We start from the raw sequence: 288,358 nt of genomic DNA on the forward strand, positions 1-288,358 counted from the left end.
GTGTGGTAGATACAATCATTAATTTATATTAATTTATTATATATAATATTATTAATATTTAATATTAGATATTGCTATTGGTTGATATAAATTTATGAGTGTTTATGAACCACATTTATACTAATATAAATGTGGTTGTGCCAGTTTCTAATATTTTCTTATATGTCAAGTTTGTTATATTTAATTTAAATTATCCAAATGGTTATAAGTGCTAATATATATTCTTCAGTCTTTTTGTATTTAATTTAAATTAAATAATTAATTATAATCGATCGTTAGTGTTTATATATATATAATATTATTATATTGCTTTTTTAAAGTAAATTATACTATCTTTTCCAAAAAGAATGTTAGTATTAATTTATAAATTAACAGTAATATAAACTAATAATAAATATTTATTTGATTATGTTTTAAACATATATATATTTTAAAATGAGAGTGTCTACCAAGGTGGAGGAATTTCCAAGACACCCAAAAGTGGACGGAATCTCGGCAACAAATATTCAAATAATCTTACACTAACAATGTTTGAATGATTTTTTTGATGGTGGAAATGGATTCAACACCATCAAAAACCTTTGGGGCACCCAAAACCTTGAAGCTTAACCACTGTAACCTTTATTTACAAATATCCCTGCCGAATTTTATGAATATCTTACCGGAATTTCCATGATTTTCAAGGCCAAAACACAATCTGGTTAGACTACAACTTTTGAATTTGAATAAAAATTTATAGAAAAAGTTCAATAATAATCTCTTTTTATTATCTCTTTAATTTCCATAATTTTAAATTTTTACAAAATTTAACAAGTGTAATATGGAGTGTTGTATTGCCTTTTATTCCAAAAGTAATTGATAATTTTAAATAATAATAATAATTTTATTGATAATATTAACACACATATAACATACTTTAATATAATTCTAAATTACTTTAAATATTAAAAACGAATATAAATAAATAATATAATAAGTATTTCTTAAGAATTTTTTGTAAGATCAGATTTTTTTTATTTACAATCAAATTAAGAGTTTATATATATCAAACTTTATTTTGGATTTAAGTTTATAAGTATCGAATTTTATTTGAAATTAAAAAAACCTAATCACTCATATAATGGACTAGAAATAGATACAAGGCTAGAGATTGTGTACCTATTTGGTTAAGAACTTACTGAATACAAAAATGTTATCAAATATATTTAAAATAAAATATTTATAAAATATTTTGATTTTGAAATGAGTTATGGTTTATCCATAAGTGGTATTGATAAACCATGGTATTCGCCCATGGTATTGAAACATAGTCTATTTTTTGGCATGTGGTACTAATAACCCTTGATATTAGCCATGATATTGTAAGAAAGCCCAAATTATTATGACACTATAGAATTTGTTTTACATATTTTGTTTTTTAATATAATTCTTGTATTTTATAGCCATACCAATTAGAAAAAGAAATTTTACATTTTAATATTTTATAGTTTAATATTTATTTTTTGTAATTTTTTTTAATAAACTTCATATAATTTGATGAAAAATTCCAAACGAATTGAAAATAAAAAATTTATGGCCATAATAAAAAACAATATAATGTCTCATATAATAATAGTGATTAAATTCTTTTACGTGATCAAAGTGACATAAGTATACAAATAATGAAGTGATGGAGTTGCAGCACTAAGGCATCATAACTTAATTCTGGAATTTGGAGAGCCTTGTAAATGGGTTGGGGATTTTCCCATTTTTAATCATGTTTTCAAAATACACAACCTTATATACTGCAGGACAAAGATTATTTAAACATAAATTTAAAGACTGGAGGGGGCCACCCCTCCTTCCGAAATTTTGTTGCTAGTAGGTCTTTTCAATGGGATGGAAAATTTGGCACAAAAAGAGGATCCTCAGGGTACTCTCAAATGCCTATTTTGGGAGATAAGTTGAAAAGGGTTCTACAAGGTCAATGTATCCATAAATCCCCTAATAACCTTAAATTCATCATTCCTACAAGATGTCTAGAAGATCATAGGAAACACATGAGAGATCATGATTTTATATTTAAGTTTATAGGAATTTGGTCAATGGAGAAGGAATTGGAGCATTGGATACAAGAAAATTGGCATCCAAAGGGAGATGTGGATTTGAGACTAGGACTAAAATGGTTTTTCATAGTTATCTTTTCTAACCTTGAAGACAAAGCTAGGATATTTGAAAGTGGACCATACTTCCTTAACAATGTGGGCTTCTATATTAGGCATTGGGAAGATTGTTTCAATCTAGATAAGGAGGAATTCACTAAAGCACTCATATGGGTAATATTGTACTCTTAACCACTAGATTTATGGATATCGGAAATTCTAGAAGGCATAGGGCAGGCCCTTAGGACGTTTTTTCAAGGTATCAAAGGTCACAAAAAGAGTGAAAAACATATCATATGCTAGGTTATGTGTGTATATGAATATCTCACAGCCACTACTAGATTCTATAGAGCTAAACTATCAAGGTGAGATCTAGAAACAACCTCTGGATTATGCACATGTCCCGTTTATGTAGGCTTTTTCATGAGCATGGTCACTTGATAAGAGATTTTACACTAAAAAAGGAAGGAACAAGGTTTTGGAGGTCAAATGGAAAATGATGGCTTCACCAAGGTCATTACGCGGAGAATAAATCGTAGGAGTAATGCCTCCTATAACACAAATGGAATGGAGGAGGAGAATTCATTTTCCACACCAGAGGATATGGAAGAATACACTTAGAACATGGAAGCCATTTATATGGATATTGTTCACAGAGAAAAAACTCAGGACAAGAGTGTGTTAAATCATTTGCTAGAAGAGGAGGAAGATATATTGGGCTGTTTTGGCTTTTTCCACTCCCAAGTTTTGAGGAAGTTTCTCCTCTACTGAGGAACAAACCATCTAACCTCTCAGAAGAAGAGAGGGTATTAGTCACAATGGTAAATGATTCAGTGCAACAAGATCTATGGGATTTTTCCAAATATGAAAGAGAGATTTGCACAAATTCTTATATCAGGTGGAAAACAAAGTGATGAAACTCAATAATGGACCCTGTAGCTAAATCATTTCAATCCTTTAAGGACAAGGGGAAATAAATTCTATTGAATGACCTTGCTAAAGAACCTAGGAAGAAGATAAATAAATTGAAGAAGGAAGAAAGAAAAAACATTGGAGCGAACTAGGGTAATACGAAGCAAGAAATATCTCTAACAGAGAAGTCACTGCCTTTTCTTAACTCAACATCATGAGAATTCTTTTGTGGAACATAAGAGGGTTCAATAGTAAAGGAAACCACAGATATCTTAGGGATAATTTGAAAAAGGAAAACACAACGATTGGTATACTACAAGAAACAAAGATATTAGGGGAGAAAATGAATCATTTAATTGGAATTTGCTGGAAAGGACGTGAATCCATGTCTATCAACGCTTGAGGTAGCACATGAGGCTTATCTATTTGGTGGAGCCCACATGAAGTGGTATTTCAATTCTGGATGGATTTTGCTCAAATTCTAAGATGATGACTTAGGTATATTAGAACAAAATATTTTAGTTTTCTATCGGTAGTCCACGACCCACCAGGTATGAGGGAAAAGTAGGCTTTTTTGCTCCAAACAAAAAATATGAAACAAATGGTAGGAAATGCATTATGATTGCTTGGAGGAGACTTTAATATCATAATATCACTAGAGGAGAAAAAAGGTGGCCTTCATAGGTTAGACCAAGCATCAACTGATTTTGACAGGATCATAGATAATTTGCACCTCATAGATATTCCAACCAATAATGGGATTTTTACCTGGAATTATCGTCATAGAGGCACCAATAAAATAGATTGTTTTTTGGATCCTTTTTTGTTATCGGAGGAAGCTTTACAAAATAATATATTTATCGAAGCCTCAATTTTACCATGCATGGCGTCAGATCACTAGCCCATTCCATTGGAAATTGATCTGAAGGAAGCCCCATTAAATCAACCTTTTAGTTTTAAAATCTTTTGCCTTCAATCGAATGGCTTTTTAGATTTTCTAACCAAATGGTGGAAGGAGTTGAATATTACAGGCACCAACAAAATGCACACATTTCAATTAAATTGAAAGCATTGAAGCAAAGGATAAAATTTTTGAATAAGAGCGTCTCTTGGAATATATTTGAAGACAAGGACGTGTTGGAAAGCAAAATTTCAAGCATATAACAAAGAATTATTCTAGAAGGTAGAACCTGAAAGATGATAGCAGAAAAGGCGGAGACCCTACAAAATTTAGAGGACATAAGGAAATAAGAAGAGACTCTTTGGAAGCAAAAGTATAGGATACAATGGCTCAAGGAGGGCAATCATAACTAAAATTTCTTCCACAGTGTTATCATTTAGTCTCATCATAATAACATAATTTTTCAGTCATTGGGAAGGATGGGAATATGAAATTACAACACCAAGATATAGAAAATGAAATGGTACATTATTTTAATCACCTTTTTATGGAGGATAATTTAGGAAGAAAATTAAGTATAAATATAATGATTCAACATATACCAAGAGTGATTAATAATACAAAATAAATTGCGTTAATGAGACTAATATCCATGTTTGAGGTTGAAATGGTGGTCATGAACATGCCAAAGAATAAGGCACCTAGACCCGATGGCTTCACAACAGACTTCTTTTAGGCATGTTGGGGGTTTTTACGAAAGGAAATTAAAGAGGTAGATGAGGAATCAAGATGGTTGGGATCATTGCATCCAACACTCAATGATTTGTTCCTAGCATTAGTCCCAAAAGAATGTGCCTCGGAAATTCCGAACGGTTTCAGAATAATTTCTCTATGCAACATACTTTATAAAATTATTTCTTTAGTAATAGTTACTCAATTGAAACTACTCCTTCCATTATTAGTCTCCCCGTCTCAAAATGGTTTGATAGGAGGGAATTAAATTGAAGATGGAATTATTGTTGTGCAAGAAATTATTCATTCTTTGAGGACATCAAAATGACCAGGTGTGATCATTAAACTAGATTTATTGAAGGCCTATCTTAAAATTAGTTGGGAATTTTTATTTTAAGTCCTCCAAGCATACGGTTTCTCTGAACAATGGATAAAGTGGGACTATTCATCCTTTTGTAGGGCTCAGGAAGGTGATCATTTATCACCATTCCTATTTATTTTAGCTACTAAAGAACATGGCAGAATGTTTCAAAAAACTAGTGAATCAAGATTCATCTATGGTCTTCGCCTGTATGGGGAAAATATTCCTATCTCTCATCAACAGTTTGTTGAGACGTTATACTTTTTGGTTTACCAACCTGGAGAGAGGTGAAAATAATGGGTAGGATTTTACAAATTTTTATCGAAGCCTCATGAACTACAGTGGACACTGGAAAATCAAAAGTGTTTTTCTTCAATTTTCCATAGATAGTTCAAAACAAGTTAAGTTGGACTTTGGGTTTTAATGGAGGTCATATGCCTTCAAAGTAATTAGGAATACCTGTTGCATTTCTCTATAATAAGGCATCTATCTGGGAAGAACTTATAAAAAGAGCTCATTGTAATGTGAATAACTAGACTTTCAAGACACTCAAATTCACAAGTCACCTAATATTGACGAAATAAGTTTTACAAGCATTACCAAATTACCACTTATAGGTAATGCTCATTCCATATAATGTGTTTCATCAATTAGGATCACTTTGGATTATTTTTTTATGTAGAGGCTCAGCTAAAACACATAAGTGGGTGTTGGTAGGGTTGAATAAATTGGTTGAACCTAAAAGGAATGGAGGTTTGGGTCTTTGAGACCCCCTCCACATCAGTAAATGTTATGATATGAAGTTGTGGTGGATATGATGCAGGGAGGTTCCCAAGTTTGTAAACAAATATGGTCTCATAAGTACTTATCTTTGCATTCACAAGTCAACAAATTACAATTCGATGGAACAATCAAATGTTCACCGGTCTAGAATTGGGCATAGGAAACAAAGGATGTCATGAACCAAATTTCCTTCTAGGAGATTAGTAGAGGAAGGAAGACGTTATTTTGGGAAGACTCATGGTAGAAATATCCACCCCTAGAGGAAAATGAGAAGTATTACGCAAGCCAAAAGAGCTTTGAAAGTGGCAGATTTATGCAAAATTTCTGATAAGGAGCATCATTGGATAAAATGGAAAAAAATAGGAGATTAGACACAAATTAGGGATTCTCTCCCATGGGAGGAATACCATCAAATCCTCATTAGTATAATTATATGAGTTTCTCCTAAATAAGACATGTTGTGTTTTGGTAGGTTACAAGCTGGATGATTTACTTTAAGAGAAGCATACTTCGTCATAGCAGATCCTCACTCACAACATGACACCACCTTCTAGAATAGAATTTGGAAACATTCTGGATCACCAAAAAAGTTTAATTTTTTATGACTGGTAGCTTGGGGGTGCACACTAACTTGGGACTGTCTATGAAGGAAAGGCTCTGAGGGCCCATCAATGTTCACAAGTTTTGGAATCAGTGATGAGCCTCATCATTGGGTAATTATATGGGCCTTAATTTACCTCCTAGCTTAGTCAAACCAAATTTTCTCACAACTTATTCCACGCTTTTGATTATATATTGTTTATGAGATGCGTTAGAGTTGGATATTATGCCTAGTGGACTAATATGCATTGAATGCAAGATTGAAGGAGAAAATCAAGGAATTTTAGCAAATACTTAGGTTAAAACTCGAATGGGACAAGGGAGAGGGATTATAGGAGGTAAATCCTCCTCATTTACTTATCCCCCACTCAAATATTCCTCCATCCATCACACCAGCTCAGAGTGCAAGCAACCAAGACATGAGGATTAGAAGGCAGTCGAGCAAGTGCAAGACAAAGAGCTAGTTTATCTCGAGCTCGTGAGTCGAGCCTCCTTGATTTTAAGGATGTCATTGGGGACTTTAGTTGTATAAGTTGAGAGGCCTAGAGCCTCATTAGGATTTGGATTTTGGTGGTAAAAATCTAAGCTATTTTCGAGCTCAGACTTGTGAATGTTTTATTGATGTAATTTTCTGTTTTGGTAATAAGAATGAGTTTTGTTTTGAGCCAGCACTGAGTTAACTCAGAGGGCTGAAGCTCTTGGGTTAGGGCCCAACCCCAGCATCCAAGGCTCCTCTTTCTTGTATATGTATATTTAGTGTAGTTTCATAACTTCATTGTTAATTTTCTTTTAGATGCATTTCCATTACAAGTAGTGTGGATTGGATTGGTTGTTTATTAGTTTGCTTCCATTTGTGTCTTACTTCAGTAGCATGCTAGCAAGGATAAAACAAGAACCATAATTTTGTTAGTAGGTGTCTCGGCCTCACTTACTCCCTATGGGATCATGACTTGAGGAAGGGACCCTTAAGAAACCCCCAAAACACAGATTTCTATTTCTTTTATGAGCTTTGGCGTTTGTTGTCTTTAAATTAGTATTTGGTCAGTTTTGCAAGGTAGGACTCCATTGTCATCTTTTTCATCTTCATTTTTGTAGTAGATCTCATCCATGCTTTCATTCCTTCAGCAAATTTCCTCATGCATAATGTAGGCAGTTAGTTCATTAATTCTACTTTTCTAGTTTATGAGAATGTTTCTTATTTACATAGCTTTTTGGAAGATATATATGTTTTATGAAGAGCAGGTGCTTCAGGAGGAGACTAAGACTTCATATCTAGTAGCCACCTTCCACACCATCCACCTTAGCCATCCCTTGTTTTCACCATCACCTTCACTAGTTTTCATCATTTTTCATAGAAAATCTTCCAAGCACATTGAGCGAATCCAACCATCTCCTATCTTTGTTGTTGACTTCTGAGTGAACATAGACCTTCTCCCACTCCATTCCACCCATGAACCACCTTTCCTAAGCCTGCCATCAACTCCAACACCTCACATTTTTCTCTTGGCTATATCCTGTAGGCTTACAGTGAATCCTGTAGGTTTCTAGTACATCCTGTAGGTTTTTCCTGAAATGACTTGTTTTGAGGCCGAATTAAGGGAAAACCTCTAGGAAGTTAGAAAAATCCTCCGAAGGGTCTCCCAGACCATCCAAACATCTCCTAACCCTCCTAGACATCCTCAAACATCCTTAATTCACTTGCCACATCACCAGAAGAAATTAGTTTTCATATTTGATTTTGCATGAAAAGACAAAAATGGAAAAAAAGATTTAGTTGAGTCTCTTTACTTGGATATTAGTGATGTTTGATTCTTCTCACTTCTATAACTTAGATAGTAGCATTTGTTTCATGTTGATTTAGCATTTCTGCAAAGCATAGTTTCTTAGCAGTTAATTAGGAAATGGTGTGATTTAGCATTGAATTTTTGTCTTCTCCATTATTGCAGTAGAGTAGATCTCTCTTAGAGTAGATTTATCTTTCTTCCATCAAGAAATCAAGCTTCTTATGACTCCATAGAAGTCTAGCTTGAAAACCTCAGTGGTCTCTCGCCAGCTGAACAGTGACAACAAGCAGAACCATCACTTTTACTTGTGTATACAACATTGTCACCTCCAACTTTGTACGAACCCTGGGTTGATAAAGTAAAGATGGTAGCCCAGGAGTTGCAGGATTCTTGCTATAATACTGGCGCTCATCACTTTTTAGTGCCGTTTCCAGGGAGGTGTCTGAGTAAAATGTGATTACTGCTTTCTTTTCTTCTATTTCTTGTCTCCAATATTCTGCCATTAGTTTATTTCTACAAAAGTAATTTAGTTGTTTCCTTTTTATTCCATTTTGCATTTTCTGCTTTCCTTTCCATTTTGCAAGCAAGATTTCAATTCAACAAGTAGCCTTTTCATTCATTCAGTAGTTTTCATTTAATCAGAAATTTCATTTCTGTAAAGTACTTTCCAAGTTTGAAATAAAGAACACAAAACCAAACAAAAAACATTTCCTTTCATGCCTCGTAGGAATAGGGACAACCTAGGGACATTTTTGCCAAATACCCCCACTGCATCAAATGACCAACCTTCCCTCTTCTTCAGTGGTTGTGGACTGGAGGAACCCTTAGGTGAGAAACCTGACATATTTGAAGAACCTACACGGGAAGAAGAAGATGAAGAACCCATTCCTATTGAACCAATGGATGAAAATAGAAATGATAGAGGGAATAGAGAGAGAATTGAGGGTGTATTCCCCATCAGGGAAACCAATGGGGACACTAAGATGAAAAATATAAGCCCCTCTGCCCTGCCTCATTTCCATGGCTTGACAACAGAAGACCCTGACACTTTCCTATTTGAGTTTTTTGTTATACACCGAGCCTATGACTATACAGATGATGAGCAAAAGTTAAAATTATTTCCCTTTATCCTCAAGGATGCAACATTGCGCTGGTTCATGGGTTTACCTGGGGATAGCATCACAACTTGGGCTCAGATGTAACAAGCCTTTAACAACAAATATCGAGACTATTGTTGGTCAATGGATACTAAAGATGAACTTTGAGGATGACCATAGGCAATGATGAATCCCTAGAGGATTATGAAGAAATATTCAACCATAGTTACAAAAGGGCCAGGTGCACACTTGACCCTGAGTCACTAAACTTGGTCCTACTTAGGGTAGTAAGGGAAGATCTTCTCGATACCCTACACTTGTTAGCAAGAGGATTTATCTACCAATTACCCTCTGAGGATATCAAGACTTTCTTTAGAAACCATTCTAGGGAAACTAGGAAAAAGGGTAGGGGTAGTCAACCTATGGTCAGTGCATCCTCTTCCAACTCATCCATCAAGGGTGAAATTTGAAATATGCTGGTTGATTTCAAAAGTGAGATGTTGCAAACCCTTGCCTTGCAAATGGACACTATGCACATTAAGAGAAAGAAAGACAAAGCAGAGAGAGCCTTGGCCATTTTTTATCCTAGGTGCATGACGAGGCATCTTAGGAATGAATATCCATTGCATTATATTGAAATTTGATCAGTTTGTGAAGAAAACCACTCTATAGACAAGTGCCTTTCTTTGCCTAGACTCAAAGTTGTATATCAAGGAGCTGAAGGGGTCACTGACCAGCTCTGCTACATAAACCAAAGGAGACTGCATGGGCCTAGACTATACTAGCAGGGCATGCAAGGATTGTCCCATGCATATTACAACCCCAACCAAACCACAATCATACCTTATTGGGGACCCCCTGCTCATCCTTCGTGGTGTACACCCCCTCCTTGGTCCTTTGCATCTCAGTATCACTCCCAGCCAGCCAACCAATTATTTCAAACATATGCTATGCCACAACCTCAGTGAAATGCACCGCCCCAGGGGTGGAGGCCCTAATACAACAATTCTCCAGCTTTATTGCCTCCACCACCTACCCAACCATATCTGCAACACTCTTCCCCACCCAAGCAACCCTAGATGCCTGCCCAGCCAAATCTGAACCCAAACAACAGAGAGGATCGGCAAGTATATAGTGGAGAGACATCATATGTAGCTTATGATGTGGAAATCCAGGAGATTAACCCGAGATTTGGGAGAGTTCTATTAGACAACCAACCTCCACCTCCACCTAGGGAGGTTGAGGAAGAAAGAGAGGAAATCATTCTTAAAGTGAATCCACCCTTTCCTAAGAGATTAACCCAACCACTCCAGCCTACCCCAAAAGAAATTGAACTTCTATGAGAATTGAAAAATCTATGTGTAAAGATTCCATTTCTCCAAGCAATAAAAGATGTTCCTATTTACAATAAGTTGATTAAGGAGAAGTACTTCAAGCATCCAGGGAGGTGAAGAAGCGATGCCCCTACCATTAATGTCATTGGACAACGGTCTGACTTAATGATAGGGCAGGTAATCTGTCCAAAATATTTGGACCCTGGAAGCCCTATAGTATATGTGCACATCAATGGCACGATTGTCCCAGACACTTTGATCGATCTTGGGGCTTGCATTAATGTTATGACCAAGGACACCATGCTCAAGCTCAACCACCAAGGTTCATTGACGAAAACCACAACAGTTCTGCAACTTGTAGACTGCTCCACAGTAACCCATGAGGGGATTATGGAGGATGTGATGGTCTTCATTGACTCTTGGGAGTACCCTGGAGATTTCCTAGTTCTCTAGCCTAAGGCTAAGATTATTGGTTACCCTCTCACCCTTCAGAGACCATGGTTTGCCACTGTCGATGCTTACATTAGCTGTAGAGATGGGAATATGACCATCAAGAATGGGCATATGTCCAAGCAGTTAGCCCTATACCCTCCAACTTAGCCATTTCTAGAGCATGATTTACCTTTATGGTTGGAGGAGAAGGAAGAAAATGAAGCTTATTCCACCCAACTTTATACTTTATAAACAACCATGGGAGGAGGACAGCAGGACGAGGATGATTTAATTGAACACCTACTCCAAAGTCCAACTCCCAGTACATTTCCCTTAAAATATGTAGTAAAGGAAAACTAGAACAATCATCCCATTGGCCTATGCTTAACTGATTCCAACCCCCTCCTTGTCAAAACCATAGAATTCAGCCCTAAGAAAACCTTGAAAATCAATCCATCTCTTTCTATTCTCCAAGAAGAGAAGTTATGCAACATGTTAGAGGGATATCTAGAAGCCTTCGCTTGGAGTTACAAAGAAATGAAGGGAGTACACCCTTCAATGTGTACTCACCACATATACATCAAAGAGGGTTGCAAGCCAGTCTGACAACCCCAAAGGAGGATGAATCTAGCTCTTAAATATATAGTCAAAGAAGAACTGCAAAACTTGCTAGATGTAGGATTCATTTACCCTATCTCCAACAGTGAGTGGGTCTCTCCTTTGCTGTTACTTCCAAAGAAAAATGGTAAGTGGATAATTTGTGCCAATTACAGGGAGTTGAACAAAGCCACAAAGAAGGACCAGTTCCCTCTACCCTTCATTGACCAAGTGTTAGATGGCCTGACAGGGAAAAAGTTTCTTTTTCCTAGATGGATTCAATGGATACAACCAAATCCAGATGAGCCAGGAAGACCAGGATAAAACCACCTTCACTTGTCCTTGGGGTACTTTTGCCTATATGGTCCTTCCTTTTCACCTATGCAATTCTCTTGCCACTTTCCAGAGAGTAGTCCTGAGTATTTTCGCCAAGTTAGTCCATGATGCGGTGGAAATTTATGTGGATTATTTTACACCTTGTGGCTGTGATTTTCAAGAGGCTCTGTCCAACCTAGGCAATGTACTACACAAATTCATTGGAATGAACCTGTCTCTAAGTCTCGAAAAATGTGAATTCTTGATGACTGCAGGGACCGTGCTAGGTCATTCAATATCTCAACAAGGACTACAGGTGGACCCAAATAAAATAGCTATCATCCAAAGGGTCCAACCTCCTCAAAAGCAAAGAGATGTCAGAAGTTTCCTAGGGATAGCTGGATACTACTGAAGGTTCACAAAGGACTTCAGCAAGTTGGCCTCTCCTTTATTTGGTTTGGTGGCCAAGGACTCTGAGTTTATATGGTCAACAAGCTGTCAAGAGTCCTTAGACACCTTAAAGGACAAGTTAACCACTGCACTGATTCTCCAAAGCCCAAATTGGGCCCTCCACTTTCATATTCGTGTTGATGCCTCACACAAAGCCATAGGAGCGTCCCTAGGTCATGTTATACTCCTATACCAATAGGTGTCATATTTCATGATTGACTTGATGTGCTCTGTAATATGTTCATTCCTTTCCTTATTGCAAAGGTTTCCATATTATCAAAAATTTCAAAAAATGTAAAAAATGTAAAGAGGGTATACCCTAAAAGAAAAATCAAAGGGTAAAAAGAATAAAATGGTCAAAAAAGTGAAAGAAATGAACCCCAAACAAAAATAGACCAGGAAAGTGTGCAAGTCCAAAATGCCACTACTTTTTCATTTTCTGTAATAAGCATTGTGTGCAGCTTGTTAATCTATGCCACAATTGATGAAGAGTCAAACAACTTAATTATGGCTCATTCATATTTGAATTTCCTGTTTTAAAGATAGAGAATAAAATCTGACCAAACTGTTTAATCTTGGCAGATAAGTAGATAGGTAGAGTAAATAAAAAGGAGCTCAACAGTTTAATCTGAGCCCTTGGATGTTATAAGTGCAGACTTAGGTAGGTTTACCATGAAAAGAAAAGGAAAGTTGATAATGGTTTTCCAGTCTAAGTGCACCCAAATAAAGAAGAAAAAATGCTAGGCCAAAGTAGGTAGGGTAGGTAGATGGTGTTGCAAAATGATACTTGTGATAGATTATGTCTCTAAATATGTTAATCTTTATCTCTATCACAAGTGAAAGGCAGACATTATACTTGATGCAGCTTAGGCGAGGCAAGGTTGAATAACTAACTCCCCTTCATATTTTTCCATAATCATTCACTAATTCCCCCTAAAATATTGAGATCTATTCTTAATATCACTCATAAACCACTCATTCCATTTCATAAACATTGCCTAAGTAAAACCCTATTTTACTTAGGAAAATGGCAAGAATTTCTCATATAAACCCCTTTTTCCCTTTAGCCTATGTTTTAATGTAAAAAGTTTTAACATAAAACTTGGTGCTTTTCATTTCGATTCATTTTCATATTAACTCTAACTATTATTATATAAATCCCATATAAATTATTACCCATCCCGTATTATATAAATATAATAAAAACCCTGATATTACAAATACCCCGCCCCGGTCGATTACGATCATAAAACGCTGTATAAACATGGATTAATAAGTTTATTTGAAACTTGTTAAGAACCATAACCTCCCCACTGCGCAACCTTGGAGTTAATTAACTGCCCGGGTTAATTAATAACTATCCCTAACCATTACCCCGACCAATAGAATTGCACCCGAAATAATTAAAACGTTGTTTATTGTGTCGGCCCTACAGCGTAACTCCCCGCCATCTCCAAAGCCCGTCACCTGTCCGATCATTCCCTGCTCGTCCAACAGCCAGAAACGATATCGCAATCCCCCTTTTGACCGCGCGATAACTCAAAATTGCCTGGCGGTTTTCCGTCGTACCTCTGCCACGCATCGCCCGTTCAGCGTGCTCGCTCACCCTCCGTCCAAAACCACTTGACCCCAAAAGCAATGTGATCAAACCACTTACCGTCCTCCACTCTGCTGACGTCAGATCTGATTTCACTGATGTCACTCTGGTATTGCTTATGTCATCCGCCCATTAAATCCAAAAAAGTCCCACCAAACCTTAGTTTTGTCAAAATAAACGGATAAAGCGCCATTTTCATTGTTATACACTACAGATTGCGCTCTCATACAGAACAACTTCTGAGCCAGCAGTTCAGTTACAAACCAGCACCCAACCACAAAGACTCTAGCAACAAACCCGCAGCCTGTCAGCCAACCTGCATTTGTACAGTTTTCTTCTTCAACGCAGGTATTTATCTAGCTTGCCATGAAACCTTGCAAATTCGGTTTTTGACCAAGAATTCTACCAGAGAAGGTCAAATTCAAGTTAAGGATAGTCGGTAACTACCATTAAAAGACCCCAAACCTGCTCTTTGGTCTATTTTTCCATAGAAAACCCCTTTAGCCCTGAAGGTTTCACCCCTCAATGCTCCTCACAGAAGACATATTAGAAATATTGTTAAATTCACCTTGGGTAAAAGGTAAATGTTGAGTTATTTACTAGACAGAGTTATTTACCAGACAGAGTTATTTACTAGACAGAGATGAATAGGGGTCTAAACAAACAAAGTGTATCAGATCAGGGTTAAGGAGTATCGGTAAGAACAGGGCAGCCAGCACAGAGTGACTGAAGAAAATAGCTGCCAGCCGAATTATAGAGCCTGCCTCCAGCACATTCCACAAAAACAGGACCAGAACAACATTAGTTTATCTTTCCCTTATTTTCAAGGCTAGCTGTATCTATTTTCTTGTGAGTTATGTTTAGTCATCCTAGATATTATCTCACTCTGTTATGAGATATTTTTTTTATAATTTTCTGCATAAATGCCCCCTCAATTGGAGTATTGCAAGGTGGATTCCTAGACTTTTCTGTAATATTGAATATTTGGAATAAAGAGTTGTTGGAATCAACTATTGCATGGCTTACTAGATGAAGAATTGAAGCAGAGGACTTGTCACAGACTTCCTGAATCAACCACCGGATCAACAAGTCCTCTATATCTTGTGTTTTAAAGTTTTCTTGTTTATTATATCATTTGTGTTTCATAATCTGAATGATAAAGAAAAGATTTAATTTCGGAATATGCTAGATTGCACTCTGTTTTCAAGTCATTATTGTTCTCTGTGTTTTCTTCAGAATTAGGATAAACAGTGAAATCTTAATTGCTCTTGTTTCCTAATTCTTTCATGTTGATTATTTGCTAAAGAATACTTAACTGCTCCTTATCAGTAATCATCCAATTTCCCTCTTTAAATAGGTTGAAGGATTCTCAACTTCCCTTCACCCCATTTGAGCCCATTCCATCTATTTCAAGTCTTTATTTGTTCCTTGTTTGACTACCTTGCTTTGTGAAACCATCCTCTGTTAAGAAACCCAATCCAAAAAGCCATCTTCTTTGACTCCATTAGCCCAATGGACTGAACTACTCTGTTTTACCTCTCTGCTCTATTGAATCTCACCACCCAAACTCAAACAAAACTCTTGAACTTCATAACCAGCCTAATACCTTTAAAAAACAAAGCAAAATCATAAAGAGAGAGCCCTCTGTGGATACAGATTGGCTATATTCTGTATTTAAAAGATTGGTCTATGGTTACCTAGGTCTCCTTTCCCTTTCTTACAACTTTTGGGAAAAACCTGAGTGATAACATCAATGGCGACTTTACTGGGAACTGAATAATTTTTTTGTTACTATTGTTTTCTGTATAAGCCACAAATGGAGCCTGAAGTTAGCCAAGGAGCCTTTGAAATGCTTTTTCTTTGCAACTATAGAAGTAAATGAATGCTACTTCAGTCTATCTCCAGTCTAGCTTATAGATTGGACAATTGGTTTCAAATACTTGATCAGTTCCTCTTTTCTAATAAGTCTTTAAGAAAGTTCAAAACTCCCACATCTAAAACCTCTTAAAGAGACTGTTAAAGTTGTATTGTCAAATCTATTTCAAGAAAAAACCAAAAACACACCTAGAAACCTAGCTTTAGAAGGGATTCATTACACCAGATCAAATCCGGATCCAAATCCCCCACCTATATTTGAAAATCCTAATGTGATTCCTAGGATTCTTAGAAGACAAGCGAGCCAAGAAAATTCTGCTAGTTCTCGGCCTCTATACAGATCAAGATCCTGTCTTGTGAGGTGGATCTACCCTGAGGACGAAACTTTTGATGAGTATTTTGAAAACTCTTTATTTGAGACCTTTTCAGAATCTCGGTTAACCCACATAGTTCAAAATCCAATATTCATTGAAAATTTGCAGATTGAAGTTGTTACTTCACACCTTGATAGACATTTGCAGAACTCTATTCAATCTGAGCTTATTTCTGAAAGAACACCAAACCTTTCTATGATTACTATAGCTTCTCCAAGTTCACCATCAGCACCTCAAACTACTCTTTCCACTCCGCTATCTACAACACACATTATCATTGTTATCCCTACTCCCCTAGTTATCACATCTATTTCTGCAACCATGGAAAGCCGATATACTCCCCTGCACTTACCTGCCAATCCAGGGGCTATGCCCCAAGAATATCAAAGTAAAATCGCTTCTTTTGAAGGTACTAGCACTTACACAGCTCAACAACATACCAAGAAAATGACCGATTATTTTGAAATATATGAGGTTGATGCTGATGATGTTAGAATGAAAGTATTTGTTCAAAGTTTGACTGGAGATGTTAGAACATGGTTTACAGCCCTCCCTGCAAATAGTATCAATGACCCACAAGCTCTTTATCAGACATTCTTGAACAAATGGGAAAAGAAGAAAGATCCTCTCCACATTTTATCAGAATATGAAAACCTAGGAAGAGGCACACAAGAAACTATCCAAGATTACTATACCATATTCAATAATGTCTACAACGTTCTTCCTCAAAATCTCAGACCTCCTCCAGATTTGACCTTGATCAAATTCCCTGATGCATTTGATTCTGATATGGCATACCAATTTAGGGAAAGAGCTCCTCGAAACTTAGAAGAGATGCAAAGTATAGCTCTTAGTGTTGAGGCCAACCTGATATCTAAATGATCTAGAACTAGAGCTGAAAGGAGGACACCTTTCAAAGAAGAACCTTTTGCCATTGAATAGAAATTAGATGCTATTATTAAAGGAATGGATAGACTTGGAGATAGAGTAGAAACAATCGAGAGAAAATCCCCTTGGGATGGTCAACCAAGCAATACTGGGAGAAATCCAAATTTCAGGAAGAACCAAAACCCTAAAATTGGAAAGACAGGGCCTGAACAAAATATTAGGCCCCCATTTCAAGAAAATTATGTTGAAGCCTCAACTTTTGATGAACCAATAGAAGACACTCAAATTAATTTGATGGGACTCAACAATGAACAACAAGTTTTCTTGACCCAAGAGGATCAAGAAGCTCACATTCTTAAACAATTCCAAACTCAGTCAGGTGAATCATTTGACTTTAGGGAGGGGTATGATACAACCATTTATGAAGTCCACAAACAATACAATCTAAGGAGAAGAAGAATAGATGTCCCTAAAACCAATAAACAGAAAGGTACCAAGCAGCCTAACAAAGTTAAGATCAATACCCCCCTTGTACATATTCTTTCTAGAACAGGTCCTAACCCTAATAACCCAATTGTTGAAGATGTGTCAGATAATCAACCACCTAACAGACAACATTCCACTTCTATTCCTTCTAAAGGAAATGTAGAAGAGCCTCTAGTGCTTGATTTGGAAACAACTTCAGCCCATAATCCCACTCCTGAAGATGAGAGAAACGAAGAAAATCCAGCTGTCCAAAATACAAGAACTCAGACCGAAAAACCTTTTAATCTTGAGATAGAAGTAGGAAAACTAAAGATAGTTGTTCCATTATCAGAATTAGCTAAACATGATGTCTACAGAAGTCAAATAAGAAGATCACTCAAAATTTCTTTGAACGAAGATTCAGTAAATGTTTTTGATGACCAGCTTGAATTGATATTTGGCCTTGGAGTAAATGGAAAAACAGTAGAGGGAGAAGTTCCTCCTTTCTATGTAAGTTTAAACATACATGATAAAATACTTCTTAATGCCATGTTTGATTCTGGTGCTTCTCATAACTTAATGCCTAAATCTGTAATGGAGAGACTAGACCTTGACATCACCAGGCCATATGAAGAGCTTTTCTCTTTTGATTCAAGTCAGGTCAGATGTTTGGGTTTAATCAAAGACTTCTGTGTATCACTAGTCCAATATCCTACCAAAACCATCTCAATGGACATAGTAGTAGCTGATAATCCACCAAAGTATGGCATGTTATAGTCTAGATCTTGGGGTGCAAAGCTTCAAGGATCTCTACAGTTAGACATGTCTTACGCTACTATTTCAGTGTTTGGTCAACCCAAGAGACTATACAGAGAAACCTTAATGAAGTATGTAGTAACTAGTCAAGAGAAACCTCAAAATTTCCCTATTTTCTCAGTACATTTAGATATGGATTCTTTTATCCTTTACAATGTTGAAATTGATCCCCCACATGAAATAAAAGTTTTAGCAGATGAACCAGAGCAAATTACAAATGAAAGGTCTAGTGTCTGAATCCAAGAAATTTCTAAAAATCATGAAACATCAGATAAACCAGAAGAAACTAAAAAACCAGATCTCCCTATTAAACAGATCCTTGAAACTCCAGATACTAATTATGAATATGAAATCCTTTGGTACTTAGAATTTGATGGTTCTGTGAACAAATTAGGAGCAGGAGCAGGAGTCTAGGTGCACAATCTTGAAAACAATCATGCTGAAGCCCATGCCTACAGATTAAACTTTAGGTGCTCTAATAATATGGTTGAATATGAAGCTCTATTGCTAGGTCTTAAACTGGTCAAGAAATTGGGAGCAACTAGAGTGTCAGTCCTAGGAGATTCTGATTTAATCATTCAACAAATAAAAGGGAAGTTCGTAACAAATGATCCCAGATTAAGAGAGTAAAGAGGAACAACTATAGAGATCCTCAATACATTTCTAGAAACTCAGCCTGCCAAAATCCTAAGAAAACATAACTTGCAAGCTCATAGCCTAGCAAAATTTGCCAGCACCTATAAAATACCATTTGAACCAAATCATCAATTCACAGCTGAAATTAGACACAGGCAAGCCATACCTAATAATGTAAAGAACTGGCAAGTGTTTGAGAGTGATAATCAGATCAACAATTTTTTAACCCTAGAAGAAGAATTTTCTAGCACTAACATAGATATAGATACAGTTAGTGAGCCTGATCCAACAAATCAAACAGAAACAAACATTTCAGTATAAAATGCAACTCAAATGCTTCATCCAATGAAATTTACCAAAAAGGAAATACAAGATCTTAAAGAAATAGACATTGATGAGATTATTGAAGGAGAATCTGAAGTTATCAATTTGAAAGACAATCATTTGCTCAAAGGATTAACTCCTTTGGAAGATCTCGTTGATTTGAATGATATTCCAAAGAAACCCAAGATGGAACCTCTAAAAGCAGACATTGAAGACTATAACATAGGAACTGAAGAAAAGCCAAAAATGGTAAAATTATCCAAATCTTTGACCCCTGATCAAAAACTTAAGTATGTTGAACTAATCAAAGAATTCCATGATGTTTTTGCCTGGAGCTATGAAGACCTGAAGTCTTATGACACCTCTGTAATTCAACATACAATACCCCTCAAGGAAAATAAAAAACCATTCAAACAAAAGCTCAGAAGAATTAACCCTGTACTGCTTCCTTTAATTGGAAAAGAAATCAAACGAATGCATGATGCAGGGACAATTGCTCCAATCAGATTTTGAGAGTGGGTGTTTAATTTAGTGCCTACTAGGAAGAAAACATGAGAAATCAGATTATGTGTTGACTTAAGAAATGTAAACAAGGTTTCTTTGAAAGACAATTACCCTTTACCTAAGATGGATCATATTTTACAAAGGGTAGTAGGTGCTTCTAGGATTTCACTTTTGGATGGGTTTTTAGGTTATAATCAGATTCTGGTTCATCTTGATGAATAGGAAAAAACAACATTTACAACACCATGGAGTACATTCAAATATGTTAAAATTCCATTTGGACTTAAGAATACAGGGGCAACCTTTCAACGAGCAATGGACATAGATTTTGCTAAAGAAATTCATGATTTTCTGGTTATATATCTAGATGACCTCACTGTATTTTCCAAATCAAATCAGCAACATTTAGATCATCTCAAACAAGTGTTTTAAAATGCAGAAAATATGGTACTTCACTAAATCCTAAGAAGTCATTGTTTGGTCTAGAGGAAGGCAAATTGTTAGGCCATATCATCTCCAAACATGGCATCAGAATTGATTCTGCTAGAATAGAAGCTATTCTGCAAATACCCCACCCCAAAAATGCAAAGAACTTCAAGCTTTCCTAGGAAAGAATAACTTTTTAAGAAGATTCATATCTAATTTGGCTGAATTAATTAGATTGCTGAACAATATGTTAAAAAAGGATTCAAAGGTTAAATGGACAGTAGAAGCCAAACAAGCATTTGAAGAAATTAAAATGGCTTTGACTAGAACACCAGTCCTTACAAGTCCAAAGTTTGATAGAGACTTCATAATTTTTTCATTTGCATCAGAACACACTATAGCAGCTGTTTTACTGCAAAAAGATGATCAAGGATGTGAAAAACCCATAGCCTTTTTTAGTAAAGCACTTAGAGATGCACCTCTAAATTACAAAATCATGGAAAAATAGGCTTTTGCACTTGTGAAAGCTATTAAAGACTTCAGAGTCTATATATTGTACTCCCATGTAATAGCTTATGTATCAGATGTGGTTGTCAAAGACATCCTGACTCAGGATGGAATGGAAGGAAAACGAGGTAAACGGATAGCTAATATATTGGAGTATGATATTGAAATAAAACCTACAAAGCTTATAAAAGGACAGGGATTGGCTAAACTCGTGATTGAAACAAACTTTCAAGCCCTGGATATAAATGAACTGGATAATGAACAAGAGATGGCGACTCCACAAATCAGCCAGGCCTTCTTAGAATCACCTTGGTATGCTGATATAACTCATGTATTATTAAACCTGCAGGCTCCTCCAGGGTTATCCAGAACAAAGAAAAGGTTTTTAAAGATGAAAGCTTCAAAATTTTGTATTCTAGATAATGCTCTCTTTTGGAAAAATCATGAAGGTATTCTATTGAATTTTTTAATAAGCGAACAAGCTAACAAGGTTCTCAAAGAATTTCATGCAGGGCACTGCGGTGGACACCTTTACTGGAAATCAACTGCTGACAAAATCCTAAGGGCTGGATTTTACTGGCCAACCTTGTTCACTGATGTAAAGAAATGTGTCGCTGCTTGCCACAAATGCGAAATTTTTGAAGGCAAAAGGAAATTGTTACCCTTACCCTTGAGACCAATTTCCACTGGAAAGCCCTTTCAACAATGGGGTTTGGACTTTGTTGGAGAAATCCATCCTCCCTATTCTAGCCAACATAAATGGATCTTCACTGCCACTGACTATTTCACCAAATGGATAGAAGCCATTCCTTCTAAACAAGCCAATGATACAGTGATTATAGGATTCTTAGAAACCAACATACTGTATAGATTTGGCTGTCCTGAAAAGATCATAACCGATAATTTTGCTGCCTTCAAATCCAGGAAAATAATAAATTTCTGTAACAAGTACCATATCACTTTAGGCCATTCCACAACCTATTACCCTCAAGGTAATGGTCTAGATGAATCTTCCAATAAAAGCCTGATTAATATTATTAAGAAATTGTTGGAAGAGAACAAGAAAAGCTAGCACAAGAAACTCACCAATGCACTATGGGCAGACATACTTACTACAAAAAGATCTATTGGAACTAGCCCTTATGAGTTAGTTTATGGCATGGAGGCTGTATTTCCTTCATCTTTAGGAGTTCCTATAATGAAATTACTGCAAGAAGCTCAGGTAGAATCCAATGACATTCAAAGGAGAATAAATCAGACCATACATTTGCAATAGACCAGAGAAGAAGTGCAGCAAAGATCCCAAGTGTTACAAGAAAAACTCAAGAAAATATTTGATAAAAGGACCAAAGTAGAAGACTTCTACGTTGGATACAAAATTCTAAGATGGGATTCCAGGAGAGAAGACAAAGGAAAACATGGGAAGTTTAACTTCTTGTGGAAAGGGCCATTTATCATCCAGGCATTGCAAGGGAACAATACTTACGTTCTGAAAAGCCTGGATGGTACAGAAACAGAAGAAGGACCAGTGAATGGTCGAATGCTGAAACATTACTTTGATCCTGTTTTTTAATGTATTCTGACTCTAACATGTACATACTATATCCTTAATAATGTCACATTTTGGATTGGATAGTAACTTGCTGCAGTTGAAGGTCGAAGAGAAGGCCCTAAGCTTCACAAGTGTGTTGTCATATATACAATAAAGCAACCAGCAAAATGAGATTTGAGCGCATAGTCTAAGTTATTCAGAAGGCCATCTGACCTGTTGTTCTTGACATTCCGCCAGGAAAAGCTATCCCCAAGTGGAGCCATTGTTATACTCCTATACCAATAGGTGTCATATTTCATGATTGACTTGATGAGCTCTGTAATATGTTCATTCCTTTCCTTATTGCAAAGGTTTTCATATTATCAAAAATTTCAAAAAATGTAAAAAATGTAAAGAGGGTATACCCTAAAAGAAAAATCAAAGGGTAAAAAGAATAAAATAGTCAAAAAAATGAAAGAAATGAACCCCAAACAAAAATAGACCAGGAAAGTGTGCAAGTCCAAAATGCCACTACTTTTTCATTTTCTGTAATAAGCATTGTGCGCAGCTTGTTAATCTATGCCACAATTGATGAAGAGTCAAACAGCTTAATTGTGGCTCATTTATATTTGAATTTCATGTTTTAAAGATAGAGAATAAAATCTGACCAAACTGTTTAATCTTGGAAGATAAGTAGATAGGTATAGTAAATAAAAAGGAGCTCAATAGTTTAATCTGAGCCCTTGGATGTTATAAGTGCAGACTTACATAGGCTTACCATGAAAAGAAAAGGAAAGTTGATAAGGGTTTGCCAGTCTAAGTGCACCGAAATAAAGAAGAAAAAATGCTAGGTCAAAGTAGGCAGGGTAGGTAGATGGTGTTGCAAAATGATACTTGTGATAGATTATGTCTCTAAATGTGTTAATCTTTATCTCTATCACAAGTGCAAGGCAGACATTATACTTGATTCAACTCAGGCGAGGCAACGTTGAATAAATAACTCCCCTTCATATTTTTCCCTAATCATTCACTAATTCCCCCTAAAATATTAAGATCTGTTCTCAATATCACTCATAAACCACTCATTCCATTTCATAAAGATTGCCTAAGTAAAACCCTATTTTACTTAGGAAAATGGCAAGCATTTCTCATATAAACGCCTTTTTCCCTTTAGCCTAAGTTTTAATGTAAAAATTTTTAACATAAAACTTAACGCTTTTCATTTCGATTCATTTTCATATTAACTCTAAATTTTATTATATAAATCCCATATAAATTATTACCCATTCCGTATTATAATAAAAACCCCGATATTACAAATACCCCGCCCTGGTCGATTACGATCATAAAAAACTGTATAAACATGGATTAATAAGTTTATTTGAAACTTGTTAAGAACCATAACCTCCCCGCCGTGCAACCTTGGAGTTAATTAACTGTCCAGGTTAATTAATAACTGTCCCTAACCATTACCCCAACCAATAAAATTGCGCCCGAAATAATTAAAAATTGTTTATTGTGTCGGCCCCGCAACATAACTCCCCGCCATCTCCAAAGCCCGTCAGTCATCTGATCATTCCCCGCTCATCCAACGGCCAAAAACGATATCGTGACCCCCCTTTTGACCTTGCGATAACTCGCGATCGCCCGACGGTTCTCCGTCGTACCTCTGCCACGCGTCACCCGTTCAACATGCTCGCTCACCCTTCGTCCAAAACCACTTGACCCTAAAAGCGGTGTGATCAAACCAGTTACCGCCCTCCACTCCGCTGACATCATATTTGATTCCACTGACGTTAGATCTGATTCTGTTAACGTCACTCTGGTACTACTTACATCATCTACCCATTAAATCCAAAAAAGTCCCGCGAAACCTCAGTTTTGTCAAAATAAATGGATAAAGCACCATTTTCATTATTATACACTACAGATTGCGCTCTCATACAGAACAACTTCTGAGCCAGCAGTTCAGTTACAAACCGGCACCCGACCACAAAGACTCCAGCAACAAACCTGCAGCCTGTCAGCCAACCTCGATTTCTACAGTTTTCTTCTTCAACGCAGGTATTTATCCAGCTTTCCATGAAACCTTGCAAATTTGGTTTTCCACCAAGAATTCTACCAGAGAAGGTCAAATTCAAGTTAAGGACAGTCCGTAACTGCCATAAAAAGACCCCAAACCTGCTGTTTGGTCTATTTTTCCACAGAAAACCCCTTTAGCCCTGAAGGTTGCACCCCTCAATGCTCCTCACAGAAGACATGTTAGAAATATTGTTAAATTCACCCCAGGTAAAAGGTAAATGTTGAGTTATTTACTAGACAGAGTTATTTACCAGACAAAGTTATTTACCAAACAGAGATGAACAGGGGTCTAAACAAGAAAAGTGTATCAGATCAGGGTTAATTAGTATCAGTAAGAATAGGGAAGCCAACATAGAGTGGCTGAAGAAAACAACTGCCAGCCGAATTATAGAGTCTGCCTCCAGCACATTCAACAAAAACAGGACCAACACAATATCAATTTATCTTTTCCTTATTTTCAAGGCTAGCTGTTTCTATTTTCTTGTGAGCCATTTTTAGTCATCCTATATATTATCTCACTCTGTTATGAGATATTTGTTTGATAATTTTCTTCATAAATTCCCCCTCAATTGGAGTATTGAAAGGTGGATTCCTAGACTTTGCTGTAATATTGAATTTTTGGAATAAAGAGCTATTGGAATCAACTATTGCATGGCTTACTGGATGAAGAATTGAAGCAGAGGACTTGTCACAGAGTTCTTAAATCAACCACCGGATCAATAAGTCCTCTATATCTTATGTCTTAAAGTTTTCTTGTTTATTATATCGTCTGTGTTTCACAATCTGAATGATAAAGAAAAGATTTAATTTTAGAATATGTTGTATTACACTCTATTTTCAAGTCATTATTGTTCTTTGTGTTTTCTTCAGAATTAGGATAAACAATGAAATCTTAATTGCTCTTGTTTCCTAATTCTTTCATGTTGATTATTTGCTAAAGAATACTTAACTGATCCTTATCAGTAATCATCCAATTTCCCTCTTTAAATAGGTTGAAGGATTCTCAACTGCCCTTCACCCCATTTGAGCCCATTCCATCTACTTCAAGTCTTTATTTGTTCCCTATTTGACTACCTTGCTCTGTGAAACCATCCTCTATTAAGAAACCCAATCCAAAAAGCCATCTTCTTTGACTCCATTAGCCCAATGGAGTGAACTACTCTATTTTACCTCTCTGCTCTGCTGAATCTCACCACCCAAACTCAAACAAAACTCTTGAACTTCATAACTAGCCTAATACCTTTAAAAAACAAAGCTAAATCATAAAGAGAGAGCCCTCTTTGGATACAGATTGGCTAGATTCTGTATCTAAAAGATTGGTCTGTGGTTACCTCGGCCTTCTTTCCCTTTCTTACAACTTTTGGGAAAAACCTGAGTGATAACAGGTCATATAGACGAATAATTTCCTTATGTTATCTACTTTATCAGTAAGAATCTATCAAAGGCTAAACTAAATTACAGAGTGACCGAAAAAGAACTACTGGCTGTTGTGCATTCATTGAAAAAATTTAGGCATTGTATTACATGATATCAAACATTTGTTCATACTGACCATGCTGCAATCAAATATTTAATGAATAAACCAGATGTGAATGGTTGGATTATAAGATGGTTACTTTTATTACATCAGTTTGATCTAACTATTGTTGATAAGCCTGGTAAGGAAAATGTTGTTGCAGACCTTTTGTCCAGATTGAATTTGCCCACAGGTGAAGAAGGAATGGTTGATGACCAGTTACCGGACGAGCACATATTTTCTATTTCATTTCTCTCTCCATGGTTTGCTGACATAACAAACTATTTGGTATTGGCACAGATCCCACCAAACTTGTCCTCCAAAGAAAAGAGAAAGATAGTAAGAAAGAGCACCCCCTTCACTTGGATTAGGGGAAATCTCTTCAAACTTGGCCCAAATCAAATCTTGATAAGGTAAACAACGCTGATACCAAATGTAGGTTTTAACCCTCTACAGAAATTACTTGCATACGAATTCTAAACCACAGAAAATAAACAATGTGAGGGCATAACACATAAAACACATATACACAGAGATTTTCCCCTAGCAGGACTACTAGCTTGATTTTTCATTATGTTCCTTTCAATGTTACAATACATATTTATACATGCCGAAGCATCCAATACCATGGGGCGAAAATCATCGCGTCCAAAACCATGGACCGAAAACCATAGGTAGGTTCATCCAACATAATATAGGGTCCAAAAAAAAATTTTTCCGAGGCGCTTCCATGGACCTTGTAGAGGAGGGCTACCCACCCCACTCAAACCCCCCAGATAGGGGGGCCTACCCCCCCCTGTGACCCCCCCGCTGCGTAATCAGTGCAACGAAGGGGGGGCTCCAGCCCCCCTCTAACCCTCCGGTTCACTACGTAGGTTAGTCATGGAAAGAATATAACACAACCCAACATTCTCCCACTTGTTGTTTTCTTTCCATAGGGGGCCACAGGAGAGCTTAGTCATTTTTCTAGCACTGAAATGCCCATTGTTTCTCTACACCAAGAGAACTTCTCAGAGCTCACAGATTTTGTCAATGCATCTGCAGTATTGTTCAAAGTGTCCACCTTTACTAGCAACACCTTTTTGTCTTCTATCATATCCCTCACAAAGTGATACTGAACATCAATGTGCTTTTTCTTTGAATGATATGCAGGGTTCTTTTCCAAGAAAATTGCACTTTGGCTACTAACCCCATACTTGAACACAATCTCTGTAACCAAATTGCTTCCTTGCTTGCATGAGTGGCTGCCATGTATTCTGCCTCTGTAGTTGATAGTGCCACTACAGATTGTTTCTTACTCATCCAACTGACTACACCTCCAAATAGGTTAAACACATACCCACTTGTATATCTCCTCTGATCTAGATCTCCAGCCCAGTCTACATCAACAAAGCAACAAATATGAAAAACTCTATCCAATCCTGGTCTTTCTTGGTAGCACAGACCATAATCACTAGTGCCACGTAAATACCTAAAAACCCGCTTCACTGTTGTCCAATGCTCCTTCCCTGGTTTTGACATAAACCTGCTCAATACTCCCACTGCATGTGCAGTGTCTGGTCTAGTACAAACCATTACATACATCAGGCTACCGACTGCACTTGCATATGGAACATGGGACATATCCTCTTCCTCCTCTTGTGTCTTGGGACACTGTTCAACAGATAACTTTACACCTACAGGAATAGTAACCTTCACCGGTTTACTATCCTGCATATTAAACCTTTGCGGTATTGTCTCGACATACCTCCTCTGTTTTAACCAGAGCTTCTTCTTTGCCCTATCTCTTTTAATTTCCATGCCCAAAATATGGTTTGCAGCACCAAGATATTTCATGTCGAATTTGGAGGACAATTGGGTCTTCAAATCCTGGATAATTTCTTTTTCATTTCCAACCAGCAACATATCATCCACATATAAAACCAAATATATAACATGGTCACCAATTAATTTAAAATACACACAATGATCTGCTCTGCTTTTGGTGAAGCCAAGTCCCTGTATAAATGTATCAAATTTTTGATACCACATCCTAGGTGACTATTTTAACCCATACAGAGACTTCTTTAACTTGCATACTAATTCTTTCTTACCCTTCACCACAAAGCCTTCAGGTTGCTTCATGTAGATCTTCTCTTCTAGATCCTTGTGAAGAAATGCTATCTTCACATCCATCTGTTCTACCTCAAAATCAAAAGTAGCAACAATAGATAAAAGTAACCTAATAGAAGTTACCTTCGTAACAGGAGAAAAAATATCACCAAAATCAATTCCCCGCACCTGAGAATAACCTTTTGCTACCAATAGAGCTTTGTATTTCTCCACCTTTCCTTCTGCATTTGTCTTCTTCTTGAACATCCATTTGCTACCAATGGGTTTCCTTCCAGCCGACAACTCCACCAGATCCCAAGCCTCAGTTTGTGCAAAGATGCCATTTCATCAACCATGGCCTCTTTTCAGAGTTTTCCATCCTCTGAATCTACTGCTTCCTTCACAGTTCTGGGATCCTCATCAGTAATAGATAAAGCAAAATTTGGATGGAAAGCAGATGGACTATACCTTTTGGCTGCCTTCTTTCGCAAACTGATCTTCTCACACTCGGATTTTGTGGCTCTTCATCTTCTGATTCCTCCTCTGCTGTAGAGTTTGATTCTTCTTCCTTTAGCTCCAACTCTATCTTCTCAGGTTCCTTTGGTTGGACTTCATGTTTAATAACATCTTTCACCTCTCTGAACACCACATCTCGGCTATAGACAACCTTCCCTGTTGTTGGTTTCCAAAGCTTATAACCCTTTAAACCATCCTTATACCCAATAAAGATGCACTTTACAGATTTACTATCCAACTTGGTTCGTTTCTCCTTTGGAACATGTACATATGTATCACATCCAAATACCCTCAGATGTGAAAGAGAGGGTTTCTTACCAGTCCATACCTCTTGTGGAGTCTTATCCTCCAACGTTGATGAAGGTGATCTGTTGACCAGGTAACATGTTGTCTCTACCGCCTCTCCCCAGAATTCCTGTCCTAACCCGGCACTACTAAGCATGTTTCTTGCCCTTTCCATCAACGTCTTGTTCATTCTTTCTGCAACTCCATTTTGCTGAGGTGTATATGGAGTAGTCTTCTTCTGTGCTATACCACACTTCTTACAGAATTCTTCAAATTCGTTGCTACAAAACTCTCCACCGTTACTTGTCCTGAGCACCTTTATCTTCTTCTCTCTTTCGTTTTCCACCAGAGCGTTTAATTATTTAAACCTGTCAAAGACTTCAGATTTCTTCTTAAGGAAATATATCCATCTATTCTGTGAGAAGTCATCTATAAATGATACATGGTGCATGGACTTACCTAGTGTTGGAACCTTCACAGGTCCAAACACATCACTGTGCACAAGCTCTAATATATGTTTCGTGCTCTTACCACCAGAGGGGAAACTTACTCGATTCTACTTCCCATATTCACAATTTTCACAGAAATCAAAATCTAGAGAGCTATTACTCATACCTTCTACCATACCTTTACCATAAAGTATTCGAAGTCCCTTCTCTCCACTATGTCCAAGCCTTTGATGCCATAGCATGGTCTTCTCTCCAGAGACCACTAGATTTTCTGCTCCACTTTTAGGAACCACAGAACTGTTGCCCCATCAACAACAATGCTACCTTGCAACTTGTATAGAGTTCCAGCCCGAACTCCACACATCAATACCAGTGCTCCTCGAACCATCTTGCAGGTATCCTTCTCGAACAATGTTTTTACACCTACATCATCCAACTTGCTTACAGAAATCAGATCTCTGGCTAATGCAGGAATATGCAGAACAACCGGAAGTGTTTTAACCCTTCCACCTTGCAACTTCAACTTTACTTTTCCACGACCAACGATTCTAGCCTTCCTATCATCCCCTAAGAAGACATCACCACCATCGTATTTATCATACTCACAAAACCACTCTCTATGGGCAGTGAAGTGAAAGGATGCACCTGAGTCAATCAACCATGCCTCATGATCTACATGTGTACTTGAAGAAGCCAAGTGCACATCCCCACCTTCATCTGAGGTGGTTTTCACCTCTGCAAAAGGAGCATCATCAGATCCCTTTCCTTTATCAGGAGCTTTAGATTTACAGTCCCTTTTGTAGTGCCCTTCCTTTCTGCATTTCCAGCACACCACCTTTACAGGTTTTCCTGGAGATTTAGATCTCCCTCTAGATTTAGATCTCCCACTCGATGACTTATTTTTGTTTCTATTCTGGGACTTTCCTTGTACAAACAAGGCATCACCTTTCTGGCTCTCCATATTTTTCCGTCTCATCTCCTCCATCAACAAGGATGACACTATTTCATCAAACTACAAGGTAGTTGCATTACTACCTATTGCAATAACCAGACTATCCCACGAATCTGGTAGAGAACACAACAAACTGATACACTTATCTTCATCTGAATTTTTAATATCAATAGATGCTAACTAACTTACCATAGTATTAAATGCGTTCATATGCTCTGTCACTGAGTCTCCATCTTTCATCCTCAGGCTATACACCTTTTTCCTCAGGAACAATTTATTCACCAGAGACTTAGATTGGTACAAAGTCCCTAGGTTGTCCCACAAAGCCTTCATCGTAGCTTCCCCTGATACATTCAACAACACTGAATCCGAGACACACAATCATATTGTGATCTTTGCCTTCTGATCCAACTCCTTCCATTCTTCATCGGACACTCCCATTGGTTTAGTACCCAGATTTACCACGATCCACTGATCTTTATCCACCAACAAATCCTCCATCTTGAGTTTCCACAACTCAAAACTTTGACCATTAAATCTCTCGATTTCTATCTTTCCACTGCTCACGATCTTCTTTCACCACCTGAATCTATCTCGTAGATCTCCCACTAAACAGGGTCTACCACAAGCCCGAGTGAAACCCCTCAGTAACAAAGGCGTCCCCCTCTACAGAAATTCCCTGCATACAAATTCTAAAACAAAGAAAATAAACAATGCAAGAGCATAACACATAAAACACATATACACAAAGATTTTCCCATGGATCCCAAAACCGGGACTACCGGCTTGATTTTTCATTATGTTCCTTTCAATATTACAATACATATTTATACATGCTGAAGAATCCAATACCATGGACCGAAAACCATCGCGTTCAAAACCATGGACTGAAAGCAATAGGTAGGTTCGCCCAACCTAATATAGGGTCCAAAAAAACATTTTCCTAGGGCGCTGCCTTGGACCCTATAGAGGGGGGCTACCCGCCCCCCTCAAACCCTACGGACAGGGGGGGCTGTCGCCCCCCCATGACCCCCCGTTATGCAATCGACACAACGAAGGGGGGGCTCCGCCCTCCCTCTAACCTCCCGGTTCACTATGTAGGTTAGTCGTGGAAAGAATATAACATAGCGCAACAATGTCAGGGAGGAGGAAGTCTTTGACATCCTTCTGACCTGTCATGATGGACCTTGTGGAGGTCACTTTGCAGCATTGAGGACAACATTCAAAGTGTTACAAGAAGGCTATTATTGGCCCACTCTTCATCAGGATGTGAAAACATATACTAGTTAGTGTGATCTGTGCCAAAGGATGGGAAGGCCTACTCCAAGAGGTGACATGCCTCTGCAGCCTCAAGTGACTTTCGAGCCATTTGACAAGTGGGGCATGGACTTCATTGGGTCTATTGACCCTCCTTCGAAGAAAAAATAGTACATCATTGTATGCAATGACTATTTGACTGAGTGGGTTGAAACTAAGGCAATTAAGGCAACAACAGAGGAGAAGGTGGCTGAGTTCCTACGGGAGAATGTATTCTACAAATTTGGGTACCCTAAAGAGTTGTTCAAAGACCAAGGCAGCCAGTTTACCTCCAACATGAATGAATACTTTCTTAGTCAGCACAAGATCAAGCATAGAACCTCCACTCCCTATCATCCACAAACTAATAGGAAAGTGGAGGTGACCAACAGAGCACTGGAGGGAATGTTGACCGAAATGGTGAGTAGCAGTAGGAAGGATTGGGTAGATAGACTAGTTGAGGCCACCTGGGCCTATAACACCACCTAGAAGATCACCACTGGATTCACACCCTATGAGCTAGTCTATGGGAAAAAGATCTTTATGTCCATTGAATTTGATTATAACACATTAAGGATGGTAGCCCAACTAGATCTAGATCTTAACAGTGCACAAAAAACAAAGATTTCTCTAGTTGAATGGTTTGGATGAGTTCAGAATGTAGGCCATGCTACATACAAAGATAATTCAAATGCAGAGGAAGATCTGGCATGATAAGAACATCAAGGAAAAGCGATTCCAAGAAGGTCATTGGGCTTTGTTATATGATTCTAGGTATAAAGACTTGAAGGGCAAGTTAAGGACAAGATGGCTCGGACCTTATGTTCTAGAAAGATACGATAATAATGGTTCAGTGTAGGTCAGAACCATAGATGAAGAGGCAATTCCTTTACTTGTTAATCGACACCAATTGAAAATCTACAGGAGACCTTTGTCAAGAAAAGAGTTCATTGATGATATCAATAAAATAGTGATGATAGTGCAGCAAGTTTCAACTCTTGCCTCATCAAATCTCCGAGAGAAAAGAAAATAAAAAAATAAGGGCTCAGGTGAAAACCTCCATGAGGCACCTGAGTCCCACTATCAGGTTGAAAACCTCTTGGGGCGGTCCAATACTGTCAATATAAAAAAAAAAAAAAAAAGAGAGAGAAAAAATGAGAATAAAAAGATCCCTGGGTGAAAACCTCTCTTGAGGCACCCAGGACAAACAGCTAGGATGAAAACCTCTCAAAGGAAACCTAGTTGTTTTCAAGAAAAAAAGGAAAAAGCAAGAAAAAAGAAAAGAGAAAAATTATGAAAATTTCTATTTTTGCAGGTCAGCAAGAAGGATGATCAGAGAGCACAGGAGGATCACCAAGAGACCTATTTCATTCACATTTTATTTTTCCACTCATTTTCATTCATCACTCTACCATTTCTCTCACTTTCTCCATTACTTTCCTTCAGTTTACAAGGGGATTGTGTTTTCTACAGGATCCCTTGTAAACCTGCAGGATCCCTTGAAAAGCTATAGGATGATCCTATAGGAATCACAGTGACCCAGAAATCCTACAGGAAGAAACCCTAAAGAAAAATTACCTTCTATGTCAATGAAATAGCACCCCCTTCACAGAGGGGTTTCACTGGGGAAGCAATACCATATCACGTGGGTTCATATTCGGGGATATATATTAAGGAAAAAATGACATAATATATTGGGGGATATACAGGGGGTAAAGGGTTTTTATATTGGCATGTAAAAAAAATGGAGTTCAAATTTAATGAAAAAATATAAAGGGGTATAAAAAATGTTAATGAAAAAATAGATACCTACAATATCTAGTGAAAGTAAGGGTTTTTTAAATTGGGAAGGTGTATTGGTTTTGTATTGGTAGGGGGTTAAATAATGTGACTTTTAGAGGTATTTTCCAATATGTAGTCAAATTAGGGGGATTGTTTAGTATGTCACGAACGCAGGTGATAGGTTAGAGGTTCATTGAGTGAAGTCCCCGTGCCCCTTCATCATCATTCTATCACCCCTGCATTCACCCTTAAAAAGAAAATCAATTTCAAAAAAAAAATGACAGTCTTGGAAAAGAAGGGAAATAGGGAGAAATAGAGAGCATCACCTGAGTATTCCTCATTCTCCACACTCCTAGTATCTCGCTCCATTCATGTCACCATCCTCACAACCCCATAAAAGTGTATTATTAAGAGTTATGAGGGAGAAGTAGCTACAGGACATCCTGTAGGAAATCCTGTACTAGCCTATCCCACAGAGTACAAATCATAATAGCAGTAGGCCCCCATCATGATGATCCAAGGGTAGAAGGAGCTCCAAAGCAGTAGCACCACCACCATCTTCAACAATAGCTACCTGCACAAACAAAGGGATCATCATAAAGCAATAAGAAGGGATGAAGAATAGCATGCAGCCAATACACACAATAATCACCTCCGGTATTCAACAACTGCAGAAAGGTATTGGCACCATAGGTAAGTATCCCGCTCGCTCTCTCATATGCATCATGTAGTCAAAAAATGTAAAGGTTATGAGTAAGTTGGTTTATAAGCCAAAAGGTTTATAAGCCAAAAGGTGGCCAGTTAATTGGCCACCTTCGCTTAGTCTACAAAGACAAAACAGGGTGTTCTCTCACAGGTGGCAGCAGTCAACTAAAAAACAGAGAAGGAGAAGGACAAAAGCAGTTAAATCTATGGATGCATAAGGTGGGAAATGATTACAAGGAGTAGGGAGTGATTAGGTGGTAGTGGGGACCAATGGTCCAAAAATGGAAACGTACATCTGCTACCAGCACACCACCTCACCACAAATGACCATAAGAGGAAATAGTCATCTTCCCCATGCATTCATGCATTCACTTCCTCAAGACTTGCTCTCACAGTTCACTCTCATACCCAGGCAACCTACTGAAAGAAAAAATCCATTGTTTTACTGCACAAGAATTCCTATAGGATTGCAAAGGAATTCCTACAGGATCGTCCACAAGAATTCCTACAGGATACGCAAAGACAGTCTATAGGACAAGCCGAGAGGAGTTTCAGAGGGGAAATCTCGGGGGTTGACCACAACAAACACTATGAAGAGGCAGGATCTGTAATTAATTCCTCTTTCCAAGTAAATTGATCAAGGAAATCGTCTAGTTTGAGTGAATTTGGTAGATGTGCAAGAGAATTGTCCACACAGTCATCTCAATTTCTTACTTCTGCATTGTATCAACCATCTCATCTCCTCAAAACCTCACCAACCAATATGATAGGAGGGTTTAATAAGAGGGAGCCCACAAACACTGTGTGAATCCAATAATACCCTTAGGTACTAGAAATCTTCACAAGGCATAATTATATGGGGTTTTTCGAAAAATTATGGGGGTATGATGATGAGATGGCCCGGGATTTTTCTCTCTTCCTCATTCCAATCACCAGAGTCCATGACACTATTGTGGAAGGAGACCTCTCCATATAACTCACCCCTGAACTCATCAGCATAGTTACCACACTTCCCCTAGGAGTACCATGGAGGAAGGAAGACAAAGGAGATAGCCAGGTTGCCAAAAGGAAATTCTTTTTAGAAGGTGAGGAACCCACTGAGGACAAAATTGGAGTAAGGAGAGCAAGTCTACCATATCCCTAGAATGAGGTAAGCTATCAACTGATCAAATACATTTAATGTGAGGGTAGGTATAGTGTGGTCTATGGCTATCATTTTATGCTTCTTGAAGAATTGAGATTTGGAGCAGAAACACCCCCTCACGATAGGCTCAGCATACCATAATTCCTGTTGTAATCACTAATAGACTCAAGCATCAAAGTGCAAGGGGGAAATTCCGAACAATTAGCTCACCATGGGTTAATTAGAATCCTTATAGAATATGCCCTCCAAAACCTCAGAATTCCTATAACATGGTCAGTTTTCAGAGACATGCAGGCAGAGGAAGACATCAAAGCTCTCACATATGATGTTAGTCCCACTATCAGTGAAGAGGAAGAGGAAGAGACTGAAGCAGAGGAAGAAGAAGTAGAGCAAGAAGAAGAAGGAAAAGAAGGAGATGAAGATGAGATGGATGAAGAAGGAGATGAAAGTGAAGAAAATGAAGAAGATGAAGAAGAAGAGGAGAAACAGAAGGAGGATGATCAAGAAATGGAGGAGGATGTAAAGGAGGAAATTGATAAAGATGTTGAGGATCTACAAGAAGAAGGAGGAAGGAAGGACATAGGTGAAGAAAGCAATGGAAAAGAGAGGAAAAAAAACAAGGAGGAGTAACCTAGAGTGTCTCCAGAACCCACTGAGAGAGAGGCGGGAGCTGCCCTCACTGCTCTTAGCACCCCCATCAAGAAAAAAGGAAAAAGATAGAGGAAGACCCCCTTATATTTCAGGACAAGGAAAAGCACAAGAATAAGGCAGGGGAAACCCCAAACGCCAACTAAAATTCCCATTGTGATTGAAGACTCCCCTAAACAAAAGGATAAAATTCCTTTCCCTAAGTCCCCTATCACCTATGTGAGAAGGCCTATGACTAGATCAGCCTCCTCCAAGGGAAAAGAAATCCTACAGGATACACAGCAGAATCTACAGGAAGCAAAAGACATCCTACAGGATACTTTGCTAAACCTACAGGAGGCACAAAAATTGGAAAGGGAGGTAGGAAACTAGAGTCAAAAGAAACTAACCCCCAACCTAACCTTGAAACCTACTACAAGTTTATTGAAGGAGGCAGGGTCATACCTCAAAAATTTGTTATTCCAATGTTCTTAGAGCTTGAGAAGGAGAGAGCCAGAAGTCACCGATGGCTGCAGATTGCCAAATCCAAGGGGGTGGAAGAGATTGGGGACATGGAGGAGAAGCTCAAGGAGATTGGTAAAGAAATAACTAGCTTGAGAGAGAGAGAGGCCATAATGAAAAATCAACTAGAGATAGAAAATGCATGGTTGAGAGGATAGCTGCGGAAAAGAGAGAATCAATTGGCATGTATGGTCAGTCTCTCTTTGGAAGCAATCTAGTGTAGGGTGCAAGCTAAATCTTATGCCCTATACCTCAAGGAAGAGTGGCTATAGTTCCAAATCAAGACCCTAGCACAAAGAGGCACCATGTCATTTTAGGACTACATGCAGTTCGTTGATCTTTGTGATCATATCACACTAGAAGATAAGGCCAAGATGGCTGATTTTTATTTGCACAACATGGCCTTAACAGACATGAATTTATGGGACCCTATTTCCAAGCTACGAAATTTACAGTTGATGGCTTTGGCATCATGGATGAACCATGAGGAGTCAAGGGCTGTAGAGATGAAGAAGATATTGGCAAGAGAGCAAACTGAACCTCTTATGATTAGAGTTGAACACTCAGATCCCATGTCCCTCATCAGTGCCCATAATTTGATTGCAAATGATCCTCAACTTGCACCTAGATATGTTGCTGCCCAAGAGAAAGAAATTTCAAATTTTGAGGACATGTTCAGGCTATTAGGGGATGATAGCATACATGCTTATCTAAGGAGATGGAACACATTTCCATATAGCTTAAAGATAAGAGATTACCACTCTCCTCAAAGATTGAGAGAGGCACTAAATAGGACACCCATGTACAAGCAATCAATGCAAAGGCTTAAAGTCAATTGGATTGGCCTGAAACTAAGTCCACCACTACTCTTAGGAATGCTAGAAGGAAGGAATGAAGAAGAAGAAAGGAGGCAGTGGGAGGGGGTAGAAAGGAAAGCAGGCTTCTATGAACAAGAAGAGGAAACCACAGCAAAGGCATGGGATGTCAGGGAGGCCACTAGAGTTATGAAGGATATGGATATTGATTGAGTTGCTCAGAGGATGATCTGAAATGAGGGGTTAACAACTTGTTATGCTTACAAGAACCTCTCACTCCAAATCTTATAGATATATGATCTAGCTTATGTTGACAATTGTGGAATTAAGTACTTGAAATAGGTGTATGTCTTTGTTTGTTTTTAACTGTTTAAGTGCTTTAAGTTGATTCGTTTCTGCTGATATTAAACACACATAACAACCATATAATGCAGCAAATAAACATCAACACATAACAACAAATTTAATCTAGGAGTTCACCTGAATATCGTGGGCTACGTCTCCGTCAATTTGACTTGGCTCTTTGTGATTATGGCTTCAATTCTTATACAAATTCCACACTCAAATCCAATGGTTATTTACTGAACCACTAGTCTTAGAAAACCATCTATATCCCTTTCATGGTTTTCATCATTCTGTAAACTAATCTAAGATCCCTTAGACTTGATTCCTTCAATCGGTGCATTGAGCTTCCCTAAGCTTCTTGATGGCACTAAATCCTTCAGAATTCTTCAACTATCTCTGAAACATCTTCTACTATCTCTAGCACATATCAAACATCAACAATAGACTATTCATTTGCTCAAAATGAGCACTAAATCCCTGAACTAGGCCTTCCTCCACGGTTGGCACTAGGCTGCCTGAAACATCCTTGTAGAATCTTGACATTTAGAAGTCTTCAGATGCTTCTGTAAACCATTGCAATGGATTCAGAAGGCTCCTTAGAATTAGGAATGACTATTGGTTCCCTAAGAACGGATATTGGTAGCTCTCGCAATTGCCTCCAACCCCTCGTTGCCTTGAGCTCCAAAATCTCCCTTGATGAAAATCTTCTTGAAGATGGCTTCTTCAGCTTCTATGGACTGTTCCATTGGCTTCAAAAGGCCTTAGTTAGCCTAGCCAGCCTCTTGTTTCACTCTCTTAGGTCGAAAACGACTCCTGGAGTGCATTATTAATTATCTCCTAGAGATCCTCCACTATATCTGGTTAACTGCAGTTATCTGTAGTTAAATTTGGAAAAATCCCTAAATTTGTCCACTCCGACTTAGCCGCTGGAATTGACTGTAACCATCGGTGTTTGGCTTGCATGTGATGGGTATTACACCTGGCGGTTAGGGATAAGGTTAGCGGTTTTGCCGGTCGGGTTAACATGAAAACCGCGTGTGGTTGGCAAACGGTGACATGTGAACATGTCATTTGGGCCCGCTGGCAGTCCTGACCCCCAAACCACCAACCGTTACACGTTAAATTAAAAATTTGACCATAGATTGTTAAGAAACAATGTAGAGCGGAGTTGGTAGTGTGCCTGTTTAGCCAGCCGAAGGTCACGGGTTCGATTTTGTTGGACGCAACAAAATTTTACAATGCCATTCGAGGGGCACGTGGCAGCCTTCGGGCTTGCCACGTGTCAGCTCCTGATTGGTCAGTCAAATAGGATTATTCTTGGGAATATTCCTTGGAATATTCTTTTTTAATATTTTCCAAAAATCAATTTATTCTTGAAAATTGCAGTTTACTGGACTTTTTCAAATGGCAATAACTTCTTCATACGGTGTTAGTTTTTCGAACCCTTTGTGGTGCCAGAATCAGGAAGACGAGATCTATCTAGTCATTCAGGTTTGACACTCTGTCAAACACTTTGAATTTCTAGCTATCATTAAAGTCCTGGGTAAATCTTTGATCACTCCTCGCCATTGGGAATCTTTTGGACCCCAAAAGACTGATACACTGATCTAAACAGTAGATGAGAGTACAGTACCCTCTTCTTTCAGCCTCCATACACTTACCTGCATGGATGGTGCCTTTGAACCAAGACTCAGAGGTAGTCGACACTTCCCTTCTTGGATGCGCTTGTCCTCCTGTTAAGAACTATATTCCTTTAACTCATTCAGAATGTACAGAAGGTAGCTGAACATCGCTTCCAAGCCACTTTCATGGTGACCTTTGCTGCTACAAATCTTCTTCAGTAGACAATGTCAAAATACAAGAAAACAAATTGACGACATAAATTTTTGCCCCATCAAAAGAAATAAATTTCACATAATGTGGATCATCATCATGTCTTTACATCTTGTGTACAAATGATCGACTAAATTCCAAGCTGACAAAAACATGCACTTTCAACAATTGACCCTTCAAGTCAAGCATGTACAAAAAGAATTTTAATGATTCTTTTACAAAGATAAAACACTTCATTGGTATCTCCTTTTTACAATCTTGGAGACCAAATCAACTCTTCCAAGTCGACATGACATTACATGCATGTTTAAACAAAGCAATATGATGGTCAATAGCTTTCCATCAAGTCAATTACATACATGTTCAAATACAAGGAAATAATTAACATCCCTATCATCATACATTCCATCCCCATGCATGTATTTGATTCTTCAACTTTCTCTTAAGCACAATCATGAGTACAAGATCCTCGATCACATGTACATGTACTTTCAAAGCTGAAATGAAGGTAATTTTGCTACAATAAATTGAGTCTACATACTCGACTTTTCCATCCTCCAACTTGCATTTCATTAGCAAAGAAATGCAAATAGATGTGACACATTTATTTTCTCATCAAAAGACATGTAACATTAATTAGATAAGAACTCTAGCCATTTCTTACCAATCCACACCAAAGTTGCTTACTCTAACTACACATTGACATTGACATGTGGATCATCCTGAAACACATCGATTATGGAAACTTCCTTTCCATTCTTACCATACTCTTTCTCCACTTTCTTCAAATTTCGTGGAAGCATTGTTGGATTCAAAGTCCAACACCTTTCAACAATATGTCCTTGCTTATGGCAATAAGTACAACACATGTTCATATTCTTGACAACATAATTTGCCTTGTCCAATGGACCTTTGCCTTCTTGTGCTCTTTCCTTCAAAAGTTTCCTGTATGTGGCCATTCTCTTCCAACATCTACAAACACTATGGTTAACCAACCCACAAAAGGAACATGCAATTATTTTTCAATGCTTATGTGGAAATTTACCATGCTTAACATAATCAAAAGAAGTGTGATGGAAATCAGATTTATACCTTTCTCTTTCGCCTTCATTACCTTCATGAGTAGGTGAGTCAAATGAAGAAGTAGCTCCCTTTGGAACACCATCAATCCCTTCAATGGTTTTAGAGCTTTCAGAACTTTCTGGTTCAAGTGCATGCTTATGTGCACCTTCTTCCTACAAATGATGTTTCAAACAATTTCGTTCCCCAAGAATACAATCTTTACAAACTTGAGGTAGTGAACCTGAAATGAAACTCCTTCTAGGAACTATTTCAATTTCCTTCATGACTGCTTTGGAAATTTATCCATAAGATTTTCCATAGCCCAAACCCAAATACTTAGGCCTTTCCTCAATCATTATTGGCTCAACAATGTCCTGTGCATGTTTGCCCAATCCTTTTCCTTCATAGCCCATTTTTTGACATCAACTTGGACCCTATGCCTCTTGTATGTCTTTCAAAAGAACCAACATAAACATTCTTAGAGGAAATTGAAGACAAACTAGAATTGTTTACCTCTTCTTCAAGTTGATACTTGACTAAGGATTCTCTGGCAGCAAGGAGTTGTGTCTCCAACTCATGCATATTTTCCAGATACATATTTTCTATATGAATTTGTCTCTCCATTTCCTGCAATTTGTCAGAAAGCAACTGCTTCTCTTCCTTCATGGAATTCAACTACTCTCGAAGTTCGGTGCTCATTTCTCTCACCATATCCATCATGATGAAAAAGTCTCACTTCATGTCTTCATCAAACAATATTGTGAAAGAGGAGGATTTGGAAAACTCACTTGTAGAAGTTGTCATCATCAAAATGAACAAAATCACTTCAACAAAATTCTCAAAGCTTTCAAAGAACTAACAACAAATTTCTGAACTAAATGGCAGTAGAATCAAATTCTTATTCAAGTAGTCTTTTGTAAACAAACCCTCTTATGCTTCAAGGATTTCCTTGAGGTCCTTTGGGTAAGGATAATGACTTCAGCCCTTCTTCCTTCTTGTCCTCTCCTGGACTTAGCTTATCAGTATCTTGCCCTTCACCTTTGCAAACTCAAACAATAGAATCCTTTGTATTGTTTAAACACCTATAAAGTCAAACAAACAATATTTTTCTCTGTTAATCAAGCATCCTACTCTGATACCACCTGATCTGAAATGAGGGTTTAACAAATTTTTATGCTTACAAGAACCTCTCAATCCAAAGCTTATAAATATATGATCTAGCTTATGTTGACAATTGCGGAATTAAGTACTTGAAATAGGTGTATGTCTTTGCTTGTTTTTAACTGTTTAAGTGCTTTAATTTGATTTGTTTCTGCTGATATTAAACACACATAACAGCCATATACTGTAGAAAATAAAGATCAACACATAACAACAAATTTAATCTAGGAGTTCACCCGAATATCGTGGGCTACGTCTCCTTGAGATTTTGTCAATTTGACCTATCTCTTTGGGATTATGGCTTCAATTCTTCTACAAGTTCCACACTCAACCCCAATGGTTATTGAATGAACTGCTAGACTTAGAAAACCATCTATATCCCTATCATGGTTGTCATCATTCTACAAACAGATCTAAGATCCCTTAGACTTGTTTCCTTCAATCGGTGCATTAAGCTTCCATGAGCTTGTTGATGGCACTAACTCCTTCAGAATTATTCAACTGTCTTTGAAACCTCTTCTATTGTCTCTAGCACATATCAGACATCAACAGTAGACTGTTCATTTGCTCAAAATGAGCACTACATCCCTGATCTAGGCCTTCCTCCACGGTTGGCACTCGGCTGCCTGAAACTTCTCTATAGAATCTCAGCCTCTAGAAGTCTTTAGATGCTTTTGTAAACCCTTGCAGTGGATTCAAAAGGCTCATTATAGTCAAGAATTACTATTGGTTTGCTAAGAACAGATACTGGTAGCTCCTGTAACTACCTCCAACCCTTGGTGGCCGTAAGCTCCAAAATCTCCCTGGATGAAAATCTCCTTGAAGATGGCTTCTTTAGCTTCTCTGGACTATTCTATTGGCCTCAGAAGGCCTCCATTAGCCTAGCGAACCTCTTGTTTCACTCTCTTAGGTTGAAAAAAACTCTTGGAGTGCATTTACTCATTATCTCCTAGAGATCCTCCACTAAATCTGGTTAACTGCAGTTATCTGTAGTTAAATTTGGCAAAATCCCAAAATTTCTCTGCTCTGTAAAAATTAACCACCAGAACTGACTGTAACCATTAGTGTTTTGCGTGCATGTGATGGGTATTACACCTGGAAGTTACAGATAAGGTTAGCAGTATTGGCGGTTGGGTTAACACGCAAACCGCATGTGGTTGGCAAATGGTGACATGTGAACATGTCATTTGGGACCGTTGGCAGTCCTGACCCTCAAACCGCCGACTGTTACACATTAAATTAAGAATTTTACCATATATTGTTAAGAAAAAATGTAGAGCGGAGTTGGTAGTGCACTTGTTTAGCCAGTCGGAGGTCACGGGTTCAATTCATTTGGATGCAACAAAATTTTATAATTCTATTCCATGGCCACGTGGCGGCCTCCTGGCTTGCCACGTGTTAGCTCCTGATTGGTCAGTCAAACAAGAATATTTTGGGGAATATTCCAAGGAATATTCCTTTGAATATTCTTCTTTTAATATTTTCCAAAAATCAATTTATTCTTGAAAATTGCAGTTTAATAGACTTTTTCAAATGGTTATAACTTCTTCATCCGGTGTCAGTTTTTCCAACCGTTCACGGTGTTAGAATCAAGAAGACGAGATCTATCTAGTTGTTTAGGTTTGACACTCTTTCGAACACTTTGAATTTTGAGCTATCATTAAAGTCTTGGATGAATATCTGATAAGAGGATGAGCAACACTTTGAGTAGGGCAGAGATGATGAGCCTCATCATTAGGTAATTATATGGGCCTTAATTCACCTCCTAACTTAGTCAAACCAAATTTTCTCTCAACTTATTACATGTTTTTTATTATATTTTGTTTATGAGATGAGTTAGAGTTGGATATTATGCCTAGTGGACTAATATGCATTGAATGCAGGGTTGAAGGAGAAAATCATGGAATTTTTGCAAATACTAAGGTTAAAAATCGAATGGGACAAGGGAGAGTGATTGTAGGAGGTAAATCCTCATCATTTACTTATCCCCCATTCGAATAATCTTCCATCCATCACACCATCTCAGAGTGCAAGCAGCCAAGCCATGAGGATTAGAAGGCAGTCGAGCAAGTGAGAGACAAAAAACTAGTTTATCTTGAGTTTGGGAGCTAGGCCTCCCTAATTTTAAGAAAGTTGTTGGGGACATCATTTGTATGATTAGCGATTCCTAGAGCCTCATTAGAATTCGGATTTTGGTGGTAAAACTCTAAGCTATTTTTGAGCTCTTTTTGAGCTCCAGAATTGTGAAAGTCTTATTGATGTCATTTTATGTTTTGGTAATAAGAATGAGTTTTGTTTTGAGCTAGCACTGAGTTAACTCAGAGGGGTGAATCTCTTTGCTTAGGGCCCAACCCTACTGGGCAAGGCTCCTCTTTCTTGTATATGTATGTTTAGTGTAGTTTCATAGCTGCATTGTTAATTTTCTTTTAGATGCATTTCCATTGTGAGTAGTGTAGATTGGATTGGTTGTTTATTAGTTTTCTTTCATTTGTGCCTTACATCAGTAGTAGGTTAGCAGGGATGAAAGACGCACCATAAGGTTGTCAGTAGGTGTCTCGATGATCCAGGTGGCTCTAGAGACACACACAGGACAAAGATGGCTTATGGAAGAACAAAAATAAAAGTGATCAGAATGCTTTTGAACAAATATGAAAGTGTAGATCTTGTCATCCTGATCGCAATGGTGCGAATGGTTCGTCAATCTGAGCTTGTATGAGGGAGAACGAGCCAGTCAAAGTTTTGGTCAAAGATGGGTTGTGGGCCAGGTTTAAGTTTTGGTCAAAGTTGGGTTGTGGGCCAGGTTTAAGTGTCGTACAATTTGATCGACCCCGGGGCATGAAACCTAGCTCCTAAAAGCGGGTGAATTTGTTGGATCATTAATTTGTCTAATATCCCCTATATTAGATATATTTGAAAAATGTAATTATGGATTTAAAAAAAAAATCATAAAAAATCATATTATTAGGTGGCGAGCCATGACCCTCGCCACTTCCCTTCCCTCCAGCATATACACAAAAAAGTTTAATTATGGGCTGACAGGCCATGACTCCCACCGGCCCTCACTCAACCCCCCAACATAATTTGAATTTTAATATGACTCAGCGACCATTACCCCACCAATCCTCTAACTGATTCCCATATGCATTGAACAACATATACGAGGTGGGTGGGGCACCTCCGGTGGACCCAGACCACACCCCAACACCAAAAACTGTGATGACATTTGTTAAGCCGTGGGCGGCAGGGTTCAAACCTGCCCAACTAGAAAGGCCAGCCCACCACTTGGGCACCCACACAAATACTCCTCCATAACCATATACAACACAAACTTAACCACCCTCCCAACACAATTACCAAAACGGTTCTGATGTAAATAAACAACACCATTTTTTTAATACTAAAAACTGTTGTGTAATTTTCGAGGGGTCGGGATTTGATCCATCAACCTCTCTACCTGTTTTAATCCACCTTTACCACTGTGCCAACCAACCCACGTTGAAAAATCCGCCTAAAATTTCTATAAACCCTCATTTTGTCAATGTGCCCAGGGATGGAGGAGCCAAGAGCACCCATGGAAATTGAAATAAGTTTTAATTAATTTGCAGGTGGAACCATGGGGTCAGAGAAAAGGTAGGCGAAACCATGATTGGGCGAAATTCTCAAGAGGGTGAAATTTTTTGTAGTGTCCAAATTGGAAAAATTTTATGTCGATTGTACACCTCTCAGCGATAAAAACCTGATGGCATAGTCAGAATTTCAATCTAAGTAGCAGATTTGTAGAGGAACTAGAGGAGGGAATCTTTGAGGAATCTAGGGGGAATCTAAAAGATTCCTTAAGCCCCAAATTTCTACTTTCTCATAATTCAGAAATTTGATTGTCGATTTTGTACTATTCAACGCCACAAATCTGATGGTGTATTCAAATTTCCCATTTGATCATTTCATATTTTCGGCCACATTTAAAATTTGAGTGCAGGTGTTAGCATTCAACATGTGAGCAATCATTCCATGAGATTCAATGTTGTGAGATTGATGGTACATCCAGCTTCAACAGTTTGACATCCTTTTATTCACATGGCCCCAGGATGTGAGGTATATGCAGTGTGTTCATGTACTTCTTTTTGCTATAAGATGCATTGTGCTACACAAATCCTTGTTTGATGTTTGATGTTGGATCTTGTTTCTTACTTTTCTCATGATTCTTGCTGCATGTGATGAATCATTTGTGAGATGGACTTGTTGTCATGATTCGTCATGTTTTATTTGAGATCATTTGTTGTTATGTTGATGGGATACTCATGTGTCTCCATGTATGTTTGCATTGAGATCCCTTTTATGCCATGCTGATGGGATGCTCATTATCATCATGCATGAGATTAGGTCATACTAGTAGGAGTCCTTTTTGAATGAGAGTTCTTGCAGTGGAACATCTCTTGGCGACACTCCTGCGTGAGGGAATTTTCTTTGTATCATAGTGACGTCACCTCTTATGTACATCATCACTATTGGCAGCACTTAATTTAGCGGCCTACACCATCTTCACACCGGGGCTCGGAGACGTAGTCCCTTCTGGATGAACTCCATTATCAACGTCTTGAGTTTTATGTTGTTGATGATTGTCATGTTCCTTCTTCTTTACAACATCCATTTATGTTCACTTATGCTATTTTAAATGAAATTTTAATCACATTACCAAAGCAAAAGATCTTGGTTAAATCTAGGAGTTGAGTCAACTCGAATCACTCGTCCTCACTTCTGCCCTCTAGGATCATGACTTGAGGAAGGGACCCTTAAGCAGCCCCCAAAACACAGATTTCTATTTCTTTTATGAGCTTTGGAGTTTGTTGTCTTTAAATTAGTATTTGGTCAATTTTTCAAGGTAGGACTCCATTGTCATCTTTTTCATCTTCATTTTTGCAGTAGATCTCATCCATGCTTTCATTCCTTTCAACAACTTTCCGCATGCATAATGTAGGGAGTTAGTTCATTAATTATGCTTTTCTAGTTTATGAGAATGTTTCTTGTTTACATAGATTTTTTGAAGATATACATGTTTTATGCAGAGGAGGTGCTTCAGGAGGATACTAAGACTTCATAGCTAGCATCCACCTTCCACTCCATCCATCGTAGCCATCCCTTGTTTTCACCATCACCTTCACTAGTTTTCATCATTTTTTATAGAAATTATTCCAAGCACATTAAGCGAATCTAACCATATCCTATCTTTGTTGTTGACTTCTGAGTGATCCTAGACCTTCTCCCACTCCATTCCACCCATAAACCACCTTTCCTAAGCCTCCCATCACCTCCAACACCTCACATTTTTCTCTCGGCTGTATTGTGTACGTTTACAGGGAATCCTATAGGTTTCTAGTACATCCTGTATGTTTTCCTGAAATGGTCTATTTTGAGGCCGAATTGAGGGAAAAGTCATAGGAAGTCACCAAAAGCCTCCCAAGGGTCTCCCACACCATCCAACCATCTCCTAACCCTCCCATCCATCCTCAATCACCTGCCACATCACAAGAAGAAATTAATTTACATACATGATTTTGCATGAAAAGACAGAAGGCAAAAACAGATTTAGTTCAGTCCCTTTACTTGGACATTAGTGATGTTTGATGCTTCTCACTTCTATAACTTAGATAGTAGCATTTGGTTCATGCTGATTTAGCATTTCTGCAAAGCATAGTCTCTTAGCACTTAATTAGTAAATGGTGTGATTTACAATTGAATTTCGGTCTTCTCCATTATTTTAGTAGAGTAGCTCTCTCTTAGAGCAGATTTACCTTTCTTCCATCAGGAAATCAAGCTTCTTCTGACTCCATGGAAGTTTGGCTTGAAAACCCCAGTGGTCTCTCGCCAACTGAACAATGACAACAAGCAAAACCATCACTTTTAGTTGTGTATACAGCACTGTCACCTCCAAGTTTGTATGAACCCTGGGTTGATAAAGTAAAGCTGGTAGCCCAGGAGTTGCAACACTCTTGCTACAATAATGGTGCTCATCAATCAGTAGATCATCTTCTAATCACTTGTTCTTATGCCAAGAAGATGTGGGAGTTTACTAAATAGATATTCATATGTTCTTTACCTAGTTCACAAAATATAAAAACATGGATAGATGATTGGTCTGGGAAACAAATTAAACATCCATTTATAATGAGAACTTGGCATTTAGCCATGGTTTTTTGTCCATGGAATTTGTGGAAGGAGACAAATTTAAGAATATTTCAACGAAAACATAGGTCTATGTCAATTTTACAGGAAATCACACTTAAAAGTATCCGAGAAACGGTGATGGTGCTCCCTCCCAACTCTGAATAAGATCAATTGTTAGGATATTCCGAGACATAGGAAATAGTTAAGTATCACTTGGTCTAGTGTAGAGTTAGGTAAAGTGTGTTTCTTTACTATGTAATTTTGTAACTTACAATCCGACGGTCACGATATGTTCTAGACATGAAGTGGTCTGACAGTTCATTCTCTCCTCAGTATTATCGACACTTGATCAGTGGCTTAACACCTGATTGGTCCATGATCTCTATTTAAAGAGCATGGAGGGTCATTTGTAAGGTGACTATTCATGAGATAATCTTATGTAACTTTTCTTTCTTTTACATTAATAAAATTCCTGAAGTGGCCGCGTTGGCTCAGGCTGTGGACTGTTTCCTTCTATGAGGGTTTTAACCATGTCAATAATACTGGTGTATTGATCTATGATTTGTTTGTGAGCAGTTCCCTTTGGTGTTCTATCTAAGGAACTTACCTTGTAAAGTCCTACATGGTATTAGATCTATTTGAGGCCTACATCCGTTGGTGATCCAAATTCGAGGCTGAAAAAATTGCATTCGACTATCGTTTCCTAGATCTACTATTTCTGACCACTTTCGAGCAAAGATGAATGTTGTATTGTGTTATGAGCATCAGTTCCAGTGAGGAACCCCTTTCATTTCAGGCAAAAAGGTTTCCAATATCCTAGCTACATCATTTTTAAGATATGGAGGTATACAGTATTTATTTGTAGTTTTAGTTATTTATCTCTCTATTTTTAATTATCGGATCGATACCTTTCATTTCTACGTATTCACTTTTCCCATGTGACTCGGTGCGATCTGGGAAAATCAGAAACAAAAAAGAATGATTTTTGTCATGTGTATGCTCTTTTTCGCCGCGCCTTAGTGTGATCTCGGAAAATCAAAAACATTGAGGAAAATATTTAGTTTCCGGCGAAATCTAACCTCAAGAAGTAAGGTTTGGTTTTTTTTGCATGTCCATTTTGGGTTGTGTGGTTTTTTTTTGTAGGAAAAAAGAGTTTTCTCAAGTAAGCACACACTCCAAAGCTTCAGTGACTAAAAAAAAACTCCTTACTCGTTTCCAAAAATTACTAACATTTTAAACTAACTCACTTGGTCCAAAGTTACTTTATGAGAATAGAGGTCTTGGGTTCAAGTATTTCTTTTCATTGAGTTAATTTTTCAAAAAGAACATGTAACTTATGTTTTAAAGTTACTTTAATTAAAAGTGTTCTCACCCATTATAAAAAATGAGTCACTTATAATTCTAAACTCTCTTTATCTTTTATTTATGTTACAATTTAGTGGGTAGCTTGACATAAAGTACCATTGTAAAAGTGACTTTCATTTATTTATAAAAGTGGGTCACATATTTCTTTTTTAAAGTGAGCTAATTAGATTAATATTAGAAAGAGGGGGGATCTTTCTAAAAATATAACATTATCATTCACTTCTGCACATTCACGTACTTCGTCAGCATCTTCAACAACTTTTCTTCAAAATGCCATAACTTCTTCATCTGAAAGCTATTTTCAGAGTCGTTTCTTTTAATCAGCCTAATTTTTTGAGATCTTTCCATTGCAAGACTTAGTTTCAGCATCTAAAGCTTTAGTTTATGTTAAAATGGAAAGTCTATGCCAAGTTATTCTTGACAGCACCAACTACTTCCAATGGGTGTCCTACATGGAGGATTTACTTAGAATTGAAGGGCTTTATAGAATAGCCTCAAGCCAAGAATCTAAACCTAAAGATGAAGATAAGGCAGTCAAATGAGAAAATAAGAAAGATGAAGAACGTGGGTTGATAGGGATGTCTATTTCTCCAGACCTTCGATTTCATATCGCAGAAATTGATACCTTTGATGAAGCAATGAAACAACTCAATAAATTTTTTGGAATTAAAAATGAAATTAGAGCCCATCAACTCGAAAATGAGTTTCTTACATTGGACCCCAATGATTTTATTTCCATTGAATATTTTTTGTCCAAGTTCAGGACCCTTAGACTTCTCTTTGAAGGTGTTAAAGTTAAGAAAGAATATGGTAGCCTTATCTATTCCATTCTCACTAAGTTAGGAAAAGCCTACTCTGTGTTTGTTTCCACCTTCCATTCTAATAGAGGAGCCTTTATTTCTCAAGGTCAAGCCTACAATTCCCCCTCTTTTGATTCCTTTTTTGATTATTTAATAAGAGAACAAGAAAAGCTCTTACATCTTGGTCTTCTTAATACATGAAACTCTTCTAAGAAATCCTTAGCAACCCAACATCAACCAAATTTAAAGAATCCTAAGAATCAGTATCCTAAAATGAATGGTCCTAAACAAAACAAGGGTCCTAAGCACTTTCAGTCTCAAAAAAATGAAAAATCAATTCAACAAAATGATAAGGAAAATAAAAACAAAGGGAAGAAGACTGATAGACATTGCAACTTTTGTAAATGAGATGGCCACTTAGAATCCAAATGCTTTAAGAATATGGAAGCCTTGGAAGCAAAAAAGAAGAAGCATAACATCAATTTGGAGCACTCTTCAACTTCAACTTCATCTTCACGAATAACACTTTCTGCATGTGGTTGCCAACCATCTCGGTCTGGTTATGCACTAATTGTATCTTCTTCTTCTCATTCTCATGGGTGGCTCGTTGATTCTAGAGCTTCTTATCACATGGACAAAAACAAAGCCATGTTTTCTTCTTTAAATGATTGTAACACCAAAAATATATATGTTGGTGATGATAGATCTCTTAGTGTTGTATGCATTGGAACTATTCATCTAGACAATGGTCAATTTAATGATGTATTATGTGCTCCAACCTTATCCTACAACGTTCTATCTGTATATCAGATACCTCATTCAGGTGAAGGTAAAACGGTTGAATTTTCACCTCATGATGTTGTAATTAAGGACCTAAGAGATCCTAGATAGATTTTAGCTACTGGAATTATTGATTATTCTACAAGGTTGTATAATTTTAACAACTTTGGGTCATCAACTCTTCCCTCGGTATTTTTTGCTCATAATGATGAAGTGAGCAAACTTTGGCATGAGCAATTTGGTTACTTAAACTATCCATCCCTTAAAAATCTATGTAAAGAAAATATGGTGATAGGCCTTCCTATGGTATCTTGCAAAGATGGTGTTTGTTCTGGATGTGTACTTGGAAAATATCATCAGGATAGTTTTGAAAAACATGCCTCTTGGCATGCCTCAGCCCCTTTATAGCTTGCGCATAGTGATTTGTGTGGTCCACTTCGAGTTGTTTCATTCTTTGGCTACATGTATTTCTTAACTTTCATTGATCATTTCTCCATACTTACTTGGGTATACTTCTTTAAACTCAAGAGTGAAGTATTTAACAAGTTCTTGGCCTTTAAGGCCTTTGTTGAGAAACAATCTAGACATCAAATTCTTAAGATACTATCTGATAATGGCAGAGAATATGTTAACAAAAAATTCATTAGCTTTTGCACTAAGCATGGAACTCAAATGCAACATATTGTTCCATATACTACATAACAAAATGGTGTAGTTGAAAGGAAGAATCGCACCTTAAAGGAAATGGCTAATTGTATGCTTCAATCTAAAGGACTTAGTCTTAATTTTTGGGTAGAAGCAATTAACTGTGAAAATTACATAGTAAATTGCACTCCTACTAAGGCTTTAAATAATATCACTCTAGAAGAAGCATGGAGCTCAATTAAACCATATGTAAGTCACTTTCACGTTTTTGGAAGTGTAGCATGGGCCCATATTTTAGATGAGAAACATAAAGCCTTAGAACCTAAGAGTGAAAAATGTATTTTTGTTCGATATTCTAAAGATTTCAAAGGATATAGACTTCTTCCACCTAAATCCAAAGATGTTATCATTAGAAGAGATGTAAAGTTTGCTGAAAATATATCGACCTACAAGCCTAGTTCGACAAATGTGACACCTCTCTCTATCCCTTCTACTTCTGAAAATATTTCTTCTTTAGATTATGACAATGAGGATGACAATCCTCCCCCACCTTCTCTGTATCCCCCTTCATCTACTCAGCTTCAAAAATGTGTCTGTGCTACTCGGGATGGAGTAGGTGCTCTTGCAAGTGATCCTACAGATTAGTGACATACACATTCTCAGTTCGATAGAGCCTCTTCTTTATTGGCTCAAGCTTCTGCGAATTATGATCTGGACACCTTTAAAGAAGCTTCAGGCCATTCCGATTGGGACACAACTATGAATGAAGAATATCGTTCATTATTGGAAAATGATACATGGGATCTTGTTCCTCTTCCAAAGGGATGAAAACTTGTTAGATGCAAATGGGTTTATAGAACCAAGTTTGGACTAGATGGAAAAGTTGACAAACATAAAGCTCGTCTTGTTGCTAAGGTTTTTTGACAAGTTGAGGGCATTCAGTATACTGAAATGTTCTCCCCTGTTGCAAAAATGAACTCTATCCATCTTATTCTTTCCCTTGCTACCTATTTCAAATGGGAAGTCCATCATATGGATGTTAAATCTTCCTTCTTGCATGGGGACTTCCATGAAGAAATCTATATGGAACATCCTCCTTGATTTATACACAGAGACTCTAGCCTTGTATGTCGGCTTAAGAAATCCCTTTATGGTCCCAAGCAAGCCCCTCTGGCTTGGTATGCCAAAATGGATAGCTTTCTTTTAGATACTAGCTTTCCTAGGTGTCATTCTGACAATATTGTCTACACCAAGAAAGTGGGTAAGTCTCTTAGCATTCTTGTTTTTTATGTTGATCATCTTATCCTTACTGGTAGTGATCCCAACCTTATCAAGCATGTTAAGTCCAGCCTTTAAAAGAAGTTTGACATGATAGACTTAGGACACTTGCATTATTTTCTTAGTCTTCAATTCTTGCAATCCAAGAAACTTATTTCCCTTTCCTAGTCCAAGTATTCCTATGATCTTCTACGCTAATTTCACATGGAAGAATGTAATCTAGCCCCTTCTCCCTTTCCGTCTAGAGCCAAAATTTCAATCGCTTGTACTTCCCTTGATGTTGATGCTACCTTATACTATTAACTTGTAGGAAAACTTTTGTATCTGACCCATACTCGTCCTGACCTTTCCTTTGTTGTTGGCCTTATTAATCAGTTTATGCAAAACCCACATGAAATTCATTGGAAAGCAGCTAAACTAATACTTCATTATGTTCGTGGTACAGTTTAGTTTGGGACTCATTACAGTGCAAAAGCAACTCCTCTGTTGGTTGGTTTCACTGATTCCGATTGGGCTCGTGAACCTGATGATCGGAAGTCTACTGCAGGTTATGTCTTCACTCTTGGTTCTGGACCTATTACATGGGTTTGCAAGAAACAAAGTGCCATTTCTCTTTCTTCAGCAGAAGCAAATTATCATGGTGTCATAGAAGCTAGTAAGGAAGCCCTATGGCTTCATCAGATCCTGTCAGAGTTTGGCTTTCAACAGCAATATCCGACTACACTTTGGTGTGATAATCAAAGTGACATTCAGCTATCCAAAGATCTAGTCCAACATCAACACAGAAAAAACATTGAACTACACATGCACTTAATTAGAAAGCTCATTCATGACCATGTTCTTCAAGTGCAATATTTTTCAATTGATGATCAAGTTACAAACATCTCTACAAAGGCTCTCACAGAGGCGAAGTTTACTAAAATTCGATTTATGGTTGGAGTTCAGGAAGTTGTCACTAAGGGGGGGTAGGTTCTAATGCCTCCTTCCTTCTCCTATTGTTTCATATTTGTACATCCTTCAATCCTATCCCAAGTTGTTCTTAAGCGGGGATGTTAGGATATTCCAACACATAAGAAATATTTAAGTATAACTTGGTCTAGTGTAGAGTTAGGTTAAGTGTGTTTCTTAACTATGTACTTTTGTAACTTACAGTCTGACAGTCATGATATGTTCTAAACATGAAGTGATCTGATGGTTCATTCACTCCTTGGTATTATCAACCCTTGATTCATGGATTAACACCCGATTGGTCCATGATCTCTATTTAAAGAGCATGGAGGGTCATTTGTAAGGTGGTCGTTCATGAGATAAGCTTATGTAAGTTTTATTTCTATTACATTAATAAATTTCTTGAAGTAGCCACGTTGGCTCAAGCCGTGGACTGTTTACCTCTTTGAGGGCCTCAACCACATCAAGAATATCGGTGTATTGATCCATGATCTTTTTGTGAGTAGTGTCCTTTGTTGTTCTATCTGAGGAACTTACCTTGTAAATTCCTACATCAAGTTGATGATTTCGAGGCTCTTATCCTCAAGGGACTCAATATAAAATATAACATAGTCATCGTTAATCCTTCCATAGTTCTCAAAAGAGGAATCTCAATTGACAGTTCCTTCTTCCCTCCAAAAGCTTTCATTGAATTAAGTTTTGATGGTGCCTCAAAAGGAAACCTAGGAGACGCAAGATATGGAGGGATTTTTAGGGATGAGAATTCAGATCCCATCTATGCCTATGCTTTTTCCTATGAGTTGACCACAAACAACCTTGCAGAATTTAGTGATTTGGAGAAAGAGATTCAAATATTTGTAAGGGAGGGATTTAGGTTGGTTCAAATTGATGGGGACTCTCAGATCATGATTCACTACATCAACAAGCTCGTACTAAGTCATCCTCTAGGGAAATTAATTCATAGTTTGCACCTATAGGAGGTGGTGAGCAATATCAAATACTTGTTGATTAATTTTGATTATGTTATTCACATGCACACGCGCTGGGAATGTAATAAGGTGGCAGGTTGTTTAGATAACTAGGGAAGCTCAGACAAACATGTTGCATAATAAGAATTGACATCTAGGGAAGCCTTCCAGGAAGTAAAGCACTAGGTGGAACATGATAAATACCTAGCTAAACATAGGGTCCCTGGTGGGGGTGATATAATGAAATCAGAATATCAGCTCCAAGAAGAGGTATGATGGTCCCTTTCGATGGGAGGTTTCCGCCAAGAGGAATTATTGGCATGTAGAGTGACTATTTGGTGATGTAGGTAGCGGCCCTTGGAGATAATGTTGGGCTATACACTTGGCTACATATGGGTTACGTGTGGCATATCCTTGATTTGCGCATTGGAATCCACCAGCCCAAGTATTTTCGTTTTAATTTCCATGTAATGGAAGTTTGGGTTTTTTTTTGTGTCCATGGTTTTGCTAGTACATTTCATTTTTTCACTGCACGAATGGCTCGTTCCTCCCATGGCAGATTGGATGGGGGAAGGAACTTCTCTGATAGGAGGAGAAAGTTCATTAATGACCTCACTCTCAAGAAATGCCTCGGGATGGTTGAGACATGGTGTATGCAATACACTTGGCTTCCGTCATGGGAATTTTAAAGGGTCTGGTGCATTCTTGGTATCAGATATATCATGTTCGTAACTATTTACGTAATCTCCAAAATTGCTTTAGGGTGGTAGAAAGGTGGTAATTATGCAGTTGACATTCTTCAGTTGTAGCATTCTATCTCTAATTGGTGGTCACCAATTGACGTGTCATAGTCACGAGAGGTTTGTGTACACTGCTAACTCTCTAGATCAAATTAGTAGGGTGTCATGTTGGCTTGTTCAAGACTTGGATAGTTCTACATCCCATAACCTTTTTTCAATGGGTCTTGAGTTTTTTTCTGGGTTGTCTTTTATTTTCACATAGGGTGTCAATGTTCTTTTTGTTACTTTTACATAACTCAGGGTCAAGCCCCTCCTTTGAACTAGTCATTGTACTTCCCTTGGCAACATCAAATACCCTCAACCCAACAAGAATTTATTTTAATTTCCCAGTGTTGGTATGTCGAGTTTGGTACCATGACACCTTTTCCTTCAGGTTCTGAAAGCGACTACGCCACCACTTTTTTTTTTCTTTCAAAAGTATCAAAGATTCATTCTTTTTGGTTCTTAATAATTATGGGTTTCTAGACAATGACAATAGATTGTGGTCCTAGTTGGTAGGGGGTGTCAAGTAATTTGTTGTTGCAACTATTTAAAAATCCAAGGGGTTTCTTGTCAGTGGATGTTTATTGTTTTATTAGGTTCTTCACTAGAATAATTCACCTCTCTTAACGTGTTAGTTTATGTTATTCTGGGGTCTTACTATCCTCTGGTCAGTTGAAACTTGGGCATTCAACTAGCTCGAGTGCTTGTATTGTGTATTGTTTGCAACCATTCTATGGAAATTCCTCCTCAACAACAACACCCTAGCTGCAAGGCTGGTCCTCGAAGGGAATTCGCTTCTAGACATCGACGAGTGCCAAATATTTTGACTCGGCTTCCCTGAGGTTAGAAAGGAGATTTTTTGTTTGGAAGATAAGGAGTTTTGGGATCGCAAATATCATTATGATTCATAAATTGGTGGTAGTAGCCTCAAATGGGTTCCCAATCTATGAAACTTCTAGAAGAGAAGACTACATTTCGTCTAGTCTATAATAGTACACCATCATATGGAAACACTACTCAATATGTTAATTCATGACAAACAGGTTGACAAGTATATGCTCTTTGTAGTAGAGGTGGAGATCAAGAGAATACTGAGAGACATCATATATGATTTGGATGATATAATGGTCATATAAAATCGAGTGGAACACTTCATGGTCTCAGACTCATAGACATAGTCCAATGACCATCACGACGAAGCTGCAGTCATCAATGTTCCACCTCTGAACACTACACATACAAAATCCTCCCCTCACTCACCAATTATCATTTTGGCCTAGCACGTCCACGTTGCATGATTTCTAGTTCTAGTTATTGGAAGCAACACGATGCTTTTGTAACCACTATACTTTTGTTTTTTGTTTTGTCAGTAATGTCAATTGTTCCTTGTTGTTTTTTGTCAGTGGTATTTAGATATGTAATCCTCTACCTATGTCTACTTTCAATAATCCTTTTAACAATAGTTTTTTGGCTTAAGTTAAACTGGATGATAACCATGATCCTCTAGGTGTGTAGTGGACATCAAAATTTACCAATGTAATTTTTTTGACATCAATAAAAATTAATTGGAAATATTTACTAAAAAAATAAAAATAAAATTATTGTAAATGGAATAAAACACTAAACTTGCAAATCATAAATGAAATTGCACAACATTGTAGGTAAACCATGGAATAAAACACTGAACTTGCAAAGCATAAATGAAATTGCACAACATTGGACATAAACCTAGGTACTAGGCGAGGAATAATATAATAAAAATAAATTAATGTTAATCTTGATACATACATGCCACTCTGCAACTTGCAAAGCACAAAAGAAGTTGCACAAAACTACATGTAAACCTAGGTAGTCCCCAAGGAATGATATAATAAAAAATAAATAAATTTTAATATTTATAAATAGACACTCTGCTTTCTGTACTATCCATTGTTGCTCATCTTTTTTCCATGAAAAATTATACAAATACGACATTTTTACGTACGTAACCGGCATCATTGTCAATATGGACAGAGATGGCATTTTAATACTGGAAAGGAGGATTGAATAAGTTGTGACCACATCAGGATTGGTTCTAAAATGAGAATTCCCAATTTCACATCACCATAATTAACCCATCCTGGCCAACAATGATCGATGAAGTCACGCACGAGCATGGTGTAAAAAATTTTCATCAGCCTATTATTTAAACTAGTCGTGCCAATCTAATTGTCTAACCATCTATGAAATGTCCGGACAAACTATTATCGATGGAGGGGGCTTTGAAAGTTTGTATTACCAGCCTAGATCCATCTTAACTCAAGATATATCAAGTGCTAAGAAGGATCAAATCTCTCGAGGTGCAAACATTTCCTCAAGTTTTGTACTCAAGAAAGAGATTTGCACCTCGAGAGATTTGATCCCTCTTAGAGCTTGATAGATCCGGATTTAAGATGAATCTAGGCTAGCTTAGTTCCTAAATGATTAACTTAATGTGCTGATAAGTGGAAAAACTCAACCTTTCCATTGTGTTAAATTATCTCTCTCCATCTCTCCCTTGCAACTCCCTCTCTCTCCACTTCTCACTCTCTATGCATTTCTTCTTACTTCCCTCTCTCCTCCTCTCTTGCAAGTACTATCTCTACCTTTCTCTCCTACCTTCCTCTCTCCTATCTCTACCTCTCTCTCCTACCTTCCTCTCTCCTATCTCTACCTCTCTCTCCTACCTTCTCCTCTCTTCCCCCATCTCTCTCTCTCTCTCTCTCTCTCTCTCTCTCTCTCTCTCTCTCTACCTCTCTCTCTCTCTCTCTCTCTCTCTCTCTCTCTCTCTCTCTCTCTCTCTCTCTCTCTCTCTGCCCTCCAATCCTTTCACTATCTCCCTCCCTATCTCCTTCTCTCTCTCCCCCCTCCATATTTGTGTATCTTTCTCACTCTTTGTAACGCATAACACATCACTACATGTACATATTAATTAAAAAAATAAAAACTTTATAAACTTTAAAGTTTTACCATATATCACTTAAATAAAATTTCTACCATATATCAATATCTATTGTGCATTTAATAATTCAATCTTTAATATTCAATTGGTATATACCTCGATTTTTTTACCCACTTGGCATGCTTCTTGACTTACGTTGTAATATCATTTTAATGGAATGGATAAATTCGATGGTACCCACCTGAAACTTTCTACTCTTACATTCAATGGGATGGACCCGACACCAGAAGGGTCTGGCATCTGGAAACATCTGGCGAAATATGCACCTTTGGATTTCAGTATGGCGAACCAACAACCCTCAACGCTCAGGGTCTAGTGTCGTAACTGCTTTCTCAATGTCTCAGCGCTTATGGATTCATTTCACGTTATGCAATGCTCTAAAGCTCAGCTCTGCAAGTGAGCTTATAGTTTGTTGTAGCAAGGAGGGTATCAGCCCACCATCCTTGTTCAAATGGAGCATGGCGTTAAACTTCACCCAGCAGGTAACCTGCAACCTTTCTCTATTTCTTGATATGTATACCAACTAACAGTGTTTGGATCTATTTCAAAATATATCCTCTGCTCATCCAGTTCATTGTGCGGGGTGTATGAGATTTTGCTGGTTTTCCTTTCTAAAAGAGAATGACAATGGAGGCCAATAGGTTCGAGGAGGTAACATTCATCCTGACAGGGTCTACTGTTGGGTTGTTTTCTTTTCACCCAATTCGAGCTACTAATACATGTTGCAGGGGTTTCTGGTACAGGCGGTCTTCGACGTTCTAGGGTTACTCTGTCTCAAGTAATATTGAGGGCCTTGAGAGTATTACATATATTCATCGTTAAGAGTTTTTCTGTTATTATTCTTAACTCTTGCTTCATGCATCTATAGGTAACGTGCTTGGCAAAATCCCTTCCCATATGGTTTTGTTGGATTCGGTTGAGTCCCCCTTACTCGGGGTTGTCGTCTTCTGATTTCCAAGTTGGTCTTACTACCAAAATTCATGGTGGACTGTCATGCTCGAATGTTTTCGGAAATAAAGTGGCTATGCTTGTATTTACCCTACCACATGGTTTTTTGGTTTCTCTGGATAGAGAAGTACCATTAAGCCGAGGCTCAAGCTGGCCCTAGACTAGTTTTTGATATTTTGAATGGACAAGGGTTTTGTTACTTGGCCCTTGAATGATTCCAAACAAGAATGTGCCATGGCATGAACCTGTGTAATTCAGGCTTCGCTGAGGGTTTGATTTTCTTGTTTATTTTTCCAAAAAGGTCTGAAGTTTGTATGTAAATATAACATTTATAATTTGGAGCTCTTTTAACTTGGTTCGACTTCTGAAATCGAAGCTTGTTATCCTCTATTTCACTGGATTCTATCAAGCTAGATCATGACTTTACTATTTTTTTTTTGCTTAAAGGATGAATATATTATGGACTATGTGAACTCACAATTTTCCTTCTGGAATCGACTAAGAGTTATGTCGTGTCCTTGCGATTGATAGTGATCCTTTCTTTTTTTTTTATAGTCGATGATTTAGCTATTAACTATTTCTACATGTGAAGTTTCTACTTCTCTATTTTACGATTATCAGAAAGGGATTATGCTAGGGTATTGTTTAGGATGTTTACATATTTTAAAAGGCGTAAGGGCTACAGAGGATTCGTGCATGTATAAGATAATAGCATTTCTCTATTTCAACATTTATGCTATTCTTTCTTAACATATTGAATATTTCAGACGTATAAATCAAAATTCGTGTGTTATAAATATATCAAATAAAATATTTTTCATTTCTCTATGTCATAGAGTATTTTCATAATTTTGTTAGACAACTTATTCTTTACTTTCATATATAAATTTACTCTATTTTCATACTGGTGATAACTTTGTAGACGTCCAACTATTACTAATTTAACATATATAAAACAATCAATATTCAACTAGCAATCAACCCTTAGAGCTATCTGTCCATCACTATGGAATCCTTTTCTTTAAAAATTACTAAATAAAAAGTTTGTTTACTTATCTATTCTCTTCTTGGTAGATACGTAAGTTCTTTCCCTTTTGAGAAAGGTCTCACCACCCAGCCATAAGTCTGGAAATTACATCCAGACTCTCCCTCGAGCTCTTGCTTCTCACGACAGTAGAATAATTACGTTGTAGTCAGGTATCTTGGGCATCAGGACCCATAGTCCAGCCTCAAGTCACATACCTTTCACACTGTACTCAACATTTTCCCACTGGTTTATTTCACCCAGCGTAAGGAAATATGGGCAGCATGGTTTGTTCTTCCTTTTCCATCTGATCTAATTTCTTCCAGCCCCTTGACCTTTCTTCCATTCCTCTTTTGGGGGAGAAGATGGGTAATTGTTTTTAACTGTCTAAGGAGGTTAACAACTATTTCTTTTAGTTCTTGTCAAAATAGTTTAACTCTTAATTATTCATTAATCAAGTAACAAAATATGTCCTTGCCTCTCAGCCTTAGTTCTATAACATTCTATGTCAAACAAAGTAAAATCTAAAGTAATAAGTAAAACTTGGTAACCAATATTAAATGTTCACGGAATGTGGGGTGTTACATATTCCCCCCCTTGAAAGGAACACCATCCCTGGTGTTCTTTTCGATTAAGCAAATAGTGCCAGATAATCTTTCCCCATAAATTCCTCTTCTTCCCATGTAGCCTCTTCGGAGCCAAAGTGCTTCCACTGCACTTTAACCTGGGTGATGGATGGTTTTTGCAAGGTGGTTTCTCTCCGATCAAGAATACGAATATATTGTGCCAGAAACTCTCCTTTCGGTTCGACCTGCACATTTTACAATCTATTGTCAGAAACCTTTCAAAACAACAAATTATATGTTATTTATTCTATTAATTTATTACCTGTATATTTTCCCAGTTAATTATATGCTGAGGGTTGTACACATATTTTTTTAATAAGGAGACATGGAAAACATTGTCGAACTAGATATGGCTTGGTAATGTAAGTTTTTACGCTACAGGTCCAATCCGTTCCAAGACTTGAAACATTCCACAATACCATGTTGCTAACTTAGCATGACCCCTCCATTGTAAAGTGTTTTTTTGAGGCTTTACTCTGAAGTACACATGATCCCAAACTGGAATTCCTTATATTATCTTCTTTTATTTGCATAAACCTTTTGTCTATCATGGGCAGCTTTTAGATTCTAATGGACCTTTTTAACCATCTCTTCCATTTCAGCTAACATGTCAGGACCTAATGTTAGTCTGTTGATAGTACTATTCCAATCTATGGGCACCTTGCACTTTCTTCCATACAACACCTCAAAGGAGCTCATGCCCAGTGATTCATGGTATCCGTTAATATAAGCGAACTTGACTAGGTGGAGGTAGTATTCCCATTTATGTGGTTGTTGCATCACAAACATCCTTAACATATCCTCCAGAATTTGATTCACTCGGTACATTTGGCCATCCGTCTATGGATGGTACACGGTACTAAATTAAATCTGGGTACTTAACCCAAATAAGAGTGTTTTCCAAAATGTGGATGTAAATTTTACATCCCTCTCAGAAATTACCACCTTGGGTATTCCATGCAGTAGGAAAATTTCCCTCATAAATGTGTTTGCGATTTCTATTGTTTTGTAAGTGGATTTTATGAGTATGAAATGAGCGGTTTTTCTTAACTTGTCAACCACCATCATAATTGAGTCATTATTCTTCTTAGTGAGAGGTAAACCGGTGATGAAATCTAAAGTGTTTGTCTCCCATTTCCACTCAGGAATGGGCAATGGTTGTAATAGTCCAGTGGGGTGCTGATGCTCCACCTTCACCAATTGGTACTCCAAACATTTGGATAGGTACTCGATGACATCTTTCCTTAAACCTGGCCAGAAATAACTTTTTTTGATGGCAGAAAGTAGCTTCTGGTACCCTGGGTGGGCGACATAAGGTTTCCTATGAAATTCATCCAATATCAATTGTTTGACAGAATTTTGATTAGGAACATATATTCAGTTTTTGAAGGTTAGCATTTTATCTAGATTTATATCATAATCAGATTGTTCCCCCTTCTCTTGAGCTTCAAATTCTTGCTACCAAAGGAAGGCATACTCTAGGTCCTTAAGAGATGCTTCCTTAATTATATCAGGGAGGTTAGATCGTACCTAACTGAATTGAACTTCATAGATACAATGTAATTTTCTGCTTAATGTGTCAGCTACTCGATTTTCTTTCCCCTTAAGGTGCTTCATTTCAAAGTCAAATTCGCTCAAAAATGTTGTCCATTTGGCCTACTGAGCATTTAAGCTAGATTGGTTAAAGAAATTTGTAAGGTTTCTATGATCTGTTAATAACAAAAATTTCTTTCCCAATAGGTAGTGTCACCACATTTTAAGTGCATGCACTGCTGTTGTCAATTTAAGATCATATGCAAAATATCTCTGCTCATATTCTTTCATTTTTTCAGATTCATATGCTATAAGTTTCCCTTCCCATGTCAATACTCCACCAACACCTTCCTTGCATTTGTGTGAACCACGAAAGATTTTTCTAGGTCTGCTACTTTTAATATGGGACCAGTAGTAAGTAATTGTTTTAATCATTCAAAGCTTTTCTTACATTCAACTATCCATCAGAAAGTGCGTCCCTTTTTCTGTAATGAGGTCATAAGAAAAGCGATTTTCGAAAATCCTTCAATGAACCAATGGTAGTAACCGGCTAAGCCCAAGAATGATCTAATATCAACAACATTCTTCGGGGTGGTCCATTCCATAATAGTTTTAATTCTTTTAGGATCCACCACTATTCCCTCTGCTGATATAATGTGACCCAGATACTATATTTAGCTTTCTAAAATGTCACACTTGCTATACTTAGCATATAACTGATTGTCCCGCAGAGTCTACAACACTATCCTCAAATGATTTTCATGCTCCTCTTGATTCTTAGAGTAAATTAATATGTCGTCAATAAAAATCAGTACAAACTTATCTAAATATGGCTGAAAAATACCATGCATCAGACTCATAAAATTAGCTAGGGAATTTGTAAGGCCGAATGGAAATACCATGAACTCGTAATGACCATAACAAGTTTGAAATGAAATTTTACAAATATCTTCTTCCTTTATCCTTATCTGGTGGTAGCCGGACCTTAGATCATTTTTTTAGAACACACAAGCTCCCTACACTTGATCAAATAAATCGTCAATAAGTGGTAAATGGTATTTATTTTTAATAGTCATTTTATTCAGTTGACAATAATCAATTCATAGACTCAAGGTTTCGTCCTTCTTCCATACAAACAATACAGGGGTGAATGTAACCTTTATCCAAAAGTTCCTGAAGCTGCATTTTGAGTTTTGTTAACTCACGGATGCTCATGCGGTAAGGAGCTCTAGAAATAGGAGTTGAACTAGGATCAATTCAATTTTGAAATGAATATCACTCTTAGGTGGCAATCTAGGAATGGATTCAGGAAACACATCAAAAAAATCCTGAATGATAAGAATATTTTGCAAGGAAGACATTTTACTATTGGAATTTTTGTATCTTACTTGGACAGCATAAATTTGAAAACCCTTCCTAATGTATTTTCCTAGCTGGCTAGCAGAGAAGGTATCAGTCTGCCATCCTTGTTCCGGTGGTGCATGGCGTTAAACTTCACCCATCATCTAACCCACAATCCTTTCTCTACTTCTTGATATGTATACCTTCTAACAGTCTTCGGTTCTATTTCAAAATGTGTCCTCTACACATTCGGTCCACTGTGCAAGGTGTACGAGATTCTGTTGGTTTGCATTTCCAAAAGAGGATGACGCTGGAGGCCAATGGGTTTGAGAATGTAGCATTCATCCTGGCAAGGTCTATCGTTGGGTTGTTTTATTTTCACCCGATTTGAGCCACTAATACTTATTTCAGGAGTTTCTAGTACAGGGGGTCTTCGATGTTTTAGGGTTACTCTGTCTCAGGTAATATTGAGGGCCTTGAGAGTGTTACATATATTCATCGTTAAGAGTTTTTCTATTATTTGGCTTAACTCCTTCTTCATGCATCTAGAGGTAACATGTTTGGCAAAACCACTTCTCTAATGGTTTTTCTGTATTCGGTTAAGTCCCCCCTACTTGGAGTTGCCGTCTTCTGATTTCCAGGTTGGTCTTACTACAAAAATTCATGGTAGACTTTCATGCTCGAATGCTTTTGGAAATAAAATGGCTATTCTTGTATTCGCCCTACTGCATGGTTTTTGGGTTTCTTTGGATAGAGAAGTACCATTAAGCTGAGGCTTAGGCCAACCTTAGACTAGCTTTTTTTATTTTGAATGGACAAGGGTTTTGTTAACCGACCGTTGAATGATTCCAAACAAGAATGTGCCATGGCATGAACCTGTGTAATTCAGGCTTCGCTGAGGGTTCGATTTTCTTGTTTATTTTACCAAAAATGTGTGAAGCTTGAATGTAAATATAAGGTTTATAATTTGGATCCCTTTTAACTTGATTCGACTTCTGAAATCGAAGCATGTTATCTTCTATTTCACTAGATTCTATCAAGCTTGATTATGACTTTACTGTTTCTGTTTGCTTAAAGGATGAATATATTATGGACTGTGTGAACTCACGATTTTCCTTCTGGAATCGACCGAGAGTTATGTCAAGTCCTTGCGATTGATAATGATCTTTTTTTTATAGTCAATGATTTAGATATTAACTGTTTCTACATGTGAAGTTTTTGCTTCTCTATTTTTTGGATTATCAGAAAGGGATTATGTAAGCATATTGTTTAGGATGTTTACATATTTCAAAAGGCGTAAAGCCTACAGAGGATTTGTGCATGTATAAGATAATATCATTGGTCTGTTTTAGTGTTTATGTTATTCTTGTTAACATATTGAATATTTCAAATGTATCAATCACAATTTTTGGTTTAGAAATTTTATCAAAGAAAATACTTTTCATTTCTGTGTGTTGTAGAGTATTTTCCTTGTTTTGTTACACAATTTATTCTTTACTTTCATATATAAATATATTCTATTTTCATACCTGTGATAACTCTATAGACATCTAACTATTACTAATTTAAGGTATATAAAATAAGCAGTATTCAACGAACAAGCAAACCTTAGAGTTATCTATCCATCACTATGGAATCATTTTCTTTAACAATTACTAAATAAAGATTTTGTTTACTTATCTGTTCTCTACTTGGTAGATATGTAAGTTCTTTCCCTTTTCAGGAAGGTCTCACCACCCATCCACAGGTCTGGCAATTATCTCTAGACTCTCCCCTGAGCTTTTCCTTCTCCTGACAGTAGAATAAGTCTGTTGTAGTTAGGTATCTTAGGCATCAAGTCACATACCTTTCACACTGTAATCAATAATTTCCCACTAGTTTATTTCACCCCGCGCAAGGAAATCTATCCACCATGGTTTTTTCTCCCTTTCCAATCTGATCTAATTTCTTCCAGCCCCTAGGCCTTTCTTCCATTCCTCCTTTGAGGGAGCAGATGAGTAACTATTTTTAACTGTCTCATGAAGTTTCTTTCAGTTCTTGTCAAAATACTTTAACTCTTAATTATTCATTAATCAGGTAACAAAATATGTCTTAGCCTCTCAGCCTTAGTTCTTTAACATTCTATGTCAAACAAAGTAAAAGCTAAAGTAATAAGTAAAACTTGGTAACCAAAGTAAATGTTCATGCAATGTGAGGTGTTACACTCTCTTACCCTTTTCTCCCTCACACACTCACCTCCCTTTCTCTCTCTTCATTCCTCCTCTCCCCTATGCTTAAGTTTATCTTCATTTCTCCCTTGTCACTCCCCTATCTCTCTACCTCTATCACCCTATGTCGTTGTTCTTCCCTCACTTATATATCTAAAGTTAGTATATATCATAATACATTAATATTTATTATAATATAACAAATTTAATATTGTATTAATCCAAAGTTATTAAATTTAATAATATTAATATTATAATATATTAATATGAATACTAGATTCAATAATAATAATAATAATCATAATAATAATAATATGGTTGATAATGTTTTTTTCTGCATGGTATTAATAATAGTTTGGCCCATGGTATTTGTTCTATAGGCTTTACATAAATAAAACCTATTTTTTGAGTGTTAGTAAGTATAAAGAGATTTAGCCCACGGGCCTTTGCATTGACGGTGAATGGGTGCGCTCTTAAGGCACTCCTTGCGATAGGTCACTAGTTCAAATCCCCCATGGGTGCTTACCTACCAAAAAAAAAAGTATAAAGAGGTTTATGGAGTAAACATAAAAAGAGGTTTTATTTATTTGCCATACCTCTAGTTTATTTATATTTTATTTATTTATCATATTTCTTTTATTTACCGTGGTATTTGATCTATAGGCTTCATATATAATTAGATGTTGACTTCTAATCCTATTTGATATATTTTTATTTATTTTTCATACTTCTTTATACCTCTCTTATATTTATTTATTTACCATACCTCTTTTATAAATATGGTATTTGCCTCATAGGCTTTACCTAAATAAAACAATTTTTTTATTTTTTTTTGTAAATATAAAGAGGTTTATGGAATAAATATAAGAGAAAGTTTTATTTATTTAACATACCTCTAGTTTATTCATATTTTTATTTATCTACCATATTTCTAGAGTAAATATGTAAAAAAAAAAAAAAAAAAAAAATTATTATTGCCCATACCTCTAGTTTATTTATATTTTTATTTATTTACCATATATCATTTTTTAGTGTTAGTAAACCTCTTTACATTTGAAATTTATATTGTGTTTATACATACTAATAATTAGATTGATTTTTAAATGGGGCAGACAATAGATTAGACATGTTAAATATTAAGCATTATGTGTACGTTTACATTTAAGTTTACATGTTTACATTTTTATGTGAGATCCACCCCCATATTGGATTGTTTATTGGGTTGTTTATGTTTAAGTTTACGTTTACAGGTTTAAGTTTTTATGTGAGATCTACTCCATAATACGCTGTTTACATTTACATTTACGTTTTTATGTAAGATCTACCCAATACTAAACTGTAAAACATAACACATCTCAATATTTTCTTAACTTTCTGTGAACCAAAATTAACGTACGCAAAACCTATAACCACAGCCCTGTACGTATTTGGAGATTCCACTGTAGATCCTGGTAACAACAATGGGCTTGCAACCATTGTGAAAGCCAACTTTCGTCCATATGACAGAGATTTCGTCCGTGGAAAGCCCACTGGGCGATTTACGAATGGAAAATTAATAAAAGATATATTATGTACTTGCTACTGCATATGATAAGAGAGAACTTTGTCAGGGAATTGAAAAAATGATGGTTACGGAGAAGTGATAAGAGAGAACTTTGTTGGATGATTGAAAGGAATGATTGTGAATAGTTAGTGTGGTGTGATTTTCCAATTATTTTTAGATGTTTTGGATTATCACTATTCAATTACATATTACTAAAAAAATATTAAAATTATGTTAATTTAATTATTCAATTTTTCATTATCTTTAAAAAAAAATATTAAAAATATAAAATATTAATTTTATCTTTCACGGTTATACAATAAAATAACATAAAATAAATTAAAATGAGCGAATGTAAACGATAATTATCTAGACCCATGGATATTATTGTTTAAAGGCTGTAGAACTAAAATTTATTCTGGTGTAAATAAGATTACTGGTCGTATTGTTTTATATATCCATTATCTTTAAAAGGTTGTTTTGGTTTTCATTAACATTTCAAAATTTTCACTATATTTTTTCTTCATAATATTATTAATTTCAAAATAAGTTTTGTTGCAATAACGAAGGTTGGGAATTTAAAAGGTTGTTTTGGTTTTGATTAACATTTCAAAATTTCCGCTATATTCTTTATTCATCATATTATTAATTTGAAAATAAGTTTTGTTACAAGAATGAAGGTTGGGAAAGTAATATTATCTATTGATATTTTTATATAAAAATGACATTATGATTTACTTTGAATTTCTCAAAACTTTAAATAGTAATTTTGATAATTATTTAAAATTTCCATATATATATATATATAATAACTAAAATAAAATTATATTCTCATCTTTTATTACAATAATAACAATATAAAATAAATTCATTGTTATAAATAAAGTGAGATATTCATGTTTTATTATAATAATGACAACTTAAAATAAATTCATCTTTATAAATATTTGAAAATTGGAAAGTTTTCTTTAGTTGGGATAATTGCAAAGTAGGAAAGTAGGAACATCCTCGTTGACAGAGTCAATTTACCGTACACACCGAAAGATTTCAAATTGAAGTTGTACTAATTTTGATATTTTTATAATTAAAAAAAAGAGTAGATTTTAGATTTTGGGGTTATATTATTAAAAAAATAAAAATATTTAAAGATATTATATGTATATTGTGAATCTTTTATCGGAAAATAACAAGATGGAATGCGTCGAGTTGGAATAGGGAGCGGAGCTCTAGTGATTTAAAGAAAAAAAAAATTGACAGTAATGGGTTTCGATACGTGACCTAGGGTTTCTCCTGTTGTGGCCCTTAATTTCTCTTGGTGTGGTCCTCAATTTCTCCTGATGTGGTCCTCAATAGCCCAAGCTTGGTTAGGCGTACACATGGGTTTTTGGATTGGTGCCTCTGTGAGCACTTGGGTTCACATTATTGCTTCTTGAGAAAGTGTTGTTAAACATTTTTTATTAAGGTGCTGACAATTTTTTTTTGAAGTGGTTTTACCTGCACTGGTCAGTCTAACCTTGCCCGCACCATTTTACCTCCTTCCCTAATATATTTTGGCACGACACCCTTGTGAGCCGTGGTCTACTGCATCCCATTGCGGTGTCGTTGGGGAAATGGGAGTTGTGAAGGGTCCTAAGGCAGTGTTCACGGGGTTTGACCCGTTTTTTCGCTTATTCCCAAGACTAAGCTACTTTTACCTCTGTTAAACTGTGGTTAGCATGAATGGAGGAGGTTTTGGAGGAGGAACTAGTTGACTATTCCTCGGACAGTCTAATGCATTCGGACATCTCGGTGGAGTCACACCCGCTGTCATGAGTTTGGCATAGACCCTCATCACCCACTACATCGGAAGGTCAGGTAAGCGATTTCGAGGTAGGGATGGTTGATATGGAGGAGTCTCTACAGGGCCTAGGCCTCACTCAACTGGCCGCAACAGTTTCTGAAGGTTTTATTCACCTAGGAGAAGGCACAAGCTTGCCCTTTCTTTCTATCCCATCTTCGTCAAAGCTGTTAAACTGGACTGAACAAAACCATCGTGCCAAGAGTTTTCAAAGCAGCGAGGGTTTTCCGGTGGAAGGGACCGGGGGTCTGCGACATGACTCAACCGAACCAGTGGACCTTCAAGAGGCGACAAATTTACTCGTAAGCAGGTAAGAATATTACTCAGAAGGCTTTACAAGCCTAACTCCAGTAAGAAATTCTCTGCCATCAGGATACTTCGACAACATTGCAAACAAGGTCACTAAGGTGGACGAGTGTCGTGCCTCAGACTTGGAGGAAATCCCTCTGGGGGCCGAATGGCAACAAAATTTCGGTGTTGGCTCAAAGGAGAAGGCCAACAAGAAATCAAATCTATAAAAATATCGAGAGAGGGGGTGACTACTAGTGTTTGGGGAAGGTGTAGGCTTGGAAAAAGTGAAATTGATAGAAAGCACAGTGCTGGTGGGCAGGGTCCGAGGTAGGAATTACTCCTGGGGTCGTTTGAGGAAATGTACAATGAAGGTTTGGGGCAATGTGATGGAGCAGTTTCCTGTGGTTTTGTTGATGTCCAGGGGATGGTTCACCCTCATTTTTCCACAGCATGAGCAGGTAAATTAGGTGTTGACATGCTACTGGCATCTTGAAATAATCCCAGTCTTACTAAAACGTTGTTCTCCTCTATTCAATGCAGAGAAGGAAAACCTAAGGGTAGGGTCAATTTGGGTTCGTTTGTCGGGCTCCCACTATAATTCTAGTCAGAATACATATTTCGGTGTCTAGGGGATGATTTGGGCACTTTCCTTGACCATGATAGATCATATATGGATTCAGGTTGTCTGGCAATGGCCAGAATTCTCGTCCATCTGGATACCAGAGAAGGCCTAGTGGAGAGCTATCACTTTCAAATGGGGGACATCATCAGATGGTAGGATTTGGATTACAAGGGCATTCCCTTCAGGTTCTAGAGGTGTCATTATCTTGGCCATCTATACAAATTGTGTCCCTTGGTAATCGGGCGAAGGCCAAGTCCTCCAAAAGAAATTTCCTCATGGAGCACTCAAACAGAGTTGAGGATGGAAGATGATCTTGCAACGCTTCAGGGCAAGCCAAGGTAGGGTCAGGAAAAGCCTTGTGCTCTGTGGTCTAAGTCGTCCGCCTGGAACATGGATGCACCAATCACTAGAGCACACACTAGATAGAACAATGTGTTTTCGGGTACCTCCTCTCCCCCCGTCCTCTGTTTACAAATGATTGTATGTTATTTGTTTCTGCATCTTCAATTAGTATTTTGAATCAAGTGTCCAAGGTTGGTAAGTTGAGCACCATTACATACCCTGTCGTCTCTACCACTGCACCCTCCATCTATACCCCTTGCGCTATTGTTCAAAGTTAGCTCTCTCAAGACCCCATGGGGGATTCAGCATCTGGCACCTCCCATTGATACAATTTTCATTCTATTCCACCCACCCTTCACGGTTTCCATCTGGATGAGGACTCCCACCCATCCCTTCCACCTAAGGCCCCCCGGGGTAGACAATCTCATATGTCAAAATCTATCAAAAGGGTCAGCATCAAAGTGGCTTCAGGTATTCAGTCTCCCATAGATCAGGTCCTTAGAGGAAAGGGTAACCCTGCCAAGGTTACCCCATGAAAGGAATCTGTTTTAATTACAGGGTTTGGCCAGCCCAGATAAAAAATTGGCGCTCAGAAGATTGTGTTTGTTAGAAAAGTTGGTTTTTCTCTCACTACAAGAAACCCTAGGAGATGGTCCACTTGTAAATAAAAACCTAAAAACCTTCCTGCGAGATTGGGAATTCTTCTTCCTAGATGTGAGAGGGAGGTAGAGAGGTTGTGCTCTAGGTTTCAATCATAAATCAATCAAGATCACAAATGCATGGGGTGGAAAGGGTTTTCTGGGTGCAAACTTCACCTCCATGTCACTCAATATACCCCAGAGGGTTATAAATATCTACGGGCCCTACTAGAATAGAGAGGTTTTCTGGGAGAATCTGCTTCCGGTGGAGTTTGTGCAAGTTGGGAACCTGATTATTGGTGGTGACCTCAATTTCTCACTTGGTATCATGAAATCCTAGGGCCACAGAACTTAGCTGGACACTCTAACATGTTTTTTTGAGAATCTGCTAGATGCCCATGACCTTATAAATATTGACACGACTCGTATCATGCCGACCTAGAGGAACCGTAGAACGGGGAAGGATGCCCTGGCCCAAAGGCTCAATCGCTTCCTAATCAAACCCCCCTTACTAAATCGCCATGCACACATTCGCCAATGGGTTGGTTCGGGGGGTTACTCGATCTTCCTAGAAATTGAGGATGCAAACCTCAATCCTCGATCACCCTTTAAATTTAACGCTTCATGGCTAAATGAGGTAGACTTCCATGTTATCCTCAAGGAAAACTAGACTCACTGTAATCGAGATTCCGACCCCCCCCCCAAGTGGTGGTTATATCAAATAATCTATCCTTCTTAAAGGAAAAAACTATTAGCTGGGAAAAGGCTAAGCAAAAAAGGGATGGTGAGGAGTTAATTAGGATTGAAAGGGATCTAAAACAACTTGAGTTGTCAGGGCTGTCCAGCTATGCCTCCCTACAAGGAAAATAATATCTAATAAACATGGAGAAAGAGAAGATCAGGTTGTTGCAAAGGAATGAGGAAACTTGGTGACTAAAAAGCAGAGCTTTATGGTTGAAGTCGAGTCACGAGAGCACAAAAATTTTCCAACAGTTTTCCAGAGGTAGAAAAGCTATAAATATGATCTGGGAAGTAAAATACCATATAGGAAGAGAGGCCAGATATTTCTCCCAACTAGCTGACATGGGAGTTCAACACTTCTCAAACATTTACAAGGACCCAAGGGGAGCCAAAATTGTGGAAATCCTTCGTGTTGCGAAGTCTATGCCTAGGTTTGTTGAGGAAGAGGAAGAGGAGTCTCTAAATCATCCTATCGCTTTGGGAGAGCTAGATGTAGCTATGAAATGTTTCATCAAAGACAAAAGCTCAGGGCCCGATGGTTGGTCAATGGAATTCTTCCTTTCCTTTTTGAGCTCATTGGGTAGGACTTGTTGCTTGCCATTTAGGAGTATCAGATTTAAGGTATGATGTCAGAGGCCTTCAATTCTACTTTCCTTGCCCTTATCCCTATGGTTAACAAGCCCCTTACCTTTGATGATTTTAGGCCCATCTCCCTCTGCAATTGTGTCAACAAAATTATCTCCAAAATCATTGCCCTCCGCATAAAGCCAATCCTTTATAGGATGATCTCCAAGGAATAATTTTCCTTCCTCAATCACTGTCAAATCCATGAAGCAATCGTTACAACCCAGGAAGTGCTCCACTCGATCAAAACTATTTCCAAAAAGGATTTTATCCTCAAGATATACCTATCCAAGGCTTTTGATCGTGTGAGTTGGTCCTACCTACAACTCATTCTTACACACATTGGTTTCCCTCATTAGTTTATCAATTGGATCTTGTGTTGCTTCACCTCTGTGTCGTTTAGTGTCCTTATTAATGGGGCGGCTTCGAATTTCTTCCATGCTAAAAGAGGACTTAGGCAAGGTTTCCCCCTCTCTCCTTTGTTGTTCCTTCTGATTATGGAAGGCTTAAGTAGACTGTTAAAAAAGGCGCGCTCAGATGGAAACTTGGGAGGGATACTGTTCACTGACAAGATTGTTCTCTCTCATCTTCTATTTGTAGATGATTTACTTATTTTCTTAAATATCTCTTTCGATGATTCCTCATGTTTAAAGTCCATATTATCTATGTTTTGTAAAGCCATTGGTATGGAGCCGAATTATGACAAGTCAACTATCATCTTCAATTCTTGCCTACAAAATGAACAAAGACATGCATCCAAACTCTTTGCTTTCATCAGGTAAGAGTTGGATTCAGGTATGAAATATCTGGGTTTCAGGATTAAGCCAAATGGCTACCGTATTGCTCACTCGTCATGGCTATTAGAAAAAATTGAAAACCATATCAACATTTGGCAATGGAAATGGCTATCTCGTGTCGGCAAGATCACCCTAATAAAATCCGTTTTAGAGGCAATTCTGGTATACTAGATGTCCTTGGCATGGATTCCTAAAGGTATCCTTCACAGAATTCAGCAGATATGTTGCATATTTCTTTTGTGGGAACAAAATTTGGGAAGAACTTTCACTTGGGTAAGATGGGAAAGGATTGCAAAGCCCAAAAAATGGGGTGGGTGGGGGCTGAAGGAACCCCAGGAGTTCACAAAATCCCTTGGGGAAAATATGGGATGGAAAATCATAACCACAAACAACCTATGGAAGGAAGTTGTTTACAGCAAATACATTTTCAACTTATCACTTGCTGATTGGATCCGTAGTCCCTATCAAAACACACTGGGAGCCTCGTGTATTTAGAAAGCCATTACCCACTCCTTCGGCATTATCAAGGAAGGCTTGGCTTGGAAATTTGTCGATGGGTCACAGATCAGAATTGGCTTGGATGCCTGGGCTGCTAGTGGAAATTCACACATCCTTCCTAGAGAAATGCAACATGCCTTGCTGGAGCCCAGTTTCACATGGCTTTCTCACATTTCAATAGTGGGGTGACCAGCTTGGCCAAGTCTGCAGTGGCTGGCTTTCGAGAATTTGGGAATAGAGGAAAGATGGAGCAGGGTCTGGTTGTGGTTTGTGGGGGCTTTGGAGGAAGCCAACATCTATTTCTTGGACAAGGCTGATGAAATTATTTGGGCTAAGGCCCCAACTAGCAAATATTCCCCAAAAGCTAGCTTTGCTTCGCTCATGGAGGTTCGAGCAGGGGGTGTGGATTGCTGGTGGTGGAGGCATCTCTGGAAACTAAATGCCCCCCACAAATCTCTCCTTTCCATGTGGGGCATTCTTTCTAATCAAATTCCCACTGAAAATAATTTGAGAAAACACATGTTTGATGGACCCTCCGAATGATGCCTGTGTAATGCAGATTCAGAGGACACAGACCACCTTTTCCTTCATTATTCGGCCTTATCTGAAATTTGGAATGATTTCATTGTGGCTCTCTCAATTGGTACCCACTGGGCTAGACAAAATGTAAAAAATGCTTGGCGCCATTGGTGGATGAGTGTTGCCACTCAAAAAATAAGGAACCAGCCTCTCATCGTATGCTAGGGCATTTGGCTTATTAGAAACCAATGCATTTTTCAGGAAAAGCCCATCCATTGGGTAGTCTCATGCAATCATATACTGGCCATTTTCAATTTGATTCGTGAGGATCAAGTTCAACGTTCTATGAGAGTCATCAACTCAGAGATAATAGACATAAATTAGCCTTGGTATTTTTTTGATGGTTTAGTGCACCGTGATGGTTGTGGTGGGGGGGCAGTCCCTCATTTAAATGACTCCATTTTTTTCAAAATACAAGTGGGTCTCGGGAGAGGAAGAAATAAATATGCAGAATTGAACAGCCTTAAACACCTCCTCTTTTTTGCAAGAGAGAAAGATTGCCATATAATTTAGATTTTCGGGGACTCTCAACTTATTATAAATTGGATCAATGGGATCTACCTCTGTCACTTGCACACACTCAGGGATCTATTGGAGGATGATTTATTTTTAAAATCTTAGTTTGAGTTTTTTGTCTACGCTTATATATACAGGGAAAGGAATGAAGCCGCTGATATTATTTCCAAAGAGGCTGCACAACTGATTACGGGACACTCTATGAGATCATTTATTTTATTCTTTTTTCAGCTTTTCCAGTTTTGAGTTTTGATATGGGTATAGACTTATGGTTTTCTGTTGCCAACGTATCCATTGTGTTTATATGGATGATCTGTAGATATTTTTGCTTATGACTGTTGGACTATTATTGTTGGATAGTAGTGAAAGCATTTTTCATATATGATGGTATACAACATGTAATTTTCTGAAATCTTTTAATGAAAATTACACTTTTCCCAGAAAAAGAAAAAAAAAATTTGTGAAAGTTATATTTGATTGTTGTAGTTAAGCTTAAGACTAATGAATACTATTTTATATTAAATTTAATATGGGGTTAAGAAAGGGTTTCCTCTATCCCTTATTTTTTTTGACATTTATATTGATAAGATAGAGGAGTGTTTGTAAACTGCGGAGGGCAATGGCACTGAGCTTTCTCATATAATCATTACTCTTCTCCTTTATGTCGACGAGATCGTTCTTCTTTCTAGAAGCCATAATGACCTAGACAAATAGCTTAATACTCTTCATGATTACTTCTCCAAGATGGGTATGACAGTTAATACCGAGAAAACTAAAGTCGTGATCATTAAATCCAAAAATATCAACCATGGTAATTTTGTCTATTATAACAAGTACTTAGAGCAAGTTTCTTCTTATAAATATTTAGGTGTTGACATTCATCATCAACTCAAGTGGAACTATATCATTAGGAAAAGGATTATTGGAGGTTGGAAAGCTTATTATGAGCTTTAAAACAACTATAAGACAATTGATCTTTGCATTTGGAGTAAAAGAGGTTATTTCTAAGAATCTCATCACCCCTATTATTTTGTACAGATGTGAAGTTTTGGGTTGTAAATATCTAGAGAGTCGTGGAAAATATTGAGATGATTCAAAAGAAATTTATAATCTACAACCTCAAGATGAGGAGAAATATTCCCCATCCTATCCTCTTGATTGAAATTGGTCTTTCCCCTATTGAAAGCATGGCTATGTTTAAGTATTTGATGTATAAGAAGAAGCTTTACAATATGGAATCCAAGAGGCTTATTTCTTCTAACTTTATTCAAAACCCCCAAATCTACCTCAAGCATGAGTGCCATAAGGATACCGAGTCTTGGCTTAACCATTTGGAGATAAAGAAGGAGATCATCCTGAGAAACAGGGACAGTGTCAGAAATATTATTACCTCCAAATTTAAGGATAAATTGCAGGATGATAAGGAGCTAGAGGGAAAAAACAAGCTAAGGTATTATAAGGAGGTGACCCAACCTACCCTTGCTAACAATAATTATCTCTCTGTTTTAACCAACACTAAGAAAAAAATCAACACCGCTAAGGTAAGAACAAATTCTTATGACCTTCAAAGTGAAACCTGATGGTGGAATACTCGCAAAAGTCTGTAGGATGAGAAAAAATTATCACCTTTGTGATAATAAGAGGGTGGGAAATGAAAAACACTTCCTCTTATATTTCCTGACCCTTACTCACATCTACTCTCATTTCCATAACATTTTCCACACCTCAAATCTTCTTAACATGTTAAGTCAACACAACTATACTGATCTTGGAGCACAATTTTCCCTTCTTTTTTATCATAAAAATAAGACCTTAAAGTATCACAATTAAATTTCTATTTTATTAAGATTCGATAGACCGCATTTAATAATCATCATTATCATTAAAATATAAAATTGAAAATAAAAAAATGTAATTACTATCATGAAATTATATATATATATATAATTTTACTAATTTTTAAATTTCCATAGCTTAAGGAAGTTAGAAATTTAGATTTGCATATTGTTGGATCACTCAAATTACTTGACAAAATATTTAACTAACTTATGTTGATAAAGAAAAGTGGATTATAATTATTATAATATTTATGAATAATAGATTTTTTATATGATCATTATTATATGATGATTAAGATATTATAATTAGTAAATATATATTATTCCAAATTTGGATTCAATTGAAAATGAATGAGAACCTTGTATGAAATGTATGGATTATGAAGTTTTATGTGAAGGAAAGGTTTGTTGTAAGAAGGCATGATGGAAGATGTTCACATGCATGAGGTCGAGAGTGAAAAATATACTATTTACTAGAAAACTAGAGGGGTTTTAGGGTTTGTTATAAGGAAATTAGTTGGTTAAGAATTAAAAATAATTATTATCAATTATTAAAAATAATTGAGGTCGTTAAGTGACCAATCCATTTGGGTCTAAGGGATGAAACATTTTAAATGAAAAGGATAAATGAAATATTTAAAATAAAAGGGATACTTAGCTAAAATCATGGCCTTGAAAGTTCGGAGAAAAAAAAATTTCTTGTTTGTATGGATAAAAGAACTACTAGAAGTTGGATGAAGGAATGTTATCCCTGGGTAATTGAAAAGAGTTGAGGGTATTTCTACTTAGTTTTGGATGAAGGAATGCTATCCCTGGGTAATTGAAAAGAGTTGAGGGTATTAATTGAAAAGAGTTGAGGGTATTTCTACTTAGTTTTGGCTCTTATTGGGTGAAATTGAGTAAGAAGTGGTTCTAGGGATTATGTAGAGAATAGGATTTGGTGTTTTATGTAAAGTTATATATATATAGTAGGAGAAAGAGAAAAATGAGAAAGGAAACCGCAATTAAAAAAAATTAATGTTATAAAAGTGAAAATACTTTTAAGACATTTTAAGTGATATAAAAGTGAGAATACTTTTAACACATTTCTTTTAGTAATTAAAATTTTAATAGATGTTACTAATAACTAAAAACCCTAAATCGTTAAAGATCCTACGAGAAGATCCTTTCTTTGTTGGCATTAAACAAAATGTATATTGATATATAACTATTTAATATGCACAACTGAGTATTATCTATATATATAAAGAATTAGTTGATATCATATATTATGAGATCATTAGTGCATAATATATATTTTTAAAGAACATAAGTGTTATATATAATGATTGAAAACTAATTCATTCAATTTGAAGTATGGGTAATAGTAATGATCATAACAAAAATTGAAATGACAATGGAATATTTAAAAAAAACATTTTCTAAGAGTTTGGAACATTGATACTCTTATTATAGCTATTAGTATTAAGGTGCATAACAATCATTCTAATAAATATGATTTTATATGTGTATGAAACACTTTACTTTTTTATTAAGGTGCATTAAATGTGTATGAAACACTTTAATTTTTTCAAATAAATTCAATGTATTGATATGATTTGTATCGTTAGATTTAAGACTTTTGTGATTCATAATGTAGATAGATATCTTTCAGAATAATCACATTATTAGGATTTGGTTGACATTTCGAACCAACTAATGTGGTTTATCCTCAGGACGAGGTGAATAATCAATCAATCTTAAGGAATAAATAGCATGGATGCATCATTGGCCAACTAATGTGGTCTATCCTCGGGACAAGGTGAATAATCAATCGATCTTAAGGAATAAATAGCATGGATGCATCATTTCCTAGAATTCACTATTGAAAATTAGCCGTTGGTAAATTAGTTAATAAAGTAAGTAAAATATTATTTAAAAATTAGAGGTAAGGAGTTATCTATTAAAATATTATATATTTAAGAGTAAATAAACTATTTTATTTTAAAGTTTTAATAACTAATTATGTAGTGAGAGATAATAGATATTATCAATTTATAAAATATTATTAGGGGCTAGCTTATTCCAAATAAATAAAATATACCTATGTTTAATTGTATATAACTAGAGTCATAGGTTAAGAAATGGTTCTAGAAATAATTTACTAGAGCTATAGGTTAAGAAATGGTTTTAGAAATATTTTATCATAGTATATGAAATGTTACTTATTATTATTTAAATATAAAGAGATTATTAGGTATATACATATATCACTTAATACTAATATTGTGAAAAATAAATAATAAAAGACCCAACTTTTATATATATTTAGAAAAATGAAGGTCAAGAGGGGAACAAAATAATAACTAATATCTAAAGGGTTACAAAAATATGTATAATATAAAAATTAGGAAGAAAGAAAAATGATTACTAAGTAAAACAAACACAGTTAAAGAAGAAAATAATATTAAAAATAAAAACCTAAAAATAAGCTAGAGATAAAAAGTAAAAAGGAGAAGAAAGGAAGGTAGAATCATGGGTAGAATCAAGAAGTGAGAGCCAAAATCCAACTCTTAGTTAATTTCCAACCATCATCCCTATTAATATTTCTGGCATGCCTCTCAATCTCAATCACTTCCCTAAGCTTCCTATGGTGGAAGTGATCAACCCTAACAATGATTTTGGATTCTTCAATGTAGACATGGTGTTTCGTTTTCTCTGCATGCTCGCCTAGAGATGATGAGTAGGATCAATTGTGTCTAATTTATGCAGCATTCTCATGGATTCTCTATTTAATAGACCTACCTATTTCTCCAATATAGGGAATACCACATGCGTAGGGAACAAGGTAGACACCCTTTGTGTCCATAGGGTCAATAGGATCTTTAACAGATCCAAGAGAATTTTTAATGGTATTGAGAGGCTTGAAAGAGGAAGAGAAATTAATGTTCCTAAGGATATGGGAAATCCTATCAGTGGTTCCTTGGATATACAGGGGATGAACCTTAAATATAAGATCAACACGAGAAAGTTTAACTCTTGGCACTTTGTAGGCCCTATGAAAGGCCTTGGAGCTTTGAGATATTCTATGCCCATTATTTTTAAAAACCTCAAGAAGATGAGATTTATCTTGTTCAAGGTGGCTATCATTAGAGATTCTTAGAGCATGGGTAGAAAGAGTGATGAGAACCTCGAATTTGTGAGCCGAAAAATGATGGGAACTAGCATGGATATATTGTTCCATGTGAGTTTTCTTTCGAAACACTTGGTGACAGATGGAACCATCATCCATCTTTGTATAATAATATTGATTTTCATATTTTAATTATTTTTCTTAGATGTAATAATTACATTATTTTATTTGTTATTTAAACAAATGTACTCTTTCACTTAAGGTGCAGGCATCAACAAACTGTTGATACAAAACCTCATGCCACTCTATGAGTCTAGTTAAGATTGTTAGCTGGAAACTCAAGTTGGATAACCATGCACATACTTATATATAAGCAATCAAGGATCTCGGATTTATAAATTAGTTTTAACTAGTTTAGATATTCATACCTTTGTAGATCCTCCAAATGCAGAATTGTGGGGGTGTAAGATATTGCAACCTTATGGATGGACGGGATTTGTCAAATCCTTTGGCCTAAGAAAATCAAATATAGTTTGAACTATTGAATTCTCCAATAGCTTTAGATCAGCCAGCCTTATCCCATAAAAATATCTGGATGCAGCCTAGGGCTCCTGTAGAAATCACTGGAACTTGATGGTTCATTCAATAAATCCTAATGAAAATAAACATGTGCATAAAATCTACTTCGTAATAAAATTGAAAGACTCTTTGCCTTATCATTTATTTTGAATGCAACATTGATTATGAGCATTATGAATTGTAATGTTAGGACTGCCCAAGAGTCTGGAATGTAGCAGGAGACAAGTTTACAGTAAAGAAATCAACTGACTTAGTTTTGTGATTTCAAAGTAATGTATGTGCTACTAATGCCTGGGGTAAAACAAACAAGTCATTTTGAATGAGACATGTCATTTCTGTACTTCAAATTTTCCAATGTGACTAAAACATATAGTGAAACAAATGGTTGTTCCAAATTTATTTGTAAATGAAATGCAAACATTCTAATATTCATGCTTATTATGTAATGAATCATCTAACAAGAAGATACTAAGAGCATGAATAATCACTTTCCTTTAAAAAAAATTAGCTTGCCTACTCTGTTTTACCCTTATCTTTGTCTGCTAGTATGTCCTGCAAAATGAAACAAAATTTCAATGTTATTCTAGCGCCACATCGACATTTACAATTCTTTTTTGCAGTTCTCTATTTGAAGACACATTCGGCAAAAGAAATAAAGTGAACCACCTAAAAGTTCTGAAATTTTGGACTCTGTAATGTTCAGAAAGATACCTACCACAGCACCAGACACTAACACATAAAAATCTATGGGTGCTTCATTCATTAAAATGACATCTTCCTTTGGGGGGAAGTAATTTTCCTTCATCTCTGAAACCTTCCAAGCATAGAGTGACTATTAGGCTATTTTTCCTCAAAGTTGTTGTACTAAAACCCACTAGCAAAGATAGAAAATAGGGTCTCTTACCATAATTGGACAATACTTACCAACTGGAAAATAAAATCATGTGACACTCCTTGGAAAAGTTGATATGTTTGTTGTGAATAGCTTTTGCTAGCTTCCATTACAATATCTGAAGATATTGGACAATCCTAACTCAGAAATTAATCAACAAACAACATGCAGAGTGGGAGACATAGATGGCAAGGTATTTTTTCAGGCACAAAATTGGACAATCATAGACCCCAGGAGAGAAATGGTAAGTTTAAAAGTCATGATGCAAAACTGAAACACCAGCTACATTGATCTAGAGTTTTGAAGTGTGGCACTGCAGGAAGAATTTGTGTCGAGGAGACATTCATGAAAAAATTGCAAGTGTTCTTGATATTGCAAGTTGAATGCCAAAATTGCAGTACTTCAGTTCTGATCTATGATAAGAATTGTGCCAAGAATCCATGATAGACACAATAGGAACCCACTCTAGCATGGCAATTAAACATGTGGTATTCAAGGTTGTGAAGAGTACTGTGATTGTAGAAAATGTATGGAAAATCGTGGAAAAATGGATAAAGAAGCTGGAGTGGGAAGGTGCTGCATGCATGTCTATTGACCTGCTAATAGGAGAAGAGAACAATTCATGTGCTATGGATTCCTAGAGTAGCTTGGAGGTGAGATTTTGAGGATAATTCTGCATAAAAGGGACACCAAGGAAGCTGGAATTGCAGAACTACCAAAGTAGTTAATATGAGGTTTTGATACTAACTGATATTAGTACATTCAACAACAATGCAAAATACTTACAAATGTGAAAAAAAGAAAGCGAGTTATAAAAGAATATCGTTGTAACTATGCATGATGTACACTCTATAATGTATTAGGTATCTATGAAAGCACAAAATTGGTGGAGAGTGATCATCTTTGGCCAAGATTCTCAGGGTCACGAAATAAAAATTATAGAGTTAGGTGAGTGATCATTGTTGACCAAGTCGTACATGATATATTCACAATGAGGTGGGCGGGATACAAAATATAAAAATCCATTTCTATACATATTTGGTTTAAGTACATTGGGAATTAGTGACCAACTCTCATCAGTACCTCCTTCTCTTTCCATTCACGATTGCCTCCAACAATAAGTTAAACATAGTGGAGATTAAGTTAAAAAATAACGGCATATGTGTGTCATGGATGTTACTAAAAATTATCCATAACAAAACTTAACAACTTCTGGTTCAAAGGGCAGGAATTATTTAGTATCATTCAACTTAATTTAACTAACACTCAGAGGTGTGAATTGGCTGTAGCAACTCCATGCATTTTCAGAGTCATGGGGAGATGTTTTATGTTGATCAATTTTTCCTGTGACTGTAGTCATAAAGTTGGGGGAAAAATAGATACGGGAGTTGAAGGTACATCTTTTTCAAATGACTATGTATTAGCTGAAGGTACAATAGCTAAATAGGGGAGATTGTGGAATCCTGTAAGGAAGTTAGAAATTTAGATTTGCATATTGTTGGATCACTCAAATTACTTGACAAAATATTTAACTAACTTATGTTGATAAAGAAAAGTGGATTATAATTATTATAATATTTATGAATAATAGATTTTTTATATGATCATTATTATATGATGATTAAGATATTATAATTAGTAAATATATATTATTCCAAATTTGGATTCAATTGAAAATGAATGAGAACCTTGTATGAAATGTATGGATTATGAAGTTTTATGTGAAGGAAAGGTTTGTTGTAAGAAGGCATGATGGAAGATGTTCACATGCATGAGGTCGAGAGTGAAAAATATACTATTTACTAGAAAACTAGAGGGGTTTTAGGGTTTGTTATAAGGAAATTAGTTGGTTAAGAATTAAAAATAATTATTATCAATTATTAAAAATAATTGAGGTCATTAAGTGACCAATCCATTTGGGTCTAAGGGATGAAACATTTTAAATTAAAAGGATAAATGAAATATTTAAAATAAAAGGGATACTTAGCTAAAATCATGGCCTTGAAAGTTCAGAGAAAAAAAAATTTCTTGTTTGTATGGATAAAAGAACTACTAGAAGTTGGATGAAGGAATGTTATCCCTGGGTAATTGAAAAGAGTTGAGGGTATTTCTACTTAGTTTTGGATGAAGGAATGCTATCCCTGGGTAATTGAAAAGAGTTGAGGGTATTTCTACTTAGTTTTGGCTCTTATTGGGTGAAATTGGGTAAGAAGTGGTTCTAGGGATTATGTAGAGAATAGGATTTGGTGTTTTATGTAAAGTTATATATATATAGTAGGAGAAAGAGAAAAATGAGAAAGGAAACCGCAATTAAAAAAAATTAATGTTATAAAAGTGAAAATACTTTTAAGACATTTTAAGTGATATAAAAGTGAGAATACTTTTAACACATTTCTTTTAGTAATTAAAATTTTAATAGATGTTACTAATAACTAAAAACCCTAAATCGTTAAAGATCCTACGAGAAGATCCTTTCTTTGTTGGCATTAAACAAAATGTATATTGATATATAACTATTTAATATGCACAACTGAGTATTATCTATATATATAAAGAATTAGTTGATATCATATATTATGAGATCATTAGTGCATAATATATATTTTTAAAGAACATAAGTGTTATATATAATGATTGAAAACTAATTCATTCAATTTGAAGTATGGGTAATAGTAATGATCATAACAAAAATTGAAATGACAATGGAATATTTAAAAAAAAACATTTTCTAAGAGTTTGGAACATTGATACTCTTATTATAGCTATTAGTATTAAGGTGCATAACAATCATTCTAATAAATATGATTTTATATGTGTATGAAACACTTTACTTTTTTATTAAGGTGCATTAAATGTGTATGAAACACTTTAATTTTTTCAAATAAATTCAATGTATTGATATGATTTGTATCGTTAGATTTAAGACTTTTGTGATTCATAATGTAGATAGATATCTTTCAGAATAATCACATTATTAGGATTTGGTTGACATTTCGAACCAACTAATGTGGTTTATCCTCAGGACGAGGTGAATAATCAATCAATCTTAAGGAATAAATAGCATGGATGCATCATTGGCCAACTAATGTGGTCTATCCTCGGGACAAGGTGAATAATCAATCGATCTTAAGGAATAAATAGCATGGATGCATCATTTCCTAGAATTCACTATTGAAAATTAGCCGTTGGTAAATTAGTTAATAAAGTAAGTAAAATATTATTTAAAAATTAGAGGTAAGGAGTTATCTATTAAAATATTATATATTTAAGAGTAAATAAACTATTTTATTTTAAAGTTTTAATAACTAATTATGTAGTGAGAGATAATAGATATTATCAATTTATAAAATATTATTAGGGGCTAGCTTATTCCAAATAAATAAAATATACCTATGTTTAATTGTATATAACTAGAGTCATAGGTTAAGAAATGGTTCTAGAAATAATTTACTAGAGCTATAGGTTAAGAAATGGTTTTAGAAATATTTTATCATAGTATATGAAATGTTACTTATTATTATTTAAATATAAAGAGATTATTAGGTATATACATATATCACTTAATACTAATATTGTGAAAAATAAATAATAAAAGACCCAACTTTTATATATATTTAGAAAAATGAAGGTCAAGAGGGGAACAAAATAATAACTAATATCTAAAGGGTTACAAAAATATGTATAATATAAAAATTAGGAAGAAAGAAAAATGATTACTAAGTAAAACAAACACAGTTAAAGAAGAAAATAATATTAAAAATAAAAACCTAAAAATAAGCTAGAGATAAAAAGTAAAAAGGAGAAGAAAGGAAGGTAGAATCGTGGGTAGAATCAAGAAGTGAGAGCCAAAATCCAACTCTTAGTTAATTTCCAACCATCATCCCTATTAATATTTCTGGCATGCCTCTCAATCTCAATCACTTCCCTAAGCTTCCTATGGTGGAAGTGATCAACCCTAACAATGATTTTGGATTCTTCAATGTAGACATGGTGTTTCGTTTTCTCTGCATGCTCGCCTAGAGATGATGAGTAGGATCAATTGTGTCTAATTTATGCAGCATTCTCATGGATTCTCTATTTAATAGACCTACCTATTTCTCCAATATAGGGAATACCACATGCGTAGGGAACAAGGTAGACACCCTTTGTGTCCATAGGGTCAATAGGATCTGTAACAGATCCAAGAGAATTTTTAATGGTATTGAGAGGCTTGAAAGAGGAAGAGAAATTAATGTTCCTAAGGATATGGGAAATCCTATCAGTGGTTCCTTGGATATACAGGGGATGAACCTTAAATATAAGATCAACACGAGAAAGTTTAACTCTTGGCACTTTGTAGGCCCTATGAAAGGCCTTGGAGCTTTGAGATATTCTATGCCCATTATTTTTAAAAACCTCAAGAAGATGAGATTTATCTTGTTCAAGGTGGCTATCATTAGAGATTCTTAGAGCATGGGTAGAAAGAGTGATGAGAACCTCGAATTTGTGAGCCGGAAAATGATGGGAACTAGCATGGATATATTGTTCCATGTGAGTTTTCTTTCGAAACACTTGGTGACAGATGGAACCATCATCCATCTTTGTATAATAATATTGATTTTCATATTTTAATTATTTTTCTTAGATGTAATAATTACATTATTTCATTTGTTATTTAAACAAATGTACTCTTTCACTTGTTATAATGTAAATCATCCATATATAAATGAGTGCGACATAACATTTTGTAATACTAGACACTTCAATAAAATAAAAAGAAGACACTCTTTTCCATACAAATTGGGACAATATGTTCTCATTAAACAAAAGATATATATTTTTTATAGAAAAAACATTCTAAACTAGCATTTGCACCAGATGTTGCAAAGAAAACGCCGTAAGGCATAAAGTGCGGAAATCCATTATCCATGTAGTGTGTGCATTATTCAACAAGGTGGATCTCTCTAAATTTGTTGCAAACATTTATGTTGTTGCATTGCTAATTTATTTATAATCTACTACTACCTCCTCTTCTTGGAATATTAAATTTCTTATCACCCCACGATGACAATCCCTCTAATTATTGGCATCACAATTTTTTCCACTTTAGTGGCTTTACCTTCAACCTAAAGAAACATGAATTTGAGTCACTCAATTAAAAAGAAATTGCTAAATTGCTATTTATCAGGTTTTGAGTAAAAACAATTAATAACTCATATTTACAACACTTTAAATATTTACAACCTTTTAAGTCTTGTATTTATAACTCATATTTATAACCCTTTAAAATGAAACTAACTATCTATATTTTTATTAATAATAAAAAGAATCTTCTTTATAAAACTGACACTCACATGCTACTCCTATATATTTATCTTATATTTAATATTCAGTGTCCATCAATTGAATGACAAGATGAAAGCTCAACTTAATTGCACATTTCTGAACTCCTTTGTGGGAATTCATGTCCCATTAATTTAATGGCAAATTGAAGTTTCAAATACAGTACACATTTTATACCAAATTCGGAGAGTTCATGAACAAAAAATAAGGTATCCTTACCATAATTAGGCAGTACTTACCAGCTGGAAAAGAAAATCATGTGACACTCCTTGGAAAGGATACACTTTATCAACAATAGGAAAAAACAAGACGTTTGCAATGCTTGCGCAGATGGTGGCCTTTGGCAGATCATTTAATGTTTCTTCTTGTTGTAATCCCTCTGTCCTGGATTTCAAGCATATACGTGACAACATTTGATCTTGCAATTGTAGTGGCAGCCAATTCCTAAAAGAAAATCTTTAAGTTGCCTGAATTGTGTCCCTCTGCAATCAAAATGAAAGTCAAATCCTCATATGACGTAGCATTTTTGCATTGAAAAGAGAGAATATGTAGGCATAACTTTTCTATACACAAATCTATTAAAAATATATTCCTTACAAATTTCATCGTCCGGCTTGTGCCATGTACAATTAAATTTGTCATGTTTCCTATCATGTATGCAGTCAAACCCAAATTATATAACATGTAGATGATTTCAAATATCATTTCTCTCGTATTTTTAGCATGCGGGTCTCCATATCCAAAAATGGTCAAAATCGTAATGGAAAAATAGATTGCGGTAATATAGAGAATCCAAAGGCTTTGTTTCATAAAATATGGAAATGCAGCACCAATCCATGTCATACTTGGATCATGATATCTAGCAACAAGTAGATATGAAAGGCATCCAGCATAGTGAACTGCAAAATGAAATTATTGGTGTTAACTTACACAAACAAGCTTAAAACAGCATGTCCAAAAATAGTTGAGTTAGATATTCTTCTCTGGTCTTGAGAATCAAGTACTAATCTGGAGTCTTGAGAACAGGGCACTGAAATAATTGAGTTGGAAGCATTTTTTCTTGGAAAGTTTCGTGCCTCAAATCTCCCAAGTATTGGAAGAGTCAAAGTATTTGATACCAATGATTAAAATTTCATTTGAATAGCATTTCCTCTTTGTCCTAATTAACAATGTTGTTCTCATTCTGGAGGCGATAAAAAACTACCTGTGTATTTCTCAAAAGAAAACCCTCTTTCAAACTATATTGTTGTGTCTTCTCCAAATCAAAATCTTCTTTCAAACTAGATTTCTTAGCAGAATCAAGAAAAGATAGTAACATGTCTGAATTAAGAACAAATAATAGCTTTCCACTCAAAACTACCCATTCCTTTGAAGTCCAAGCTCAAAACTATTCAATCCTTTGAAGTCCAACAGAACATGGAAGATATGACCATAACCCCTTCCTCCCTCCAAGTTACTAAGAACACTGCCACAGGTGCCACAACTCATTAGAATCATAAGAAATAAGCACTTTATCTACCTCAAATCCAAAGGTATTTGATGGGAGCAAGCAAATACCCATCCTTGGGAGCAAGCTATCTAGTAGATGCAAATTTTGAACACAATGCATAACTTATATCCGATAGTATTTGAAGCATATCCTTAACAGAATGTAGTTCAGCAAATGCGATCTTCAATACGAACATGTTGCAAACTTGTCAAAAATATAGTACAGGGGGGCAAGATACAAGAATCTTCTTTAATCATGCAAATAAGCTACCATATTTACTGCACTTTATACTACTTGCAACTACACGACTTCCTTAGTTGACATGGTTGTATGAATTGGTTGCAAACTTTTCAATAACATAATACGGGGGGAAAAGAACCAAGACTCTTCTTTAATCATACAAATAAACTACCATATTTTCTGCACTTTATATTGTTTGCAATTACACGACTTCCATAGCTGACATGGTTTTCAGAGTTTCTTTCCTGAGAATCATCAATCCATATCAGATGCATTCACAATCAAAGCCCCTTGCGAATTTGGGTATAGAATTTGTGCCATCTACCCTTAAACCTAAACTTATGTGTTACCAAATATAAAAATATACGCATGAACTAACCCCTCAGGGATTCTTTTTCCAAGGAATACTTTGCAAGGAAACCTACTGGATGCTTGTCCACTTTGGTGGATAGTGTCCCTAGTGAGCCTTACCCAGGAGGAACTGAATAATATGCCTGTGGGCATGAAATTAGCTAAGTGCCTAGCAACATCTCCAACAACTAGTTCAATTAATCCCTGGCTTTCTATCAAAAAATCCTAATCTCCCAAGGATAAACCATTTGGGGTAGAAAAACTAAGCCATCAAACATCTCACTCACCATATTGTTTTTAGATATACAATGGATCCAATGATCCAATATAGCATCATCCATAATCATCCACTTAGCCTTCACTTCCTTTTCGTCATGAGTTGTCAACTGCTATAGATCTATAACCAGAGTCACAATATCCTTGAGATTACTCTCTTCTAGTACAAATGTAACCCTCACCTTTCACCATAATAAATTTGAGGCACCATCCAATCTGTCTTCACAACTGAGGCTAGCTGCAGAAACTCCCTAATCTAAAAAATAGTTTGAATTTCTTTTGATAGACTGATTGCTATTCCTTTCTCCATCCAATCTATCCTCACACCTAAGATTGTCTGCACAAACTCCCAAATCTAAAAAATAATTTGAATTCCCTGATTTCTATGCCTTTCTCCCTACATTGCAAATTCCTAAGAATCACAATCACATAAATAACTTTGATACCATGTTGAAATTGGATTGGGGAAATAGGCGGTCCAGTTTTGTTTTACTGTGGGTATTTTTTATAACCTCTTGACTACAAAATGGTTTTAAAATATGTTGCAATTCTTTCAATTGGCTAAAGAGAATGTTCACCATTCTTCATGTATATTGTAAGTAATTTAATTGCATTTTTTCACAATATGTATGAGCAGAGATAAGTATCTCCATTCCCTTTGTTATAGTTTTCTATAATAAATTAGGAAAATAAAACTCTATGCTCAATTATATTGAGATTTTTGTGTGATAATATAAAATTCCTATTAAGAGTACCAAGAAGACCGATGCATCCATATGAGTCCACCTATTTTGTACTCTATTCTCTAACATGAAATCTAGAATCGCTTCTCTATACATACTCGTTAAATACGTGTAACGGAATTTTCCCATTTTCCCTAAGATCATGAATTGCAATGTAGTAGAATTTGGTCATTTTTTCTAAGATCGTGAATTGCAATGTGGCACTTAAGGTGCAGGCATCAACAAACTGTTGATACAAAACCTCATGCCACTCTATGAGTCTAGTTAAGATTGTTAGCTGGAAACTCAAGTTGGATAACCATGCACATACTTATATATAAGCAATCAAGGATCTCGGATTTATAAATTAGTTTTAACTAGTTTAGATATTCATACCTTTGTAGATCCTCCAAATGCAGAATTGTGGGGGTGTAAGATATTGCAACCTTATGGATGGACGGGATTTGTCAAATCCTTTGGCCTAAGAAAATCAAATATAGTTTGAACTATTGAATTCTCCAATAGGTTTAGATCAGCCAGCCTTATCCCATAAAAATATCTGGATGCAGCCTAGGGCTCCTGTAGAAATCACTGGAACTTGATGGTTCATTCAATAAATCCTAATGAAAATAAACATGTGCATAAAATCTACTTCGTAATAAAATTGAAAGACTCTTTGCCTTATCATTTATTTTGAATGCAACATTGATTATGAGCATTATGAATTGTAATGTTGGGACTGCCCAAGAGTCTGGAATGTAGCAGGAGACAAGTTTACAGTAAAGAAATCAACTGACTTAGTTTTGTGATTTCAAAATAATGTATGTGCTACTAATGCCTGGGGTAAAACAAACAAGTCATTTGGAATGAGACATGTCATTTCTGTACTTCAAATTTTCCAATGTGACTAAAACATATAGTGAAACAAATGGTTGTTCCAAATTTATTTGTAAATGAAATGCAAACATTCTAATATTCATGCTTATTATGTAATGAATCATCTAACAAGAAGATACTAAGAGCATGAATAATCACTTTCCTTTAAAAAAAATTAGCTTGCCTACTCTGTTTTACCCTTATCTTTGTCTGCTAGTATGTCCTGCAAAATGAAACAAAATTTCAATGTTATTCTAGCGCCACATCGACATTTACAATTCTTTTTTGCAGTTCTCTATTTGAAGACACATTCGGCAAAAGAAATAAAGTGAACCACCTAAAAGTTCTGAAATTTTGGACTCTGTAATGTTCAGAAAGATACCTACCACAGCACCAGACACTAACACATAAAAATCTATGGGTGCTTCATTCATTAAAATGACATCTTCCTTTGGGGGAAGTAATTTTCCTTCATCTCTGAAACCTTCCAAGCATAGAGTGACTATTAGGCTATTTTTCCTCAAAGTTGTTGTACTAAAACCCACTAGCAAAGATAGAAAATAGGGTCTCTTACCATAATTGGACAATACTTACCAACTGGAAAATAAAATCATGTGACACTCCTTGGAAAAGTTGATATGTTTGTTGTGAATAGCTTTTGCTAGCTTCCATTACAATATCTGAAGATATTGGACAATCCTAACTCAGAAATTAATCAACAAACAACATGCAGAGTGGGAGACATAGATGGCAAGGTATTTTTTCAGGCACAAAATTGGACAATCATAGACCCCAGGAGAGAAATGGTAAGGTTAAAAGTCATGATGCAAAACTGAAACACCAGCTACATTGATCTAGAGTTTTGAAGTGTGGCACTGCAGGAAGAATTTGTGTCGAGGAGACATTCATGAAAAAATTGCAAGTGTTCTTGATATTGCAAGTGTTCTTGATATTGCAAGTTGAATGCCAAAATTGCAGTACTTCAGTTCTGATCTATGATAAGAATTGTGCCAAGAATCCATGATAGACACAATAGGAACCCACTCTAGCATGGCAATTAAACATGTGGTATTCAAGGTTGTGAAGAGTACTGTGATTGTAGAAAATGTATGGAAAATCGTGGAAAAATGGATAAAGAAGCTGGAGTGGGAAGGTGTTGCATGCATGTCTATTGACCTGCTAATAGGAGAAGAGAACAATTCATGTGCTATGGATTCCTAGAGTAGCTTGGAGGTGAGATTTTGAGGATAATTCTGCATAAAAGGGACACCAAGGAAGCTGGAATTGCAGAACTACCAAAGTAGTTAATATGAGGTTTTGATACTAACTGATATTAGTACATTCAACAACAATGCAAAATACTTACAAATGTGAAAAAAAGAAAGCGAGTTATAAAAGAATATCGTTGTAACTATGCATGATGTACACTCTATAATGTATTAGGTATCTATGAAAGCACAAAATTGGTGGATTGTGATCATCTTTGGCCAAGATTCTCAGGGTCACGAAATAAAAATTATAGAGTTAGGTGAGTGATCATTGTTGACCAAGTCGTACATGATATATTCACAATGAGGTGGGCGGGATACAAAATATAAAAATCCATTTCTATACATATTTGGTTTAAGTACATTGGGAATTAGTGACCAACTCTCATCAGTACCTCCTTCTCTTTCCATTCACGATTGCCTCCAACAATAAGTTAAACATAGTGGAGATTAAGTTAAAAAATAACGGCATATGTGTGTCATGGATGTTACTAAAAATTATCCATAACAAAACTTAACAACTTCTGGTTCAAAGGGCAGGAATTATTTAGTATCATTCAACTTAATTTAACTAACACTCAGAAGTGTGAATTGGCTGTAGCAACTCCATGCATTTTCAGAGTCATGGGGAGATGTTTTATGTTGATCAATTTTTCCTGTGACTGTAGTCATAAAGTTGGGGGAAAAATAGATACGGGAGTTGAAGGTACATCTTTTTCAAATGACTATGTATTAGCTGAAGGTACAGTAGCTAAATAGGGGAGATTGTGGAATCCATAAGAAACTCATAATATGCAAGCAATTGAAGGGCTATATTTGTAAAAAAAAATAGAAAACAACCATGCAGAAACAAATTGAACCATTTCACATCCTTCTCACAAACTCAAACTAAATAATTTTTAGACCCATGCCTTCTGTTAGCAGATACCACAATGAGACTTTTCAGAACATTAGATACCTCAGTGTCAGACAAGGGATGAACAAAGAGGAACCCCAGATAAAATGGGGACTTCTGATTTATTTTAAGTTTGATACATTATAGGTGCTAAATGCTTTTTCTAACCCTAGCGTCGTTTCTGATCCTAAAAGAATTCCACAATGTTCTGATTTCTATTGAGAGCTAAGAAAGTGTTAAAACATGGGTACAAACTCATAACGTTAAAGAGGAGTATACTCTAAATATACTATTTATCCCACGTGTCTATGTAGTCCTGTCAGTAAATCTAAAATAACTAATCTTACCATTGGTTTAGGAGCCTATAATACAATTGGATGGATATGAACTCAATTACATCTCAGAAAACATGGGAAGACAATCATATGGGTGGAAATGATAAACTTACATAAAGTTGAAAAAAGCGAATGCCTGGTCCAGTTGAAGCAACCTCCTCAACACTTGATGTAGCCCATGAAGAAAGTGTCTACAACAAATATGTCCAAGCCTCAATTTTTATCAACACAACAAACTATTTCAACATCCAAAATCATTATAATTTCTTAAATCCTCAATAGCTAGAAGGAAATTAAAACATTTAGAAGATCGATCCCACAAAGAGAAGACCGACGCCCAGACCATTATAGTTCCAGCAAATCTTGCAGTAGAATACTCCCCTGTAAAAGATGATGGATTCACTTTCAAAAAATATATGCATCAAAATAGGATGTTAACTGTAATACAATAATCTAATGCATACCTTCGGGATGAGCCATCTTTTGCATGGCAGTTGGAGCAATCATAATAGGCATTGATATCTTGAATCCCAACACAGTGGTACTCAGATCCACCTTTGTTACATCAACCAATATACAGGGACGGAACCTGATACATACAACATCAACCAAAATCTTTGTAATAATGTCAATTCCCCTGATGCTTGTAATGAAAGAGGTGCCATAATGTTCAAAAGTTTGGCCCAAGACAGGGTGACTAAAATTGAAAATTATAGCTATTCAATGTTTATCTAATCTGATTGCAGTCATAAAGTTGGTGAAAAAATAGATACGGGAGCTGAAGGTACATCTTTTTCAAATGACTATGTATTAGCTGAAGGTACAGTAGCTAAACAGGGGAGATTGTGGAATCCATAAGAAACTCATAATATGCAAGCAATTGAAGGGCTATCTTTGTAAAAAAAATAAAAAACAACCATGCAGAAACAAATTGAACCATTTCACATCCTGCTCACAAACTCAAACTAAACAATTTTTAGACCCGTGCCTTCTGTTAGTGGATATCACAATGAGACTTTTCAGAACATTAGATACCTCAGTGTCAAACAAAGGATGAACAAAGAGGAATCCCAGATAAAATGGAGACTTCTGAATTATTTTAAGTTTGATGCATTATAGGTGGTAAATGTTTTTTCTAACCCTAGCGTCACTTCTGATCCTAAAATAATTCCACAATGTTATGATTTTTATTGAGAGCTGAGAAAGTGTTAAAACATGGGTACAAACTCATAATGTTAAAGAGGAGTATACTCTGAATATAAGATTTATCCCACGTGTCTACCTAGTCCTGTCAACAAATCTAAAATAGAATGAATTTTCACTACCTATTTCTAATGTCAGACTCCCTCCGCCCAAGTCAAGGTGTGTCCACAGTCAGTGCAATTTCCTTAAAACCAGCCCTCTCCGCTCTTCTAACAAGTTGTGCAACAACATTCCTATTCTTGTAAACCTGCCAGCAATGACATCTAAATTTTAACACCACTCATACATCCACATTTAGTAAACCCAACGCAATATAACTGATCTTACCATTGGTTTAGGAGCCTATAATACAATTGGATGGATATGAACTCAGTTACATCTTAGAAAACATGGGAAGACAATCATATGGGTGGAAATGATAAACTTACATAAAGTTGAAAAAAGTGAATGCCTGGTCCAGTTGAAGCAACCTCTTCAACACTTGATGTAGCCCATGAAGAAAGCGTCTACAACAAATATGTCCAAGCCTCAATTTTTATCAACACAACAAACTATTTCAAAATCCAAAATCATTATAATTTCTTAAATCCTTAATAGCTAGAAGGAAATTAAAACATTCAGAAGATCGATCCCACAAAGAGAAGATCGATGCCCAAACATTAAACACTGATGTCAATTTCTTAAACATGAGAGAAGGCATCTTGTAAGCAATTAAATAATATAAGGTGCAATAGAAGTATAGTTTGGACCTTAAAGATACTCACATTTGCAAAAGCCCTGCTCAACTTCTGTAGCAAGTTAACAAGTGCATGACTTTGAACAAGCTGCTTTCCAACACTATAAAAACCTTTGGTGGATGTTGTTACAGTCACCAACTTTCCATTGCAAAGCTTCACCTCAAGGGAAATGGCATGAGAAATATAAGAAATCTACAGAAGAAACAATTCAGTTCCTAGCCATTATGGAGGTGAAGCTCAAAATTAGTGCAGGATTGGATAAGAAGTGCTCACGTCTATAGAAATTTGCAAAAGCCCTGCTCAACTGCTGTAGCAAGTTGACAAGTGCATGACTTTGAACAAGCTGCTTTCCAACACTATAAAAACCTTTGGTGGATGCTGTTATAGTCACCAACTTTCCATTGCAAAGCTTCACCTGTATATCAAGGGAAATGGCATGACAAATATAAGAGATCTACAGAAGAAACAATTCAGTTCCTAGCCATTATGGAGGTGAAGCTCAAAATTAGTGCAGGATTGGATAAGAAGCGCTCATGTCTATAGAAAAAAAATCTCCAGGACGTTTGTCTTCAACAGATTGCCTTGTGGACTTCCTTATGACTGTACATCCCAATGTCATTAGTCACTAAAATACTATTCGTAATTCACTTTTTTTTCCCTTCAAAGTTCTAACTCATAAGCTCCAAAGAAAATCAACAAATTAAATTTGGCAATGTGCACATTGTTTGCCATGCTTCACAGTTAAAAATTTTCTGGAATCTTTGCATGACAATCAAATAAAGAACCACAGTTTGATGGCTTGAAGAGTACATGGAAAATCTTTCAACATCATATCCATATTTGTATGGGATATATGCATTCTCGTAATATTTCTATTATACACAAGATTGAAAACTACTACTTTCAAATTATAAAAAATTGCAGGGAACGGTATACTAACATTGGATAGGAGGCAAGAGATGTGAGAACGAGAAGAATTCATAGAACTGGCCAAGTTTAGAGGGAGGACACATTCTTTTCATATCCCCTTTAGCTGTGGCCTCTTTGGCAGCAACCATAGCTGTAATGGCCTCAGATTTCCCCTCTTTCGAGGATTTCTTTCTTCCTTCACCCTTAGAAGAATGTTGGTTTGAGTTCTCCTCTCCATCATTTTATTTTTCAAGTAGGGTCATACCACATGATATCTTGAACAAAACTAGTCAATTGCAATCCACCAGCCTGTCAAACAATCCCATTATTTAATGAGCTTCTGAAATACTAATTTTCTTACCTCATGGGATAAAGAATAGTTGGTTAGATGGCATGTCTCCACATTCACAGCTAATAATTGGCATAAATCAAGAATATGGTTTGTGGAAATTCCCTGTTTCCGTAAAAAAAACATATATTAAAATCTACTGTCGAACCAAACATAACTATCCATAGGTCTGGATGCTGCAAGATTGGATTATATTCATCATAATTCTTAAAGCTGGATCGAACATCTATGACAAGACTTATGTTACCACCTACCGTCATAAGCACTGGATAATATTTTTTATGAGATAGAGTACCTTTAAAATAACTTGAGAATCATCTAGAGTGTTCACTGTGACGTCTAGCACAGTAGGCAGGACTGAAAGCAACAAACGATACCATATAGTCATTGATTTCCACCATAACAATTTCTTATTTTTAAAAGCAAACAGAGACCTCATATTTTTATTGATATAAAAGTATTAAGATCAAATGAACTTGTGAATAGCCAAGAAGCTGCCCACAGCTGGTCTTTGCCTTTTCAACCAATTAATCACATCGATACCAGAGAGAACAACCACCGAAATGCAATGATAGGGCATCGGAGAGTAACCACAACACGGCCCATGCGATGCCACAGCCAAAATAATTGGAAAATAGGAAATCAAAGCAGACATATACTCTGAGACAAACTAAAATGGAAATACATACCCTGATGCCGAGCAACCATTCTATAACAGATCGCAATTCCTGTAGCCATCCCGTGACAAACCGAAGTCCAGAAGTGGACCTATGACAGTCCAAGGCATCTAGTGGTGATAATCCAAGCCCTTTTAAGGCTGACTGAGACCTCTTGGAATCATCTCATGGGTCCTGTAGCAGACTGGGTATGTTCTGAGGGTCAGAATATCATTTGCTACCTTATGATTGATATGAAGGGTTTCCTTAAGTCGATTTCCACAGATCCAAGGTCCTGGAATATAGTATCACCGAGCGAGGGCAAGTGCAAGGTCTCCACATGGAGAAGCACCTGGAAGTAGCGTAGCGTCGAGCGAGGGCAAGCATCGATCTACTGGGTCGCATCATATACCGATCTAATCAATTGGATGGGTAAGATTATTTTCATCGTCTAACACTTAAATCAAAGGCTCAAAAATGTACACGTAACCCAAGAGGAAAGTTGATTTCAAAGGGAAATGCCTTACGGCGTCACTATAAATTTCTCTTTGCGATTGGACTCTGGCTCAGTGTCATAAACTTCTGTACTCCAGCGATCAATGACCTTAGGAGTATCTTGGACAACAACAGTTCCTTCAGGCTAGAGAATTCTATCCATTTCAATCATCAAATCAACAAGACTACATCTGTAAGCATAAAATCCAAAACCAATGAGTAAGTAACACATGAACTTTAACATGGAACTAAAAATGATGATTGAAGAATGCCTATCAAAGAGGAGGAGATATATCATTCTTTAGACCAAGGTTCATGAATATAAATAATATAAAGTTATAGGTTCAAGAATCTGAAGAAAACCCAAAAGACAAATGGAGGATCAGAAAGGCACCTGTTTCCACCTCTACTCAGATCTCTTATTAGAGATTCAATGCCAATTGCATGAATAAAATCATATGTTCAAGGGTAAGAAGAGAAGGCCTCACACCTGCCAAATCACATTTCTAGTCATAGAATATTCAATGATATTGCCATAATCACCATCCTATTAAACTTGTGCCCAGAGTCCCCTGATATCTCTAGAAAATAGTTAAATATCATGTAAATCTGAAGATGCCCTAGTTCCCGAAGCACCTTGATAACTAGAGAGAATTCACCATAATGCAAGTACATACTATTCAAATTGTATAGACGTGTTCTTGCTTGCACTCTCCCATCAAAAGATGAAGCAAACAAAGGAAATCCATGGGCAGCAAATATTCCCATCTTATGGTACTTGAGATGTTGTTCCAAGAGCCAACCAAACTTAACTAGAACCTTGATTTGAAATTGAACTCAACGTCCAAGGAAGGCAATTGGAAAATCATAAATCAAAGATGCAGTGTTGTAGGAATTTTAAGTACGCGAATTCTGTAGATCATAGCAATATAGTTCAAACACTTAACAAAACTCTCAAGGAATATAAACTTACCAATCATGATAAACAAGGCCTCTATCATAAATCACAGCAAGAGTATTTCTTGTATAAGTAGGAACAACGTTCATGATCCAGACAGGATCTGCAATAAGTGCTGCTGCAATGCCACCAAAACCTACACTCATATCCATAACATTGCGTACACTTGAGGATCCTAACTTCAGATTCAGCACATTCTTATAGTATGTCACTCTCCTTTGCCATCTTCGTGTATAAGCTTTAAATATATCCAGAAAATTCTTTATGTCTACAACATGCTGAGGAGGTTTGTTCAACCGGCTTGTCCACTTTGGAAGCTCGAGTAAACAGTTCTCTTTCTCTTTCAATGGTGGAAACTAGCTAATACACTCTTTCAATGGTACATACTTGTAAGCGGATTGAAAGAGAATGTTAGCCAGGAGATCAAAGCTCCAAGTTGGTGATATACATTTTTACATCAAAAAACACAATTTCAACTGCTAGATGGAATAAATTACCATTCCAAGTTGGGATCATCATGTTCGTCACATAAATTAGGTCCAGTTACACTCTTCAACGCAAAGCACGAGTTGTTGGAAGGTTTCTTCCAAATTGCAGTGTTGCCATCAATAATAACCAACTCGTAACATAATGTGTGCGCTAAATTCTGCAGGTCAGCCCATTCTTTCTCTTGTTTAGGCCACTGCATGGGAGGTCCAGAGATGACAAAGTAGCCTCCTGATCGCAAAAAATGGTCCATCTCGATCATGTAAGATCCATCTGTTTGACAGAGTATTCCTTCAATAAATATGCCTTTTGTAATTTTTGCAGCATAGTGTGCAAGTATAGTGCTTTTAACTTTTTGTTTTCTTTGAGGTGAAAAATTAGATATCATCAATGGTGTAAATTCAAAACGAAATATCACTCAACAGCAATATCTTCTCACTAGGTTAGAGATGGAGAAAGATTACTGTAAGCAGTGAAGGGTACCAAACATCGGGAACAATGAATCAGGTCAAATACATGAGCAGGGAAGGGCAGTCTGTGGGTTCCAAGCATTGCTAGAAATGTAGGTATGCCCCTTTCCAATGCAAACTGTATCTGTGACTTGTGTGAATCCAGGGGAGCAAAAGACATGGTTAATATATCTTCCTTAAGCATGTATCCTCCAAAGCTGGCAACCTGCATTTAGGGAGTCAAGATTCAATATTAATCGATCAATCAATCAATCAATTGTGATATTCCCTTTGGTAATGGGTCGTGGCTCTACTAGTACATTTACAAATTAGATTGCAAAGGTTCTTCAAAAACAATACATTAAGGAGAAGAGAAAGGGAGAAAGTTCAAACCCCACAGCCAACATCCAAAGCTGTCCTGATGGTTCCACCACTTATAGGTAAATATTGTTTCAGCTTCTGAATGTATTGTATTGCTCCATCGGGAAACATGGTGCCACCACCTGGAAATATGAAGTAAGGTCCTTCTGCCTTCATCCAGCCTTGATGCCCTTTCCGATCTGCAATCTTGTTATGGGGCATATTGCTATGCCATATCTACCATGCAGGTTTAATCAAACAGCAAGATTTAATAACAGATTTTAAATTAATCTATTTTGCAGTACCCAAGATTGAGTCAAGTCTTTGATGCATGATTTTTGGTAGACAGCAAATTGACATCGGGAGATTCCTCGAGCCAATTCGAAGCTAATAGTAATATTATAGAAAGAAAATTGGTTTTCTTCCGTTCAATAAGCACATAGAGATTTATCAATAGATTAACAGTCTTTCCCCTGCCTACCCAAGAAAGTAGTTATATCTAATTATGGAACCCAAATGCCACTGAATGTCTATAGAATCTAGAACCAAGAACAAGCTATTTCAAATTACCAATCTGGCATCCAGCATTTTGCAATTTCTAAAATGTAATTCCTAAAATCATAATGCTCTTTCTCACAACTTTAAAATTCAACTGGAAACCAACATTAAAGAAAACAGATGTTTGCCATTAGAAAAGTGAGAAAGACCTTGTGGAGACTTTCAGGCCATGGCAGAGGAATTTTGTAGTCGAGAGGTGGTGGAATGAGGCAGAGGAGATTTTGATCTTGAGGAGGGCAGTGCCTCTCTCTGTAAACATTTCTTTCTCTGGTGAAATGGCTACTCCGTCGTGGATCTTCGCAAGGACAGTGATCAACAGATTCCATGGGGCAGGCCTCCACTGCTGCCTCCCGTGATTCAACCACTCTGTGAAAGCGTTCTCTGTGCTGGGGATCTCCATCTCTATCCCTTCCCTCGCTCAGCACCAATGCTTGTCTCCCCGATGCAGCTAACAAATCTCCCAGTGGAGTAAATACGCAAAGGAAAAATACGAAGACCGGCAAGAACAACAAGCCTGAAACCAAATCGAGAGCGAGGGCAAGTGCAAGGTATCCACATGGAGAAGCACCTGGAAGTAGCGTAGCATCGAGCGAGGGCAAGCATCGATCCGTTGGGTCGCATCGTATACTGGTCTAATCAATTGGATGGGTAAGATTATTTTCATCGTCTAACACTTAAATCAAAGGCTCATAAATGTACACGTAACCCAAGAGGAAAGTTGATTTCAAAGGGAAACACCTTACGGCATAAAAATCAAAGGCTCAGAAATGTACACGTAACCCAAGAGGAAAGTTGATTTCAAAGGGAAATGCCTTACGGCGTAAATATAAAACTTATAACATTCAGTTATACTGATCATTATTGATAACCTAGTTTTTTTTTACTCATGCTATTTTCTTGATCATTTCTTCATCAACTAAAAGGAATGTTATACTTCGTTCATTTGCAATGTTTCGCTGAGAAGCTTGATTTTTTTCATCCTTTTCATGCTCCACCTACAAATATACAAATCAAATATTATGAATATATCAAAAGTTTTAAATTATAATATACATGATTTTCTAAATAAAAAATAGGATCATAAAAACAAATGATTCATATGAAATATGCATTCTTGCAAGACCATGCTTCATGTTCCTCGCATGGCTTCACTTCATATTTTCTTTCCTAAGAGTTTTAAATGTCATGAAAATGTATAGATATAATTAAAGGTTTCATGTTTTTCTATTGATTACATAATAGAGTAGTTAAACAAAGAAACTACATAAAAATGTTCAATCAACCCTTGATACGACAATATATATTGGTAACCCATGCATAGTCCAATGTTAATCAAATGTTTAGATGGCTCTTTTGTGTGTTACCAATTGGTATAATACATTCTTCGATGACTATAAATTAAATAAAATATAAGGGTGGTCACATGATGCCGATGGTTGAAAAAGTGGAAATGGGGTGCATAGAAGCATGCATACACACACAAACTTTCTCATTTTCTCAAAAACACATTTGTTCATCATCCTCTAAACCCGATGCTCCTTAAACCACCACACAAGTTGTTGACATAATTCCAAGTTGATGTTTTCAATAATGCATGCACGTTAGTCAGATCATGTGTGTGTTCTTCAACATGTGCATGCTCCTAATCATGAGCATTCTCCTTTGTAGTTTTATTTAAAATTTCTATGGTCATTTATTGTTACCTAAAAAAACTCTTAGGTTGATGAATAACTCTACTTGTCTCTTCTTCATAAAGGTAATCTATATATTGATACAAGAGGATGAATTTTTGTTTCATCTTCCAAGGTCCCAATGACAATTCATATCAATCTATGACTCTTCAAATATATTTACAATACTATTAATAATATTTATACATTTTCAAAATTTCCTTTTTAAGCTTGGTGAAGATGTCCATAATTTTCTAATTTGTGGTACAATTTCTTTCATAGTTTTGGCCTCTACATGATATTGATTAGGATGGTACTTTGTATTTATGTGCTTGGTTAGATCATGGAATATAGGATTCTGTTGTAATAGATACAACCACCCTCCAAAATTTTTCCTTCTCTTTGTTTTAGAGCCTCCCTCCTCAAAATCCTAACAGCATGTCTTGCCTTGCTCAGGTACTTGTGTTTTCATTTGAAGTCATCTTTCGCTTTGCAGCTTGTGTTCGCTAACTTATTTTTCTGATCAACCATAAACTGACCCAATGACTTGGTTCACATCTAGTTTTTGCGTTGTATTAGCAAACTATGCAATCCTAGAGGGAAATATGCCTTGCTCTGAGGAATTGCACAAAGTAGCTCGACAATTAGCCCTTCTCTCCAGAAATGCAGAAAGCAGTCTGACAGATAGCCTTGCTCAGAAAAATTGCGCAGAACATCAATACAATGGTCTTTGGCTCAGGAATTGCCAGACCAAGCAAACAACTTGTCTTCAATAGGAAAATTGCATAGAGCATGAGAGGCAGCCATAGCCACTCAACCCACGAATTGCATAGAAGCATCCCTTAAGCTATTGTCCGATGCATGTGCTAACAAGTTTCCCGGTTCCCTCTAGTGCTGTGAAATCGTTCCATGCATGCATGATAGCCATTCTCGAAAAAGAAAAAACCTTAAAAATATGGATCTATTTTTATCACTGGGAGTTACATGCAAGTTGATTTTAGAAACTTTCTGCCAAGTGTCACCTTTTCCCAGAATCTACCAAATTTATTTAGTGGATGCCCCAGAGATCATTCTACACATTCCATCTTGGATCTCTAGAGTTGCCAAGGCATATAGGAACCTCTGGCACCATCAACGCAACTTCTCCTGGTAAGTTTTCTTTTCAAGTCTCTTGCTTCTTTTTCTGTCACTTTTATTTCCCTGGCTTGTGTGAGTGTTGTTTTGTATGTTTTATTTAATGTCCACTCATGTTTTTTTTTTTTTTTTTAACTTGTAGAAGTGTTATTTCAAGTTCTGAATTTTCTTTCTTAAGCGTCGTATGCATAACATTGTTTGTGCACTAACAGTTTCCGATGCGATGACCCTCTCCACTAGCTTTGTTGTTCATCCATTTGACTGATTCCTACATTAGTTTTAATTGCATACAATATTATTCACTCCTTTCTTCACCATCCTTCACTCATGCATTCATATCTACTCATTTTCAAGTTTCCCCTGGGCAGACCTGCATTGCCTTAGCTTAGATCTTGCTTTCCCGGGCATGCTCTGTGCATGCCTAAACTCGAGGCTCTACCTTGGCTCGAGGAATTGTGCATAGGCTACTTGTCACTGGCCTCCAGCTGTGCTCTGCGCATTTCTCGGAGAAACTGCCTAGTATTTCCCATTGGGATTACGCAATGTGCAGTCCTAGCCAACAGTCAAGCTAGACTGAACTACACATTGCATAATTCCAATTCAAAGTCAACCGAATTAGATTGCGCTCTGCAGTTCCAGTCAGCAACATGTCTCACTGGAAGTTGAGACTACACAATGCACAGTTCCAAGTGATAGTCTGCCGGCCTTGAGAGTCACTACTACACAATCTTGCCCATCAAACACCCATCTTGTTGTGTGATGATCCCTGAAGTGCTTTTTTTTTTTTTAACTGCAATTTTCTTATCGTGAGTGTCCGCTCTGTCTCCAAGTACATCAGTTGTTGAGTAGTCTCTCACCAATACAGACATCATGGTTTCTGAGAGAGATGGATCAAAAGACACTATAGAAAGTAGCACTGGAGATGTGGTTGAACAGGTGCCAATGAACTTTCCCATCTATGCAGACATGTAGTTGTTTGTAGATAAGGACATGAAGATCACTTGGAAAAAAACAAGGACATATTTGTAGGCAATTTCAAGGAATATTTGGAATATCTACAAGCCTATGTCAAGATTCATAAGTTAGGCTTGTACAAGGTTTCATGCAGGTACCTCGCTTCCCATGCGCGGATACCATTCACTGGGTTGTCTCACATACCAATCTCGAGATGATGAAATTTAGTAGCACCAGTGTGACACAAAGTTCCACCTTCAGAATAGAAAAATATCATTAGATCTATCACTTTCTGCATCCGGTGAACTACATGGATGCACTCTTTTTGAATCCCAACAACAATGTAAAATCTAGAGATTTCATGAAGCATGGATAAAAGATCCATCAAAATTTAGGACGACACCCAACCTGGTCTACAAGACAAAGTCACTCAGGAAGGCTTACCAACACCTGGTTGTCTTTTCACGTTGCTTGTATGGCTAAGAGAGAACGGAGACCTTCCCGCAGAGTTGAGTTGTTATGATACATACATTGGAAAATGAAGGAAGGCCTTTCACCTGGTCAGACATGTTGTCTCTTCAACTGAAAGTGCATGTGTCAAATGCTCGGAATCCACCTAAGGATGGAAAAATAAGATTCTATATGTCCATGTACCTTCTTGATGCAATATGAGCTCAATAGCAATTCCCTAGCATGGGTTGGACATGGACACCATCAAAGAAAGTTGTGAATGTTTATTGCAAGTTTCTCTCTGAATGCAGCTACTAAGGAGTCATGACGAGGCTGTCTGACCACTTCATCGCCCCTCTATAAAGGATGATATTTGAGAAGGAACCACCTTGCATGTCCTAGGAAGCGATGCAGGCATTGTTCAACATTGTAGATTAGTATCCCTCACACCTTCATCAAGATGTTTGGCACGGAGAACCCTCTACATGAGCTACCGAGGTTTGCCACAGAAAAGTTGGTCATGCAAGAGGTTGCATACCACATCTCCACTAGGTTGCTAGCAACATTCCACAAGAGGAAGAAGGCACCATGCCCTACTCTTCCTTTGTGTTTTGGGTTGTACGAGATCCATACCTTGAAAGATGCAGATGTCAAAACCAAGGACTTGAAGTTCAGATTCAACACCAAGAGTTTCATTTTGTAAGATCCTCACTACATATGTAAGAACCATTGTGTGAAGGTCTACCTCCCATGGATCCACGGGGCATGTCATTGGCTAGAGGAAGATCCTTGGAGGTATTGCTATAATTCATCTTGACTCAATGAACCGGTCAACATGGTTGTAGAATGGAAAGTTGCACTACAAGCAGCAGCACCACACGAAGAAATGACAACAATAGTAGTGAGAAGAAATTTGGAACAAGACAAAGGCAAGATAAATATTTCCAAGAGCATAGAGACCGAGCAAAGCTAAAAGTTCAAAGAAGATCCACTTCTTGAGAGAATAGATTTGGAGATAGATGCAAAGAGGTGAAAATGCGAAAGGAAAGTAGCACAAAGAAAGAGGGATAAGCAAATATTGGTAGAAGCAGAGAGAAAGTTGCAGGAAACAGAGAAGAGGATGGAAGAAGAATAAGAGCCCAGGAGGAGAGAAAGGAGAGAAAGGCTGAAAAAGGAGTAGGAAAAGGGAAATGGTGCACTAATAGAGTAAAATGCATAGATACAAGTTGAGATAGCAGAGCAACCAATAGATGAAGAAGAGGGTGAGTAGGTGGAGGTTTGGGAACTTACTCAACGGGTTGAGCGGTTGGTTTAGGCAAAAAACATGGAGACAAAATAGGAGCTATAAGACCAAGACATTGATCTCATGCTGAGGGCATCCAACGTTGTACTATAGTCTCTGCCACCTCTAGAATCAAAACCATTCCCGAACGAGAAAGGAGAAGTTGTTCTCCTTGATGCTGATTTGGAGACGAATGTGTACAATCTGGTATTTGACGAGACACAACATAGGATTGTACAGGAATGAAGAAAGAAACTCTTGAATGATCATACATCACCTGTGAACACAGAAGAAAGGGTGATTATACTAGATATTAGAAGGCACCCAGTCTCCATGGTCGAGGCTTCTAAGGCTTATGCAGAAGCAAGAAGTTCAACAGTCAAGTTCTTGATAACAGAGAATGATCGAGTGGTGAACGACCTGCAAGAGACCAGGTAGAGAATAGAGCAGTGTGTGGGATCTGCCATGACTGAGATGAAGAAAGCAATAATGTCAGAGATATCAACTTTGGAGGCCACCATGCAGAAAATGTATAGAAAATTTCAGACTGTTCACAAAGTGGTTGTCCATCTATACAGTTTTCAGCAGTAGTGCGTGCAGACGACCCAAACTCTCAGAGACATTCACACTGTTATTTTACACATGCAAGAATAGACAATGAGGTATAAGGGAACCACACTTTACTTGCACAAGAGGACGAAGCTAGAGTGATCTGAATTTAAATAAGAATGCAAAAAATTACATATATAACCATAAATACAAAGATGTAGTAGAAATAACCCTTCATTTCATTAATATCAAATAGTGAAATATGCTTACAAACATAATGGAAATAAGACTAGCTTGAGCAATGGTAGCTCATCTCTGAGAATAGATGTGGTGGCTACATGCCTATAAACTGTGCTACAATGAGGCTCAAGGGTCTATTTATTATTGAAAAACATGATTAAACCCTAAACAACCAAAACCCTAACCCTAGGAGATGTAACACCAAGAGTTTGTTGGCCCCGTTGGGGTTAGTTAGGCAGCCAACTTCCTAGGGTAATAACTTGGTCATATTATCTCCATTTGGCATGTACAATACCTTGATGGAAAGGTGTCTTTGAGTAGTACAAGTTCTTCTGCAAGCCCCTACAGACACCCACGCACTAGTAGCGGACCTCAAAAAAACGTCGTTTAGGGGGTCAAAACTGCTCCGGAAGTTTAGGACCTAAAAAACTATTAAAAATACTAAATGCTAAAATAAACAAGGATATAAAATAAATTTTCTAGAGATCTAGGTGGGATAGGTGGGTGGGCACCAATATCCACCAAGATCATAGACGCTGAGCTAGACAAAGCACAAATTCATATGTTGATCTGGAACTACGAGCAACTCCCTCCCCTCATGAATAAAATTCAGGTTTCCTATGCATGGTTGTTCAGGAGTATGGATGTCATAGTGTGAGCGCACAAGATCCCTTCCAATGAAACCCTCACCTCGGCCATGAGGAAGAACCAAGTCAAGTTGGATGTCAACAGGTACATAGACCATCTGATGCACATATCCACCAATGATGACTTATAACCCAACATAGAGAGCATGAAAAGGTACATCAGTGGTCTAGCCACACTCAAGAAAATGTTTTTCATGCTTTGGGATGAGCTCGAGAGAGGTTTCAGAACCATATACCCGAAATCCATGGAGGCAAGAGTCGACTTCGACAAAGATGTCATCAAATAGTACAGGGACACAATAACGCATTAACAAGCTTGGTATTAGTTTGCCACCAAAGATCACACCGAGGAGGTTACCGAGTTGGTCTTTCCCCAAGATCCTGAGTGATGTTGTTTGTATTGTCAGGCTAACTCGAGCCTATTTTTGTCCCACATGGGTATATGTGGAAATTTTATTATCGTAAACATATTGTAAGTGAATTTCCAAGTGTCAATAGTGGAATGTGAACAATCAATGTTGTAATGTGAAGAGTCATGAAGGTAGTCTAAGATTCAAAGGGGAATGTGAAGGGTCACCCCACCCTATGCTATATATAGAACCTCATAACTCATAGTACAACCTTTTGGCAGCCAAGATTTTGGCCAAGCATTGCTTAGAGAAGGCTTGGAGAGTATTGTGACGAGCCTTGGCTTCTCCATGGTGCAGAGTGAGTACATCTCGTTGGAGGAGCAGGCGGTGTTGACTGTAATGTTCCACTATTGGGGCTAGTGGTTATCAATGGTGTATGTATGGATGGAAAATTCACTTAATAATATATATCAGATCCAACATGTCTTCATGCATATATTTTTATTGTAGTTGGACTATTCTAGTTTCTTTAGCAATGTATGTTATTTATCTTATGCATTTGTGTATGAAATATTTTATATATGATTGTATGAATTGTGTTGAAGTCGTGTTGTTGGTTTAACCCATCACCTTGGATTGTGGAATATTCTGCTTTCCATCTCGTGATGTCATTCAACTCATGTGTTCCTTTCAGGATCTGTACTATTACACTTCTAAGGGACACACTTCCTTTTCCCCTTCGTGTGTTAGAACCCCCATGCATCTCACTTTACTCACTGCAAGGTCACATACTTGCTTTCGACAAATATATCACACTTACCTCTGCACACCTTCGCAGTCAAGGCACAACCTTACTACCCACTAATGAGACTCCTACTCTAAATGGTCTGAGGTTTAGTTGGGACTTCTTATCGGATAGATCCCCTAACATGTTGGCGGGTCTAGCACTGTCAACATATTCGTGATCAACTTGATTTCAAAAAGGTTTTTGACAAGAAAATGAGTAGGATTCGCTTGTTTTTTCTCCAAACCTTCAAATATTTTATCAAGCCACATAATTTCCTTTTTTCCTTCTTTATTGCCACACATTCTTCCTTTATTATATAATTTTCTAGAAGAGATTGTATCTATCACCTTAAGGAGACAACTATTGATCCATTACCTAGATTAAATCATTATATTATTTTTCATATATCTTAATGCTTTCAAAGTGGAATAATCAAAGGAATCAATTTACAATGCCATTTTCACTAGTGAGTCGAAATTTTGAGAATTGGTGTCTAAAACCTTTTGGAGGAAGTTTGAGGCATTAAACAAAAAAATTTGTGTTCCAAAAACTCTCGCCTTCAATAGACCACATAACCTTGTTCTACACTCAAAAATGTTTCCAAAGGTGCAAGAAAGATGTCAGATGGAGTTTGTATATAGAAGTTATGCCACATGGAAACTGCCTTTCATGTTTTGTCCTCGTGATTCAAGAAAATGTCACATCATTCTCATAATTCATGGAAAATTGGCTAGACACATATATATTATGAATAAGACTCCATAAGGTTCAAAGTTGTAACTTTAGTTGAGAGTTTATGTTCATTTAGTTGAGAGTTGGCAAGGAAATGAAGAAAAGGTGAGCGTAATGTCATGTTCAGATTCAAGTCCATCATTCCTGAAAGCTCAACAATAAACTATCCGTACAAGAAATTTCAAAGTTTTGTGGATAGAAGGTTATATGGTAGTTGTTTTCCATTGGTTAAAAGTTATATTTTCATAAAGTAAAGAAATAAATTAATAATTTACGATTTAAAGGTATGCAAGTTTATTTTCTTAGAAATATTTATGAATATTTTTTAAGATTGATAGAGTAAAAGCCAATATATATTTATTAATGATTATTTTAATTGATTAAAATTTTTGAAATAATAATTACATAGGAATGATATTTATTAATAAAATTTGTGTTTTTTATTAAAATAATTTATTTTTATTCATCAATTAAATTAATTAAATTGTAATAAAATTATTATTAGCTAGTATGGATATTTAAATGATTGATGGTTATTTTTTAGTGCTTCTTTTAGACAGTTATTTATGGCAAATGTTGAATAAATTAATTATTTATAAATAAAAAATAAATCACTTGAACACTAATTATCAACCCCATGAACGTCTTTCTATTTGAAGGCAATCTGTAAAATATATGCAAGCAGCTTTCAACAACTAACATTGGTTCTACATTATTGGGTTCTACACTGTCAAGCTCATCGAAAAGAAATAAAATGTAATATTTGAAAAACAATATTAGATTTAAAAACCAAAAAGTAAATGAGAGGAAAAGAATTATGTTAATCATCATGTTTGAATCAATACTAAATTAAACCACACATTTTTGAATTGCAAATTTAACCTATTGCACCCAACAGAATTCAAATGATAATCTAGGGCAACAAATTAAATCGAATCTAGAAATTGCGGGAAATAACAAATGTCGAAAATGTAGTAGCCAACAAATTACTTAAAAAAAAAGAAGAAATTTACTTTAAGGAATAGCAATTAAAATTCAAATAAATAAGAACACAACTAAACTACTTTAGATGTTCAAGGTAGCACCTCGTCCAAGGTAGTGGTTCCAACTGCCCAAGAGTTAGTTATGCCTTGAAAAAATAGTTATAATCAAATTACAAGTAGAAATTTATGAAATTCCACTGATAGCTTCTTTCATTAAAAATTATAAATAGATACAATACAACTCTAAGCTCTGCCTTTAATTCAATTATTTTCCATCCCCCTCTCTTTGATCTTTGTTTTCATTTAAATACAAACAGAGCTAAGATAAACTACAACTAAATTGGTTACAAAATTATTTCCATTACAAATTTGGATTGTCACAAACAAATTGATCAGCAAGATCAAATTTGAAATATCTCTCCATCATGATTCAGATGGAACAAGTCGAATATGGTAGTGCAATTAGGAGAATTAGGAAAACAGCCACGACAACAAACATGGGAAAATCGCCTTCAAAGAACCTTGTGCTTCTCACAATCTAGACCGAATTTTGGAGAACAAATCGGAAAACTAATTTGGTCTGTTCTACACAAAACCCATGTCTCGGATTTTCAAGATTCATCTTCAGTTGTCCAAAACGTCCAATGCAAAATTATCATTTTTTATCCCAACGAATTTCTGAGTTGGAATATTTGATTATGAGTTGGAGATCAAATTTTCAATCTAGAAGAGATATTGGATGCTAAAATGGTGAGTGATGTTATAAAAAATTAATAAACCATCATTGGAAAAAACTTGCATAATAGTCATCAATTTATTAAAAATAAAGGAGAACACGCATTACTTATCCACAAGAGCATAACTAATTATGAAATGGAATTAAATGATAAGTTATGATATATGGGATGATAAATAATGGTAGAAATGGATGAAATATGTGTCGATAAGTGGTAATAATAATGAAAAGTTAGTGACCCAACAATAATTGTTACGGGATGAGGCTTGTTCCATTTTTTTAGGCAAATTATCTCAAGGGTTAGTAGGAATGTTAGACCAACCCACAATCCCTCCCAAACTCCTCTTCATTCACATCCTTTTCAAAGCTCAGCTCGAGGAAATTGAGATTATGGTCACTTAGAGAAACTATTTCTTGGACCATTTTGGAAAATGAAATTTCAAGGGCATTTCTTGGCCAAAAGCAATGCAATATCCAGACTATGAGGTTAGATCCAACAAGATTTCAAACTATGTTCATTATATGCAGAATAATGCTATGATGTACAAGTTTATTTGATTGTGGCTCCTTGAAAAGTCATTAATCAATCGGATCCAAAATTAATGGAACATCAAGGGACAAAAAGAATTTTAGGTACGGCAAAGACGTTTATTCATATTTATTTATTTATTTATTATTTTATTTTATTCTTATTTTTATTCTTATGTTAGGATGATAGAATGAGGGTTTTTGAAAGAGGGACTTACTTTTTAATAGTGCTATGATCCTCATGTAATTTTTGAAAGAATGATGCAATCATTAGAAATAAGACTTCTTTCCTACCCTAGTATGGGTTGGGATCTTTTCTCTTCCAAAGGAATTATGGGAGGAAGCAATCATCCAATGCATTGACAATGCCATTGGTAACTTTGTCAAGGTTTCTATGGAAACTAAGGGGGGAAGATATACATTCTATTCAAGGATCTATATCTATCTAAATATTTGATAGCCTCTTTCAGCACCAATAAGCATTTATTATTAGGACCATCTTTAGAAACAGACTCTAGATTATGAAATATCTCATTTAGATAAAAGTGTTGTAATGAATATGGGAATTTTTTTAGGGATTGTCCTCTAATTGCAAGGATTACCAACAGATAAATAAACTCATAGAGAGCAAGAGGATTTTGAAAATTTACCCCAAAGGAAAAAGGATTTGAGATGTCTCGGAGGCACAAATTATGGTTAGATCCATAAATCTAGAAACAGGTTCACCTCTTTCTCCTCTTTGTATAATAACTCAATGCAAGGAGATAATCAATTAATCGCTAGCCTTCTACTAGAAGTATTCCCGAATCTTTTTCACCACAAATAGAGCCTTTTTATCGTTGATGTCTCATTTTTCTTCATTCTCCTTCATTTTTCCTCTAATTTTGTCTCTTCACCTTCCTTTTCTCCTATTTTCCATTATTTTCATAATTAAATGTCATTTATTTCCTCTTTTCCTTTTGTTACACAAAATATTGTCACCATGAATATTTGCAGTCAGTATGGGTCTATCATCATTCATACTGTCCTCCTAAGCAAGTCTCAAACCTCAGCTCTTCATGTCAAGCTTTGAAAATGAGAGAGAGACCTTTAAAAATCAATAAAGCTCTGGTTCCGCACTTTCTCTCAATGTTGCCTACAGTCCCACATCCTTTGTTCGTGTTACCTGCGGACCTGCCCGCTCTGTCTCTAAAGGAGTGGGTGCGGACCCCTGTAAAAGTCAAAAAGGTGGAAGTTTATTCTTAAAAACTCACTTTGGGTTAATTCTAGATGATTCTAGAAGGAATTTTGACGTGGATGGTTCGCTCCTAGGTGGTTCATGCATCCCAAAAGAGAAGGAGCTAATCCCTTGATGAGAGGAGCTATCCCTTTGAAGGTGGACCTAGTAACTTCCCTCCATTGCACTATAAATTAAGGAATTGGGCTGGTTTCTAGAGAGGTTAGAAGCTGAACATTTTTTTAGGGTAAATGCTGGTGGAATTGAGACTTCCTAGTTAAGCTTGAAAGGAGAGATCACATACCTTTTGGCTTCATTGGGAAGAGAGTGAAACTTTTCAAAGTAGAGGAGACTTCTTGATGGACCCTGGGAGGAGCTTGTACAGCATCAAGGCACAAGTTGTAAAGTTCTTCTTTGATTTGAATTAATACAATCAGATTCATTTTTCTCAACAAATTGTCTTATGTGATTCTTTTCATGAATTCCTTGATCATCATGATAAGTGTGCTTTATTATATTGGATTTTCAGGTGCTATTTAATTTGTGTGCTTGTTTGTGTTTGCAGATTCGCTACAAGGGAGCTCATTTGGATCAACGGAGCGAGGCTTCCACAAACTTGCATTGGACCCAAGGTAGGCCTAAAACACTTGTTTGCCTTTGTTTATAAATTGCATATTTAGAGAAAGATAGAATTGGATTGGCTTGCTTGTCACTAGATATCATTAGATACTAGGGAGGTTGGTCTTGTCCGCAAGAACGACTCATTCCGTGTGACAAAATGGCGACTCCGCTGGGGACTTGATTTTTTTATTTGCTTTACTTTGACTTGAGAAACTGTGTTTTTGTTTCTGTTTTTGGCTTGTTGTGTGTGGAATTGGGTAGATTTAGTAGATATTGGATTATTTTTTGTTTTTCATACTTTTGGGAGAGGACCGCACCCTCTGCTTGTAACACAGTGCGGACCTGTCTGCACTTTTTCTTTACACACAGAGCGGTACCACACCTGTGTGGACTGCGGGCCTGCAGACCCTGTCAAAATTTTGAAAAACTTAAGATTTTCTCTTTCAGTCAGCTTAGGATTTGTTTAGGTGTTGTTATCCCCTGCCCAGACCTGCATGTGACTTGTCAGGAACTTTTCTTAGGTTAATTCCATTGGTATTAGGGTTTTAGGTGAAATTCCTAGAAGTTTTGATTGTCGGGCTTGATTTTCATTTTGGTCTTGTAGTAGCTCAGAGCTTAGAAGCCTTAGAAGCCTAAGATCACCTTGGTTTTTACTAGCCTTCTTATGAGTGTGACCATTTGAAAAATCTACCTTTGTTGAGGAATCCATCTTGTGTTTCTCTTTACGAAACTTTGAAAAGACTTGTGTTAAAAGTTTTGGATTTCATTTTTAGAAAAGAAAACAAAAATTGGTTGTTTTTTGACTGATTTGTGATTCTGGACAAATTAGTCCTTAGTTTTCTTATAGCTAAGTAAAACATCCTTGAAAAGAAATCTTGTAAGCTTTTACTTCAAATAGTTCTTAGAATTTATAGATCTCAAGATTAGATTTTTCCATAGTTTTGAGTGTTTTATAAAAATAAAAATCTCTTTTGGAAAAAGTTTGTTTTTGTAGTATTTGAGTGTTTGAAAGAAAAGGGAATTTTTTGTGAGCATAACTAGTTGTCTCATTTTTGAGTGCATTGGAAAAGACAAAAAGCTCTTCTTTTGATTTGTTTGTTAAGGAAAAGATTTGTTTTTACAAGCATTTGCATTCTCAACTCTTTCCTAGCTAGAAATTCATTGAAGGGAAAAGATTGCTTATCATCTTAAGTGCATTTTTTAGTGATTTCGAGTCGAGTCTTCACACCATAAGTTTCATCTCCGCACCTCTTGACTTAAAGAAAAACCAATAAAAATAACGCTTAAAGTAAAATCTATCTAGTAATCTTTTTATTTCTAGGGCTCTATTACACCAACATAGCTTAGGCTAGTATCTTGGAGTAGGGAGTAATTAACTCTCCAAGATAGTAAAACAAACAAGTAGCTGTATCTTGCGGTAGGAGATAAAATCCAATTGTTACATCTATGCTCTAGGAAAGCTCCTCTTAAAGGAGAAGCACGAGATCATATCTGAACCAATGTGGGAATCAATCCTTCCTCATTGGGAACGATAGAAGATATTCACGTATTAAAAACGGTAAACCTCGGATTAACCATTGTCGAGGAGCCTGGGGTCACTTGTTGGTAAACCTTGGATTATGTCAAGGAGCCTTCAAGGGGATTGATCTTGTTACTCTGCCCTTGCGTGCATATCGGATCGTAGACTGTTCCCCCAGGTATATTTGTTTCTGTTGGTAACCATAGTGACCATATTCTACAGGATTCTTTCCTAAGGTAACGGTGGAGGGAAGATCCCACTGTACCTGGAGCAGACGTCGGCTAGACTCACTTGGATTTTCTGGGGGGTTCTCTTCACTCGAGACGGTTTAGTGGAGAAACTTGTGCTAGTCTATTCATTAAGTAGGTTTCCGGGGTAACTGTTCCAACTGCCATTTCTGTATTGAACTCTGCGACGTTGGATTTCATCACCAACTAGTGTTTTCAGTACGGAAAGTTACTGTTTGTGTGTGGTTTGATCTCCTAGATTCTTTAGGCGTGTGATTCAAAATTGTTTGGTTCTTTAGAGGCTTTAGGTGGTTTTCATTGAGATTTTTCTTTGTTTGCATGTGAAGTAGTTAAAATATTTAATCGTGGCTGAATTACCGAGGAAGTCCCGTAGACTTCGGGGCCAACCTCCTGAGTTTTCACCGAGCCAGCCTGAAGGGTTACGAGCCCTTGTAACTCCTAGAGACAGTAGAGTTGGGTCACCTGAAGAAGGAGAATCTTCTTTAGTGGTACATCCTGATTATCAAGCTCTAGTAGCAGATTATAATCCACAATCTATTTCTGTTTCCGAAGTTACTGGTAGTTTTTCATCTACTAGTGATTTAGGTGAGTAACCTGATATATCCAAACCTGAAACTGAATTTTCTTCTACGCCAACATCTGGATTTGCCTCTCCATCTTCTAGTGGTCCTGGTTCACTGAGGGTAGAAAGAATAATTACCCAAAATCTTCCTTCTGGACTTATAGCCATTAAAGAACTTGCTGCTCCGGAAGAAGAAGGTATCCCTATCCCTGAAAATCAACCTGTTATAGAACTTAGGGAGCGTGAATCAATCTTTTACAGTCCACCTAGGAGCAACGCTTGGTATCTTTCATTGACGAATTTTTTGGAAAACACGGGACTAAGTTTTTCACCACCTCACATTCCTTTTCACCCAACACCTAGAGGTTACTATCCTTCGTTAAATATGTCAAGACAGTCGTCCATGTTTTCTCAATCTCTAGAAACCTTTTTATACGGCGGTCCTTCTATTCCCTCTGGGTATCAGTCACTTACTGGTATTTTTTCGGGAGCATCTCATCAACCTATTGAACAAGTGTTATTAACTGGAAATAATGGAACTAAGTCATTTAGTGTAGAAGATATTCTTATGATGTCAAGTACTATTCCTAATCCTCAACCTCAAGGTGGTCAGTTACCACTTGTGGGGCAGCCTCAAAGTCCTCAATTATTGCCTGGGGGGCAAACTCAAGGTACCCAATTTCCGCCTGGAGGGCAACCTCAGGGACAGTACATACCTACAGGACAGTAAGTTCCTCAAGGTCAACCCCAGACTCAGTATGTACCTCAAGGTCAACCCCAGTATCAATATGTACCTCAAGGTCAACCCCAGTATCAGTACGTGCCTCAAGGTTATCAACCTTAAGGTCAGTACCCAACGCAAGGTTTCCAACCACCTTCCGGTCAATCAAGAGCTCAAGGAGCTAGAAATGTACCTTTGAATTATCAACCCTACCCTCAACCCACTTATGGTCCTCAATATTCTCAACCTGTTATGGGTCTGTACCCCGGAATGAATTTAGTGTGGGATCCTTCTCAATCTCAACAGGTCTTGCAACCGAATGTACAGTTGTCATCTCAAACTGGACAACCCTTAGTTTCTGGTTCATCCTAGCAACCTGTCCAGTCTACTATTCAAATTTCTGCACCTTCTGTAGTTTCTCAGTCTGGGCCTAGTACGCCTCGTACTCCGCCTCAAACGACTGCTGCAACATCTGTTCAATCTACCCCACCTACTTCTGGAGTATCGACAACTCCGGTTTCTACTGTTCCTGTATCAACTCCTCAGACATATTTACCTCAGTCTAGATCCACAATTCAGACTTCGGTTCAAATGCCTGTAGGAAAACCTAGTCCAAGTATGGTTGTCACAAGTCAACCTCAATTTACTTATCAACCATACCAAGGACAGTACCAATTCGGTCCTGCTGTGCAGCAGCCAGTCTATCAGTATCAACCGTACCCTAGGTATACATATCAACAACCTCAACAACCTCAGTACGGTCTGGTTAATCCTGGTTTTCCGGGAGGATATAATATCCCAAATGCAATTCCAATTCCTAGTTATCCTGGATATCCTACTCCTGGAGTTAGTCTCATGACCCAGGGTTTCAGGGACCCTAATCGTCAGTTACCATTCATTGCAACTTTGGACTTGCCTCACTTGTCGTGCCTTACGAACGATCTCATTAACTATCTTTCGAACCATGTGATGACTTATCACCTCTAGTGTGCGTCTAATTCCATTTCAGATGATTCAATCCGTTTAAGGCTTTTCCAGCGCACTCTAATTGGTCTTGCGGCCAAGTGGTACATTGAGTTACCGCAAGCCACTTTTTATAACTTTAGTCAGTTAGCTAATTCATTTTTAACTCATTTTCAGTTGCCAGTCAGATATGACAATGGCACGGAATTATTAACTTCATTAAAGCAGTCAACATCCACTTATATTTTAGATCACATTCATGAATGGAGACGTCGACGGCGTTTAGTGAAAGTTTTTATCTCGGATCAAATCTTAGCTAAATGGTTTGTAAAATCTTTATTACCGAAGATCACTGAGGATGTAGCTAAGGCCAGAGTCGTTACTGAAGAGCAAGTAATTGCTCAAGCTCAGTACCTTGACTTAGTTTATACGCAGTCAGGTACGTTACATGAGAAAATCCCCGATCTTCCTAAACAAAATCAAATAACTGCAGCTCCTTCAGGGTCTCATGCCGCTGATGGTATGATTGGTACGATTAATACCAAAAGTAAGAAGAAATATTCTAAGAATTATTCTCCTATCATAACTTTACCAGATTCCCCGACAGGAGATTCTTCCGCAGAAATTTCCGCCGATATTCATGTTGTAGAGTCATCTACAGCCAAATCAAAATCCGGCGGTAAGAAGAAAGGGAAGAAGAAAAATAAAACAGATAAAAATTCGAAAGAGAAACCAGAAAAAGCAGAATCAACTGATGAGAAACGCAAACCTCGTTATCCTTGTCTCATTTGTGACGAAGAGAATTTTACAAGAGACTGCCCTCATCATGCAGAGGTTGCAAAAATTGTCAAAGGTTCCCAAACGCCTGCTGTTTTGAAGGATCCTTTTCCTAGTCAAGACAGTAAGATGATAGGTTCTTCCTCAAATGCCTCCGAAGAACCCATAATGATGATGTCCCATGTTAGGATTGCGACTCGATCACATGATTATGGAAGTAAAAGTCTTGTTGATGGTAAGGAAGCAAAATCTTCTCATTTGAACCCACCAACTTCAACTCCCGGTTCCGATCCACTACAGATCGAGAAACCTAACCCAGACATAGTAATCAAACCGCCCGCCAAGGGTATACTTCAAAAGTCAGCTTTCAATCCACAAGTGAGAGCAGCTCAGAACTATAACATTGTTGAAGATTTGGCTATTTCACCTTCAGCAATGTTGGCTTTGGAAGTGCTGCAATCATGTCCAGCACAGCGTAAATTACTGTTGTTGGCTATAGGAGCTGTTGACGTTCAGGACTCGAACCTTATAATTTTCGATCTAGAAAATAGTACACCGTGCCTACCTCATCAAATGGCTTTTCAGATCCCATTGTTAGTCAAAAACAAACCTTGTTATAGGACTGTGATTGATGAGGGAGCCTGAACGTGTATTATGTCGATACAGTGTTGGAGATTGCTTGGTTCTCCTACGCTAAATCAATCCCCGACGATTCTAAAGGCCTTTGATGGCTATGGGTTTCATCCTTTTGGCATTCTACAGGATTTACCTATAGGGGTTGAAGGCAAAACTGTTAATCTAGATGTGGAGGTGGTTGATGCCCCTCTAGATTACAACCTTCTTTTGGTTCGTAGTTGGCCTTACGCTATGACGACTGTCGTTTCATTGGTCTTTCGGCTTATAAATTTCCCTCATAATGGAAAGATCGTAACTATAGATCATCTGACTTACTTTTCATCCAACCCAGCCTCTTCTGAAAGCATTTAGCATGTCGGCAAAACAACTATACCGTATAAGGATGTTGGAGTAGGACTAGTTAAAGATTCTGGTTTACTAGGAACTTTTCCTTTTCCTCCTATCAACGCATCGTCTTCTACTGCAACCATTCATATGATTTTGTCAGACACTATTGTTTATGATGATCCTTGGATCGTACCTTCCGAATCTGAGATAGACTCATTTGGTAATGTTATGCCTTTGAGTCCGTATGAAATTGCGTATCAGGCCGTGCAGTCGTTTTCCGACCCATCTTCAACCAAAATTGACTTAATGAATGTGGTCCATGAGGAATCACTTTCAACATCAAACTCGGATTCAACAACGTTTTCCGAACTTGTTCACACTGATGAGAAAATTCATGAAATCCTATGTGTCGATGATTTACCATGGGAAGATCTTCATCATAGATCTTCGTTTTTACCTGAGATTGATCATTTTGAAAATGATTTTTCATCTATTTTTACGACTGAATATGTCAAGAAACCTCAGAATCCAATGAAAAATCATGATTCAGAGTTAAATTTGGGAAACATTTCTCGAACTATTCCTATTGATATTTCGGTTAAGCCTGGAATTGTTCAAAACATTCATATAGGTGCCTCTTGTACGGAAGATGAAATTCAAATATATAAGGCCCTATTTCAAGAATTCCACGACGTCTTTGCGTGGTCATATGAGGAAATGCCAAGAATTGACCCAGCAATTGTTATTCATGAAATCAAAACTTACCCGGATGCTAAACCCGTCCAACAACGTTTGCGTCAGATCCACCCACGAAAAGCTGTTGCTATTAAAGAAGAAGTTGAAAAATTACTCAAAGAAGGTTTCATTTATCTGATTCCGTTAACGGATTGGGTATCAAATATTGTTCCTGTTAACAAAAAGCAAGGGACAATAAGAATATGTATCGATTATAGGGACATTAATTGAGCCTGTCCAAAAGACAATTACCCAACTCCCTATATCGATCAAATCATTGATGATTGTGCCAGCAGTGAAATATTCTCCTTCATGGATGGTTTTTCCGGATACAATCAAATCAATATTCTACCTGCTGATCAACCAAAAACGGCTTTCATTTGTCCATGGGGGACATTTGCTTATTGCAAATTACCTTTTGGGCTCAAGAACGTCGGGGCAACTTTTCAAAGGGCCATGTCTTACGCGTTTCATGATATCAAGCACATTCTGCAACCCTATCTCGATGATTTACCTGCTCATTCACTACATCGAGCTGATCATCTCATCCATTTACGAGCAATCTTTATGAGGTTTAGGCATTATCGAATTAGGTTGAATCCACACAAGTGTGTTTTCTATATAGAAATGGGTCGGTTACTGGGGTTTTCTGTTTCGAAAGCCAGCATTCGTGTCGATCCCTCGAAGGTTGAAGCTATTGTCAAATTGCCTCCTCCTTCGAGTCTTTGCCAACTCCAAAGTTTGCAAGGGACATAAAACTTTTTACGTTGATTCATTCCTAACTACGCCGAGATCACAAAGGGTTTTACCCAGTTGTTGAAACAGAATATTGCATTCTTTTGGGATGAGATAGCTGATAAATCTTTTGATACAATCGTTGACCCATGCACCGTTATTGCATCCTCCCAACTACAACCAGGACTACTTCTTGTATCTCGCCGCCTCCCATTCCACCATTGGAATGGTGTTAGTTCAGGAAGATGAATTTGGTACTAAACATGTGATATACTACCTTAGTCGAACTTTAAATCCAATTGAGCTAAAATACTCACATGTGGAGAAGACCGACCTCCCTAGTATCTAATGATATCTAGTGACAAGCAAGCCAATCAAATCCTATCTTTCTCTAAGTATGCAATTTATAAACAAAGGCAAACAAGTGTTTTAGGCCTACCTTGGGTCCAATGCAAGTTTGTGAAAGCCTCGCTCCGTTGATCCAAATGAGCTCCCTTGTAGAGAATCTGCAAACACAAACAAGCACACAAATTAAATAGCACCTGAAAAGCCAATATAATAAAGCATACTTATCATGATGATCAAGGAATTCATGAAACAAATTACATAAGACAATTTGTTGAGAAAAATGAATCCGATTGTATTAATTCAAATCAAAGAAGAACTTTACAACCTGTGCCTTGATGTTGTACAAGCTCCTCCCAGGGTCCATCAAGAAGTCTCCTCTACTTTGACAAGTTTCACTCTCTTCCCAATGAAGCCAAAAGGTATGTGATCTCTCCTCTCAAGCTTAACTAGGAATTTTAATTTCCACCAGCATTTACCCTAAAAAATGTTCAGCTTCTAACCTCTCTAGCAACCAGCCCAATGCCTTAATTTATAGTGCAATGAAGGGAAGTTACTAGGTCCACCTTCAAAGGGATAAAGCCCTCCTTCAAACGGATAGCTCCTCTCATCAAGGGATTAGCTCCTTCTCTTTTGGGATGCATGAACCACCTAGGAGTGAACCATCCACGTCAAAATTCCTTCTAGAATCATCTAGAATTAACCCAAAGTGAGTTTTTAAGAATAAACTTGCGCCTTTTTTACTTTCACAGGGGTCCACACCCACTCCTTTAGAGACAAAACGGGCAAGTCCGCAGGTAACACGAACAAAGGGTGCGGGACCGCAGGCAACAGTGAGAGAAAGTGTGGAACCAGACCTTTATTGATTTTTAAAGGTCTTTCTCTCATTTTCAAAGCTTGACATGAAGAGTTGAGGTTTGAGACTTGGTTAGGAGGACAGTATGAATGATGATAGACCCATATTGACTGCAAATAGTCATGGTGACAATATTTTGTGTAACAGATTGCCCCCTAAAGTGCGAAGTCTGTAGTAGATGAGGATTTCAATTATCATCTAGGAAGAGTGAAGTACTTTATCATGTCGAGGATCATCTTGTGGAGAGCCCGGTTGGAACCTGTAAAAACATTCAACGCAAAATATATATATGAGATCATATCATCGCTGAGGTAGGAATTCCCATACTTAGATCAAAACTGACTAGAAATCTAACTACTGCTCTGATATAGGAACGATCTTGTAATACATCACAAGTATAGACACATGTAAACACAGTATGGATGCAGCCATCTGTTTATGAATAGTCCATAGTATAATGAATACAAAATCCCTCGCAGCCTGGATGGTGGAAACTAGATCCAGGGTCTTCATTTCTACTTCCCGAAACAGTACGATTCTATCCATGTGAATGAATGTGTTGAAGTCGAACATGGTAGAAACCACTTGATTACCAGTCAATGATGTAAACTGTTAACAAGTGTGAGAGAAACCACCAGTAATGTCAATGGCTCTCAAAGTACTCAGTACAATCCATGAGATGTGAATAGATGTGTTGATGTCGAACATGTCACGAAATCCTTTGATTGAAGGTCAATGATGAAACCTATCGTCGAAGGTGAGAAACCTGCCATTGAGGCATGCAGATCCCAAAGTACTGACGATTTCTAGATCATCTTTCTAGATAATGAGCTGAAGTCAATAGAAAGCGATCCGTCGTAGGCAAGCCCACAACAGGAAATCATAGATCAAGCTTGAAGAAATTTAGTTGCAAGGACTGACTCAGGGATGGTCAAAATGGATGAAAGATATTTTGCAGATGAATGGCTTATTTGCACTGACCTCTTGAACACATAACGACACAGCAGATGGTTTGGTGAAAATTGACCCAAAGTTAATACCCAGAAACCGGCTGAAGACTTTCAATATGGTTTGATCAACTGTTAGGCAAAGGATTTCCCAACCCAAGTGAATAAAAGTGTCGTGTTCAAGAGTGGTTACAAAGTATAAAAAACAGGCTCATTTTTCTCTCTTTTCCCCCACCATTTCTAGCAAGTACCTCTTTATTTTTGACAAGCTTGAGGAGGATAACATTTGCTTGATTATAAGCTCATCCTTTGGATGAGTCCAACTTAGTTTAAATTCGAACCCTAAGAAGGAGTGGTCCGTTCCTGTTTGTAATTGAACAGGTCCTTTACTGTTAAATTTTAACAAGTCTAGTATAGGAGAAACTTGGCATTTTTCAATTTTAGAGAATCTGAAAAAACTTAAGAAAACTCCATGGTTGTCCTTTTTCATAAATTTGTGTCTCCCAAGCCCGAAAAAGTATAAAATAATACTTGAGTGAACCGCTTGATCATTACGACCAAGGAGTACTTTTTGTAATTAGTGCCTCTGATCTGAAAAAGTAAAAGAGCGATCAATGACATGTCGTTTTATAACCAATATCGAATTTGAAAGGACAAAAATCCGGATATCTTTTCATGTTTTTACGGTCAGAAAAAGAGTTGTAAGTGCACCGTATTTTTGGTTCCATTTTAATGAGTTTAAAAAGAAAAACTTGGCGATCTTTTCATGTTTTAGGAGTCAGAAAAGAGCTTAAAGGTGACTCTAATGTTTTTTCATAAAAAATGACCAATTTCGCCTGAAAAATCCGTTATCCTGAACAAAAACTCAAACATTACTCATCCCTGTTTAAAATGGATAAAAATGCTGCAAAAGTTACCTCTTTAAAGTGAAACATAAACAAATTAAAAACTCATTTATTCAAAAAACTTATAAAAAGGGCTTTTGTAAATTCATTTTTACCGTTTGAGTTCTGGGTGAGAAAATAGAGCTTTTGGTCAGAAACTTCCTGTGAAGATTGCTGAAAATCCGTCCGTTGGAATCGAACGCCATCTCCTCCAGGTAATATAAATCATCCTACTCCTTAATTTCATCCGTTTCAAATTTGTTTTTAGGCTTTAATTTCATTTTTTAAGGGATTCTTAGGTTAGAAACCCACGCGCGGGGGCCCGCAAGCACAACACAGGTAACCTGCAGACCCCGACTTTTTCGTAACGGGAAAAAAGTCAGGGGTCCGCACCTGCCATGAAGGCAAGGTTCGAACCCATTGTTGTGGGGGAAAGTATCCAACTCGGAATGACCCTAACCCACTCTAAGGGTGACAGTTCCTTAGCAACAGCTGAAAGCAAAGCTATCTAAAGTTTCTTCTTTATGACATGCAAGAGATAAAAGGAAGAGATCCACTTACCGATGTCTTGCGCAAATGGTCGATCCAATCTCCTCTATTCGCCGCTTGCTCCCAGCTCCAAGTCTTTTCACGGGCCCAGCTACACGAGATCCTGCAAACAAGACAAAGAAAGGAAACTACAAGAAGCATGCATTCATAACTGATTCAAGGATTAGCATAAATCAAATACGCAAGTAAGACAATACATCATTGAAACACATGCGAATAGAAGAACCTCAAATGCTTTATTAATATATGGAAGTAAGGTTCAGGCGGTGATACAACCATGAGAGGTCCAATCCAGCATCACCTTCCCGACGGAGAGAAATCTCTTCTTCACCTCCCTCAAGCAATCACCCAATGCTCACAACTGTAAACCAACATCAATTCTTCGCACTAAATTCCGCCCTCCCTTGATCCCATGGGATGAGATCCTTATATAGAGTTTTGGAGTGAAGATAAGTCAGCTTGATGTGTGACTTGTTGTCCTCTTCAACTCCAGTTGTTCTTCAGTTCTTCACTCGGAGTTTCTACCTTCCACTGGGAGTTTTAGAAGCTCTTAACTCATCATTAGGCGAATCTTATGATCAAGTGTCTTTTTGGAAGCTTCCTGGGCACTGGCACATTGGGAAAAAGATTCCTCCATATGTCAAAGTACGCCCAGCGCAGGTAGCCTTTGTTGCACTTGCAATGCAGCGCAGGTACGCCATAGAGCTTTTGACATTCAGCGCAGATGCTTAGTGGAGCAGCTGCTTTGATCCAAAACTGACCTGTTTTTGAGTGTTTTTCAGTGGAGAACTGATTTGCAGTGCTGTGGTTTGCTGACCTTGTTCCTCTAAGGGTAAGGACAACATGTTTAGGGACTTTGGATCCCTTAGATTATTGACATTTCATGCTCTATGCTGTAAGGCACAAAAATGTCTATAACAGTTGCCCCCTAAAGTATGAGGTCGTTTATCGGGTGAAATGCTTTATTAGGAGGATCCGAAGTTCATTCAATCGTCGGGAGGTGACCTGTAACAAAATACAATACAATACATTATCTTTTCATACTTTCTTTTCATGATCTAGCTGATGCGGGCATTTCCCATGCTCAGCTTTATAAATACATTTGTTGTACATAAACAGACGATCGTCTGATAATAGACTGATAATTCTCTGCTTTTAATTATCATCCTTTTTTTAGTAGGATGATCATCTGCTCCACATGTCTATGTTTTTATCTCCTGAATATATATCGCAGCCCGGATGGATGAAACTAGATCCGGGGTCTTCAAACTTGTCCGATCTTTACTCTGGTACAAGTCGATCCATGTGAGAATTTCCTGAAGTCGAACATGGAAAGACATCGCCTGATTACCAGTCAATAATGTAAATTGTTAACAAGCGCGAGAGGAATCACCGATAATGATGATGACCCTCAAGGTACTGCAGCACAATTCACTTGGTGTGAATATAGGATCTGACGTCGAACACCAAGCAAAGTCTCCTGGTCGAAGGTCATTAATGTATACCTATCGTCGGGAGTGAGAAACTTGCCATTGAGGCATGCAAGCTTCAAAGTACTGAGGGGGTGTTCCTAGATCAACTTCTTGGATAATGAGCTGATGTCGACAAGAAGTGATCCGTCAAAGGAGGGCCTTAATGAATTCCACATCAGTGACACGGAACGGAGCTAGTGATGATGGTGAAAACGATCTGTGAAATATGATTCAGGGTGGTGGTCATGGAAGGATGAAAGATGATGTACGGTAGTGGATGGGACCTGGTTGACGCTTTCTGAATGACATCTCTTGAACATATAACGACACTGATGTGATGGATCGGTAGCATTACCCCATGTATGGATGGTATGGCGAGACCATGGTGAAGGGACCGGTGAATGATAATAACCCAATCCGATATTTACGGAGGCAAAACTGTCATGTTCAAGAGCGACTTGCTACCATTAAGCTTTGAGGTTCTTCCCAATTTTTCCCCAGTCATTTCTGACCATTACCTCTTTATCTTTGTCAAGCTTGAGGAGGATAACATATGCTTGTTCTATAACCTGCCCTTCGGACAAGCCCATCGCTATGTTTTAACGAGCCTAGCGATAGGGAAACTCGTTCTCGTCTAAAGACAAGTTTGTCGCTATCTAATATTTTAACGAGCCCAGCGACAAAGACAACTCGGTCCTTTTCATTTTTAGAGAGTCTGAAAAGGGTACATAAAGTGGACTCCAGGGGTCCTTTTTTCGTCATCTAATCCCTTAAGTCCGAAAAAGTATAAAACAATACAAAAGGGATGAATGTTCGATATCTTTATCGAGCCGAACTAGACAAGCGCTCGATCTTTTTGTGCAATAATCCCTCAGGTCCAAAAAGATTAAAATCTAGAGGAGGGATAGCTCTTCCGGTCCTTTTAACGAGCTGGAAGGCCAAAACTCGGCAAACTTTTCATTTTTTACGAGTCAGTGAAAAGAGCTCAAAGAAGACTCGTATTTTGAGGAACGAGTGATAAACAGGGATAGCAGCAGATTCCAGGTACAGGTTGGAATTTTCCAATCACGGCAGTATTACAAGGATGGCTAGGTGGGATCACTCTTCGCAGTTGTTCCTCAAAATAGGTAAACAATCAAGTGGATGTGAATGATCGGCCAAATGAAAAGTGGAGGTGACGGTGCACAAACACGACCAAGGCTTTTATGGCTGATGAATTTACGGTCTCAAATGGTTATTTACTGGTTCATTTTTTTTTTGGATGAGCTTGAACTCTGGGGGAAGCCTGCTCACTAGCTTTGTTTATTTTTTAACGAGCATGAATTTCCGCATTAAAACTGCTCGGATCTTGCGTTTATTTTTTAACGAGCATGAACTTTGCCAAAACTGCTCGTTTGATAAGGTCAAATTCATATTTTACCATGACTAGTTTTTCTTTTCCAGAGATAGTACTGTTTTCATCAATCGCTGCAACAAACTTGTTAGAAATGGATAACATGAAGCAAAAATACTAATATTTCACTTTTAACTACGTAAAAAGCAATTAAAAGATGTTTTTACCTCTCATTTTACCATTTCATGTGCATTTGGTTTGTTGGAGCTTTGGAGGTGCCTCTTCCTCTCGATTTTTCACCAGCTGATTTCGGGAGATTCTGTGGACGATTTTCAGTGCTGTTTTAACCAGGTAGGAGCTAAACCCTAGCTCTATCTTTTCATGGTCTTATTTCTCAGTTTTATGCTTGTTTTCCTGCCGCCATGAGCCCCTGGGGTTTCACTAGGGCGCTCTGCCATCAGCGCAGGTGCCCCATTCGAAATCTGCGTTGGGGTTCTCATTTTTCAAAGGCAGTTTGTCCCCCAATGCAGGTGAGACCCTTCTCTACCTGCGTTGGGCGCAGAAAACTTCTTGGTTGCACTCTTTTTCATGAGAATTTTTCCATTTTCTTTACCGAGTCAGGGATCTTACTCCTCCTCTTGTTTGTTTCGCAGATTTTATTGGAGCAGAATGACTCTTACGTGGCGAGAACGAGAGCATGAAGAGGAGGACATGATTGCCCTCCATGATCCTGTTACCGTGAGTGCGTTGCGGAACTGTGGCTTGCTAAAATTCTTCCGTATATCTAGCATGAGGGCACAGATACGTTTACTGCAGTACCTGCTTGATGCTTGGGATCTTGTTAACCAAGTGTTCCAGATTAGGGGCAAGTCCATCCCTTTTACCATAGTGGACATTTACTTCTTGACTGGGTTGTCAAGGCGGGGTGCCCCCATTTCCTTGTCCGGTTCGGCCCGAGGGAGCGATTCCGTGAAAGATTATATCCATCAGTATTGTAGGGAAGGATCCCAGCCGAGCAGAGACGGCAAGGTTTCTATCCGTGATATCACTGACAGGTCTCTCAGGTCTATTCTATACACGATTTGTAGGATGGACGGCAGCGCATCCCCTCATGTTGCCAACAGGTCTTATGTGCAGCACGCCCTGGAGTGTCTTCAGCCGAAAGTTTTTAACTGGAGTGATGCAGTACTGGTTCAGATGAAAAACAAGTTGACCAAAGTAAAGGACGGGAAACTGAAGAATTTTGGCTTCGGTTCAGTTTTGACTGCCTTCGCTTTGGAGAAGATACCCTTGATGCAACCTCAGTATATTATTCTCGACTTGCCATCTCCTACTGAGCCACGCATGCAGAGGTGGGTTGACCACATGTCCAGACATGCAGGTCAATCTCAGATTACTTTTACTGATGCCTTCTTTAGGTGGTTCGAGCGGCAGGATATGGCTTTTTCCGAGTATCCATATATTGGCATGGATTTCCGAGGTGATCTGGATTTGGTGCTACTGGATGGCGAGCAGTGGGGTGATCTTGGTAAAATCTTGACCTTATCACTGTTTACTGTTTTTATTTGTAATGTCCTTGTGCTTTACTCTATCAAGACTCTAATCAAACTCATGTGTGCATGCAGATGTGGGCCCCGTCCGTCCAGCAGTTCGTCCGAGAGTTCTGGCCGTTGCCCCAGCAGGGGAGGCTCCTGGGAGAGCTATTCTCCATGACCTTGACTTGTCCGAGACTCTTGCAGCTGTGTAGGAACAGGTCAAGGGTCTTACCGTTGGGATTCCGGATGTACGGATCAATGAGTTGCCTCTACGATTGCAGCGACATACTGCTGGTGTTCCTAGACGATGGTCTCGTCTTCTGCGCATGATCGCACAGGCCGTGGCATGTTATCATGAGCATCACTAGGCTAGGGTGCCCCCCAGCCATTTTTGAGTTTTGGGGTCGTATGACCGATTTTGTCTTGGTTACAGAACATTACATGTAAACCGAAAACAGTTATATATATTTTTGATTTTCGAGGTTTATTCCAGTTTTTATGTGATCCATGTATGAAACATTGATGATGCTTCTCTTTTTATCAATTTTGCAAATGTCTATCTAACACATAGTTTGCTAATGAGTCGGTTAATGTGTTTAAGTTTCTGGAAATGTGTTGATATTGGATAAAATCAAACTGTCTTTCCAAGATTTTAACTCTTAGGAACTTGCGATAAATAGCTGGATTTCGGACAGAGTAGGTACCATTGAGCTGTAGTACCATGAGCTGTGAGTCTAGCCTGATGACTAGCCAGCGTATGCCATGGGTGATGGCATCAGAGAGGAGCTCTATCAACGCGCTATACTCAGCGATATTATTTTTTGATTGACCAATACATACCCCCCTGAAACTCACTAACTCGCCGCTTGGGTCAAAAATGGCCCATGCTGCAGAGGATAGGTTCCTCGAACTACGACTCGCTCCGTCAGCATATCCAACCCACGGTTCCAATGGATTTGACATCTGCAATAAGTGTAAAAAGCGGATTACTTAAACCGGAACAAACGCTTTAGCGAAAACAAAAATGTAACAAAAGCATACAGGTTACTATTAGGCATAGTAACACTTAAGGTACAACCCGTTACGGGGCTGCGCCAGTGGAACTCCGTCATAATCTACCAACTCGTAGGCACCTTCTGCTAACACACTTTTAAGAATATAAGGGCCCATCCATAAGGACTTGAATTTCCCAGCTCCCAATTTATCGGATTCTTGGTCATAAAGCAAGACCAAATCACCTTCCGAGAAGACACGGGGTTTGACATTTTTGTCGAACTGCGCTTTGACTCGTTTCTTATGGGCTTCGTTGGCCAAGGTGGCATCACGATGGGTTTCATCCAACTGGATTAACTCCAAGAAACGAGCTTCTTCTTCTGAGGTTCTGGGGAGGAGATCAATTGCGAGTTTAAGGGACGAAATTTCACACTGGATCGGTAGGATCGCTTCTAGGCCATACACCAGTTGAAATGGTGTGAACCCAGTGGCATTCCTTACCGATGTTCGGTAGGCCCACAAAGCCGAGTACAGGATCAAATGCCATCTTCTTTTGTGAACCCCCACCATCCTTTGCAGCATGCGCTTCAGGACTTTGTTGATCGCTTCAACTTGTCCATTAGCTTGCGGATAGTACGGAGTAGAGCTGTCGTGCGACAATCCTAGTTTGGCAGTTAATTCAACCATCATGTGATTGCGAAAATGCGATCCATGATCTGTTACTATGGCCTATGGCACGCCGAATCTAGCGACCACATGATAAAAAAAAAAAATAGGGCTACTGTTTCACCAGTGTTATCTAATGTAGGCATCGCCTCGGCCCATTTGGTAAAATAGTCAACTGCGACTATAATATACCCATGCCCCCCGGTCGAGGTGGGGTTACATTGCATGAAATCGATGCCCCACTTGGCGAAAGGCCCCACAGCTATTATTGGCTGTAAAGGAGCGGGGGGTCTTCTGGTTTTGCTATCAAAAATCTGACATGCATGGCAACTTCTAACTGCGGTTATGCAATCTTTGAACATGGTTGGCCAGAAGTATCCTGCTCGTAAGATTCTTTGTGCTGTAGCATATCCAGATTGATGCCCCCCACAGGTGCCTGAATGACATTCATTCAGGGCTTTTTCGGCTTCCTCATGGGTTAGACACCTTCTCAGGACCGTATCGACACCACGACGGTAAAGCGTATCACTGACGATCATGTAGTCTTTTGCTTGGTATCGAATGCGTTTTCGTTCTGAGTGAGAGGTGTCTGGCCGAAACTTTTGGGTTTGGAGATAAACTATTATATCTCCATACCACTCATCACTTGCTAATATCAGAAACAAACTTTCGTCCACGATCGATTCTTTGGACGTTTCATCGTTGTACGATGACGGGAGATCGCATAATAATTCTGTGAAAACTAAGGCTTTCTTTGATTTGGATTTCACAAATTCCAGATCAAACTCTTGAAGGATAGCTATCCACTTTGAATATTTGCCCCCAAGCAACTGTCGCGACAGTATATAAGTCATGGGGTTGCAATCTGACAATACGGTGGTCTTCCTAAAGAGGACATAGTGCCGAAATCTTTGTATCGCTTGAACAACCGCCAATGCTAGCTTTTCAACATGAGAATATCTACTTTCTGTATCATTTAAGTTTTTACTTAAATAATATATAGGGTGTTCAATTCCATCGACTTCTTGAACTAAAACCATTGCTATGGTCGTATCTGCTGCAGCCAGATACAGGTTAAAGTCCCTTAGATAGTCTGGGGCGTACATTAATGATGCTTTGACTAGCGCTTTTTTCAAAGCATCAAAGGAAGCTTGTGCAACCTGGTCCCAGACGAAAGGTACATCCTTTTTCAGGAGACGGGTATAACCTTTAGCAAGTTCTGCGTAATTTGGGATGAACCTCCTCAGAAAGTTTGCTTTCCCTTGGAGTTTCTGAATCTGAAGCAAGTTCGAAGGTGGAGGCAAATTAATGATTGCCTGCACCTTGCAGGGGTCGAGACGAATCCCATCCTTGGAGACTATAAAGCCAAGTAAACGACCAGAACCGACGCAAAACACACATTTGTGCGGATTGAGTCTTATCTTGTAGTGTCGGCATCGTAGAAATATCGCTCTTAAATGCTGCGGATGATCAGTCCGCTTTTGCGAATGAGCCGGAAGATCGTCGAGATAAGGTTGAACGATGTTATTGATGTCATGGAAAGCATAATTCATTGCTCTCTGAAACGTCGCCCCTGCGTTCTTTAGACCAAAGGGTAATTTTCAATAAGAGAATGTGCCCCATGGACAAATAAATGCAGTCTTTGACTGGTCCTGTGGGCGGATATTAATTTGATTATACCCAGAAAATCCGTCCATAAACGAAAAGATTTCACATCTGGCGCATTCATCAATTATCTGGTCGATGAAGGGTGTAGGGTAGTTGTCCTTTGGACAGGCTTGATTTACATCCCTATAATCGACGCACACTCGTATTGTTCCTTGTTTTTTCATAACAGGGACAATATTCGATACCCAATCGGTTAGAGGAACCGGGTAGATGAAACCAGCATGGAGAAGCTTCTCAACTTCTGCTTTAATGGCAGCGTCCTTCTTGGGGTGTACCTGCCGAAGCCGTTGTCTTACTGGTTTGACATCAGGATACATCTTAATTTCATGTTCAACGATACTCGATTCAATGCCTGGCATTTCATCATATGACCAAGCAAAGACATCTCTAAATTCGCGGAAAAGAGCTTTATATATTTCTTGTTCTGAAGGGGAACAACCTTTGCCGACATAAATATTCTCTACAATGTCTGTTTTGGTCGAGATATTTATGGCTATAGTTTCTTCTATATTGGATAGGTTTCTCTCGGAGTCCACCGTATTTACAGTATTCGTTAGGAATTCAAATACTGAAGGGTGATACAGGTCGCCTTGAGTATCTTCCTTAGGAAGGGAACGATGGTGGTTATCATCCCATGGTGCCCCCTCAATCCACATTGATTGTAGTATTCCTTCGTCACTTGCATGCACTCGTGACCAAGGATCCAAAGGGGTACCACATTCTCCTTACCTATCTACCCAAACGCTTGACGAGCATTGATTTGGGCTCGCCTCCCATGCCTGAAACATTGATTGCTACAATATTTCGATTGGGCTCGGGTGCAACACCATTGCCCGATCCATGACGACTTTGTCTTTTGCGACCTTCGTGGAAGATATCATGTTGTAGGTAGCCACCAATGGTACATTTCCTATGTACATATGATCTGGTAGCGAGAAAGTCCCCATCATCGTGGGGTCTTTCAACAGTCCTACTCCTATATCTTGAATTGAATGGTCGCTTTCATGGATCATGGGAATGCTTCCCGTAACTTGTGAACCCTTAAGGAGGAAGTTCTGTTGGTCAACGACCGTAATCCCTCCTTCAAACGGGAAAGCGATATTCCTAAAATAAGTCGACACGACAGCTGCCATGGCATAAATCCATGGTCTTCCCAGTAGGATGTTGTAATCCAGATTTCCATCTATGACTTCAACATCAATCTCTACTGTTTTTCCACCTAGTTCAACTTTCAAGTTACTTAGGATACCGTAAGGGGTATATGTCCTACCGTCGAAAGCCTTTAGTGTTGTCGAAGATCTCGACAAGGTTGGTGACCCTAACGTTTTCCAGCAGCTCATTGACATAATACATGTCGATGCCCCCTCATCAATAATTGTTCTGTGAACAGTTTTGTTGAGGGCCTTCACTTGAATAAGGAAAGCTAGTTGAGCTGGTAACTGAGGGTCATACCCTTTGTGATCAAAGGACACAAGATTGGAATCCTTAGGATCAACCCCCCCTATTGCCGATAACAATGCCTGCCTTTGGGATGGACAATGTTGTAGTACTTCTAGAGTCGACATAGCGGATGGCGATTGAGCCAAATCTTCCACTATGTTATAATGTTGTGCCGCTCTGGCACGAGGATTAAAAGTCGACTTGTGTACTACACCCTTAGGTGGTTTTATCGTTAATTCTGGCATTATGGGTGGGACAACTTCTGTTGAAGTTGTTGTCGAACTACTAGGTTGATCTTTACCTTTTTCATTTGACAGTTGTGGATTCCCGTAATCTTTGTTCCTTGTCGAAATCAAAGCATCATTTTGCTGCTTAGAGATCGACAACATTAGCACTTGCGACGGGGAAGCATTTCCACTATCAACCATATTTTGACCTGGATTGGGAAATGGATCAGTCAGCACAGCTGGGTTCTTTGGACTTTTAAAGAATCCCTTGAGCTCAGCTTTGTACGGACACTCTGATGTCTTGTGATCTTCGTCACATATCATACAGGGCCATTTCTTTTTCCCTTTCTCAGGAGAGTTCGAAGAAGTTTTTTCAGGTGACGGATCATCCTGTTGCTTCTTCTTCCCTTTGTTTTGCTTCTTCTTGCTTCCAGGTTGATTGGTTTCTTTGCCTTTATCTGTTGATATGGCATTTACTTCCGAAGCAAGAATCTCTTCATGGGCATTTCGATCTGAAGTCTTACGGGCTCTCTGAGGTGAAGCCTTTTTCGACTTCGCGCTTGCAGTGCCAATCACGCCATCTCCGGCATGAGAGTCAATATTCAATTTAGGAGGGGGAGGAATTGAAAATTCAGGTCTGGGGGCATCAGGTATTTTTTCGTAGAGCGTGCCAGACTGAGTATATACCAAGTCTAAATATTGAGCACGAGCAATCACTTGCTCCTCTGTTACGACTCCCCCCTTGGCCACATCTTCCGTTATAGCCGGAAGTAATGACTTTATAAACCATTCGGCTAATAGCTGATCAGGAACGTATGTTTTCACCATCCTACGACGGCGACGCCACTCATGTATATGATCAGATATGTGAGTAGCTGTCGTCTGTTTGAAGTTGGTCAGTATCTCGGTTCCTGTTTCATACCTAATAGGTAATTGAAAATGGGTTGAGAAAGTCGTGGCTGAGGAGCTGAAATTGTCGAAAGAGGCTCTTGGCAATTCTATATACCATTTAGTCGTCGGACCTGTCAATGTCCTCTGGAAGAGGCGAAGTCTTATCGAATCATCGTTCAGAGTGTTCGATGAACACCACAGATGAAAAGTCATGACGTGATTCGATGGGTCTTCACCTGGATTTCCATTGAATTTAGGAATGTCCGAGGGAAGTTTGTGAGGAATCCCTGGCCACCAAGGGGCGTAGGCAATCGGATCGTTTGTCAACCGATGTAAATCGGGTAACTCCAAAGTTGCTACGAATGGCAGCTGTTGACTCAGGTTAGGTGAAGCGTACCCAGGATACGATGGAATCGCCTGAGCAGTTGGTCTTTGCATACCAGCATAATGTAATTGATGCTGATATGATTGATACGGTTGATGGACTACTCCACCATAGAGTGGTTGGTTTTGACCGTATTGTAGGTACGGTTGTCCATTGTTCGCAAAAATTTGTTGCTCGGTACCTTGGTACACTTGCTGGAACTGCGGTTGTTGATACTGCACCAACCATGGTTGTGATACCATTGGTTGTTGCGCTATGCTTACCACTGGGCCAAGATGAGGGGTAAGGGTACCCGTTTGTGCTTGTGTCGCCCTGCCAGTCGGCGATTGTGGTTGGGTTGCAGGGTCAACGGGTTGTTGCATTACAACCTGAGAAAACTGAGGTTGACATGCAACAGGTATTGTTTGAACTTGCGACACAGTCACAATTGCTGGTGTCGTTGGGATGTTCGTCACAGGCATCTGTTGTTGCATAGAATACACAACTCTTGGTTGCTGGGGTAGCATAGGTATCCAACCACTTGTAGTTATTCCAGTATAACCTGAGTATGGTTGTGAGCTCCCGTATGGGTAACCTCCCGGAGGGGGTAATGAAAAAGCATATTGCCCCCCATACGGTGGTGGTCCGGAACCGAGAGGATTTATTACACCTCGAGGACCGGATTGCCCAAACTGATTTCCAAAAGGATCAATCTGTTGAGTTCCAACATAGGAGTTACCGGGTATTATCCCGGGAGAACAAACAGGAACAGACCATACTGTCGTCATGGCCCCCGAAGGGAACCCCTCCAGCTGTTGAGAGTTAGGGACAGATGGTATGCCAGCGAACATTGTCGGAATGACTGCAGGAAGTTCTGCTGTCGCTGTGTCATTCGGCACAGTCCTAGATGTCGACAGTTGTTCAGACATTTTGAGTCTATCGAATAGATTGCCTAGTGATTCTTCAGGAACTTCTCTGGGTGATAGGCTAGTTTCTGATGCAGTAGGAAGTAGAGTGATCCCTGCTCCAAAATGTGTTGGAGTAGTTGCTTGCGGATCTTCTACAATTTCTTCTATTGCGATCAGACCGGGTGGAAGAGGAAGACCGTCAGGTCCGTAGAATATTTCTGGTGCCGAAGAAGGGGTTGTTTCGACAGCGACAGTTGTTTGAGGAGCAAGACTCTCTGAACCGATCACTGATGGACCTGATTCAGTAACACAATTATTTTCTCTCAGACTAGGATCAGTGTTACTGTCCTTCTCGGGCTGTTGAAATTCTTCAATAGGGGCAGGGTTTCCAGAAATGTTGGGAGTAACCGGAACCTCAGATGTCGTCGGAACACCTGTTCTAACTTTGACAGGAGATTTGGAACCAGTTGAACGAGATCGCTTTGCCCGGGATGTTTTCGATTCCGGAGACAAAGACGGTTGACTCGTACGTCTCCGCGAACGACGGTTCATCGATTGACTTTCTTCCACGGTTGCGGATTACTTGATCAACCGACAATGCACAGGGTAAAATGTGTTGAATTAATTTTAGACGCTTTTTAAGACACAACTTGCTTTTTCACTTTTTAAGAGTCGAGAAAAAGCTAAAGATGACTCTAGTCGCCTTCGATGTATTAACGAGCCCGAAGTGACAAATGCTCGGATGGACTTTTTCAGTTATAGAGTTTGAAAAAGGCCAAAAGAAACTACTCTGGAGTTCTAGGCAGAGGGTGTGCCAAACCTTTCGCGAAACCATAGAATACGTTTTACGGTACGAGTGGTCGATATTCGTGAATGCTGTGTTCACTGCATCGCGATCAGTAGGGCGGCCGACACGGCTTCCTATGGATAAAGGCTTTATTCCTATAGGGGTCCCCCAATATACGCGACGGTACGCGGGGGCACAAGTCCGTATTAGTGCTATCGTCCCTCAGGAGGAATCACCCACCCTCGTAGAGATCGACAGTCACTATGTTTAACGACGCCGGTTCACGTCTCTACCTAGACCTCTACTGTGTTTCGTTATGTTTCAAAGTGTTGTTAGATAAATTCAGTTCTTTTTAGGTTGATCTTGCTTAGCAGTTTGCCTTTATGGATCACCACGTGATGTATGATACAACTCCTAAATGCAGTCTAAGAATGATAAGCAAGCTTTTTCAATTCTTTCAACTTATGAAAACCTTAACTACTGAAGGAAAAGAAAGACATCATCTTTTCAAACAGATCATAGAGCACACACTGATGCACTTTTCCTAAATCGACATGCAAACTGTCAAAATGCACATGCACAATGCAAGTATTTCTTTTCTTCTTCCTTAATGTTGATGTATTACAAAAAGAAAGTTGTTGTATAATTTCGAATTCGATTTCAAGTGAAAGCAAACAAGTTTATGTCCAATAATCAAAAGAACACCTTAAGATTCACTCGTTTCAACACAAGAAATACTGAAATTCGAACCATATAATGAAAGAAAATGCTCAAGAAGCTATGAACAGCAATAAACTAACTCTTAGAATCACAACGACACTTTCTCATAGGTCTAGATCCAAGAGGTCATAGCAAGACTAGTTCACTTTCGCTATGGGAAACTCTGAATGAAAGCAAGAAATACAATAAGAACAATCACGGTTTCTTCATACAACTGAGGCGGAATGAAGGCAAAGAGAAGTGGTTTCAGCTGGGTATATAGGTTGACAACAGGCTGCAAAAACAATACTGAAAACTGAGCAACAGACAGTGGGGAATCCCAGTTGCACAAGGCAAAACTGGATCAGCGCAGGTGCTGCACTGTCAATCTGAGATGCAGCACAGGTAGCCCCTTCGGGACATGCGTTGCAGTGCAGGTAGCCTTTGTTGCAGCTGCACTGATGAGACAACTCTCGTCTCTCTCAGATTCCGGGTCACAGTTTGCTCAAAAATCAATGGTTTTTGGCCAAATCAGAGGCTTTCAGTCAAGTATACACTAGACGATGATTAAAGGAAGATGAACACTATCACAAAGAGCTAAAAAGAGTCCTTGTGGATCAGCTCTTCAGATCATAAACATGCCCAGCACTGGGCTAGAGTAGCTGCCCTCTACTTTGCATTCGAAGGACTCGAATGCAGTTCGATTCGGTACTCCCTTTGTTTAAGAAATGAATAGCAATAAACACAAGCTACCAACAAGACACGATCCCCAGCGGAGTCGCCAGTCTGTTGTGGGGGAAAGTATCCAACTCGGAATGACCCTAACCCACTCTAAGGGTGACAGTTCCTTAGCAACAGCTGAAAGCAAAGCTATCTAAAGTTTCTTCTTTATGACATGCAAGAGATAAAAGGAAGAGATCCACTTACCGATGTCTTGCGCAAATGGTCGATCCAATCTCCTCTATTCGCCGCTTGCTCCCAGCTCCAAGTCTTTTCACGGGCCCAGCTACACGAGATCCTGCAAACAAGACAAAGAAAGGAAACTACAAGAAGCATGCATTCATAACTGATTCAAGGATTAGCATAAATCAAATACGCAAGTAAGACAATACATCATTGAAACACATGCGAATAGAAGAACCTCAAATGCTTTATTAATATATGGAAGTAAGGTTCAGGCGGTGATACAACCATGAGAGGTCCAATCCAGCATCACCTTCTCGACGGAGAGAAATCTCTTCTTCACCTCCCTCAAGCAATCACCCAATGCTCACAACTGTAAACCAACAGCAATTCTTCGCACTAAATTCCGCCCTCCCTTGATCCCATGGGATGAGATCCTTATATAGAGTTTTGGAGTGAAGATAAGTCAGCTTGATGTGTGACTTGTTGTCCTCTTCAACTCCAGTTGTTCTTCAGTTCTTCACTCGGAGTTTCTACCTTCCACTGGGAGTTTTAGAAGCTCTTAACTCATCATTAGGCGAATCTTATGATCAAGTGTATTTTTGGAAGCTTCCTGGGCACTGGCACATTGGGAAAAAGATTCCTCCATATGTCAAAGTACGCCCAGCGCAGGTAGCCTTTGTTGCACTTGCAATGCAGCGCAGGTATAGCATAGAGTTTTTGACATTCAGCGCAGATGCTTAGTGGAGCAGCTGCTTTGATCCAAAACTGACCTGTTTTTGAGTGTTTTTCAGTGGAGAACTGATTTGCAGTGCTGTGGTTTGCTGACCTTGTTCCTTTAAGGGTAAGAACAACATGTTTAGGGACTTTGGATCTCTTACATTATTGACATTTCATGCTCTATGTTGTAAGGCACAAAAATGTCTATAACACCCATGCACTGTCTCTAACAGAGAGGGTGCCTTCCCCGTATCAAGGGTTTTTAAACCTAAATTTCTCAAAATTTACCCAAAAACTTTGCTTTTAGACATTCTACTTCGCCTTTTTGTTGAATGTAGAGTATACATCATGCTTGATTGGTGAGAACGGGAGCATGAGGATGTAGATCTCGCCGCGATAAATCATCAACCTTTTATTGATGCATTGAAGGCATGCGGCTTATACAAATTCTGGGCCATACGTGGCATGAGGGCCTAGGTGGACTCTTTGCAGTGGTTGGTAGACAGGTGGAGCATACAGGACCAGTGTTTCTTCATTGGTGGTCACTAGCTTGAAATGCAGCCAGCAAACATTTACTTTTTGACTGGTTTGCCTAAGAGAGGTGAACACTTGACTCTATTCCGGACTAGGCCAGGTGGCCCGTCTGTTGATAGCTTCCAGCTAGAGTTTTGTAACAACTAGACTAGAGACAAAGGGATAGATATCAAAACCATATCCCTTCCTGAACTCAAGGTAATTGCGTTTACTGTTACCAGGCTCTGCGGGAGCGCAGCACTACATGTAGCCACAGGATCCCAGATGCAGATGACAGTAAACTGCTTTCTAGGCACCATCTTCAACTAGTGCGATGTTGTGTTGGCTAATATAAAAGGCCAACTGACTAGAGCAAAGAACGGACAACTGAAGACCTTTGGATATGGTACTTTAGTCATGAGCTTTGGTCTAGAGAGGGTTCCAATGTTGGTCCCACAACACCTCACTGTTGGAGCTGGACTTCCTCAAGAGCCCAAACTGATGCGATGGGTTGCAGTTATGGCCCGTCATCTTGAGGAGGGGACAAAGGTCGTTCGATTCACTACTGAGTATTTCCATTGGTTGGAAAACCAAGTTTTTGCTATTTGGGGCCTTCCTTATGCTGGGGTAGATTTTCGTGGTGACCCAGACATGGCTCTTCTACCAGGAGAGCAATGGTATGACTCACGTAAAATCATTTTCAACATTTTGTAATTTATTATTTTTTTTTGTTTTTATCTCGTCCCAAAATTGATAGTAAAAGTTTTAAATGCAGATGTAGGTCCACGGCAACCAGCCGCTCTCTAGCCCTATGAGATGAAACAACCAGTTGCAGTGGCACCAGCCCCATAGGATGAATCAACAGAGACCTTGGCTGAATTGGAGAGCCATCTAGAGCGTTTGACAAGAGACATTCCGGAGACCGGCATAGATGACATTCCTCTTAGGCTACAGTGCTATGTGATTGGGGTCCCAGGACCTTTCAGGAGGTTCCTTTGTAAGGTGGCCCGTACAGTGGTTTCATATCGAGATCATCACGAGTGATAGGATGATCGCCTATTGTAGACACATATGACATTTTTTGCTTTTTGTACTATCATTTTTGCCGATCATAAGGTGTTTTTCAACCTATGATCAAAGACGATGTATATTTGACACACTCCTATGTTATACTATATTACTATTACCGGCCTATCTTGTAAAACATGTTATGGAATGTTTTTAGATTTAGTTGTATGATTATTGCAAATGTGTACTTAACATTCGAGAAGCAATTGCATTTGCTAATGTATTTAAATATCTTGGAATATGCTGATATTCAATATAGTCAAATTCATGTTCCAAGAGACGAACTCTCAAAAATAATCTCAATAACACTGGATTTCTAATGGCATATACTCTATTAAGCTGTAATACAACGAGTTCAGAATCTAACCTCACTATCAAACTCCGAATCCCAAATGAAATAGATTCAGATAATAACTCAATCACTGCACTATACTCGACAATGTTGTTCGTTGTTTGACTGAGGCTTACCCCATGCATAGATACGAACTCGTCAGAGGGCGAATAGATAACCCAAGCTGCGGAAGAAATGTTCCATGTATTACGACAAGCACTATTAGCAAAACCAATGTATGTTTGGAGAGGCGTCGACATCTGCAATATCAAGAGTAAAACCAGGATAAGCAGGAATAATGACGAAAAACACTCTCTAAGCTAAGCACACTTTTTAAACTAAAACACACCAGCTAGAAAGAAAACTAACCTAACTAAAAATCTCCACACCTAGATTTTAATCATAATACCTCTTCAGGTAAAGACCATTTCTGGGTTTACCTAAAGAGACCTCGTCAAAGTCTACCAATTCATAGGCCCCTTTTTTTAGCTTTCGCTTAACAACATAAGGACCATGCCACATGGGTACAAATTTCCCAGCGCCTAATTTATCATTTGCTTGATCGTACAATAAGACTAGGTCTCCTTGGAATTTGAAAAGTCTAAGTCGAAGAAATCTTTAGTATTTGCGGAGTTAATGTGTGACTTCCCGCGTGCTGACACGGAAACTGTGGTGGAGGAGCCCATTGCGGACGAATCCTTATTTCTAATCAGCACTTTAGATCCATGGTATGGGGATATCATCGTTTATCTCCAGACCCAATCCTTTCGGCCAGAAATTTCAAGATCAGAACGTCGAAAAATACGATTCTAGTCCCAACAATTCAAAATTATTGAAGATACACTTTATCGTCGTGGGGCAAACTCTGTTTTTCAACGTTATTTAACTCATGAGGAAGCTGAAAGGGTTCTAAATGACTGTCACTCTGGAGCGTGTGGCGGTCATATGTCTGGGTTTGCCACAACCCAAAAGATATTGCGCGCTGGCTATTTATGGCCGTCTTTGTTTAAAGATTGAAATAACATGGTCCAAAAATGCCACAACTGCCAAATTTTTGATGGAAAGATGCGCGCTCCACCTGCTCCTCTCCACCCTATAATTGCCGTCGGTCCTTTTGCGAAATGCGGTATCGATTTTATTACATGTAACCCTCACTCGGCTGGGGGGCATGCGTATATCATCCTTGAGATAGATTATTTTACCAAATGGGCCGAGGCAATGCCTACCTTTGAGGCAGACGGTGAAATTTCTGCAATTTTCATGTTCAATCATATAATTGCTAGGTTTGGTGTTCCACAAGTGATTATCACTGATCATGGGCGTCATTTTCGAAACATTATGATGACTGAACTTACAGGCCAACTTGGCTTGCGTCACGATAGTTCAACTCCGTATTATCCACAGGCTAATGGTCTGGTTGAAGCCATCAACAAAGTTCTAATCATCATGATTCGATGAATCATTGGGATTCATAGGTCGAATTGGCATAACATGCTATTTTCAGTGCTTTGGGCGTATCGAACCTGAGTAAAAACGTCAACCGCGTTCACTCCTTTCCAACTAGTTTATGGTCTGGAAGCTATGTTATCCATTGAGTGCGAAATCCCATCATTGCAAATGGCCATCGAATTACTTCCAGCCACTTCCGAAGAGGAAAATTTTTTGTTATACTTGGCTCAACTAGATGAGAATCGATGTGATGTTGCATTAGCAATCGAAACCCATGTCAAACGTATTAAAGCTCAGTATGATCGAAATGTTACCCCTCAAAATTTTTCGGAAGGAGACCTAGTCTTATTGTACGATCAAGCAAATGATAAATTAGGCCCTCGGAAATTCGTCCCTATGTGGCATGGTCCTTATGTTGTTAAGTGGAAGCTAGCAAAAGGGGCCTATGAATTGGTAGACTTTGACGGGGTATCTTTAGGTAAATCCAGAAATGGTCTTTACCTGAAGAGGTATTATGCTTAAAATCTGAGTGTGGAGATTTTTAGTTAGGTTAGTTTTCTTTCTAGCTGGTGTGTTTTAGTTTGAAAAGTGTGCTTTAGCTTAGAGAGCGTTTTTCGTCATTATTCCTGCTTATCTTGGTTTTACTCTTGATATTGCAGATGTCGACGCCTCTCCAAACATACATTGGTTTTGCTGATGGTGCTTGTCGTAATACACGGAATATTTCTTCCACAACTTGGGTTATCTATTCTCCCTCTGACGAGTTGGTATCTATGCATGGGGTAAGCCTCGGTCAAACAGCGAACAACATTGCCGAGTATAGTGCAGTGATTGAGTTATTATCTAAATCTATTTCATTTAGGATTTGGAGTTTGATAGTGAGGTTAGATTCTGAACTCGTTGTATTACAGCTTAATAGAGTATATGCCATTAGAAATCCAGTGTTATTGAGATTATTTTTGAGAGTGCGTCTCTTGGAACATGAATTTGACTATATTGAATATCAGCATATTCCAAGATATTTAAGTACATTAGCAGATGCAATTGCTTCTCGAATGTTAAGTAGACATTTGCAATAATCATACAAGTAAATTTAAAAACATTCCATAACATGTTTTACAAGATAAGCCGGTAATAGTGATATAGTATAACATAGCAGTGTGTCAAAATATACATCGTCTTCAATCATAGGTTAAAAAACACCTTATGATTGGCAAAAATGATAGTACAAAAAGCAAAAAATGTCATATGTGTCTACAATAGCCGATCATCCTATCACTGGTGATGATCTCAATAAGAAACCGCTGTACGAGCCACCTTACAAAGGAACCTCCTAAAAGGTCCTGGGACCCCAATCACATAGCACTGTAGCCTAAGAGGAATGTCATCTATGCCAGTCTCCGGAATGTCTCCTGTCAAATGCTCTAGATGGCTCTCCAATTCGGCCAAGTCTCTACTGATTCGTCCTATGGGGCTGGTGCTGCTGCAGCTGGTTGTTTCCTCTCATAGGGCCGGAGAGTGGCTGGTCGTCGTGGACCTACATCTGCATTTGAAACTTTACTATCAATTTTGGGACGAGATAAAAACAAAAAATAAATATTAAATTACAAAATGTTGAAAATGATTTTACCTGAGTCATCCCATTGGTCTCCTAGTGGAAGAGCCATGTCTGGGTCACCACGATAATCTACCCCAGCGTAAGGAAAGTCCTGAATAGCAAAAACTTGGTTTTCCAACCAATGGAAATACTTAGGAGTGAATCGAACGACCTCTGTCCCCTCCTGAGGATGATGGGCCATAACTGCAACCCATCGCATCAGTTTGGGATCTCGAGGAAGTCCAGCTCCAACTGTGAGGTGCTGTGGGACCAACATTGGAACCCTCTCCAAACCAAAGCTCACGACTAAAGCACCATATCCAAAGGTCTTCAGTTGTCCGTTCTTTGCTCTAGTCAGTTGGCCTTTTATATTAGCCAACACAACATCGCACCAGTTGAAGATGGTGCCTCGAAAGCAGTCTACTGCCATCCGCATCTGAGATCCAGTGGCTACATGTAGTGTTGTGCTCCTGTAGAGCCTGGTAACAGTAAACGCAATTACCTTGAGTTCAGGAAGGGATATGGTTTTGATATCTATCCCTTTGTCTCTAGTCTGGTTGTTACAGAACTCTAGCCGGAGGCTATCAACAGACTGGCCACCTGGCCTAGTCCCGAATATAGTCAAGTGTTCACCTCTCTTAGGCAAACGAGTCAAAAAGTAAATGTCTACTGGCTCCATTTCAAGCTGGTGACCACCAATGAAGAAGCACTGGTCTTGTATGCTCCACCTGTCTACCAGCCACTGCAAAGAGTCCACCTGGGCCCTCATGCCAGGTATGGCCCAGAATTTGTATAAGCGGCATGCCTTCAATGCATCAGTCGAAGGTTGATGATTTATCGTGGCGAGATCTACATCCTCATGCTCTCGTTCTCACCAATCAAGCATGATGTATACTCTACATTCAACAAAAAGGTGAATTAGAATGTCTAAAAGCAAAGTTTTTGGGTGAATTTTGAGAAATTTAGGTTTAAAAACCATTGTTGCGGGGACCGTACCCTCTCTGTTAGAGACAGTGCATGGGTCCGTACCTTGCCTTCACGCTAGGTGTGGATCCCTGACCTTTTTCCCGTTACGAAAAAGTCGGTTCCACAGGTTACCAGTGCTGTGCCTGCAGGCCCCCGCGCGCGGGTTTCTAACCTAAGAATCCCTTAAAAAATGAAATTAAAGCCTAAAAACAAATTTGAAACGGATGAAATTAAAGAGTAGGATGATGTAGATTACCTGGAGGAGACGGCGTTCGATTCCAACAGACGGATTTTCCGCAATCTTCACGGGAAGTTTCTGACCAAAAGCTCTATTTTCTCACCCAGAACTCAAACGGTAAAAATGAATTTACAAAAGTCCTTTTTATAAGTTTTTTGAATAAATGAGTTTTTAATTTGTTTATGTTTCACTTTAAAGAGGTAACTTTTGCAGCATTTTTATCCATTTTAAACAGGTATCAATAATGTTTGAGTTTTTGTTCAGGATAATGGATTTTTCAGGTGAAATCGGTCATTTTCAACGAAAAAACATTAGAGTCACCTTTAAGCTCTTTTCTGACTCCTAAAACATGAAAATATCGCCAAGTTTTTCGTTTTAAACTCGTTAAAACGGAACTAAAAAGACGGTGCACTTACAGCTCTTTTTCTGACCATAAAAACATGAAAAGATTGCCGGATTTTTGTCGTTTCAAATTCGATATTGGTTAGAAAGGACATGTCATTGATCATTTTTTTACTTTTTCGGATCAGAGGCACTAATTATGAAGAGTACTCCTTGGTCGTAATGATCAAGTGGTTCTCTCAAGTATTATTTTATACTTTTTTAGGCTTGGGAGACACAAATTTACGAAAAAGGACAACCATGGAGTTTTCTTAACTTTTTTCAAACTCTCTAAAATTGAAAAACGTCGAGTTTCCCCTATACTAGACTCATTAAAATTTAACAGTAAAGGACCTGTTCAATTACAAACAGGAACGGACCACTCCTTCTTAGGGTTTGAGTTTAAACTAAGTTGGACTCATCCGAAGGATGAGCTTATACTCAAGCAAATGTTATCCTCCTCAAGCTTGTAAAAAATAAAGAGATACTCGCCAGAAATGGTGGGGGAAAAGAGAGAAAAATGAGCCTGTTTGTCATACTTTGTAACCTCTCTTGAACACGACACTTTTATTCACCTGGGTTGGGAAATTCTTTACCTAACAGTTGGTCAAACCATATTGAAAGTCTTCAGCCGGTTTCTGCGTATTAACTTTGGGTCAATTGTCACCAAACCATCTGCTGTGTCGTTATGTGTTCAAGAGGTCAGTGCAAATAAGCCATTCATCTGAAAAATATCTGTCATCCATCTTGACCATCCCTGAGTCAGTCCTTGCAACTAAATTTCTTCAAACTTGATCTATGATTTCGTGTTGTGGGCTTGCCTACGACGGATCGCTTTCTATCGACTTCAACTCATTATCTAGAAAGATGATCTAGAAATCGTCAGTACCTTGGGATCTGCATGCCTCAATGGTAGGTTTCTCGCCTTCGATGATAGGTTGCATCATTGACCTTCGATCAAAGGATTCTGTGACATGTTCGACATCAACACATCTATTCACATCTCATGGATTGTACTGAGTACTTTGAGAGCCATTGACATTACTGGTGGTTTCTCTCACACTTGTTAATAGTTTACATCATTGACTGGTAATCAAGTGGTTTCTACCATGTTCGACTTCAACACATTCATTCGCATGGATAGAATCGTATTGTTTCGGGAAGTAGAAATGAAGACCCTGCATCTAGTTTCCACCATCCAGGCTGCAAGGAATTTTGTATTCATTATATTGTGGACTATTCATAAACAGATGGCTGCATCCATACTGTGTCTACATGTGTCTATACTTGTCATGTATTACAAGATCATTCCTATATCAGAGCAGTAGTTAGCTTTCTAGTCAGTTTTGATTTGAGTATGGGAATGCCTACCTCAGCGATGATATGATCTCATATATATATTTTGCATTGAATGTTTTTACAGGTTCCAACTGGGCTCTCCACAAGATGATCCTCAAAATGATAAAGTAATTCACTCTTCCTAGATGATAAATGAAATCCTCATCTACTACAAACTTCACACTTTAGGGGGAAATCTGTTACACAAAATATTGTCACCATGACTATTTGCAGTCAGTATGGGTCTATCATCAGTCATACTGTCCTCCTAAGCAAGTCTCAAACATCAGCTCTTCATGTCAAGCTTTGAAAATGAGAGAAAGACCTTTAGAAATCAATAAATCTCTGCTTCCGCACTTTCTCTCACAGTTTCCTGTGGTCCCGCACCCTTTATTCATGTTACCTGTGGACATGCACGCTCTGTCTCTAAAGGAGTGGGTGCGGACCCCTGTGGAAGTCAAAAAGGCACAAGTTTATTCTTAAAAACTCACTTTAGGTTAATTCTAGATGATTCTAGAAGGAATTTTGATGTGGATGGTTCGCTCCTAGGTGGTTCATGCATCCCAAAAGAGAAGGAGCTAATCCCTTGATGAGAGGAGCTATCCCTTTGAAGGAGAGCTTTATCCCTTTGAAGGTAGACCTAGTAACTTCCCTCCATTGCACTATAAATTAAGACATTGGGCTGGTTGCTAGAGAGGTTAGAAGCTGAACTTTTTGAGGGTAAATGCTGGTGGAATTGAGACTTCCTAGTTAAGCTTGAAAGGGGAGATCACATACCTTTTGGCTTCATTGGGAAGAGAGTGAAACTTATCAAAGTAGAGGAGACTTCTTGATGGACCCTGGGAGGAGCTTGTACAGCATCAAGGCACAGGTTGTAATGTTCTTCTTTGATTTCAATTAATACAATCAGATTCATTTTTCTCAACAAATTGTCTTATGTGATTTGTTTCATGAATTCCTTGATCATCATGATAAGTATGCTTTATTATATTGGCTTTTCAGGTGCTATTTAATTTGTGTGCTTGTTTGTGTTTGCAGATTCGCTACAAGGGAGCTCATTTGGATCAAAGGAGTGAGGCTTCCACAAACTTGCATTGGACCCAAGGTAGGCCTAAAACACTTGTTTGCCTTTGTTTATAAATTGCATATTTAGATAAAGATAGAATTGGATCGGTTTGCTTGTCACTAGATATCATTAGATACTAGGGAGGTTGGTCTTGTCTGCAAGAACGACTCATTCCGTGTGACACCTTTACCAATTCCTTTGCAAATGTCCATATCCATTATTCAACATAAGTGATGCCCACTATAATGTTTTCCCACCATTCAACTTGGCATACATGTCCCATGATCTTGGTTTCATTTTGTTTACATGGAAAATCAACCATGGAATGTTACACTTGGTTTGTTTTTCTTACCATGTACATATTACTTTATTTTATTGCATTTCATTGTTATTTCCTATTTTACATCATGTTATATCCTTTTCATTTCTTTGTTATGTTTCCTTGATCACTGTACATAAGTAAGATCTTGTGTGAAAGTGTTTTGTTCAGCTCTGAGTTAATGTGGTGAATGTTTAAAAGGACATTATGGCATCTGACAATGGTTGGCTAAGTTTTGGTCTCCTTATTTTTTTTGGCTTAAATACAATTAGAGCTCGATGATGTTTGGATGGAAAATATGACTCAATCGAGAGGAAAGCCTTAGTGAATCTATGATTCTAGTATCCATTATAGGATCTTCACTCCTTGAATCAACAATTTGTATTGATTGGTATTAATGCGTAAACTTAGTCAAGTAGAGAAGGGAAAGCAGGAAAACTCAAGTGACAAAACTAATTTTAGAGGTGTATATAAGTCTCTGTAAAATAATTAAGAACCTCTCTTGGTCATAAAATAATTCAATATCCCTCTTCCACCATTGGCGAAATAAATGCCCATAAAACACCAATGTGCATAGTAACATAAAATAAATAAAGGGTGAAAGAAGAGAAAACCTTCCTGTGGAGAGAGATGAAGTAAGCAGCTTGACCAGGGTACTGAATAGGTCTTCTTGGAGTAGAGCAATGATCGTGATTCATTGAAGTGAATCCATCAAGGTACTGAATAGGTCTGCTGGCAGTGGATAGACACTAGAGACAACACTGAAAACTATTAATATATTAAACTCGCGAAACTCATATGATCCTTCTCCCAAATTGAAACTGTTTGTGGCTGAATTTGCATGTTTTTACCCACATTCTTACCCTGCTTCCTATATCCATTTTACACCATTGTTGGTCAATTTACATTCTAAACCGCACATGTATACCTCTTTTCATGTCGTTATGAATCATTAATCAATGAAGCATAGTCATAGGGGATTGTTGCATAAGTGGCTTGCTAATTCGATTATTCTTGCAGATTTGGAGGAAGAATGATCAAGACTGTGGTTTAATGAATGGTGACAGTCATGTTGGTATCGTTATCCTGAGACATTAGTTGAAACGGTGTATCAACCTCTTAATCAACGCACTTCTATCTTTATATTTTGTTTTTATTTGGGAACCACTATGTAATTGTAGGTAGACAACTATCATAATTATAGGAGTTGTTAGTATTAACAAATTGTATACTGAAGTTACGGTGTTGCGAAAGGCAGCAGTTAAGATCACAGAGAATTACGTTAACTTTGAGTCTGTAACAACATTTGTTGTAATATCCTTTTTATTAATGAAGTTATAATCTTTTGACCATTTCGTGACCTCTTGATCTTGCCACAACCCTGATTAGGGAGTTGGGTCCACACTCGTTACTAGCTGATGATGCATAGATGTGTGCATAGGTTTATTTCGGTTAAGTTATTTATTTTTGTAAATCATTATTAATGTGTTGTTTTGAGTCTTACTTTGTTGTTACTCTTATTATTGTTACAATCATTACTTGATGTTACTCTTATTTGTTGTTACAGTTATTTCTTGTCGTTATACATTGATAAGTTAATAATTGAATGTGCAATACTAGGTAGGGAAATTGTGGCCTGCATACACTTTGAATGATAGCCTTGAAATAAATCGTAGAGCCTTGGGTGGACAATTAATGTGGAATTGGGTGAATTCTGTGATTCATATCTGAACACCAACAGAAACAACTAAAGTTTGGCTAGCTTTGTGAAGCGAGTTAAGTTAAAAAGAGGATTAGGAGAGACAAAATCTATAACTAGGATAAGTAGGGAAGCTAGGGTGATGCATAGGATGAGACAGTAATTCCTAAAAGACTAGAATTTATGCATAAATTTAGGACGAAATAGGGAAGCTGGAGTTCTTTCAGTGAATCATCAAGTGTTATAGTTACTACAACACCCTCCAAAAATTTTCCTTCATTTAAATTTTGGAGCCCCATAACGATCATGTGAATTGTCACATTAAGTCATCCATTTCATGTATGGTAATATTTTTCTAAGTGTTCAAGTCTTCCCTCGGAAAATATAAGTTTCGGTGCACCATGCATTCGCAAGCCTTAGTTATAGCAAACTTTCTCAAGATATGCCTACCACACTTATTTGAGATAGTGGAGCATACTCCTTGTGAACATGCATAGCGCACTTCCTATTAATAACATGAGAAAAATTCTTGGGAGAAAGCCTAGCATACTCCTTGATGACAGTTAGAGCACACTTTCCAAAGATAGCCAGAGAACACTTCACAAAAGTAGCGCTATCACACTCTCTAGTGACAATTATCTTATCCTTATCCCTTGAGTTTTGTGACATGCAATAACACACTCTCAAACCCTAATTCCTACTCTCCCTATATAAAGTGCCTATCAAAAATCTCATTTAATGCTTATCTTTTCCTTTGGATATCCGCACAGCTTTGGAGCATAGGGAGAATTCTCCACTCTTTGTTTCAAGTGCACCATCTTCTCAATAAGATTCCTCATTTGTCGCACTTTGAGATTTTCACTCTTATAAGTGTCGGTTCAGTTCTTTCATAATGATTTCAGTGTCTCTTCACATTCGAAAGTCTCTTCTCATTCCATTCATGATTATGGTTGTATATATGAGTGTGAATTCTAGTCTTTTCATCCATATGATTCCCATTTCTTTCTCTCATCCAACACTTAGTTAAATTTTCAGTAAATCATTGTTTTCATGTATTGCGATGATTCCACTTTATTTCTATCATCAAACACTTAGTCAAATTTTGAGTAAATAATTGGTTTCATGTATTGCAACAACTCTTAACTCTTTAATCCATGTATCAACACTTTACGCTCTCATAGTCCACAAATTCTTCAATCCTTGCTTCTTAGAATTGGGACCTGCGCCCGCAAAAGGGCTTGTCTCTACCCTAGAGTGTAGAGTACATTTCTATTACAGAGTCTCCAATCCTCTACCCACTGAAGATGCGACCTGCACCCATCACTAGTATCTTTCCTCATCTAGCATAGAGCACATTCCTAGATGAAAAGGATGCACCCCCTATGAACTGTTGATGCAACCTCTATCCAAGAGAGAGTCTTTCTTCCAGTAAGAGTGCACTGCACATCTCCAGGACCTAACCATATAACTAATATATATTTCTAAAGTGACTTGCACTCTATTATCACTTAGAGATCTTCCCTAGAAGTTATCAAAAGAAGGATTAATCCGAGGTAACCACAAGCTTAATCTTTTAGAGTCAGGTTCTAGCCAACCTAAGTCCAGAGAGGGCTCTCTCTTTATAATTTAACTTTGTTCTGGATAGAATTTTAGGCTAGTTCTAAGTGTTCATAAGGTTTTGATTTTGGTTGGGTGGTGGAATTCTAGGAATAGATGGATAGAGCAAGGCATTCAAGCCATTGGGCTATGGAGTCAATCAAAGGATGGCTTAACTGGACCGAATCATTAAAGCGAGTGTTCACAGGGTAGGCTAGCAAAGCAAAAGGAAAATCTTCAGGTTCAATGGATGAGATAGTCCTAACCAGGGTGAAAGGGCAATGAAGAATCCTTACACCGAGATTAAGATGAAGAGCGACAGGTGATCATGAGAAAAGGGCAACTAATATTCCTTTACTATAGACCGAGGGGGGAAACTACAAAAGTAAGAGAGCATTTAAGAATTCCCTAACTAAGATAGTTTAGCAGAAAACATTAAGAATGTAAACAATCAAGACAGAGAGCATTAAAGCCAGTTCTGAAATATCATTCCTAGTTTACCATTCAGATTTCATAGAAACACATATGATTATTAATAAACATAAGGAAAAACAATAATAAACATGAGAGAAAATACTTATTTGATTTCCACTTTACACAAGAATCCTGTGAAATGTCTGAGCTTTATTCCATGATCCAGCAAGCCAATCTAGTCTTGATACAACAACACTTTAACTTGATAGGAAAATGTCTATAGAAATGTCTTTGAATCCACCCTAAATACTTTGAAATGTGAAGTATTTATACACAAAATATTACAAAATATCTCATAACAGTTTGAGAATTAATCTAGGAAATCAAAATATCTTCAACCATGAAGATAAAGATAAACGGAAAATTGCATCATGTTGTCCCTCTTATTGTGGTAGTGCTGGCTGTTGCAATTGAACTTGAGCCCTTTCAGGTTGGCTGATATGTGTACGCTGGAATCATCTTTGTCTTCAGTTTTTAATTGATACTCTTTAACCTGTTACTCTTTGACCCTGTTTACTTGTTTCATCTCGCTGCCATTCAGATTCACTGTGGTAACTTATAGTAAATCTATCATTTTTTCCCACCATTCATCTTCAGGTAACTTTACCTTGAGCATATTTCTATATGTCTCTTCTGCTTCAGTGTATTTGGCAAATTTTGGTTTGCTGAAAATTAGATGTTTCACCTCATTCTCTAGGAAAAATAGATTTTCTAAAGTATCATATGATACTTTCCCTGTTGGCAATGCTTTGACTCCTGAAGTGCTTGCCTGTTCCTTAGATAATTTCTTTAATCTGTCAACATAGTCCAATTGGGTCATAAGTTTGTCATGGATGACCATGGGACTTGGAAGTCCTTTCTCCCTCAAAATTTGAAATTTTGTCATGAATCTATCAATTCCAACATGCATGTCACGACATTTTTCCTCCAGGTTAAGCATAAGGTTTCTTTTATAAAGAACCTTTTTGATATTAATGATGGCTTCAGTTCTATCCTCCACTCCAAGCTCATTTAGTTCATGCATGTTCTTGTTGTTCAAGAATTTGATGAGTCGATTAGCATCCTTAGGCTGGTCTCCTAGGTCTTCCTTTACCTTTTGTATTGCTTCGGTGGCCACTTTCACCAATTCTGTTTGCTTGAATATTTCTTGAATTGATGGAAAATATCATTGACATAGTCAATGATATTGGCTCAGAGCATATCCTTAGTCTCTCCTAGTGGCTTTTGCAAAATTAAATCTTTTTCAAGGACCTTTATCTTCTCACCCATCCTTATGGCTTTCTGTGCTTCTTCTTTCTGTTGTATTTGGGTAAGCTTGCAGTCAGTTTCTAGGCTTTCCACTTTCTCCTTAAGTCTGTTAAGCTCTGTTGCCTGGATGGACATCTCCTCCATGGCTTTCATTGACTATGTTGTCTTTTCTGTTGAGGTACCTGCTGTTGTAGACTCAGTTATGACCGGAAGTGTTGTGATAGGTGGAGTTGTTGGTGCTAAGGATGCTTCCAGTGTTGAGGGAACTACAGTTGTTATTGTGGGAATGGCAGTTGTGGAAGTGGTGGCTAGTTCACTTTGTTTGGACTGAATCAATGTGTCCAATTCTTTCTCTGTTTCTTTCAACTAGTCATTTAACTTGAGGACCAAGTCCATAAGCTCTTCTTGTCCTTTTTATGTATGATGATGCAATGGTGGAATCTTTAGTTGCTTCTTCAAAGAAGCTATGTCATCATTCTTCTTCTTGATCAGTTTTTCAGTGTCCTTCACATCTTTGGGATCGTGTCCCAACTCAATGATTAAGTCCTCTAAGGACTTGATTTTGGTGTCCTTTGCCTATGAAGAGGCCTTCTCCAATTGGAACTGAGCTGATATATTATTCAGTGAGTTCTGGAATTGGTGGGCTGAGATGGATTTCCCTATCAAGGTGGAGTAAATCATCTCCCATGTCTATTTTTGCAACTCAATCTCACCAATAGGATGTATTTCCTTTGCTCATACTTCAAAATATATCTTTTGCAAGTCAGCTGTTGATCTTGGTTGTTTTGTGGTAGGCTTTATGAATGTCATTTTCATTTTTCCTTCTTTCTCATCATAGGCTAACATCAGCCTTGTTTGGTTAGTAGGTGCCATCTTTAGGTACTGTGCATAAGTCTGGGCCTTTAGCCTCTCATTCCTGGCTTTGATGTCCTTGTACCTTTCTCTGATATCTTGATCTTTGTCTGCTGGCATCCTAAATGAGGACACTTCAACACTCTCTTGTCTTTCCAACATCTGAGTGTGTGATGTGGAAGGTTCTTGTGTGCCTCCAGAGGGAGTAGCATGCCTGCTTCTTTCTTTCTCTGTACTAGTAATCGTTACTATTTCTTCTGTAAACTCCTGTTCAAATACAAGATTCAACCTTTTCCTTTTGACCTAGCTAGTTTGTGCATATGTTTGTATGGTTGCTCTGCCTGATGTTGTGGCCTTATCCCTATTCATTTTGAGGTTATTTTCGTCATTTAGAGGAGTTTGCAAGTTAGGGGGAGTACTCATAGTGGGCTGTTGTATACCTGTTTGAGTTAGTTCTTCTGATAAGTCTGGTTTCTCTGACTCTTCTTGCACCTGGGACTCCTCTTCTCTATGTTGTTCACTGTGTGCCTGTGATTCTCCTTGTGCTTGAGATTCCCCTGGCACCTAAAAGAAAGAACATTCATCAAGCCTTTTCTCTACATCAATTAGTGCATTTTCAACTGCTACTTCAGTGCTATCCCTATCCATTAAATTATTCTCCACCCATTCCATCTGATTTGCATATTTCTCTATCTCAGGGATTCAGTGGTGAATGTAGGAAGCCAACTTTCTTTTCTGTCTTCTATTGCATATGAAGTCATAAGGATTATATATCCACATGAAACTTTGTTTTAGTTTGAGTCTCTCAAGGAATTATTCTGCTTCTCTCCTAGCTTCTCTGCTATTGCATACAAAGGGGCCTAGTTGATCTTTGATTCTGAGTTGGGCCTTATTTTTGGTTTTAATAAAATGTACCTCATCTGAATTGATCATCTTCCTGTAGTACTCTAGAGCAAATAACCTCATTGGGAGGTATCTGGGCAATTTATATGGGGCCAACTCATAGCCATAGATCCTGATTTCTGTGTTATTTTGGCACAAGTACCAATCTCCCACTTTGTGTTGTTTTGACAACTGTAGGATTCTCCTGATGTCAGAACTAATTCTTGGAGTAGGACTTCCTAGCAGCATGGTCACTGCTGGATGTACAAAAAGATCAATGAAATCTATGTATGGATATGGGGAGTCATGCTTATGTATCAGAGGAGTCCAAAAAATTACTGACCTAGGATGACCTTTAGTGTCAAGCTTTTGGAGAGTGAATGGGAACTTGTCAGCATGATAGTATAAGAAAAGGTGGTACAAAAATGAAGAATACTTAAACACTCTTTCATTACTTATTCTCAAAAATTTATCATGCATTTTTTCTACTATGAATTTCGCATAATCATAAATGATGGAAGGGACTGAGTGAAGATAGAAATGAAGGCTAAAATGATTTCATCAATATATTCACTTGTAGTGTACCCTAGCACTCTGGGAATCATGGTTACAATATCTTGGCCAAATGGGGAAAATATGGTGGCCACATAGGGAGGGAGGTATTTTGGGATATGTTCCTCTTTCCTGATGAAAGTCTGAAACATTTCGGTTATTTTTCCAGCAGTAATATTGGGGAACGGGTTCAGTAGATTACCAATTGACAGAGGGGTGAGGTTTTGTCCAAGCTGTAATTGAAGCATTTCATTGATGGATTTAGCAGTGATGGTAAAGAGTACATCCTGGTTTGGAGACATCACTGCTCTTTGACTGGGGCTGTAATTGGTATGGCAATAATGGACAATTTCAAGGAAGATATGCACCTCTAGGAACTGGTACTTGGGCAAATTGGATTCCCAAAGCCCAATTTGGTCGGCATGATTAAGAAATAAGTCTCTGTATTTGCAGTGTAGTTTCAAAGGGGATTCAAGGACAACAGTGTCCTTGATTTGGAAATCTTTGTCCGCCAAAGGGAGATGGTCTAAATCCAGATGGGGAGTTGAAATTGGTCAGACATCCATGGCAATTGGAGCAGCCATTCTTAGTTCTTGTGGATTTAAGAATGGGGAAAAAGGGTTTTTCAGTCAATTAGGGCAACTGGGTTCCAATATAGAGTAGTCTTGGGTCGTTGTGCAGTTCTTTCACTTAATTTCTTATTAATTCCAAGCAATGCAAGTAACTGGTTCAGAACTGAGACAAGGTTTCTAGTGAATTTCGACAAAATACCTCAAATTTTGGGAATATTAACTCTAAACAAGTCGACAGGCACCTGTGCACAGTTGCAGAAGGTCTGTGTGAATTAAAGGGTGGACTGTACGTTCAATGACTTCTTTAGGCTGGCGAATGGACGTAGGTTGGCGGTTGGACACTGTGCGGTTGCGCGCATGGATGTTTAGAGACTTTTTTCACAATAAAACAAATAATTTCAAGTTTTTGGCTTTATTAACAAAGTCAATATTTGGCGGGTGTTAGGGAAATAATGGCATTTTTGGCATTTAGCAGGGGTGATGTGATAGTTTGGTGTTTAGCAGGAGGCAGTTTGCAGTTCATTTTGCACCGCTTATGAGCTCTGGGTGGTTTTGGTGGGAGGCCACCCAATTCCACTCATCGGGCACCATGTAGCCTCGGGGGCCCAACGGAAAACAACCCTTTTCAGGCGGGTAAAGATTGGGTTTCGGGCCCATGCAAAATCAACGTGGATCATTGGATTTGAAGGGGGAAGATTCGGTGATGATCGGTTAATTGAAATGCCAGGATGGTAGTGGGAGGGCCTGACGGGCAATTAAATGCGATGGTTTTAATTTAATTCAGGGTTAAGGTGGGGCTTAAGGGATCGGGAGTAATTATATTGGTGAAAGGTTTGACTTTTTAATTAATCGCAAATAGATTAATTTACGTCGTTTGTCGGGGTTTTATTTATAAAGTTTATATTACAAACTTCGAGGATTGAATATTATCATTAACAGGATTTATTAAATACATAGGGGAAAGGGTTATTTTTTAGATTTAATATATAAATAAAATTAAAAGTTAATATGAATGAAAGCGGTAAATGGATTTAGCGATAAGTACAATGTACATTATAATTCATTGGCTTTGTATAAACACATTATAACTTAGGCTTAGTGTTATTTTTGTGGGCTTTCTTAGGAAAAGGCGTTTACTTGGGGGTAATGTCTTTTCCTTAGGAAAAATGGTGTTTTACCTTAGGAAAAGGGATTTGCTTGGGGGTAATGAGGGAGAGCGAAGGGGGGTAATGTTTGTGGGGGTAGTTTTAGTACTTAGGACCTATAAGTCATTGGGCCGAGGGTCGGGTCCCTCCAGAAGCTAGAGAAATGCTTTGAGCCCCTTTGACTTAAGATTTTGGGTACTTAAGACTTAGCTTATGGGAAATTAGTAAATTTAAGGGTGAAATGAATGGGGAAATTAATCAGTTGACTTTGTAAGCATAATGCATGCCCAATTTCTCATTCATACTTGGAATTTTTCATGATGAGGGTGATAAATATGCTTTTGTTTAACAATCATCACAATTCTGCAACCTTTCTACTACTTACCCATCTACTCATCCTACCATTTTTACTTCTCTTTATTAGTGTGCACTTGAGCTGGCAAACCCTTATCAAAAAAATATTCTTTTCTTTTACAATAGTAATCTAACTAAGTCTAACCTTATTAAATCCAAGGGCTCAGGTTAAACAATTGAGCTCCTTTTATTCACTCTACCTAATCTAATTATCTGCCAAGATTACACTATTTCGTCAGATTTTCATTCTCTATCTATCAGCATGAAATTGAAAACATGAAATAGCGAAGTTTAAAAAATTTTACTATCATGGATTGTGGCAAATATTACAAGCTGCACACAATCATTTATTTTGCACAAAAAGTAAATAGTAGTGGCATTTTTGACTTGCACACTTTCATGGTCTTTTCTTTTCTTGGGGTTCATATTTTTCATCTTTTTTTTGACCTTTTTATTCTTTTTGTCCTTTAATTATTCTTTTAGGACATACCATCTTTATATTTGTTAACTTTTTGAATATGGAAAACATTTGCAAAAAGAAAAGGTATGTACATATTACAGGTTTAACCTCAGCCATTCAAAAATTATGACTCCTATTGGTATAGGAACCTAACAGTGGCTCCACTTGTGGATGACATTTCCTGGTGAAATTTCGAGAACTTGTAGATCAATGGCCATTCTGTATTGTTGTGACTTTATCCTGCAACTTTTTCCCTGTCACTTTTATGCCTTATTTCTATTTAGGACATTAAAACCTTTGAAGCTTAGGGCTTTCTCTTCAGGCTTCAACTCCAAAAATTTACTATCCAATCAACTCTAAGCTTTTGAAAAATAGAATATGTATAAATAATTAGTGGAATCAGTAACTAGGTTCAATGTGGTGTTTAAGCATTCGACCATTAAGTGGTCCTCCTTCTGCTTTTGTGCCATCCATTTCTCTAAGGAAGAAAGCATTATTACCTCTGAATGCATACATGATATATGGGCCTTTCCATAGGAAATCAAATTTCCCATGTTTACCTTTATCCTCTCTTCTTAAGTCCCATTTCAAAACTTGGTCTCCTAGGTAAAAATATTTTGCCTTAGTCCTTTTGTCAAAGTTTTCTTGATCCTTTCCTGCACAACTTGTGATCTGATGTACACTTCTTCCCTAGTCTGCTATAAGTGAATTTTCTGGTTGATTCTCCTTTGAATATCATTTGGCTGACCCTGCACCTCTTGGAGTAATTTCATCACTGGTGTTCCCAAGGAAGATGGGAAAACAACCTCCATTCCAAAAACTAATTCATAAGGACTGGTACCAATGGATTTCTTTGTGCTTAGCCTATCTGCCCACAAGGCATTTACTAGTTTCTTGTTCCATGTTTTCTTATTATCCTCCAACAATTTTTTGATGATATTCACTAAACCGTTGTTGGAGGACTCTGCTAGTCCATTCCCTTGAGGGTAATAAGCTGTAGAATGGCCCAATGTTATATGATACTTATTACAAAAATCAATCATTCTCTTATATTTGAAGGCTGCTGCATTATCAGTGATGATCTTGGTTGGGCACCCAAATCTAGATAGGATGTTATATTCAAGGAAGATTATTATAATAGTATCAGTGGCTTTCCTTAATGGTATGGCTTCTATCCATTTGCTAAAGTAATCTGTAGTAGTGAGAATCCATTTGTGTTGGGCAGAGGAAGGTGGGTGGATTTCACCATTGAAGTCAAGGCCCTATTGTTCAAAAGGTACTTCAGGAGATATTGGTTTTAGAGGGAGGGGTAAAAGCTGTTTCTTTCCTTCAAAAATTTGGCATTTATGACATGAGGTTACAAAATTCTTTACATCAGAAAACATAGTGGGCCAATAAAAACCAGCTCTAACAATCTTGTTAGTAGTGGTTTTCCAGTAAAGATGTCCCCCACAGTCACCTGCATGAAACTCTTGTAACACCTTGTCAAATTCGTGCTTTAATAAACAGTTAATAAGGATGCCTTCATGATTCCTCCAAAGCAGAGCATTGTCAATTATGCAAAACTTCAAAGATTTCATTTTTAAGAACCTACTTTTAGTCCTGGATAATTCAGGAGGAGCTTGTAAATTTTGTAAAACATATATGATGTCAGCATACCATGGCGATTCAATAAAGGCCTGCCTGATCGGTGGAGTCACCATCTCCTCTCCATTATCCATTTCTGCAATAAAATTTATGTCTAAGACCTGACAGTTCGATTCATCCATGAGCATGGCTAAACCTTGGCCTTTGATCAACTTTATAGGTTTGGTTTCTAGGACATATTCTAATATATTACTATCCACTTCCCTCTCTTTCCATCTGGACCATCCTGAGTTAGGATGTCTTTGACCACAGCATTGGGAACATAAGCTATTACATGAGAATATAAGATGTAAACTCTGAAATCTTTGATAGCTTTAACTAAAGAAAAAGCTTGCTTTTCCATTATATTATACTTTAAAGGGGCATCTCTCAGGGCTTTGCTAAAAAAGGCAATAGGTTGTTCATAACTCTCATCATTCTTTTGCAGTAGGACTGAAACAATTGTGTGTTCTGAGGCAAAAGAGAATAAAATGAAATCCCTATCAAACATTGGACTGACCAAAACTGGTGTTTGTGTTAAGGCTAGCTTAATATCTTCAAAAGACCTTTTAGCCTCAATTGGCCATTTAATAGTCGAATCTTTCTTCAGCACGTTATTTAATAATCTAATTAGTTCTGCTAAGTTGGAAATGAATCTTCTAAGAAAGTTTATTTTACCTAAAAAGGCTTGTAGTTCTCTGATGCTCCTAGGATGTTGTATCTATAAGATGGCTTCAATTCTTGGAGGATCTATTCAGATACGATCTTTAGAGATTATGTGGCCTAATAGTTTTCCCTCTTCCAACCCAAATAAAGATTTTTTAGGATTCAAAGATATTCCATACTTTCTACACTTGATGAATACCTGCCTTAGATGATCTAAGTGTTGCTTATCATATTTTGAGAATACAGTGATATCATCTAAGTATATTACTAGGAAGTCATGGATTTCCTTAGCAAAAGCTATATCCATAGCTCTTTGAAAAGTGGCCCCTGCATTCTTTAATCCAAAAGGCATCTTCACATACATGAAAGTGCCCCAAGGAGTAGTGAATGCAGTTTTAGCCTGGTCATCTGGGTGGACTAAGATCTGATTATAACCAAAAAACCCATCCAACAATGAGATTCTGGTTGAACCTACTACCCTTTGTAATATGTGATCCATTTTAGGGAGAGGGTAATTGTCTTTAAGTGAAACTTTATTGAGATTCCTAAGGTCAACACACAGTCTAATCTCACTAGTCTTTTTCCTTGTGGGCACCAAATTTGAAACCCAATCAGAGAATCTAATTGGTGCTATTATCTTGGCTTCGTACATTCTTTTGATTTCCTTTTCAATAGAAGGGAATAGAATAGGATTAATCCTTCTAAGCTTCTGTCTAAAAGGTTTCTAGTTTTCTTTTATGGGGATAGTGTGTTGTATTATGCTGGTGTCATAGGACATAAGGTCCTCATAACTCCAAGCAAGGACATCTTGGAATTCCTTTAGCAGTTCTATGTATTTTACTTTTTTAGTAGGAGGTAAGGATTTTAATTTTTTATCAATTTAGGATCTTCCTCAGAGCCTATGTTACACTCCTCTATGTCGGATTTCAAGGGTTCCATTTTCGATTTTCTAGGGATATCATTTGAATCAAACAAGTATTCCAAAGGGGTTAATCCTTTGGGAAAAATGTTATCTTTGAAATTAATGATCTTAGAATCTTCGTTAATTGTCTCTTCAATTTCAACTTGCTTTAGGTTTTGAATACGTGATTTTGTAAACTTTGTGGGATGGAATCTATCTATCTCTTCATCTTCTCATTTGCTAATCTCTATTTTATTTGTCAAATCAAGATCTAATGTTATTTCAGTATCTATTTTGGTATTTACAAATTCTTCCTCTACAGTTAGAAAATTGTTTATTTGTTGATCATTAGCAAACACTTGCCAGTTTTTCAAGTTGTCAAGGATAGTAGTTCTGTGCCTAACCTCAGCAGTGTACTGATGGTTAGGTTGAAATGGTAACTTACAAGTGCTGGCAAATATTGCTAAACTATGAGCCTTCATATTATGTTTTCTTGTGATAACTGCAAGCTTAGTTTCTAAGAAAGTATTCAATATTTCTACAATTGTTCCTCTATAAAAACTTAATATAGGGTCTTTGGTCATATATACAGCATTAATTTGTTTGATAACCAATTCATAATCTCCCATAATATAAACTCTTATAGATCCTAACCTTTTAACCAATTTGAGACCTAAAAGAAGGGCTTCATACTCAGCCATGTTGTTGGTGCATTTGAAATTTAGTCTCTAGGCATGGCCCTCTGAGTAATCATTCTCTAAATTGTAAATCCACACTCCTGCTCTTGCTCCTAATTTGTTCACTAACCCATCAAGTTAAAGATGCAATAATATTTCATGTTCATAATTCTTACTGTCTGGGGGGACAAATTTTTCTTTGATTAAAGCATCTTGATTAACTTTTGTATCTGAAAACTCTTGAATTTGGATAATTTGATTTTCTGCTGCAACTACAATTTCTTTTACTTCTGCAGAAATGTTGTTTGAAGTATTTTCTTGGTTTGGCTCAGCATTGTACAGAATGAAAGAATCGATGTCAGAATGCATGGAATATATAGGAAATTTTTGAGGCCTCTCATGGCTAATCACTACATACTTCATCAGGGTCTCTCTGTACAATTTTTTAGGATGTCCAAAGACTGAAATTTTTGCATATGACATGTCAAGTTGCAAAGATCCTTGGAGTTTGGCCCCCCATGATCTAGACAATAGCATGCCATATTTAGGTGGTATGTCAACAACAACTATGTCCATAAGAATGGTCTTAGCAGGGTATTGTACTAGGGTAACACACAGGTCTTTGATTAGACCTAGGCACTTTACTTGTCTTGAATCAAATGAAAACAGGTCCTTGTAAGGCATAGTGATATCTAAGTTCAACTTTTCCATAACATGTTTAGGCATTAGATTGTGTGAAGCCCCAGAATCTATCATAGCATTGTGTAGGATTTTATCATGAATTTTAAGGCTAATGTAAAAGGGTGGTATCCCTCCTTCCATGGGTTTTTCATTAACATCAGGACTGAAAATAAGCTCAGGATGATCATCAAATAAGTTAACAGAGTCTTCATTCTCAACGAAGTTTAAAGATTTGCTTATTTTTGATTTGTAAGTTTCATGTTTCTTCAACTTTGTTAAAGGAACCGAGATCTTCAATTTGGCCACCTTTGGCCCCAAATTGAAAGGCAAAGGGGATTTCTCTGTTTGAGTGTTTGGAATTTTAACAGCAAGGTTTGTAACAGATTGCTCTTATTTTTCTATACTTGAAGTCTTTTTTAGTGGATTTTCTAATATAATGTTTGGAGTTTCTTCCACTGTCTCCTTGGAGGGGATTGAGGTGGATGGTTGATTATCAGGGGGTTGGTCATTGGTTATATCTACAATGGTGGGACCAGAAGGATTTTGATTTGGTCTAGAGAAGATTTGGGGAGTTTTTGTTATTGGAACTGCTTTAATTTTCTTAGGTTGATTTGGTACTGCTTTCTTGTTCTGGTCAGGAGTATTAGTGTTCTTTTTACTCCTCAAATTGAACTATTTGTGCACTTCAAAAATAGCAAAATCATAACCTTGCTTGTAATCAAATGATTCTCTAGATTGAGTCTATAATTGCTAAAGCATATGTAATTCCTAATCATCTTGAGTCAAAAAGACAGTGTCCTCCTCATCTAATCCCATTAAGTTAATTTGTGTGTCTTGTTCAGGGTCTTATAAATGGGATGTTTTAGCACAGTTTTCTTGAAAAGCTCGCCTAATCTTCTAATCAGGTCCATATTTTCCAGTGTTTTGATTTTGATTCTTTCAAAAGTTTGGATTTCTTCCTAGAGGTGCCTGTTGATTATCCCAGTGAGGTTTCCTTTCAATGTTCTCCATCTTATCCATTAGTTTTTCCATTCCTTTGGCTAGAGTATCAATTTTAAGGTCAAAGGGTGTGGCTTCATCTTTTAAGGGTGCTCTCCTTTCATTCCTAACTCTAGCTCTTTTTGCTAGCAAATTAGCTTCTACACTAACTGCTACACTCTGCACATCTTCTAAGGTTGGAGGATTTCTCTCTCTTTGTTGGAATGCCATATCAGTGCCAAACCCGTCTGGAAAATTTATCAGAGCTAAGCCAGGTGGGGGTCTAACGTTGACTGGTATTGCATTGTATACATTGTTAAATCTAGTACAATAGTCTTGGATTGTTTCGTTTGGTCCTCTCTTGATGTTTTCATATTCTGAAAGGATTTGTAGAGGATTCTTTTTCTTTTCCCATCTATTTAAAAATTGCTGGTAAAATACTTATAAACTATCTATACTATTTGTTACACAGTAATTTGTCACCATTTGTCACCGTCCCTGTTACCCCTTTCCCGCACTTTCGAGGACTCATTCCGGGACCTGTGAGAAGTGACATAACTTGAAAACACTTGCATTATGTTCCCCTACCTATGCACTTCATATGCCTTGAAGACATCTCCTGCAGAATATCCTTAAAAAGTCCCCTTTTTCCATTAGCGCGGATCCACAGTGTATTACCCGCGCCAATGGGGGAAATCCTCCAAAGAGGGCGCACCAGTTGGCGCTCTGTCTCAGAGTTATACCCGCGCCAACCGAGTTTTGGAAAGCTTTTTAACAAACGCACGTCCGAGGGTTTTTTCCTTTCGACTCATGAAGCTTTTTAAGGATAATGCCAATCTCATGGATGTCGAGATTCATCGTATCTCCCTTTCCTCTATCCATAATAGCTTTTCGAGGATAATTCCAATCCCATGGATGTCTTGATTCATTGTATCTCTTCCTCCTCCTCCATCTATAAAAGCTTGTTCTGTTGCATTTGAAAAGCTAGTTTTTGAGCATAGGGAGAATTATACTGTCAGAAGTCTGAGAGATTGCTGTAAGAGTCTTCTTTGCATTCATAATCAAAGAGAGAGAGGCTTGTTCCCAATCCTGACAAGCTTTGCAAGACATATGTAGCGGATCATCCAGCCAAAGGAGGATTTGACGTCAGAAGTATGGTTGTATTCTCCTTTGTTGATTATCAATAATAGATGACTATCATTATGGTTCCTTTCTTGTTGTTCATTGTGATGATGTTTGAGTTATATCTTTTCTGACCGATATATAATTGCATCTATTGGATTTTATACTTGTATTCATGTCGTTCTTTGCATGTGCAGGTGTCCATTCATGGAGATCGTGAGGATCGTGACCGGCTAGAGCAAAGGAACGGGAGTGTCAACTCTTCTACAACACTAGCGTTGGAATCCATGTAGGCTCTCATAATCCACCTTTAATTTGCAATTAGGAACTTGCGTGATAGCATTGTTTGATTGTTGCTAGACCCATTGTGGGCTAGTGGGGATCACCTCTGTCCGCAGAGGGGATTTACCTCTCCAACAATTTGGCGACTCTGCTGGAGAAGCTATTTGTTGTTTGATTTGTAAACTTTGGACGGAGCCTGAAGTACAGCTAGGTAGCCTTCGAAACGCTATTGCTCTGCATTAGCGAAGTAGATCAACGCCACTTCAGTCAATCTTCTGTTCGGTTTATGAACCGAACAACTTGGAGTTTGTCTTGGACTTTGGTTTTCTCTTGTTTTGCTTGCTTACATAAGCTTTCTGGGTTGAATTTTTAAGTTCTCTCTTGCTACCTGGTCTGTCTGGATACTGTTGATCAAGCCGTGGACTGCTTGTTTTTATTTTTAAGCCAGCAAACTTGATTAGCACGATTTTCTCCCTGACAGTCGCGCCAGTGGGTGCATGTTGCACAAAAGCAACTCGCGCTAATCCCTTAAAAGTGCGAGTTACAGCCTGACAGTCGCGCCAGGCCTGTGAACTTTTCCAGTTTGCTTGTTTGGAAGCCTTCTGAGCTTGGATTTCTGTCTTGTCACATTTTTTTCAACTACTGGAGTGTGTCAGAGCTTTGTTTGACTGGTTTTTGACCTTCATCCTTCGGGTGTTTGCCTCTTTCCATCGATTTCATATTCCAGCCCTAGGGCATCTAGTGGCTTTGTGCATCGAGCCTTCCGTGGGAGTTTTTGGTTCTTTGATTGTCCAGTCGACTTCTTGGCTACTTTTTGCACTTGTCTAGTGGTTGTCAAAACTTTTTATTGTGTTCTTTGAGCAATTTACCTCTTTTTCGTTTAGATTTCGCTTGGCTTCGTTTGGGCTTAGATTACATAGCTCATTGAGGTTTTTGTGATTTTTCTTGGTTTGAAAGATTGTCTTGGTGTTTCAGGGACTTGATTGTGTTTTCATTGAGTGAAATTTGTCTTTTTACTCTTTGTTATTATCTCTCAAAATTTGTTTAGTGCATTTTTCCATCGAAAAGAAAACAAACAATCTCTTTTGCATTGCATTAGTTAATGGAAATTAGAGTTTTTCATTGTTATTAGCGATTAGTCACTTTTAAAAATAAAAAAAAATTGTTTGTTGCCATTAGCTGCATTAGAGTTATTGTTGATTGTTTTATGATCATTTTGTTTGATTGAAAGATCTCAACTCTCCCGTAGTTAGCATTCATCGAATGAAATGATATATTTTGGCATATAGCTTGCATTTAGGAAATTGTGAGAGATTACATACGGTAGGACCTGGAAACTGAAACCTAATCAAAGATCAACTGTAAAATGAACTGAATGAATCTAAAAATGCATTGGAACTTAATGCATACATCTAGAGGTGTAGGCTAGAGACGTGTTCCGACGTCGTTAAACCTAGTCACTATTGTTTCACATCATGGTTGGGTGATTCCTCCTTTTGTGACTCGATAGTGTTCTAGCAGGGATTTGTGCTCCCACGTACCATCGAGTATATGTGGAGACCCCACTAGGTTATCATCCTTTATCCATAGGAAGTCGTGTTTGCCACCTTACAAGCCGTAATGCACTGAACACAGCATTCGGGAAGATTGACTGTCGTACGGGAAGTCCTTGTTTTTCATATGATTGCTAAGGTGTATATGCAGTTTTACAGATTGTCTGGTAAACCCTTTGCCTAGTTCTCCAGAGTAGTCACATTTGATCCTTTTCGGACTCCCTAAAAGAAAAGGCTCACCTGAGCATTTGTCACTTCGGGCTCACTAAACATTCGAAGGAGACTAGAGTCATATTTTTGTCCTTTTCTCGACTCTTCAAACATCAAAAGGTCAAGTTCAGTTCCTTTGTCTTAAAATTTATTCGGCCGCGATTCACATTTACCCGGTTAGATCTTGTTTGCGTTAGTTTGAGTAGGGCCCTTTCTCGTTAGCTTCCCTAGGATTTTGTGAAGTTTTCATCCTGGCGGAATTACCAATTTCATCTTCATCCTTTGCTGAGATACCGGTTGTGAGTGATACTCTTCGTGTTATTCCGAGTATACAACCGATTAATTCTCGTGCTCCAGGCGACGACACTTACGAATTTCATTGGAACCCCGTTTGGGAACCTTTTGAATATGGTATCCCTTTTTGGGAATACACTTCCCCTCGTGTTTTGGCCCCACTATTTTATTTCGATATGGAGGAAGTATCTCCCACTTCGACTGAAGAATCCGTTGCGACGAGTGGTGAAATTCCCACCGCAACGGAACCTATCCCTATTAGTAGCACCCCTACTACTGGGAGACTACCTCCAGGCTATAAAGCATTAAAAGATGTTATGTCTTCTAGGACTCCCTCCACGAGTTCTATTTGGTCACAACTCGCCTTTCCCACCATGAAGCCTTTTACTCCACAAAGTCATAGTACGTCTGTTACCTCAATCCCAACTATTCCAACGGTATGTGTAGCTTCTTCGACCCCCCTTTTCAGTGGTCCTTCGGCCTCTATATTCGGAGTCGTTGATCCTACGTCAAATGTCCCAGCAGAAGGGCCATATGACTAGTATTTACGACATCTTGGTAGGCCTTTGTCGTCTCAACCGACTGTTGAGATTTCAGTCACGTTGTCAATTGATTGGGGCCCCACCTATTATCATGGTGGCCAAGTATCGTCTGTGAAATCCCAAGGACCACCTAATCAAGACCAACAGTCTTACACAGGGCAACCTGGGAGCCAACAAGGACAACCCTTTCAGGGACAACCTTTGGCCTCTGGTGGTCCGTCTTTCACCTCTTATGCTCAACCTTCTGGTAACTCAGGTCAATCTTCTGTTCAACAAGGCCAGCCTGGTATCCAGCAAGGTTATCCTACTGGACAAATTGGTCAATCGTATGTTCACCCAAACCAACCTAATGTCTAGTATGGTCCAACATCTGGACAAGCTGGTCAACCGTATGGTCAACCCACCATCCAGTATAGTCAAGCACCTGGGCAAGTCGGCCAGCCTCAAATCCAATCAGGCCAACCAACTGCCCAGCCCACTCGGCCATCTGGTCCGTCAGGACAACCCTCAGTTGTGCAACAACAACTCCACCCCCAGCAAGTACAACCTTCTGGGTAGGTGGGCCAACCTCAATATCAACTAGGTCATCCTTCCGGCTAGATAGCCCAACCTACAGGACATCCTTCTGGCGCTGCTCAACCAGGAACTCAAATGGTTGTTGTCTCGCAAGCTCAACCCGGTTTTATGCCCCAGGCTGGACCCCAAGCCCCATTCGGTTTTCAAATGCAAGTTGGTGTTCAATCCCAACTAGTCTATCAAACTCAGCCTGTTTCTCAAGCTTAGTTCAGAGTCCAGCCGCCTTATGGTTATCAGCAACCCCAAGGGCAACCTTCATTTGCCCCATTTCAAAATTATCAACAATTGCAGGCAAATCCTTATCAGAATTATCCGCAACCGTATGGTGCTCCTGCAGGACAGTTTGGTAATCCATGGAACGCTGGGGGGCAGAACCAAAATCCCTATGGACAAAATCCCTACGGACAAAACCCTATGGGGCCAAATCCGTCCGGACAAAGCCCATGGGGGCAACCGCCAGTTGGTTGGAACCCTGGTGCTCCATCCTACCCGCAGCCCCAGATGTCCTTCAACCCTCAGTTACCCTTCTTAGCAACCTTAGAATTACCGGATGTGTCCAAACTGACCAATGATCCCATTCTCCATAATCCGTATTGGCCTCCGGTTCCGACGAAAATTCCTGGTGATTGTCCCAAATTCGATGGTAAAGCTAATGAAGATCCTCAAGCTCACGTCATGACCTATCACTTGTGGTGTTCATCCAATTCGTGGCTTGATGATTCGATTCGGCTTCGCCTTTTTCAAAGGACTCTCACTGGCTCTGCAGCTAAGTGGTATATTGAGCTTACTCGAGGATCCTTTCAGAATTTTAACTCGTTGGCTATGGAATTTCTCACTCATTTTCAGTTTCCCATTCGATATGAAACAAGTACACACCTCCTGACATCCTTAAGACAGACAACGGCTACGCATATCTCTGATCATATCCATGAATGGAGACGGCGTCGACGTATGATCAAGTTTTGGATTCCCGACCAACTTCTTACCGACTGGTTTATGACTTCGTTCGTTCCTCCAATAGCACGTGACATTGCCATGGGGGCATGTGTCACTGAAGAGCAAGCTATCACGCGCGCTCTGTATCTTGACTTGGTTTATTCCCAATCTGGTACATTGTATGATTATTTTCCTGATGCCCCGAGACCAGGAACATCCAAAGCCCCACCAACACCAATTCGAATATTACTTCCGAGGTCAATGCCGTCCAATCCACCACGGCAGACAAAGCCTCGAAAGGAAAAAAGAAAGGAAAATGGAAGAATAATTCAGATCAACCTAAACAGGACTCCCCTCAACCTCCACCCGAGGAAGGTGCCAAGCGCAAACCCAAGTATCCTTGTCTTATCTGTCATGATGATCACTATACCAAAGACTGCCCTAGACGGTCCGAAGTTAGTCGTTTGTTGAAAGGTGCCCCTGGGACTCCTGCGGTGCTCAAAGAACCCTTTCCCTCGCAACAAACTCAAATGGTGGCTGACCCCTCTCAGCCTCCATCTTCCTTTGGTTCTCAAGTATTTATGGCTGGAACGATACCTGTCCACATCAGTACTCAAACAAAAGAATATCTGTCATCTACCGGGAAAGATCCTGAGGTCCCCTCTAGTGCTCCTCCATCTAGTTCAGGCCCGCTCCACATCGAGAGACCTAGCACTGAGACGCCTATTTGACCCCCTCCAAAAGGAGTACTCCAGAAATCTTCTTACAACCCAAATGCTCGTGCTGCACAGCACTATAGTATTGTTGAGGACTTAGCTCAGAATCCGTCGGCTATGTCCGCTTTAGAAGTCCTCCAGAGCTGCCCTTCCCAGAGGAAGTCCTTGCTATCGGCTATCGGTGGCATAGACCCGGCCGACTCGGATATGATTACTTTTGACTTGGAAAGCCATACACCGAGACTGCCTCACCAAATTTCATTCCTCATATAGGTTATTATTAATTCCAAAACGATTCGTCGTACATTCATTGATGAAGCTGCTTCAACTTGCATCATGTCTCTTGCCTGTTGGAAAGCTATTGGTTCTCCGACGCTGATCCAGTCCCCCACAACCTTGGAAGCTTTTGATGGAAGAGCATCCCGTCCCTATGGTATACTCCAACGTTTGCCCATCTCTTTGTAAGGGAAGAAGGTTGAGATGGAAGTTGAAGTTGTTGATGCTAATCTTACCTACAACCTCCTTCTCGGACGTAGCTGGACATACGCAATGCAAGCTGTAGCTTCATCTTTGTTTCGTATCATCCGTTTCCCTCATCAAGGGAAGATTGTTACCGTAGACCAGCTTTCATTCTTTGCTTCCTCTTTTGAAGGCAACATCCCTTTTGTGGAGCATACCTCCAAATCATATGACAGTCTGGGAGCCGGGCTTTTTAAAGATCCCGCCCTCATGGGTGTTTTTCCGCTCCCACCTCCTAACGTCGCTTCCGTCAATATGATTACTGTTCGTTCTGATCCGTGGATCCTCCCTCCCACTGATCAAGTAGAATCTTGGGGCGATGAGATGCCGTTGAGTCTTGCCGAGCTCAACTACGTCGAAATCATTGCTGCATCGGCTCCCTCTCCTGAACCTGCTCCTTCGAGCAAGGTTCCCAACTCGTTCGCTCCATCCTCATGGCTTGGAGATGAGACTTCTTCGGACCCTTTAAAAGAAATATTCCCTTCTGACGAAGCCATTATCGAGACTGTGTCTCTCGAGGAACCTCCTTGGCATGATTCTCACCATCGTTCCTCATTTCTCCCTGCCCATCAGGATATGCTTACTTGTCTCAAGCGGTTTGCTCCTTGTCTCCCATTTCAAACCCCTCAAACACCTATCCAAGTTTATCAAGTGTCCTTTGAAGGAAATATGGCGAACATCATGCAAATCCAGCCTATCGACATCTCTGTGAAACCAGGGATTGTTGAACATCTTCACATTGGAGTCACTTGTACTCTGAAGGAGATTCAACTCTATACCAATCTTTTTCGCGAATTTCGTGACGTCTTTGCATGGTCCTACGAAGAAATGCCCGGCATTGATCCTAGCATAGTGGTGCATGAGATACTCACGTATCCAGGTGCTAAGCCTGTTCGTCAACGTTTACACCCCGTACACCCCCGCAAGGCTGCAGCCATTAAGGCGAAAGTGGAAAAACTTCTTAAAGCTGGTTTTATTTACCCTATCCCACTCACAAATTGGGTCTCCAACATCGTGCCTGTGAATAAAAAATAGGGTACCATCCGTGTTTGTGTCGATTATCGTGATATTAATCGGGCCTGTCCTAAATATAATTTCCCCACACCGTTCATTGATCAAATTATTGACGAGTGTGCCGGAAGCGAAATGTACTCTTTTATGGATGGTTTTTCTGGGTATAACCAGATCAATATTGCCCCCGCTGATCAACACAAGACCGCTTTTATCTGTCCATGGGGCACTTTTGCTTATAAGAAGCTCCCTTTCGGTCTCAAAAATGCCGGTGCTACCTTCCGACGTGCAATGTCTTACGCTTTTCATGACATTTGCCACATTGTACAACCATACCTGGATGATCTACCAGCTCATTCAGCTAAACGTGAGGACCACCCTACTCACCTTCGCGATATCTTTCTTCGCTGTCGACACTACCGTATCAGACTTAATCCTCACAAATGTGTCTTCTGCGTTGAATCGGGCTGACTTCTCGGGTTTATCGTCTCCCGAGAGGGCATCCGTTTGGATCCCCTTAAAGTTGAGGCTATTGTGAATCTTCATTGCCCTGCTTCTTTACAGCAATTGCAAAGCTTGCAGGGTAAAGCAAACTTTCTGAGACGATTCGTTCCAAACTATGCTGAGGTGGCTAAAGGTTTCACATGGTTGCTAAAGCGAGACGTCCCTTTCCATTGGGATACCATCGCTCAAGAATCTTTTGAGCATCTCAAGGGTCTCCTTGTTTCCACTCCATTGTTGCGTCCTCCGAACTATCATCGCGACTATACTCTGTATTTGGCTGCCGCCGACACCACTATCGACATGGTTCTCATCCAAATTGACGATGATGACACTGAGCATGTTGTATATTATCTCAGCTGCAACCTTTTAGACATGGAAACTTGATATTCTTATGTCGAGAAGTTGGCTTTGGCCGTCGTTTGTGCTGTCCAACGCTTCCGTTACTACATTCTACTGCGCACTACCACCGTGATTTCTGATTGTAACCCCATGATGTACATTTTTTCATGCTAGTTGCTGGGGGGCAAGTACTCAAAGTGGATTGTCATCCTCCAAGAGTTCGACTTGGAATTTACCACTGCCAAGTCCAAGAAATCCCTTGTATTCGCTGAGTTACTTTGCTCTTTGCCATCTTCTTCCCCGCCCTCTCACTCAGAGGATCATATTCCAGATGAGACTTTGTTTCTCATTAGCACCCTCGATCCCTGGTACGGGGATATCATCATATATCTGCAAACGTCCTCCTTTCGCCCCGGCGTGTCCAAAGACGCTTGGCGAAGGATTCGTCATCAGTCTCAACCATACCGTATTATTGGGGATACACTATACCGCCTCGACACCGACTCTGTTCTCCACCGATCTCTAACTCTCGAGGAAGCTGAGCATGTTTTGAATGACTGCCACTCTAGCGCCTGTGGTGGTCACATGTCCGGATATGCCACTGCCCAAAAAATCCTTCGTGCTGGCTACTTTTGGCCCTCTATCTTTAAGGATTGCATTCTTGCCATCCGCTCTTGTCATGAGTGCCAGATATACAAGCAGAAGATGCGAGTGCCTCCCGCTCCATTGCACCCTGTTGTCACCGTCGGCCCTTTTGCAAAATGGGGCATTGATTATACGACCTGTAACCCTCGCTCGGTCGGGGGGTATGGGTATATTATCGTTGTTGTTGATTACTTCACTAAATGGGCCGAGGCGATGCCCACATTAACTGAAGATGGTCACACAGCGGCGCAATTCTTGTTCAACAATGTTATCTCGCGATTCGGCGTCCCTCAAGCCATCGTCACTAATCACGGGAAGCATTTCTGTAATCATATGATGACGGAACTAACAACCCAGCAGGGTTTACGGCACGATAGTTCGACTCCATACTACCCTCAGGCCAATGGCCAAGTTGAAGCTATCAACAAGATTTTGGTTACAATGCTTCAGCGTACCATTGGCATGCATAAGTCTAACTGGCATTTGATGTTGTTCCCTGCCTTGTGGGCTTACCGAACCCCCGTGAAGGATGCCACTGGTTTCACTCCATTTCAACTAGTTTATGGACTGGAGGCTATCCTTCCAATCGAGTGTGAAATCCCTTCATTAAAATTGGTCGTCGAACTACTTCCCAACACTACTCCGCTAGAAGAACGCCTTCTTTACCTGGAACGGCTAGATGAGACCCGTCGCCTAGCCTCTTTGGCCATTGAAGCACAAAAGAAGCGAGTCAAGACTCACTTCGATCAGACTGTCCATCCACGTTCTTTTGTTGAGGGAGATTTAGTCCTGCTATATGATCAAGCAAACGATAAACTGGGGGCAGGAAAACTCGAGCCTATGTGGCTAGGTCCCTATATTGTCAAGAAAGTTTTGCAAAAAGGGGCCTACGAGCTAATTGACTATGAAAGGAATCCTCTCGAGAAGCCCCGAAACGGGCTGTACGTGAAAGAGTACTATGCATGATGCTTGTACACTTTGTTTTGTACATACATGTACTTTAGCAGGTGTGTTGTGTGTGTGTGTGTTTTTGTTTTGAAGGCGTGACTGCCACTTATTGTGTCTTTCGCTTCTTTTGCAGATGTCTGATACACCTTATGTTGGTTTCGCTGATGCTGCCTGCCGCAGTACTCGCAACTTGTCCTCTGCGGCGTGGGTGATCTATGATCCTTATGGCGAGCCGATAGATCTTCAAGGTGTGTGTTTGGGTCGTACCACTAACAATGTCGCCGAATATTGTGCTGTAATTGAACTACTTGTTGAAGCAATTAACCTCGGCATTTGTGCATTGATAGTGAACCTAGACTCTCAACTTGTCGTCCACCAGCTCAACGGGAAATATTCCGTTAGAGACCATCGTATTCTAAGGTTGTATTTACGTGTGAGATTGTTAGAAAGGAACTTTGATTTCATTACATATCAGCATATTCCAAGACAATTGAACGCATTAACTGATGCATTGGCTAACCATGTATTAGATAGACATTTGCGTAATAGATAAAACATCATACAAGAAAGCATATAAGGCACAATAATAAAACCATAGAAATAGGCATATGTATATATATGTGTGTGTCGCAATGTTTGCACCACGTGCATCATATAGTTCAAAAAATAATACATGTTCCTCTCAAATACATCCGGAGACGACATGTCTCTCAAAAAATATGCATGAAAAAGAAACCTAGGAGTCTAGTCCCGATGGTGCTCATGATAGCACAACACCGCACACACCAAGCATCTCAACAGACGATGGAAACGATTAGGCACCCCCACTGTGTGCCTCTGGTATGCTAGTGGCATATCTCCCAGTCTAACGTAATCAAGAATCCCTCGGGCGAGTCCCTTGAGATTTTGAATAAGTTCATCCCCCTCGGCAACGTCTTCCTGAGGGTCGGCTGTGGGCTGGTTCCTCCGAGTGATGGGAGACATGCCAACTGGTCGCTCTAGGCCAACATCTGCATGTATATACAATTGTTGTTAGGACAAACATGTATTAACCAAAAAAAAAAAAAAAAAACATATAAAACATTAAAAAACAAAAAGAGATCTTACCCAGCTCTTCGTCCCACTCCTCTCCCTCCGACAGTGGGAGATCTCGGTCTCCCATGAAGTCAGTCCCTGCGTATGGCCAATCCTCCACCACAATCAGCTGACGGTGGAGCCATATAAAGAACTCGGGCCTCCAGGACATCTGCTGGTCCCCTCCTCCCCTGGGCATCAGTGCTGCCCAGCGAGCCATCCTAGGCTCTCGTGGCAAAGGATCAGCCACTATAGCTCCCTGTCCCTGAAAAATTGGTAATCGTTCCAAGAAGAACGATACCACGATCGAGCCATACCCAAACTGCTTTACCTTTCCTCGCTTGCACTTTGTAAGTTGCCTCTTGATTTTAGTAGTCACTGCGGTGGCCCAGTCAAAGATGGTAGGATTTAGGAATTCTGTGGCTAATAGAAGATGGTTTTTGCTCGCCTCATGGGGTGCCTGCACCCCTGCAGCTCGAGTAATGGTGAACAGTATCACCCTGAGAATCAAGTCCGGAACGGTGGGAATATCCACCTTTGCACTGTTCCTTCCAAATTGTGCCCCTGGGCACACTCGGTCTCGAACTTCAGTCATCTTCTCCCCGGAAGGTCTACTCCCGGTCAAAATAGGCCTCACCCCTCTCCGTGACAACCCCGTGATGAAGTAGACATCAGACACATCGAGCCCCAGCACTTGGTCCCGTAAATGGAACACTTGGTCATCAACATCCCACAGATCAATTATGAATTGTAGTAGCTCGGGCTGAGCGCGCAAGTAAGGCGTAAGAAAGAATTTCTTAAGCCCACAGTCCCTTAGGGCATTCATGCACCCTTCATCCTCAAGGGCCAAAGCATCATCGGCATCATGTTCTCGTTCCTTCCATTCTACTACCATTTTGCCTACTTCTCTGCATCCACAAAAACATATAAATCATGATTAGATCACTGGTAAGCTTATAATCCAGTTAGATTTAAAATGTGTTGGGAAATCTTAAACGAAAAATTGAGTTGAGCGGTTGGATGAGCGCGACCCTTTTAGAAAAATCGCCCCATTAGCGCGGGTCCGTGTCGGATACCTGCGCCAATGGGCAAAGCCCTAAATTTTGAAATTCCCCTTGCAAAGGCCAATCAAGAAGCAAAATGCATTAAAAAATGTATGGAAATGGAGCCAAGGGAAGCGCCTCTTACCTGGAACCGATGAAATCCCGAATGGTTGCACGGATTGGCCATAATCACCGTCTGAAGTTCACTCCCCAAACGGACCACTGCTACTCTTCAAAGAGGTAAAAAGTAAAAGTAATTCTATTTTTACCATTTTCACCATATTTATAACTTTTTGACTTATACTTAGGATTGAAAAGTTACTTTTTGAATATTTTAATATATCTTTGGTCAAAAATGGATTTTACGCTTGCTTTTTGTGCAGCGACAGGTCTTTTACGGAACTTCGATGGTGAAACGAGTTGTATTTTATACTTTTTCGGACTCGGTAAATACATGAAAAAGTCACTGTGGAGTCATCTTTCAGCCCTTTTCTGACTCTCTAAACATGAAAAGATTGTCGAGTTATCCCTCTTGACTCATTAAACATAAATAAGAGGCGGTCATCTTTAAACTCTTTTCCGACTGTGTAAAAACGAAAAGATCGTCGGACCCTTGTCATTTCAGGTTCGTTAACGGTTACGAAATGACGTGGTTTCGATCGCTTTTTTACTTTTTTAGGTCGAAATCACTACTCATGAAAATTACTCCTCGATCGTAATGGTCGGGTGGTTCTTTCGAGCATTGTTTTACACTTTTTCGGGCTCGAGAGACACAACTTCACGAAAAAGGACACCCTTAGAGTTTTCTTTTCTGCTGTTTTTTCAAACTTTCTAAACATGAAAAGACGCTGAGTTCTTCCTCTGTCAGACTCGTTAAAAACTTGATGACATTGGAGTCCGTCGAGATGACACTTTACAAGCATATGCTATCCCCGTCAAGCTTGTTAATAAAAATAACTAGGGTACTCGCCAGAAATGGTGGGGAAAATGGAACCATAATTATTATCGTGTCGGCTGTATGTCGCTCTTGAACATGGCACTTGTCTGCTTTCGTGTCTGGGTGGGGACATCTCATCTCATTTTTCACTTGCCTCCGTGGATTTGGGTGATCCTGTTTGACCTCTCTTTTTCTCATTGCCTCGTCACCATGACCTTTGATCCATTGATGTCAAATACTGCCAAGTCCACTGTCGTGCCGCCGATATGTTCAAGAGAAGTTGACCTCTACAGAATAACAACCTCCCTCTGATAGCTCACATAATTCTAATCCACCACAACATTCTTTCTCTGTCTCGTGTCGATGATGTGGGAAACACTATGGCCCACCTTCGATCAAGATCACTCCCTTTCGACTTCAGCTCATTATCCAGGAAACTGATCTAGAGACTCCCTTCCGGTGCCTTGGAGCCTGCATGCCTCAATGGCAGGTTCTTCACGTTCGACGTGAGGTTTTTCATCATTGGCCTCCGATCGAATGATTCTACGGGTGTTCGACGCCAGCTCACTGATTCACACGCCATAGATTGTACCTATAGTACCTTGAGGGCCATTGTCATTATTGGTGGTACCTCTCGCGTCTGTTAACACTTTTCATTATTGACTGGTAATCAGACGATGTTCATGCATGTTCGACTTCAACTCATGTATTCACATGCTTGAACTTGTACTTTTGTTCGGGTCGAGATGGAGCGCAAGACCCTAGATTTTGTCTGTTGGAATCCAGGCTGCGATTTTGTGGATTATTGTTACATGACTCATTCATTGGATGGCTGCGACCATGCCTGAGTCTATTCATCGATCCTCACCGGATGGCTGCGCCCATACCTTGGATCTAGATTATTATGTACTCTGTTATGGATGGCTGCACCCATACCACATATATCATGTACTTGGCTATCAGTTGTACCTCTCTATGCAGATTCTCCGGTGGCAGCTTCATGTGTTCTTGTAAAGGATTTCACCCCTCTCTCTCTCGGGCCTCATGCTTTAGGGGGCATCTGTTACACAGTAATTTGTCACCATTTGTCACCGTCCCTGTTACCCCTTTCCCGCACTTTAGAGGACTCATTCTGGGATCTGTGAGAAGTGACATAACTTGAAAACACTTGCATTATGTTACCCTAAGTATGGACTTCATATGCCTTGAGGACATCTCCTGCAAAATATCCTTTAAAAGTCCCCTTTTTCCATTAGCGCAGATCCACAGTGTATTACCCACGCCAATGGGGGAAATCCTCCAAAGAGGGCGCGCCAGTTGGCGCTCTGTCTCAGAGTTATACCCGCGCCAACCGAGTTTTGGAAAGCTTTTTAACAAACGCACGCCCGAGGGTTTTTTCCTTTCGACTCATGAATCTTTTTAAGGATAATGCCAATCTCATGGATGTCGAGATTCATCGTATCTCCCTTTCCTCTATCCATAATAGCTTTTCGAGGATAATGCCAATCCCATGGATGCCTTGATTCATTGTATCTCTTCCTCCTCCTCCATCTATAAAAGCTTGTTCTGTTGCATTTGACAAGCTAGTTTTTTAGCATAGGGAGAATTATACTGTCAGAAGTCTGAGAGATCGCTGTAAGAGTCTTCTTTGTATTCATAATCAAAGAGAGAGAGGTTTGTTCCCAATCCTGACAAGCATTGCAAGACATATGTAGCTGATCATCCAGCGAAAGGAGGATTTGACGTCAGAACTATGGTTGTATTCTCCTTTGTTGATTATCAATAATAGATGACTATCATTATGGTTCCATTCTTGTTGTTCATTGTGATGATGTTTGAGTTATATCTTTTCTGACCGATATATAATTGCATCTATTGGATTTTATGCTTGTATTCGTGTCGTTCTTTGCATGTGCAGGTGTCCATTCACGAAGATTGTGAGGATCGTGAACGGCTGGAGCAAAGGAACGGGAGTGTCAACTCTTCTACAACACTAGCGTTGGAATCCAAGTAGGCTCTCATAATCCACCTTTAATTTGCAATTAGGAACTTGCGTGATAGCATTGTTTGATTGTTGCTAGACCCATTGTGGGCTAGTGGGGATCGCCTCTGTCCGCAGAGGGGATTTACCTCTCCAACACTATTTTTAGGTAAAGATCTAAACCATGTTCTCACATCGCCAGCTAGAGTCTGGCCAAAAATTCTCATTTGGACATCTCAAATATCAATTTCATGCAATTCAAAATTATCTAACATCTTTCTTGTATGTTGTTGTGTTGTGTAGGGCCCTGTGTCATCAAATAGGACAATTTTTCTCTGGTAATCTTGTGGCATGGCACCTCGTGGAGCAGGCATCACAAGAGGGGCATATCTATTTGCCATGGCCCTAAGTTGTGTAGGACTAAGAAGTGGAGTTTGGGTACCAGAAGGTGATATGGTGGGTAATGAAGAACTGTGAGTGATAGGTGACTGATGTGTAATGGTACATTGGTGGGGAAGTGAAGGTATAAATGGAGGTGAGGAATGAACTTCAGAGATGGAAGGGAATAATGGTGAACTAAAGGAAGTTGAAATTGTTTCAGAAAGCTCAGGGATCTTAACAGTAGTAAGGGATGACTGAGGGGAATTTAGAATGTATTGATCAATTGACAAGTTTTCCCTTTGGATTTCAAGTTCTGCTGTAAATTCTGGATCTAGAACTATGTCATCAAGTGCACTCTCAGACCTAGTTCTAAATAGGGAAAGGTCAAAAGACTCATCAAAGGGGAGGTCTTCTAAAAACAACCACTCATCAGGTAGGAATCTACTTTAATTGAAAGTGTAGGACTGAATGAACTTTCTTGTATTTTGGATATTCCTGAAATCATATTAGGATTATCAAATACTTGGGGAGGGTTTGGATCTGGGTTGGCCCTAGTATAGTGAGTTCTCCTTGAAGCCAGAGTTTCAAACTTTTCTAGTTACTTTCTTTTTATGAGATTTTTATAAACAACTTCTAATAAATCCTTCAAGAGGCTTGAAATAAAGATTTGAAATTTCTCAAAGGTTTATTAAGACTGAGGATTTGATTCCCCAATATGGTCGCCACTATGTTATCACTCAGAAGTCTTCCCTAGAAGCTATCAAAAGAAGGAATAATTTGAGGTAACCAAAAACCTAATCTTTTATACTTAGGTTCTAGCCAACCTAAGTCTAGAGAAGGCTCTATCTTTATAATTTAACTTTGTTTTGGGTAGGATTTTAGGCTAGTTCGTAGTGTTCATAAGTTTTTTATTTTGGCTGGGTGGTGGAGTTCTAGGAATAGATGGATAGAGCAAGGCCTTCAAGCCATTGGGCTATGGAGTCAATCAAAGGACGGCTTAACTGGACCATATCATTAAAGGGAGTGTTCACAGGGCAGGCTAGCAAAGCAAAAGGCAAATCTTCAGGTTCAATGGATGAGATAGTCCTAACCAAGGTGAAAGGGCAATGAAGAATCCTTAGACTAAGATTAGGATGAAGAGTAGGAGGTGATCATGAGAAAAGGACAACTAAGAATCCTTTACTATAGACCGAGGGGGAAAACTACGGAATTAAGGGAGCATTTAAGAATTCCCTAACTAAGATAGTTTAGCAGAAAACATTGAGAATGCAAAAAGTCAAGACAAAGAGCATTAAAGCCAGTTTTGAAATATCATTCCTAGTTTACCATTCAGATTTCATAGAAATACATATGATTCTTAATAAACATAAGAAAAAACAATAATAAACATGAGAGAAAATACTTATTTGATTTTCTCTTTACACAAGAATCCTGTGAAATGTCTGAGCCATATTCCATGACCCAGCAAGCGAATCTAGTCTTGATACAACAACACTTTAAATTAATAGGAAAGTGTCTATAGAAATGTCTTTGAATCCACCCTAAATACTTCGAAATGTGAAGTATTTATACACAAGATATTACAAAATATCTCATAATAGTTTGAGAATTAATCTAGGAAATCAAAATATATTCAAGCATGAAGATAGAGATAGATGGAAAACTACATCATGTTGTCCCTCTTATTGTGGTAGTGCTGGCTGTTGCAGTTGAAATTGAGCCCTTTTAGGCTGGCTGATATGTGTATGCTAGAATAATCTTTGTCTTCGGTTTTTAACTAATACTCTTTAACTTGTTACTCTTTGACACTGTTTACCTGTTTCATCTGGCTGCCATTTAGATTTACTGTGGTAACTTATAGTAAATCTATCATTTTTTCCCACCATTCATCTTTAGGTAACTTTACCTTGAGAATATTTCTATATGTCTCGTCTGCCTCAGTGTATTTGGCAAATTTTGGTTTGGTGACAAATAGATGTTTCACCTCATGCTCTAGGAAAAATAGATTTTCTAAAGTATCATATAATACTTTCCCTGTTGGAAATGCTTTGACTCCTGAAGTTCTTACCTGTTCCTTAGATAATTTCTTTAATCTGTCAACGTAGTCCAATTGGGTCATAAGTTTGTCATGGATGACCATGGGACTTGGAAGGTCTTTCTCCCTCAAAATTTGAAATTTTGTCATGAATCTGTCAATGCCAACCTGCATGTCACGACATTTTTCATCCACGTTAAGCATAAGGTTTCTTTTAGAAAGAACCTTTTTGATCTTAATTATGGCTTCAGTTCTGTCCTCCACACCGAGCTCATTTAGTTCATGCTAGCTCTTGCTATTTAAGAATTTGATTAGTCGATTAGCATCCTTAGGTTGGTCTCCTAGGTCTTCCTCTGCCTTTTGTATTGCTTCGGTGGCCACTTTCACTAATTCTATTTGCTCGAATATTACTTGAATTGATGGCCAAATATCATTGACAGAGAATGATATTGGCCTAGAGAATCTCCTTAGTATGTCCTACTGGCTTTTGCAAAGTTAAATCTTTTTCGAGGACCTTTATCTTCTCACCCATCCTTAGGGCTTTCTGTGCTTCTTCTTTCTGTTGTATTTGGGCAAGCTTGCAGTCAGTTTCTAGGCTTTCCACTTTCTCCTTAAGTCTCTTAAGATTTGTTGCCTGGATGGACATCTCCTCCATGGCTTTCACTAACTATGTTGTCTTTTCTGTTGAGCTACCTGCTATTGTAGACTCACGTGGAGTTGTTGGTGCCAAGGATGCTGCCAGTGCTAAGGGAACTGCAGTTGTGACTGTGGGAATGGCAATTGTGGAAGTGGTGGCTAGTTCACTTTTTTTGGACTAAATCAATGTGTCCATTTCTTTCTTTGTTTCTTTCAACTGGTCATTTAACTTGAGGACCAAGTCCATAAGCTCTTCTTGTCCTTTTTGTGTTTCCAGGACTTTTGTTGTTTGTGGATGATGCAATGGTGGAATCTTGAGTTGCTTCTTCAAAGCAGCTATGTCATCATTCTTCTTCTTGATCAGTTTTTCAGTGGCCTTCACATCTTTGGGATCGTGTCCCAACTCAATGATTAAGTCCTCTAACGAATTGATTCTGGTTGCCTTTGCCTATGAAGAGGACTTCTCCAATTGGAACTGAGCTGATATATTATTCAAGGAGTTCTACAATTGGTGGGCTGTGATGGCTTTCCCTGTCAAGGTGGAGTAAATCATCTCCCCTATCTATTTGTGCAACTCAATCTGGTCAATAGGATGTATGTCCTTTGCTAGTACTTCAAAATCTATCTTCTGGACGTCAGCTGCTGATCTTGGTTGTTGTGTTGTAGGCTTTATGAATGTCATATGCATTTTTCCTTCTTTCTCATCATAGGATGACATCAGCCTTGTCTGGTTGGTAGGTGCCATATTGAGGTACCGTGCATAACTATGGGCCTTTAGACTCTCATTCCTAGCTTTGATGTCCTTGTACCTTTCTCTGATATCTTGATCTTTGTCTACTGGCATCCTAAATGAGCACATTTCAACACTCTGTTGTCTTTCCAACATCTGAGTTTGTGATGTTGAAGGTTCTTGTGTGCCTCTAGAGGGAATAGCATGCCTGCTTCTTTCTTTATTTATACGGGAAGCCATTATTGTTTCTTCTGTAAACTCCTGTTCAAAGACAGGATTCAACCTTTGCCTTTCGACCTAGCTAGTTTGTGCATATGTTTGTATGGTTGATCTGCCTGATGTAGTGGCCTCCTCCCTATTATTTTTGAGGTTCTTTTCCTCATTTAGAGGAGTTTGAAAGTTAGGGGAAGTACTCATAGTGGGCTGTTATATACTTGTTTGAGTTAGCTCTTCTAATAAGTTTGGTTGCTCTGACTCTTCTTGCACCTAGGACTCTTCTTCCTTTGTTGTTCACTGTGTGCCTGTGATTCTCCTTGTGCTTCAGATTCTCCTGGCACCTATAGGAGAGAACCTTCATCAAGCCTTTTCTCTAGATCAATTAGTGTATTTTCAACTTCTACTCCAGTACTATCCCTATCCACTAAAGTATTCTCCACCCATTCCATCTGATTTTCATATTTCTCTATCTCACGGATTTGGTGGTGAATGTAGGGAGCCAACTTGTTTTTTTGTCTTCTATTGCATATGAAGTCACAAGGATCATATATCCACATGAAGCTTTGTTTTAGTTTGAGTCTCTGAAGGATTTCTTCTGCTTCTCTCCCAACTTCTCTGCTATTACATACAAAGGGGCCTAGTTGATATTTGATTCTGAGCTGGGCCTTCTTTTTGGCTTTAATAAAATGTACCTCATCTGAATTGATCATCTGCCTGTAGTACTCCAGAGCAAATAACCTCATTGGGAGGTATTTGGGTAGTTTATATGGGGCCAATTGATAGCCATAGATCCCGATTTCTGTGGGATTTTGTTACAAGTACCAATCTCCCACTTTGTGTTGTTTTGACAGCTGCAAGATCCTCCTGATGTCTGAACTGATTCTTGGAGGAGGACTTCCTAGCAGCATGGTCACTACTGGATGTACAAAAAGATCAATGAAATCTGTGTATGGATATGGGGAATCATGCTTATGTATCAAAGCAGTCCAAAAAATTATTGACCTAGGATGACCTTTAGTGTCAAGTTTTTGGAGAGTGAATGGGAACTTGTCAACTTGATAGTATAAGAAAAGGTGGTACAAAACTGAAGAATACTTAAACACTCTTTCATTACTCATTCTCAAGAATTGATCATGCATTTTGTCTGCTATGAATTTGGCATAATCATAAATGATGGTAGGGGGTTGTCCTGGAGTGAAGATAGACATGAAGGCTAAAATGATTTCATCAATATATTCACTTGTAGTGTATCCTAGCACTCTGGAAATCATGGTTACAATATCTTGGCCAAATGGGGAAAATATGGTGGCCACATAGGGAGGGGGGTCTTTTGGGATATGTTCCTCTTTCCTAATGAAAGTCTGAAACATTTCAGCTATTTTTCCAGTAGTAAGATTGGGGAACTGGTTCAGTAGATTACCAATTGACAGAGGGGTGAGGTTTTGTCCAAGCTGTAATTGAAGCATTTCATTGATGGATTCAGCAGTGATGGTAAAGAGTACATCCTGGTTTGGAGACATCACTGCTCTTTGACTGGGGCTGTAATTGGTATGGCAATAATGGACAATTTCAGGGAAGATATGCACCTCTGGGAACTGGTACTTGGGCAAATTGGATTCCCAAAGCCCAATTTGGTCAGCATGATTAAGAAATAAGTCTCTGTATTTGTAGTGTAGTTTCAAAGGGGATTCAAGGACAATAGTGTCCTTGATTTGGAAATCTTTGTCCACCAAAGGGAGATGGTCTAAATCTAGATGGGGAGTTGAAACTGGTCGGACATCCATGGCAATTGGAGTGGCCATTCTTAGTTCTTGTGGATTTAAGAATGGGGAAAAAGGGTTTTTCAGTCAATTAGGGCAACTGGGTTCCAATACAGAGTAGTCTTGGGTCGCTATGCAGTTATTTCACTTAATTTCTTATTAATTCCAAGCAATGCAAGTAACTACTTCAGAACTGAGACAAGGTTTCCAGTGAATTTGGATAAAATACTTGGAATTTTGGGAATATTGTCTCTGAACAGGTTGATAGGCGCCTCTGCACGGTTGCAGAAGGTCTATGTGAACTTGAGGGTGGACTTTATGTTCAGTGGCTTCTTCAAGCTGGCGAATGGAAGTAGGTTGGCGGTTGGACGTTCTACAGCTGCGTGCATGGATGTCTGGAGTCTGTTTTCACAATAAAACAAATAATTTTGAATTTTTGGCTTTATTAACAAAGTCAATATTTGGTGGGTGTTAAGGAAATAATGGCACTTTTGGCATTTAGCAGGGGTGACGTGATAGTTTGGCATTTTAGCAGGAGGCAGTTTGCAGTTTATTTCATACCGCTTATGAGCGCTGGGTGGTTTTGGGTGGAGGCCGCCCAATTCCACTCATCGGGCGCCACCTAGCCTCGGGGGCCCAAGGGAAAACAACCCTGCTCGGGCGGGTAAGGTTCATGTTTTGGGCCCGTGCGAAGTCAACGTGGATTGTTGGATTTGAAGGGGGAAGATCGGGCAGCGATCGGTTAATGGAAATGCACAGATGGTAGTGGGAGGTCCCGGCGGGCAATTAAACATAGTGGTTTTAATTTAATTCAGGGTTAAGGTGGGGGTTAAGGGATCGGGAGTAATTCTATTGGTGAAAGGTTTGACTTTTTAATTAATTGCAAATCAATTAATTTACGTCGTTTGTCAGGGTTTTATTTATAAAGTTTATATTACAAACTTCGGGGACATGATATTATCATTAAAGGGATTTATTAAATACATAGGGGAAAGGGTTATTTTTGGGATTTAATATATAAATAAAATTAAAAGTTAATATGAATGAAAGCGGTAAATGGATTTAGCGCTAAGTACAATGTACATTTATAATTCATTGGCTTTGTATAAACACATTATAACTTAGGCTTAGTGTTATTTTTGTGGGTTTTCTTAGGAAAAGGGGTTTACTTGGGGGTAATGGCTTTTCCTTAGGAAAAATGGTGTTTTACCTTAGGAAAAGGGATTTTCTTGGGGGTGATGAGGGAGAGTGAAGGAGGGTAATGTTTGTGGGGGTAATTTTAGTACTTAGGACCTATAAGTCATTGGGCCAAGGGTCTCGTCCCTCCAGAAGTCAAAGAAATGCTCTGATCCCCTTTGACTTAAGATTTTGGGTACTTAAGACTTTGCTTATGGGAAATTAGTAAATTTAACGGTGAAATGAATGGGGAAATTAATCAGTTGACTTTGTAAGCTTAATGCATGCCCAATTGCTCATTCATACTTGGAATTTTTCATGATGAGGGTGATAAATATGCTTTTGTTTAACAATCATCACAATTCTGCAACCTTTCTACTACTTACCCATCTACTCATCCTACCATTTTTACTTCTCTTTATTAGGGTGCCCTTAAGCTGGAAAACCCTTATCAAAACATTTTTCTTTTCTTTTATAATAGTAATCTAACTAAGTCTAACCTTCTTACATCCAAGGGCTCAAGTTAAACAATTGAGCTCCTTTTATTCACTCTACCTAATCTAATTATCTGCCAAGATTACACTGTTTGGTCAGATTTTCATTCTCTATCTATCAGCATGAAATTTAAAACATGAAATAGCCAAGTTTAAACATTTTGACTATCATGGATTGTGGCAAAGATTACAAGCTGCACACAATCATTTATTTTGCAAAAAAAATAAATAGTAGTGGCATTTTGACTTGCACACTTTCATGGTCTTTTCTTTTCATGGGTTTCATATTTTTCATCTTTTTTTTTTACCTTTTTATTCTTTTTGTCCTTTGATTATTCTTTTAGGGCATACCCTCTTTATATTTTTTAATTTTTTTAATATGGAAAACATTTGCAGAAAGCAAAGGTATGTACATATTACAGGTTTAACCTCAGCCATTCAAAAATTATGACTCCTATTGGTATAGGAACCTAACACACTCAAGCTAGTCTCTCTTCTAGCCTTAGCATAGAGTGCACTTCCAGTTACCAACATCACCACCATTGCCTCAAGCATATGCACTGTCCCCTTATAGTGACTTATTTTTTCATAAATAAAGAAGACATAATAGGTGTTTTCAAGAACTGATTTTGTTTTCCATGAGAGAAATCCACTTTCCAAGCACAACAAATATGAATCCTATCATTTTTTCATGTTCCATTGACATTATGCCTCCATTTACACACCAAGGACCAATAAGAGAGGCTATTGAAAGCAATATTGAACATGTTGTGAATAATCCGACAGCTAAAGTACATATGTTTTCAGATAGAAAATGCTTCATTGATAAGTACAACACTTTAACATGGTAGATAATTTTCAAAGAATTTATCAAGGATGAGTTGCCAGAATACCTAGAGGATAGGGAAGATTACTTCAATGTCAAAGGTTTGAATTATATAGTATTGCTAGCAGGTATCTAGCTTTACCTTGTGCATAAGTGATAGGATGGATACTGTATCATCTTGAATACAACAATATGATCGGAAGCAGTTCAAGTGAGTAAGATTTTCCCACGTATCAACCCCATTATCTTCACTCTTATTACAAGCTACAAAAGCGAGAGGAATATTTGAATTCAAAATACTATGTGACTTGTTATTCTCATTTTGTTACAAAGGGCATTCTTAAGACATGGTGGTAATAACCGAGCGAATTCTACCAGAAGTTTGATGGATTTTACTGAACAAAGTCATTGAGGAAACAATATCAGTACCTTGTGGCTATCAGTTGTAGGTTGTATGGGCACAATAACATAGAATTATTCAAAGAAGGATGGGTCTATATGGCTTACACATGGGCTTGTGAGGGAAATATTTTCAATTGGTTAGACATAGTAGCGCGACAAGTAGAAAGGAATGTTGCAAAGGCAAATAATGTTTCATAAGGAAAGAAGGCCAAGTTCTTCATGTCAGTGTACTTGCCTGATGCGATCTGTGCTCGAAATGAATTCTTGGGCCTGGAGTGGAAATGGACCAAGCAACAACATCTTGTCCACACCTATTGTAAGATACTCTTAGAGGTCAACTATAGGGGAGTATATGGGAAGATAAATAAGAACTTTATTGCAGTGCTAAATGAGATGATATTTGAGGTTGAGGCACCTTGCATGACTGACAAGACCAGAGAAGTTATTGATGAAGTTTCAGATTGGTTTACATCTTATAAGGGAAAATTTATCATACCCTTCAGAGTTGATAAGCCTCCACATATTATGCTTAAGTATGTGACGAACAAAGTTTGCATGCATGAGATTAGTCACTAGTTATGCATAGGATTGTCCTGATAATTTCAAATGTCAAAGAAGTCACCATGACCTAACTTCCCTCTGCAAGTAGGGTCATGTGAACCAAAGAATTTAAAGGCAGTAGAGGTAGAGATCAAAGAGCTTAAGCGCCTTAGATTCAGTGAGATGCTCTTTCACGAATATGACCCTAGAGGTGTTTGTAAGAAACACTTTATAAAGTTGAGATACACATGGCCATATGCCTCTATTTCTTGGGAAGATGAAGATAAAACTAAGAACTTATATAATGCTTCGAGAGGAGTTGAACTAGGTGATGAGGTAGGCCCTTCTCAAACAATGCATGTGCCACATATTAATCAAGAATGGACTCAACATGAATTGGTCGCTCAAGTTAATGTCGAGCCATAGCGAAAGTAGGGACATGATGTTGAATAAGAGAGGAATAAGGAGTTCAAGGCTAATCTGCTCACTAAAGGTGTAATTGAGGAAGATAAGGAAAGGAAGGAATGTGAAGAAGATAGAAAAAGGGAACAAAGGAAGAGCATAAGTAGAAAGAAGAGAATGAAAGGAAGAAGCGAGCGGACATGTAGAAGATGAAAGAATAATTGAAGAAAATAAAAGAGGAGGAATCCAATAAGAAGAAGCAAGAAGAGGATAACTAGGCAGAAGAGATTCAGCTAATTGTAGAACCTTTGAACATTTGGCCCTTGAATCCTCTAATTAGTGGGCACCTTCCTTTTAGTGAGATGGGGATTAATCCTCCACCTGATGATAGGATCATGGATATGTCCAATTTCACCTTTAGTAAGCTGAAGAACAAGATCATATAGGAAAGAAATAAGTACTTCCCAAATGAACTTGATCATCCTATTTCCATCAATATAGAAAGGGTTATTGTGTCAAACATAAGGAAAAATCCTAGTGTAGTCATTTCAACAAATACAGCCTTTGTAGTAGCCACAAAGAAGAAAACTAATTTTATGATGCAAAAGAGGTAACAATTGGAGAAGGTATTGGCTAGTGAAAAGCAACAAATTGATGGCCTCCTTGTCAAAAAGCAAAGGGTGTTTTTCCACTAGTGCTATTAAAGAGGGATTGCAGGAAGTCATACTTAAGTAAATCAAGCTAGTGGAATACACAATGAGGAAAGTGTATGAAGAGATGATCACTTTGCATAAGGAAATGGTGCCTTTATATTTAGTTCATAGAGGATCACAAGAAAACTTGAGGATCTTAAAGTTAGCTTATACTACTATAGACGTGATCTAGTAATGGGTCACAAATTATTTAAATGTACTTGCAACATTGATTAGAAAATGAAGGTATGAAGTTGAAATGGATAAATCATAGATAACAATGTATATGAATATCTATGACTAGCTCAGTAACCATGTTATCAATACTATGTCAGCATACATGCGGTTGCACAATAGATTGGAAGCCTTGGTGCGAGTACACAAAATACCTTCTATAGGTGCACTTGGGGAGATAAAACACGAATACTATTAGGAAGGAGCTAGAAGAATTCTTGGACTACATTAGATAAGTGACACTCGAGATGACTTAGAGGTGACTAGAGACCCTATTTTTCAATATGTACCTCAATCCATCAAGTTACATATGAATCTAGGCATGTTGTGGAACAATATACAATTATTCTCTACAGCTACATATCCAAACATTTTGGAGGGAAAGATCAGATACATGGCACCAAAATATAGTGCTTGGTACCAATATATCATAACAAAACTACATGTCACAGTCGCCATAATATATTTTCCCTAGTGTGAATGCATATGCCTATTTTTTTTCATGGATTTTGCCACAATTTTGTTAAATGTAGTTTTTTATTTGAAAATAATAAAATATTGTAAATGTGTTTGGAAGTCAAAAGGTGACATGTGGAATGTGAAGAGTCACTAGGAAGTCCAAAGATCATAGAGGATCTCAAGAGTCACATGGGAGGTGAAAGGTCATCTCATTTGTTATAAATAAAATCTCATGCCTCAAGAAAAGGACTTTTAGCCTTTGATTCTCTAGTTAACAATAGGAGAGAGAGATCATTGTTTTGAGGAGCAAGTTGTGGCTTTATATTTTATTTTTGGAACGAGTGAGACATCTTTGTAATTGTGTATCTTGTCACTTTCACTTAATATTTTGAAGCTCTCAAAATCGTACATACTTTCATGCATCTATTGGGAATGTTGTAAGACATTTCTTTTGATGTTTTCAGTGTATGTCTATGTTTATGTACTAAAGCGAATGAACTATTTTGTTAGTTTTAGTGCCAATCTTAATTGAAACGTACATCTTATTTTGTTTTCATGATTGCTGTTACTTTGAGAACTATTTTTCAAACTAAATAATGACTCTTTCTATACATGTGTGTCTTTATTAGAAGGGTACTATTATTATTCTTCTAAAGGCTCACTTTTCCTTTACTTTCCCCATGAAAGTAATTTATACACGTCACAATTGTATGTTTCACAGAGATAGCATTGATTGCTTGTCTCAAAAGTTACATGTGTGCTCTCTTATGTTGTTATTTATAGTGAAGGAAAGATTTTAAGTTCATTATAATGGAAATCAGGCATATTGCATGGATGGGGATCCTTTCACAAATGGTGTGAGGTCTAATTGGGACTTCATACTAGGGACACCCCCCCGTGTTGGCAGATTTCCAACATCACTAATAGGATATAAGCCGAAAATAAAATAAAAGTAGTCTCTTTACATTTTTTTTATAACAAAACATCTCTTATTTTATTCTTTTGACTATTTGTTTAGATTATCTTCTGGATCCATCGCATACGGATTCTTTTTCATTGACGTTTCGAACCATCAATGATGGTTCATCTTCAGGATGTGAGATTTTGACTATTTTTTTATTATTTTCCTCAGGGGGGGCCATTTTAGACCTAGAAATTCCCCTAATGAGAGAATTAGTATTTGATGGAACTAATTATGTATTTTGGAATATAAGAATGCAAGCCTAAATAATGTCTTTTGGTGTTGATATATGGACTTCTATAGAAGTTGGATACATAGTTCCATTAACTCCTCCAACAAATATAGATGTAAGAAAGGATCATTCAAATAATGCAAAGGCTAGGAACTAAATCCTATATTCTCTTAACCAATCTAAGCTTGTAAAAGTGATGCACAATAAATATGCTAAGGAGGTCCAAGACAAATGTAAAAATAGCTACAAAAGAGATGCCAAGGTAAAGAAATATAAATTACAAAGTCATAGAATGAGGTTTGAAGTTTTAAAGATGAATTTAGATGTGAGTATTACCTCATATTTTCTTTGAGTTGATGAGGCAACTAACATGATTAGAGACCTTAATAAAAATCATGATGAAGATGTAGTGGTTCAGAAAGTACTAAGATCTCTTCATATGAGATTGAATGCTAAGATATTTGTTGTTGAAGAAATGCAATACCTAAACACTCTTACGATGGAATAAATTTATGGAATCCTAATAGCTTACATTAGGAGAATTTTGAGATAACAATTGGGCCTCAAAACAAAACATTTACTAACAAAATTATCTTTAAAAGAACCAATAGGATTCAAGATGATGATCTCATCCCCAAGGGTAAATGTTTTGGAGGGAAAAGAAGAAAACTACTTTTTTTTGTTATATTTTTGGCTTATCTCTTTATACGTTTACTCAAATACCAAGTGTAGACACCCGATTGATGTGAAATTAAATTCCAAATCGAACGAGTACCCACTTTGCATGCTTCTAAGTAACCTGCATCAAAACATATTGGAAGCGCATGAAAAAATAATTTTCAACACACTTTTTTCCTGTATTTTAAATTTATTCAATGTGGGTCTACTTAGAAGTATGTGAAGTGGGTACTCTTTGGATGTGGAATTTAATTATACATTTAACATGTGTGTACATTTGACATTTTAGTAAACGTATAAGGAGATAAGCCAAAAATATAGTACAAAAAGTAGTTTCCTTTCTTTTTCTTTAAAAAATCGTAACTACTATTTTATTATTTTCATTAGGAGGCTCATTTTATACCTTAAAATTCCCATAATGTGAAATGTGAATCAGAAAGGAGAAGTCAAAATCAAAGGAGGTTTCCTTCAAAACTTCAAAAGAGTCTAAAGAGCATCAAGATTGCACTAGGTGTGAGTTAGATTATGAGTTGACTCAATTTGTGAGGGATTTAAAGAGAGGATCTGGAAAGTATAAAGGTACGATCAAAATGCTTTGATTATGGAAGAATTGGTCACTTTGGTTGAAAATGTCTTTACACTAAATCTGAGAAGGAAGAAAAAGAAAAGGATAAAAATAATAGAAGTAAATCTCACAAATATCAGAAGGTAAAAACTTAGAGAAAGAATATTTTCTATATAATAGAAGGCAGTAGCTCACCTAAAGAGAGAATTGATCAATCATTTGATGAATATAATGATGAATTCTTTCTTATGGCTTTAGATTCTAAATTTAAATACAAAAATAATTTGGACATTGAGGAAGAAGTTGAAAGAGTTGTGGATCTAGAGGCAAATATTACTAGTGTTATAAATGATCTAAAGAATATCAGGAAGAGGAAAAATCACTTGAAGGAGAAATTGTTGAGCATAGAATAAGGTAATTATCACTCTGATGAAGATACCTTAAATATTTGGAAAGTGAAATTATAAGAGGCAAATAGAATTAATGACGTTTTATATAGTAGTTGAAAGATAAACAAAAGAGTCATGACAATTTAGAAGATGTGAATGAGTCTATTATGTTGTATTTATCCAAGATTTAAGAAAAGAAAGATACAAATACATATGTAGAATATATTATCTCTTCAATAACTGATCTTGAAGAAGAAAGGAGAAAACAAGAAATGATCACAAATAAGTTCATAGGACGGGAAAAGAACTATCAAAATCTTGAGGTAGAGGTTGTCTCTTTAAGGATATATTTGGAGAAATAAAAAGACAAGATGGACCTAAATCTCAATTTTTTTATAGGATCAGACTCTAAATGAAATCCTTAATGTTCAAACATCGCCTTCAATAAAAAAAAGGTTTTGATATCTAAAGATCCTTAGCATACCTCAAATGGTGAATCAAGCACTAGGTTCTTAGGAAATGAAGCCTCTCTGAGCTACATATATGCACTAAAAGAAAGGATAATCAAGAAAAAGGAAGTTTCGACAAAAGAGACAATCAGAAAAGTGTCGATCCAATTAGATCCTTAAAATTTCCTCAACGCAAATTAGAGCACCAACAAGTAAGGAAACAATAATTCAATAGATCTACTCGTGTGCAATGACACCACAACTTTAGGTACCCAAATTTATTTTATGGATTTTTTATTCTCATCATAACTTCAGGCATAAGGATATTAACTATGGAGCCAATAAGTTATACAATAATGAACATGTTAGATCCAGCCATTTATAAATTCTATATGTAGGAATTCCTTGGTTGGAAAGAGAAAATCAATTTCTCCTCTTATGAATGATATTGAATGCTTTAACTGTAATAATTTTGGACGCAAAGCTAGTTAATGTAGAATAATATTATTTAATCCTCCCAAGTGCTATATTCCTACGAAATTTTTACAATAAGGAAACTCCAAGAGTTGGAAACAAAGATCAGAGAAAACTGAGGAGTGTGGATTTGTACTATATGCCCATAATCAAGAAGAGTAGTGGTACATTGACAATGGGTCCTCAAAGCACATGAATGGTGACAAAAGTAATTTCTTTTTCCAAGGGAAGATAGAAAAGGAAGTATCACATTTTGGAATAATGTACCATCTTAGATAACAGGAAGAGTAACTTTTAGTTTTGATAATAATATGAAGGCTTATAGTTTCTTATTGGATATGAAAGCTTGAAGAAATCTCCTAAGTGTGAGGCAAACATGTGATCAAAAGTATGATGCAACATTTATGTCTAAATATTGTGAAATAAGGAAATATGAGTATGGTAAAATTGTAGCTAAAGCAATATGGACTTCGAGTAATATGTATATCTTAGATGTTATCGGCATAAAATGTTTTTTGAGAAAGTTAAATGAAACATGGTTATGGCACTGGAGAATGGGACATGTGAAATTTGACAATATGGTAAAAATTATCAATACAAAAGTTGTAAGAGACATTCCAAACTTGTCAAAGGTGGATAGATCCATATGTAACTCATATTAATTTTGAAAGAAAGAAAGGGTATGCGTAAAACTAAAATAACATTCATCATTTAGGCCCCTAGAGCTCGTTAACATTGATATATGCATCCCTACAAGAACATAAATCCCAAGATAAGATATATTTCATTATGTTCATTGATCACTATAATAGAGCGACCTAGATTATGCTACTTAAAGAAAAAATAGAAACTCTTAGCAAGTTCAAAGTGTTCATGGCCCAAGTATAAAACAAAATGGATATGAAAATCAAATGCTTAAGGTCGAATAGAGGAGGAGAATTTACCTCCAATGATTTTGAGGATTTTTGTGAGGAACATGGGATTAGAAGATTATATTAAGTTTTTAAAACCCCTCAAAATAGTGGTTTAGTGGAAAGAAAGAACAAACGAGTTCAAGAAAAGGATAGAGTAATGATGGAGGAATCCAAGGTTGCAAACCCTTTATGGGCAGAAGTGTCTAAAATTGTTGTTTATTCATCAAATAGATTTGAGCTTAGACCAAACAATGGCAAAGCCCATTATGAGTTATGGAAAGGTGGACTAGTTTTAGTAAAACACCTTAGAGTCTTTGGAACTAAATATTTCATAAAGAGAAAATATGACAAATTGGGTAAATATGTATCTCAAGAAGATGAATGTATCTTTCATGTCTATTCATTTAAAAGAAAAGGCTACAAGTGTTAGAACAAGAGATCAAAGAATATTGTAAAATGAATTGATGTTAGGGTAGATAAAACCCTACCACATTTAGCGAAACCTCAACAAAATTAGCAATCATATGATACAAGGTGTGTCCTTTAAGAGTATCAATAAGAGGAAGAGATAGATGAAGAAAAATAAGAAAGGACCTCTCATAGGTACAAAACTACATCCAGGTATGTTCAAAAGAAACATCTTGAAAGCAAAATAATTTGGGATAGACATTTAGAATTTTATATAAGAAGAAAGTTGCATGCACTCCTAGACATGCAAATCTAGCACTGTTGTCTCAAATAGAACCCAAAAGTTCCAATGAAGCTAGTGAAGATAAACATTTTGTTAAGGAAATGGATGGAAAGTTAGATCAAATAGAGAGAAACAATGTGGGAGCTTGTCCCTAGACTAGTAGTAAAAATGTAATTGTTACCAAATGGGCGTTTAAAAACAAGTTGAATGAAGAGGGACAAGTAGTAAGAAATAAAGCTAATCTGGTGTGTAAAGTACACGCTCAGGTGGAAGGTATTGATTTAGAAGAAAACTTTTCCCTTGCAGTTAGATTAGAATCCATTAGGATGTTTTTCGCATTTGTAAGACTTCATAAAAACTTTAAAGTTTATCATATGGATTTCAAATTACCTATCCCTAATGGTGAGCTAGAGGAAGTAGGATACATTAAATAGTAAGAGGGATTTCAACTATTTGAATATTTATATCACGTTTACTGACTAAAGAAATCATTGTATGGGTTAGAAAAAGCCCCAAGGGCTTGGTATGTAAGATTGGAAAATTACCTACAACAATAGAGATTTAAACGAGGAACAACAGAGAAGAACTTTTACATTAAATCTGATAATAAAAATCTGCTAAGTGTTGTTGTGTATATAGATGACATCATTTTGGGAGTGACATAGAACAAATGGCTCAATTGTTCACAAAATAAATGGAGAATAAATTTGAAATTTCCATGCTACGAGAAGTATCATTCTTCCTTAGCCTACAAATCTCTCAGTGTAATGGAGGAATGCAGCAACGTAAGGGTGAACGGAGCAGCGTAAGGGAGGATCACAACTTTTGGGGAAGCATTAGCTAGAATGCAGAGAGCGTAGGACGCAGTGATGTAAGAACGTAGTGAGCGAGTAAAACACTGTAATTGGAGGTGTCAAATCATCTTATTGTGGTTCGAATGGTCTTGCTGAGGATCGAATTACCTTACTGGCGGTGTGCAGATTGTATTGTGTCATCCATGGCACACCTATATTGCTACAGAGTCATAATCCATATGGTTTTGGTATTTTTCATGTGTATAAATCTTTGTATATAGTGACACGAAAAAATTATTATTTCCAACGAACATTGGAATAAATGCCATGTCTCTTATTACGCTTTAATATGTTGAAATGTGATTAACTTTTAATATATATATATATATATATATATATAATATAAACATTATATATAATATAAATACTATATACACTATATATTTATATAGATATAATCACTCTCATATACATGATTAAATGATATTTCTTTTATAGGATAGTATATTGATATATAAAATTTTATGTCATTTAATATTTTTGAAAAGATTGCGTTTGTTTATACAAAAGAAATGAAAAATGGTAGTCTTGTTATTTGTTCCATAAAAGTGAGTTAAATAGGATTTGTTTATAAGATAGATAATTATTTATTTGTCTTTACAAATTCTTTTTAGTGTTGCCTTGTATCGAGTGGAGAAGATTATTCTCTCTTCTTATATAAAATTTATAATTAACTCATTTTATAATTGATCTCAGGTATGTAAATAAAGTCATCTTTGTAGTTTTCTACCAGGGTTGTTTTATTTTCATGTTTGCTAAAGACATTCGTATATCTACAAATTGCTTTTGGATTTGCGAGTGAATCTTCATCCTAAGATCAAACGCAGTTCTTCCCCTTCCTATTAGAACACTTTAGCTCTTGACTAGGGATGAGGCTATCTTGTGCTTAGTCAAGATAGGTTTCCTTTTATGTTATTTTGCATCATAAAACTAGTTGCATTTGATTATTTTATTCTTTAAGTCTCCTTGCATAGGAGCAAGTGTCACAGTGGCTTGATTAAGCCCTAGTTTTAGTCAAATTATAAAGGATCATCTCACCTAAACGATATCATATTGATGACTCCTTTTTCCCTTCAGTTTGTTAACCTTGATAACCATCACTCATAAACAAATTGAAGATTGTCCTTGTGCATATTGTACATACTAGTTAGGCTAGGTTAACTTAGGCTAGTTCTAGGGCATAAATAATTGGAAACCCATTTGAACCAGTGAGGATTACTAGCACAATGGATAATAGTATAATTGGGACTCTGACTGGGCAATTTCTCACGTGTTAAGCCAGGAAATTTCCAGTCATCAACAAAAAACAAACAAGCTTAGCAAATAGATGATTTAAGATAGTGTTGATGGTGTTGGACCCGCCAACATGTCAGGTGATCTCCCCGGTAAGTAGTCCCAACTAGACCTCAGACCGTTTGGTGTAAGGGTCCCAGCAGTGGGTCATACAGTATCACCTTGATCGTGGTTGTGCGCAAAGGCAAGTAAGATGTCTGTGTTGGTAGCAAGGGTGTGATATATGTGACAATTCAAGGAAGGTGCATGAATGGTTCTAACACACAGAGGGTGATGTGAATGCACCCCTTCGAAACCTGTGAAAGAACGGAGTTAAGAAGGGAACACACGAGCGAAGATGCATCAAAAATGAGAAGGAAGGTAAGGTAGCAATCCAAAGTGATGGTTAGACCGACATCACATTTCAGTAATATCCATACATACTTATACAAGAAATCCATACATGCATGTGTAAGTAAACAGATACATATATGATTAGAGTAAACAAGTTAGCTGAAATAAAATAACAACATATGCATGAAATTTGTTGGCTCCATTATATTAAGAAGTGTTGTAGTGGCTACAACCACCCTCCAAAATTTGCCTTAGCTTCATTTTGGAGCCTCCCTACCAACCTTTCATAGCAGCATGTCTTGCCCTGTGAAGTACACGAGCTTCCGTGATTTTCTTACAAGATGACAGCCCATACATCAAATCTTGTTGCATCCCCCTCATAGGTTGTTTCGTTGGACTTCATCGAGTTGCAAGATTATTAGCTCTTTCAAGAAATTGCATAATTTTCGAGGGCAACTAGCCTTCCCTCCAAAAATTGCATAATTATGTCTCGCAGCCTACTGGGCTCCAGAATTGCGCAAATCTGCCTGTCACTCTTCACTAAGAAAATTGCTAAATTCCTCCCAGCAAGGGTTGCTTAGCCCAAAAATTGCGCAATTCTGGGCAGCAGTTAGTTGCTCAGTCCAGAAATTGCGCAAACCTTCTGGGTAGCCAACCTAGCTCCCTCCCAGAAATGCGCATTTTTTCCCTCAGCTGAGAGGACCAATGCATGTGATTTCAGGTTGACCGGTTCCCTTCGAGATAGAGAAAAACTAATTTTCATCCATGGACATCTTCTCCCAACATATCATGCAAAGGCATCACTTGATTCAGGGATCTATTTTTAGCAGCTAGAGGTTACATGCAAGGATCATTTCAGAAACCTCCCGCCAAGTGTCGCTTTTCCTATATTTGTGGCATGCACATCACAACCTCGATTTTATCAAAACTCATCAACTGGATGCTGTAGAGCTCATTCCTCACATCAACCTTGCAGCTCTAACATCCCGCATTACATCTAGGATTCGTCGACACATTCAACTCAGTTGTTTTGGGGTAAGCCCACTTTTCATGTCTTGCGTTGCGCTTCTGTCGCTTTTTGTGTTTTGCTTTGTGTGAGTGCTGCATGCTCGATTTGAGTGAGCACTTGTTATCATTTTGATGTATGTTAGCTTGTAGAAGCACCATTTCAGTCTTAGTTTGCCTCTCTTTGTTGTCGCATGCATGACATTGTTTTGCATGGACAATCGTCATTGCAGAAATTCCCTTCACACATATCCATGCCTCCCTATTTTTTGAATCCTGTGCTTGTTGTTTGCATGAATGATCATTCACTCTTGTTTTCACTCATCTCATCATGCATTCACACGTCTCATGTTTTCAATTGCCCGTCGGCCAGACTGGGCTGCCTTGTCCCGGACCGTGCCTTACCTAGCTAGCACTGCACATTTTCGGAAGTGAAGGCTCTTCCTTCCCTCCATGAATTGTATAAGTCTAGCCAAGCATTGACCTCCACGCTCGTATTGCATAATTCTTGGAGGCGGTGTCCTATTGGCCCCAGAATCTGCGGAATGTAGTTTGCTGGTTGCATGTCCTAAGCAGGCCAAGCTGGATTGTGCATTTCTTAGTTCCATCAGTCAGTCAACCTCCTGACAACCACGACTGTGCCTTGTGCAGTGTTAGCAGTCAGTCTGCTGACCTCCCGGTGGAAATCATGCAACCTTCATGGTCTGTCACACATGTATGTTGTAAGTTAGTTGTCAAGTTTGTTTTGGTTTTCGACTGGCAGATTGCTTGCCATGAGTGTTTTCATGTCTCCAAGTATCGCGGGTGTTCATCTACCTCTCAGTAACATAGGTACAATTATTTCCAAGAGAGTAGAGTCAAATACACCATTCAAAGCACACTTGGGGATGCAGTCGATCGAGTATCTATGAACTTGCCTACCCACGAAGACATCAAGCTATTCGTAGAAAAGGACGCCAAGATATGATGGAAATAGCATCACAACAAGAAAAACCATCAACAGAAGCTGAAGGCAACATACCGGATGCAACGAATGCTAGAGGAAGGTTGTTGATGACACAAAGGAGGAACAAAGTTGCAATCTCAAGCAGATCCACTCGTGATGAAAGAAACTTTGGATACTCAGTCTATGTAGTGACGGCATGACATGAAGATCGTGTGAAGGCAGAGAATAGAATAGAGAAGGAGTTGCATGTGCTGAAGTAACTACTCAAGGGAGAATAGGAGCTGCATAGATGAGAAAATGAGTTGCAGCATGAATTGGTGCAATAGGGGGCACAACATTCACTCATGGATGAAACTACACCAGTACAAGTTATAGATCCATCCCAGTAGCTCGCATGGAGAAGACAAGGTGAGAAGTGTTGTTGATCGCATGAAAGGGAACATAGCAGCATGCATGTCATTATGTGCACACATGTGATCCCCCCCATTCGTAACACTCACCGAAGTGAAGACAAGAAGCAAGTATGACTGGCGCTGAACATGTACTTCAACAATTTGATGCGCACGACCACCAACATATGTTTGGAGAGCAGCGTAAACACATCGCATCAACATGTTGTCAGTCTGGTCATACTAGGATGACCATGCACATGTTATCAGACGAGTTGGGAAGAAGATCCATATCAGTGCACCTAGATGTAATGAAGGCAAGAGTTTGCTTCATCAAGATGTCACCATTGAGTGCACGAACACCATCATGGACAATCAAGCTTGGCATTAGCTCACCACCTTCCACCATCACAAGCATGTCAAAGATTTGGTCCCACCACAATGGTCCGAGTGTTAGTGATGTCCTGCATGGCTTGCTCAAGTCATTTTGTCTCACATGGGCACATGTGCATTGTAATGTGATGTCTTGTTAAGTGGAAGTTCGAGTGTCGATAGTTCAATGTAATAGTCATAGAGTAGTTGAAGAGTCATCAGGATAGATGAACGGTCTCAAATGGGAATGTCAAGGGTCACCCCACCCTTTTCTATAAATAATAACTCATAAATCATTATATAGGCTTTTGGATAGCCAATCTTCGATAGGAGTATCCTAGAGAAAGCTTGGACAGTATTGTAACGTGCCTTGGATTCTCCACTACGCAGAGCTAGTATATCTCTTTGGAGGAGCAGACAGTTGTGGCTGTAACATTCTGCTATTGAAATTAGTGGTTGGACATGGATGTATTGTATGACTAGAACTTACACTTCATAATATAAGAGAGCCAACATGTTTCATGCATATGTCATATTGTATTCCAGCGATCTTGTTTACTCTAAATGATATATGTATATTTTTGCTTACGCATGCATGTATGGACTATTCTATATAAGTATGTATGAATCTTACTAAAATGTGTTGATTGGTTTAACCACCACTTTGGATTGTTAGCTAACTTTCTTTCCAATTTTTTATGCATCTTTGCTCGTGTTCCCTTCCAAGCCACATACTATTATAGGTTTCCAAGGGGTGTACTCACCCAAATCTTCATGTGTTATAACCATTCATGCAGCTTCCTTGTCTTACTGCAACTGTCACACCCTTGCTACCAACAGGGACATCCTACTTGCCTCTGTGTGAAATCACAGTCAAGGCATTATCGTACGACCCACTGATGGGACTCCTACACCAAACGGTCTGATGTCTAATTAGGACTTCTTACCGGGGAGATCCCCTGACATGTTGGTGGGTCTAACATCGTCAACATTTCTGGTGCTAAAAGGAGGGCTAGATAAAAATTTGTGTCCTATCATCCTATTTTGAACCTTTGCATATCTATCATGGAGTCTTGCACTCTCCTCCCTCCATGATGTTTTTCACATGCCGAATCTGTTACCATCACGAGGGAGTTTTTTGATTTCTTTTCCACATACATGTATGATAGTGAAGGTGAAGTTGCCTAGCTTGAATTCTTACATGACTTCCTTTCCATACTTCATGAGGAAGATGGATGTTCTGATGAACAAGCTAGTCTGCTGCTTGCATTCACACATCGCAAATCTCCAGATCAATGGCTGCATAGCCTACCGGCTGATAGTGTGCACTCACTTCAGCACTTTTTTTATCTCATTGAAGATACTTTCTATCATTTTGATCCAGAATATCTTCACCAAAAATTGTTACAACAACGAAAGGCTCTGCATGAATCGCCTATGGATTTTTGGTAGCGCTTCCGTGATTTGCAGTTTCAAGCTCTGAAGAGCCAGATGAAATTTTTCTATCTTTGGGATAGATTCGAGTATTGTCTTAAGAAATTTTCCCATCCCAAGAAGAAGTTCAAGCTCAAACCCCACTCAGCATACTTCGGTGACAAAGCTACACGATTGCTGATGGACACAGTCCTTGTCACAAGTGAATGTCCATTGTCCCCTCATCAAACAGCTCCAAAATTGCACATCCATGTCGGAGAGCATGAACACACATTTTTTTGAATGTCACGCACTCCTGACATCATTCCTTCCAATTTTTACGTAGACTTGGTTGTGAGTCCCATTCCTCGTCACATGTATTTTGTACCTCAACCTCCGTCTTCGCATTCTGGTCATTCTCCGGATGACACTGTCTTGTGTTCTTCCATTCCAGACTCTACACTTTTTTTGAATGAGGATCGATCTATTGACAGAGTTGGTGTTGCACAACCAACATGCACTAGCATTCATGAAGAGATTGATGGGGATCTTAAACATCCACTGACGGTAGGGGACCAGCTTTGTCTATCCATACGTCCTCCATTTTTTCTTGACATCCTTAATGATCCTGCCATCCCTGATTTTTCATGTGCATCTCCATCCATGGATGCACCCATTCTTGATCATTCACAGGACACACTGGATATCATTCCATCATCTGATAATGGAGAGAACCAATCATTCATTGAAAATCCACTTGTTCTTTCATCTGATTTTTCTGGAAACATAGAGGGTGAACATCCTTTCTTCTCATCTACCCCTCTGTGTGATTCATCAAATCATGATGATGTCGACCAACATCTTGATTTTTCTGATCTTGGATGTCATGATCTCTTTACCTCATCATCTAATCATGATGTTGATTCATTCGTTGTTAATCCATCTAAGCCACTCCTCTACGATGATCCATCTATCGACGAAATCGAAACCCCCCAGACTGTTGAGGCACTTCAGCACGAGCTGATGGGTATGTCAGGCCCTTGCTGTGTTGAGGTTTGTCTCACTTCCAATCAGGAAATTGTTCAAACACCTGAGGCTCCTCATCACTCATCTATATGCACTGAAGAACAATCCAGCAGTCAAATTTCACTTCCTCCGCTCAAACTACACAATTCCATCGCTCATGCATTGGAGGAATCTTACATATCAAGCACACTTGTGCAACGTAAGTGGTCTGCCATTATCATAGTTGCTTTCATGTCACGATCAAGGGAATGCATACAATCAACATCTGCATGCAGTGTAGCACAATGCCATGGTATCTCCACATAGTGCATCTAATTTGCTTTTGCTCATTTTTGTTCTATGGATGGTAGTAAGTTCAGAGTGTGTCTGTTTTCATTGTTGTGTCTTTCACATTTGTTGGTTCACACAACTGGGTTGCTCGTGGACCAAGCCTGCACCAACATGGGTCAACCAATGCACCGGTGGCTGCAATGGAAATATCACTTTATGTGATTATGCCCATGCACCGTTAGCTTAGGAGTAGGAGTAGTGTTTGGTTTTAGTTTTCTTGCTTCCATGCTTGTTTTATTTCTTGCTTTGCATGTTTATTTGTCTGCTTGATTTATTTCTTAATCACTTTGCTCTCGAATTTACTTATGCTTTTGCTTGGATTTGTTGTTTGTTTTCTTGATTTTGTTCATAGGTTAGTTTCACATGAAACCATGCATGACTCTTGAAATAAGCTGGGTAAAGTACAATAGGCCTTGTGCAGCTATCACTACTTGGTTATCTATCATCCTACCTCTGTATGAATAACTTGTTGCTTTTAGTCCATGATACGTCGATGGAAAATGTGTACTGTTCGAAGTGAACCTTGGTGAAAACACAATGATTGTGCGCTAACTAGCATCACCTACTCTAGTAAGTTGTCTTTGGGTTAACCCTTGGCAACTTAGTCAAGTAGAGTAAGGTGAGGGGAAGAACCTTATCAAGCACGTTAGAGGTATACATAAACTACTTCTCTGAAGGAACAACCTCTTATTCTCTCAATAAGTCAGGATCCCTCATCCGCATCTAAAATGAATAAGTGTTATGCGCAGTTATGAAAATGAAAATGAAGAAATGAAAAGTGAAAATTTTCAAAAAATGAAAAATGAATAAGGTGAAAGGAGAGAGGGGCTTCCTATGCAGAGAGGTGATACAGGTAACTTCGCCAAGGTACTGACTAGGCTCGCTGGTAGCAGAGAAATGCTTGTGTTCTTGCGTGACTCTGCCGGGGTACTATCTAGGCCTGCTAGTAGTAGAGAAACACTAGAGATGAAACTAAGACTCTAACGACTATGCTACTTATGCACCAATATACCCCTCAACCCCAATCAAAACAAATGTGTTGACTTGCCTTGGAATGTGTGTCAATTGACAAAGATCTTGGTAGATGCTACATCTTACAATCAAGCAAGTGTAGAAACCAAGATGAACTGAGAACTTAACAATACTTCCAGAGGTGTTAGACTTGCTTTTCACGATAAAGGTCCATTGAGAGAGATGGAATTCTACCAGTGTGTCACCAGGTGTTGTATAGGCTACAACCACCCTCCAAAATTTTTCCTTAGCTTCATTTTGGAGCCCCGCTACCAACTTTTCTCAGCACCATGTCTTTCCATGTCAAGTACACAAGCTTCAGTGATTTTCTTGCAGGATGACAACTTGTCCATCAAAGCCTGTTACATCCCACTCAAAGGATGTTTCACCAGACATGGTCTAGATATAGGTTGAGTAGCTCCCTTAAGAAATTTCACAATTCTGGAGGGCAACCAACCATCCCTCTAGAAATTCTGCAATTATCTCTGGCAGCCTACTCAGCTCCAGAATTGCCCAAATCTGCCTGTCAATGTTCACTGAGAAAATTGCACAATTCCTCACAGCAGGGCTACTCAGCCTAGAAATTGCACAATTCTCGGCAGTAGCCAGCTACTCAGCCTAGAAATTATGCAAACCTTCTTGCCAGCCAACCCATCTCCCTCCCAAAAATGCACATATTTTCGCTTAGCTGAGCAGACCGATTCATGTGCCTTTAGTTTGATCAATTCCCTCCGAGACCGAGCAAAAATGATTTGCATGCATGGATTGCTTCTCCAAAGGTAGCATGCAAAGGCATCCCTTGATTCAAGGATCTATTTTTAGCAGCTGGAGGTTACATGCAAGGATCATTTCAAAAATCTCCCGCCAAGTGTCGCTTATCCTATATTTGTGGCATGCGCATCACAACCTTGATTTTATCAAAACTCATCAACCGGATGTTGTAGAGATCATTCCTTGCATCAACCTTGTAGCTCTAACATCCCATATTTCATCTAGGAGTTGCAGGCACATTCAGCTCAGTTGTTTTGGGGTAAGCCCGCTTTTCGTGTCTTACGTTGAGTTTCTGTCATTTTTGGTGTTTCTCTTCATGTGAGTTCTGTCTGCTTGATTTTAGTGAGTGTTTGGTGTCGTTTTGATATATGTTAGCTTGTAGAAGCACCATTTCATTTTTTTTTTTGCCTCTTACTATTGTTGCATGCATGAGACTGTTTTACACGGATGGTCGCCATTATGGTAACTCGCTTCACACACATGCATGCTTTCCCATTTTTTGAATTATGTGCTTGTTGTTTTCATGAATCATCATTCACTCTTGTTTTCTCTCATCTCATCATGCATTCACACTTCTCATGTTTTCCGTCGCCCATTGGCCACACTGGGCTTCCTTGACCCGAACTGTGCCTTACCCAACTAGCACTATGATTTTCTAGAAGTGAAGGCTCTACCTTCCCTCTAGAAATTGTGCAAGTCTAGCGAGGCACTGACCTCCAGGCTCGCATGACAAAATTCTTGGAGGCAGTGTCCTATTGCCCCCAAAAACTGCACAATGTAGTTTTCTAGTTGCATGTCACTACTGACTCAAATTGAGCATTGTGTAGTTTCAGTCCTTAGCAGGCCATGTTGGACTGTGCATTGTGTAGTTCTAGTAGTCAGTTAGCCTCCTGAAGTCTTGGATTGTGCCTTGTGTATTTTTGGCAGTCAGTGTCTCGAACTCTTGGAGGAACTTGCGGAACCTTCATGATTAGTGACACAAGTATGTTTCAAGTTAGTTCTCAAGTTGTTTTTGGTTTTCGGCTGACAAATTTCTTGCCATGAGTGTTTCAATGTCTCCAAGAATTGTAGGTGTTCATTTACCTCTGAGAAGCACATGTACAATGGTTTCTAGGAGAGAAAAGTCAAAGACACCATTCAGAGCACACTTGGGGATGCAGTTAATCAAGTGTCTATGAACTTTCGTACCCATGAAGACATCAAGTTGTTTGTATACGAATACATAAAGATATGACGGCAACATAATCACAACAATTGGCACCATAAACAACATCTAAAGGTAGCATATTGGATGCAAAGAACACAAGAGGAAGGTTGTTGACAACACAGAGGCAGAACAAAGTTGCAACCTCAAGAAAATCCACTCGTGATGAAAGCAATCTGGAGACTCATGCTATGCGGTGACGGTGCAACATGAAGATCGCATGGAGGCAGAGAGTGAAATAGGGAAGGAGTTGCATGTGTTGAAGAAATAACTCAAGGGAGAACAGGAACTGCATATACGAGAGAATGAGTTGCAGTAGGAAGAGGTACAACAAGGGGTGCAACATGCACTTACGGATGAAATTGCACTCATACAAGTTATAGATCCATCTCAGTAGCCGACACAGAGTAGACAAGGTGAGAAGTGTTGTTGATCGCATGCAAGGGAATGCAGCAGCATCCATGCCATTGTGCGCATGCATGCAATCCCACCCATTTGGCACACTCACCGAGGCGAAGACAAGAAGCAAGTCCAACTGGAGCTGAACATGTACATCGACAAGTTGATGCGCACAACCACCAACACATGTCTAGAGAGCAGCGTAGACACTATCAATCAACATGTTGTCAGTCTAGTCGTACCAGGATGACCATACGCATGCCATCAGACGAGTTGGGTAGAGGAGCCATATTAGTGCACCAAGATGCAACAAAGGCAAGAGTTCACTTCAGCAAGATGTCCCCATTGAGTGAAGGGACACCATCACGGACAACCAAGCTTGGCATCACCTCACCATCTTCGACCATCACAAGCATGTCAAAAATTTGGTCTCACCATAATGGTCTGAGTGTCAGTGATGTCTTGCATGGCTTACTAAAGTCATTTTGTCTCACATGGGCACATGTGTATTGTAATGTAACGTCTTGTCAAGTGGAAGTTCAACTATCGATAGTTGAATGTAACCACAGGGGCTTCACTAAGGGAGCAATACCATATCACGTGGGTTCATATTGGGGGATATATTGTGGAAAAAATGACACAATATATTGAGCATATAATAGCAGGTAAAGGGTTTTAATATTGACAAGTATAAAAAATGAAGCTCAAAGTTAATGAAAAAACATAAAGGGGTATAAAAAATGCTAATGAAAATTGGAAACCTACAATATCTAGTGAAATTAGGGGATTTTTAAATTGGGAAGGTATATTAGGTTCATATTGACAGGGGGTTAAATAATGTGATTCTCAGAGGTATTTTCCAATATGTAGTCAAATTAGGTGTATTTTTTGGTATGCCATGAATGCATGTGCTATGTTAGAGGTTTGTTGAGTGAATCCTCCGTAAATGTAACAATCATAGAGTAGTTGAAGAGTCATGAGGATAGATGAACATTCTCGAAGGGGGATTTCAAGTGTCACCCCACCCTTTTCTATTAATAGTACCTCATAACTCATTGTATAGGCTTTTGGTCAGCCAAGCATCGATAGGAGTATCTTAGAGAAAGCTTGGACGGTATTGTAATGCACCTTGGCTTCTCCACTACACAGAGCTAGTATATCTCTTTGGAGGTGTAGAAGGTTGTGGCTGTAACATTCCGCTATCGGAACTAGTGCTTGGACATGGATGTATTGTATGACTGGAACTTACACTTTGTAATATAACAAAGCCAACACGTTTCATACATATGTCATATTCTATTCCAGTTATCTTGTTTACTCTAAATGATATATTTATATGTTTGCTTACGCATGCATGTATGGACTATTCTGTATAAGTATGCATGAATCTTACTGAAATGTGTTTATTGGTTTAACTATCACTTTGGATTGTTAGCTAACTTTATTTCTAGTTTTTGATGCATCTTCGCTCATGTGTTCCCTTCCAAGCCGCTTACTATTATAGGTTTCCAAGGGGCAGACTCACCCAATTATCCATGTGTTAGAACCATTCATGCACCTTCCTCATCTTACTGCAACTGTCACAGCCTTGCTACCAATAGGGACATCCTACTTGCCTCTGTGTGAAATCGTGTTTAAGGAAGTACCGTACGACCCACTGCTGGGACTCCTACACCAAACAGTCTGAGGTCTAATTGGGACTTCTTACCAGGGAGATCCCCTAACATGTTGGCGGGTATAGCACCATCAACAAGAAGTTAAAGTTCTAATCATACAATACAACCATGACCAACCACTAGTCTTGACAGCGGAACGTTATAGTCACTGCCACCTACTCCTCCAAGGAGATATACTAGTTCTGCACTTTGGAGAAACCAAGGCTCATTACAATACTCTCCAATCTTTCTCTAAGATACTCCTATCAGAAGCTTGGCTGACCAAAAGCCTCTATAATGAGTTACGAGGGACTATTTATAGCAAAGGGTAGGGTGACCCTTGAAATTTCCCTTTGTGACCGTTTATCTACCCTCATGACTCTTCAACTACTCTATGACTATTAGATTCAAATATTGACACTTGGACCTCCACTTTACAAGATGTTACATCCAATCTGCACATGTACTCATGTGAGACAAAATAGGCTTGAGTAAGCTATACAAGTTGTCACTAACACTCGGAAATCTCTGGTGAGACCAACTCTTTGACATCCTTGTGATGATCCACGGTGGTGAACTAATTCCAATCTTGGTCATCTATGATGGTGTCCATGCACTCAATGGTGACATCTTGCGAAAATCGAACTCTTGCCTCCGTTGCATCCGGGTACACTGATATGGTTCCTCTCTCCAACTTGTCTGATAATATGTGCATCAGCATATTGCATGCTACTGGACCATAAACATACTAATGCATAGTGTATGTGATGATCTCCATGTGTGTGATTGTGACCATGCACATCAACTTGTTGAAATACATATTTAACTCCATTTAGACTTGCTTCTTGTCTTTGCCTCGGTGAGAGTGCCAATGGGTGGGATCGCATGCATGCGCGCACTGACATCCATGCTCTTGAACACCCTTGCATGAAATCAAAAGCACTTCTCACCCTGTTTGCTCAATGCCAGCTGCTGGATGGGTCCATAACCTGTATGGGCGAAGTTTCATCAGTCTATGGATGTTGCTCCTCCTGCTATACCTGTTCCTGCTGCAATTCCATCTCTCATTTGTGTATCTCCTATTCTTTTTTGAGTTGCCACTTCAGCACCTGCAACCCCTTCTCTGTTTCTCTCTCTTCTTCTCACAATCCTCATATCGCGTCGTCACCTCGTAGCCTCAAGCTCCAAAGTTGATTTCATCACAAGTGGATCTACTTGAGCTTGCAACTTTGCTCTGCCTCTGCGTTGTCAACAACCTTCCCATTGAATCTGTCGCACCTAGGTATGTTACCTTTTGCTACTATTGATGGTGCTACTATTTGTGATGTCGTTGTCATTCCATCTTGATATCCTTGTCCATGAACAACTTGATTTCTTGATAGATAGGCAAGTTCATAGACACTTGATCAAGTGCATCCCAAATTTTGTTTTGAATGGTGTCTTCGACTTTGCTCTCCTGGAAGCCATTGTACATGTGTTATTGAGAGGCTGATGAACACATTTGATACCTGCAGACATAGAACCACTCAGGACAAGCAATCTGTAGTCAAAAACCAAAACAAGCTGAAGGACTAACATGCAACATACTTCTGTGACTGTCTCTGAAGATTGCGCACTTTTCACTAGGAGCCTGGGAGACTGACTGCCAAAAATGCGTAAAGGACAGTCTAGGCTATCCGGAGGGTGACTAACTGCTAGAACTATGCAATGCATAGTCCAGCCCGACCTGCTGAGGATTGAAACTGCGCAATGCGCAATTTCAGTCAGCAGTGAAATGGAAACCAAAAAACTACATTGTGTTGCTTCTCGGCCCAACAAAGGCACTGCCTCCTAGAATTGTACAATGGAATACTAGAGGTCAGTGATGGGCCAAAATTCTGAAATATCTGGGGGGAAGGAAGAGTCTTCACTTCTAGAAATGTGCAATGCTAGCCGAGCAAGGCAAGGCCTGGGTTAAGGCAGCTTAGACCCGCCGACAGGCGACTGAAAACAAAGGAAGTCTAGATGCATGGTGAAACTGAGTGTAAACAAGAGAGAATGATCATACATGCAAATTTCAAGTGTAGGATTTAGAAAACGGGAAAGCATGCATGCGGGTGAAACGGGTCGCCACAACGGTGACCGTTGTTGCAAAAACAATGTCTTGCATGCGACAACATTCAGATGCAAACGGAAATTGAAATGGTGCTTCTACAAGCTAACATACATCAAAACAATAGCAAGCACTCACTTAAATCAAATAGATAACACTCACACAGAGAGAAACACAAAAAGCAACAGAAATGCAGTGCAAGACATGAAAAGAAGAATTACCCTAAAATACTTAAGATGAAAGTGCCGAAGACTCGTGGATGCGATGTGGGATGTCAGAGATGCAAGGTCGATTTGAGGAATGAGCTCAACGGTATATGCTTCATAATTTTTTATAAAATCAAGGCTATGATGCACATTCCAAAAATCTAGGAAAAGCGACACTTGGTGGGAGGTTTCTAAAAAGAGCCTTGCATGTAACCTCCATCTAGTAAAAATAGATCCGTCAATCTAGGGATATATTTAAATGTTGTCTTAGGAAAAGTAGTCCATGCATGCAAATTAGTTTTTCTCGGTCCCGAAGGGAACCGATCAACCTGAAGGCACATGCATTGGTCTACGACCCTGTGATGAAAATTTGCTGAATTCCTCGGATGAGATGCGCTAGCTATCCCAGAGGGATTGCGAAATTTCTGGGGTCAACAGGTGACTGCCTCCCATAATTGTGCAATTTCTGGGCTGAGCAGTAGTGTTGGGTCGCATTGCGTAGTTTTCTGGAGGAAGACTTCCTTAATGCTCTGTGCAATTCTAGAGACCACCAAGCTACCAGGCTGATTTGCAAAATTTCTGGAGGGAAGGATGGTTCCCCTCCAGAATTGTGTAATTTTCTGAGGGAAGCCTAACAGATTGATTTGCGCAATTCTTAAGCTTAGTAGGTTGGCCAGCTAATTTGTGCAATTTCTGGAGGGAAGGCTGCTTCCCCACTAGAATTGCAGAATTTTCTGGGGGAGCTACTTGGTCAGCACAAGGTCGAAGTCCCAAAAGACATCTTGTCAGGGGAGTGAAGAAAACTGCCATGCACAGGCTAACAAGACACTACGAAACATCTTAAGCCTATATGCTTGATGGTGTAAGACATGCTGCTGAGGATGGTTGGTAGGGAGGCTCCAAAGCAAATCTAAGCTAAAATTTTGGAGGGTGGTTGTAGTTGCTACAACACTTAGTGACACACTAGTAGAACTCCATCTCTTTGAATGGACCTTGTTTGTGAAAGCAAGTCTAACACCATCAAGTGTATAGTTCAGTTCTTTGTTCATCTTGGTTTCGACACTTGCTTGATTGTATGATGTAGCATCTACCAAGCCCTTGGTCAGTTGACACACATTCCAATCCAAGTCAAAAGAGTTGTTTCTATTGGGGATGAGGGGTATATTGGTGCACAATTCATATGATCATCATAGTTTTAGTTTCATCTCTGGTGTTGCTCCGCTGCCAGCAGGCCTGGAAAGTACCCCGGCAGAGTCATGCAGGAACACAAGCATCACTCCGCTTCCAGCAAGCCTGGTGAGTACCCCAGAAGAGTTACTTGCATCACCTCTCTACGCAGGAAGCCTGTCTCTTCTTTTGCCTTATTCATTTTTCATTTTTTCAACTTTTTTTTACATTTTCATTTTTTCATTTCTAATTTCTCGTAACTGTGCATAGCACTTATTCATTTCAGAGGCGCAAGTGGGATCCCAACTTATTGAGAGCAGAAGAGGTTGTTCCTTCAAAGAAGTAGTTTATATATATACCTTTGATGTGCTTGTTAAAGTTTTCCCCCTCACCTTACTCTACTTGACTGAACTAACAAAGATTAACCCAAAAAAAACTGATTAGAGTAGGTGTTATAGACATTTTTGTGCCTTACAGCTCTAAGCATGAAATGTCCATAATCCAAGGGATCCTAAGTCCCTAAAAGTGTTGTTCCTACCCCTAGAGGAACAAGGTCAACCAATTACAGCTTCTCCCAGAAGTTCTCCACCAGAAACTGCTCAGAATCAGTCAAATCAGGATCATTTCGGCTGCTCCACTAGCTAGCTGCGTTGCATAGCACCCCAGTACACTAGCTAGGTGCATTGCAACGCACCTAAATGCACTACCAGGGTGTGCTGAGCGGGAAATGACAAATGGCAGTGTCATTCCGCGAGGTGGACAGACAATGGAAGCTTCCAGAATCTTCCCCAATGACACTTGCCTCACTGAGTTCGACCAAGGATGAGTAAGAGGCTCTCAGTCTCCAAGTGGAAGCAAGAACTGACAGAGAGAGGCCACAAGTCAAATCATAAGCTGACTCATCCTCTTTGCATACATATATATATGGATCCCTCATCCCAGAGATCCAGGGGCTGGAATTTTGTACTTTGCAGAGAATTGTTGTTGGTTTTGAGATAGGGATTAGTGCATCGGGTGATTTATGCTTTGTTGGAGGTGAAGAGGGGATTCCTTTGCTGGGGGGTTGATGCTGGATCAGGAATCATCGATTGTAACTCCTCCTGGACCTTCTTGTGATATCAATAAAACTATTTGAGTTTCTCCTACATGCTTGTGTACCAATGATGTTTTTGTTATATTTGCATGTTTAGCTTAAATCTGATCCTAAGCTGTTTATGAATGTAAATCCATGTCTTTGTGTAGTTTTCCTCTTCTGTGATCTTGCAGGAACTTGGTGAAGCTGGGCAAGTAAGGGAGCAGCTAGCTGGAAGCTGTCAAAGAGGAGAGAGATTGGATCAAAGGACTAGCACAAGACATAGGTTGGTTCATCCTATTCCTCTTCGTTTACAGTTCATAAAGAAGAATACGAAAATAGTTTTCCTTGTTTGTTGCTGAGGCACTGTCACACCTTAGTGGGATAGGGGCGTTCTGAGTAGACACTTTTCCCGACAACAAAATGGCGACTCCACTGGGGAATGTGTCTAGTTAGTTTGTTTGTGTTTCTCTTGTTGTTTGTTTCATAAACACAGAAGTAGCAATCGAACTGCATTTGCCATTATCAAATGCAAAGTAGACACCTGCTACTTCAATCCTTTCACTGGATTTGTTTATGATTTGAACAGCTAATTCACAAGTGATCTGCTTACCCTTTGTGATAGCTCTTAGACCTCCTTTAAGTCCACCCTCTGATTGTGCATTACTGATTGCTTTTACTCGGCCAAAATCCATAGATTAAACTGCAAACCGTGACCCAGAACCCGGATAGAAGTCTCGTTTCTGCCCCAGCGCAGGCACTGTGAAGAGACTCTTCATTTCAACGCAGTTCCCGAGAGGGCTACCTGCGCTACAATTCAGTTTCTCTGTGTAACAGGTGCGCTGATCAGCCTAGCCCTGTGCAGCTGAGGTTCTCTGCTTCATTTTTTTCAGTTTTGTCTCTGATTTTGCAGCCTGCGATCAGTGTGTATCTGTTTAAAAACCCCTTTTCTTTGCCTTAATTCCGCCTCCTTTGTACAAAAAGGCTGTAGATGTTCTTTGTGTGTTTGTTACATCATTTACAGTTTTCCATTGAAAAAGTAGAATAGTCATACTGTCGTCCTTGGATTTAGATCTGTCGTAAGTGTCGATTTTGATCTTAGGAGAAAGTTTGTTTGCTGTTGACAGTTGATTATACTTTTACTTTTACCTTTGGTTTGAATTTGTCACTTTCTAGTGTCGAAACGAGTGTTTATTTCAAAATCATAAAGTGTCGTAATCTTCTCTACCTTTTGATTTCGAAAAGAAGCTTGTTTGTGTTTTTCACTTGAAAGCAAATTCAGATTTGTACATCAACTTTCTTTTTAGGCTTCAATATTAAGAAAGTGAAAACAAATACATGCATATGTGCATTTGCATATTGATAGTATATTTGGCTTGATTTAGGAAAGGTGCATCTACAGTGTGCTCTTTGCTCTTTGAGAAAAGATTGTGTCTTTCTTTTCCCCTTGTAGCTAGGATTTTCATTGCTGAAAAGAGATAAAAGCTTGCTTATCATCTTTAGATTGCATTTTAGGAATTACATCTACATCTCATGGTGATCCCAAAAGGCAAACTTCTAAGAAAGATCAACTTAAAATAAATTGAATGAATCTAACAACGCCTTGGAACTTAACGCACAACATTTAGAGGTCTAGGCTAGAGACGTATTCCGGCGTCGTAAAACCTGGTAACTGTTGTCCTCACTGATGGTTGGGTGATTCCTCCACTTTGAGACGATAAGTGCCAGTACGGACTTGTGCTCCCACATACCGTTGAGTATATATTGGGAGACCGCTATAGGATTAAAACCTTTTATCCATAGGAAGCTGTGTCGGCCGCCCTACTAATCACAATGCACCGAACACAGCATTCGGGAAGATTGACTGCCGTACCATAAAAAGTATTTTGCAGTTTTGCGATTGGTTTGGTACTCCCTCTACCTAGATCTCCAGAGCAGTCCCTTTCGTTCCTTTTCAGACTCCTTAACGGAAAAGGTCCATCTGAGCACTTGTCACTTCAGGCTCATTAAAAATCGAAGGAGACTAGAGTCATCTTTTGTTTTTTCTCGACTCTTTAAAATTGAAAAAACAAGTTGTGTCCAAGCGTCTTAAAATTTATTTTAAACGGAATATTCATACCCTTTTCCTACGTTGATCTTAGGTTGAGAAAATGGAGTCTACCAACCAAGGAATTCCCCTTGGTGGAAATCCTAGTCCCTTCTCCTCTTAGGGAGATGTTGGTGCACCCCATATGGCCAGATTGTCGCTTCCAGGACTGACAATTGGCTTGCCAGTCTAGCTCTTCTCAACCAATGTCGTTCAGAACACCACTATTCCTGAACAATCGAATCAGCAACCAGACGAGTCCAGAGTTTCCCACCAACCTTCTACTTCCTCTAATTCTTCCTCTCCCCCTTCCTCTTCGCTTGATGGGGCTGGCAAAGCCAAAAGTCAAATTCCGAAGGAGAAGAAGGAGAAGAAGAAGAAAGAGAAGAAGAAGAAGGAGCCAAAGGCGAATGGGGGAAAACGAGTGTCGTCTAACGAAAATCCACACACTGCACCGACCAGGCCTAAATCGCCATGTGTTATTTGCACAGGAGACCACTTTCATAGAGATTGTCCTTGCATCCCTCGGATACTAAGGAACTGGTCTCCTCATTTGCACAATCCGGTGTCATCAACCTCTGATGATCATGTTGAAAGCACACCGTCAACTAGCGAAAGTGAAGCCCCAGGACAAAAAGGGAAAGCTAGATTTCCCTGTAAACTGTGCGAAGGAAATCATGTCGTACAACGTTGTCCCTTCTTAGACGAAGCGAAGAGATTTTTGGATGATCGTCCGGTTTCACCGTTACGACTTCCTCCTGGATATAAAAACTCTTGCCGAGTTCGTCGCTAGTTGAGAATCTAGCTGGCCTGTTCGAGTGGTCGGCTGAAGTGCCTATCATCGAAGATAAACCATATGAATCCATACCAGATGAAAGTAAAAAGGTCAAGACGGCAGTTGACCCGGTCTTGCCTTCAGAGGTTTTATCTTTGGATGATACAGTCACTGAGGAGAACAAGGATGACACCGTCCAAATTCTCTTCATCAACACAGACTCCGATGAACATGGGGGCAATCTACCCATTCCCTTACCGCAGGAGGGAAGTTCATGAGAGCCATACCTGGCCGTCTAATCGGTCCCACCTCCAAGCAACCTAGTTGTCTCCTTCGACTGGAATCAACTAGGCAGACCCCGTTTACCAGCAAGCATACCATTCTGATTTATCGTTCAAATATATAGAATGGTCATGGCTGGTACCATCATAGATGAGGGGGATTCTGTTAGTATCCTTTCCTCTATTGCTTGGAAAGCGCTTGGTTCGCCATCGCTGTTGCCTGAGATGAGAAATCTGACAGGCTTTGATAAAGGAACCAGTTGTTGGAAATAATACTGAGAGGGGGGGTGAATCAGTATTATCAGATTAATCAAACTTTTTAAATGCCCAGAAACATATACGCTACTTCAGTTAAGTGAACCAGCGTGTACACGCTACTGTGACGAAGTAAAACATCGTATAAGAAGGAAACTCACAATTTAGTTAGCTTATTCTTCACTTAAGTGCATCAGGACATTATTCATCACATTAACAGTAAACATGTGCAGTATAACAGAACAGATAAAAAGCCACACACATGAACACCAAGATATAAGGTGGAAACCCAATGTGGGTGAAAACCACCTGCTGCAAGTTGTCTCTATCTTTCTTTAATATGAAACTTCAGTTTACAATCTTTTGTACTGGTGCAGCCTTATACCAGTACGCAGGCTACAACCTGCAGAAGGCTTCAACCTTCTCTCGTTCTCCAAACTTCCTTGGAAGGGAGCTCCAACCCCCTTTGCTCTTGTACTAGCCAAGATACTAGTACGTAGGTGCTGACCTACAATCTTCCTTCTTTCAGGTATCACTTTTCATACATTTTCAGACTTGGATATTCCTGAAGCACAACATTACAATCTGAAGACCACAATTCATTCAATTTCCACAACAGATCATTGAAGCATAAAACAACCAAACTTTGAATCACTGAACCACTGAACCCTGTCAATCACCAGTTACCAGAACACAGAGCAGACTACAGAACTCTGCAATAACAGTCAGACCCCACTGTAAACCCAAAATCAAGCTTCAAAAGATATACGCTACTTTAATGAGCAGAACCCGCGTATACACGCTCTTTTACCGAAGCCAACCTGCGTACAGATCTAAAAATAAACTTTCTCAATTTGCAGCTGTACCAGACATTAGTTAGACCCAGAACGTAACATTGCGACAATATGCAGATCTAGAAATACGCATAATCAACCATATCATGATAGTGCATTTCAAACCATTAGATCCCGATCTATCCTTAGATCTAGTCTTCCATCAACCGATGTGATCTCTCCTTGGCTTAGATCAAGCAACTCAGAACCTGCATATCAGATCTCTTTCTCTCTTAGATATTCAAGCCTTGTCGAAAGATGATCTTGCCTAATGATCTTCTTCTCCTTATATAGCCTTAGGCCTTTCTCAATACCAAGAGCCAAAACCATAGTAACACAATACCATCAACTTTAAAACTAGGGATCGACACGCCCGTCGAGACATAATGGTCCGAAATCATAGGCACAACTTCCAAGGACTAACCACCATGAACCAAAGGAACCTTTCCACATACACGCGCTTTTTCTGAATCGAACTAGCGTGTACACGCGACTTGGGCTTAACGAAACGGCGTGTATGAGCTTCCTTGGCATGCTGTACTGAGATCTGTCTTTTGATTAAGTTGCCATCACCTGTACCAACCTCTGAGCACCTGTACCATCCTCTGAGTGAGTTGCCATCAAGGACAACACTTGAATCATAATGCCAACAATCTCCCCCTTTGGACTTGATGGCAACCACCACACCAAGTCACTCTCCCCCTTTGACATCAAGGGCAAAGGGCTATGCTCCCCCTGAGGACATGCTGATACCTCTGCTTGGCTGTGCTGACTCGTGCTCCCCCTGACAGTAGGCCAGATCTGCAAAAGATGTTCTTCAACAAGAACCAAGACTTATACACCATAAGGGACCTTTCTATCACCAAAGGACTCAATACATACAACCATAACATATCAGAAACAACCAATTATATTACAGCATTCATCCCAGGCATAGTGGGGAAACCAACAAAGGCCGTTACATGACCTTGACACCATAAAAGAGACAAGAGAGATACATGACATAGAGACAACAGATCTAGACCAAGACTTAGGAAAGACATCAGCAGCATCTGATAAACATCTTGTTAGATCAGCAACTAGAATTTCTTTCTGAGCTCCTTCTCCTGAAACCAACAACCAAAACATCTGAATGCCAACAATGCTTTATGAGACTTTTGAGCTGCTCCCCCTGAACCTGTGCCTGTTGCACTCCCTGAAACTGTGCCTGAATAATTCTGACATTCCTATTGCTGTTCAGAACTTCAGAGTTTTCCCTTGCTGTTCAGAACTTCATATACGCGTTTTATCCTGTATAAAACAGCGTATGTACGCGGATATTCTTTCTGCAACAAGCGTCCAGCATATACGCGACTTACCCAGCATGAATCCGCGTGTATACGCTCATATCCCTTCCGTAACCTGCGTATACCAACTTTTCTGTAGAACAAACAAACTTCAACAACAGGATGAAGCATCAACTACTCCCAGCTTTTGTCTGAGATATTCAAAAGTTTCCCTGGGCAGTGGTTTTGTGAGAATATCAGCAACTTGCTCCTTAGAAGGAACATACTCCAACTTGACCTTCTGCTCAAGCACTTGTTCCCGAAGAAAATGGTACTTGATTGGTATGTGCTTGGTCTTTGAGTGCATGACTGGATTCTTTGAAATGCTGATTGCACTTGTATTATCACATAAGATAGAGACAGGTGGAGTGCAAGTGATTTGAAAGTCCTGCAAGGTCTGCATCATCCAAAGAAGTTGTGTGCAACAAGATGCTGCAGCCACATATTCTGCTTCAGCTGTAGATAAGGCAATCGAACTTTGTTTCTTGCTGAACCAAGATACTAATCTGGAACCCATGAAGAAAGCACCTCCACTTGTGCTTTTCCTATCATCCACACTTCCAGCCCAATCTGCATCTGTGTAAGCATGAAGAGTGAGATCTGTATTTCTAGGATACCATAAGCCATAGTTTTGGGTCCCTTGAAGATATTTGAAGATTCTTTTGACTGCCTGAAGATGAGTTTCCTTTGGGTTGGCTTGAAATCTTCCAACCATTCCTACTGCATGTGTAATATCTGGTCGAGTACCTGTCAAATAAAGCAAACTCCCAATCATGGATCTATAAGTGGGTTGGTGGACTGCTGCTGATTCATCATTTGCACTGAGGCTGCATCCTGTAACCATGGGTGTACATACTGGCTTTGACTCTTCCATGCCATACTTCTTCAAGATCTGCTTGAGGTATTTGGTTTGAGACAAGAAGATACCTCCTTCATTTTGTTGGATTTGCAATCCAAGAAAATATGTCAATTCTCCAAGAAGTGACATTTCGAATTCTTTCTGCATAACCAAGGCAAAGTTTTGACTCATAGTCTCTTCATTGCTGCCAAAAATAATATCATCTACATAAACAACAAGAATTAGCAATTTGTTATTTTCAACTTTTATATAGAGATTGCTATCTGCTGATCCTTTTGAAAAGCCTTGTTGGTGAAGATATTTGTCCAACCGATAGTACCAAGCCCTTGGAGCTTGTTTGAGCCCATAGAGAGCCTTTTTCAATCTGCATACAAGGTTTGGATCATTCCCAAGAATGAACCCATCTGGCTGCTCAATATATACTTCTTCTTCTAAGTCTCCATTCAGGAAGGCTGATTTCACGTCCATTTGAAATACCTTGAAGTTTTGAAAGCTTGAGAGAGCAAGGAACATTCGGATGGCCTCTAGTCTTGCCACAGGAGCAAAGGTCTCTTCAAAATCTATTCCTTCTTGCTGTGCATACCCTTTACAAACAAGTCTGGCCTTGTTTCTAATTACTTCTCCATTTTCATTTAACTTATTCTTGAAGACCCATTTTGTTCCTATTACATTCTTATCTTTTGGTCTAGGAACTAATTCCCAAGTGTTGTTCCTTTCGATTTGCTCAAGTTCTTCATCCATTGCTTTGACCCAACATTCATCTTTGCATGCTTCTTTCACATTTTGTGGTTCAATGGAGGAGAGTAGAGCCAAGTAGCTTGAAGCTTCTGCAAGTGTCCTTCTTGTTTGTACTCCTGCTTCTTTCTGCCCCACAATCTGAGTTTCTGGATGATTCTTTTGGACATATCTGGATGGAGTCTTCTCTTCTATTCTTGTCTGCTCCTCTGGTTCTTCTTGAGATTCTTCTTCTTCTTGAGGTTCTTCTTCTTCATCATTTCGCCTTTGAGAGTAACCTTCATCTTCTTCAATGTCTTCATGATGAACTTGCCTAGGAATATATCCCTTCTCATCAACCACTATATCAATACTGTCAACAATTCTGCCAAGTCTTTTATTGTAGCACTTGTATGCTTTGCTATGTGGAGAATAACCAAGAAGAATGCCCTCATCTGCTCTAGGTTCAAGTTTGCCAAGTTGCTCATCAGTATTCTTAATATAACATTTGCTCCCAAAGATTTTGAAATGCTTCACGGAAGGAGTTTTACCACTCCAAAGCTCATGAGGTGTTTGAGTGCTGTTTACTCGGACATTTGTTTTGTTAAGAATGATAACAGCAGCATGTGCAGCTTCACCCCAGAAGGTTGCAGGAGTACCTGATTCATCGAGCATAGCACGAGCCATTTGTTGGATAGTTCTGTTCATTCTTTCCACAACCCCATTTTGCTGAGGAGTTCTAGCTGTAGAGAATTCTCTTCTTATCCCATGTTCATCGCAGAAATCGAAAAATTCATTTGATGTGAACTCCCCACCTCTGTCAGATCTGAGGCACTTGATTTTGTGTCCTGATTCATTTTCAGCCAATGCTTTGAAGGATTTGAATTTTTCGAATGCTTCATCTTTGTGCTTCATAAGCCCTAACCAAACAAACCTTGAGAAATCATCAATGAATAATATCAGATATTCTTCTCCTCGAGGTGTCCTTTTCCTAAATGGACCACATACATCTGTATGGACTAGCTCAAGAGGCAAGCTAGCTGATCCTTCCTTCTCTGGAAAGTTAGTTCTGGTTTGCTTTCCAAACTGACAAGATTTGCATATGGTGTTGTCTGGAATTTTGATATCTGGAAGATCGCGAACTGCCTGATATTTGCATGCTTTCCTTATTTGTGAGAAGCTTAGATGTCCCAACCTTCGATGCCATAACCAGTGCTCTTCATCCTTGCTAAGATAGCATTGTTGTTGTCCTTCTTCAAATATGTACAGATTATTTGGAGTTCTTTTGCCTTTGAGAACTGTTTTACCTGTATCAAGATCACGAACAAGACATCCATTCGATCTGAAAATAACCTCTGTTTTTTGATCACACATCTGGCTGACACTTAGAAGATTATGCTTCAATCCATCAACATACAAAACATTTCCAGCCTTGACCTTTTCTTTCAAAGGAGCAATACCTTTTCCTTTTATAGTTGCAGGAGTATCATTTCCAAAAGAAACTTTCTTTCCCTTTTCTAAAGTAGAATAAGATTCAAGTTTTTCTTTATCACCTGTCATATGTTTCGAACATCCACTGTCAATGTACCATAGATTTTCCTGTCCTTCTGCATAAAATGCTATCCCACATCTTTCTGTTTGAGGTTCCTTTATTCTCCATGTTTTGGTGCTTGTGGCTTGTTCCTTTTTCTCCTGAAACCTGCTCCTGCATTCAGAGTCTTTATGACCAAAATTATTGCAAATAGAACATTCAACTTCATTTTCAAGCACCGAAAAGTTGTTATAGGTCCTTTTTGTAATCCCTGTCATACTTCTTTGTTTTTGAGCTTCCCTAGTCATGATTGTTTTATATGCAACACATTGAGCTGCTCTGTGACCAAAGTTGTGGCAAGAAAAGCATTGTCCATTGAAGAAGCTTCTGCGGTTATTGAATCTACCAGCCAACTGATTGTAATTTCTATTTTCATCTATTCTTGAGCCAAACTGAGAAGATTTTACCTGTGGTTGGTTGTAGCTTTTGTTCATCCTTAAGGAGGATTGTCCCTGATAGTTTCTGTTTGTAATTCGTCCCTGCTTTACCTGATTATCTTCATTGTTCTTCCGCTCATTTCTTCTTGCTGCATCAAGATAACTTTTTGAGGTGGATGCTTGAGAGGTTTCTCCATTATAGCCCAAACCTGTCTTGTTTAGAGGAGACCGCTGCACACTGATAATCTCATCCAAAGTTTCAGATCCTTTGACAAATTTAAGATTAATAGCTTTTGTTTTCTCAATTTCTTTTCTGAGACCAACAATTTCACCTTCTAGTTTTTCAAGATGTTTTTCCTTTTCATCAATTTGAAATTGCAAAGTATCAATGATCACATTCTTTTCTTCTATGCCTCTCTTGAGTCTAGTGATTTCATTATAGAGATTATCCACATCTACAGCATCCTCATAATCATCATCTTCAAATGCCATTAACAGCTTATATTTATTACCTTGTTCATCTTCATCACTGTTTGATAAGCCATCACTATCTTCATGGGTGTAGTAGCTTTTCTTATTTGCACTTTGTTTCTTGTTCCATCTAGCAGGTTCTTTTCCTTTATCCTTATAAGGACATTTTGCAGCATAATGACCTACTCTCCCACAAGCAAAGCATTTGAAAGGTAGCTTACCTCTGAACCTTCCAGAACCCCTTTGAAGATTTCTGACAAAATTTGATTCTTCTTCCTCTTCTTCTGGAACATGGCTTGCTTCATAGTAATCTTCTTTTCCTGATGCCTTAAAAGCAGCTTCCCTTCTGTCAGATGGACCTCCCTTTCTCATTTCATAAGCGGTTAGAATTCCATGTAGCTGAGACATAGTGAGAACACGGAGATTTTCTTTTTCTTCTATTGCAGATACTTTAGATTCAAACTTGGGGGATAATGATCTTAGAATCTTTTGAACTACTATAGTTTCTCTTATTTCTTCACCCAAATTTTTCATACAATTAACAATCTCATCTACCCGAAGAAAATAATTAGCCACACTTTCATCATTATACATCTTGAGAGTCTCATATTGAATCCTGAGTGTTTGAAGTTTAGCTTGCTTTACCTGTTCATCTCCTTCATAGCTAGTGATCATTTTGTCCCATATTTCTTTTGCTGATTTGAAGTGCATGACCTTCATGAATTCTGTTTGAGATATACTTCCTAATAGAGTACTGACTGCTTTTGCATTTGTTTCATATGCCTTTTTCTCAGCTGGATCTGTAGGAGTAGCTGAAGGAAAAGCATAGCCTGTTTCTACAATGTCCCAAACTTCTGTACCAAGAGATTGAAGATATGCAGTAACTCTTACCTTCCAATAATTGAAATTTGTTCCATCAAAAACCGGTGGCCTGATTGATGCTTCTTTCTCGTAGTTGCTCATGATGAATGATCTTCCTTCAAGCGATCAAGCTTCTCTGAAGGACCTGCTCTGATACCAATTGTTGGAAATAATACTGAGAGGGGGGGTGAATCAGTATTATCAGATTAATCAAACTTTTTAAATGCCCAGAAACATATACGCTACTTCAGTTAAGTGAACCAGCGTGTACACGCTACTGTGACGAAGTAAAACAGCGTATAAGAAGAAAACTCACAATTTAGTTAGCTTATTCTTCACTTAAGTGCATCAGGACATTATTCATCACATTAACAGTAAACATGTGCAGTATAACAGAACAGATAAAAAGCCACACACATGAACACCAAGATATAAGGTGGAAACCCAATGTGGGTGAAAACCACCTGCTGCAAGTTGTCTCTATCTTTCTTTAATATGAAACTTCAGTTTACAATCTTTTGTACTGGTGCAGCCTTATACCAGTACGCAGGCTACAACCTGCAGAAGGCTTCAACCTTCTCTCGTTCTCCAAACTTCCTTGGAAGGGAGCTCCAACCCCCTTTGCTCTTGTACTAGCCAAGATACTAGTACGTAGGTGCTGACCTACAATCTTCCTTCTTTCAGGTATCACTTTTCATACATTTTCAGACTTGGATATTCCTGAAGCACAACATTACAATCTGAAGACCACAATTCATTCAATTTCCACAACAGATCATTGAAGCATAAAACAACCAAACTTTGAATCACTGAACCACTGAACCCTGTCAATCACCAGTTACCAGAACACAGAGCAGACTACAGAACTCTGCAATAACAGTCAGACCCCACTGTAAACCCAAAATCAAGCTTCAAACGATATACGCTACTTTAATGAGCAGAACCCGCGTATACACGCTCTTTTACCGAAGCCAACCTGCGTACAGATCTAAAAATAAACTTTCTCAATTTGCAGCTGTACCAGACATTAGTTAGACCCAGAACGTAACATTGCGACAATATGCAGATCTAGAAATACGCATAATCAACCATATCATGATAGTGCATTTCAAACCATTAGATCCCGATCTATCCTTAGATCTAGTCTTCCATCAACCGATGTGATCTCTCCTTGGCTTAGATCAAGCAAATCAGAACCTGCATATCAGATCTCTTTCTCTCTTAGATATTCAAGCCTTGTCGAAAGATGATCTTCTTCTCCTTATATAGCATTAGGCCTTTCTCAATACCAAGAGCCAAAACCATAGTAACACAATACCATCAACTTTAAAACTAGGGATCGACACGCCCGTCGAGACATAATGGTCCGAAATCATAGGCACAACTTCTAAGGACTAACCACCATGAACCAAAGGAACCTTTCCACATACACGCGCTTTTTCTGAATCGAACTAGCGTGTACACGCGACTTGGGCTTAACGAAACGGCGTGTATGAGCTTCCTTGGCATGCTGTACTGAGATCTGTCTTCTGATTAAGTTGCCATCACCTGTACCAACCTCTGAGCACCTGTACCATCCTCTGAGTGAGTTGCCATCAAGGACAACACTTGAATCATAATGCCAACACCAGTCGACCTTTAGGGATCCTTCCCAATGTGCCCATAACATTGAGAGGGAAGACAGTAATGGTAGTTCAAGGACCCTTGGATTATAACCTACTCCTTGGACGAGACTATATTTATTGCATGGGAGCCATCGTCTCCTCACTCTTTAGAGTAATGTGTTTTCCGCACGAAGGAAGAGTGGTCAAGCTCGTGGACCAGCTTTCATTTCCCGGATCACGCATAGCAAATAGTCATATACCATCCCTAAATGGTCTCTTCACGCAAGAAATGTCTCAATCTCCAGTCCGTCCTCCCGATGAGCGCGAGTAATTCGGAGGGATATGACTGAAACCCAGGGGGCATGCATCCTGGTCTGCTCCGGTAGGAAAACTTCGGGTATAGGGTAGATTTCCGTGGGAGAATATGACTAGTCTGTACCCTGTCCGTGATTGGAAGAGAAGTTATTCTAGAACAAGATTCTCTTGTCAAAGTTATGTGAGTTGACAGAAATGAGTCACTCGCCTTCGTTTATCTCGGTAGACATCGCCAAAGAAGTGTTTTATTTGCACCGTGAATCAAGCAATCTTTGGGTAACCTGTAAGATGTAGGCCTCTCCCGATAGAACAAATGTTCTGTCTGCAAATTGAGGGGTAACCTTGAAACCATATTTTATACCTGGGGGCATGCAAACGTTTTGGAATGCAAGTGAGGGGCAGCTATTTATTTTTTAAATTTTTAGTACCTCTAACCCTTTAAACTCGTAGGATTAGTCATCACCTAACTTGCATAAAGAAAGGATGTGGGGCAAAAATCTAAAAGTTGTCGTTTTATATATGAGACATTCTTATCATATGACTGGATAAATCGAGCAGTTTTAGCACATAGTTCAAGCTCGTTAAAAAATAAACATAAGACATGAGCAAGTGTTTCCACCCGCGTTTAAGCTCGTTAAAAAATGAACTATTCCCTGGTAAATAACCACCATGAATGAAGCATTTCAGCCATTAAAGCCTTGGTCGTGTTTGCACCGTCACCTCCACTTTTCCATTGGCCAATCATTCACCTCCATTTGATTGTTTACGCATTTTGAGGAATAGCTGCGAAGAGTGATTTCACTAGCCATCCTTGTGACACTGCCGTGATTGGAAAATTCCAACCCTTACCTGGAATCAGCTGCTACCCATTTTATCACTCGTTCCTCAAAAGACGAGTCTTCTTTAAGCTCTTTTCAACTAACTCGTAAAATATGAAAAGATTGCCGAGTTTTGGCCTTCCAGCTCGTTAAAGCGACCGAAAGTGCTATCCCTCCTCTAGATTTTAATCTTTTTGGACCTGAGCGATTATTGCACAAAAAGATCGAGCGCTTGTTTTGTTCGGCTCGTTAAAACTATCGAAAATTCATCCCTTCTGTATTGTTTTATACTTTTTCGGACTTAAGGGATTAGATGACGAAAAAGGAATTTTGGAGTTACCTTTACATACCTTTTCAGACTCTCTAAAAATGAAAAGGACCGAGTTATCTTTGTCGTTAAACTCGTTAAAAAGATTAATAGCGACAAACTTGTCTTTAGACGAGAACGAGTTTCACTATCGCTAGGCTCGTTAAAACATAGCGATGGGTTTGCCCAAAGGGCAAATTATAGAACAAGAATATATTATCCTCCTCAAGCTTGACAAAAATAAAGAGGTACTGGTCAGCAATGACTGGGGAAAAATTGGGAAGAAACTGAAAGAATCTTTATTGGTAGCAAGTCGCTCTTGAACATGACACTTCCACTCCGTGCCTAAGTCGGGTTGGGTTGTTTCATTCACCGGTCACATCACCATGGTCACACCATACCATCCACATTTGGGGTAAATGCTACCAATCCATCACATAAGTGTCGCCGACATGTTCAAGAGAAGTCACCCGTGTCCCATCCACTACCATACATTATACTTCATTCCTTCATGACCGCCATCCTGAACCATATATCATCAGATCGTTTTCACCTTCATCAAAATCATTTGCTCCGTTCCATGTCATTGATGTGGGATTCATTAAGGCCCTCCTTTGACGGATCGCTTCTTGTCGACACCAGCTCATTATCCAAGAAGTTGATCTAGGAACACCCCATTCAGTACTTTGAAGCTTGCATGCCTCAATGGCAAGTTTCTCACTTCCGGCGACAGGTATACATCAATGACCTTCGACCGAAAGATTTTGCGCGGTGTTCGACGCCAAGTCCTTTATTCACACCACGTGAATTGTACTGCAGTATCTTGAGGGTCATCATCCTTATCGGTGATTCCTCTCGCGCTTGCTAATAGTTTACATCATCGACTGGTAATCAAGCGATGTCTTTCCATGTTCGACTTCAAAATATTTCTCACATTGATCAACTTGTACTTGGAGTGAAGATCGGACGAGATTGAAGACCCCAGATCTAGTTTCATCCATCCAGGCTGCGATATATATTCAGGAAAAATAAAAACATTGACATGTACAACATTGCAGCACAGATAGTCATCCTACCAAAAGGATGATGACTTCATCAAAATCATCAGTCTACCATCAGACGATTGTCTATCCTGTGTACATAAAAATGAGTTTATAAAGCTGAGCATGGGAATGCCCGCCTCAGCTAGATCATGAAAATAGTACGAAGATAATGCATTGTATTGTATCTTATTACAGGTCTCCTCCGAGCATTGAAAGAACTTCGGATCCTCTTAATAAAGCATTTCACCCGATAAACGGCCTCATACTTTAGGGGGCAACTGTTATAGACATTTTTGTGCCTTACAGCTCTAAGCATGAAATGTCCATAATCCAAGGGATCCTAAGTCCCTAAAAGTGTTGTTCCTAGCCCTAGAGGAACAAGGTCAACCAATTACAGCTTCTCCCAGAAGTTCTCCACCAGAAACTGCTCAGAATCAGTCAAATCAGGATCATTTCAGCTGCTCCACTAGCTAGTTGTGTTGCATAGCACCCCAGTACACTAGCTAGGTGCATTGCAACACACCTAAATGCACTACCAGGGTGCGTTGAGCGGGAAATGACAAATGGCAGTGTCATTCCGCGAGGTGGACAGACAATGGAAGCTTCCATAATCTTCCCCAATGACACTTGCCTCACTGAGTTCGACCAAGGATGAGTAAGAGGCTCTCAGTCTCCAAGTGGAAGCAAGAACTAATAGAGAGAGGCCACAAGTCAAATCATAAGCTGACTCATCCTCCTCGCATACATCTATATATGGATCCCTCATCCTAGAGATCCAGGGGCTGGAATTTTGTACTTTGCAGAGAATTGCTGTTGGTTTTGAGATAGGGATAAGTGCATTGGGTGATTTATGCTTTGTTGGAGGTGAAGAGGGGATTCCTTTGCTGGGGGGTTGATGCTGGATCAGGAATCATCGGTTGTAACTCCTCTTGGACCTTCTTGTGATATCAATAAAACTATTTGAGTTTCTCCTACATGCTTGTGTACCAATGATGTTTTTGTTATATTTGCATGTTTAGCTTAAATCTGATCCTAAGTTGTTTATGAATGCAAATCCATGTCTTTGTGTAGTTTTCCTCTTCTGTGATCTTGCAGGAACTTGGTGAAGCTGGGCAAGTAAGGGAGCAGGTAGCTGGAAGCTGTCAAAGAGGAGAGAGATTGGATCAAAGGACTAGCGCAAGACACAGGTTGGTTCATCCTATTCCTCTTCGTTTACAGTTCATAAAGAAGAATACGAAAATAGTTTTCCTTGTTTGTTGCTGAGGCACTGTCACACCTTAGTGGGATAGGGGCGTTCTGAGTAGACACTTTTCCCGACAACAGTAGGTGACACTAGTTAGCGTGCAAGCGTTGTGTTTTCACCAAGGTTCACTTCAAACAATACGTATTTTCAATTGATGTATCTTGGACTGAAGATAACAAGTTATTCATAAGAGAGCAGACAACATATAACCAAATGTTGATAGTTTTACAAGTCCTCTTATAGTTTACCCATCTCGTTTCAAGAGTTGCACACAATCCACACAAAACTATCCTACAAAAGAAAACAAGCAAACAAACAAGAAAAAAAAGAAAGAAGAAAATGTGTAAGCAAAGAGAGTAAGCAAAAAAATGAGCCAGAAACCAAACACATAATGTAAGAAGCAAACAAACCAAAAGAAAACAGTACTCCTACTCCTAAGCTAACAGTCTATGGGTCTGGTCACGTGAAGTGATACTTCCAATGCAGCCACTGGTGCATTGGTCGAACCAGGTTGGTGAAGACGTGGTTCGCGAAAAACACAGTTGTGCGAACCATCAAACATGAAAGATATAACAATGAATATAGGCAAACTCCAAGCTTAAATGCATCCATAGAACAAAAACAAGTGCAAGTGCATGACATGCAGTCCATCGACATACCATGATGATATATGATACTACGTGTAGATTTTAAGCACGCGGATAATCTTCACTGTGACATGCAAGCACATGTGAGGAAGGTAGACCACTTACGTTGTGCAAGTGTGTTTGCTGAGTAAGATTCCTCCAATGCATGAGTGATGGGATCGTGTAGTTCGAGTGGGAGAAGTGAAATCTGAGTATTGGATTGTTCTTCAGTGCATACAAATGATTGATGAGGAGCCTTGGGTGTTTGAACAAGTTCCTGATCGGAAGTTAAACCAACCTCGGGACAACGAGGGCCTGACATAACCATTAGCTCAGGCTGAAGTGCCTCGACAGTCTGTGAGGTTTCGACTTCATTGACAAATAGATCATTGTAGACCAGTGTCTTAGACAGATTAACAATAGTTGAATCAATATCGTGATTAGATGAAGAAGTAGAGAGATCACGACAATCAAGATCAAAAAATTCAATATTTTGTCAGCATCCTCATGGTTAGATGAATCAGTCAGAGGGGTAGATGAGAATCAAGGATGTTCACCCTCTGTGTTTTTGGAAAAGAATATGAAAAATCAAGTGGATTTTCAATGAATGTTTTTTCCTCTCCATTGTCGGATGATGGAATGACATACGATGTCTCCTAGGAATGATCAACAATGGATGCATCCATGGACGAAGATACACATGAATAATCAGGGATGGTAAGATCATCAAGGATGTCAGGAAAAAATGGAGGAGGTATGGACAGATATGGATGGTCCTCTCTTGCGATGGGTTTTCAAGCTCCCACTCATACTCTTCATGAATGACAGTGCATGTTGGTTTTGCAACACTAACTCCGTCGATGGCTTGATTCTCGTTCACAACAAGTGTAGAGCCTGGAATGGAAGAACACAAGACAATTTCATTCGGAGGATCAACCGAGTATGAAGATAGAGGTTGAGGTACAAAATGCATGTGATAACCCAATGGATTCACAATGAGGCTTGCGTGAAAATCGAAAGGAGTGATGTATGGGAGGATGTGATGGTTTAACATACATGTGTGCATGCTCTCCTACATCACTCTGCGATGGTGGAGTTGTTTGCTGAGGGGACGAAAAACAATAACTTGTGACAATGACCATGTCCGTCCGTGATTGTGCAACTCCATCACCGAAGTATGATGAGCGGGGCTTGATATTGAACTTCTTCTTGGGATTTACTGGTTTGTTAAGACAATATTCGAATTTGTCCCAAAGATATGGAAATTGCATCTGCCTTTTCGGAGATTCAAATGGAAAATCACGGAAGTGCTGCCAAAAATCCATAGGCGATTCATGTGGGGCCTTCCTTTGTTGTAACAGTTTTTTGTCAAGAGGTTCTAGATAAAAATGATGGAAAGTAGATTCAATGAGATCACAGAACTGGTCAAGTGAGTGCGCTCTTCCAGGAGGTAGACTACACCACCACCATTGTCGGGATTCACAAAGTGTGTATGAAAGCAGCAAATTGACTTCTTCTACATAGAACTCGTCTGAATTCTCAAGGAATACATAGAAGTTTTCTAAGTAATTTGGCCAGGATACCTCGCCTTCACCATCATACGTGAATTCAGACAAGAGATCAAAAAACTCCCTCGTGATGTTGAGAGATTCGGCATGAAAAAGACATCATGGGTCGATGAGTGTAATAGAATCCATGATAGATGTGAAAAGGTTCAAAACAGGATTAGAGGAAATAGCTTTTCATATGGACCTCCTTCTAGCACTAGAAATGTTGATGGTGCTGCACCTACCAACATGTCAGGGGATCTCCTTGGTAAGAAGTCCCAACTAGACCTCATACCATTTGGTGTAGGAGTCCTAGTAGTGGGTCGTATCATATCGGCTTGACTGTGGTTGTGTGCATAGGAAAGTAATGTATTTGTTGGTAGCAATGGTGTGACATATACGGCAAGTCAAGGAAGGTGCATGAATGGTTCTAACACACTGAGGGTGATGTGAGTGCACCCGTTGGAAACCTGTGAAAGCACAGAGTTAAGAAGGGAACAAACGAGCAAAGATGCATCACAAACTGGAAGGCAAGTAAGCTAGCGATTGAAAATGATGGTTAAACCAACAACACATTTCAGTAAGATTCATACATACTTATACAAGGAAATCCATACATGCATGCATAAGAAAACATATACATGTATCATTAGAGTAAATAAATTAGTTAGCTGAAAGACAATAACAACATATGCATGAAACATGTTTTCTTTGTTGTATTAAGAAGTGAATGTTCCAATCATACAATACAACCATGACCAACCACTAGTCCCGACAGCAGAATGTTACAATCACTGCCACCTGCTCCTTCAAAGAGATATACTAGCTCTACATTGTGGAGAAACCAAGGCTCATTACAATACTCTCCAAGATTTCTCTAAGATACTCCTATCGGAAGCTTGGATGGCCAAAAGCCTCTACAGTGAGTTATGAGAGACGTTTTATAGCAAAGGGTGGGGTGACCCTTGACATTCCCCTTTGTGAGTTCATCTACCCTCATGACTCTTCAACTAGTCTATGATTGTTACATTCAACTATCGACACCAAGAATTCCACTTTACAAGATGATACGTCCAATCTACACATGTAGCCATGTGAGATAGCATAGGATTGAGCAAACCATGCAAGCTATCACTAACACTCAGATATCTATGGTGAGACTAACTCTTTGAAATCCTTGCGATGATCGATGGTGGCGAATTGATGCTAAGTTTGATCTTCCGTGATGGTGTTTGTGCACTCAATGGTGACATCTGGTTGAAAGTGAACTCTTGCCTCCATTGCATCCGAGTACACTGATATGGCTCCTCTGTCAAACTCGTCTGATAATATTTGAATCACCATCTTGAGTGCAGCTGGACCAGTGACTTACTAATGCATAGTGTCTGTGCTTATCTCCAAGTGTGTGCTAGTGACGATGCACATCAATCTTCATAGATTGGCAAGTTCATAGAAACTTGATTGACTGCATCCCTAGTTGTGCTCTGAATGGCGTCTTCAACTATGCTCTCCTAGAAGCCATTGTACCTATGCTGCTGAGAGGCAGAAGAACACCTATGATACCTAGATACATAACAAAACTCATGAAAATAAATTTATCAGTCGAAAACCAAAAGAAGTTGAAGCACTGACATGCAACATACCAGTGTGACTGTATGTGAATATTGCACAATTTTCACCAGGAGCCTAGGAGACTAACCGCCAAAATTATGCAAGGCATAGTTTGGGCTGTTGGGAGACTAACTAACTGTTGGAGCTACCCAATGCACAACTCAGCATGGCCTGCTGAGGACTGAAACTGCGCAATGTGTAATTTCAGTCAGTAGTGACATGCAAACCACCAAACTGCATTGTGTAGTTTCTGGGGCCAAGAAGGCACTGCCTCCGAGAATTGCGCAATGCAAGCCTAGATGTCAATGTTGGGCTAGACTTGCGCAATTTCTTGAGGCAAGGCAAGCCTTCCAGAAATTCACAATGCTAGTCGAGCAGAGCAAGCCCCGGGCTAAAGCACCCTAGACCCACTGAGAGGAGACTAAAAACATGAGAAGTTTGGATGCATGGTAAAACTGAGTGTAAACAAGAGTGAATGATCATACATGCAAAGAACAAGTACATGATTCAGAGAACAAGAAAACATGCATGTGTGTGAAATGGGTCGCCGCAACACCAACCATCATTTCAAAAATAGTGTCATGCATGCAACAACATTGAGATGCAAATGAAAACTGAAACCGTGCTTCTACACGCTAGCATACATTAAAAACACAACAAGATCTCACTAAAATCATGTAGACAACACTCACACAAATAGAAACAAAAAAAGCGACATTAATGCAGTGCAAGACATGAAAAGGAGAATTCCCCTGAAACAACTAAATTGGAAGTGTCGAAGATTCCTGGATGCGATGTGGGATGTCAAAGCTGCAAGTTCGATGCCAGGAATGAGCTCTACAGTGTCCAGTTCATAAGTTTTGATAAAATCAAGGTTATGACATGCATGCCACAAATCTAGGAAAAGTGACACTTGGCGGGATGTTTCTAAAATGAGACTTGCATGTAACCTCCAGTTGCTAAAAATAGATCCCTAAATCTAGGGATGTTGTTCCATGTTGCCTTGGGAAAATCAGTCCATGTATACAAATCAATTTTGCTCAACCCTAGAGGGAACTAGTCAACGTAAAGGCACATGCATCTGTCTGCGAGCCTGGGATGAAAATTTGCACAGTTCCTGGGCTAAGCTGGGCTAACTGTCCTAGAGGGATTGTGCAATCTCTCGGGTCAGCAGGTGACTGCCTCCCAGAATTGCGCAATTTCTGGACTGAGCATCAGTGTTGGGTCAAATTGTGTGGTTTTCTAGAGGAAGACTGTCTGACCGCTCTGCATAATTTTGGAGCCAAGTAGGTTACCAGGCTAATTTGCGCAATTTCTGGAGAGAAGGTTGGTTCCCCACAAGAATTACGAAAGTTTTTGAGGGAAGCCTGAGAGACTGATTTGTGCAATTCTTGAGCTCAGTAGGCTGGCCAACTAATTGGTGCAATTTCTAGAGGGAAGGCTAGTTCCCCTCCAGATTTGCATAATTTTTTGGGGGAGCTACTTGGCCAGCACATGACCTAAGTCCGGAAAGACAGCCTGTGAGGGGAGTGAAGAAAACTGACATGCACAGGCTGACAATACATTGAGAAACAATTGAAGCCTATATGCTTGATGGTGTAAGACATGCTGCTGAGGATGGTCGGTATGGAGGTTCCAAAAGAAAGCTAAGCCAAAATTTTGGAGGGTGGTTGTAGCCGCTACAACAAGTAGGCAAAAGATCCAGAAATCAAGATACTGAAGGAATAATTTAAGATAAATACTCAAACATTTTCTACAACATTTGAAGCTCGCATTGCCTCTATAGATGAAGAGATATCAATTGAAAATAGAGCCTGTAGAAATAAAAAATTTCAAAGATCCTGTTGTTGTTGTAAATGACCAAGTCAAGCAAGCTCAAGCTAAAATTATTCAAAGAGTTGAACAAGATATATAATTCTCATCACGACTTGATTTCTTTTATATATTAGGTTGATATACTAACGGAGGATGACAATGACCTTATTGATAAATTTGATAAAATTGTAATGTGGAAGAAAAGGGAAAATTTAGATTCTTTGAGGCAATCTTCTAAGGAGAAAAATAAATTAAGGAAAATTTATCTAGATCAAAGGAATCTAATTGTAGTATCATCAAGGAATATGTCAAAGAATATTCTAGTCAGTGTGATTTTGTTTGGGAAAATGCATTGGATATCATTAAATATTTACTATGCCTCATTGAGGGGAAACCAGAGAAGAATTACCTTTAACCATCTACATACAAATGATTCATGATAACATATAGTCCATTAATGATAAAATTCAGGAATTTAATAACTTGAGCACTAATGATATTCTAAATTTCTTTCAATTTCCTCACCAATGTACGAAACTAATTTCCAAGTTCTCCTCCGAGTACAAACAGAAGAAGAGGTACATTGAGAAGTGTATTGATCAATGCAAGGTAATTCTTAAAGATATCATTCATGTTTATGTTCCTCATTTATTCGAGAGATATAGTCAATCAACCTAGTACATTAAATATAAAGAGAATGAAACAACTCTGCTTGAAATAACAAAATAATTAGTTCTATTGTCTCAAGAAACGAAGGAAGACTAGTAGTTGAAACGAGGGAAGACTAGTAGTTGAAACAGAAACGATATTATCTACTTTTAGATTAGTAGGATATTTTTTGTTCCTTTTCATGTCTAATAAAATATGCGTACAAGATAGAGTCATTTTCTATCTTTAAAAATAAAAAAATATCTCATTGTATTATTATTATTTATACAACCGTCTTCATTGGAGAAAGGGTTGGAAATCCTTTGGACTTAAATAAAACTAATAGTTTTAATCATAGTTGCAGTAAACGTTTTAGAGACCTTGTGATATTGTTTAGAAGATATCACTATTCATGGTGTATAGTATGCTTTTATAGTTCTTTATGTCCATTTTTGGTTCCATTTATGCAATATGTTATCCTTCTATCATTTCTTGAAAGAAGTATTGGAATGTGTTTTATTTATTTTCCATTGAAGCGATAAAAGTAATGATTTATTGATCCATTTAGAGTATTTATATTTATGTATAACCTTTAAGTAAAACCATTTTTCATTTATGATATTCAAATGATAGCTTAGAGAGTCTCTCTCATTCCTAATATAGCTTCACTTTTCTTCCAATGAGGAAGAGAATATTGCATGCAAATAAACTTAAAAAAATAAAAATATTTATAATTAGTGAAAAGGCCTCTTAACAGGAGTGGAAACTTTTCAAGTGGTTGACTAATCTCACATATTAGTCAAGAAAATTACTACCCCTAATAATTGTAGAGCATTTTAAGGACTGCACTTGGGTAATCCCCGCCCCCCGTGTTTGGGTTATATAAGGCAACCTAAAACCACATTAGTTTGTATCAATTTGTTAATATTTTCTTATAAATATTTTTTAATGTCATATATTCTCCCTAGTTTAGATTAGTTTCAATAATTTCTTTAGGAATATTAGTACAAGAAACTAGGCCTATATTCATGTGAGTATTGGCACAATAATTGCAAAGAAGTGTATTTGGAACCTTGATTGGGTGAATCTATCTCCCCCAATGTAGGAGGATTTTTTCCTCCTGTTGACAAGAAGAAGAAAATATTTAGATTTAATATCATTTATTAATTCATATTAGGAAGGCAACATTTATGGTAAGAAGAGCTAAAGTGGTGCATCATTCTTCTTAGGTAACCATATGGTGTCTTGGGTAAGAAAGAAGAAAAAAACTATTTCTTTGCTAAGAGTTAAAGCTGACTATATAGAAATAGTTACTTGTTGTACTGAAATCCTCAGTATGGAGCAAACACTCTAGGATATCAAGGTTTAATTTGATGATCATATTCCCGTCATGTGTCATAATACTAGTGTAATAAGTACGTACAAGAACCTTTTCATGCATTCAAAAATGAAGCACATTACAATTAAGTATCATTTTTTGAGATATCAGGTTGTTTACCATGTGGTTAGACTTGAATATGTTGCCAATAATGAGAAGATTGTAGATATCTTCACCAAAACCATTCATGAGGAACCATTTGAATACCTCCAACAACAACTAGTAGTGATATCTCCTTTAGTAAATTGACTAAGTTAGTATGGAGACTACAAGCTACTCAGCCTGTTAAGAAGTTTAGAAACTAAGTTGAAGGAGAAAAATGATGAAATATAGAGATTTTCATAGCTTTGTATCATGTCATGGGAAGATGCATGTTCCAATGATATGAAGCATTCAGGGGGGCCTTTTTTCATTTTCCTGTAATTAGTATTTCAGTAGCAGACTTAGATTGTAGGAGCCATCCATGCTTCAGGGGACCAAGGTCTATTACAATTCATTGTGCATTGAACAAGGTACATGGTTCCTATGTCCGCCCCTAGTTTTTTTCAATTGGTGTGATTTAGATTTTAGGGGATGAATGATCAAAAGGGGAGAATAAACATACATTGGCATCTCATATCCCATCTTCTAGTGCTCAAATCATATCATTCTAGGAGCCATCACCATTTAGAATTTATGTCAAAGGGACAAAAGCGAACAAATATTGGAGAAAATGGAAAGTGTGAAAAGGGGTGTGTGATTAGCCATTAGCTTCTCATAAGCATAGGGAGAAAGTGAACAGGTAGAAGCAGTAGAGAGTGAGAAACTTCGACAACCTATTAGGGGGAGTGTTTCTACATGATGGTGTTTCCATCAATGACCTACAATGTTTCTTCATGTTGCCAACAATGCCAAAGGGGGATATTATTGAGCAAATTAGAAGTTGGTCGTCATTGATGTCATGCCTAGTCATTGATGCAACGGAATACAAGATCATGGGGAGTTTATTGATGTTCTTACTTATGTGCTTTTGGTATTTTAAGTGATTTTGGTGGTTGTTATTTGTTGGATGTGTAGACTAATACCCTATCTTTGAATGCATTTTGTATATAGTTGACTTTGTTGGAGGTACTACACACCTGGGACCTTCATTACTGGCACATGCAGAGACTTAGTTAGAGCATTCAATGACATGTAAGGCTTCAACATTGGAATCTTCACCAGATTTGCACCTTTGACTGTCCATGCATGCATGGGACTATATGGAAGATCCTTTCTGCATGATTTACTCCTTGATTTGCTCCTCCTTTCACTCTGCAACTGGCCAGTTCTCTTCGGAACTTGCTGTAGGTGTCGAGTCTTCTGATTGATCAATACATGCAAAATCCTTTCTACATGATTTACTCCATAATTTGCTCCTCCTTTTACTCTGCAACTGGCTAGTTCTCTCCGGAACTTGTTGTAGGTGTCGAGTCTTGTCATTGATCACTACATGCAAGATCCTTTCTACATGATTTACTCCCTCATTTGCTCCTCCTTTCACTCTGCAACTGGCTAGTTCTCTCCGGAACTTGTTGTAGGTGTCTAGTCCTCTCATTGATCACCACTATGGTGCATTACCTTGGGATCTTCACCCAGTGATGCTATATCATGAGCATTGTAACCTATTTTCTGAATCAATAATTTTTTTTGTTCTTTCAATTTTTTTTAGTGTTTTTGCTCTGCAAAGCCGTGTGTTCAACCTTTACTAGCTAGATTCATCTGTGCGGGTTTTCTAACACATTTACATGGTATCAGAGCCCACAGGTTGCCAGATAAAAGGCACATCAGTACTTTATATTGCAGGTATTACAGCTTGGAGATCGAAGATCGACAGAAAAATGGAGTTTCCCAAATCATCGATCCTAACACCGTACAACTATCACGAATGGAAGGACCAAATGGCTTGATACCTTCATCAGAAAGGGTTGTACAAGATTACCATGGCTGCTGATCCAATTTTGGATTCTCAAAATTTGATTGAAATTACCAAATGTCCAAGATGGTCATTTTGAAATAAGTAATTATCGATAATATAATAAGACAAGTGTTTTTACCAAGATGGTCGTCGACTCAAGTTTAGATGTTGACATGAGTCGACATCATTTTGACTTCAGTGATTGACATTAGTTCGACATCAGTATTGACATCAGTATCGACATTAGCATCACATCAGAACAAAACATCATCATACCAACCTGCGACATGTAAACACAATAAGTTAGGTTTGTAATGACTTAAAGGTGTTAAGAATGTCAAATGTCCAGTGCACTTTGTAAACCTTAAAGGATAAGAAATCCTAAGGTAAAAAGGATTAAAACCTAGTCTAAAGGTCCTAGGTCTACAAATTCCCAAGAACTAGCCTTAGGTGAGAAATGATGCAAATCTACCTACGGGTCATTTAGGTCAGATTTTAAAAAAACCTAAGTTCTAATGTTAAACCTATGTCCTAGTCCTAAAAAACTAGCGCATCAAGAACCTATGTGTTATTTCCAACCTAAGCCTAAGTTTATCACCTATTGGACCCTATATTCTAAGTCCTAATACATTAAGACAATGTATTATCACATAACCTATTTCTACCAACCCACTCAGCCTATTGTATTGAAATACAGTATAAAACATTATAAAAACCCACAGTAGTCTAACTGCCATGGAGATCGCAGTGGAACCGTTAGTCATATGAACATAGTGATAAAATCCAATAAGGTTAGTTCACCGCGTAGTCAGAGATTAGCCGTCGGGGTTATGAAGGTTGAAGGTTGCGCAGAAAGAGAACAATCATATATGTGAACAGGTTAGCCGCGGGGTAGTAGGTTAAGGTTAGAAATCCATATCGAAACCATCGCATAGGTCTGGGCTATGTGAAAAGAACAGGTTGAAAGCCACGGTTACGGTAAGACGTGGGTTCCAAACCATAACATGAAAGTTAGTGGACAGTTGTGTGCCATGTGATAGGTCTATTGAAACAGTCAGAGTAACCACCAGAGCGCCGTTAGCCAGAACGGCGGGAAGTCTGCCTATTCACATGTGCTATCCCTTCCTCCGCCCGGTTAGCCAGACAGTTAACAGTTTGCACTATTATAAAGTGTAAAAGTGGGTTTTGTTTTGATTTTGTGGAGAATTTTAATGCCAAGACCTTGGAACTAACCCTAGGTGGCATTGCATGAAGAGGCCGAGAATCAAAACCAATTCTAAAAGATCAGTCAAAACATACTAATCTATTTTTGAAGACCTTGAATGTATTTGGAGGCTTTAAAAAGGCATGTTTGATCAAGGGAAAAATGAGGAGAGACTTGAGAGGAGGGAGTGACTTGAGAGGAAAGGAGATAGTTTTCTCTACTTCAGGATGAAGTGAACACAGTTTTCTCTACTTCGGGATGAAGTGAACACTCTTAATAATTCCTCAAATATAAATTGGTGGAGATCTTCTTTTTGCAGGTTATTGAAGGAGCAAAGGACATCTTTACATGCATAATTTCATTGTCGAAGTACATTGATGATTGACGATATCCACTTCGACTTCCAAAACTCTATTCAGCCACCATACAGTTCTTCTGTGATAATGTGCAATTCATCCTCATCCTTTCTCGGTTGTTGAAGGAGAAGAATCTGTATTCAAGTAAGCCTTTTCAGGAGATGATCCATATCTACAACATCAATAGTGAAACTGACGATTCATTGTAAGCAATATTTCTCTTGGCTTAAGGAAAACAGCGGACGCACATTTCTGAGGCGGACTCGGAGACGTAGTCCAAGAGGGACAAACTCCATAACAAACTTTTCGTATTATGTTTTTATTATGTGATTGATGTGGAATTAGTTAAATCTAAACATTCATAGATTTATACTTGAAAATCATTTCATGTCTAAAAGTTAAATCACATAAAATGAATAATTGTTCCAGTAAGGCTTGCATTTCATTTTGTACAAGAACTAGAAAATATCTTGGTCCTTTCCGCATTCAAATCAAGTGGTATCAAAGCAGTCTAGCTCTTTTTCAGGTACAATATGGGCAGAAACTCCCGACAGCAGCTAAGGCTAAAAGAACTGGAGGAGTTCAATCAGCAGTATCAACAGGAAAATGTTGCATTACGGAGGATGGTGCAAGCACTAGAGAGCAACAAGCAAAGCTTGCAATCTGAACTGGAAGAATGGAGGAGGAATCAAAGAGGAAATAGTCATCTCATGAAAGATGCAGCTTCAAATAGCGATCAAACTACTCCTTTTCTTCAACAGGAAGATAAAAGTAGTTCTTCTCTTTCATCCTCACCAAAGTCAGCAATGGAATCCATTGGCTCATTTTCCAAATCATTGGCTGAGGAAAAGTTTGATTCACTAACATCATCGGAAAGTGAGTCTGATGAAGTTTCTAGTCAAAAACCAATTGTGGTTCCTAAAAACAAATGCTTATCCATGATGAAAGCCATGGGATATAAAGAAGGTGAAGGCTTGGGAAGAAATGGACAATGGAGGCTTCTACCTATCACGGTGTAAGAAAGACCTAAGAATCTGGGTCTAGGATGTGATTTGGTGAAATGTGACTATTTCGGGAAGCTTGGTGACATCGCTAACCAATGTTGGTCAAAGCATCCTAATCTATTACGAAAGAAGCTGCAGGATAAAGAAGGTAAGAAGCCGTAATCGTCTAGCAATAATGATTCTGATAGTGATTTCTTTTATCAGAATAGGGTAATAGAAACAATTAAGAGAATGTATCCATGTACATTTTGTAGTAGTTCTTGGCACTGTGTAGAGGAATGTTGGAAACATAAAGTCTATAGCAAGAAAATTGGAGCTGAAAAAAGCCAGCCATCAAAAGATGACAAGACACTTCAGGTAGAGAAGCAATCAAGAAAAAATTCACTTCAATCTGCAAAAGAGCACCCAACTCTGAAAACTCAACAAGTACAAAGGAGAAAGTTTGTCAGAAATGCAAATTGTCAGGGCATGTCAAAGACAATTGTTCAATCCTTCCAAGTGAAACAACATTGACACCAGCAGCCCAAGATGTATCCAAGTCGTCTTCTGGAGAACAATCAAATGCCAAATGGAATTGGGAAGATTTTATGCCATATGCTTTATGAGTTTGTAAGAATTGTCTAGATCTAGAAAGATGTAACTAGGTTCTAGAGTTAAATTTTTCTTCAGAAAGCATTGTAATAAAACTCTTAGAGAACCAAAAGTTCTTTTTGTTGGGAGGTGTGATCCAATTTTCGATTCTCAAAATTTGATCGAAATTACCAAATGTCCAAGATGGTCATTTTGAAATAAGTAATTATCGATAATGTAATAAGACAGGTGTTTTGACCAAGATGGTCGTCGACTCAAGTTTAGATGTTGACATCAGTTGACATCAGTTCGACATCAGTGATTGACATCAGTTCGACTTCAATGTTGACATTAGTATTGACATTAGCATCACGTCGGAACAAAACATCATCATATAACCTTGCGACATGTAAACACAATAATTTAGGTTTGTAATGACTTAAAGGCGTTAATAATGTCAAATATCCAATCCACTTTGTAAACCTTAAAGGATAAGAAGTCCTAAGGTAAAAAGGACTAAAACCTAGTCTAAAGGTCCTAGGTCTAAATCAAATTCCCAAGAACTAGCCCCAGGGGACAAATGATGCAAATCTACCTAGGGGTCATTTAGGTCAGATTTAAAAAAAACCTAAGTTCTAATGCTAAACCTATGTCCTAGTCCTAAGAAACTAGTGCATCGAGAACCTATGTGTTATTTCCAACCTAAGCCTAAGTTTATCACCTATCGGACCCTATGTTCTAAGTCCTAATACATTAAGACAATGTATTATCATATAACCTATTGCTACCAACCCACTCGGCCTATTGTATTGAAATACAATATAAAACATTATAAAAACCCACATCAATCTAACCGCCAGGGAGACCGCAAGGGAACCGTTAGTCATATGAACGCAGTGAAAAAGCCGACAAGATTAGTTCACTGCGCAGTGAGAGATTAGCTGTCAGGGTTATGATGGTTGAAGGTTACGCAACAAGAGAACAGTCATATATGTGAACCAGTTAGCCGCGGGGTAGCAGGTTAAGGTTAGAAAACCGTATCGGAACCATCGCGTAGGTCTGGGCTATGTGAACAGAACAGGTTCAAAGCCATGGTTATGGTAAGCCCCGGGTTCCAAACCGTAGCATGAAAGTCAGCGGACAGTTTTGTGCCATGTGACAGGTGTATCGAAACCGTCGGAGTAACCGCCAGAGTGCTGTTAGCCAAAACCGTGGGAAGCTTGCCTATTCACATGTGCTGTCCCTTCCTCCGCCCGATTAGCCAGACAGTTAACGATTTGCGCTATTATAAAGTGTAAAAGTGGGTTTTGTTTTTATTTTGTGGATAATTTTAATGCCAAAACCTTGGAACTAACCCTAGGTGGCATTGCATGAAGAGGCTGAGAATCAAAACCAATTCCAAAAGATCAGTGAAAACATACCAATCTATTTTTGAAGACCTTGAATGTATTTGGATGCTTTGAAAAGGCATGTTTGATCAAGGGAAAATGGAGGAGATACTTGAGAGGAGGGAGTGATTTGAGAGGAAAGGAGATAGTTTACTCTACTTCAGGATGAAGTGAACACTCTTAATAATGCCTCAAATATAAATTGGTGGAGAGTTTCTTTTTGCAGGTTATTGAAGGAGCAAAGGACATCCTTACTTGCATAATTTCATTGTCGAAGTACGCTGATGATTGACGAGATCCACTTCGACTTCCCAAACTCTATTTAGCCACCATACAGTCAAAGGTCCATTCAGCTTCAGTTCTTCTGTGATAATGTGCAATTCATCCTCATCCTTTCTCCGTTGTTGAAGGAGAAGAATCTGTATTCATGTAAGCCTTTTGAGGAGATGATCCATATCTACAACATCAGTAGTGAAACTGATGATTCATTGTAAGCAATATTTCTCCTAGCTTAAGGAATACAGCGGATGCACATTTCTGAGGCAGACCCGGAGATGTAGTCCAGGAGGGACGAACTCTGTAACAAACTTTTCGTATTATGTTTTTATTATGTGATTGATGTGGAATTCGTTAAATATAAACATTCATAGATTTATACTTAGAAATCATTTCATGTCTAACCGTTAAATCACATAAAATGAATAACTATTCAAGTAAAGCTTGCATTCCATTTTGTACAAGAACTAGAAAAGATCTTGGTCCTTTCCACATTCAGATCAGCTGCAGAAGTGGAACCTACCTTAGCCATAGAGAAATCCAAGTACCTCAACCGCATGGATGAGGCCCACAGATCCATATGAATGTGCATCTCCCCAGAGTTGCAGTTTCATCTATCTACCTGCAATACTCCCAATAAGATTTGGAAAATGGTTGAAGAACTCTACGGGAAACAGGATGAGATGAAAGGACATATGCTCGAAGTGGAGCTGCTCTTATTGGATCCATGGAACTATGACAAAATTCAAGACTTCTCCACCAAATATAATGATATATTGCTGCAACTCAAAGGTTGTGGAATTGACAAATCCAAGGAGGAGAGTCGCCAAGTTCTCTCTATTATGTCAAAGCTCGGGCCAGAATACTCCATCTTTGTGTCCACATTTCATTCAGTAAGGCTCACAACAAGTAAATCCTACACTATGCCTTCTCTCAAAGAGTTCTTGGAGTCCCTCACTTTTGAGCAAGATAAACTCATTGGCATGGGAAAAATCAAACCTCCAAAAGCGCATGCACTTGTTCTGCATGATGGCAGCCACAATAAAAATCACAGATCTGATTCAAATCAAAAAAATGAGCAACAAAACGACAAGGGAAAAGCGCATTCCCATCCAAAGAAGGAAGGGTACACCAAGCACTTCAATGACTCCTCTAGCTCCAGAAATGAGAAAGGGAAGAAAGGAGACAAATGCACCTACTGTCACCAAGAATTCCATCCGAAATCCTCTTGCATGAAGAAAGAAATTGAAAAAATGGCAGAAATCCTTCAGAGGCACAACCTTGGGGACCACTTCACTCAGGGCACCAAGAGGAAAACTGAGGATCTGCCACATGGGAAAGGTAACAATTTTCATGCTTTAGTTGCGATTAACTCTTCCCCTAATGCATGGATTATAGATTCTAGTGCATCACATCATATGGCTACTGCAAAGGAAGTCTATTCCTCTTTGGATGCATGCAAAGGACCTCCCATCCTTATGGGAGATGACTCAGCTATTGTGATCACCGAAAAAGGTAGAGTGGAACTTTTACACAAAAGCTTTGAAGATGTGCTTCGTGTTACAAAACTTTCGGTAAAATTGCTTTGAGTTTATCAGATCACTGATTCTCGCACTAGAAAGAGAGTGGAATTCACTCTAGATGCAGTGAACATATTTGACCTACATAGCAGCTCCAAAATTGCAACCGGTGAGGTAAACAATGGAGCTAGACTGTATACATTTTCTGAATTTATTGAATCTGAATCCTCCTTATTTCTTACGCATGTTGATGATAGTAGTAGGCTTTGGCACTAGAGGTTTGGTCACTTAAATTACAAGTATATGAAGTAGCTAAGTAAGCATGAGATGGTGGAAGGATTATCAAATATCAGTTTCTCCAAAGGAGTTTGTGAAGGGTGTGTCCTTGGCAAACATCCTAGAGAAAAGTTTGACACTGGCAAGACTCACAGAGCATCCTCTCCTCTAGATCTGATCCACAGTGATCTCATGGGGCCTTTTCCTCATCCTTCCATCAACAAAGAAAGGTATGTGCTTACATTTATTGATGATTTCTCACAGTATACTTTGGTGTATCTTCTCAGGGCCAAATCTGAAGTTTTTGAGAACTTTGAAGATTTCAAAGCACTAGTTGAGACACAGTCAGAGAGAAATATCAAAGCCCTTTGTACAAATAATGGGGGGGAATATGTTAACGCAACACTTCAGAACCTTTGCCTTGAGTCTGGCATACAGTTTCAGCACACAGTTCCATTCACTCTGCAGCAAAACGAAGTTGCTAAGAGAAAGAACCGATCTCTTAAAGAGATGGCTTCCTGCATGCTACATGCTAAGTCACTACCTCATAAGCTATGGCCTGAAGCACTTAATTTTGCTAACTACATCCAAAACAAATCTCTTCATAGATTTGTCGAGGATCAGACCGCCTTTGAGGCTTGGAGTAGCACTAAACTGAAGGTCACCCACTTCCGTGTTTTCGGCTCCCGAGCATGGGCTAGAGTCCCCTCTAAAAAGAGGAAAGCTCTTGATCCACAAAGCATTGAGTGCATCTTTGTTGCATACCTTGACGGTGTGAAGGGATATCAACTCCTGATTTCCTCTACGGATAAGCTCATCATTGAGCGAAGTGTCCAATTTGAGGAATGTCTCTCGCATGCATCTTAATTGCCGCATGGAAACACGTTTTATCTACCTCATGACCAAGTGGATGACTCAATACACTCAGATGCAGATATAGAGCATGCAGATGCCGAGGTAGAGCATGCAGATGCAGAGACAAAGTCTTCACATATAAATCCAATGCATGCATATTGTTGGAAATAATACTAAGAGGGGGGACGTGAATAAGTATTAGCAAGTCAATAATTTTTCATTTCCATAATCAAATTCATATACTCTACTTCAGTTAATGGAACTTGCGTGTCTACGCAACTGTATTTAAGGCAACTAGCGTATATCCTGCAAACTTATGATTCAGTTAATTCATCATATGTTGATCTTTAATCAGTGCATCAAAACCATATAAACAATAACCAGGTGCAGTTAAAACAGAATAGAGAATCACACATATGAACACAAGATATAAGGTGGAAACCCAATGTGGGTGAAAACCACCTGCTGCAATCGTCTCTATCTTCTTTTTAATAAGAAACTTCTTTTTACAATTTTTGTACTGGTACAGTCTTATACCAGTACACAGGCTTCTACCTGCAGAAGGCTACAACCTTCTCTTATTCTCCAGCTTCTCCTGGAAGGGAGCTACAACCCCCTAGCTCTTGTACTAGCTAATATGTTTACTAGTACGTAGGTGCCAGCCTACTGAAGGCTACAACCTTCTCTTTTCTTCCAAGGACCACATTTCATAAATTTTTAGACTGGATCCATCAATAACATCATTCAAACATCAAATATATCTGCATCAACCAATCTCCTTTCCACCAACCACAACTGAATCAATCAATCACTTTTCAGAATGCTGTAACCAGAATATAGTAACCAGAACCCAAGCCAGAACCCAGAACACTGCAATAGCAAATAGAAGCAGCTAAAACATATTTTATGAGGTATATGCTACTTCCATGTGTTGAACCTGCGTGCATACACTCTTTTCTCAAGGTGAACCTGCATACAGATCTGCAAATCAAATTTAATATGTATGCGTTGTTTTGATATGCAGAACCAGCGTGTATACGTGCCTTTTCTAAAGTGAACCTGCGTACAGATCTGTAAATGATGATTTAAACTTTACAACAATTCCAAACTTTAGTTATACCCAGATCATCATATTTACAGACTACAACATGCGCCAATTATTCAGATAAATGAGCAAAACCACACAAAGATACTTCACTTTACGCTTTAAGATCTTGACCCATCATTAGATCTTATCCTTTGTCAAGCGCTAAGGTTCATCCTTGGTTCAAGTCTAGCTATGCACCATAACCTAATAACCTGTATACTAGATCTTGCTCTTCATCAGATATTCAATACTTGAGTACTTTTGCCTAATGATCTTCTCCTCCTTTTATAGTCTTAGGCCTTACTCAATACCATGGACCAAAACCACTTAGGACCAATACCTTGGACCAAATACCTGGGGTCAACACTTCGGACCAGATACCTTGGACCAATACCATGGACCAAAACTTAGTTTTCCAACATGTATGCACCTTTCCTTCTGTGAAAGTGTGTGTGTATGTTATACGCTCCTTTTGGTCTGCTAACCCACATGTACACACAGCTTGGTCAATGGGGAACCTGCGTATACCTCTCTTTCTTCATTCTGTGAGTCTGAACTGTGATCTGTCATCTGAGTGAGTTGCCATCAAGGACAACACCTGTGTCATAGTGCCAAATCTGTGTCATAATGCCAACAATCTCCCCCTTTGGACTTGATGGCAACCCCAAGTCACTCTCCCCCTTTGTCATCAAGGGCAAAGGGTTATGCTCCCCCTGAGTACATGCTGAATTCTCTAATATGCTGAAGTGATCTGATTGAGCTCCATGATCGAACCCATGCTCCCCTGAATATAAGCAAGGTCTGCAAAAAGATGTTCTAAAAGAAGAACATGACTCTATACATACATCATAAATGACCTTCCTATCACCAATGACTCATACATACATCCATCTCCCAACCAAGTGGGGATATACCAATTGTTTATACATGATGAAACAAGAACATTACATCATCCATCCCATGCATAGTGGGGTAACAAAATAGGTCTTTTCATGACCTTTACATTAAAATATATACATGACATAAATAACAGAGACCAAATCAGCAACATCTGTCAATCAGCGTCTAGACCAACAACCATGTTCTCCCCCTGCACTTGTTCCACTTGAATAAAAAAACAACTGTGTGAATTTGTACCAAGATCTTCTAAGATAATGCCAACAATGTATTATTAGAAGTATATGCTCCCCCTGAACCTGTGCCAGATGATCACAGTTAGATATCATCATTTCATATAGTAGAAGAGTTATCAAGACATCATCATCAATCGGATATACATCAAGTTATCAACAACTTATGAGAGCCAACATATTTCCACATGTCATCCACAGACTGTAACCATCATCAAGTAGAATAGTTAATTCACTTAACCATATCAGACTCCTTTCATTCTGATTTTGGCCCACTGCTTTTCCTCAAACCAACATATACACGAATGTATCCACAGAAACCAATGTACGTACGTGACTACGCTTCATGAAACTCACGTATAACCACCTCTCTCTGAAACAGATAAGTTTTAACAACTGGATGATGCATCAACTACTCCCAGCTTCTGTCCAAGATATTCAAATGTCTCTCTGGGCAGTGGTTTGATGAATATATCAGCAACATGTTCTTTGGAGGGAACATACTCCAATTTGACCTTTTGTTCAAGAATTTGTTCACGTAGAAAATGATATTTGATGGGTATGTGCTTGGTCTTGGAATGCATGACTGGATTCTTTGAAATACTGATGGCACTTGTATTATCACATAGAATGGATATGGTTGTAGTACATGTGATCTGAATGTCTTGCAATGTTTGCATCATCCAAAGGAGTTGTGTGCAGCAAGATGCAGCAGCCACATATTCTTCTTCAGCTATAGATAATGCAATTGAAATTTGTTTCTTGTTGAACCAAGACACTAATCTGGAACCCATATAGAATGCACCACCACTAGTGCTTTTTCTGTCATCAATGCTTCCTGCCCAATCTTCATCTATATATGGATGAAGTGTAAGATCCGTATCTCTAGGATACCATAAACCAAAATTTTGTGTTCCTTGAAGATATTTGAAAATCCTTTTGACTGCCTGAAGGTGTGATTCCTTTGGATTTGCTTGGAATCTTCTGACTATTCCTACTGCATGCATGATGTTGGGTCGGGTACCTATTAGATAAAGCAGACTGCCAATCATGGACCTGTAGGTTGGTTGATGTACTTCTGCTGATTCATCATTTGAGCTAAGACTACATCCTATTACCATTGGGGTACATGCTGGTTTAGAATCTTCCATGCCATATTTTTTCAAGATCTGCTTGAGATATTTGGTTTGTGACAGAAAAATACGATGTTTATTTTGTTGAACTTGTAGACCAAGAAAATATGTAAGCTCACCAAGCAGGGACATTTCAAATTCTTGCGGCATTACCGAAGCAAAATTCCGACTCATGGCTTCTTCATTACTACCAAAAAAGATATCATCAACATACACAACAAGTATTAGCAATTTATTATTGTCAATCTTTGTATATAGATTGCTATCAGTTGATCCTTTGAAAAACCTTGTTGATGGAGATATTTGTCAAGACGGTAATACCAGGCCCTTGGAGCTTGTTTTAGACCATAGAGAGCCTTTATGAGACTGCATACAAGTTTTGCATCATTTCCAAGAATGAATCTATCTGGTTGCTCAATATAGACTTCTTCTTCTAAGTATCCATTAAGAAAGGAAGATTTTACATCCATTTGGTATACTTTGAAATTCTGGAAACTAGAAAGAGCAAGGAACAGTCACATGGCTTCAAGTCTAGCAACAGGTGCAAAAGTTTTTTCAAAATCTATACCTTCTTATTGAGCATATCCTTTACAAACAAGTCTAGCCTTGTTTCTAATAACTTCTCCATTTTCATTCAGCTTGTTTTTGAATATCCATTTAGTTCCTATGATATTCTTATCATGAGGTCTAGGAACTAATTCCAAAGTATTATTCTTTTCAATTTGCCAAAGTTCTTCATGGCCTTGACCAAACACTCATCTTTGCATGCTTCATTCACATTTTGAGGTTTGGTGGAGGATAGCAATGCTAGATAGCTTGAAGCTTCTGTAATAGTTCTTCTTGTCTGCACACCTGCTTCTTTCTGTCCCAAAATTTGAGTCTATCGATGATTTTTCTGAACATACCTGGGCGGAGTCTTTTCTTCTACCTTTATCTCTTATTCTGGTGCTTGATTGGTTTCTTCTTCAAAATTAGTCTGATTTGATGTGGGAGGATAATCCTCATCTTCTTCACAATCTTCAGTTTTTATTTGCTTTGAATTTTGGCATGCTTCATCAACCACAACATCAATACTTTCAATAATTTTCCCAAGTCTTTTAATATAGCATTTATATCCTTTACTTCAGGAAGAGTAACCAAGGAGAATACCTTCATCTGCTCTGGGTTCAAACTTATTGAGTTTTTCATCAGTCCTTTTTATTTAACAATTGCTTCCAAAAACTTTGCAGTATTTTACAGTAGGAGTCTTACCATACCAAAGTTCATGTGGAGTTTGAGTGCTATTTACTTGAACATTTTCTTGGTTGAGAATAGTGACGGCAACGAATGCAGCTTCACCCCAGAAAGTTGTAGGAGTTCCAGACTCATCTAGCATAGCACGAGCCATTTGTTGAATAGTTCTATTCATCCTTTCTACCACTCCATTTTGCTGAGGAGTCCTTGTAGTGGAGAATTGCCTTTTTATTCCATGTTCTTCACAAAAGTCAAAGAATTCATCCGAGGTAAATTCCCCTTGATCAGATCTGAGGCATTTGATTTTGCGATCTAATTCATTTTCAACCAAATCTTTGAAGGCTTTGAATTTTTCAAATGCTTCATCTTTATGATTTAGAAGTCCTATCCAATACATTCTTGAAAAATCATCAAGGAACAATATAAAGTATTCTTCTCCACGAGCTGACCTTTTCCTTGATGGTCCACATAAATCAGTATGAACATGTTCAAGAGGCTTACTAGCTGATCCTTCCTTTTTAGGGAAGTACGATCTGGTTTGCTTACCAAATTGACATGATTTGCATATTGTATTTTCTGGAATGCTGATATCAGGAATATCACGAACAACCTGGAATCTGCATGATTTTCTTATTTGAGAGAAGCTTAGATGCCCCAATCTTCTATGCCATAGCCAATGTTCATCATTTTTGCTTAGATAGCACTATTGTTGTCCTCCCTTGAGTATGTATAAGTTGTTTGGAGTTCTTATACCTTTGATCACGGTTTCTCCTATATCAAGCTCACAAACAACACATCCATTTGATCAAAATATTACTTCATTTCCTTCATCACACATTTGACTGACACTCAACAGGTTATGCTTTAGACCATCAACATACATAACCTTCCCAGCTTTAACTTTTTGTTTTAAGAGAACAAAGGCTTTACCTTTTATGACAGCAGGAGTGTCATTTCCAAATGAGACATTCTTTTCGTTTTCTAAGGCATTATAAGACTAAAGTTTTTATTTGTCACCTGTCATGTGTTTTGAGCATCCACTGTCGATGTACCAATGATTTTCTTGTCCTTCTGCATACAAGGCTATACCACATCTTTCTGTTTGTGGTTCTTTCTTTCTCCATATTTTTGGATTTAATGGAGTTTCCTCCTTTCGAGATGTTTGCCGAAATTTACTCCTGCATTCAGATTCTTCATGACTGAAGTTGTTGGAGATAGAGCATTCTGTTTCATTTTCAAGAAGAGAAAAGTTATTGTAGGTCTGTTTCATGATCCCTGTCACATTCCTTTGATTTTGTGCTTCTCTAGTCATGATGGTCTTGTAAGCAACACATTGAGCAGCTTTGTGTCCAAAGTTATGTCATGAAAAATATTGGTCATTAAAGAAGTTCCTGCGATTATCAAATCTACTGACCTGGTGATTGTAGTTTCTATTGATATTAATTATTGAAACAAATTGAGTATGATTTACCTGAGGTTGGTTGTAGCTTCTATTCATCCTTGAAGTAAATTAACCCTGATTTACCTGGTGATCTGCTTTATGCCTTTGCTGACGATTTTCAAACTTTTCACTGCTCTTTGCTGCATCAAGATAGCTTTTAGTGGAGGTTGACGACTTCTGTGCTTGAGATGCTTCTTTAGTATATCCAATACCTGTCTTTATCAGAGGAGAACGTTGCACTTTGATAATTTAATTTAAGGTTTCTGATTCTTTAGCAAATTTAATCTTGAGAGCTTTTTTTTTCTCAATATCCTTTCTTAGACCCACAATTTCACATTCTAGTTTTTCATTGTGTTTTTCTCTTTCAAAAACTTGGAATGTGAAAGTATCTATAATCATATTCTTTTCTTCTAAACAGATTTTGAGTTTAGAGGTTTCTTCATAAAGGTCATCTTCATCTAAAGCATCCAAGAAATCATCATCTTCAAAAGCCATCAGAAGTCTATAGTCATTACTATTTTCATCTTCGTCACTAATTGATAAACCATCGCTATCTTCATGCGTATAATAGCCATTCTTACTTACACTTTGTTTTCTATTCCATTTTGCTAATTCCTTACCTTTATCAAGCTTATCTTTATGAGGACATTTGGCAGCATAATGACCGACTCTTCCACAAGAAAAACATTTGAAAGGTAGTTTACCTCTGAATCTTCCGGAACCCCGTTGAAGGTTCTTGACAAAGTTTGCTTCTTCCTCTCCTTCTGAAATATGTCCTGATTCATTGAGTTCTTCTCTTCCTGAAGCTTTAAATGCGGCTTCTCTCATATCTGATGGACCTCCTTTTCTCATCTCGAAAGCAGTTAAGATTCCATGCAGTTGTGTCATAGTAATAGTCTGAAGATCCTGCTTTTCTTCTATGGCAGATACTTTTGATTCAAACTTAGCAGACAAGGATCTTAAAACCTTTTCAACTAAAGTAACTTATTTTATCTCTTCACCCAAATTCTTCATGCAATTAACAATCTCATCTATACGTAAGAAGTAACTAGCTATACTTTCATCATTGTGCATTTTGAGAGTTTCATATTGAATTATGAGAGTTTGCAGTTTTGCACGTTTTACCTGAGAGTCTCCTTCATAGCTTAGAACGATTTTGTCCCATATTTCTTTGGCGGATTTGAGCTGCATAACTTTAACAAATTCTGATTGTGACAGACTTCCCAATAGTGTATTGACAACCTTGGCATTAGTTTCATATTACTTTTTACCTGCTGCATCTGTAGGAATTGTTGATGGAAATGTATATCCTCCTTCCATGATTTCCCAGACATCTGTTCCAAGAGATTGAAGATAGGCTGTGGTTCTTACCTTCCAATAAATGAAGTTGCTTTCATCAAAGATTGGTGGTCTGATGGATCCCTCTCTTTCTTGATTACTCATGATGATGGATCTCTCTTCAAGCGATCAAGCTTCTTCTGAAGGACCTACTCTGATACCAATTGTTGGAAATAATATTGAGAGGGGGGGGGGGGGGGGGGGTGAATCAGTATTTTTTTTTTTTGAATTTGTCTACTCCTATATTGATACAAAAATATTTTTACAGAGAGGTAGCTGCCTCGAGAAGTCTAGCCCAGAGATGTGGAATGCTCACATTACATAGCTGAGAACTGACCAAAAAGACCTACTGAAGACTGACCAGAAGAGCTTCTAGGACCATGACCCTGACTAATTCATAGAAACAGAATACACCAATATCGAAACTGAAGACTGACCAGAGGTAATTCAAAGACCAAAACAGGTTGACTGGGCCCATACCAATAAGCAAGGAAGCGCTGCCCAATTCAAAACTGAAATCTGACCCATTAAACAACTGTAACCATAACCGAGACCCAAAGACACAGTCAGAAGAATGCTACCCACGCAGGGGAAACTGGCAATTTAACTTTAGAAAAAAGGTCTGAGCATGAGAACTGTAGAGCAAATACTGACTATAAAATAGGAGGGAATTGAGCACCTTCGAACAACAGAGAATCAAAAACCATTGAACGCCGACCTGATTAAACTTCATGAGAGGTGGAAGGTGGCTCTTCAACGATGCGACACCCATATTTGTAGGGATCTTCATCCTCAGAGGGATGACCTTCTTTTCCTGAAGAACCGCCACCAGTAGGGACGCTCAGACCAGCTTGAATGTTCCTGTTCTAGGTTGCAGTGCCACCAGGATCCTTACTCTGCTTGTTGTCAATCTGAGAAGTACCATGCATTTCTTCAGCCCTCGTCTCCAGAGTCACCCCTGGTGTCACAGCAACTAGACCAAAAGTATCCTCTCGAAGCTCAATGGTGATTGAAGCTAAGAAGGAGAAATTACTAAGCGTGCAGGGGAATTGAAAACGAGCGGTGTGAGATTGAGGATTATGAGAGCGCGTTGCAGAATTGAGCTACCCCTGACCCTGTCGACAACCACTCCTGCTAATGTGATGGCGGTCAGAGTAGACATCCAAGGAATAAGACGAGGAGTCCAAAGTAGAGGAGAGGGCTGGCAGATAACTCGCCGCTGGGAATGTCCCCTCCTGCAGCCCATTCTCTGGCATAATTTAGGCAATGTGATGCAAAGAACAAGAGGCGATGAATAGGCAGCAGTGTTGTGAAGGCGGGGGGGGGGGGGGGCAGGGACAGAAAGGGGCTTAGCTTCAACACACTGAGGAGCACTGGGAGAGACAGAGGATGAGCTATAACTGAAATTGCAGAAAGGGATGTGAGAAACATGAAGACCCGGCCAATCCAGAGCACAGCGTTTCCCTGGGTTGGGCCGAGAGCAAGGCTTTGTGACAGCAAGGGAACAACATGAGTGCAGGGGAGCAGAATGAATGAAATCTTGGAGGGGCGCCATGATAGAAGATCTCGCAGGCTGGTAAGGAGGGACAAGTTGCATTAACGCAGCATTGAATAAGTTGGCAGAGGAATTAATGTCAAACATCACGCGAGGCCGGATGGCGGTGGTAATAAGGCACACGCCAACCCACCAAGCCACCCACGTACCGTGCGCCATGTTATACACCCGGATCCGAGAGGGGGTGAATTAGTATTAGCAAGTCAATAATTTTTCATTTCCATAATTGGATTCATATATGCTACTTTAGTTAATGGAACTTGCATGTCTACAGAACTGTATTTAAGGAAACTAGCATATATCCTGCAAACTTATGATTCAGTTAACTCATCATATGTTGATCTTTAATCAGTGCATCAGAACCATATAAAAAGTAACCAGGTGTAGTAAAAATAGAACAAATAATTACACATATGAACACAAGATATAAGGTGAAAACCCAATGTGGGTGAAAACCACCTGCTACAATCGTGTCTATCTTCTTTTTAATAAGAAACTTATTTTTACAATTTTTTTACTGGTACAGTCTTATACCAGTATGTAGGCTTCTACCTGCAGAAGGCTACAACCTTCTCTCATTCTCCATCTTCTCCTGGAAGGGATCTACAACCCCCTAGCTCTTGTACTAGTTGATATGTTTACTAGTACGTAGGCGCTGGCCTACTGAAGGCTACAACCTTCTCTTTTCTTCCAGGGACGACGTTTCATAAATTTTCAAACTATATCCATCAATAACATCATTCAAATATCAAATATATCTGCATCAACCAATCTCCTTTGCACTAACCACAACTGAATCAATCAATCACTTTTTAGAATGCTGTAACCAGAATACAGTAACTAGAACCCAAGCTAGAACCCAGAACACTGCAACAACAAAGAAAAGAAGCTAAAACATATTTTATGAGGTATACACTACTTCCATGTGTCGAACCTGTGTGCATATGCTCTTTTCTCAAGGCGAACCTGCGTACAGATCAACAAATCAAATTTAAGATGTATACACGTTGTTTTGATATGCAGAACCAACATGTATACGCGCCTTTTCTAAAGTGAACCTGCATACAGATCTGTAAATGATGATTTAAACTTTACAAAAATTCAAAACTTCAGTTATACCCAGATCATCATAATTACAAACTCCAACATGCGCCAGTTATTTAGATAAATGAGCAAAACCACACAAAGATACTTCACTTTACGCCTTAAGATCTTGACCCATCATTAGATCTTATCCTTCGTCAAGCACTAAGGTTCATCCTTGGTTCAGATCCACCTATGCACCATAACCCAATAACCTGTATACTAGATCTTGCTCTTCATCATATATTCAATAGTTGAGTACTTTTGCCTAATGATCTTCTCTTCCTTTTATAGTCTTAGGCCTTACTGAATACCATGGACCAAAACCACTTAGGACCAATATCTTGGACCAAATACCTGGGGTCAATACTTCGGACCAGATACCTTGGACCAATACCATGGATCAAAATACCATGGACCAAATACCATGGACCAAAACTTAGTTTTCCAAGATGTACGTGCCTTTCCTTCTTTGAAAGTTCATGTGTATGTTATACACTCCTTTTGGTCTGATAACCCACGTGTACATGCGGCTTGGTCAATGGGGAACCTGCGTATACCTCTCTTTCTTCATTTTGTGAGTTTGAACTGTGATCTGTCATCTGAGTGAGTTGCCATCAAGGACAACACCTATGTCATAGTTCCAAATCTGTGTCATAATACCAACAATGATGATTCACATCCAAGCCCAGATCGGGCTTCCAGCATTCAATCAACTTCCGCTATCATAAATCAAAGAACAAGGAGCTTAAGTGAGATATATGCATAAGACCACCCAACTGCTAGAAATGGTCTTGCGGGGGATAATTCTGATTCACAGAAGACTAGCTCAAAGTTTATTGAGCCTCCTATTGCCCTCACTGCAACTGAACCAATGCCATCCAGACATTGTCATTTGGTTCAGTCTTCTGATCCGCAATCTTATACTGAGGCTACTAGGCATCCCTCTTGGGTGTCTGCCATGGAGGAGGAGTACAACTCCCTCCTCGAGAACCAAAACTGGGATCTAGTCCCCCTTCCTTTAGGAAGGAAACTTGTCCAATGCTAATGGGCCTATAGGACCAAGAGTGCTACAGATGGGAAAATCACCAAATAGAAAGCTAGGCTAGTAGCCAAAGGCTTCCAGCAAGTGCATGGCATTGCTTATGATGAGACCTTTCCTCCAGTAGAAAAGATGGATTCCATACACCTTGCACTTTCCATTGCAGTTGCCCAGGGGTGGGAAGTACATCAGATGGATGTGAAGAATGCCTTTCTTCATGGATACCTATCGATCTACATGGAGCAGCCACATGGTTTCATTTAGGATTCATTTTTGGTCTACAGACTGAAGAAGTCTCTCTACAACATTAAGCAGGTCTTGAGAGCTTGGTATGCGAAGATGGATTCTTTTCTCTTATCACAAAACTTTTATGGATGTAATTCTGATCCGAATGTCTTTCACTAGTCTCCTTGCTTGTTTCCTCTCTCCTTTGATAGAGCTTTCGCCACTCCTTTCTCACTTGTCCCGCTTCAAAGAACCCCTGTAGAGTCAAGGTAACAAAATACCATCAAAGCGTAGAGATATATAACCATAAACAATGTAGGATCAGATGTACATTAACCATATAAATGCATATACAAATACAATATTCAGAGATATACAAGCATATGGAGGAAAACTCAAATAGCTTTATTGATAGAAGTAGTAGAAGAGAGGATTACAACCAAGCTGTCTGATCCAGCATCATCCTCCCAGCATGAAAGCCCTCTTCACCTCATACAAAGCGAGATCACCCAGCAATACAATGTCTTCAAAGAGAAACCAACAACACTTCCTTACAAAAATACAAAATTCCAGCTTCTTGGATCTCTGGGATGAGGGATCCATATATAGATGCTTGCAGGAGAGTGAGTCAGCTTCTGGGATTTTGATTAGTGTCATTTCACTGATAGTTCTTGGTTCCACTTGGAGATTTCATTGATCTCTTACTCATCCTTGGGCGAATTCAGAGAGGCAAGTGTCAAATGAGCAGTTTCTAGAAGATTCTTTGAGTTTCCACCTAGCAAAATACTTCTGCCATTTGTCTGCTCTCACTCATCGCACCCTATAGAAGGGATTTTCAGTATGCATCGCACCCCCCGTGTGTAACAGGTGAGATGCATCACACCCTCAACTTGGAGCAGTCTGTATGGTCCAGTTTTCACCAATTTTGAGTAGTTTTTCAGGGAGAACTTCTGGGAAATGATGTAATCAGCTAACCTTATTCCTTTAGGGTGTGAAACAACACTTTTAGGGGTTTAGAAGCCCTTGGTTTATGCACATATGTGATTGGGGTTGCAGTGCCCAAATATGTCTATAACAGTTGCCCCCTAAAGCATGAGGTCGTAAATCTTTTGATGTCGAGTGAAATGCTTTATAATGAGGATCCGAGGTTTTTCGAACTGGAAGGTGACCTGTAATAAGATACAATACAATACATTATCTTCATAATATTTTCATGATCTAGCTGAGGCGGGCATTCCCATGCTCAGCTTTATAAATTCATTTTCATGTACATATGAAAGACAACCGTCTGTGTGGCAGACTGGTGATTTTGGTAGAGTCATCATCCCTTAATTTGGATGATTATCTATGCAACAATGGTGTACATTTGATGTCTTTATTTTCCTGAATATATCGCAGCCCGAATGGATGAAACTAGATCCGGGGTCTTCAAACTCGTTCAATCTTCGCCCGAAGTACAAGTTGATCCATGTGAAAAGATGTTCTGATGTCGAACATGGAAAGACATCACCTGATTACCAGCCAATGATGTAAGCTATTAATAGGCGCGAGAGGATTACCGATAATGATAATGACCCTCAAGGTACTACAGTACAATTCACGTGGTGTGAATACATGAGTTGATGTTGAACACCACGCAAAATCTTTTGGTCGAAGGCCATGGATGTAAACCTGTCGCCGGAAGCAAGAAAAATGCCATTGAGGCATGCCAGCTTCAAAGTACTGAAAGGGTTGTTCCTAAGTAAACTTCTTGGATAATGAGCTGATGTCGACAAGAAGTGACCCGTCATAGGAGGGCCTTAATGAATCCCACATCTACGACACGGAACAAAGCAAATGATTTTGTGGAGGTGAAAATGATCTGATGATATAAGGTTCAGGGTGGCGGTCATGAAAAATGGAGAGTGAAGGTATTGCAACGGATGAGGTGTTAGCTAGGTTGGTGAATTCTCTGAGCGACTTCTCTTGAACATATCGGTGACACTGAAATGGATTGGTAGCATTAACCCCAAAATGGATGGTATGACAGACCAATGGTGATATGACTGGTGAACGAAATAACCCAACCTGACTCAATCATGGTGACTGAGTGAAAGTGTCATGTTCAAGAGTGACCTGCTACCAATGAAGTTATTTAAGTTTTTTTCCCTTTTTCCCCAGTCATTGCTGACCAATACCTCTTTATTTTTGTCAAGCTTGAGGAGGATAACATATGCTTGTTCTATAATTTTCCCTTCAGGCAAACCTGTCGCTATGTTTTAATGAGCCTAGCGACAGTGAAACTCGCTCTTGTCTACATGGACAAGTTTGTCACTATTGTTTTAATGAGTTTAACGACAAAGATAACTCGGTCCTTTTCAATTTTAGAGAGTATAAAAAGAGACGTAAAGGCAACTCCAGTGGTTCTTTTTCATCATGTAATCCCTTAAGTCTGAAAAAGTGTAAAATAATACGAAAGGGATGAATTTTTGATAATTTTAACGAGCCGAACAAGACAAGCGCTCAATCTTTTTGTGTAATGATCCCTCAGGTCCAAAAAGATTAAAATCTAGAGGAGGGATGGCACTTCCAATCACTTTAACGAGATGGAGAGGCCAATTTCTCGGCAATCGTTTCATATTTTACAAATCAGATGAAAAGAGCTTAAAGGAAACTCATTTTTTGAGGAATGAGTGATGTTTTTGGATAGCAACTAGTTCCAGGTAAGGTTTGGAACTTTTCAATCAGGGCAGTGTAAAGAAGGTGACTAACAGGATCACTCGTCGTAGCTGTTCCTCAAAAGGGGTAAACAATCAAATGGAGGCATATGATCGGCTAAAAAAGAGTGGAGGTGATGGTAAGAACATGACCAAGGTTCAAAAGCTGATAATTATGCGATCACAATGGTTATTTACTGAAGGTGGGTTCATTTTTTAATGAGCTTGAACTTTGGGGGAACATTTGCTCATGGCTAGGTTTATTTTTTAACGAGCTTGAGCTTCGCGTAAAACTGCTCATGCTAGTCGTATAATAAGGATGTCTCATCGCTAGGTTCATTTCTTAGGGAGCTTGCCCCATTCGAAACTTTGCTCTGAAGCCTTTCATTATGTAAGCTAGGAACGACCAACCTACGAGTTTAAAGGGTTAAGAGCCTACAAACTAAGAAAATAAAAGGTTGCTTTTCACTTGCATGCAAAAAGGTTTGCATGCCCCCAGGTATAAGTAGAGTTTCCAGGTTACCATACAGAAGTTCTTGCATTAGCAAGGTTGTTCCATCTGCGTAGCAGACAAAATGCTTCCTTGGTGATGTCCATCGGAATGGACAAAGGTGATTTTTGTCAGTCCCAATCACATAACTTTTGACGGGGGAATCCTTTTCCAGTCCAAATCCATTTTCCTAAATGGATAGGGGTATTAGACTAGTCATATTCCTACGCAGAAAACTACCTTATATCTGGGGTTTTTTCTACCGAAGCAAACCAGGGCGCATGCCTCCTGGGTTTCAGTCACAAACACCGAATCACTCGCGCTCATCAAGTGGACGAACTGGAGATTGATGAGACATTCCTTGTGAAAAAAGACCAGTTAGGGATGGAATTTGACTAATAGCTTTGTTTGAACATGGGAACGAAACCTGGTCTACGAGCTTGACCATTCTGCCTTCATGCGGAAAACACATCACTCGAAAGAGTGAGGAAACGATAGCTCCCATGCTATAAATGTAGTCACGCCCAAGGAGTATATTGTAATCTAGAGGTCCTTGGACTACCATCACGTTTAGATGAACGATTTTCCTTCTCAAAGTTATGGGAAAATTTGGAAGGATCCCCAACGGTCGACTGGTTCCTTTGTTGAAGCCTGTCAGATTTTGAATCTCAGGTAGAAGCGATGGCGAACCAAGTGCTTTCCAAGCAGTTGAGGAAAGGATACTCACAGAAGCCCCTTCATCTATGATAGTACCAACCATAATCATTCTATAAGCCTGTACTAAGATTTAGAATGGTACATTAGATGGTAGGCGGGGTCTCCCTAGTAGATTCCAATCGAAGGAAACGACTAGATTGCTTGGAGGAGGGACCGAATAAACGGATAGATAAATCTCTGACGAACTTCCTTCCTACGGTAAAGGAATGGATAGATTGGCCCCATGTTCATCGGATTCTATGTTAACGAAAAGAATTTCAACGGTGTCGTTCTCATTCTCTTTGGTGACAGTATCATCTGAAAGTGGACCTTCTGAAGACAAGATTATCGTCTCCCTTGCAAATGACACATGGAATTTTAGGTTTGGAAGGTGAAGTGTGTGGATTTTCGCCAGACGATGCATGGTTGCCCCCTTTCGCCATTGGCTTCTTCTTCTTCTTCTCCTTCCCTTTCTTCTTCTTCTTAGTTACTTGCTTTTTAGCGTTACTAGCTTCACCAAGCGAAGAGAAAGAAGGAGAGGGAGAAACAAATGAAGTAGAAGGTGGGGGAGTGACTTCATGATCATCTAGTTGCTGATTTGATTTCTGAGGAATTGCGTTGTTTTGAACGACAGAGGTCGAGAAAAGCCATACTGGTAGGCCAATTGTGAGTTCTAGAAGGGACAATGTGGCCATGTGTGGAGCACCAACATCCCCCCAAGAGGAGAAGGGACTAGGATTTCCTCCAAGGGGAAATCCTTGATTGGTAGACTCCATTTCTCAACCTAAGACCAATGAGGGAACAATGATGTTATTCCGATTAAAATAAATCTTATGACGCTTTGACACAACTTGATTTTTCAATTTTTAAGAGTCGAGAAAAAGCTAAAGATGACTCTAGTCGCCTTTGATTTATAATGAGCCTGAAGTGACAAGTTCTTAGATGGACCTTTCATTGTAAGGAGTCTGAAAAGGAATGAAAGTGACTACTTTGGAAATCTAGACAGAGGGATTACGAAACTAATCACAAAACTGCATAATACTTTTTACGGTACAACAGTCAATCTTCCCAAATGCTGTGTTCAGTGCATTGCGATCGGTAGGGCGGTAGACATGGCTTCCTAAGGATAAAGGATGTAGCCTATTGTGGTCTCCCAATATATACTCGACGGTATGTGGGAGCATAAGTCCATACTGGCACTTGTCATCTCAAAGAGGAGGAATCACCCAACCTACGATGAAAGCGATAGTTACCAAGATCTATGACGCTGGAATACGTCTCTAGCCTAGACTTCTAGATGTTGTCCATTAGGTTCCAAAGTGTTTTTATGTTCATTGAGGTTTATTTTACAGTTGATCTTTCTTAAGAGGTTTGTGTCACGTGGAATAAGTCGATCTTGCGGACAAGATAGACCTTCCTAGAATCTAAAGAAGACCTAATGACAAGCAAACCAACCAGAAACTATATTTCTCTAAATATGCTTTAATAAACAATGGCAAACAAGTGTTTTTAGGGCCTACCTTAGGTCCAATGCAAGTTTGTGGATGCCCTCGCTCCTTCAATCCAAATGAACTCCTTTGTCATGAATCTCCAAACACAAACAAGGCAAACAAATTAAATAGCACCTGAAAAGCCAATTGCATAAAACATATTTAACATGAAAGTCAAGGAGTCCATGAAACAAGTAACATGAGATACTTGTTGAGAAAAATGAGTTTGATTGTATTAATTCAAAAGAAGAAGAACTTTACAACCTTTGCCTTGACACCGTACAAGCTCCTCCCAGGGTCCAGCAAGAAGTCTCCTCTACTTTGACAAGTTTCACTCACTCCCCAATGAAACCAAAAAGGTATGTGATCTCTCCTCTTAGACTTAACTAGGAAGTCTTGATTTCACCAACATTTACCCTAAAAAATGTTCAGCTTCTAACCTCCCCAGCAACCAGCCCAATGCCTGTATTTATAGTGCAATGGAGGGAAGTTACTAAGTCCTCCTTCAAAGGGAAAAAGCCCTCCTTCAAAGGTATAACTCCTCTCATCAAGGGATTAGCTCCTTCTCTTTTGGGATGCATGAACCACCTCAGAGCGAACAATCCACGTCAAAATTCCTTCTAGAAACCTCTAGAATTAACCCAAAGTGAGTTTTTTAAGATAAAACTTGCGCCTTTTGACTTTCACAGGGGTCTGCACCTACACCGTTAGGGACAGAGTGGGCAGGTCCGCAGTTTTTGTACACAGAAGGTGCGGGACCGCAGGTGACAGTGAGAGAAAGTGCGGAACCAGAGTTACATTGATTTTTTAATGTCTTTCTCTCATTTCCAAAGCTTGACTTGAAGAGCTGAGGTCTGAGACTTGCTTAGGAGGACAGTACAAGTGATGATAGACCCATACTGACTGCAAATAATCATGGTGACGATATTTTTGTGTAACAGATTGCCCCCTAAAGTGCGAAGTCTGTAGTAGATGAGGATTTCTTATCATTTAGGAAGAGTGAAGTACTTTATCATTTCAAGGATCGTCTTGTGGAGAGCCCGGTTGGAACCTGTAAAAACATTCAACGCAAGATATATATATGAGATCATATCATCGCTGAGGTAGGCATTCCCATACTCAGATCAAAACTGACTAGAAAACTAACTACTGCTCTGATACAGGTATGATCTTGTAAAACATCACAAGTATAGACTGATGTGGACACAGTATGGACGCAGCCATCTATTTTTGAATAGTCCATTATATAATGAATATAAAATTCCTCACAGTCTGGATTGTGGAAACTAGATCCAGGGTCTTCATTTCTACTTCCCGAAACAGTACGATTCTATCCATGCAAATGAATGTGTTGATGTCGAACATGGTAGAAACCACTTGATTACCAGTCAATGATGTAAACTGTTAACAAGTGTGAGAGAAACCACCAGTGATGTCAATGGCTCTCAAAGTACCCAGTACAATCCATGAGATGCGAGTAAATGTGTTGATGTCGAACATGTCACGGAATCCTTTGATTGAAAGTCAATGATGTAAACTGTCGTCAAAGGCGAGAAACCTACCATTGAGGCATGCAGATCTCAAGGTACTGACGATTTCTAGATCATCTTTTTAGATAATGAGCTGATGTCAATAGAAAGCGATCCGTTGTAGGTAAGCCCACAACACGAAATCATAGATCAAGTTGAAGAATTTTAGTTGCAAGGACTGACTCAGGGATGGTCAAGATGGATGAAAGATATTTTGCAGATGAATGGCTTATTGGCAGTGACTTCTTGAACACATAACGACACGACAGATGGTTTGGTGACAATTGACCCAAAGTTAATACCCAAAAATCGGCTGAAGACTTTCAATGTGGTTTGATCAACTGTTAGGCAAAGGATTTCCCAACCCAGGTGAATAAAAGTGTCGTGTTCAAGAGTGGTTACAAAGTATGACAAAAAGGCTCATTTTTCTCTCTTTTTCCCCACCATTTCTGGCAAGTACCTCTTTATTTTTGACAAGCTTGAGGAGGATAACATTTTCTTGATTATAAGCTCATCCTTCGGATGAGTCCAACTTAGTTTAAATTCGAACCCTAAGAAGGAGTGGTTCGTTCTTGTTTGTAATTGAATAGGTCCTTTACTGTGAAATTTTAACGAGTCCAGTATAGGAGAAACTCGGCGTTTTTCAATTTTAGAGAGTCTGAAAAAACTTAAGAAGACTCCAGGGTTGACCTTTTTCGTAAATTTGTGTCTCCCAAGCCCGAAAAAGTATAAAATAATACTTGAGAGAACCGCTTGATCTTTTATGACCAAGGAGTACTTTTCGTAATTAGTGCCTTTGACCCGAAAAAGTAAAAAAGCGATCAATGACACGTCATTTTATAACCGATATCGAATTTGAAACGACAAAAATCCGGAAATCTTTTCATGTTTTTACAGTCGGAAAAAAGTTGTAAGTGGACCGTATTTTAATTCCGTTTTAACGAGTTTAAAAGAAAAACTCGGTGATCTTTTCATGTTTTAGGAGTCAGAAAAGAGCTTAAAGATGACTCTACATGTTTTTCCGTCGAAAATGATAGATTTCACCTGAATAATCCTTTATTCTGCACAAAAACACAAACATTACTCATACCTGTTTGAAATGGATAAAAATGTCGCAAAAATACCTTGCCAAAGTGAAACATAAACAAATTTGCAATTCATTTACTCAAAAAACTTATAAAAAGGGCCTTTGTCAGTTCATTTTTACCGTTTGAGTTTTGTGTGAGAAAATAGTGCTTTTGCTCAGAAAACTTCCCGTGAAGATTGCGGAAAATCCAACCGTCGAAATCGAACGCAATATTCTCCAGGTAATTCACATCATCTTACTCTTCATTTTTGACCGTTTCATTTCTTGTTTTAGTCATTTATTTCATTTTTGGGAGGGTTTTTAGGCATAAAACCCGCGCGCGGGGGCCCGCAGGTTTACCACTGCTGGCCTGCGGACCCCGACTTTTTCTCCATTGGGAAAAAGCTCGGGGTCCGCACCTTCCATGTAGACAAAGTGCGGTCCCAAGCACTGTGTCTAACCTGGAGCGTGCGGTTCTCGCCGCAAGGGTTTTTAACCCAAAAATTCTCAAAAATGGACCAAACAAAATAATTTCTAGAAATTTAATTTATCCTTATACTTGATGCAGAGAATACATCATGCTAGATTGGCGTGAATGAGATCATGAGGACGTGGATGCTGCCGGATGGAATCATCAGCCTTCACTTGATGCTTTGAGGGCATGCGGCTTGTACAAATTCTGGGCCATTCCTGGCATGAGGGCTCAGGTGGATTTCTTACAGTGGATGGTTGACAGATAGAGCGTATAGGACCAGTGATTCTTCATTGGCGGCCACCAGCTCGAAATCGAGCTGGCAGACATATATTTCTTGACTGGTTTGCCTAAGAGAGGCGAAGACTTGACTCTGTTTGGGGCTAGGGCAGGTGGCCAGTCTGTCGATAACCTCCGGCTAGATTACTGCAACAGCCAGGCTAGAGACAAAGGGATAGACATAAAGACCATATCCCGTCCTGAACTCATGGTGATCGCGTTTACTGTCACCAGACTTTGCGGAGCTGCCGCATTACATATTTCCACCGGATCCCAGATGTGTATGGCAGTTGATTGCCTCCGAGGCACCATCTTCAACTGGTGCGATGCTGTGTTGGCCAATGTGAAAGGCCAACTGACCAGGGCCAAGAACGGACGACTAAAGACCTTTGGTTATGGGGCTTTGATTGTGAGTTTTGGCTTGGAGAGGGTTCCTATGCCGATCCCACATCACCTTACCGTTGGAGCTGGGCTTCCTCGAGAGCCCAAACTGATACGATGGGTCGCAGTTATGGCTCGTCACCCGGACGAGAGGACAGAGGTTGCTCGATTCAAACCTGAGTATTTCCAATGGCTGGAAAACCAGGTCTTTTCTATTCAGGAATTCCCTTACGCTGGGATAGATTTTCGTGGTGACCCAGACATGACTCTTCCACCAAGAGAGCAGTGGGATGATTCAGGTAAAATCCTTTTCAACATTTTTCCTATTTTAATTTTTTTTATTATTTTTTCATCGTCTCAAAACTGATAGAAAAAGTTTCAAATGCAGATGTGGGTCCACAGCAACCAGCCGCTCTCCAGCCTTATGAGAGGAAACAACCAGTTGCACCTGCACCAGCCCCACAGGACGAATAAGCAGAGGTTTTGGCCGAGTTGGAGGGTCATCTCGAGCGCTTGACAGGAGATATTCCTGAGACCACTATAGATGACATTCCTCATCGACTTCAACGCTATGTGATTGGAGTCCTGGGACCTTTTAGAAGGTTCCTTTGCAAGGTGGCCCGTGCAGTGGTTTCTTATAGAGATCATCACCAGTGATAGGATGATCACCTATTGTGGGAACATGTGACATTTTTGTTTTTTGTACTTATCATTTTTGCCGATCATAAGGTGTTTTTCAACCTATGATCGAGGATGATGTATTTTTTGACACACTCCTATATATATATCATTATTACTGGCTTATCTTGTAAATCATGTTATGGAAAGGTTTTAAATTTACATGTATGATTATTGCAAATGTCTATTTAACATTCGAGAAGTAATTGCATCTGCTAATGTATTTAAAGATCCTGGAATATGCTGATATTCATTATAATCAAATTCAAGTTCCAAGAGACACACCCTCAAAAATAATCTTAATAACACTGGATTTCTAATGGCATACACTCTATTAAGTTGTAATACAACGAGTTCAGAATCTAACCTCACTATCAAACTCCAAATCCCAAATGAAATAGATTCAGATAATAACACAATCACTGCACTATACTCGGCAATGTTGTTCGTTGTTTGACCGAGGCTTACCCCATGCATAGATACTAACTTGTCAGAGGGCGAATAGATAACCCAAGCTGCGGAAGAGATGTTCCGTGTATTACAACAAGCACCATCAACGAAACCAATGTATGTTTGGAGAGGCATCGACATCTGCAATATCAAGAGTAAAACCAAGATAAGCAGGAATAATGATGAAAAAACACTCTCTAAGCTAAGCACACTGTTTAAACTAAAACACACCAGCTAGAAAGAAAAACTATCATAACTAAAAATCTCCATACCCATTCGTTAAGCATAATAGCTCTTCAAGCAAAGACCATTTATGGGTTTACCCAAAGAGTCCCCGTCAAAGTCTACCAATTCATAGGCCCCTTTTGCTAGCTTTCGCTTGACAACATAGGGACCATGCCACATAGGAACGAATTTTTCAGCGCCTAATTTATCATTAGCTTGATCGTAAAATAAGACTAGATCTCCTTCCGAAAAATTTCGAGGGGTCACATTTCGATCATACTGAGCTTTCATGCGTTTTGCGTGAGTCTCGATCGCCAATGTAGCATCACGTCAATTCTCATCTAATTGAGCCAAGTATAACAAACGTTTTTCCTCTTCAGAAGTGGCTGGAAGTAACTTGATGGCCATTTGCAGTGACGGGATTTTGCATTCAATGGGTAACATAGCTTCCAAACCATAGACTAGTTGGAAAGGAGTGAACCCTGTTGATGTTTTTACTGAAGTTCGGTACGCCCAAAGCGCTGAAAATAGCATGTTATGCCAATTCGACCGATGAATCCCAATGATTCGTCGGATCATGATAACTAAAACTTTGTTGATGGATTCAACCAGACCATTTGCTTGTGGATAATAAGGGGTTGAACTATCGTGACGTAAACCAAGCTGGCTTGTAAGTTCGGTCATCATAACCTTTCGAAAATGACGCCCATGATCAGTGATTATCGCTTGTGGGACACCAAACCTAGCAATTATATGATGGCCACATTTCAATCATACTGAGCTTTCATGCGTTTTGCGTGAGTCTCGATCGCCAATGCAGCATCACGTCGATTCTCATCTAATTGAGCCAAGTATAACAAATGCTTTTCCTCTTCGGAAGTGGCTGGAAGTAACTTGATGGCCATTTGCAGTGACGGGATTTCGCATTCAATGGGTAACACAGCTTCCAAACCATAGACTAGTTGGAAAGGAGTGAACCCTGTTGATGTTTTTACTGAAGTTCGGTACGCCCAAAGCGCTGAAAATAACATGTTATTCCAATTCGACCGATGAATCCCAATGATTCGTCAGATCATGATAACTAAAACTTTGTTGATGCATTCAACCAGTCCATTCGCTTGTGGATAATAAGGGGTTGAACTATTGTGACGTAAACCAAGCTGGCCTGTAATTTCAGTCATCATAACGTTTCGAAAATGATGCCCATGATCAATGATTATCGCTTGTGGGACACCAAACCTAGCAATTATATGATTGAACACAAAAATTGCAGCTGTCTTGCCGTCTACCTCAAATGTAGGCATCGCCTCGGCCCACTTAGTAAAATAATCTACCGCAAGGATGATATACGCATGCCCCCCGTCCGAGTGAGGGTTACATGTAATAAAATCGATACCCCATTTGGCAAAAGGACCAACGACAATTATAGGGTGGAGAGGAGCAGGTGGAGCGCACATCTTTCGATCAAAAATTTGGTAGTTGTGGCATTTTCGGACTGCCGTAATACAATCTTTAAATAAAGACGGCCAGAAGTAGCCAGCGCACAATATCTTTTGGGCTGTGGCAAACCTAGACATATGACCGCCACACGCTCCAGAGTGACAGTCATTTAGAACCCTTTCAGCTTCCTCGTGAGTTAAGCAACGTCGAAAAACAGAGTCTGCCCCACGGCGATAAAGAGTATCTCCAATAATCTTGAATTGTTGGGACTGGAATCGAATTTTTCAACGTTCTGACCTTGAAATTTCTGGCCGAAAGGATTGGGTCTAGAGATAAATGATGATATCCCCATACCACGAATCTAAAGTGCTGATTAGAAACAAGGATTTGTCCGCAATGGGCTCCTCGGCCACAGTTTCCGTGTCAGCACGCGGGAAGTCACACATTAACTCTGCAAAAACTAAAGATTTCTTAGACTTGCATTTCTCAAATTCCAAGTCGAACTCCTGCAGGATAACAATCCATTTAGAGTACTTGCCCCCTAGCAATTGTTCGGTCAAAATGTAGATCATAGGGTTTCAATTTGAAATTACCGTAGTTTTACGTAGTAAAATGTAGTGACAAAAACATTCGACAGCTTGAACAGCTGCCAATGCCAATTTCTCCACATGTGAGTATTTTAGCTCAGTTGGATTTAAAGTTCGACTAAGGTAATATATCACATGTTCAGTTCCTGATTCATCTTCCTGAACTAAGACCATTCCAATGGTGGAATGAGAGGCGGCGAGATACAAGAAGTAATCCTGGTTGTAGTTGGGAGGATTCAACAACGGTGCATGGGTCAACGTGTGTTTGAGTGCATCAAAAGATTTCTGAGCTATCTCATCCCAATAGAATGGAGTATTCTTCTTCAACAACCGGGTAAAACCCTTTGTAACCTCGACGTAGTTAGGAATGAATCATCGTAAAAAGTTTGCTTTCCCCTGCAAACTTTGGAGTTGGCGAAGACTCGAAGGAGGAGGCAATTTGATGATAGCTTCGACCTTCGAGGGATCAATGCAAATGCCGGCTTTCGAAACTACAAACCCCAGCAATCGACCCATTTCTATACAGAAGACACATTTGTGTGGGTTCAACCGAATTCGATAATGCCTACACCTCATAAAGATTGCTCGTAAATGGATGAGGTGATCAGCTCGATGTAATGAATGAGCAGGCAAGTCATCGAGATACGGTTGCACAATGTGCTTGATGTCATGAAACGCATAAGAAATCGCCCGTTGAAAAGTTGCTCCGGCATTCTTGAGCCCAAAAGGTAATTTGCAATAAGCAAATGTCCCCCATGGACAAATGAAAGCCGTTTTTGGTTGATCGGCAGGTAGAATGTTGATTTGATTGTATCCGGAAAAACCATCCATGAAGGAGAATATTTCGTTGTCGGCACAATCATCAATAATTTCATCGATATAGGGAGTTGGGTAATTGTCCTTTGGACAGGCTCGATTAATGTCCCTATAGTCGATGCATATTCTTATTGTTCCCTGCTTTTTGTTAACCGAAACAATATTTGATACCCAATCCGTTAGCGGGATCAGATAAATGAAACCTGCTTTCAATAGTTTTTCAACTTCCGCTTTGATTGCAGCAGCTTTTCTTGGGTGAATCTGATGCAAACGTTGCCGGACGGGTTTAGCGTCCGGGTAAGTCTTGATCTCATGAACAACAATTGCGGGATCAATTCCCGGCATTTCCTCATAGGACCAGGCAAACATGTCGCAGAATTGTTGAAATAGGGCCTTATATATCTGAATTTCGTCATCTGTACACGAGGCACCTATATGAATGTTCTCAACAATTCCGAGCTTAACCGAAATGTCAATAGGAATAGTTAACTCTGAATTGGGATGTTTCATTGGATTCTGAGGTTCCTTGACATATTCAGTCGTAAAAATTGATGAGAAAACATTTTCAAAACGATCATTCTTGGGTAAAAACGAAGATCTGTGATGGAGATCTTCCCATGGTAAATCATCTACACATAGGATTTCACGAATTTTCTCGTCAGAGTGAACAAGTTCAGAAAACGTGATTAAATCCGAGTTTGATGTGAAAAGTGATTCCTCACGGACCACATCCATGAAGTCAATTTCAGTTGAAAATGGGTCGGCAAACGACTGCACGGCTTCATAGGCAATTTCATATGGACTCAAAGGCATGGCATTAGCAAATGAGTCTATCTCAGATTCAGAAGGAATGATCCAAGGATCATCATAAACAATGGTGTCTGATGTGATCATATGAATGGTTGCAAATGAAGATGATGCGTTGAGCGGAGGATAAGGAAAAGTTCCCATTAAACCGACATCTTTAACTAGTCCTACTCCAACATCCTTATACGGGATAGTCGTTTTACCGACATGCTGAATACTCTCAGAAGAGGCTGTGTCGGATGAAAAGTAAGCCAACTGGTCTATTGTTACGATCTTTCCATTATGTGGAAACTTTATTACTCGAAAGACCGATGAAACAACCGCTGTCATAGCTTAAGACCAACTTCGACCCAAGAGAAGGTTGTAATCTAGAGGGGCATCAACCACCTCCACATCTAGACTAACGATTTTTCCTTCAACCCCTATAGGAAAATCCTGTAGAATGCCAAAAGGATGAAACCCATGGCCATCAAAGGCCTTTAGAATCGTTGGGGATTGATTTAGTGAAGGAGAACCAAGCGATCTCCAACACTGTATCGACATAATACATGTTGAGGCTCCCTCATCAATTACAGTCTGATGAATAGGCTTGTTTCTTACTATCACTGGAATCTGGAAAGCCATTTGATGAGGCAAACGCGGTGTACTATTTTTTAGATCAAAAATTATTAGGTTCGGGTCCTAAACGTCAACAACTCCTATAGCCGACAAAAGTAATTTACGTTGTGCTGGACATGATTGTAGCACTTCCAAAGCCGACATTGCTGAGGTGAAACAGCTAAATCCTCAACAATGTTATAATTCTGAGCCGCTCTCGCATGTGGATTGAAAGCTGACTTTCGAAGTATACCCTTGGCGGGCGGTTTTATTACCAAGTCTGGATTAGGTTTCTCGATCTGTAGCGGATCGGAACTGGGAGCTGAGGTTGATGGATTAGAATGAGAAGATTCTGCTTCTTTACCATCAACAGGACTTTTACTACCATAATCTTGCGATCGAGTCGCAATCCTAACATGAGACATCATCAGTATGGGTTCTTCATTGGCACTCGAGGATGAACCTATCATCTTACTGTCTTGAGCCGGAAAAGGATCCTTCAAAACAGCAAGAGTTTGGGAACCTTTGACAATCTTCACAACCTCTGCACGATGAGGGCAATCTCTTGTAAAATGTTCATCGTCACAAATGAGACAAGGATAACGAGGTTTGCGCTTTTCATCATTGGATTCCGCATTTTCAGGTTTCTCCTTTGAACTTTTGTCCATTTTATTCTTCTTCTTTCCTTTCTTCTTCCCACCGGATTTTGATTTGGCTGTAGATGACTCTACAACGTGAATATCGGTGGAAATCTCTGCAGAAGAATCTCCTGTTGGGGAATCAGGCAAGGTTATAATGGGAGAAGAATTCTTGGAAGACTTCTTCTTACTTTTATTGTTAACCGTACCAATCATACCATCAGCGGCATGAGATCCCGAAGGAGCTGCAGTGATTTGATTTTGCTTGGGAAGATCGGGGATTTTCTCGTGTAACATACCTGACTGAGTATAGACCAAGTCAAGGTACTGTGATTGAGCAATTACTTGCTCCTCAGTAACAACTTCGGCTTTAGCTACATCTTCAGTGATCTTTGGCAAGAAATATTTTACAAACCACTCGGCCAAGATCTGATCCGGAATAAATACCTTCACTAAACGCCGTCGACGTCTCCACTCATGAATATGATGTGAAATGTAAGTTGATGTCGATTGCTTTAATGAAGTTAACAATTCCGTGCCATTGTCATATCGGACTGGCAACTAAAAATGAGTTAAAAACGAGGTAGCTAACCGAATAAAATTATAAAAAGTGCCTCGCGGTAACTCAATGTACCACTTGGCCGCGAGACCAATTAGAGTGCGCTAAAAAAGTCTAAGATGGATTGAATCATCTGAAATGGAGTTAGACGCACACCAGAGGTGGTAAGTCATCACATGGTTCGACGGGTCCTCTCCTGATTTACCTTCGAACTTAGGAATGTCACTGGGCAACTTATTCGGCATTGACGGCCAAAACAGAAGATAATTAATGGGATCGTTTGTTAGGCGCGACAAGTCAGGCAAGTCCAAATTTGCAATAAATGGTAACTGCCGATTAGGATCCCTAAAACTCTGGGTCATGAGACCAGCCCGAGGAGGAGGATATCCAGGATAACTAGGAATAGGAATTGCGTTTGGGATATTGTATCCTCCCGGAAAACCAGGATTAACCGGACCATACTAGGGTTGTTAAGGTTGTTGATAAGTGTACCCAGGATACGGTTGATGCTGATAGACTGGCTGCTGCACAGCAGGACTGAATTGGTACTGTCCCTGGTACGGTTGATAAGTAAATTGTGGTTGACTTCTGACAACCGTACATGAACCAGGTTTTCCTACAGGCATCTGAACCGAAGTTTGAATCGTGGATCCAGACGGTGGTAAAGATGTCTAAGGAGTAGATACAGGAACAGTAGAAACCGAAGTTGTCGATACTCCAGAAGTAGGTGGGGTAGATTGAACGGATGTTGCGGTAGTTGTAGCAGTCGTTTGAGGCGGAGTACGAGGCGCACTAGGACCAGACTGAGAAACTACTGAAGGTACAGAAGTTTGAATGTTAGACTGGACTGGTTGCTGGGGTGTACTAGAAACTAAGGGTTGTCTAGTTTGAGATGACAACTGTACACTTGGCTGCAACACCTGTTGAGTTTGCGATGGATCCCACACTATATTCATTCCGGGGTACTGACCCATAACAGGTTGAGATTACCGAGGACCATAACTAGGTTGAGGGTAGGATTGATAATTGAAAGGTACATTTCCCGTTCCTTGAACATACGTTTGACCTTGGGGTGGTTGGAAACCTTGGTTCGAGTACTGACCTTGGGGTTGATACCCTTGAGGCACGTACTGATACTGGGGTTGACCTTAAGGTACAAATTGATACTGGGGTTGACCTTGGGGTACATATTGAGTCTGGGGTTGACCTTGAGGAATGTACTGTCCCATAGGTATGTACTGTCCTTGAGGTTTCCCCCCAGATGCAAATTGTGTACCTTGAGGTTGCCCCCCAGGCGTTAATTGAGGCTGCCCCCCAGGCGGTAACTGGCCACCTTGAGGTTGAGGATTGGGAATAGAACCTGACATCATAAGAATGTCTTCTACGCTCAACGGCTTAGTACCATTGCTTCCATTTAATAACCCTTGTTCAATGGGTTGAGGAGATGCTCCTGAAAAAGTACCAGAAAGGGACTGATACCCGGAGGGAACAGAAGGACCGCCGTACAAAAATGATTCGGGCGATTAAGTAAACATGGATGACTGTCCTGACATATTTACGAGAGTATAATAACCTCTAGGTGTTGGGTGATAAGGAGCACGAGGTGGTGAAAATCTTAACCCTGAGTTTTCTAAAAAATTAGTCAAAGAAAGATACCAAGAACTCCTCCTAGGTGGACTGTAAAAAATTGATTCACGCTCCCTTAGCTCAATAATAGGTTGATTTTCGGGGATAGGGATGCCTACTTCTTCTTCCGGAGTAGCAAGTTCTTCAATAGCAATAAGTCCAGAAGGAAGATCTTGGGTGATTACTCTTTCTACCCTAGGTGAACCAGGACCACTAGAAGTTGGAGAAACAAACCCCGATGTCAGAGTAGTAGCAAATTCACTTTCAGGCTCGGATATTTCAGGTTCCTCACCTATATCACTAGTAGATGAAAAGCTACCAGCAATTTCGGAAACAGACACTGACTGTGGATTATAATCTGCCACTAACGGTTGAAAATCAGGATGTACTATCAAAGAAGATTCTCCTTCTTCAGGTGACCCAACTCTACTGTCTGTAGGAGTTACGAGGACTTAAAAGCCTTCAAGCTGACTCGGTACTTCCTCAGGAGGTTGGCCCCGAAGTCTACGAGACTTCCTCAGTAACTCAGCCATGTTTACAAACTCAGGAGACTGGCCCCGAAGTCTACGGGACTGCCTTGGTAATTTAGCCACAGTTAAAAACTTTTAACTACTTCACACGCAAACAAAGTAAAATCTCAATGAAAAGCACCTAAAGTCTCTAAAGAACCAAACCAATTTGAATCACACGCCTAAAGAATCTAGGAGATCAAACACACACAAACAGTAACTTTCTGTATTGAAAACACTAGTTGGTGATGAAATCCAACGTCGCAGAGTTCAATACAGAAATGGCGATTGGAACAGTTACCCCGGCAACCTGCTTAATGAATAGACTGGCACAAGTTCCTCCACTTAACCGTCTCGAGTGAAGAGAACCCCCCAGAAAATCCAAGTGAGTCTAGCCGACGTCTGCTCCAGGTACAGTGGGATCTTCCCACTACTGTCACCTCAGGAAGAGTCTTAAAGAATATGGCCACTAAGGTTACCAACTGAGACAAATACACCTGGGGGAACAGTCTATGATCCGATATGCACGCAAGGGCAGAGTAGCAAGCTCAATCCCCTTGAAGGCTCCTTGAAATAATCCAAGGTTTACCAACAAGTGACCCCAGGCTCCTCGACAATGGTTAATCCGAGGTTTACCGTTTTTAATACGTGAATATCTGGCGTCATTCCCAATGAGGAAGGATTGATTCCCACACTAGTTCGGACACAATCTCGTGCTTCTCCTTTAAGAGGAGCTTTCCCAGAGCATGAATGCAACAATTGGATTTCTTCCCTACCACAAGATACAGCTACTTCTTTGTTTTTATTGTCTTGGAGAGTTAATTACTCTCCTACTCCAAGACACTAGCCTAAGCTAAGTTGGTGTATCAGAGCCCTAGAAATAAAAATGTTACTAGGTGAATTTTACTTTAAGCGTTAATTTTTATTGGTTTTTTCTTAAGTCAAAAGGTGCGGAGATGAAACTCGTGGTATGAAGACTCGACTCAAAATCACTAAAAATGCACCTAAGATGATTTAAAGAATCTTTTTCTCTTCGATGAACTTCTAAACTAAGAGAGAGTTTGAGAATGCAAATACTTTGTAAACACAAATCTTTCTTAATCAAACAAATTAAAAGAAGAGATTTTTCCTTTCCAATGCACTCAAAACGAGACAACTAATTATTTCACAAAAATTTCCCTTTTCGTTTCAAAGCACTCAAACACTACAAAACAAAAAAATTTCAAAAGAGATTATTTTTATGTTTTTTATAAAACACTCAAAACTATGAAAATGTCTAACTTTGAGATCTATAAACTATAAAAACCTATTTGAAGTCAAAGCCTACTAAATTTCTTTTTTAAGGATGTTTTACTTAGCTAGATGTAAGCTAAGGACTAATTTATGCAGAATCACAAATTAGTCAAGAACAACCAATTTTGTTTTCTTTTTGAAAATGAAAATCCAAACTTTTAAATACAAGCTTTTCGAAGTTTTGTAAAGAGAAAACTCAAAGCGGATTCCTCAAACAAGGGGAGATTTCATAAATGGTCAGACTCATAAGAAGGCTGGTAGACACTAAGGTGATCTAAAGTCCCTACAGCTTCTAAGCTCAGAGCCACTACACAACCAAAATGAAAAACAAGCCCAACAAGCAAAACTCCTAGGAAATTCACCTAAAACCCTAACACTAACGAAATCAACCTAAGGAAAGCTTCTGACAAGTTATATGCAGGTCTGGGCAGTGGATAACAATTTCTAAACAAAGAACTAAGCTGACTAACAGAGGAAATCTTAGGGTTTTCAAAATTTTGACAGGGTCCGCAGGACCACAGTTGACACAGGTGCGGTCCCACTTTGTGCTAAAAGCCAAGCTGCGGGTAGGTACGCACTGTGTCAAATGGCTAGGGTGCGGTCCTCTCCCAAAGCTATGAAAAACGAAAAATAACCATGGATCTACAAACTCTACCCAATTTTACACACAACAAGCCAAAAATAGAAACAAAAACACAGTTTCTCAAGTCAAAGTAAAAACAAGGAAAACAATCAAGTCCCTAGCAGAGTCGCCATTTTGTCACACGGAATAAGTCGATCTTGCGGACAAGATAGACCTTCCTAGAATCTAAAGAAGACCTAATAACAAGCAAACCAACCAGACACTATCTTTCACTAAATATGATTTAATAAACAATGGCAAACAAGTGTTTTTAGGGCCTACCTTAGGTCCAACACAAGTTTGTGGATGCCCTCACTCCTTCGATCCAAATGAACTCCTTTGTCACGAATCTGCAAACACAAACAAGGCAAACAAATTAAATAGCACCTGAAAAGCCAATTGCATAAAACATATTTAACATGAAAGTCAAGGAGTTCATGAAACAAATAACATGAGATACTTGTTGAGAAAAATGAGTTTGATTGTATTAATTCAAAAGAAGAAGAACTTTACAACCTTTGCCTTGACGCCGTACAAGCTCCTCCCAGGGTCCAGCAAGAAGTCTCCTCTACTTTGACAAGTTTCACTCACTCCCCAATGAAACCAAAAAGGTATCTGATCTCTCCTCTTAGGCTTAACTAGGAAGTCTTGATTTCACCAGCATTTACCCTCAAAAATGTTCAGCTTCTAACCTCCCCAACAACCAGCCCAATGCCTGTATTTATAGTGCAATGGAGGGAGGTTACTAAGTCCTCCTTCAAAGGGATAAAGCCCTCCTTCAAAGGGATAGCTCCTCTCATCAAGGGATTAGCTCCTTCTCTTTTGGGATGCATGAACCACCTCAGAGCGAACAATCCATGTCAAAATTCCTTCTAGAAACCTCTAGAATTAACCCAAAGTGAGTTTTTTAAGATAAAACTTGCGCCTTTTGACTTTCACAGGGGTCCGCACCTACACCGTTAGGGACAGAGTGGGCAGGTCCGCAAATTTTGTACACAGAAGGTGCGGGACCGCAGGTGACAGTGAGAGAAAGTGCGGAACCAGAGTTACATTGATTTTTTAATGTCTTTCTCTCATTTCCAAAGCTTGACTTGAAGAGCTGAGGTCTGAGACTTTCTTACGAGGACAATACAAGTGATGATAGACCCATACTGACTGCAAATAATCATGGTGACGATATTTTTGTGTAATAGTTTGCCTTAAGGTTCACCACGTGATGTAGATATAAAATTCCTAAATATGCAATCTGAGATGATAAATTGTTGTTTACATGCTTTTTGCAATGAAAATCCTAGCTACTAAGGAAAGAGAAATGAAATTCTTTCAACATAGAGCAGAGAGCACACACTAGATGCACCTTTCCTAAATCAATTATAGCATGCAGTCTAAATGCAAATGCACATGCATGTATTGTTTTTCAGTTTCTTTAATGTGAGAAATGACAAAAAGAAAACTAAGTACAGATTTGAATTATTTTCTTTCAAAGCGACAGTACTAACAATTTTGTCTTCAAAAAACGAAAGGAAGACTATGATGACACTTTGCGATTTTGAATTAAAACTGCTTTCGACACTTGAAATACTAATAATTTCAAATCAAATACGATGGAAAAGGTGTAATCGACTATCTAAAAGAGGAATGCTTTGCGACACTTTCAAATCAAAAGACGAAAGTTCGATTAAGCTACTATTTGCAAAGGAGAACTGTAAATGATGAAAAATATATTAAAAAACATTCACAATTCCTTCTGATGGAGGCTAAATAATGCAAAGGAAGATGGTTTCAATAGAGATATACTGATCATAGACAACAAAACTACTGAATAAAGCTGAAGACAATGAAGAAAAAACCAAAATCTGGAGGCAGAAACAATCTCATTCAATCATTGCACCTGTAACATAGGGAAATAGGGATGCATCTCACCTGCAACACACGAGAGGTGCGATGCATCCAGATTGCCAAGAAGAGACAGTGCGATGGTCCAGGGATGAGACTGAGCTTGGTTTTCACTCACAGTCTGTAGCTAAGTTGAAGGATTTGGGCTGAGCTAATGATTATCAGTAAACAAAAAGTATAGGGGCTGATCTAATGAGGTTATTTGAGCTACCACTAGGGAACTTAGGATGTTTGCAAGTCAGATGTTCAGTTCATAAACCAACCCAGAGATTGACTGAAGCAGCATTGATCTACTTTGCAGTTGCATAGCAAAAGCAGTTCGAAGGCTAGCTGGCTTAACTTCAGGCTCTGTCTGTGGTTTATAAAGCAAACAACAGTAACAAAAAAAACAAACTATTCGCTCCCCAGTGGAGTCGCCATTTTGTTATCGGCAAAACTAGTGTCCATTCAGAGTTGCTAGTCCCACTAAGACGGGTAGCTATCTTAGAAACAAACAAACAAAAGTTACTTGTGTTTTCCTTTATGAGAGATAGATGAGAGAGAAGCAGAGAGTACCAACCTCAGTCTTTCACTAGTCTCCTTGCTTGTTTCCTCTCTCCTTTGATAGAGCTTCCACCACTCCTTTCTCACTTGTCCTACTTCAAAGAACACCTGTAGAGTCAAGGCAGCAAAATACCATGAAAGCATAGAGATATATAACCATAAACAATGTATGATCAGATGTGCATTAACCATATAAATGCATATACAAATACAAGATTCAGAGATATACAAGCATATGGAGGAAAACACAAATAGCTTTATTGATAGAAGTAGTAGAAGAGAGGATTACAACCAAGCTGTCTAATCCAGCATCATCCTCCCAGCATGAAAGCCCTCTTCACCTCATACAAAGCAAGATCACCCAACAATGCAATGTCTTCAAAGAGAAACCAACAACACTTCCTTACTACATACAAAATTCCAGCCTCCTGGATCTCTGGGATGAGGGATCCATATATAGATGTTTGCAGGAGAGTGAGTCAGCTTCTGGGATTTCGATTAGTGTCATTTCATTGATAGTTCTTGGTTCCACTTGTATATTTCATTGATCTCTTACTCATCCCTAGGCGAATTCAGAGAGGCAAGTGTCAAATGAGCAGTTTCTAGAAGATTCTTTGAGTTTCCACCTAGCAAACTGCTTCTTCCATTTGTCTGCTCTTGCTCATCGCACCCTACAGAAGGGATTTTCAGTATGCATCACACTGCCCATGTGTAACAGGCAAGATGCATCGCACCCTCAGCATGGAGCAATCTGTATGGTCCAGTTTTGACTAGTTCTGAGGAGTTTTTTAGGGAGAACTTCTGGGAAATGATGTAATCAGCTGACCTTGTTTCTTTAGGGTATGAAATAACACTTTTATGGGTTTAGAAGCCCTTGTTTTATGGACATATGTGATTGGGGTTACAGTGCCCAAATATGTCTATAATAGTAAGAACTACATATGCGAGTTGTTGTGTGTGCGGAGTCAAATATTGAGTTTGATTTGTATGAGAAAATATGAGGGGAATTATGATGCAACCTAAAAATAATGAGCATATTGATATTTATAGAAGCTAAGGCTATTGTTAAAGTAAATAGATATTGTTCCCAATCACAGAGAGTTGATATGTTGATCTAAAATGTTTCATTCAATAGTGTATTAACTGCCAAGAGATCTTAGTATGAAAATGAATGAAATACAAATATGACTAGTTTTTGGAGGTTGGGAACTATAAATATTAAAGGTTTTTACCCCTAGAAATTTGGGGCTTGAAAATTTGAGGAGGTTGGTTCCTCTTGTGATATTTTCTCACAAATATTGTCGTAACTAGGAGTTGAAGCTAAAATTTACATGATAAGCATAAAACTTTTGTGGCTTTCTCTCATATGGGTTTCCACATTCATTATGTGTGTACCAAACGTCATGTGTTTGATGATTTTCTCTGTTATTGATTTCATTTGATTTATTAATTGAGTGAATAAGTGTAAAATTGTATAATACTAATTTACCCCCCACCCCTCTTAGGATTATTTGATTCCCAACAATGCATTATGGATTTTTGGGCATATGGTATTGATAAGCCATGATATTGTAATAAATCCTATTTACATATTAAGAATATATGGGAATGTGAGTTGTTTTTCCATCTCTAATGAGATCCATGAGATAATTAGTTGTGAAAGGTGATTGAAGGAATATTTTTTTTTGAAGTTTCTATGTGAAAATATGGATTTCAAAATCACACATCCACTGATCTAAAGTGAAAAAGAAAAAAAAATGGTGGCCATAATATTAAGTGAAAGAATGTATAGGTTTAGTGATTTGAACATGCAATATAGTGAGCCTAGCTTAGAAGAAGCAATAGCATAATAAAAAAGTCCCCAAGATGAAAAATTAACACTACACTAATTTTATTCCTTGATGGAATATCGTTTGATGAATGTGCCAAGACCTCAGCGATAGGTGTAGAGAATGTAATATTAACTTGGATACATATTGTATTTATATTATTTCCCAGAGAACGAGAAAGCACTATGGTTGCGTACCTAGGTATCTTAATGAATGGAAATATGTCAGGTTGACGTTATATCTTGAAGCATAATAGGTTCTCATTCAATCCATTTGATATTGATATTATTATTGGATCCATGTTGGTAACAATTCAAGATAAAATTTCTATAAGTGAATGTAGGACCATGCAGACCTTCAATTCTAAAAGGGAGGTGAGTTATATTTCTCTTTATAGAGAAACAAAATACTGATCGTAAACTTATTTTTTATTTGTAATGGTAAGAAGGAAGGACAAAGTTAATGTCTTAAATATAAAAATATAAAAATAAAGAAATCAAAGTTTGGTCCAAGAAAATATATTGATAGTTCTTGTGGAAATATTATGAATATATTAGATATCAAATTATGGTATAAAAGTAAGGTAAATTTTACGAGTTGCACCAAATAAAGGGAGATTTGACCATATGGTAATGTGATTTGCACTTGATAATATTAGCAAGTCCATAATGTCATGTTTTTAAATGTATACATCCCATAGAATGATTAACATTACACCTAGTGTCTTTGTGAGATGGAGTATGTTAATTATATGTACATGTATTTGTGTAACATGTAAAGAGCATACCATTGTAAGACCTATATTAGCATGGATACCCCTTTTGCATGTGTCCTTGATAACTTGTAGCATAGAAACCTCTATTATAGAGTTACTGAATACTTTGAGGAGTAAGTCTGTGTGTTGGATGGATACTGTGTGAATGAACCATGTGGGTTCTAGACTTAAAAATATGTTCATAGATAATGGGTGCATCCATTCAATCAATTCACACTGAGAAACTGATTATAGATTTTTTTTACATTCGAGGGGGAGTTCATCAAGAAGTTGAGTGAACCATTTACACAAATAACATCTTTTTAGATATTTGGTTGCAACATTTAAGTATCCATGCATCTCGATGGATAGTTTTTCTTTTATATGTCGATTGACACTTTGGTAATGCCTACATCATCAAGATAGAAATTGAAAGTGCCTATTTGGACCGGATATGGGCTTTGTTGATAAGAAGGTTCTTTGATTCATAGGGGATATTTTTTGTAAAGGAATTAATGAAGATTAAGAATTGACCTCATAGAGATTAAGACAAGTAGTCATTAACATGGTTGTTGTAATATGTGCTCATACTTTTCTTATATATGGTGATATTTTTTACTTTGATTGTCATTGATCATTACTTTGTAGCATTTTTCTCTACAAAAAAAGTATATTTTCAACTTTTTTAAGAGGTTAGAAGATTTAGATGGATTTGAAATATTCTCATCAACTAACTACCTTCTAGTTTGATGTATGTTTAATATATTCTCTCAATTGTTAATTCATAAAACAAAAAGTATCATTTCAGTTTGAATTTTCATTTTTATTATGTAGAAAAGAGATTTTCAAAATAAATATGATATATTTTTTGGTATTTTATGTTGATAAGTGTGTTTATTTTGGAATAAAGTTTTTAGAATTTAATTTAATTATCAATAATTATTAAGTAAAAGTAAAGATTTAACCTAGAAAATATATTTTAGAATATTTGTAATAAGAGTCACATATCAAAAGTTGAGATTTATCTCAAAAATAGTTATGTTTTGTCTATTCCATATTATTTAAATGGATTAAATAAAAAAATAAATGTGACTTAAACCAATGTCATATGATATCAGTTATGGTTTTTTGGGCATGTAGTATTGATAAGTCATGGTATTGGCCCATAGTATTATAACAAAGTCTATTTGCAAGTTAAAAATATGCGTCCAATAAAAGATAGTGATAGTTCTTGTGGAAATATTATAAAGATATTAGATATTAAATTATGGTAGAAAAAAAAAGATAAATTTTACAAGTTGCACCAAATAAAAGGAGACTTGACCATATGGTAACGTGATTTGTACTTGATAATAATAGCAAGTTTGTAATGTCATGTTTTTTCAATGTATCAATCCCATAGAATGATTAATGTTACATCTAGTGTCTCTGTGAGATGGAGTATGTGAATTATATGTACGTGTATTTGTGTAACATGTAAAGGGCATACCGTTGTAAGACCTATATTAGCATGGATACCCCCTTCGCATGTGTCCTAGATAATTTGTAGCATAGAAACCTCTGATATAGAGTTCTTGAATACTTTGAGGAGTAAGGCCATGTGTTGGATGGATACTCTGTGAATGAACTAGGTGGGTTGTAGACTTAAGGGAGAGTTCATCAAGAAGTTGAGTGAACCATTTACACAAATAGCATCTTATTAGATCTTTGGTTGCATCATTTAAGTATCCATGCATCTCAATGGACAATTGTTCTTTTGTATTGCCATTGACACTTTGGTAATGTCTACATCATCAAGATAGAATTTGAAAGTGCTTATTTCGACCAGATGTGGGCTTTGTTGATAAGAAGGTTCTTTGATTCATAAGGGAGAATTTTTTGCAAAAGAATTAATGATGATGAAGAATTGGCCTCAGGGAAATTAAGTCAAGTAGTCATTAAAAAGGTTGTTGGAACATGTGCTCATACTTTTCTTATATATGATGATATTTATGACACTGATTTTCATCGATCATTATTCTCTATCATTTGTCTTTACAAAATAAATATATCTTCAATTTTTTATAAAAGTTATAAGACTTAAATGGATTTGAAAAATTCTCGTCATTAATTACCTTCTAGTTTGATATATGTTTACTATATTCACTCAATTATTAATTCTTAAAACCATATATATATATATATATATATATATATATATATATATATATATATATATATATATAACATTAATGGCATTTTTTTATTTGTAATCATTTCTAATCTTATATTTCTTTTCTGGCAATCTGTCCTAATTTTACCTTTTTACTAAACAAACTACCATAATTCTACCTCTTATCATTCTTAATGTAAAGTCATTTGATTTTAAATCAATATAACAATCCTGATTCGATATTTTTTAAATAATTACATGCAAATCACACATTTTAAAAGTAAGACATGCACATAAACATAAAATTCCACAGATATCTCATGCTCATGCCACCACAATTTTGTTTAAAGTTATATAATTTTTAAAATAAATAAATTTTTATGTATAAGGATGGGGTGATCCTCACCAATCATTAACAAGGTAGGGTGGGAATTTTCTCTGAGAGTTAAATCATGTTATTAAAAAGTGCTTTTAGAAGATCACCTCAATTTAATTTATATGAAATTGCCTCTAAAACAACATCTCTAGGCCGGTATGAAAATGATAATAAAAAATAAATTGTTTACTTGTCCACTCATTCTAAATATTTCTCCATCTCTATGAATATGAGTAAAAATTGAGCATTCCTTTTCAACGCCTTCTCACCTAAACTGAGCATTCCTTTTCAACCCCTTCTCGCCTTAAATCTAAAGCTGTACACTGCAGGAAAACGCATTATGCATTTGACATGATGTGTCGTTGAAATATAAAAATATTATTTCAATTTGAATTTTCCAATCCTTCTCGCCTTAAATCTAAAGCTGTACACTGCAGGAAAACGCATTATGCATTTGACATGATGTGTCGTTGAAATATAAAAATATTATTTCAATTTGAATTTTCATTGGAAAAGAGATTTTTAAAATAAATAGATATTTTTTTAGTATTGTTATATTAATAAGTGTGTTTATTTTGGAATAATATTTTTAAAATTTTAATTTAATTATCAATAATTATTAAGATTTAACTTACAAAATTTATTTTAAAATATTTGTAATAAGAGTCATACATTAAAAGTTTAGATTTATTTCAAAAAATAGTTTAGATTTATTTCAAAAAATAGTCATCTTTTGTCTATCTCACATTTATTTAAATGGATTAATTAAAAAAATGTGATTTAAACTAGTATCATATAAAATGAGTTATGGTTTTTTGGACATGTAGTATTCATAAATCATGGTATTAGCCCATTTTAGTATAACAAAGTCTATTTGGAAGTTAAAAATATGCATAGTAAAATGAGGTGAATCTTGATAGTTAAAAATCTGGTTACATATCTTTTTAAATGTATATGTTTAACTGATATAATAATAATAACAATAATAATAATAAAGAACCTGTAATTTAGTCAATTTTTTATAATTTTTTATTAAGTTTAGCAAAATAAGATGTATAAAGAAATAAGTATTTTGATTTTCATAATGAATTAATAGCTTTTAATAATATGTACCAATAATTTAATGATTTGATTTATATGATTCTACTAGTTTAATAAAAAAAATTAATTTTAATAAAATAAAATATATCATAAATGTTTCCTATTTTTTATAGTTATTAATATTTACTAGCCATTTAATATAGACAACTACACCAAATACAACTACCCAAGTAACCGTATGGATCCTTTAAACTACATTGTCCACACCACACATCACATTCTTGCATGTAGCACTCCACCTTACGCCATTGAGTGAGGCTTGCAAGTTAGAATTTAATTTTTATTTTAAAGATTATATACCTTTAGTTTATAATATTAATTCCTTGTGTTTAATATTATTCACATGGGTTTATATTCCTATGGTATAATATTATTCACAAGGTTTATAATAGTAATTCTAGGCTCTAATTTAAATTTTTTGGGCTTTGGGTTTATTAATCTATTGATTTAGACTATTATGTTAATTATGTTATAGTTTGAAATATAACTATTAGTAAAATATTATTTTTCAGAAGGCATCACTCAACAACAGACCACCTCGTTATGCTTAGGATCATTATGGAGGAATGTCGTAATGATAAATCCAATTTATTTTGTTGCTTTGTGGACTTTAGAAATGCTTTCGATACGGTTCCTAGATACAACCTTTGGAATAGATTAGAAGAGCTAAAGGTTCCTCTCGAGTTGAGAGTTTCGGCTATAAGGTTATACGAGAATGTAATTGCCAAGCTAAAGAGTAATGAGGGGTGGTCGAAAGATATTAAGTGTAACATTAGAGTTAAACAAGGTTGCCCCGTCTCCCCTACCCTATTTGGCATTTACATCGATAAGCTTGAAGCCTATTTCGAGGAAGAAGGATGCGATGGCACGATCTTAGCTAGGATAGTCGTCATCCTTCTTCTCTATGCTGATGATATTGTTCTTTTGGCAAGGTGCCAATCTGATCTTGATAAGCAACTGAGGCTTCTTAAGGATTTTTGCTCTACCATGGGTATGACTGTTAACACTGAAAAAACAAAAGTTATGATTATCAAATCCAAGAAGGGAACTTATGCTAATTTTATGTATGACAATAATAACTTGGAGGAAGTGTATTCTTACAAGTACCTAGGAATTGATATTCATCACAAGCTCAACTGGAACCATAGCATTGAGAAAAGGATTAATGGGGGGTGGAAATCTTATTTTGGTCTTGAAAATAATTGTAAAACAACAAACCTCGTAATGTGGGATAAAAAGAAGTTCCTCTTTGAAACTTTAGTCACTCCTGTTATCTTATATGGCTGTGAGGTTTGGGGTTGCAGCATCTCTAGAGAATCATGGAGAAAGATTGAGCAAATCCAGAAGCGTTTTATAACTTATAACCTGAAAATTAAAAGTAATACACCCTATCCTATTCTCCTTATAGAAGCAGGTCTTTCCCCTATTGAGAGCCTAGCTATGATTAGGTTTATGTTGTACAAGCACAAACTCAATAACATAGACGATCATAGACTTCCTAAGCTAGCTTTAAATTCTAGCCAAAACCACCTAAGGCTCAATCGGGGGTGGCATAAAGACACAAGGGCCTAGTTAAAGATATTGTTACTTCTAAGTTCAAAGAAAAAATATGGTGTGAGAAAGATTTAGCGGCTAAAAGAAAATTAAGTTACTGTAAGAAGGTCATCAACCCCACCATAGAAGATCAAAAGTATCTCTCTATTTTAACTAGCTTAAAGAAGAAAATTAATATAGCAAAGAATAGAACGAATTCTCATGAGCTCCATAGTGAAACAGGTCGTTGGGCAGTTCCTAAAACGCCATGGATGGAAAGGATCTGCGATATATGTGAGAATAGGAACATCGAGGATGAAAACTACTTCCTCTTAGAGTGCCCCGCGTACAACCACATTAGATCTCAATTTCACAATATTTGTTACAATACTCACTTTCCTAGCCTTTTACAATGTCAAAATTATAGTGAGGTCGGAAGGCTTCTCTCCAAGCTTTTTGAGCATAGGAATAAAATCTTAAATCAAAATAAATAATTTGTTTCTTTAGGTCCGATAGACCAATGTATGGTCTGAGCAGACATTAACCATCATCATCATCATCATAATATTAATATAATAACCATATTGTTCTTTATATCATTATTAACAATTACAAATATTTAATTTTTAATAGCAACTTTTATATTATACACCAAATAATTATTGATGTGGTAGATATAAGCTTATGAGCCTATATCAACTACATTTACTAATATTATTGTAAATATACCTCATATATATCTATCTAAATATATCAACCACATTAGTAAATATGATTATGCTAATATATACAACTACACAAAATAATTATTAATATTCACTAACCATTTAATATATACAACTATACCAAATACAACAACCAAGTAACCGGATAGATCCTTTAAACTACATTGCCCACACAACACATAACATGCGTGCATGTAGCCCTAGCCCTCCACGTTATGCCATTGCGTGATTCGAACGGAGGAGCGAGTTACAGAAAACTGTTACGTTGAAGTTAGAGTAAGTCATTTTCAAACTTAACTCGCCGTTGAAGCATAAGTTTATTTAGTTGACAGTCACGAGAGCAAACGATGAAAAGTTTAGTTAGAGCAATGCCACGTTCAAACTTACGTCCATCATTTATGAAATATTTATATAGGAAAATTATATCGGAAACTACCATCTGTTTACCGATGTACTACGTGAGATCGCCAATAACACATCCATATTAAGGTCAACAATAAGCTGCCCGCTAAAAAATTTCGCTACTTTTTTTTACATGCATTTTTATTATGATAGACAAGCGATGTTTGTGTGGATGAAATGTTATATCCTACTTGCTTTTTCGTAGATTGATTTTCTTTTAAATAAATAATGTAATATGGAAAAGTAATTTTTTTTTTTTTACAAGTTATAGTTTTTCAAATGATTTTTTTTTTTTATAATAATATATTAATTTATATTATTAATATATTATTAGATCTATTAGTGTTGTAGTTGATAATGTGGAAATAAGTTTTTTGGATTAATTATATTGTTAGGATTTAGTTATCCTCACCACAATGTGAGAATCCATTGATCAGAAGGAATAAATAGTAAGGATGCATCATCGCTCAGAATTAGTCATTGGGGAATTAGTTAATAGGTATTAAGGAGTTATTTTATTAAAATATTCGATATTTAGTTAAAAATAGTTGTTAAGGAATAATTAGATATAAAATATTGAATTTCAATATTATCAATTCATATAAAGTAATTATTTAGTAATAATTTATATCATTTTTAATTCAAACCCTAACAAATAAGACTTAATCCTAACAATATGATTAATCGAAAATACTTATATCTATATT

The 288,358-nt window shown here is 38.4% G+C and overlaps 1 pseudogene; it reads right to left on the reverse strand.

Annotated features, from left to right (window-relative positions):
* Nucleotides 1-60,876: 60,876 nt before the first annotated feature.
* On the reverse strand, nt 60,877-175,419 carry LOC149156252 (putative pectin methyltransferase QUA3; annotated as a pseudogene).
* Between the last annotated feature and the right edge of the window lie 112,939 nt (nt 175,420-288,358).

Source organism: Pinus tabuliformis, chromosome 9, assembly GCF_031772625.1.
Source record: "Pinus tabuliformis cultivar Carrire ecotype Pingquan chromosome 9, CPIR1, whole genome shotgun sequence".
Classification (NCBI taxonomy): domain Eukaryota; kingdom Viridiplantae; phylum Streptophyta; class Pinopsida; order Pinales; family Pinaceae; genus Pinus; species Pinus tabuliformis.